This window comes from Haemaphysalis longicornis, unplaced genomic scaffold (assembly GCF_048455015.1).
Source record: "Haemaphysalis longicornis isolate Haplotype H1 unplaced genomic scaffold, Haemaphysalis longicornis Haplotype H1 scaffold_10, whole genome shotgun sequence".
Taxonomy (NCBI): domain Eukaryota; kingdom Metazoa; phylum Arthropoda; class Arachnida; order Ixodida; family Ixodidae; genus Haemaphysalis; species Haemaphysalis longicornis.
Genome location: NW_027526204.1, coordinates 69719054 through 70003795, shown reverse-complemented (window position 1 = coordinate 70003795; position 284742 = coordinate 69719054). Strand labels below are relative to the sequence as shown.

Below are 284742 nucleotides of genomic sequence, written 5' to 3'. Positions count from 1 at the left end.
CAATATTGCAGTTCCTGGCAGTAGCCAAAATTGGTTTGTCTGCCAATACTCAGGGTAGGTGTCGTACTTCAAATATCTGAAATGCAGTAATAGCTCGTTAATTCGAACTTCCGGTTAATTCGAACTTACGCCCTGGCCGAACTCTATGCCTGGCCCAGCACAGCCCTGTATATTTAAAAGGGGGAAAACTCAGGATAATTCGAATGCGTTGGTATCTGGAATGGGTAAGTCGAAATGAGACTCTGGTCGAACTATGACCCCCTGGTTCCTATCGCTCCTGGCAGTAGTCGGCCTAGAATTATCCCAATGCGTTGCAAATCCAAACCGAACCAAATTTCCTAGAGATGCAAAACAGTGAAACAAAAAACGTGGCACACGTGCGCTACGCTCCTGCAACAGCTTATTTTGCGTCTACAGAGGGCGCCGCACCACTGCTTTACCACTTGTCATTATTTTTTACGAAACATTATTTACAAAATCACGAGCCACAAACGTGTAGTAGAGTCTAATTCGCATTAACGAGTCCATGGGTGGCTTCTTCTTGTGCCCGTCCAGTGTGATACGATTTCCATTCACTCTAACATCCACCCACTAATTTGAACTCCACTTAATTTGAACAGCCCTTCAAGTTTGAATTAAAGGTGTTGTGCCACCAAATTTTAAGTCTGTAAAAAGCCTTCTGTAGGCTTCCTCTGTATGCAAGGACCATCAACACAAAGTGCTTGGTACAGCAAGCGCTTAATATATATTTTAATTCGCTTCTAAAAAGTGCCTAAAAGCTCTTCTGGAGATCGGGACCCATCGCTAGCGCCACTAACCATGACGTCAGTGAATTGCCAGCGTAACAAAGTTTGTGACGTCATACCACGTTAGCGACTCGAGCGACGTCAACGTGAACTCCAGTTATCACAGTTTGTTTGGTCGCTTTGTCGTATCAGACATACTAGGCCGGACGACGGCGACGACGTGATATGCTGGCCTTTCTAGCCACCATAGACGCGACGCTGACGAGTCGCCATACCATTGGCGAACTGCGGAATTGGCAGACCGCGTTTTCACACTACGCCGACGGCGACACAAACACGTCGGCCGATGGAAAGTCGCCGTAGTGTGACTGACTCGCCGACCGAAGACGCCAACAAAACCATTCGCCTGACTGGTCGCCTGACGCGTCGTCGGGAATCGACCGAGACGCGAAAACTGCGCCCCGACAACATTCGTTCCGCAATGAACGCAGCTCTGTTTTGTTAGTTTCTGCAGGGTAATAAACTCAGTAAGGTCCACAAAGCCCATACAACTGAACACTAGCGCTAATCCCATCCGTATTTTGGCGTTCGACGCTTCGGCCGTGCTCTTTGGCGACGCCGCTACCCCGGAATGCGTGTGCGATCGGCTCGACTGTACAAAATATAAGGTCAGTTTCGTGCAGAACAAGAGTTACGTAGGGTAATTCGGGTAATAAGAGATCAGTATCGGCAAAGGTTTTTAACGTAAAACCATAGTACGGCAAACACTATCCCTAGAGTGCAAAATCGTAGTCGCAGCCTGGCACACTTATTTTTGCGAGCGCTTTCGCGAAGGAGCAGAGTTGATGGCGATAAGCTATTGCGGGGGCTTCGCGGGACCTTGCTGCGCAAGTGCTATTTAAGAAATTTGAGTTTACAAGCCAGGAATTCTATAAACTAGCTAGTAAACACCGACGTACGACTCGAAGGATGGGCCTCCATCTAGTACACCGGATATTTCGCTGTGTGAAATGATTTGTGCGGTGGCTCAATGGTCCCGCGCGTCGCGCCTGCTCGGTCAACGTTGCGGGTTCAATTCGGGACGAGCCCAGGTTTTCTTTTTTAGCGGTTTTTTTAAGGGGCATGGATTGCATATCCAATTGCATTTCCATGGTTTGCATATCTATGGTTTTCATTTGTCTGCATCCGATGATGCAGACAAAGAGTCCGTGTCGGAGCTGTCGCGGCTTGACATGACGAGTCGGCGTGTTTACTTCCGTGGTGAAGCACGTGTGTGCGGGGGCAGACGCCGCAGTGAAGTCGCAGCGTACCGCAGCGCCGCATGGTAGACACACGTGGCAGAGCGTCCTCGCAACACTGTGATGTCACTGCTTGAATCGGCGCCCAGAAACCGAATCCTGTTCACATGAATCGTGCGATAAATTTTTTTTACTCAGAATATGGGCATGTGAGAGCATGTATCATGCTTTCTTGGGAAATATAAAACATTTGCAACAAAGAATGCACAAGCAACAAATTTGGTGGCACAACACCTTTAACGAGCTGTTACTGTATAAACCTGACCAAATTAAAATCACGCCCAAAATAATGGACCACATGATAAATTAGTATCATAGTTTTAAACTGAAGTACATTTAGTAAAACTATTTAAAAATTGGTTGGCGATTACGATACTCCCAAATGCGATATTAGGGCACAACAGCAGTGAGCTGAGGCAGCACTCACTCAGGGGTTCTCTTGACGGCAGCGATGATGAGCCTGCAAGTCGGTGCCGCAAAGTGCATCTCTGGAACTAACCGCGGCCCGCGTTTTAGGCAGGGAACGCACACCATCATCACGCACACGGCCCCTCATGTTTTTACTAGTGTCATGCAGATGAGCGTCTCGTGCGGGCAGAGCATACTGTCCCAATCGACCGCACACTTTCGCAGGCCACTTGCGTCACCACAGCAAACCGCCCTCCCATCACAATTTCGCGACACTCTCCTGCTTTGCTTTCCTTCACTATTTGCTCTTGCCATTGTTCATTCGGTTGCGATGGCGACGCAGCTCAGCCCAGAGATGGGCGCCCTAAAATGCATTTTTGCAAGATATACATGGGGTGGTTCCGTATACAAGATAAAGCAAAATGGCTTCTAAATGTCCAACACTCCAGCACAATACACGGCGCAGTCATTAATGACGGGGCATCTACCCCATTTCCGAATTTTCGTGCCGTACATTCTACTAATTAGTTCGAAAGTTAAGAGGACATCATCTGTGGAGCACCACAACATCGACACCTTTGACGTCGCCTGTATTCAATGATTTTCATCTCCACACACGGCGAGGTGAAGGCTGTGCGTGCATTAACTACGCTGTTCAGATTTTTATATTTGAAGGTATTTATACATTTCTTTGTACCTTGAAGTATAGAAGCTTTTTCTGTAATGCTGGGCATTAAAATAGCAGAGAAGGTCAAAATACACTTCCACTAGCACTTTGTTTAGCTGCTTAAGATGCCCACAAAACAAACAGAAGCATTCAGGTAAATGAAAACACGACCATTTTCTTCGGTAATTGGCCGATCTGCCAAGATCACAATATGTAGTTAGTTTAAGCAGCACTTTTGTAGAATTGTACGGCTTGGAAGGCTTGTTCTCTCCGCCGCATCCGCCACTTGTCCAAGGGAAACAAACTTTGCGTTGTTGCGCCTGTAAAAAGGTAAACAAATCGTTCACTACAATGGTAAATGCATGATGCTAACTAAATACTACACCTAGCACGTTAAAGGGACGGACAACCGATTTTTGTCGCATATATGTTCTCTAGCTCACATAAAAGCCAGCGTTTTATGTCGCCCGGTAACCACAAGCAATTCATAAACAAATTGGCGGAAATCATTTTAATTTGGCAGCAAACTTTCTGAAATCGGAAGAGTGGCGGTTCGTAGTGGCACAACTTGAAACTACGATATGTGTCCCGGTCACGTGACCTGCAAACCTAGCAGCTACTGTAAATGCTGAAATGTTTATTCACTTATTGAAAGCCTTTTAACACTAGTATTTGTATATGTTTCAATTGTGTATGTATTTTAAACTATGTTTTGCAAATTTTTAAGACACGCCGCCCGCCGTCGCTGGGTTGCTATCAGTGTGGCTAACTGGGCCTTCATGCCTAGAATAAATGGCAGCGTTCAGTAAACAGACCCAGTGAAGGAGCTTTGACAAGTCTGCCTGAGTCAGGGGCATTTGTTCTGGCAAAATATTTCATATCGTTTATCCCAACAGATGGCGCATTCGTGCAAAATAGGCTGTTGAATTTAAAAACAACACATAAAGGAATACGAAAGCCTTTGATTCACACTTTATTAGCTCGGGACAAGTTTTTGAAAATAGTTTTTCATTTCGCATGCAGACAAAAGTAAGTTGCTCCACTACTGTATGTCATGGTTGCCAGCATTATTTTTGGTAGGAAACAGACTTGGTGACACATGCTTTGCATGTAGATCTAAAAGTTGCGATTTAAAAAGTTCGAGGGCACTATCAGCAAAATTGTTTCTCGTTAAGGTGCTTTAAGTGATGCCCTTCTATTTGGGATAAAGAATGTACACTCGACAAAAATCAGCTGTCTGTCCCTTTAGCGCATGTGAAATATTCAGCCTAAACATTTAGCTTGTTAGTACTCGCTCTCCAATATGAAACATACTGCCGACGCACACTTTTGTCTGGTCAGATACGCAGAAGCGAACGGAACCGACGGAGACGCCCAGCGGCAGTGTAATTACTTTGCTGCTCGGCAATATCAGCGTGGCTCACGAAAATAATGAAACAAAGGCTTCATTTACAGTTTCAAAGCTAACGTATAATAACTCCAGCTTAATACATCCGTAACTCTGATACTGCACACGAGTCTTGCTTCGACGTATGCTGGACGTCGTCAAACTGCCGTGGGAGCCCGGCAGCTTGTTCAGAAACACAAAGGAGGAAAGAGAATAGCTGGACCTGGCGTCCCACAAATGGAAGCACATGTATGTGGCCACTCAATTTTTCGCAGCAGCCAAGAACACTAAGCAGCATTCAAGCGCGTCAACCGCTACGAACTACAGCTGAAGTTTAGGCGGTAACGAGCGTGAGCTCTCGCATACGGCTCGCTGAAAAATGAAATGGTGGCTCACGTTTTCAGCTGCCGGTCGCAGTAGGCAGTTAAACACACGCTGAATAGGAATGCCAGAAATCTGCCACCAATCTACGCAAGTTGCCTGCTCAGCGTTGCGAAACGTACTAAGGCAATTATTTCTCTTCAAGGTTTTATTGTGACCAAGACTTCCGTGTGGAAGCCGAAACGCTAATTTCTTTTAAACTCAAAATAACTTGTGGTCGGCGGCCTGGTGTTTCTTTTTGCCCACGCCTATCAAGCAAGCGCCTTGTGCAAGCACTTTTTCTCAAGACCGGCTCCAAGCAGGTGATTGGGACTCAGCTAACTCGCGCGGGCTAGCTTGGTGGATGGAGGAAGAGGAAATGGTGCGCTCACTGCCTCACTCTACTGTTCCTTGATCACTGCATCAATAGGCTCCGTGCGCTGGTATGGTGGCGACACCGGCGACTAACAACCAGCGCCCCCTCCGGCCACGCCGGGCATATTCCGGATGTTCGCGCATCCCGTGCTCCTTCGGCCGAAGCGAAGCTACGGCCAGTGCTACGGCGCAATGGCCAGCCGCTCTATGGAACGCGTGCTGTATTGTGGCTTCAAAAGCATTGGCAATATTGACACGTTTTTCAAGAAGAAAAGCGTCAAGCGTGGTCGCAAGCTGTTCGCCGCAAACCACGTTTACGGCGTCCGGGAAGAGTTGGCGAGCGCGGCCGGACCGTCTGACGTTCTCGGAAAGTGCGTCGCGCAAATGAAAGGTGTCGACTACGACGTTCGGTTGGAGGTGAGTAATATAATTGGGAATGAGTTTCGTTCTAAACACTCTAACACACTGATGCATTTTATCAAGATTTCAGCGAACCCAAGGCAGATAGTCGGGGCAAGCTGCGGTTGTAAAGCCGGCTGCCGTGGCTGGTGCAAGTATGCTGCCGCGGTGGCTATTTACATCAACGAGCACGATGTCGTTTCGTGCACGGACGTGCCGTGTGAATGGAGGAAGCCGTCAGCTCGACCTACGCTTGACGCGAAGAAGTCTGTCGAGGAGCTTTTTCCAAGTAAGGCTGTTTATCAGCATTCCTACGTTTGTATCGTAGACGGACTTCGCCTGCTGCTGACGCCTCGCAGGCGTCGTCCGTCTCGCGGCCCTAAGACGGCCGTCGTTATGTGCGTGCCGTACTCGTGAAGCTCGGCAACAGTCAGGCGCCGTGCAATGCCGTTCTCGTAGGCCAATGCGCCCAGACAGCGCGCGCGCGTCGACCCGGTGCTGGCGGAGTGCTTAATTAACGCAGTTTGGCTGTAAGGAAAGTAGGCAATAAATGAGGGCGCAGGGGGAATATAATGTTATGCAAGGGCAGGAAACGGAGCCAGGGTGAAGCTTGAAACCGCGGGGAAGGAGTGAGATTTCGGGCCGCGAGCGAGTACGGCACGCATATCACGACGGTAGCTGTGTGGCGCACTGCACGGTTGTTTGCTAACAACGGAGTGTTGGTTAGGGGGGAGTGACTCGCGACGCCTGCGAGGCGCCAGCCGTATTGTGCGCCCGCTACTGCGATCGACCCTTAGCGTCTAAACTTTGGTGCAGGCCGGCCACTACCAGTACCTACCCTCCAGCCTGTGGATCCAGCCGCAGTTCTCCAGGCGTTCCCGGGTGTAACCTGTTCTTTAGCCCGTGTGCTACAACCTCAAGACAGCCCAGTCGAGGAAGAGGGCCAAATTTTGCCTTCTGAAGAAAACGGCTCCCACCAGAATTTCATAACAACTATGATTTGCGGTGAGCGACGCCTCTGCGTCATGATGGAGGTGGCTGCAACCTCCCCACTCAGGGTGAGGCAGCTGCACATGGATGTCACATTGACAAAAAAAGAAAAAATGTTTTACGACAAGTTCGTAAAAAAAAATCTCGATGAGATTGTTGAAATAGCCTTCATAACAAAGGGCCAGGCATCAGTACGGAGGTTTGTTATTTACTTTTTTTTCTACTAAAATAGTTTGTTTACACACCATGTTCATCAAGAAAATTTGTTTATGCAGGTGGCACATGGAACGGCAGGTCCGTATAAGCAGCTCGAATGCTCACAGAGTGAAAACTCGCAGAGGAACCTACGAGACGCTAGCCTCCTCCATGGCGTCACACAAGCCGTTTTGGTCCCGCGCCACCTCACACGGTAAATTTAACACCAATTGTTTTTTAATTTAAAGTGCACTTCACTCAGTTTCTTAGTAGCACTTACTTCTGATGGTTACGAAATATTTCTTGCTGCATGTGCTGCTGCAGGGATGGATACGGAAGACATTGCGAGGCAGGAGCTGGAGGTGGCACTCGGCATACCCGTGCAACAGGTAAATACAGATCAATTTGTCGTTTCAAGTGCACGGGCCACAAATAAGGCTGGAGGTGTGCTGATTTATGTTTGGTTCGTGATGTTTAGAACGGCACATTGTTTAGTATCGTCTTCATTGCCCTAAGCGCGCAAAAACTGTAAAAGCTCACTCTGTGCTGTTCTCACTTTTTTAACAGGTTGGCCTGGTCGTCGACCCCGACCAACCATGGATTTGCTGCAGCCCAGACGGCATCATTTCAACAGGCAGCACAACTCAACTTGTAGAAATCAAGTGCCCGTACCTCCTCAAGGACAGCCTGCTCTTGAACCCGGAGAAAGAAGAAAGCTTCGTGTCTTTCATACATTACGTGAATGGGCAGCTCACGTTGAAAAAAACGCATGCGTATTACACTCAGATTATGGTAATGCTCTATGTACTTAGGCTACACAGTGCGCTGTTATTCGTGTACTCGTCACAGCAGAGTATTGCAGTTGTGGTTGAAAAAGATGATGCCTTTTTGGCCGAGTACGTTCCCAAGCTGGAATGGTTTTATTTCAATTACCTAATTCGGGCTGTAATGAAGCGTCAAACACACCACGGTTAGGGTTTTTTTTTTTTTCAGTGATCTGACATTGCTAGCTAGAAAGGCCAGCACTCTGCCTCTGATGGCACGGGTAGTGCACTGTGTGAAATCACCAGCTAGGTTATTAATGTGTGCCTGCAAAGAAATCCTTTCTGCATTACGTTGGCCTTTCAGATTTGCTTCCCAGCATGCTATGGGACGACCTAAAGGGGCAATGAAAAAAATACTAGTTTTATTCTGTTTACATGTTTGTTCGTAACTTCCATTGTTAACCTCACCATTCTTGCTGTTATGAAAAGAATGTGCCCTTTCAAATAGCTCATTCTGCGAACTATTGGATTTCGTCGGTCTCAGCCAATTGCAACCGGCTGTCCATAATAAGTCACAAGTTCTAGTGTTGGAAATAAGCTAATGGGTCACATGGCCATTCTTTTTTTCCTAATTACATAGCTTATTTGACTGAAGTTTGCGTCAAAAGTGGTGTCAGTGTAATTCTAACAAGGCAATCTTGCGAATGAACCTAACTTGCATTGTGTTTTTATGTTAAGCGACCAGTCTAGTCCTTTTGTGAATTGTTTTAGTAATTCCTCTTCCCATTTGGCATTTCATGTTGAGGCTTTCAGGATGTTGTTTCTTGCCCCATTTTGGGATCTACTCTCTTGTGTTCCTGGAACGAGTTCTTCGTAGCTGCACATTTAATGCGCTATGAAAACTGCCTTTGTTGAGCCATCAGTCTTGTGAATTCATTATTTACTAGTTTGATCCTGCCATAATAGCATAGTAGTGTGTTTTATCTCCATCCTTTTGAAGAGGCACAAACAATAGAAAATCAGCACAAAAGATGACTAATTAGTTGTCTGTGCCTTTGTTTTTTTGCATTCATGTGAAGCATATCATGCTGCCTTGTACGTGCACTTTTGCAGCGAGTCTTGCACTGCAAAGAAATTAGGGACTCTGTAGCCATACCTTATTTGTCTTGCCCCACACTTGTTTTTTTATTACCTACTACCGCTGATTGTGGGCTGGGGAGATTGAAAGTAAACTGGCCTATTGGTATTTGTTTTTGACATAGCGCATCACATTGCACTGGCTGCATGATGCCAGTGCAATGTGATCACTAGTCCTTCCAGTACCTGTTGTCGCTTTGTCGAATGCCATAGAATTGCTCATTCAGTGAAGTTCTCATTCACTTCACTCATTCGCAGTGTTGGATGCTGTTTGAAAAATGAGTGAAAACCGAAACTTCAGTGAAGTTCGTGTACTTTAGAGTCATCTCATTCCTTTGTTCTGATGTACCTAGGCTAAAAAAACTCGTATCTAAGTCATGTTCACCGTGCCATCTTCTTTTTGCTCGTTGCAATTTTGTATTATAGGATAGAAAAAATGCCTATATTTATATGCTGCCTTTGTTTTGTAGGATGTAAATAGTCAATGCAAGGTGGCTTATGTTCTGTTTTGCAGACAAAAACCAGGCTGCCTAAAAAGGAATGTTCATGAATCAACAAAACAAATAAAGCAGCTCACAAGCATTCATAAATGGTCTTTCATTAAAGGCATGCGTGTTACAGTGTCTGGAACTGAACCCACAGCATAGCAGTTTCAAGGCTGTTGTAATTGCTACCCATACCTGCCATGTTTGCCAGGGCAGTATTAAGGAAATACAGCCAGAGGTGAGGGGGGGGGGGAGAAAAATTTCCACGCTTTTTTATTTATTTACAACACATCTCGAACTGAACGGTTTTGTACAAACTACTAACAAGCAACACCACTGATCACTTGCTAAATCTTTGGCATGGCTGACGCCGCCCTTTTCTGGAAATACTGTTGTGTAACAAATATTGGCCCCTGTGACACTTCAGCAAAAGAACGTGACCAAGGGTTGGGTCGGGCACGGATGCTTGGAACTTGGTGAGATTTTTAACTGCAGAGCTGATCAAGCTTGAGCTCTCGCCATATTGAATGTTAAAAAAAACACTGGGCAAAGTGGAGAGGGGACACATGCTAGCCGAGAAGTGTGAGAGAAAGTGGCGTGGAGGCAATGATTCCGCAAGCAGGTGTTGGGAGCGTGCGCTTCAAAGAAAATGCCTCCTGTGGTCAGAATCGAACCTGGGTCCTTCGCATAATGAAACTGGCAGGGCGCCCAGCATTTTCGAGTTCGTAGGATGGGCGTTGCGCCGCCGCGGTGGCTCAGTGGCTAAGGCGTTGCGCTGCTGAGCACGAGGTCGCAGGTTCGATTCCCGGCCGTGGCGGTCGCTTTTCTGATGGAGGCGAAAAGCAAAAACGCCCGTGTGGGCGAGATTTCGGCGCACGATGAAGATCCCCAGGTGGTCAAAATTAATTCGGAGCCCTCCACTACGGCGCGCCTCATCGCCTGTGTTGCGTCGGCGCGTTAAACCCTACAATCAATCAATCAAGGATGGGCGTTGGCAGGCACCTCATAGCCCAGGTCTAGCTTCAGTTTATTAAGCCCCACTACCAATCAACCACAACGTGTCGCATACTGCACATGAAAACTTTACGGGGACTTTCTTCACTCGTACCATCATCACTCAGAACCTTCCTTTATTACCGGGGCCTGAAGGTTTGTGAGTATGCAGCACATGCGCATGATGTCACTCATGTAGGGTACCAAGTCAATTGGCACCCTCACATTTAGAATGTTGAACAATTTTATGCGTTGGATGACGCGCTCCACATGTATGCGAACTTGAGCCACGTGATACGTTTGTAGCATTTGCTCGTGCGTGAACAGGCATTGCCTTTCGAAAAAGGTGGTAAAACTAGAACGGCCTTTTGCCCTTGCAGTGGTGCCCTGATTCCAGGAAATCCTTTGTCAGCTAACACGACATCTCCCAGCTCCACTCGGTCGAGAAAACCCGAGTCCACTGTGATGTATGTATCCGAAGCTCTGCCCTCATATGCTCTGGACACAAACGTCACCGTTCCATTTGGGAGGATTGCAACAAGGAACTTCAAGGTGTAGGTGCCCTTGTAGTGGGAAAACAATACCCTCTGCTGTTCGATGGTGGGAGGCTCCTCCGTCCTTAGCTCGGTGCAGTCGATAATAAACCGACACTCTGGGTAGTGCACCCTAAAGCAAGGAGGCATGGCTGCCTGCACTACAGCGGTCGGTGGCTCAGGTATCCACCTCTCCATGGCCCTCAGCAAGTTGCTCAATATGAAATAGAATATTCGACTTGCAGTTGTCCGGTGGATGCCGAATAACACACCGATGCTGGCAAAAGACAGGCCCAGCTTCATCTTCATTAAAAAAATAACGAGCTTTTGAGAAATAGGCACATCACTACTTCTAACCACTAGCGGTGCCAACAGTGACACGAGGAGTGCAAATGCATTGGCACTTACGCCATACAGCTCCGTAAAGGAATCTTCCCTTTCATTTAGGGACCTGTACCCAGTAAACACACAGCTTCGCTCCTCATCGCCACAAGCTACTGTACGCTTCGGAATAACATCTACCTGAGTAGCGCAATCTTCACTGTCAACATGGCACACTTGGGTCGATGCTGTGCCATTCGACGTCACCGACAGGAAGATGTTGCAGGAGCCTTTGCACGAATCTCCGTCGGTCTGAGTCATCTGCAAAAGATGTTGCACATGCTGACGTGACACCTCTGAAGGTAATCAAATAAACCGGCAATCATGCTGCCAAAGTCAAATAAAAACAGTGGAGCAGTGTGATAATCACAGTGCCACTAAGTAAAAGTGTGTTGATTTAAGACAACAATGAAAGCCTCCTCACTCGTGACAGATGAAATAACAAAGTTAGAGAAAAAATAAACAAACAAAGTTCCATGATTTTGGTGCAAACTGGAAGCAGAGTACCAGAAACCGACGTTCGCAAAGTGTAATCATAAAAAGAAGCAAGTAGGCGGCTCACCACAGGTACGGAGCTCGTGCTTTCTTGTGCTGACGCTGCTTCACTGACAACAAAGGAAAGCAAGTGTTCACTTTCAGCATCTTCAGCAAAGTCCCGTGTCCCATCTCCCTGCGGCAACGAAGCATCTGTCGCGATGTCTGTACTCGACGCAACCGCTGTTACACGGGCAGAAGCTCGACGCTCAGACCTGGAAAGTGGTAAGCAGCGAGGAGCATCGGAACGCTGGAGAACGAATAAATATACGCATCGCCAAAACATGAGCAAAACGTCATACTAATGTGCAGGGGAGAAGACGTTCTGCGACAAAAAAAAAAAGGCCGTTCACACTGCCATTTACCAAACATGATTAACGCACGCATTTACGCTTATTTTGTTTAGCCGCGGCCGGTCAGACGTGCTCGGGAGCACGTCCAAACCGTCCGTGGATCAGCCGGCGGTACTTGCCTCTGGAATCTCTCCAGTTTTGTGTCACCCAGGCCGCCGTCTCGTCCACCGTAGCACGCCGGGAAGATTGTTGGGACGTAAGCTGGGTGCATGGCGACCGAGCTTTTGTCGTTGCCGATGAAGTGCGCGCTGCATATGCGTGTTTCGCCACGCACTGGCTGCCACAGGTCCCCCCTTTGGCTGATCGCGTACGCGAAGAGACAGAAGATCGCCAAATATAAACCACAATTGCAAAAAAAAAAACAGCATGACAGACTTCTGAATCCGTAATAAGGCACTGTTTACCTCGCACGTCGTACTGCTCGGATCCATCGTTGTCGTCTGTCCGTTTCGTACGGTTTCCAGGGGAACCGATAGAATTTGATCTTCGGAAGCTTGCCCAGGGTGTTTTTATAGCTGTTGTGACAGCCGTAAACACAGCAGTACACAGAAGTACTCATTCCAACTTCCACTTTATCGCAACGACGCCGAAATCTCCGCACGGCTACCCGGCGCGGACGAGCGGACACATCCGGAAAACGACAAAGTCGCCGTAAGGTGGCGCTGCGATCTCGCTCGAAACACCAGCGCACGGAGCCTATAGGGCCACCAGCACTTCTCCTCCATTCCTTGACAAACAAAATATTACTATGGTTACCCTTAGACTATGACTTATAATCAAATCTCGGAAAACTAAAATGCCATATAGGTTGTATTCACTGGTGAGGCACGCATGCACACAACCATGTAGGTGCGCCATCACTGGTTACATCGGGCTCTGTGGAATGGCAGTACTTGTCCGTGCTAAGCACATGATGTGTGTTGGGCATTTCAAACTCTACTGCACCAAATGCAAAGTAGTGCTTCGACTCCAATGTGAGTGTGATTAATAAAATCTCTGTTGACACCATTGTTGAGAATCGGGTTGAAATGGAGCAGACGACTCACGCTGATGTTTTTTTCTGCAGCATGCGGGTGCAGTGGCACAAGCCGCGCCATGTTCATGCCGCTTTGGCCATGTGCGTGGCTGTTTCTAGTGTTGCCAAGTGAAGAAATTGACAGGTAAACTTCTCAGTGAATACCATCCATAGTATGCTGATAACGTGTGCAGTGAGCAATGAACTTAAACGAGAAATGCAGTCTCCACAATAGCAGTACACCAGCTATGCCACAAAGCACTGAAAAATGTGCTGACAAGCAACGTTTTGCAGACTGCATAATAGAAGCAGCATGGCCGGTGTATTTTAAATTCGCATATAAAAATTTCCAAAAAAGTGTCTCAATGCGGGCCCATTGATACATACTCAGTTTCAAGGGCAGCGCTAGATGGGACAAGGAGAGAAAGAGGAGACCCGGGGCCGACTAATGATAAAACCTCCACTGTCTAATCTCAGCCTTCGTCTCGTCTTTTTTGAAACTTCACACAAAAATCCTGCAGGCTTCCGATTATTACTGCATAAAGTAAAATGGAATTGCTAAAAAAATTATTCTCAACGTAAGTGACTGAAGGAGTTTTACTTCGTTAGGGGTCATACTAAAACGCTCAGACAAGAAAAAAAAACGAGATTCTAACATGGAAACTCTTCATCTATCTGGGAGCTTCCACATTGAGTAACAGAAGGCCGCACTGCGTACCTGCAAGAAACGTTCATGCTCAGTAATGTACAGGGGACAGCAGTCAGGTTAAATAAGGCAGTACCTATAGCACTAGTAGCAATAGTTGTTTGTGTTGTTTGGCTGCCGGATACACCCCAGCTGCGGGCTGCATCCGTCGGCATTGCCATGACGGAGTCCTCAGTCATCGACAATGCCGCTAGTAGCATGCTTGCTGTCGGTGTTGCAGCATCTCCTGGAAGCGAAGAAAGCAACCAACAGGGAAAATTTATACGGTCGTACTAAACACAGAAAAACTGCATCCAGGCACTTCAGCCCATCAGATATGCTTCCAGCAAAAGGATCAGTGATTAAAGAGAGTAGCCTTTTCCTATGGGAAAAAAAAAGCTGTGTCTATTCGCCCAGCATCAGTGAGAATTACCGTCAAATTTTTCAAAGCAGTACCAACCAAAGCCTGGCAGAACAAAAATTAGCTTAAAAATATTATTTGAAGTACACAGACTTGAATTTACCTCGGTTTTGCACGAGCAGCTAATGATAGCACCCGCACTGCGACCACCTTATCATTCAAGTGACAACGCGGGGCCAACATTTAACCTAACTAGCATAACGTAACCTAACATATTCTAACTAAACTAATGCAACCCAACGTAACTGACTTAACTCAACCCAACCAACTGAAACGAACCTTACTTAAGCAAACTCGCTGAACTACACAGAACACAAGCTATCTTAAACTTAACCCAAGCGAAGACTCCTGCGCAATGATAGCGTGGTAATAACAGTGGTAGGACTAACCAGAAAAAAATCGCTAACAAAATCCGGATAAACGGAAACCGAAATTTTGAAAAAAAAAAAACGTTCAGCTACGTAAGATTCAAACCTGCGTTTTTCCATTATAAAACAGGCACTCTACTGCAAAGCCACGGAAGCAGCTGCGCGAGCGCGTTTTTGGGGAATATTTGTCTTAAAGAAGCGTTGGGTGGCGTGTTTAGTTAACAAGAAGCAACCACCGTGAGAAATTCTTGATGGTAATTCTCGTGGCTGCCATAATAATAGTCACTGCAAAAAAAAGAAGGAAAATACAAGGACCATGCATGTATTCTTCAGTTTTTCGTGCACTGGACAGGATTCCATAAACTAACACAATATAGTTCTGCATGCATCATCCATGCTTCGCTGCTTAATTTTCACACACATAAATTATTTCAAGAAATGCATGAAACCAAGTCTCATTGAAAAGATCCAGTGCTGTAGTGATAAACATCGAGCTTAACACACAACTTTCTCCTGAAAAACCGGTCAATGACCTATGAAAACATTTGGATGAATTACGACTCTATTCGCTACGGCTTATTAGCATGCATACATTCGAACTCCTGGTTTTATTTTAGCGAACTGTTTTGGCAGCATTTGCTGACACCTGCTTGTGCGCGGAATAATATACTAGCGTCTAAAATCAGCTTCAAAGAAACTGTGGCTGCAGTGGCTGCTTTTCAGACGAAGGCGAAAACGGCCGCGCGCCGAGATTTCAGCGAACGTTACAGATCCACAGACGGTTAGAATTAACCTGGAGCCCTCCAGTACGGCGAGCCTCATAGCCCAGGAGTAGCTAAGCGTGTAAACCCCCAAAGGCCACAACATGTTTTTTTTGGAACTGTCTATGTTGCCGGCAGCCGGCAAAGTAGGCTGCGTGGATGGTTGCCGGCACTTCACCCCCATTCGCTAGCTGGAGTCATGTGACCAAACTGCCGGCATTTGCTTACTACTGCTGTTGTGCCGGCAGCCGGCACAGTAGACAGTGTGAAAATTTGCCGGCAGCTGGCACAGTAGTCGGCGTGGAAGTTTGCTGGCAGCTGACTCAGCAGACTGCGTGTTTTGGGAGAAATAGCAATGCTTGCTCTCAGTATGGCAGTTATGATCATTCGTGGATCTTGTGAGTGCCAAATCAAGTAATATTCTGTGTCAAATTCGTATCTGAAATACCTGTCTTCTGTGGTGAGGATCTTTTCTTAGAGATATTGAGTAACATACAAAATGGAAACCTCAAGGGAATTACAGTCGAACACGGGTATATCGAATTATCGTCTATATCGAACACATAAATTATCCCCTCGAAAATTCCGTGTAAAAGTATAGAAATTAGTACGTTTATATCGAACGGTATTTTCCCCGTCATTGGCTATATCGAACGCCACGTGAGCTCGAAGGTGGTCTTTGGCAGTCGCTTAGCGGGCGACATCGCGCCTTCGCCGGAACCCGACAGGGACAGAAGCCCGAAATGCCAGGAAAATGTCACAGTGCGAGGTAGGGATGCCCCGACTGCGCTCCGACTGCACACGTTCTCTGAAATGAGGAACACCTCTTTTTTTTCGGCTAGGTACATTCCAAGACTTGCCGAATATATTTTTTCTCTCTTTCTGGGTCTGTCTTCCCCCGATGTCGCCTCGGAAAAGGGAAGAGAAGGAACGAATGCGCTGGCGGCCTCCTCTTCCTTTTGCTGTTGTTGCTCTTTCGAGAGTTGTCCCGCACCTTCCGTAGATTGCTGTTTCTCTTGGAGGTGACCATCGCGAGCGCTTTTTGGAGAACGTTCAGAGCACCTTGGAATCGTTACCATCAAAGTTCTTGTGTTGCGTGCGCGTTGTTCTCCTTTATGTGCGTGTTATTTGTGCATGGTGTGCAAAGGCGCAGCGAACGGCTGGAATTTTGGAGTTGCGCAGGCGTCGTGTACGTGTCTCACGACACGTGTGACTGGGTGAGGTTGAGCCGACGTGGAAGCAACGGCCGCTACAACTGCGGCCAGCGTAGAGAAGCGCAAGAACCTGGACTTTGCGACAAAGCTGAAAGCCATTCAGCGGGTCGAGGCGGGAGAAAAAGTCGACGGAGTGTCTGCCGACGACCTAGTGAACGCTGACAGCAATGTTCAGGCTGTTTCGAGCGTCGGTGACGAGAATATCGTAGCTGCGGCCGCAGTAACCCAGGCTGATAAGCTCGAGTGGCGCAGATCGTCCGGACGAGGAGGCGGCTGCACGATCGTACTCCGCCGGTAAAGTGGCGGCTGCGTTCAGCTTGATCCGCCGTTGTTGTGGCGACATGGAAGGAACTGGGCTGTCGCACCTGGATAGTCTCGAGAATATCGAGACCAGCGTCTTGAATTTTATTTCCAGGACGAAGAAGCTGGCTAAGATCAGCGATTTTTTTTTTTCACGCAGATAAAGCACCCTGTTGCGTCGTGAGTTTGGAATTAGTTGTCATTCTTCAATGCGCAGATCGGTAAATGATCGTCCACCACAGGTGAGGTCTCAGAGCCCATATTTTTTATATCGAATTTTTCATATATCGAACTATTTCGCGATCCCCTTGGAGTTCGATATATCCGTGTTCAACTGTATAGGGCAGAACAAGGGTCGAGTGGTAGATTACAGGGGTTGTACGTATTCTATATGCACTTTGTGCATAGAAAATGAATCTGGAAAGACGTCATGTCAGACTTAAACAGTAAATGCCCCCTTAGTTCTAACTTTGCACTATGCACCATTACCCCATTGATGGGTGAAAAAACAAATGGTGTGAATTTTCTCTTTCTTCCTCGATTTTTTTTTTTGCAGGCGCGCTAGCTTTCTTGTCTTGATCTGTGCGACAGGGGCAAGTCGGAATACATGTTTGGCGGATCTTCGTAAATACAGCAAGAGTACGCGGTGACCTACGATTACACTAGAATGGGAATATTTTCAGCAGTGCTTTGCAGCACAGGCCTGATAAATGCCACCGCTTCGGTGTGTCCATAAATCACCATAACTGCCATACCGACTGCAAGCATTGCTGTTTCTCCCAAACACGCTGTCTGCTGACTCAGCTGCCGAAAAATTTCCACGCCGACTACTGTGCCGGCTGCCGGCACAATAGCAGTGATAAATGCCGAGAGTTTGGTCACATGACTCCAGCTAGGCAATGGTGGTGAAGTGCCGGCAACCATCCACGCAGCCTACTTTGCCGGCTGCCGGCAACATAGACAGTTCTTTTTTTTTTTTTTCGGATTCAATGACGATCAGCAATCGACGGTAGGCAGCTCCATGAGCGATAGTGCAGCCTGAGAGGTGGTGCTGATATATGTCACTCCGACCATCAACTATCGGCACGATGGAACTGCGTACGACGGGGGTCAGAAGGTAACGAAGCCAGACGGGCTGCTCGAAAAAGTGCACCCAAGCTGCCCGATACGTGAACAAAGCTACGTTTCGTCACAGGGTAAGGCAGGAGATACGAGAAACACCCACGGGCCAAGGCGGGCAAACCTGTCGCAGAACCACGGAGATCTTTTCACGGTAGCTCGTGCGATTCCCAGGCGTCTTGAGAGGCACAGACAACGTCGTTAGTGGGGGCGAGGTTGTGCGCCAACATGTCTCCGAAATATTCCTTTCCGTGAAGACGAATTTCCCACACACTGATTGTAAAACACTTTGTCTCTGGAGTCCCTTCTCCATCTCACAATCTGTCCCTATCACCAGGAAAATACGAAACGCTGTCGACCTGAGTGTTTACAAGCGGAAATGCGACCTAGATTGACTCTAGTTGCTCTAGTCGAGAGAGAGAAGCCGTCGAGTGGCATCCAGGTTTGAGGGCGCTGCCGGCGTACGTTCAACTTCCAAACCTTGACATTTTTTTTTTTTTTGTCGCGGTGGGGGAGGGGGATATTTTGTACGCCGCTTCGGGCGCGAGCCATAGCCTTAGCTTTGATTACTGCGTGTACATTTTGTCAAATTCAACCTAAAAATTTTCACCAATTTTTAACCATCTTGTAATCACGCGCTGTTTCTTGATGTGAATGGTTAGTTACCTACTATTCAGTTGAAAGCGGGCGCATTAACCACCTTCATGTTCGATTTCCGGCCAATCCACGGCCCCGCATGGGTATGCACCATGAGCACAGAACAGGGAGGATTTCGCCATGAGACGATGAACGCGAGGGCAATGCTAGTTCGGGACTGCGCATCCCGGACGTAAGCAAAGTGACGGAACCGTCGGACGCAGTGTCAACGTACGCATGCAGCGCCGCTAATCTCAGGCGGCACTCGAGCACCCCGCTCCACGGGCGGGTGGAGCGTCATACGGATCACTATGCTATATCCATGCTACATAGGCACTGAGACGGTGGCTTTTTTTTAAACTTCTCAGCCCGTTTTCCTAGTTCTGTTTCTTCTGTCGGGTGAATCGCTTTGCAGCGTGCAGTGTTTTAACGCTGGCGATCCGGCGTGCGTGAAAGTTGTGCCATGGGAAGACACAGTTCGGGAAAGTAGCTCGTCTTCGCGTGCCTCACCGCGCGCGGACCCAGCATCACCGCCTCCCTTCTCGGAGCCCCTGAAAAGGTGCGTCTGCCTTCACTTGTGTCCGCACACGACGGCGCTATGTGTCTTCTTCTTCTTTTCGTCCTGTTTCAAGCGCTACTTAACGATGTATCAACAGTAACTAGCCCAACTGTCAATTTTTCTGTGTCCCCGACCCCTCACGGGCCGTCCTATCTGCGGTCGCAGTGACGGGTGGACGCGCAACATTGCCGGGAGCAGGCGCCGTTCCCGGCCGTGGTTAGAGAATGACGACCCCGATTGCGTTTGAACCCTCATGGGGGTACTGCCAATGTCAAGTCATTTTGTGCGACAGTGATCCTGCAACATGCTGCGGGCACCTGAAGCAATGAACACGGCCGAGAAATGAACACGGACTCGCTCATTGCCCTCTGGAGGGTGCATGTGACAAGGAACACAGGGCAGGCACTATGTAAATCTGTTCAGGCACTGTTGGTTGAACAGAGCACCAAGCTGCTGCGACACCACCTGGCACCACAGACACCCGCTGCGGTGGCTCAGTGGCTGAGCCGTTGTGCTGCTGAGCACATGGACGCGGGTTCTATATCTGGCCGTGGCAGCGGCTTTTATGATGGAGGTGAAAAGCAAAACAGCCCATGTGTTCGAGATTTCACTAGGTGGTGAAAATAAGGCGTGCCCTCCACTACGGCACGCCTCAACGCCTGTGAAGTGTCGGCTTAACCCCCTAAATAAACAATCAATCAATCAATCAGGCACCACAGTCGGTGATACTGAGGAATGTCCACCGGCTGTGGGCGTAAGAGCTTTTCGGACTCTGCTAGAGAGATAGGGAGGACTGCAAGCCACCTTCTGGCATAGAAGCCTCTCTTGTGGTGTGCGGAGATGCAAGCAATGAACAAGTGCTTGAGTTCTGAACAAACATTACACAGAGCGGAGTGGTTGCAGTGGGGCGTGTTTTCTCACTCTGTCCAGAGCTACGATGAGGTTAGTAGTTGGCTGTTAAAGGAGCCATGAAGACAAAACACAAGTTTTGTTCATTCAAAAGACGGCCTGGTTAGAATCATACTTACTCCGGTTTTAACGTAAACTTCGCTCAAATAAGCTATATAATTAGGAAAAAAGGGAATGGCCATGCGACCCACTCGCATATTTCCCACAACAGAACCTATGGTGTCATAACAGACTTCTCTGCTATTGGCAGAGGCCGGCAAGAGCAAACGCAAATTAGGCTGAGGTTATAAGCTTGCAGAACGAGCTATTTGTGCTTAAATTGAGGGCACATTCTTTTTAAAGCAATAAGAATGGTGGGGCAAGCAGTGGAACTTACGAAAGCAGATGTAAACATGCGTACAAGTGATGCGTACTGCTGTTGGTACTGCGCGCACTATGCTTGGTTTAACTGCACAGCACTGCTGTGCTTTGGGGTTGTCTTAAACGACACCCCTCGGTTGACGCAAGCAACGATGTCTTACGTGGCCATATTTGTCGAGCGAGCACTATGTTTCACGAAACGATTATTTTCTCCCAGAACAAAAACAAGCCAGGTTTAAATACGGCTGGCCACAGTATGGTGGGGCCATCTAAGTTTAGTAACGTAAACAAACACGCAAACACAGCCGTAGGGTACCTCGATGCCAGTGCCTCCGTACAGGGTGGAGGCACTCTTTGAATGGTCCCGTACCGCCGCAATTGGGTCAACGTGCTCAACGCGTTCTTTTTTCGTTTCCCACGAGAGCCAGCAATGCGAAACAGATAAGATGATTCAAACTTCGCCAGTAAACCGGTGATAATTTTAGTGTGATTTTGATATAATGACTTGCTTCGGTGGCGAGCAAGTGACCCAAAATGGTACCCAAAGTGGGTGAATTTTTTCTGTTGGTTTTTTGCTTCCAGAAGACACGTACAGTGCTGAGATTGGTCTCTCATGTGGTGTGACATTTGTTGGTGCTGACAGCGGTGTTCCCGAAATGTCCACCGATGGAGCCTGCAGCCAACAGACCCAGGCAGCCATTACCACTGGTACCAGAGGTACCATTTCTGTTCCCTCTAGCTGCAAGTCTCTGTGCATTACTATTAATTTTTTTGCAGGTACACAGTGTGCACTGACGCTCCTCATCAGCACCAGCTCTCAAACTGAACAGGAATTTCCAGGTTTGGATTCAGGGTTTCTTGCCTGTGCGAGCGTTTTCATTCAGAGTAATCAACAGCTGCATGAATTGTAAATGAAATGTTTTCGCTGGGTGCTTTGTGCATATTGTCAAAGTCCACCAAGTGTGGCAATTCTATCACATGGGATGGGAGGCTAGGTTTGTTAGTAAACTCATCTCAGGCACCATGGATTAGTGGGTGTGCTGGTGTGCACAAAGTTGCCGATTCAGTGTAGGTGGGAAGCTGAGTTTTGAATAACATAAATTCAACAATTACAGTGCATAATAGTTGAGCTCGCACTTATAAAATTTCTGCTTTTTTTTAATTTGGGTGTAGACCACTACAACACTCACAGAGCCCTGGCGTGGCAATGGTGTGTTAATACAGACATTTATTGTCACTTGTCTGTAATAAGGAAAGCTTCCACTTGTTGGTAGATATTTTTGACAGACCTGCTGACCATTGTATTTATTGCTATTTTGTATCAGAGTTCTTCAATGCTTTTCTGGTCACGAAACTCTTTTGTAACGCTTTGGGAGGGGGTTGCAATGTCGCCGAAGCTGCTGCCGCGGCGGCGCTGGGAGCACGGAGGGGGCAGGCGAGACCTGCCCGCTGCATCGACGAAGGTAGGCTCCCATGGAATCTGGCGGTGTCGACGGGTTGTTTTCGCAGTTTCGAGGAATTACTCAATCGCAACTTTTAGATAACTGACTTGATAGCATCTTTGAGCGCTCGCCATCGACCATCAGGCAGCCTGTCTAAAGCATTATGCACCAACATTATGCCAGTGCCGACGAAATTTTCAGCTTTGTCAACACGGCGTGTGCATTACCAGAGTCCCTGAAAAGCATTGAGGGGCTCTGGCATCATACAAGGAGCTGTTAGTCGCTCGTCAGATTTATTTGCCGTTGTGGTGACACTGTCCATCCGTAACGAATTTGAACCGCACTGCAAACCTTGGATGGTACAACTACCCTAGGCGCTGTGGCACCCCTTTTTCTATTAATTTCTGGCCGCACGAGTGACGCTGCATCGAACATAACCACACCGACCAGGACCCACCCACACTTTGCACGATCTAATACAGAAATTACCCGCAGCATTCCTACTTTCCGCCAGCGTCGCAAGGTACCCTCAGCGTCGCTTGGACAAAAGACTACAACCTTGATTACCTTTCTCTGGCTGGGATTATTTTTCTTGGCTATGTGTTCATTAGTGCACACTCTACGCACGACCTCCGAGATCTTGTTGTTCAGAGAATGTTTTGCCTTCCTTCATCGCTCTCCTCTGTTGTATATATCTATACATTTTTTACCCATTTTTTATTCATTTCTCTTCCTATTTGTTGTATTTTTGTATGCCTTATATTCGCCTTTTGTCATCCTGTCAGGACTTTTTTGTCCATTTCCTACTCTTGCATTAGTGGAAAAATGTGTTCATTGGATTCTGGTTATTTCTCTCCACAAGTCCAACTAGTGTATCTTCTCAGCTTTTGTGAGTGCCTATTCCAAAATTTCCTCTTGAATTTTCTACTATTCTGTTTGCACCTACTTTTGCATTAAAGTTTCTCATTATAATTGTGAACTGCGCTGTTTTCTTATTCATTGCTTACTTGACATCTTCGTAGACTGTCATCATTGGAGGAACGTTCTACGGCCTCATTCTCATAGCTAGGTGTTTCTGCAGAGGATTGTATTATCTTAAACCTGTATCGCTTGTTTATGTTGATCATAACTACTCCGACCCTTTCGTTTATACTGATAAATTGTTCCACGTTTCCTGCTATCTCCTTGTGAATCGAAAATCCCACCCCGTGTTCTTTCTTTTCGTGAGGACCCCAATAGCACAGAATATGCCTGCTTCTTATTTCTATAAATCCTTCTCCTGTTCCGACCTCACTCAGCCCAATAATATTCCACTTGATGTCCGGGAGCTCCTCTAATAGTATAGCTAAGCTTCCCTCAGTAGGCAGGGTGCATGTATTTATTGTTGCCACGTTCAACTTCCAAAGGCGGCCTGCCTGGACCCACAGATTCTTTGCACCCTCTGCTTTGTCAGTTGCCTGACCACCGCCATGGTCAGGTGCTCTACAGCTGCTGGGGACTAAGAGCGGAGACTTGGGTCGGCAGTCATGGAAGGATGGGCCAGCTACTACACCAGGGTGGTCAAATCGGGGCTTTGTTTATTAGAGGCATAATTTTTGAGTATCGTCGTCATCATCAGCCTGTCTATGCCCACTGCATGGCAAAGGCCTCTCCCACCGATCTCCAAAGATCCCAGTCCTCTGCTCACTGCGACCGATTTATCCCTGCAAACTTCTTGATCTCATCCGCCCGCCTAGCTTTCTGCCACCCTTGCCTTCTCTACTTATCCACTCTCTTGCCCTTAATCAGGGTTTGTTAAACTCGCTTCATAATTATGCTTCACCACCTGTATTTTTGCCTCCTAAAGATGTCAACAATGGTCAAGGACCCACATAATCCTTATTTAGGCATGCCTCTGATGCCTCATTATTAGCTTTGATATGCAGTTTCACATATTTTCAAGTGCTTACTTTCTAGCCTTTTTTGGAGACATCAAATGTATGCTGCAGTCATTCATGCTTTTGGCAGTTTTAGGCTGTATGGAGGTAGGCAAATCCTGCAGGTTTTAAATATGCCCCTGTCTCCACAAATTCTGATGTCTGAGCAGGAGCAAACACGTTAGGTGCTTTGATACGTTCTTGTGTGGATTTTGTCTCGGGATTTGTGTGACACTCATTGCATTTGGGTGCTCTGATCTTCGGCTTTTTCCATTCTTAAAGTTGACGCACAAGCTGGTGCACAGCTGAAGACACACCATGCTACACGGGCTGGTGCAGACATTGCTGGGAAGCCTGGTTGTCACTCTTGCACCTGCCGTCCACCCACTGGAAATGAAAGGTGGGTTTAGGGCGATGCTTGTGGTGTTTGAGCTTCTAGTAAATAACAAATGGCATGAGCAGTCTGTGGACATATTGCACAAACCAAAGAATAATCCCGATGGAAGCTTCTCAAAGCTACACTAAATAAATGTTGATCCACCTATAATGCCATTTATTTCGATATGGTGAAGAACTAATGAGGTTTGCTGCAGTTTTCGTGATGTAGGCAAAAAAGGGAGCACCCCCATGCCAAATAATTCACCGCACATCAAAGGTGGGTGTCTATTAGTCTGCAGCCATTGACTATGGTTCTCCACGTAGCATACGTGCGGCTTTATAGTGTTATTCTTAGGGTTGTTCATTTTTGCGTTCTATAATTTATAATTGGTTTTTTTTTATAATGGGGATAAATTTTGGATGCTATTTTTCAAACATAATAGGGGAGAAATTGGGTTTTTTTGTAAGACCATTCCAAAATTCGCGTTTTTTTTTTTCAGGGTAAATCTACAGATGCACTAAGTAATACACTCAGTTTTTTTATCAGCAGGCATCATGAGCTTCTTTAACACATTAAAATTGGTGCTTGTTTCAAGATGGTAATCAAGGGAATATCAGGGTTTCCTAGCAAATATTCTTGGAAATTTAGCATTTGTTTGGATAAGGATCAGTCATTATGAGAGTAAAAAGCATCGATAACTTCTAAGAGATTAAACTTTTTTTAAAAGAAGCTGGTCATCATTTGTTAGGCATGTTTACGTTTTTTATCATCTGCACGTGAAACATGTCTGTCTCCATTTGAGACCTCTCTGACCATTAGACGTATCTCAGCTGGGAGTAAGTTCTCTCGACATCACAACTTCCATTAGCTCGGAACAACAATGTTAGTGCACCATTTACCTGCCTGGGGTAACGAGTTGTAGTGCTCAGTGAGTTCAAAAGCTGTGTTTGTGGGGCTTGCTTCTAGCAAGGACTCGTTGAGACCGCCGGACCATCAGCCCACGAGTGTGTAGATTGGTACTTTGGAAAGGGCCATTCGGGAAAAAATCGGGTTTAATCAGATTCTACTGAAACACGTTCAGGTGTAAAAATAGGGTAAAATGGGTTTTACCAGAAAATGAACAACCCTCCAAGAAATGAACAAAATGTTCTAGATCATGGCCTCATGATCGGGGTGCAAGAAAGACTACAGAGGCACAGTTGACAAGAGGTCGGCGGAATCACTCATGAGTCCACTCACTCAGACTCATTTGGACTCAAACTCACACGTGAGTTTGAGTTAGAGTGAGCGTTATGCTAGTGTGGCATCGCGAGTTTCAGCTTGAGTGAGTTCGAGCGCAACTGAGTTTGAGTATGCCTGAGTTCTGAGTGAGTTCTAAGTCCATTTTGAGTTTTGAGTACATTTTCAGTTTGAGTACATTTTGAGTTTGAGTACATTTTGAGGTTGAGTAAATTTTCAGTACTAAGTTTGAGTACATTTTTAGTTCTGAGTACATTTTGAATTTGAGTACATTGTGAGTTTTGAGTAAATTGTGAGTTTTGAGTACATTTTGAGTTTGAGTGAGTTCTGAGTTTTTCGTTCACTGCGAGTTTGAGTTTGGGTGAGCGCAGATGTACTGCTAAGCATTGAGTCTGAGTTTGAGTAAGTGTGGTTTCGAAAAAAACATTCACAAGTGAATTTGAGTGAGTGGCGCCAACTTTGCGAGGTATGCTGTTGACCCAATGACATGTAAAGCACATCGCAAGGCTTTTTCTTTTTTTTGGGGGGTGCACACACTGTCATAAAAAAACTTTTTGGTGCTACCAAAGCAAACTGCCATATTTTGCTCATGACTGTTAGCTTGGTCAGTGTTACAAAGTATACTTGATGAAAAGGTTATACCAGAGTGTGTGTAAACTAGGGAATTAGGGGAAGAGTGGAAATTTGCAAAAGCTTTTTAATTTGCCTGGCTTATAACATTTCAGGAAAGGTGGAATATTCAAAGGCAGCCAAAACAATAATAACTGTCTGCTTACACTTACATAAATAGGATATACACGCAGTAGCAATGAGGAAAAAAAGTGCATTTTCCTTCATTCTTACGTGTCAAGCCAGCCCTTGCAAAAAACATTTAATGTTCAGGTACCCCAGGAAGGTGCATTTATTTATTTTGCACTTGTTTTAAAGCACAACTAATCGGAACATTCGTAAAGGTACATACATCAAATCATGTAGCACAGTGATGGTGGCGTTCCTGCACCCGGCAGTGGTAGGGCTGGCTTAGTGGCTAGGCCGTGCGTCAGGATGTAGGCTTCTGGTAGTGTAGTCGCGCAAACCAACCCTCGGTTTGAGACCGCCGCTGTACCAGAAAAAGGAATCGGGTGGATCTGGGAGCCTCTCCGCGCTGGGTGTCGGAGCATTTGTTTACGGGGCGGAGGTGCTGAATGCACGCACATGACTGTCACCACTGAGACCACCAATGTACAATTTAGCACAGTGGGTCAGGCCAGATAAGACACCTGCCTGCACCTGCCCAGGCTTGTGCCTCGTATTTGATGGTTGTGCCACATTTTCCTGGCTTGCTTTGCCGAGATCTCTTAGGAAGTGTCCTTTTCTGGTTCTGCATCCTTCCTTCTCCTTGCGCTTATCCTCACCACGTGCTTCTGCCATGCCTAAATTCTTTCTTCTGGCTATCGCGGTGATGCCTATTTGCACCTCTTGCTGCAACCGCACGGGGTCCATGCCCTATCCACACTGTTTCCACTTTTATTCACATTGTTCCACTGTGTGTCTGCTCTCTAAAGTCAAATTCTAATTCTTCCTTTTTGTCGTTCTTCACTTCCATGCACATTGTCTTTACAACCCTTCGTGGGATTCCTTGAATCATGACAATGGTCCTCATCCACAAATTTTTTCCACCAACAACCACATCATATCTGCTGATTCGCCTTCGGTTCTCCGCCTCTTTACTTGCAGTGCAGCAGTTGTTTTTCACTGCGCCACACACTTTTTTCACTTTACAGTCCCAATTTTCAACGCTAACAAGTTCCTGGCCCTCAAAGTATTCTCATATAGTACGCTTACAACTTACCACCTTTGTTCTAGCATTTTTCAGGCACTATCCTAACTCTGTATACACCATAGCAGCTAACACATTAATAGCTCTACATATCCACAAAAGTTCTTCCCTATTTGGCAAAACCTATGGAAGGAGTTACTGAGGTGACCTGAAACAGCTGTCAATTATGTATTGCATAATTTTCGTTCTAATTCTAGTGCTTGTTCAACTTGAAGTTGTCTTTGTGTTTTTAACCTGCTTTTTTGGCATTGCACGTCATCTTCAACCTCTTCCCACTCCCCTGTGCAGCGATATTGAGCATGTTGTCAGTTTTTTTTCTTTGTTGAATTCATACATACACTCCATCCACATGAGGTTTGCTTCAAGCATTTCTTCAGACCCGACTACTTTTGGATTTTACCAGGCTGTTTTGTCGATCCCACTTAGCTTATAACTACTCGGGGAAATGTCCCTCAATAGGAGGCCCATTATCTGAATGGTCGCAACCGATTCTCCACTTATCGAAGCTCTTCCAGCATGGTTCGCACAGCCTCTCCTATTTCAAGACATCACTCTAAAGACTAGGCCAAAGAAAGTTTACAAGTATTGGCATTGTCTGCCATACTCCAAATTGTCCATTCATTGTGCTGTTATGCTTAAAGCCCGCCACCTAATCTTTGAATATTGACAATTCTAAACAGTGCTATAGACAGGACAAGAAAGAAAACTTGGTGCTTTGGGTTGTCTTTTTTTATCCTGTTCAGTTGCATTGTTCTGAATCATTGTGGTCATGCTCCAACTAGCCAAAGTCATTACTCTAACTCACTTTGAATTTCAGAGCTGTTTGGGACCTAATATCTGTTGGACATTTTGCCTGAGCTGAACACCGATTAGCATACCAAGATACCTCTACCACGTGAAACTTGTCAACCGTGGGATTTTGCTTTGATTTAAATTCTCTGACCTTTTGAAGGCACTCCTTCACCAAGCTGTTTTTTTCTTTGCTGATCTGAACACTGGAGCCTACAGTGCAGTTGTTGGTCCTTCTTCCTTGGATTTAGCTTTTGGCACTGCCGATATTGCTCGAACCACCTCCTGTATTTCATTTTTGGGCTGCTTATCATGCTGGCGTGGTTGTTATTACCCACACATCTTCCTCTGAGGCTTCCATCTGCACTCTGCGTCATTTCGATTCCTTAAATCAGATGTTTTCAAGGCACGACCGTTGGATAGATTTTCATACACTTGGCTATCAATTTTTTCATGCAGTATGGGGTGAATGGTTTGATTACTGCCTTTGAAAGTCATTTCTTGGTATGTTTTATGTTAACATTTTATTCGGGTTAATTGTTCAACCCTAACCAACCACCCCCTGTCGAGTACTATAGTAGAACCTCTGCCAATTATTATTGACAGTCTTCTTTATAAAACCCTTTTCTTTATAAAAAGAATGCTTATAATTATGTATGAAATTCAACATTTCGCTATGAGAAATAAAGGCGGTTGCAAAAATTTCACTGCTGGGACTGGAACCTAAGCCATTCACCGCAAAACCTGTGGGTCTGCCTATTATGCTACTGAGACTGAACACCAGGCTGTTTTAGCGGTTGTGGGAAGCAGAAGTGTCAGAAGGGAACAAGTGGGTGACACTGGATGTGTTTAGGAAGTGGCAGACTTGAATCCACAAGGAAATGGAATCTTGCTTCTGGCAGCTGTACAGTGAGTTTGTCTGGTTCAGTGTGTATAATGTTGCTCGGCATATGGTTAGGCACTATAATGTCACGTACTGGAAAGCTGAATTTAGGACTAACAAATCCATTCAGGTGGATTAGCCACTAACCACAGCAGCCATAAGAAGTTAATGGCCAATTCACCGAACCCCATCTGCCTGCGATGTCAACATACTGACCCACAATTGTGACGTTGCTCCATAAGGGGAATCAGTCACTCATGATGACGCAGCCATCGGGATCATGTCTGATTCACGAGTTTTGTTGGCAGTGACATCAACATTCTCTCTCAGCTACACACAACCCACAGAAAATGTTGCTTATGTGTTCTCACAGTCCAGCAGAAAGCTTATGTTCCTTGCAAGTCTGAAAGATGATAGTCTTTCGTGGGCAACGAATGTGAAAATTTTTTCTGGTGCCACGGGCATGAGTCATTTTCATACAGCACCAAGAAAACATCAGGCAAGCTTTCCGCGAGTGGTAGGTATATAGCTGACGCGAGCAACATTCTTTTATTAAATAATGCATGTTTTACTTGTTTTTTACAAATGGAATAAGCCATGATAAGTAAAAAAAGCAGCAATTCGCACCTTTTTCTATTATGCAGTGGGGAGCAGTCTAAGCATATTAAAATTGAATTTCATTGAGAAAATTGTGATTGCTATAACCTGGAGGGTAACAGTGCAGAGTGATGGGGAGAGAGGAGAGCAGGTTACATTTCAAGGGCGACAGATGGTTATCGTCTTTAGACGAGATGTACAAGGGAGCATTCAGATATGAGGCCAATTTTTTTAGTTCCGGGTGTGTTCAATTTGGGCTAAAACTTTTTTCATGGTACGCTGTGCTCCTACACATGATAACTGGTGAGCTATATTTTGTCAACTCAGAATGATGATGGCGTGTTCTCTGTGGTGACTGTGATCCCGCTACACCAAGTAGCCGGCAGCAGTTTCACATTTCCAGACACTCTTATCACAAGTGTGTACCTCATTGTGAAGCGAGAAAGACTTTTGAAAGTACAGCTTTACAGTAACAATCAACCGATTGAACAGTGCCTTTTGGTTCTTGTAGCCTGCATTTTATGCTGAAACTTCGAGACAAAGTTTGAGAGTATAAACAGGTAAATTGCTTTGCAATAGTTATTAGGCATGTTATTGAAGATTTCTTGTAGAAAGCTATGCACATCTTATTCTTAGGTTGCAACTCACTCTTAGTACTGCAATTACAAGTTGAAAAACAGATTTTGCTGCATTTTATGTGGTAGTAAAACACAGTTTTGGGGAACTCCTGATACTATATATTCATTTTTCCATATATTCGGGGAACTGTATTTGTTAATATTTAATATTAATATTACTTCCATTTTCAGGCATGTGTTCACTATAATGGCTTAAAGGGGCCATGCAGACAAAACACGCTTGGTTCATTGGAAATATTTCCTCGTTAAAATCATACTGACACCACTTTTAGCATGAACTTCACTCAAATAAGGTACATAATTAGAAAAAAAAGGGAATGGCCGTGCAACTCTCTAGCTCATTTCCCGCAACAGAACCTATGATGTCATGTGACAGCTCTGCGATTGGCTGGGGTCGGCAAAAGCAAACACAAATTAGGCAGGGCTGATAAGCTTGGCAAACAAACAAGGTTTTTGCGCTTACATTCAGGGCATATTTTTTTATAACACTAATCATGGGATAAACAGTGGAAGTTACAAAAGCACACGTAAACATGAAAGTAGCGATGCGTGCTGCTGTTGGTACTGCGCGCACTATGCACAGCACTCCAGCACTTTGGGATTGTCTCAGACGACGCTGGCCGATTGGCGTAATTGACAGGACCATATTTGTCGAGTGAACACTGTTTCACGAAACGGTTATTTTCTTCCTCAACGAAAACAAGCCAGGTACAAATACAGTCAAAAGTAAAGCGTAGGCAGAAAATGGCCACCGCCGTATGGTGGCACCATCTAGGATGACTAGCAGTAAACGAGGCTCCGCAGCACACTATGTTTAGCTTGAAGACCTGCTCTTGTGATGTCATTGCAGACGTCGCAGAAATACGATTTCGTAACAGAATCAAGATCTTTAACTTAAATTGGGTGGCAGAATCGAGATTTTTAACTTAAATTGATTAATTTTTCGGTGAATAAGGCATCGTTTGCTTATGAACAAGTGCTGGGGGCACTACAGAACACGAAATGCTTCGAATAAAAGAAACTGGACTGCATGGCCGGTTTATTTGGAGCTTCCTTTGCTTGTCGAAAATCTAAAAGCTTCAGGTGTGATTGATCATGTAGGCCCTACTGCTGCACTTGCTAGTCAATCTTTATGTCTTCATATAAATTGGGCCGTTTTTATGCACCTTTGTATTCTGCTGTGCTTACTGTGAGAATATTCACATGAACAATGCATTTTTGGGCACAAAACAGGTTTGTTAGGTCCAGCAGTTTGAATTTAGCTTGTTGCCATATTCCTGTGAAGTTTTTCTAAGTTGGTGTCTTATTTTACCCTTTTAGTTTTTCCACGGACAGTAAGAAAATTCAATTTGGAGGGGAGCTATATTCCTGCCTGTCCTGTCAAGAAAGCAACCACCGGGCCACACATTGGAAAGTGTCCACCATTCAGACGCCCCACAGTTGCACAGTTTGCCAAAAATCTTACCGGCAGAAACGCAGCCTGGACAGGCATGTGAAAGTGCACAATGGCGAGAGGTGCCATGTGTGTGGAATCTGTCAAAAGAGCTTCACTCAAAAATCTCATCTGGTTGCTCATGAAAGATTTCACTCTGGTGAAAGACCCTATGTGTGTCGCATCTGTCAGAAAAGCTTTACTCAAAAACGTAATTTGGTTGCTCATGAATTGGTACACTCTGGTGAGAGGCCCTATGTGTGTCGCATCTGCCAGAAAAGCTTCCTTCGGAAGGCAGGCCTGGTTTCTCATGAAAGTGTGCACTCTGGCAAAACACCCTATGTGTGTCGCATCTGTCCGAAAAGCTTTACTCAAAAACATAATTTGGTTGCTCATAAAAGAGTGCACTCTGGGAAAAGACCCTATGTGTGTCGCATCGGTGAGAAGGGCTTCTTTAGGAAGAGAGACGTGGTTGAGCATGAAAGAGTGCACTCTGGTGAGAGGCCCTACATGTGTAGCACCTGTCAGAAGAGCTTTACTCAAAGAGGCCATCTGGTTACTCATGAAAGATTGCACTCTGGCGAGAAGCCTTACGTTTGTAGTATCTGTAAGAAGGGCTTTGCTCAGAAACGCAAACTGCTCACTCACAAAAGCTTGCACTCTTGTGAAAGGCCCTACGTGTGTCGGATCTGTTCGAAGAGCTTTGCTCGTAAATCTAGCTTGGTTATTCATGAAAGATTGCATCTGGCAAATAGTCCTGTGTAGCATTTGTCAGAAGTGCTTTATTCAAATATGCCACCTGGTTACTCATCAAAGGCTTCACTCAGGCAAGAAGCCTTATGTTTGTAGTACCAGTCAAGAAAGTTTTGCTCGGAAGGGCCTTCTGGCTTGCACTCATGAAAGCTTGCTCTCTGGTGAGAGGCCCTACATGTGTCACATGTGTCCAAAGAGCTTTACTTGTAAATCCGGCCTGTTTACTCACGAAAGATTGCACTCTGGGAAGAGGCTCTACATGTGTGGCATCTATCAGAAGAGCTTTATCAGAAAATTTGACTTGGTTGATCATGAAGTACTGCATTGTGACAGAGGCCTTACGAGTGCAGCACCTGTGATAAAAGCTTTGCTCACAATTGGTCTCTTGTCAAACATGAGAGTATGCATACCTACAAAAAGACCAGTTCATAATGTTTTAAAAAGTGGCCTGAAGAATGCTTCAATAACTCACTACTATTGTGCAGTCATGAAAAATATTGGAGAGTGATTGCCAGTGGTACACGTATCACACTCTGTTGAACAGATTGCACACTGGTGAAGTCCGTGCACTGTATACATTGAAAAAGCTTTTCTTGCAAGCATATTTTAAACTTGGGTGATGGAGAACAGTGACGGGGCCGGGCCCATGTGTACAGTGTCTCTCGGAAACACTTTCGAGAACTAAACATCTGTTGTGAGTGACTGCACTCCAGAATAACTGTTTTGTCAGTCTTGTCAATGAGAAAAGTTGTGCTCATAAAAAATGACTAAGCGTGACTGTTCACAAACTTACAAGATGTCTTCTGTATGCAGTCCTTGTAAATAAAACAGCCCAATAAATCATACCTTGTTATCCAGGAATGGGTGGTTATATGTTAACAGCTTTCTGGAGCATCTGTCACGAAAAATGTACTAGAAGAAGCCTAAATAATCGTGAAAAAGTTGTGCGCTGGTAAAAAGTGTAATTATTCAAATCGAAAAAAAGTGTTTCCTTAAAATTATCCTTGTCCTACAGGCATATAGAGTGATGAGGTATTCTGTTTGACTTGTGATGTGCACTTTGTAATGATCATTGCTGCGCAGTGTGCAAATTGTGATTTTTGCTTCAAAGTGCATGAATATTCACCCTGAAAAATTTTCTTGTGAATAATTTTAATACATGAAAAATGATTGGCGAGCTGCAGATGAGAACAGTGCATTAACTGAAGTGGCAACTAACTTTTATCACACCTCACAACAGCTGAAGAGCTGTACCCATGACGGTGGTTTTGTAGCTACGGTGTGGGTGTTGAACTGCTGAGCCCAAGGGGCAGCTTCCACTCTTAGGGGCAGCTAGTGCTGTTCTAAGAGGCCAAAAGCAGAAATTCTGTGTGCTGAGATTTTGGCGTATAATGATTCCTAGGTGGTCAGGATAATAGTGTCCTCTATTAGGGGCACCTCATAGCCCTTGTGTAGCTTGTGGCATGGGTCACACTCGGAGAATTCACACATGGAAGCCGTGGCTACGGCACTGAGCTGGAAAGCAGGCAGAAGGCAAGTCTGATGACGGAATTATTATTGAATCCGCCCTATCGCTCCCATATTATGCGTTCACGACTCCTGCATTGCTTAAGCAGCTAATGTTGGTCGAGGCTGACTGAGGCAAGCCCGGTTACTTACACTACTGTTCTTCTAGCTGTTGCCTCGCTGAGTACCATTGCACCGGCTTCGCGCGTCAGTTGTCACCTCTTCCAATAATGTATCACTCCCCCCTCCATCCCATTGTACAGCCGGGTTTCTGTGTTATGATGTAATCGTAAATGCGTAACTGGCCGATCAGCGAGAGTCCCCGCACGGGGCACCTTGGCTAATCTTAGTCACGGTGTTGGCGACACCGCGGACCTTGAGCCCCCACACTCACGCTGTAACCGACCGTGGTAATGGGTTTTAAGGTGAAGGGTAGAAACCTCAAACGGTGGCCGTCGGAGCCCAGGTCACGCTCTGGCGGATGGGCTCCCTGTCTGTTTACCAGCCGGGGAGCTCTGGGACCTCTTTGACCATCTGGGTAAAGTCAAAGAAGAAAGTACCCCCGTCTCCTGCTTCTGTACTATGATATATGGCATTTTATAAACCCCCCCCCCAAGTGTGATCGGCCCCCGATAAGGGGCCGCACCGAAGTTTCTTTTCCTCTTTTGCAATCAATCTCTCTCCCAAAGCATGATAATTTCTCCCGGTTTTGATCATGGAATCTCTTGACAAGACAAAGCCCATCACTTCCCAGTCTGTGTTTCTAATCTCCAAGTTTCTTGAAAGCCTTATCGGAAAGTCGTACAAGGCTAAGAAACTCACAACGAGAGTTTTGATAGAAGTAGGAAACAAACAACAATCCTCTAACCTCCTCAAGCAAACTCATGGTAGGTGTTGACATCAAGATCACACCCCATCATAGCCTCAATAGCTGCCAGGGCGTGATCTCTGATCGGGATCTAATGAATGAGACGGAAGCAGATCTGCTCGAGGGCCTCCGAGATCAGGGCATGACAGCAGTGAGTCAAATCACCATACGCCGAAATGATGAAATAATTCCAACCAAGCACATAATCTTGACACTTGACCGCTCAAACATTCCTGAGTCGGTCAACGCAGGTTTCTTGAGATGTCCAATCCATCAATCAATCAAAGAGAAGTTTATTTTTCGCCATATATATACAACGAAAAAAAGGTGGTCGGAGAAAAAAGTTGCACTTTCGCAGCTTGACGAAGCTCCATCCACCCGTACACAGCAGTGGTAGGTGCGAGAGAAAAAAAAGGAGAAAAGAAGGGAAAAAAGAAAAAAAAAGGAAAAGGGAAATAAAGAAGAAGGTAGACAAAAATACAGATTGCAAAATTCGTTTAAAATTTAAATTTAAAGATTCGCTTAAAATTTTCACCCAGGATACAACACGATAGAACAGCGATGATGCATGTAAATGCACATTTCACACGTCAAAATTATATGCAACTCACTCGTGAAGCGGAGCATTCTCTTAAACGCTGGAGTAAAAAGGTATATATATACATTATATATCTACATACACACATGCGCATACGCACACAGATATACCAGACACACATATATGTATACATATACTGCAGATGCCGCAACTCACACGCGATACAAAGAAGCAATATTGGAGGATGACACAGGGCGTAGAACTCAAAGCACTGCATTAAATCAGCAATAACCAACCAGGCAACAAATGAAACAAGGGCAATAAGTGAGTACCGTGACAAGGTCAGGCTGCTTGCGGTACAGGAAAGTATTTTGAGGCATTATACATTCTTAGAAACATGCGATTGAAGCATAAGTTGGTAAAAATAAAAAATGACATTTTGTGCTGACAAATGCCCTCACAATAACAATGCAAAAATACCTTTACGAGGCATGTTTAGGATGTCTATGCATCTTGCATCCAGGTAGTTTAGTGTAGCGGGTAATGCGTGTCGAATTCGTTCCGTCCCGTACGTAGTACGAGAAAATGGTATCTTCCATGGTGGTCTGTAGCGTAGAGGATATATATTATTCTGTATATTGAGATGAGCATGTTCTAGAAACATGTACAGCCTTCCCTGGGCGGCACTTTTGTAGGTACACAACAGTCTGAATATGTAGATATTTTGCGCTTTCATTATGGCATGTTTTCAAAAAGTGGCGCTGTGTGCTGTAGGTATGAAACATTTTCTATAATACGAATAGCTTTTTTCTGGAGTAAATAAATTCTGTGTAGGTTAGATGAAGTAGTTTTAGCGCATACTAGCGCGCAGTAACAGAGTTGTGAATGAAAAAGCGTGTTGTAGAGGAGCTTTTTAATCCTACGTGGTAGCAATTGCCTGTTGCGGTTTAACATGCTGATTATTTTGCTGAGCCTTATCGACAATTTTTTAACGTGATCATTCCACGACATGTGCTGGGTAAAGGTAACGCCCAGTGTTTTTATGGATTTTTCTACCGCAATACTGAAGGGACCTAGAGTTATTTGTCTGGATAGGATACATCGGTATTTTGGGTCCTATACAGTACACATTTTGTTTTTGCTTCATTCAGAGTTAAGCTGTTTTTTCTGCACCATTCGTGGAGATGGTGGCAGAAATTACCGGCCGTTCGTGTTATTGCTTTTATATCCTTGCCACAAGTGAACACTGCACAGTCATCTGCGTAGATAACAAATTTGCAAGTTTTATCTAACATGACAATATCATTAATATAAAAAAGAAAAAGGATCGGTCTAAGAATACTGCCTTGAGGGACACCTGATTGAATAGGTCTCAATTCTGATTTGCATTTGTTTATTTCAACAATCTGGTAACGGTTTGAGAGATAAGACTGAATTAGGTTCTGAGCTAATCCAAGAAAACCGTAGTTTTCTAATTTGGCAACTAGATCCACACGATCGAATGCTTTGCTAAAATCAAGGTACACTCCTAGTGTCAGAAGTTTATTTTCGAAATTATCCAATATTAGTTCCTTTTGGGCCAGTAGAGCGCTTTCAGTGGATAGGGCTTTTCTGAAGCCAAATTGAGAGTCGTTAGTTTATGCTTACCTAAAAAACTGTCAATGCGAATATTAATGATCTTTTCTAGACATTTCGAGAAAACCGGCAAAATTGAGACTGGACGATAGTTGCTAAACATGTTTTTGTCCCCACCTTTGTGGATAATTATGACCTTCGCAGTCTTCATTTCGTTAGGAAAGACGCCTGTTAAAAGTGCTGTGTTGAAAACGTGCGTTAGTGTGGGGGCGATCAAGTCCAACACATGCTTAATTGGTCTGATTTCCAAGTCAGCATCGCAACAATGGCTGTTTTTAAACTTCTGAAACAGCGTTATTATTTCATAAGGGTGGGTTGGGCAGAAAAATAAGCTTTCTGTTAAACTTGAAATGTCGGCCGCAGCTTTGGGAGAGTGTACGCCTTTTCCTATTGCGATTGAAAAGTTATTAAAACGATGTGCAAGTTCTTTACCGCCTCTCTCTTCGTTGTCAATAACAAGGCTATTAATCGGATCATTGACTTTGTTGGGGTTAATAACCTTGTTTAGTTTTTTCCATACCACTTCACAATTCCGTAAGCAAGTGCTATCAAAAACGCGGTTGTAGTATTCCATCTTACCTTGTTTTAAAGTTTTATTCAACTTGTTTCGGAACACCTTAAACTTTTTCAATTTAGTCAGGTCACGTGATTGAACAAAAGATCGATAAAGTCTTAATTTCTCATTTACTAATCGGATGTGTTCCGTCGTTACCCAGGGCTTCCGGGACTTCGTGTGTTGGCAGGTTTTTAGAGGGAAACAAGCGAAATAGTGGGTTTTAAATATTTCGAGAAATTTTTCATACGCCTCATTTGCATCACTTAGTGCCGTTACGGCCTTCCAGTCGACCTGCATAAGCGTATCACAGAATTTTTGCAGAGTGGATGATGATATATCACGGTAAACGTTTCTCGTTTGTTTTTTTGCTTCGAGATATTTATTGCGCTCTACCATTAGAAAGATACGCAAGTGGTCACTGATGTCGGCGCATATTGTGCCTGACATGGTTTTATCTGAAGGTGCATTTGTGATAAACAGATCAAGCACAGATGACGTCATGGAAGAAATATGCGTGGGCGTAGCTATGGCGTTACGGAAATTATTGCTTTGCAAAACGATAAGAAAGTCAAGAGACGCGGTGGTGTCTTTCGTCACATCGATGTTTAGGTCTCCCCCAATCGTTAACACATACTGATTTTCGGCAGCAAAAGAAAGCAGACTGTCAATGTAGCTTACAAATGCCGAGAAGCTTCCGTTTGGTGGTCTGTATAGGACCGTGAAAATAGTTTTTTTGTTCCTGATTGATAGCACTTCGTAGTCATTGGTCATTGCAGTGTAATCTTTAAGAATTTCAAAGCCTGAGAGTGCGCTTTGAATGGCCACCCCTCCACCCCTCGTGCCTGAGTGATCCAAGTGGTAATGGCAGTAGCCCGGGAGTACAACGTGATCAGAATCTTCAGTGTACCACGTTTTGGTGAAAAATAATATATCGAATGAGAGGCCGCAAGATTCTAATAACGAAAACACTTCGTCTCGCTTAGGTGAGATTGATCTGCCATTCAAGTGAAACATGATGATGATGATGATGGTTGGTGTTTTATGGCGCAAGGCCAACGAGGGCAAAGAGCGCCAAAGCAGTTATTGAGTTTTCATCAGACCGTAAGTACTAAAACATGTAACTAAAAGTAAAGGTGATGCAAAACAAAAGACAATGGAGATGGCTGGTGTATAGGGCCAGGGTGATTACACATGATATGACAAGAGCTGCAGAAAGTTTACCTCAGCTAAAAACTTAAAAACACGTTGACTAGAAAACATTGGTTCGTCGGCTAAAAAGTATGATGGGTGCAAAGGAATGTGTTGTCTGTATAATTCAGGGAAATGTTTGTGTCGTGTTGTGTCAAGTGCCTTGCATGTGATTAGTATGTGGACTACGGATAGGCCCTTTCCACACCTGCTACACGTGGGTCCCGAAGTACCAGTGAGCAGGTGGGAGTGCGTCGCATGTGTGTGGCCCATCCGCAGCCTAGCCAGGGCGACTTCAGTGTATCTGTTGTGTGAGTCAGTTATGTAGCGTCCAAGTTGTGGTTTTATTATGTGTAGTTTGTTGTCTGTTTGTTGACTCCAGTGTAATTGCCATATGTTACGAAGCTGTCGTCTGATGTGTGTCTTTAGGTCGGTGTAAGGTACTGTTGTAACGTCAACTGTAGTCATGAGAGCAGCATCACCAGCCATTTGGTCGGCGGCCTCATTGCCAGGGATTCCACAATGCCCTGCTACCCAGCATATAGTTATTTCAAGATTTGAGGCATATGCAGACATTAGTACCTTGAAAAGAGCATTTATGACATAGTTTTTAGATGACCTTCCTAATGACAGTGCCTGTACAACGCTTTGAGAGTCTGTGTACACAATGGACTTGGGAATTTTATGTTTGATGATGTGGTTTGTAACGAGTAAAATGCCATATGCTTCTGCCGTGTAAATACTGTTATGAAAATTCATTGTTTTGCTTACTCTAAAATTTGGTCCGTGCGCTGCACAAGATACCGTAGAACCAGTTTTCGACGCGTCGCTATAGAATTCTGCGCACCTGTACTTGTCCTGCAGGAAGAGGAAGTGCTGCAGAATTGCATTCTTGGGTACCCTATTTTTTTCTACAAGAGTGAATGACAGGTCGCATGATACAGGACGAAGATGCCATGGTGCGATGAAATTTTGAATGGGTGTCTTGTGCGTGTCTGAAAGAGGGACCGTGAGTGCAGAAGCCTCCTCCCTAACTCTGAGAGAGAAAGGTAAGGAAACGGATGGCCTGTTTAAAAAGAGTTGCAAGTTTGATGTATTGTTCATGATGGGATTAAAAGGATGGTTGGTAAGGGACACAATCTTAGATGCATACAGCAGGTCAACATACTCCCGCTGATGCCCTAGACACCACTTGTCGCACTCGACATAAAGGCTTTCGACAGGGCTAGTGCGGAAAGCGCCGCATGAGAGGCGAAGGCCAAGATGCAGCACTGGGTCGAGCATTCTCAGTGCGGTCTTTGTCGCCGACCCATACACGACACTGCCGTAGTCGAGCCGGGACCCCACCAACGCTGTGTACAGGCGCAGCAGGAGTTGTTTGTCGGCCCCATAAGATTGATGCGAGAGAACCTTAAGAATATTCATTGCCTTTAGGCATTTACATTTGAGCTGTTTGACATGAGGAATGAATGTAAGTTTTTCATCGAATAAAATGCCTAAAAACTTGTGCTCCTTGTTCACAGGAATTGGCACATTCGCAAGAGTGATGTCTGGGTCCGGGTGGACCCCACGCTTCCTGGAGAATACAACACACGAGCTCTTTCCGGGATTAATTTTAAAACCATTCTTGTCTGCCCAGCCGGCAAGCTTCTTGACGCCGAGCTGGACTTGACGTTCGCAGATGGACATATTACATGATTTAAAAGATATCTGCACATCATCTACATACATGGAGTAAGAAATTGTAGGCGGCAGTGCCTTCCCAAGGGAGTTCATTTTTACTATGAAGAGAGTGCAGCTTAGAACTCCGCCTTGCGGCACGCCATTTTCTTGCACGTGTACCTTTGACAGTGCAGAACCAACTCTGACGCGAAAGGTTCTCTCCGACAAATAGCTAGCAAGGGTGTTAAACATATTACCAGACACACCGAATGACTTCAGGTCAGTAAGAATCCCATGACGCCAAGCGGTGTCATAGGCCTTTTCTAGGTCGAAAAACACAGTTAAACAGAACTGTTTATGCACGAAGGCATCCTTAATATACGACTCTAGTGCCACAAGTTGATCATTCGTGGATCGCCCCGCCCTGAACCCTGCCTGGCAGCTCTCGAGAAGGCCGTTATACTCCAAAAAGTACACGAGCCTCCGGTTTATCATCTTCTCGAGAAGCTTGCACAGGCAGCTGGTCAGGGCAATGGGTCGATAGCTAGCGGGAGAAGAAGGGTCCTTCCCTTCTTTCAAGAATGCTACAACTATGGCATCCCTCCAAGACTTTGGAATGTGCCCCGAAAGCCATATCTTGTTGAAAAGGTGAAGAAGTGTTACAAGAGTGTCTGTGTGTAAGTTCTGTATCATTGTATATGTAATGTTGTCTGGGCCTGGAGCTGAGGGTTTACACGTGCTCAGAGCAGCCCTCAGCTCATGTAGTGAAAACAGGGAGTTGTACGAAGTCTGTGATTTGTTGTTGTCGTGTAGGGACTTCTTTTCACAAGAGGCTTTATGTTTCAGGAAAGTGTTCGTGTAGTGTGCTGAACTGGACACGTGTTGAAAGTGTTGTGCGAGTGTGTCAGCCTGGTCTTCCAGAGTGTCCCCTGTTGTACTGACCAGGGGCAGGCTGTGTGTCTGTAGTCCTTTGAGTTTGCGTATACGTGTCCATACTTTCCGTGTGTCTGTGTAGGAGTTTATTGATGTTATGAATGTACGCCAACTCTCTCGTTTTGCCTCACGGCGCACACGTTTTCCTAATGCCTTGGCCCGTTTGAACAAGAGGAGGTTTCCCGACGTGGGGTACCGACGAAGGATACCCCACGCCTTGTTCTGGGCCTCTCGCGCCCGCCTACAGTCCTCATTCCACCACGGCCTCCGCTGGTTGCGCGGGGCACCAGAGACGTGGGGAATGGACTTTTCGGCGGCGTCGAGGATGTGCGCCGTGAGGAGTTGGGTAGCTTCCTCAACGTGTAGGTGTCCTATGGATGTGTGGTGTAGTTTGGATGTCTCTGTGAATGTATTCCAGTTAGCTCGTGCTTCATTGAACCTATTATGGGAAGATGAACTGCTTGGGCCTTTATCTATATATGTAAGTGAGGTGGGGAAGTGGTCACTGCCATATGGGTCAGTTCCCACACCCCACTCGAGAAGAGGAAAGAGAACTGCGGAGCCAATCGCCAAGTCAAGACATGAGTATGTGTTGTGTCCTATGTTATGGTATGTAGGCTGTTTACTGTTGAAAAGGCATGCTCCTGAAGATGTAAGGAATTTCTCTATGAGGCGACCTCGGGCATCCGTGCGAGAAGAGCCCCAAAGAGTGTTGTGAGCATTAAGGTCGCCTGTCAGGATGTATGGTTCGGGCAGCTGGTCAACCAGCGCCTCGAAGTCAGAGCTTAAAAGTGAAACATCAGGAGGAATGTATATGGAGCATACCGTTATCAACCTATTAAATATTATCGTTCGAATTGCCACAGCCTCCATGATAGTGTTCAAGGTGACAGGGTGGCATGCTAAGGATTTGCGGGCGATTATGGCCACACCGCCAGAAGAGTGTGTGCAGCCAACCCTGTCCTTTCTGTATACCAGGTAACTATTCAAGAAATTTGTGTTCTTGGAATTCAGGTGTGTTTCCTGAACACACATTACACTTGGCTGATAAGCATGCAGAATCTCATAGACGTCGTCAAGATTATTTAGAAGGCCTCTGCAGTTCCATTGAACGATATTTTCTCTTCCCATTATTATGTATTAGAGCTACTGGAGTGTGACTATTTATGTAGGGTCTTTCGGGGCTTGGATTCTTGGACGGGGTTTTTTTACCTCCTCTGGAGGTTTAGATGGGGGGACCCGTTCCTTCCGCTGCGAAGCAGACAGGAAGGGTCCCACATCCATGTCATCATCTGATTTGGAAGGGGTACCCGGCGTACCGGACCCCCCGGACCTGGCACCCTTTGCGGTGCCCTTCGTTTTGGCCGCGACCGCCGAGGGCGTCAGGAGCGCCCCGGGTGGCACAGGCGGTGCGGCGGAGGTGGGAACTGCTGCGGTTTCCTCCAGCTCCATCTCCTCCGGGCCCTCGCATGTGCTTCGGGCCGGTGGAGAGGAAACAGAGGGTGCAGCAGCATCCCCAACGGACGTGGATGCCACCACAGCCGCTGCTGACTTAGCAGGCGGTGCGGTGGCGGGTTGGGCTGCCAGAGGCAACCCAGGGGGGGGCGGGGGCGGGACCAAGTCCGACTCGCGGTACTGGGTCCCCGCCGAAACAAGACGCCGCTCCGCCCCCCGGCGAGCTGCGTCGGCGTACCTCCCCAGGGGGAAAGAGGCGAACCTCTTTCGCGCCTCTGGGAAGGTAAGATTCTCAGTCACTTTTACCTTGATGATCTCCTTCTCCTGTTTGAATTTCTCACATGTTCTAGAGTAGGCCCCGTGGGGTCCCTTGCAGTTAGCACAGATGAGGGTTTGTGATGGGCAGTTGTCAGATGCGTGATCATGTTGTGCACACTTGGCGCATGTTAGTCGACCACGACAAGCATTAGTGCCATGTCCAAACCGCTGACACTTGTAGCAGCGGCGTGGGTTCGGCACGTAGGGTCGGACCGGACATCTCAGGAAACCTGCGCTGACCGATTCGGGAAGTGTTGAGCGGTCAAATGTCAAGATTATGTGTTTAGTAGGTATTATTTGGTCATTTCGTCGTATCGTGATTCGCCGCACAGCTGTTACGCCCTGATCGCTAAGCCCTTCCAGCAGATCTGCTTCAGTCTCATTTATTAGATCTCTATCAGAGATCACGCCCTGGCAGCTATTAAGACTGCGATGGGGCGTGATCCTGATGTCGACATCGACCATGCGCGTTTGCTTCAAGAGGTTACAAGATTGTTGCTTGTTTTGAACTTCAATTAGGACTTCTCCCGTTGTGAGCTTTTTAGCTTTGTACGATTTGCCTACAAGGCTTTCAAGGAACTTGGAGATGATAAAGACAGACTGGGAAGTGATGGGGTTTGATTTATCCAGGGATTCCATTACCAGGAAGCGCGAGAAATTATCGGGCTTTGGAATGGAGATCGAAGACAAAGGAGGAAAAGATACTTCGGTGCGGCCCCTTTTCAGGGACCGATCACGTTTGGAGGGGGGGTGTGAAAATGCCATATGATACATTGGAAAGCAGGGGACGGGGGTACTTTCTTCCACAACCTTACCCTGATAGCTGAGGAGGTCCCGGAGCTCCCTGCCTGGTGAACAGACAGGGAGCCCATCCGCCGGAGCTTGACCTGGGCTCCGACGGCCACCGTTCGTGGTTTCTAACCCTCCACCTATAAACACATTGCCACGGTTGGATCCAGCGTATGTTTGGGGGCTCGGGGTCCGCGGTATCGCCAGTACCGTCACCAAGATTGCTCAAGGTGCCCCGTGCGGGGATTCAAGTGAAACAACTTCAACCACTTTCCAGCGTGATTTGTTGAGACTAAATGTGGCAAATCTTTCGGGAGAACGCAAACCGCCATATCTTCACACGACAAGTGGACCGGACTGTATGGTTTTATGCGTGTTCACTTCGAATTTCACTTATTATTTTGTCGAGGTCACTTTCATGTTGAATTGATACGGCATCAGAAGAGTCAGTTCGGCGGGCGAAAATGCGTCCCTTTTTTGTCCATACATAGCGCCAGTTGTGCTCACGCTTTCGAGCCACGGCCATTCCCAAAAGCCTTTTAAGGTAAGGGCAAAGATGCTCATTTACGAAACTGGGCGTGTCTTCCGACTCAGACGTTGATTCTGCCAACCGCAGCCCGATACCTTCGTTCGTAAGCTTTGTCTTACGGCTTTTCTCGAGAACTTTGTCCCGCTTTTCACACCTCTGAAACTGGACAATTATGTTTGACTCTTTTTTGTTTTTAGTTGGGACCCTGTGACATACATCTACATCGCTAGGTAATATCGGCTCACCGAGGGCCTTCCCAATCGCTTTCAGAATCTCGGGGATGCTTTCGCTCTGTTCTTGGATAACACCTTTAACCTCAAGATTTTTATTTCGGGTGTATTGTTCAGACTTAATGAGGTTGGTCTGACATTCGAAAAGGTCCCTGTTCAGCACGTAGACGCGCTGTCGCAGCTCTTCGTTTTCCTTTTTTAAACTTTTATTTTCCTTTAACGTATCTTTCAACCGCTCGTTTGCCTCATCAAGGCACTTACTGATATGATTCAGACCAACCTTCATTTCGTCCATTTCCGTCCGAACACCTCGATCTTCCGAGCGGAGAGCCCGCTCCATTGCGTCCTTAAACGACTTAAATTCTGTTTGGAACTCCTCCTTAAAGTCTAGAAACAGCTTCTGGAAGTCTTTCGTCATCACTCTCGCAACAAAATCCGACACGGAGATATTACATGCACAATACCAGCAGCAGTAGCAGCGACAGAAAAAAATATCAACAGGCTGTGAGAAAACTGCGCTAACCTGCAAAGGGCCGAATGGAGATTACGCAGTGCTGGCACGCTGCCACTGCTGCAAGTTTCCTCGACTGGTCCGGTGCTGTCTTTTATAGGGTGCACAGTGGTCACGAGGTATGGTCGCTGCGTGTCTCTGCCTTGGGGCTTGTGACGCTCGCTGCGCCGACGAGGACCAGGGTGAAGTTGTCGCGCATGCGTCGGGTTTCAGCCACCGGCGTCCAGTTGAAGCCAGTTCTGCAAAGGGCCGAAGGGAGATTACGCAGTGCTCGCACGCTGCCACTGCTGCAAGTGTCCGACCCTACGTGCCGAACCCACGCCGCTGTTTCAAGTGTCAGCGGTTTGGGCACGGCACAACCTCTTGTCGTGGTAAATTGACGTGCGCAAAATGTGCAGCACATGATCATCTAACTGACAATTGTAAATCCGAGAACTTCACCTGTGCAAACTGCCAGGGACCACATGCTGGCTATTCTAGGAGCTGTGAAAAGTTCAAACAAGAAAAACAGATCATTGCCTTGAAAGTCAACGAAAACATCACCTTCCTTCCCAGAGGCGCGCAACAGATTCGCCTCTTTCCCTCTGGGGAGGTACGTCGACGCAGCTCGCGGGGGGGGGGGGGGGGCGGCGGAGCGGCGTCTGGTCTCGGCGGGGACCCAGTACCCCGAGTCGGACTTGATCCTGTCCCCGCCCCCCACCGGGTTGCCTCTGGTGGCCCGACCTGCCTCCGCATCACGAGCCAACTCGCATCACGAGCCAACTCGCATCACGAGCCAACGAGCCAACTCGCTGAGCCAGCAGCGGCTGTGGTTGCAACCACGTCTGGTGGAAGTGAAGCTGCATCCTCCACGTCCGCTCCAGCATCTCAAACTACAGGTGAGGGCACGGAGGAGATGGAGATGGAGGAACCAGCGGCAGCTCCCACCCCCACCGCACCGCCTGTGCCATCTGAGGTGTTCCTGAAACCGTCGGCGGTTGCGGGCACGGAAAAACGCGCCCCCAAGGGTGCGCGGTCCAAGGAGCCTGATCACCCAGGCACTCCAAGGACATCAGAGGGCGAAACGGATTGCGGACCGTTCATGTCTGTGGTGCACCGCAAGGAATGTGTCCCGAAGCCAAAGCCTCCTGACAAGCCCAAAAAGGCGAGTCACAGCCCCGAAAGACGACACAAACATACACACTCCAGTAGCTCTCAAACTAAATAATGGGAAGAGAAAACATAACTCAATGGAACTGTAGAGGCCTTCTTAAACGATGTGTACGAGATCTTGAACGATCTTGACGATGTCTACGAGGTACTGCACTCCAATCAGCCAAGTGTCGTGTATACAAGAAACACATTCAAATTCCAAGCATACAAACTTTTTGAATTGTTACCTGGTATTTAGGAAGGACAGGGACGATGGTGGTACATTTTCCGGGGGTGTGGCCATCATTGCCGAAAGTCCTTGGCGTGTCATTCTATCCAGTTACAGACCGTCCTTGAGGCTGTTGCCATTCGTACCATAATTTTCAATACGCTAATAACACTATGCTCAGTCTACATCCCTCCTGATTTCCAGCTCTCGAGCTCGGATTTCGAGGGCCTTGTAGATCAGCTACCCGCACCTTTCATTCTTTTAGGCGACCTCAATGCACAGAACTCTCTTTTGGGCTCTGCTCGCACAGATGCCCGAGGTCGCCTTATCGAAAAATATCTAACATCATCGGGAGCATGCCTATTCAATAAAAACAAGCCTACATACCATAATCTAAGACACAACACTTATTCACACCTCGACTTGGCTATTGGCTTGGCAGTACTCTTTCCACCTCTTGAATGGAATTTTGGCACTAATCCATATGGTAGTGACCACTTCCCAACCACATTAACATACATAGGTAAAGGCCCGAACAGTTCACTTTCCCATAACAGGTTCAATGAAGATAGAGCGAACTGGAGTACATTTACAGAAACATCCAAACTACACCACACATCCATTGGACACCTACATGTTGAAGAAGCTGCCCAACTCCTCACGGCGCACATCCTCGATGCCGCTGAAAAGTCCATTCCCTACGCATCTGGTGTGTCATGTGTCAAGAGCACCCCCCGAGAGGGGATGCATGAAACCCCCCGAAAAATGGATGAAAAGAACAAAGGAACGAGAATTTTGAAGTGCGCGTCAGGAGCGCGCCAATCAGCCAGCGCCAACGCACCAAGGAATCCTGGGAAAAGGTGGCAGCACACTGGTCGGCCAATCGGGGAAGGCCACGCAGGTGACAAGTGGCGAGATGGCCATATAAGGACAGGGAGGCAAGACAACGGGAGGCAAGAAACCGAAGAAACCAGGAGGCGGCCGGAGCACGTGCGCTTCAACGAACGAGCCAGGGGGACGCGGCCAGGCCATCGACCACGCCATCCGTGCCTGGGCGGGAGCGGGCCGACTTCGCATCGGCACCGTCATCCTCGGTGCACCACGAACCTGTGTCTTCGTGGCCCCAGCGGCATCGGTCGGGCACCAGCGTCCACGCTCCGTCGACGTTCGTCTCGACGGCCCCGAAAGGCGACGTTCGTGCAAAGCCTACCTGAGACTCCCAGCGGCTACCAGGGGGTAGCCACCGAGGAAGCGCGCCGCCGAAGGGATGACCGCGCGCATCGAACGCCGGCATAAAGGACATCCAGCGAGAGCAGCTACCAGGACGTAGCCGCAGAGGAAACGTCAGGACGCGCGGAGCCCACGGCGTCCAACGTGTGACCGCGCGCATCGAACGCCGGCACCGACGGAGCAAGAAGAGGACGGCTACCACCGAGTCGCGGTCACACAAGGGTGCGACACGTCAGCGCCGACGACCGGGGTAGGCCAGTCCAGTAGGGACGCAATTGTCAAGGACACAACTAGGGAGTTGTGGTTCGAGAGAGATTAACTAGAACAGTATGAGTGTATTTAGAGGGTACTTGGTGTAGGAATTTATTGTAGAGCCGTTTGGGTTTTGAGTTGAATTGTATATTAAGCGGTTAAATTAGGGTTTTGTATTTGAGTTGTGTTTTGGAGTTGTTAGAGGCTTGAGTGTGTATCACTTGTGTGCAGTTTAAATACTGAGTGCTTTGCCTGAGGGTTTTTTTGTGTGTCCATTAAATGTGTGTTGTCAAACTCGCCAACGGCTTCCCTGTGTCCATTGCTCCAAGCTGGTAAAGACCACCCCACCATCCGTTCACGTGACAAATAATTGGCGAGCCTGCCAGGATCTTGGCATATCAACTGCCAGGATTGGCCCAGTCACGTGTCTTACCAGCTGGGAGAATGGATTGGGAAAAGTTGTTGATGTTGGTTCAGATGCGAGGTTTGAACAAAGAGCAGTTTCTCGAATTGTACGAGGAAGAGAACCGTAAAGTGCACGAGAGATTGGATGCAAAGATAGAAGAATCGCGAAAAGCAAGGGAGAGGCTTGAGGCCGAGAAAAGGAGGTTGAGGATAGAGAGAGGAAAATTAAAATGGTAGAGTTAGAACGAGAGCATGCAGGCGCATCGCGGAAAAGAAAAGCGAAAAGAACGGCGAACGCGCCGCACGTGAGACTGAAGGCAGGCGGGTCGCTGCCCTCTACAAGGCACGTGAGGAAGAGAGCACGCAGATCGGCGATGGCGAAGTAGCACGTGCGCTTGATAGACCGCAGGTGGCAGATCACGATGACGCCGCGGGTAATAATCAACACAAAGAAAACGATTGGTTCTTCAGACAACCCGCTGAGGAGAAAGGCGCGTTCGAAGTGCGAGGCAGTGAAAGGGCAGAAGGGCAGGATATGGCAGAATCGCAGGACAGACGCCTAGAGATGAGCGCATTGAAACTAAGCCCGGCCAAAGAGCACGTGGCGTTGAAAGTACGCGCATGGCACACAGCGAGGAAAGCAATGAAAAAATAAAAGAAGGGCTCGCGCAAAAGACCGCCGTGGAGGGAGACGCGTTCCAGGTGCGAGCAGGTAAACAACTCGAGTTGTGCACCGTTGCATGTCTTCCGAGAGGAGATGAACGCGCTGAGAGAACACCAGGCAGAGGCCGGTTATATACACCTGGCGCCTTTGACTCATTTGATTTAAAGGTGTTTCAAAGATCACTAGTTCAGTCCGAGGTGCCTGCCAGTCCGGGAACTGGTACGAATGGCGGCTGGCAAGAAGGATTTAGCTGCGTGCCGTCAGAAACGTCCATTGGTACGGAGGCTACCATTGCCGCTGAAAAGGGCACCGCAGCATCTTTAGACGGTCAAGTCGTCCAAGCAGGGTTTGAGCTTGTTACAGAGGTCGGCGGTGCAGAGCCAGGTGCCGAGTTTCCCGAACAAGCGGGACCACTCTCTGAAACCGAAAGCTTGGAAGTCGACCAAAGCACGCGGAAAAAGGAGCCAGACAGGGCTGTAGTGGAGGAGAAAGTTGGCGCAGACAAGAAGGGTGTGCAAGCCCCCAGTAAGCAATCTCGCACTGACATCAGCGAGAAAGAGCATGTATCCTGCAGGGAGCTTTCGGAGAAAGGGGAGGAAGACTGCGTGAGGCGCAGGCGGGCTGGAGAGCGTGAGCGTAGCCATACCAAGAAAGTGAGGCTAACGGGAACAATGGCCCGGATGACAGGCGAAGCTAGAAAGAGGAGTAGACGAAGGACCAAGATAAGTTTAAGCAATAAGAAGACGAAGAGTGAGCACGAGAAGGATAGCTCTCGACGGAGATCTGACGCGCCAAGAGCCTTGCGAGATGGAAGGCATCAAATAAACGCGCTCTGCGGCACGGTAGGAGTTGAACTCGCGAGGCTTGGGTGCCCAAGCAACCATTAAGCCAGGCTTCGCGCGACCGGCACGCGAGCGGTGTGACCACAGTCGGTTGTCATAACCGATCCGATTGTGTAGCGAAAGTTGCTGAGTGGTCTAGGCGGAAGAAGGTGAAGATGAAGCAATAGGTCAACGAACCTGATGGACAACATGGACTTGGCTTGGAAAGGAATAGGACCCATACTGGTGACGTATAAGTTGTGTGTTGTGGTAGAGCATACATGTAGTATAGTGAAAAGGCAAGGTTCGTGTAGCCGTTTATAATAGACATCTGGATGAGTGAGTGACGAAGTGACGATTGAAACATAGTGGCGTCCAATGCGGCATTTATTCAAGTGTTTGATTGTGTTGCTTGTAGAGCAGACTGTATGAGTAGGTTAGTGTAAGTGTAGGAACTGTCAATGTAAAAGTAGCAATGGCAAAGAATGAATTGAAGAGAGGGAGGAGGAAAAACATTTGGCGCAGACAGAGCGTGTGTTGTCGAATTAGAGAATATTGAAGTGCTTGATTGCAATGATGCGTTATAGGGGAGTATTTGAGTAGATTGGGGTTTAAGAAAGTGATGTATTGGCGATAAAACTGGAAGGCTGTGTAAACCAAGTGTGTGCGTTCGGGACACCAGTGAACTACAGACAAGGAGGGAATACCGGTGAAGTGAAGTGTGAAGTGAAAAGTGCGTTCAAAGAAGTGAACAGTGGACTCATAAGAAGTGACCATGAGAAGGGAAGAAGAGGACATCGGCGGCCAAGTTGAAGCAGTTTTTTGAGAAAAAACTCTTAAGGCGGGGGGTAATTGTCATGTGTCAAAGGCACCCCCCGAAAGGGGATGCATGAAACCCCCCGAAAAATGAAAGAAAAGAACAAAGGAACGACAATTTTGAAGTGCGCGTCAGGAGCGCGCCAATCAGCAAGCGCCAGCGCCGACGCACCAAGGAATCCTGGGAAAAGGTGGCAGCACACTGGTCGGCCAATCGGGGAAGGCCACGCAGGTTACAAGTGGCGAGATGGCCATATAAGGACAGGGAGGCAAGACAACGGCCGGGAAGCAAGAAACCGAAGAAACCAGGAGGCGGCCGGAGCACGTGCGCTTCAACGAACGAGCCAGGGGGACGCGGCCAGGCCATCGACTACGCCATCCGAGACTGGGCGGGAGCGGGCCGACTTCGCATCGGCACCGTCATCCTCAGTGCACCACGAACCTGTGTCTTCGTGGCCCCAGCGGCATCGGTCGGGCACCAGCGGCCAGCGTCCACGCTCCGTCGACGTTCGTCTCGACGGCCCCGAAAGGCGACGTTCGTGCAAAGCCTACCTGAGACCCCCAGCGGCAGCGGCTACCAGGGGGTAGCCACCGAGGAAGCGCGCCGCCGAAGAGATGACCGCGCGCATCGAACGCCGGCACTGACGGAGCAAGAAGAGGACGGCTACCACCGAGTCGCGGTCACGCAAGGGTGGGACACGTCAGCGCCGACGACCGGGGTAGGCCAGTCCAGTAGGGACGCAATTGTCAAGGACACAACTAGGGAGATGTGGTTCGAGAGAGATTAACTAGAACAGTATGAGTGTATTTAGAGGGTACTTAGTGTAGGACTTTATTGTAGAGCCGTTTGGGTTTTGAGTTGAATTGTATATTAAGCGGTTAAGTTAGGGTTTTGTATTTGAGTTGTGTTTTGGAGTTGTTAGAGGCTTGAGTGTGTATCATTTGTGTGCAGTTTAAATATTGAGTGCTTTGCCTGAGGGTTTTTTTTGTGTGTGCATTAAATGTGTGTTGTCAAACTCGCCAACGGCTTCCCTGTGTCCATTGCTCCAAGCTGGTAAAGACCACCCCACCATCCGTTCACGTGACATGGTGCCCCGCGCAACCAGTGGAGGCCGTGGTGGAATGAGGACTGTAGGCGGGCGCGAGAGGCCCAGAACAAGGCGTGGGGTATGCTCCGTCGGTACCCCACGTTGGGTAATCTTTTGTTGTTCAAACGGGCCAAGGCGTTAGGAAAACGTGTGCGCCGTGAGGCCAAACGAGAGAGTTGGCGCACCTTCCTTACATCCATTAACTCATACACAGACGCACACAAGGTATGGACAAGAATACGCAAACTTAAAGGACAACATACACATAGCCTGCCCCTGGTCAGTACAACAGGGGACACACTCGAAGACCAGGCTATGACTTGCACAACACTTCCAACACGTTTCCAGCTCTGCACACTACACAAACACTTTCCTGAAACAAAAATACTTGTGAAAAGAAGTCCCTACATGACAATAACAGGTCAAAATCTGGTTACAATTCTGAATTTACACTCTATGAGTTGAGGGCTGCCCTGAGCACATGTATGATGATGATCGTTGGATGTTTATGGCGCAAGGCCAACTGGGGCAAAGAGCGCCAAAACAATAGTCGATGATAGGGGTGAAACCTTAAACACTAACTAAAATCAGCAAAAACAAAAGTAAAATCACAACACGACAATGAGCATGGCTGGTGTATAGGGCCAGATTTCATGATGCGTGATAGGAACTGAGGTTTAAAAACTTGACGTCGGACAAATACTCAAACACACGTTTCACGGAAACAATGGCATCATCACCTAGGAAAAACGATGGATGTAGGGGAATATGTTGTCTGTAGAGTTCTCTGAAGTGTTTGTGTCGTGTTGTGTGAAGTGCCTTGCATGTGATTAGTATGTGTACTACGGATAGGGCCTCTCCGCACCTGCTGCACTGGGGTCTAGGAGATCCCGTCAGCAGATACGAGTCAGTTGCATGCGTGTGCCCCATCCGTAGCCTACCCAAGGCGACTTCCGTGTGTCTGTTGCGTGAGTCAGCTGTGTACCGTCCCAAGTGTGGCTTTATTACATGTAGTTTGTTGTCTGTCTGTTCGTCCCAGTGTGTTTGCCATGTTCTGCGCAGGTGTTGTCTTATGTGTGGCTTGAGGTCTGTGTACGGTACGGTTGTTATGTCTACAGTGTTCCTGAGTGCAGCAGCAGCGGCCCTCTCGTCTGCCAACTCGTTCCCAGCGATCCCAGCGTGTCCTGGAACCCAGCAGAGGAGCAGCTGATGCTTCTTTGCATACACAGACATGATAATGTTAAATACAAGATTAACTATGTGGTTTTTGGGGGGTGTATGCGATGACAGTGCGCGAACAACACTCAAGGAATCTGTGTAGATGATAGACTTCGGAATTTGATTTTCATGTATGTGTCGTACAATCAGCAAAATCCCATGAGCTTCTGCTGAAAAAATTGTCGTGTGGATGCTCATGGTTCTGGCTGCACTGAAATTCGGACCATGAGCAGCGCAGGAGACCATAGTGGAGGTTTTAGACGCGTCACTGTAAAATTCTGCAAGTGGGTATTTAAACTGCAGAGACAGAAAGTGCTGCAGTATTGCAGCTCGCGGTACCCGATTTTTGTCAAGTTTCATAAAAGAAAGGTCGCAGGACACAGGACGAACTTTCCAAGGAGGTAAAATGTCTGAAAAGGTTGATCCGTACACATCTAAAAACGAAGCGCTCAGATCCGAGGCTCGCTCTCTCACTCTAAGTGAAAAGGGCAGAGGAACGGATGGGCGATTTACAAAAAAAACAGATGTGGATGTGTCGTTAAAAACAGGATAAAAAGGATGGTTATTCAGCGATGAAATTTTAAACGCATAAAGTAAGTCCATGTACGTCCGTTGGTTCTCAAGGCTCCACTTATTACACTCGGCATACAGACTCTCGACAGGGCTAGTGCGAAAAGCACCCGACGCAAGCCGTAGCCCCAAGTGTAGCACTGGGTCAAGCATTCGCAACGCTGTTTTAGACGCCGACCCATATACCACACTACCATAGTCTAAACGAGACCCAACCAAAGCAGTATAGAGCCGTAGTAGGAGTTCTTTGTCGGAACCATACGATTGATGGGAGAGAACCTTAAGTATATTCATTGTTTTCAGACATTTATGTTTAAGTTTCTTGATGTGTGGAATGAATGTGAGTTTCTGGTCAAACACAACACCTAAGAACTTGTGCTCCTTGTTCACAGGAAGCGGCACGCCATTCAGAGTAATGTCTGGGTCCGGATGGACCCCGCGCTTCCTGGAGAACACAACGCAGGAGCTTTTTGCAGGATTCAATTTAAACCCATTCTTGTCTGCCCAGCCGGCAAGCTTCTTGACACCAAGCTGGACTTGACGTTCGCATATTGACATATTACATGATTTAAAAGATATTTGCACGTCGTCTACATACATAGAATAAGAGATTGTTGGTGGCAGTGCCTTTCCAAGAGAGTTCATCTTTACGATAAAGAGAGTGCAACTCGACACGCCACCTTGCGGCACGCCATTTTCTTGGACGTGAACCTTTGAAAGTGCACAACCAACTCTTACTCTGAACGCTCTCTCCGACAAATAACTAACAAGGGTGTTCAACATATTACCCGAAACACCGAATGACCTGAAGTCACTAAGGATCCCATAACGCCAAGCGGTGTCGTAGGCCTTCTCGAGGTCGAAAAAGACAGTTAAGCAGTACTGCTTATGCACGAAGGCATCCTTGATGTATGAGTCAAGTGCAACCAGTTGATTGTTCGTCGATCGCCCCACCCTAAAGCCTGCCTGGCAGCTCTCGAGAAGACCATTGTACTCGAGGAAGTACACAAGCCTGCGATTGATCATCTTCTCGAAGAGCTTGCACAGGCAGCTCGTCAGGGCTATTGGACGGTAACTTGAGGGGGACGACGGGTCCTTTCCCTCCTTCAAGAAAGCCACTACAATGGCCTCCCTCCAAGAGTGTGGAATGTGCCCCGAAAGCCATATTTTATTATATAGATGTAGAAGTGCTTCAAGTGTGTCTGCGTGTAGATGTTGTATCATTGTGTATATAATGTTGTCTGGGCCTGGAGCTGAGGGTTTACACGTGCTCAGAGCAGCTCTCAGCTCATGTAGTGAAAACAGGGAGTTGTAAGAAGTCTGTGATTTGTTGTTGTCGTGTAGGGACTTCTTTTCACAAGAGGCTTTATACTTCAGGAAAGTGTTCGTGTAGTGTGCTGAACTGGACACGTGTTGGAAGTGTTGTGCGAGTGTGTCAGCCTGGTCTTCCAGTGTGTCCCCTGTTGTACTGACCAGGGGCAGGCTGTGTGTATGTTGTCCTTTGAGTTTGCGTATACGTGTCCATACCTTGCGTGTGTCTGTGTATGAGTTTATAGATGTTATGAATGAGCGCCAACTCTCTCGTTTTGCCTCACGGCGCACACGTTTTCCTAACGCCTTGGCCCGTTTGAACAAACTGAGGTTACCCGACGTGGGGTACCGACGAAGGACACCCCACGCCTTGTTCTGGGCCTCTCGCGCCCGCCTACAGTCCTCATTCCACCACGGCCTCCGCTGGTTGCGCGGGGCACCAGAGGCGTGGGGAATGGACTTTCCGGCGGCGTCGAGGATGTGCGCCGTGAGGAGTTGTGCGGCTTCATCTACGTTTAGGTGTGCTATGGATGTGGGGTGTAGTTTCGATGTCTCTGTAAATGTGTTCCAGTTAGCTCGTGCTTCATTGAACCTATTATGGGAAGATGAACTGCTTGGGCCTTTACCTATATATCTAAGTGAGGTGGGGAAGTGGTCACTACCATATGGGTCAGTTCCCTCACCCCACTCGAGAAGAGGAAAGAGAACTGCGGAGCCAATAGCCAAGTCAAGACATGAGTATGTGTTGTGTCCTATGTTATGATATGTAGGCTGTTTATTGTTGAAAAGGCATGCTCCAGAAGATGTCAGGAATTTCTCTATCAGGCGACCTCGGGCATCCGTTCTGGAAGAGCCCCAAAGAGAGTTGTGAGCATTAAGGTCGCCTGTTAGAATGTATGGTTCGGGCAGCTGGTCAACCAGCGCCTCGAAGTCAGAACTCAAAAGTGTAACATCAGGAGGAATGTATATGGAGCATACCGTTATTAATCTATTAAATAATATTGTGCGGACGGCTACAGCCTCAAGGACGGTGTTCAAGGTGACAGGGTGGCATGCTAAGGATTTGCGGGTGATTATGGCAACACCGCCAGAAGAGTGTGTGCAGCCATCCCTGTCTTTCCTGTATACCATGTAACTATTCAAGAAATTTGTGTGTTTGGAATTCAGATGTGTTTCCTGGACACACATTATACTTGGCTGATTGGCATGCAGAATCTCATAAACGTCGTCAAGATTATTCAGAAGGCCTCTGCAGTTCCATTGAACAATATTTTCTCTGCCCATTATTATGTGTTCAGAGCTACTGGAGTGTGACTATTTATGTAGGGTCTTTCGGGGCTTGCACTCTTGGAAGGGGTTTTCTGACCTTCTCTACTGACCTGGACGTCGCAGCCCGTTCCTTCCGCTGCGATGAAAGCCGGAAGGGCTCGACGTCCATGTCGTCATCTGAAGGCAAGGGGGTGCCCAGCGGACTGGGCCCCCTTGACGTGGTACCCTTTCGGGTGTTCTTTGCCTGCGCTGCCAGTGCCGAAGACGTGGGGAGCACCCGAGATGGCACAGGCAGTGAGGAGGGGGAGGGGGTCGCTGCGACCGCCTCCGTCTCCATCTCGTCCGGGCCCTCGCGTGTGCTTCGGGCCGGTGGAGAGGGGGAAACGGTGGGTGCAGCAGCATCCCCACCGGACGTGGATGCCACCACAGCCGCTGCTGGCTCAGCGAGCGGTGCGGAGGCGGGTTGGGCTGCCAGAGGCAACCCTGGGGGGGGGGGCGGGGGCGGGACCAAGTCCGACTCGCGGTACTGGGTCCCCGCCGAAACCAGACGCCGCTCCGCCCCCCGGCGAGCTGCGTCGGCGTACCTCCCCAGGGGAAAAGAGGCGAACCTCTTTCGCGCCTCGGGGAAGGTGATGTTTTCAGTGACTTTGATGTTGATTATTTTCTTCTCTAGTTGAAACTTTTCACGGGCGCGAGAGTATGCTGCATGTGGACCCTGGCAATTCGGGCAGGTAAGGTTGGTTGCTATGCAGTTGTCGGATAGATGATCATGCTGCCCACATTTGGCACAAGTTGTTCTGCCACGACAGGAGTTGGTACCATGCCCGAACCTCTGGCACTTGAAACAGCGCCGCGGGTTCGGGATGTATGGCCGGACAGAACAACGAATGAAACCTGCGTTGATATGCTCGGGCAGTGTGCAGCGGTCGAAAGTCAGAATCAGATGTTTGGTGGCTATTTCTTTGTTATCTCTCCTAATGACGATGCGCCTTACTGCTGTCACGCCTTGATCTTTTAGGCCTTCGAGCAGATCGGTCTCTTTCTCGGTTAGGAGGTCTGGCTCAGATATCCCACCCTGGGAGCTGTTGAGGCTGCGGTGGGGTGTGACTCTGATATCCAGGTCTGCCATGCGGGTTTGGCTCATGAGAGTTGTGGCTTGCTTCTGTGAGTTAACCTCAACTAGGACCTCGCCAGTTCTTAGTTTTTTAGCATTGTATGTGTTGCCTAGGATAGATTCAAGAAACTTGGATACAAGAAATACAGATTGTGAGGAAAGAGGCTTGGATTTGTCAACCGATTCAACTATCAAAAAACGTGGGTAGTTGTCAGGTTTCGGTGAGTTGATGGCAGGAAGACGTGGAAAAGATTCTTCGGTGCGGACCCTTTTCAAGGTCCGATCATGTTTGGGGGGGGTTTTACGATTTACCATATGGCATGTAATAGGAGCAGGGGACGGGGGGGTAATTTCTTCTCAAACCTTACCCTGATAGCCTGAGAGGTCCCGGAGCTCCCTGCCTGGTAGACAGACAGGGAGCCCATCCGCCGGAGCTTGACCTGGGCTCCGACGGCCACCGTTTGAGGCTTCTACCCTTCACCTTTAAACACATCACCACGGTAGGTTACAGTTTATGTTGGGGGCTCGGGGTCTGCGGTGTCGCCAACACCGTCACCATGAATACTCAAGGTGCCCCGTGCGGGGCCTGAGCACATGTAAACCTTCAGCTCCAGGCGCAGATACGATTGCATACACCATGATACAACACCTACACCCAGACACTCTTGAAACACTCCTACACCTATACAACATATGGCTTTCGAGGCACATCCCAAAATCTTAGAGGGAGGCTATTGTAGTGGCGTTCCTGAAGGAAGGTAAGGACCCTTTTTCTCCCGCCAGTTATCGACCCATCGCCCTCACAAGCTGCCTGGGCAAGCTTCTCGGGAAGATGATCAACAGGAGACTCGTGTACTTCTTAGAGTTCAATGGTCTCGAGAGCTGGCAGGCTGGCTTCAGGGTGGGGCGATCCACAAATGATATACGCCCTTGAGTCGTATATCAAGGATGCATTTGTCCATAAACAGTTATGTCGGTCTTTCTTGATCTTGAGAAAGCCTACGATACCGCTTGGCGATACGGTATACTTTGCGACCTAAAAGCCTTCGGTGTCTGGGGCAATATGTCTAATCCTCTTTATAGCTACTGGCGGAGCGAACCTTTCGTGTGAGAGTTGGCACTGCCCTTTCAAATGTTTTCATGCAGGAAAACGGCGTACCTCAAGGCGGCGTTTTGAGCTGCACATTGTTCATTGTCAAGATGAACTCACTTCGAAAGACATTGCCACGAACCATTTCCTGTACATTATATGTAGATGATGTGCAAATATCTTTTAAATTGTGCAATGTGTCAATCTGCAAACGCCAAGGTCAGCTTGGTGTCAACAAACTAGCAGGCTGGGCTGATCAGAACGGTTTTAAGCTGAACCCAGTCAAGAGCACTTGTGTTGTGTTTTCCAAAAGGCGTGGGATCAGGCCAGATGCAGACATCAAACTGAATGGTGTCTCGATTCCAGTCAAAAAGAACACAAGTTCCTCGGTATAATTCTTGATGAAAAACTTTCCTTTATCCCTCATATGAAACAGCTAAAACCAAAATGTCTTAAAACAATGAATATTCTCAAGGTCTTGTCGCAGCACTCGTATGGTGCTGACAAAGAACTTCTGCTCCGGGTGTTTACCAGCCTGGTAGGCTCGCGGTTGGACTATGGGAGTGTTGTATATGGTTCAGGAAGAGAAACAGCTTTAGAAATGCTCTAACCAGTGCAGCACTTGGGCCTTCGACTTCAAAAAGAAACCAATAGTAACGGCGTACACCATAGATACACATACTGTAACTACCGAACCAACATGCAAATATCTTGGCATTGTTTTGTCGCATGATTGCTCATAGAATGCCAATGTTCATTACGTTGTGGGTAAAGCGGCAAGGGCTGTAAACTTTATTCAGAGGAACCTAAGATGGGCACCCCAAACGTTAAAAAATACAGCCGACCTCATGTATTAGGCCAATTTTGGAATACGCATGCCCTGTGTGGGACCCGATGCAGGTGAACTTGATTGATAAGCTCGAAAAAATACAGAACAGAGCTGCGCGGTTTGTTTTAGGGCAGTACAAGCGAAGAGACAGCGGCACTGCTATGAAAGCTGAATATAGTTGGGGATTGCTTCCTTTGGACAGGAAAAAACTGCATTTGAAGTTTTCCTTTTCTGTCTTTCGTGGGCGGACTGGAATTGACCGTCATAACTATTTCATTGTACCCAGTTACATATCCACTCGACATGACCACCGACACAAAGTGAAAGAGTATCGTGCAAGAATAACCACGTTTTACAATTCCTTTTTGCGATGACCATTAGAGATTGGAACCGGCTCCAAGACAAGCAAGTGTCCTGTATGAACGAAGAATCGTTTTATTCCAGTCTGTAACCCCCTGCTGTAACGCCTTTTTGGGCAAAGCGGGGCACTTACCGAATAAAGAATTATGCTACTGAGACTGAACACCAGGCTGTGTTAGCAGTTGTGGGAAACAGTACTGTCAGAAGGGAACAAGCGGGTGACACTGGATGTGTTTAGGAAGTGGGAGACTTGTACCCACGAGGAAATGGAATCTTGCTACTGGCAGCTGTACAGTGAGTTGGTCTGGTTCAGTAAGTGTAATGTTGCTCGGCATATGGTTAGGCAATATAATGTCACTTAGTGTAAAGCGGAATTTAGGACTAACACATCCATTCTGGTGGATTAGCCACTAACGACAGCAGCCATAAGAAGTTACTGGCCAGTTCACCGAACCTTATCTGTCTGCGATGTCAACATACTGACCCACAATTGTGAGGCTGCTCCCTAAGGGTGACCGATCAGTATGATGACGCAGCCATCGGGATCATGTCTGATTCGCGAGTTTTTTGCAGTGACATCAGCGTTCTCTCCCACCCACACACAACCCACAAAAAATGTTGCTCATGTGTTCTGACGTGCTAGAATCATACTGACACCACTTTTAGCATAAAATTCTCTCAAATAAGCTACATAATTAGAAAAAAGGGAATGGCCGTGCGACTCTCTAACTCATTTCCCGCAACAGAACCTATGAGGTCATTAGCTGTGGCCGGCAAAAGCTAACACGAATTAGGCGGGGCTGATAAGCTTGGCAAACGAGTGAGCTTTTTGTGTGTACATTTACAGCACACTTTTTATAGCACTAATAATGATGGGATAAACAGTGGAAATTAGAAAAGTACACGTAAACATGAAAGTAGTGATGCGTGCTGCTGTTGGTACTATGCGTACTATGCACAGCACTGCAGTGCTTTGGGATTGTTTGACGACGCTGGGAGGTTCAAGTAATTGACAGGACCATATTTATCGAGTGAACACTATGTTTCACGAAACAGTTATTTTCTACCTCAACAAAAACAAGCAAGGTAAAGATACAGTCAAAAGTAAAGCAAAGGCAGAAAATGGCCACCGCCATATGGTGTCATTGCAGACATCGCGGAAATACGATTTGGTGGCAGAATCAAAATTTTAACTTAAATTGATTAATTTTTCGGTGAATAAAGCATCGTTTGCTTCTGGACTTGCGCTGGGGGCATTACAGAACACGAAATGTTACGAATAAAAGAAACATATATTTTGACTGCATGGGCACTTTATTTGGAGCTTACATTGCTTGGCAAAAATTAAAAAAAAAACTTCAGGTGTGATTGATCCTTGTAGGCCCTACTGCTGGACTTGCTAGTCTATCTTTAAGTCTTCATATCACTTGCTCCGTTTTTATGCACCTTTGTATTCTGCTGTGGTTACTGTGAGAATATTCGCATGTACAATGCATGTTTGGGCACAAAACTGGTTTGTTAGGTCCAGCAGTTTGCATTTAGCTTGTTGCTATATTCCTGTGAAATTTTTGTAATTTGCTGTCTCATTTTACCCTTTTAGGAGTTTTTCCACTGACAGTAAGAAAATCCAATTTGGAGGGAAGCTATATTCCTGCCTGTCCTGTCAAGAAAGCAACCACCGGGCCACACATTGGAAAGTGTCCACCATTCAGACACCCTACAGCTGCACAGTTTGCCAAAAACCTTACCGGCAGAAACGCAGCCTGGACATGCATGTGAAAGTGCACAATGGCGAGAGGTGCCATGTTTGTGGAATCTGTCAAAAGAGCTTCTCTCAAAAATTTAATCTGGTTGCTCATGAAAGATTGCACTCTGGCGATAGGCCTTTCGTGTGTCGAATATGTCAGAAAAGCTTTTCTCGGAAAGGTACCCTGGATACTCATGAAAGAGTGCACTCTGGTGAGAGGCCATATATTTGTCCCATCTGTCAGAAGGGCTTCTGTAGTAAGAGTCAGTTGGCTGCTCATGAAAGATGTCACTCTGGCAAAAGACTCTATGTGTGTGGCATCTGTCAGAAAAGCTTTACTCAAAAACGTAATTTGGTTGCTCATGAATTGGTACACTCTGGTGAGAGGCCCTATGTGTGTCGCATCTGTCAGAAAAGCTTTACTCAAAAACGGGGTTTGGTTGCTCATGAATTGGTACACTCTTCTGAGAGGCCCTATGTGTGTTGCATCTGTGAGAGTCGATTCCTTAGGAAGGGAGACTTGGCTGCTCATGAAAGAGTTCACTCTGGCAAAAAGCCCTATGTGTGTCGCATCTGTCAGAAAAGCTTTGCTAAAAAATGTAATTTGGTTGCTCATGAATTGGTACACTCTGGTGAGAGGCCCTATGTGTGTCGCATCTGTGAGAAGGGCTTCTTTAGGAAGAGAGACCTGGTTGCTCACGAAAGAGTGCACTCTGGTAAAAAGCCCCACATGTGTAGCACCTGTCAGAAGAGCATTACTCGAAGAGGCCGTCTGGTTTTTCATGAAAGATTGCATTCTGGCAAGAAGCCTTACATTTGTAGTATCTGTCAGGTGAGCTTTGCTCGGAAAATCCAACTGGTCAATCACAAAAGCTTGCACTCTGGTGAAAGGCCCTACGTGTGTCGCATCTGTTCAAAGAGCTTTGCTCGTAAATCTAGCTTGGTTATTCATGAAAGATTGCACTCTGGCGAATAGCCCTACGTGTGTAGCATTTATCAGAAGCGCTTTACTCAAAAATGCCCCCTGGTTACTCATCAAAGACTTCACTCTGGCAAGAAGCCTTATGTTTGTAGTACCTGTCAAGAAAGTTTTACTCAGAAGGGCCTTCTGGTCACTCAGGAAAGCTTGCACTCTGGTGAGAGGCCCTACATGTGTCACATGTGTCCAAAGAGCTTGACTTGTAAATCCGGACTGTTTACTCACAAAAGATTGCACTCGTGGGAGAGGCCCTACATGTGTGGCATCTGTGAGAAGAGCTTTATCAGAAAATTTTACTTGGTTGATCATGAAGTACTGCATTGTGACGAGAGGCCTTATGAGTGCAGCACCCGTCATAAAAGCTTTGCTCAAAAACGGTCTCTTATCAAACATGAGATAATGCATACCTAGAAAAAGCCCAGTTCATAATGTTTTAAAAAGGTGCCCGGAAGAATGCTTGAATAACTCACTACGATTGTGCTGTCATGAAACATATTGGAGAGCAATTGCCAGTGGTACACGTATCACACTGATGAACAGATTGCACACTGGTGAAGTCCGTGCACTGTATACATTGAAAAAGCTTCACTTGCAAGCATATTTTAAACTTGGGTGACTGAGAACAGTGACAAGGGGCCCCATGTGTACAGTGTCTCTCGGAAACACTTTCGAGAACTAAACATCTGTCGTGAGTGACTGCACTTCACAGTAACTGTTTTGTCAGTCTTATCAATGAGAAAAGTTGAGATCATAAAAAATGACTAAGCGCGACTGTTCACAAACTCACAAGATGTCTTCTGTATACAGTCCTTGAATATAAAACAGCCTAATAAATCATACCTTGTTATCCAGGAACGGGTGGATATATGTTAACATCTTTCTAGAGCATCTGTCAGGAAAAATTGACTAGAAGAAGCCTAATTAATCGTGAAAAAAGTTGTGCGCTGGTAAAAATGTAATGATCAAAACCGAAAAAAAGTGTTTCCTTAAAATTATCCTGGCCCTACAGGCATATAGAGTGATGAGGTGTTCTGTTTGACCTGTGATGTGCACTTTGTAAGAATCATTACTGCGCAGTGTGCAAATTGTGATTTTTGCTTTCAAAGTGCATGAATATTCACCCTGAAAAATTTTCTTGTGAATAATTTTAATACATGGAAAAATGATTGGCCAGCTGCAGATGAGAACAGTGCATTAACTGAAGTGGCCACTGTTGAGGGTGGCCGAGCGGGTACGCCGAGGGACCGCCCCGGCAGAGCACGCAGCCCTGAGAGATACGTACAGACACGATGCTACCAGCAGGAACATAACCCGCCCCGGCGGGGAGCTCGCTTTATTAGCGCACCTAGAATCCACTGATGATGATGATCGCCGTGGCGCCATCTAGTCGAGACGCGACACACTACATCCCCCCTTCAGAAGTCCAGCTTCAGAAGCCCTCACAAGTCCAGCCTCCTTGGCTGGCGAACGGTTCGACCGAACCGTGACACCTGCGCAGTGGGCTCCCGCACAGTTGGTGGTGTCGCACCCTGTGACGCAGACGGGGACGCTTGCTCACTCCTGGTGGCCACTGCTGGTGAGGGAGAAGTAGGAACAAGGTGACTGCGGTTGCGCTGCAGCACTCCTTTGGGTGTCTCTACCACATACGAGCGCGGACGCTGCACTGGGCTCAAGACGACAGCTGGACTCTTGATATCTCGGACCCAAACATGTTCACCTGGCTGAAGCAGACGAAGTTCACGAGCAGCGTGTCTTCTGTTGAAGTCCTTCGCCTGTCTATGCCTGTTAGCGCGATCCCGCTGGTCCACTTGTACCGAAGATGGCCAACCTGGCTTCAGCTGGTTTGTCGATTTGGGTATGCGAGTTTGCAGGCGTCTGCCCATTAACAGCTGTGCAGGGCTATGTCCATTGACGCCCGGTATGTCTCGGTAGGCCAGCAGGGCCAGGTACGGGTCTTCCGACTTGCTTAGGAGGTCTTTGACAGTGCGGACCATTCGCTCCACCTCCCCATTTGACTGCGGGAACCGAGGACTGCTCGTGACGTGATGGAAGCCGTAGGCCAGTGCAAAGTCCCCGAATTCCCTGGCCGCAAACTGAGGACCATTGTCTGTGCGCAGTAACTTGGGGATACCATGGCGGGCAAAAACACTCTTGATTGCTGTGATTACTGCTGCTGCTGATGTTGACCCAAGGCTGATGACCTCGGGGAATCTGGACCTGTAGTCAACCAGAAGAATGTAGTCCCTGCCGTTCAGGTGGAAGAGGTCGGCGCCCACCTCCTCCCACGGAAGACTTGGTGTGACAGTAGCCATCATGGGTTCTGGACGTTGGACCCGAGTCTCAGCACACTTGGGGCAGGTGGAGACGGTGTGTTCAATTTGGCTGTTGATGTCAGGCCACCATACCGACTCTCGTGCCACTGCCTTGCAGCGGTTGATCCCTTGATGGCCTTCATGTAGCAGTTCCAGCATGTACCGCTGAAGAGAGGTGGGGATGACAATGCGAGTGTTCTTCAGGAGCAAACCATCACACACAGTGAGGTCTCCCCTGTGTTGCCAATACTTTTTCAGATGAAGTGGCAACCGAGACTGTCTGCCAACCCTTAGTACAGTACTCCACGAGAAGGTCACACTCGCCGTCAGATGCTTGGGCTTGGCGCAGGTCGTCCCACCGTGTGGAGACAAGACCTGGAAGGGAGCGGACGAGTTCTTGCACGTAGAGTTCGACCTGGTCGGCCTGCTGCGACGAAGGAGCATCCACAGGAGCTCGAGAGAGCGTATCAGCTGTAGCCAAGAGTTTGCCGGGTACATAGAGTACCTTGTACTGGTAGCTCATGAGCTTCAGACGGAAGCGCTGGATTCTAGGTGGCAAGAGGTCGATTTCCAAGTTGCCTAAAAGTGCAACGAGGGGCTGATGGTCGGTCTCCAGGATGAAGTCCAGACCACGGACATACTGGTCGAACCTCTGCACAGCCCAGCTGGCTGCCAATGCTTCTTTTTCGGTTTGGCTGTATCTTGTTTCTGCCGACGTGAGAGACCTTGAAGCGAAGGCAACTGCTCGACGCTCTCCGGATGGTTGCTCTTGCAGAAGCACGGCCCCCAGGCCAAAGGAGCTTGCATCTGCTGAAACAGTTGTCTTGTACTGGGTGTTGTAAGTTGCAACGCACCGTTCAGAGCACAGCAGTTCTTTTAGCTTCCCGAAAGCAGACTGCTGCGATGGGCCCCATGTCCATTCAGAGTTCTTCTGAAGCAGGGCACGAATAGGTGCGGTGACGTCCGAAACATTCGGCAAGAAACGTCCCACATGATTCACGAGTCCCAGTAGACGACGAACGCCAGAGAGGTCTTCGGGAGCAGGCAGACGCTTGATGGCTGCCACCTTGTCAGGGTCGGGTGAAATACCGTGGGCACTCACTACGACTCCTAGAAACTTGACACTGTTGGTGCCGAAGGAACATTTGTCTCGGTTGAGCATGATGCCTGCCTTGGAGAGCCGTGCGAGGACCTGCTGGAGGCGCTCGTCATGCTCTTTACGAGTCTTGCCAAAGACAAGGATGTCATCAATCATGTTCACTACGCCGGTCTGGCCTTCTAGTATCCGAGACATTTGCTTCTGGAAATACTCGGGTGCCGATGTGATGCCGAATGGCAGCCGCAGAAAGCAATAGCGACCAAACGGGGTAATGAACGTTGTGTACAGCTGTGACTGTGGAGACAGCATGACTTGATGAAAACTTGACTTAGCATCCAGCTTAGAAAAAAACTTGGCCTCTCCAAGCAAGCCTAGGCATTGTTCCACCGTCGGTAGCATGTGGCGTTCGCGAAGGACGGCTTTGTTAAGCTGAGAGAGATCTACGCAGATCCTGTAATCACCATCACCTTTTGGCACAGCTACCAGTCCAGCACACCACTCTGTCGGAGCATCGACGCGGCGGATCACTCCTTCCGATTCCATCTTGTCCAGTTTTTTCTTGATGGGCTCATGGAGAGGTAAAGGAAGACGTCTCGGGGCACTTAGTGAGAAGGGCGTCGCCCCGGGTTTCAAACGGATTGTGTAGGCGTCAGGCAATGTCCCCAGTCCCTCGAAAAGGCCAGGGTCTAAGAGCAGCTCTCCGGACGACTCCTGTGAGCCTGAGACATGGTCAAGGAACTTGCATACCCATAGGGCCTGAATTGCAGGGAAGCCTAACAAGGGAACTGTTTTGGATTCCAGAACATACAGTTTCTGCTCCACGGACTTGCCTTTCCACGTGAGTGTGGCTTGGTATGTACCCAGGACAGGCAACGTGTGATTACCGAGACCTTTGAGCTCGCCTTCTGGAACTTGAAGTTTTGGCGGAACTCCGGAAAATGAGCTTGGTACGACCGAAACTTCGGCTCCCGAGTCCACCTTGAACGACAGTGGGGAGCCATTCACGAGTACTTCGATGAACTTGGCGTTGGGGCGGTTCTCTGCCACCGCGTGAAGCTCAACGGAGCTTGCTGAAGACCGAGTGCGCTTGGAGTTGCATCTTCTTTTCTTCATGCAGACAGTTTCGGAATGCCCTTTCTTGCTGCAGAAATTGCAAGTTGCTTGTCGAGCCGGAGAGTCTGCACGCTCGTGCGAAGAACGTCCGCAGAAAAAGCACCCTCTCTGGTTGGTCCTGTCTGGTGACCCAGGCTTTCCTTTCGCGTTACGAACACGCGCGGCGGCGTCGACGGCAAGCGGTGACGAGTCGGCCGAGTCGCGTGCCCGGCGCTCGTTTTCTGCGTCTTCGTGTTGACGGACATGCGTAAGTTCCTCTTGCAAGGTGAGCTTCGGACTTCGGCACAGTTTATCCGAGAGGTTACGGTCGAGCAAACCGACCACGAAGCGGTCGCGGACGAGCCTTTCCTCGACTTCCGGCGACGCGTAGTTGCAGCGCTTTACCATCGAGCGGAGAGCCGTGTAGAAGGCATCGGCAGTTTCGCCCGGTTCTTGAGCACGGCGGTGAAAGCGGGCCGTTTCGTACAGCTCGTTGGGCGGATGAATGAAATGGTCGGTAAACGCTTTTTTGACGGCGGCAACGTCTTTGAGCTCGGAGTCACCCAGCGGCGTGGTTGCGAGTACGACGCGGGCTTGCGGACCCATACAGTAGAGCATAGAACGCACCTGAACCTCCGGCGGTGCTGTGTAGTGGCCCGTGGCGAAAGTGTAATCCTCATATTGGAGCAGCCACGTAGTCCAAGAGCCGGGGTTGTCGAAGTCGAAGGGCGGTGATGGGCGTAGCTGAGTCAGCTGCGGCGCGGCGGCGGCGGCGATGGCAGGGGTAGTCATGGCGGGGGCGGCGGCGGTTGTCTCGTGACGGGCGTACGGGGTTGAACTGGTTGAACCGTTGAACTACGGACGAGCGTTGAACCGAAGAACTAAAGCCACTTCTGACACCATGTTGTGGGTGGCCGAGCGGGTACGCCGAGGGACCGCCCCGGCAGAGCACGCAGCCCTGAGAGACACGTACAGACACGATGCTACCAGCAGGAACATAACCCGCCACGGCGGGGAGCTCGCTTTATTAGCGCACCTAGAATCCACTGATGATGATGGTCGCCGTGGCGCCATCTAGTCGAGACGCGACACACTACAGCCACTAACTTTTATCACACCCCATAACAACTGAAGAGCTGTACCCACGACGGTGGTTTTGTAGCTATGGTGTGGGTGTTGTGCTGCTGAGCCCAAGGGGCAGCTTCCATTCTTAGGGGCAGCCAGTGCTGTTCTAAGAGGCCAAAAGCAGAAATTTTGTGTGCTGAGATTTTTGCGCATATTGATTCCTAGGTGGTCAGGATAATAGTGTCCTCTATTACGGGCACCTCATAGCTCTAGTGTAGCTTGTGGCATGGGTCACACTCAGAGAATCCACACACGGAAGCCGGGGCTACGGCGCTGAGCTGGAAGGCAGGCAGAAGGCAAGTCCGATGACGGAATTATTATTGAATCCACCCTATCGCTCCCATATTATGCGTTCACGACTCTTGCATTGCTTAAGCAGCTAATGTTGGTCGAGGCTGACTGAGACAAGATCGGTTACTTACACTACTGTTCCTCTAGCTGTTGCCTCGTTGAATATCATTGCACTGGCTTCCCGCGTCAGTTGTCACCTCTTCCAATAACGTATATCACTCCCCCTTCCGTCCCATTGTACAGCCGGGTTTCTGTGTTATGATGTAATCGTGAATGCATAACTGGCCGATGAGCGAGAGTGACGGCATCTCGTCGCCGATCACTCGCTGGTTTCGTTGGTTCCTCCCTCTCCGCACACATGCCTGTACAACGACAGCACCTTGGTCCCAAGATGGCGTTGGAAAGCGATTTTGCCTCCCTGTATTTGCCAAATTCTTATCAGCAGACTTGCACAGGCGACTTCGGTGATCTGCCCATTTGTGCTACAACCGCTCAGCCCCCTCCCAGCTGTTTGGGGAGCTGGCTACTCTATGGCGCGGGCGATTTCATTCGCTTGACCAAGTATTGTAGCGGTGTGTTGGTGGGGGATGCATGGATTGGGCCTTCATTGGTTCCTGGTTACAGGACCACTCCGTGTCTACTGCTGTCTCTTTGCTTTGAAAGTACAGCTTGAGCTTGCTCATGTGAATGGGCCCTGTGACTTGTCCTTTGTTGGGGCCTCTCAGAACGTAGTTAATCTACGAGATTTTCTCTGCCACAACACTCACACAGGGCACCTTGTGTATCAAGGTGACAATAGTGGCAACGCCGCGGAACCCGAGCCCATATGGGTATGACCCACCCATGTCCTGGCTGTGTGTGGCTTAGCCATGTCCAGGGAAAAGGGCATCCTGGTGACTGAGCCAAAGCCATGGTTTATTTGGACCTTTTATGGCTCCTTGGGGGTGGCATCATGCTACTTTGGCACCTTACTGCAGACGGTACCCCACGATGGACTCGCTCTGGGGAAATCAGCCAGGCGCCTTTACTTATCTTCCTTACTCTCTCATTATTTGCGTCCTGTCATCTTTCCATGGCTGTCCTGTCACCTACTCTTTTCCTATGTTCTTTTTTACCCTCAGGCAGCAAGGTTGTAACTTTGTGCAAAACAGCCTAACTATTTTTATAGGTAATAGTGGCTACGTATGGCTAGGTTGAATGTTTGCACGCTCCCAAGGTCGGGCTCCATGTTGGGCAGCCAGCCTGGCTGCCGAAACACCAGCTAACCACATGGCTAAAAGCTACACGCCTCTTGATCGGTCCCTGAGAAGGGCTCGGACTGGAGTGACCATTCAACTCAGCACATCATGCGAAAATACAGCAACAACTTCCCACGATTGTTTGGTTATTTAAAATGTGGAAGGAATATATGGAACCCTGAGGGACATCTGATGTAACTGGAATATCATTGGACAGCTGAAGATTTACAAGGACAGATTGGGAATGGTTATTGAAAAATTCTTGGATCCAGATGAAGACTGCGGGGTGTAAGTGTAAATGGGAAGCTTTCAGTAGCACACTACAAGCTATCTGAGCAGACTGTGTTACGAGCTATCGGTCACCGATTGCTAACTTGGATGAAAGATTGACCGCCAAACAAATGGTGACCGAAAGGAGCGTCACACGTAAAGCCCACCGGAGGCCAAGCCAGCCAAGCTTTAGCAGACCAGTAAAATCGGTTCGTGCCCAAGTGCATGCCGTATGTGTCGCGTGTGCAAACACGACAGCGCAGTAAACAGGCAACGATGCAGCAAAAAATAGTTACCTAAAAACCCACAGCACCGTGTCACGGAAGGACGACTACTCAAACTAGAGTGCAGCAGTGGTCCCGTGTTCGAATCCTGGACCAGGACGAATTTTTCTTCAACTGCGAAGTTTCCGAGAAAGCTGTATAGCTTTCCTGTGTAGCCGTATGGCTACATTTAGGTGGATGTCACTTTCCTTTAGAGAAACTTACTCCACCTTGGGGATTTCCCCTAAATCTGGTCGATTAACACCTGTCTTTCACTTCGAGTTGTTGATCGATTCGCTTTCGCGCTACTAATGACTAGCCTCCTGGTTAGCTCAGTTGGTAGAGAGAATGCTCCGGTGAAGCAGTGGTCCCGGGTTCGAATCCTGGACCAGGACGAATTTTTCTTCGACTGCGAAATTTCTGAGAAAGCTGTATAGCTTTCCTGTGTAGCCGTGTGGCTGCATTTTGGTGGATGTCAAACTTTCCTTTATAGAGTGCAGCGTGTTCACAATAGCGTGCAAGACAGTGTTACATGTTCTGTTGAAATTGGTCATTGGTGGTTTCCGGTTCACTCCTCCAATGTGCGCTTGCGTGCTCCTATTGTCTCCGCGGCTTCGGACCAGACGCCTCGTCGCTTTGATGGTTGCATTTGTTTTGGCATTCAAAACGCCATAGTACTCCTGTAGGTATCTGTGAAGTGTGTTCTGGTGTCGGTGACTGTGTTTACAGTATATCTGCTTGGATAAATTACTTCGTTTGCCTACTGCGACCGTCAGCTAGAAATGTAAGTCACCATTTCATTTTTCAGTGCGCAGTACGCGAGAGCTCGCGCTCCTTCCCGCCTAAACATCAGCTGTCGTTTATAACGGTTGACGAGCCTGAATGCTGCTTAGGGTTGTTGCTTCTTACGAAGAATTAAGCACATTGTGGGACGCGAGTTCTAGGTATCGTCTTTCAGGCTTTGCCTTCTCCTAACAAGCAGCCGTGCTTTTACTGCAGGTTGACGACGGCCAGAATACGTCGAAGCAAAACTGGTTTGCATATGAGAGTTGGATGTATTCAAGTGGCGCCATTGAACGCTAGCTATAAATAAAGCTTTTGTTTCATTATTTTCGTGAGGTTCAGTGATATTGCCGAGCTACTCAGTAATTACACTGCCGTTAGGCTTCTTCGTCGGTTCTTTTCGCTTCTGGTGCCTGGGATGGGGCGTGTGCGATGGCGACAGCAACACCGTAAGCACTTTAATACCAAAAAAGATGGGTTTTTAGCGTCATCAGAATTGTCACTAATTTTGGTTCTGCCTTAAAAATTCAGCGCATGAAAAGGTAACCGGGCACCTGATATATCTCCAGGTTGGCAAAGATATCTTGTTAAAAAACGTGAAAGTTTGTGCGTTTCCAAGCCTGTGTGTAGTGCGTTGGCTTACAGTCTCGGATTCCGCGTTGTTTAAAAAAGGAAACTTACGCTAATAAAATGTTAACGGCACCGCAAAATTTTACGCAGCCACTGGCATGTTGCTTTGTATCCTAAACTTGTTTCTATTACATACTGCGACTGCTGTCTTGCATCTTCATTTCTGTTTATACATGTCCTTGCACAGAAAATTATTTAATGCGTGCGCGTTAAATACTTTTATGTTTAATGGCATGTATAAAGCGGAAATCGGGCCGCGGGGAAACTCAGAATAGGCATTGGCCCTAAGGACTCGCCAGAAAGCCACAAATGTGCATGAAAATATTATGGGATCCACGAATAGGCCTTGTCATTGGAATATGGTTTGCCAATCATTGTTGATTATTGACCTTCCTTAGCTTCGCCAATTGTCACACTTCCCAAACACCAGCCAGTAATGGCGGCCGAGCTCTTGCACACCTCGGACACGCTGGACACTGATGGTTTGTCATGCCTTGGCTCGGGAATTTCTGCTGCTTGCTTTACCAATAGCTTCCCATGAAGTTTACCAACCTGCAACGAATGCTCTCTCCGTGGCCATCGCCTCCTTTCTAATTTTTCAATGTTGCAGTTCCCGGCAGTGGCCAAAATTGGGTTGTCTGCCAATACTTAGGGTAGGTGTCGTACTTCAATTATCTGAAATGCAGTAACAGCTCGTTAATTCGAACTTCCGGTTAATTCGAACTTACGCCCTGGCCGAACTCTATGCCTGGCCCAGCACAGCCCTGTATATTTAAAATGGGGAAAACTCCGGATAATTTGAAGGCGTCGGTATCTGGAATGGGTAAGTCGAAAGGAGACTCTGGTCGAACTATGACCCCCTGGTTCCTGTCGCTCCAGGCAGAAGTCGGCCCAGAGTGATCCCAACGCATTGTAAATCCAAACCAAACCAAATTTCCTTGAGATGCAAAACAGCGAAACAAAAAATATGTGGCGCACGTGCGCTACGCTCCTGCAACAGCTCATTTTGCGTCTACAGTGGGCGCCGCGCCACCGGCGCCACTGCTTTGCCACATGCCATTGTTTTTTACGAATCATTTACGAAATCACGAGCCACAAACGTGTAGTAGAGTCTAATTCGCAATAACGAGTCCATAGGTGACTTCTTTTTGTTGTGCCCGTCCAGTGTGATGCGATTTCCATTCACTCAAACATCCGCCCACTAATTTGAACAACAATGTAGTCCCCTTCGAGTTTGAATTAATAGCTTTTACTGTATAAAGCTGACTAAATAAAATCACGCCCTAAATAATGAAGACGGCATGATAAATTTGTATCATAGTTTTAAACTGAAGTACATTTAGTAAAACTATTTAAAAATTGGCTGGCGATTACGATACTCCCTAATGCGATATTAGGGCACAACAGCAGTGAGCTGAGGCAGCACTCACTCAGGGGTTCTCTCGACGGCAGCGATGATGAGCCTGCAAGTCGGTGCCGCAAAGTGCATCTCTGGAACTAACCGTGACCCGTGTCTTAGGCAGGGAACGCACACGCCCCCCTCACGTTTTTGCCAGCGTCATGCAGACGAGCGTCTCGTGCGGGCAGAGCATACTGTCCCCCCTCCCCCAATCGACCGCACACTTTCGCAGACCACTTGCATCACCACAGCGAACCGCCCTCCCATCACAATTTCCCGACACTCTCCTGCTTTGCCTTCCTTCACTATTCGCTCTTGCCATTGTTCATTCGGTCGCGACGGCGACATGGCTCAGCCCAGAGATGGGCGCCCTAAAATGCATTTTTGCAAGATATACATGGGGTGGTTCCGTATGCAAGATAAAGCAAAATGGCTTCTAAATGTCCAACACTCCAGCATGATCCATGGCGCAGTCATTAATGTCGGGGCATCTACCCCATTTGCGAATTTTCGTGCCGTGCATTGTATTAATTAGTTCGAAAGTTGAGTACATCATCTGTGGAGCACCAGAACATCGACACCTTTGACATCGCCCGTATTCAATGATTTTCATCTTCACACACGGCGAGGTGAAGACTGTGCGTGCATTAATTACGCTGTTCAGATTTTTATATTTGAAGGTATTTATACATTTCTCTTTACCTTGAAGTATGGAAGCTTTTTCTGTAATGACGGGCATTAAAATAGCAGAGCAGGTCAAAAAAACTGCTTTCATTTGATGGAAGAGCGACTATTAATGCAACCACGCGTGAACTGAGTACAGATGCATGGAGGACTTTGTGTTTCCATAAATGACTGCGTATGTAGCTTTCTGTACAGAAAGAACATTGCTGCAGGTAGTGTTTTATTAAGATGGAACAGAAACGGAATGTCTACATTTTCGAAAGCTCCGTCTGTTCACCGCGGCATACTTGTTCTCCGTAGTTCTTTGGGGTCTGGTCCTGCGCTGCCAAAGTCTGGTTCGTTCTATCTATCTGCACGGAATGCTAGACGCACTTACGAAAATGTAAAATGGCTGCGCAAGTTCCTCATTATGAAGCCTTAATTATGCAATACTCCTTGTTCAGGCCTTGCAGCCCTAACTCGACCAAAGCACCGGAAATTCGACAGCCTGTTGGACATAATTGTGGAATAAACCTGCAGTAAACCATCACTCACGGCTTTGTGGTATTTTAAGAATAGTGGGACCACACTGTTTAGAAACTTGCTGAAGCAAGTGTGATGTCGCTAAATGAATGCAATACATTAAAGGCCTTGGAAATTTTGCAACTGATGCTGAAGTTGAGCTCAATTTGCATGTGGGCATTTTTCAATTGATACTCAAATAGGCTCATGATACCAATACACCTGTAGGTCCAGGCTACCGTACCAATACACGAATAGGTACCAATACACCTACAGGACTAGGCCAATATACAAATAGACTGGTACCCCAATAATTATTGGTGTCAATAACCCAATAATCTGTTGGTGTTGTGTATTAGTAATTTTTCGAGGGTGGCTATTTAAAAGTTGAACGGCTTTTAAATCATGTAGGACCGGGATATCGTGACAGTGACTAAATTATATAAAAAAGTTAACAAAGGCAATAAATAGAGTATATTCTCAAGCAGCAGATTTTAAGTGCCAAGCCCAAGCATGACATATCATCAGTGGCCAGTGCGTCGAAGCTTGGCAATACCTCGGGCGCCATTATTGGTTAGTGCTTAGGAAAGGTGACAAGCCAACAATTGGCCAAGCTCTGGAAGGCCAATATTGGAAACTGCTTGGGAAAGCATATTACCATAATAATGCCTATGCGTGGACCCCATGCTATTTTCAGGTGCATTTCAGGGTTACTGGGCAGTCGTTATGGCCATTGTCTATCCTATAAGTTGCCTCGCGGCCTTATTTTTGCTTTATACATGTCATTATGCAGAAAATTATGTATAGCATACACATTAAATAATTTTCTCAAGCATGGCATGTATAAAACAGGAATCAAGCCTCGAGGCACAATTAGTGAACTTCATCAACTTTGGGAAGCAATTACGTGACTTCCCAAAAACAATTTAGCGCATAACACAGCAGACAACTTTGCTTACTTTTTTATTGTGCACATCAAATTTACAGCAAGAAACCTGACTTACTTCCGGCAAGAATACGAACTAATCTTGTTCAAAACTGTCACGCGAAATCTAAACACACTACTATTAAAAATGAAAAAGCTCATGAAACGCGAACCCATCCACGGGCACTTTGTTTAGCTGCTTGAGATGCCCACAAAACAAGCATTCAGGTAAATGAAAACACGACCATTTTTTTCGGTAATTCGCCAATCTGCCAAGATCACAATATGTAGTTAATTTAAGCAGCACTATTGTAGAATAGTACAGCTTGGAAGACTTGTTCTCTCCGCCGCATCCGCCACTTGTCCAAGGGAAAAAAACTTTGCGTTGTTGCGCCTGTAATAAGTTAAAAAAGAAATCGTTCACTACAATGGCAAATGCATGATACTTACTAAATACCGCACCTAGCATGTAAAGGGACAAACAACCGATTTTTGTCGCATATATGTTCTCTAGCTCATATGAAAGAAAGCATTTTATGTAGCCCGGTAACCAGAAGCAATTTATAAACAAATTGGCAGAAATAGTTTTAATTTGGCAGCAAACATTTTGAAATCAGAAGAGTGGCGGTTCGTAGTGTCACAACTTGACACTACAATATGTGTCCCGGTCACGTGACCTGCAAACCTAGCAGCTACTGTAAATGCTGAAATGTTTGTTTACTTAGCGAAAGCCTTTTAACACTAGTATTTGTATATGTTTCAATTGTGTATGTATTTTAAACATTATTTTTCACATTTTTAAGACGCGCCGCCTGCCGTCGCTGGGTTGCTCTCAGTGTGGCTAACTGGGCCTTCATGCCTAGAATAAATGGCAGCGTTCAGTTACCAGACCCAGTGAAGGAGCTTTGACAAGTCTGCCTGAGTCAGGGGCATTTCTCCTGGCAAAATATTTCAACGGCAGCAAAAAAAAAAAAAAGTTGCGCCAGGAGAGAATAGAACTTCCGACCTCCACAACGTGAAACCAGATTCTACCTATCGTCTATCCCAACAGATGGCCTATTCGTGCAAAATAGGCTGTTGAATTTAAAAACAACACATTAAGGAATACGAAAGCCTGCGAATCACAGTTTATTAGCTGGGGAGAAGTTTTTAAACATCGTTTTTCATTTCGCATGCAGACAAAGTTAAAGGGACCCCGAAAACCTTTGTGAAGGTGGCAATCAAATGCATTCAGGTGGTAGAACACATAACGGGGGATTTTTGAGCCAACTGTGAGCCCCATACGTTGTACAGATAATTTGTAAACAATTTTTGAAGATCGCCTTTCTCAGCCGATGAGCGCGACGCCGCAGCGAGCCGACCGCGGCTGACGCAACGGCGACCGCGGGTGACGCAACGGCGATCGCTGCTGACGCAACGGCGAAGGCGCCCCCTGATTCGCCCAATCGCCGGCAAGGTCGGCCGCCGGCGGCGTCACTGCAATTGGCTTCCGGCTGCTCTTCCTCCTTCCTGCGCGATCCCCAGGCAAATGCGGCAAAGGCCTGGTCCGCAGTGATTGACGCGAGCCTAGGCGCAGGAATGTAGCTAGCTGCTTTGAAGGAGGCAGAGAGGGAGGAGGAGTCGATCGGCAAGTGGGGAGAGGTGCATTTAATTGCTTCTGGCGCAGCTAATACTGAATGTAGATCAATAATTCCAACGGCATTGCATCGCTATATTGGTGCTACGTGACAATACAGGCCTTTTGTAACTTTTACAGAAGGCTTTTCTGGGTCCCTTTAAGTTGCTGCACTGCTGTATGTCATGGTTGCCAGCATTATTTTTGGGAGGAAACATACTTGGTGACACATACATTGCATGTAGATCTAGAAGAAATTTCGATTTAAAAAGTTCGAGGGCGCTATCAGCAAAATTGTTTTTCGTTAAGGTGCTTTAAAAGAGCACTGACACCAATTTTCGGCATTAATATTATCGCACAGTTCGCTTCCTTCACTCAACAGAATACCCTGGCATTTTGAAATATGAGTGGCCTGCGACGCAAAGAACATAGTTCAATTGGATCTGTTTTGTCGCGCCGTTGGAGCACTGGCGGAGTGGCACTGAGCAAATGGACATCAGCGTGACATCACCCCGTGAAGCCAAAAGAAGTGACGCGACAGCGCTCGTCAAAAAATCATGGCGTCACTTTACGCGCGCAGTCCCACGAGCAGCGAGCGGGCGCAACACCCTCTCAAACGGGCGCCGGTTTGGGAAAAAAAACACAATTCGTTCTGGGCAAACGGCTTGGCATTTTCTCATGTCTTTCGCGGGCCTGATGGCCTACTGTTCGCGGTAGTCACTTCCTACCGCTCGGCTATCCAAAATTCTACACATCTAACATGGATATCTATAAGAGAGGCCTTTATCCTGCAGTGGGTGCAGACAGGCTTGTGACGAAAGTAGAACAGAATTACTCAAAAAATCATCCACGACATAAGTGACCGATAAATTTTTTTCTGTTAGGTGCCTGAGATTGGAATGCTCAGACAAAAAAAATCCGTGATTCTAACCTGGAAGCTCTTCATCTGTCTGGGAGCTTTCACACTTGAGTAACAGAAGACCGCACTGCGAACCTGCAAAGAAAATTCAAACTCAGTAATGTACAGGGACAAGCAGTTAGATTAAATACGGCAGTACCTATAGCACTAGTGGCAATAATTTGTGTCGTTTGGCTGCAGGATACACCCCAGCTGCGGGCTGCATCAGTCGGCATTGCCATGCTGGAGTGCTCAGTCATCGACGATGCCGCTAGTGACATGCTTGCTGTCGGTGTTGCAGCATCTCCTGGAAGCGAAGAAAGCAGCCGACAGGGAAAATTTATAAAGTCGTACTAAACCCCAAAAAACTGCATCCAGACACTTCAGCACACCAGATATGCCTCCTGCAAAGAAATAAATGATTAAATAGAGTAGGTTTTTCATGTATAATTGACAACTGGGCTAGGATGTAATACATATATGGGACAACTTGAAAGTAGCACACTTAAACACGGACACTAGCGAAAGAAACGACAAACCACAGCGTTGACTCACAACTGATTTTTATTATAACAGACACACACTTAAATACTACATCCTAAACCCATGTGACCAGACATCATACACACGTCACAATCCAGCGTATCATTTCCAAATAATGACAGGCATGAAACAGACTGTGTGGATGAAGGCGCGTGTTATATTTACGTTACAGAGCGATTTAAAAATTCAAATTCACTCTCATGTAAATGAATCAACGGCACACTAACGCACCACACCCCCTTTTTTCTATATTATATGCCTCAATAATATCGCGTGTCAACTTATCCCCGTGCACAGATAATATAACCGTTTCCTGGAACGCAGGCTCGCATTTGCACTTGGATACGTGTTGAGCCACGTGCGAGTAGCTGTCTCCTCCTAAAGGCCTTTTGTGTTCCAGCAACCTGACATTGATACATCGACTTGTCTGACCAAAAGGTAGACAGCACACTTTTTGCATGGAACAAAAGGAGACACATGCTTCACACCGCAACCCTTTCCAGTGCCACGCGACATGCCTTTAAGCTTTCTGTCAACAGATCCACAAACTTTGCTAAGTTTATCAATGTATCAATGTGAGGTTGCTGGAACACAAAAGGTCTTTGGAGGAGACAACTACTCGTACGTGGCTCAACACGTATCCAAGTGCAAATGCGAGCCTGCGTTCCAGGAAACTGTTATATTATCTGTACACAGGGATAAGTTGACACGCGAGATTATTGAGGCATATAATATAAGAAAAAAGGGGATGTGGTGCTTTAGTGTGCCGTCGATTCATTTACATGAGAGTGAATTTGAATTTTTAAATTGCTCTGTAACGTAAATATAACACGCGCCTTCATCCACACAGTCTGTTTCATGCCTGTCATGTTTTGCAAATGATACGCTGGATTGTGACGTATGTATGATGTCTGGTCACAAGGGTTTAGGATGTAGTATTTAAGTATGTGTCTGTTCTAATAAAAAAAATTAGTTGTGAGCCAGTGCTGTGGTTTGTCGTTTCTTTCGCTAGTGTCCGTGTTTAAGTGCGCTACCTTCAAGATGTCCCATAAGTTTTTCCTATGGAAAAAAAAGCTGTCTATTCTCGCAGCATCAGTGAGAATTACCACCATAAATTTTCCACGGCAGTTGCCATCAAAGCCTGGCAGGGCTAAAATTAGCTTGAAAATATTATTTGAAGCACACAAACAGACTTGAATTTACGTCGGTTTTGCACGAGTAGCTAATGATAGTACCCGCACTGCGACCCCCTTATAATTCCACTGACAATGCGGAGCCACGATTTAACTTACCCAGCATAACATAACCTTACAACCTAACCCCACTGCACCTAACGCAACCTCACCTATCCTAACTAAACTAATGCAACCCAACGTAACTGACCTAACCCAAGCCAACTAACTGCAACGAACCTAACTTAACCAAACCCTGCCCAACTACAATGAACACAACCTATCTTAAACTTAACCCTACCTAGAAGTCCTGTGCACCGATAGCTAGTGGTAGGAATAACCAGAAAAACTTCCCTAACAAAATCCGGATAAACGGAAAAGGAAATTTTGAAAGAAAGAAAAAAAAGGATCAGCCCCGTAAGATCGGAACCAGGGTTTTTCCTTATAAACCAGGCACTCTACCGCAAAGCCACAGAAGCAGCCGGCTAACCCCGCTTTTACCTTTCAATGCATTCTCTCTCTTGTGCCAATGAACCTTCGGGTGGCATGTTTCGCTAATCAGACGAGACTGCCGTGACAAATTCTCGACGGTAATTCCCATGGCTGCCATGAGAACAGACACGGTGAAAAAGCAAGAAAATACACGGACCATGCATGTATTGTTCAGTTTTCCCTGCCCTAGACAGGATTGCGTAAATTCACGCAATTTGGTTCTGTATGTGCCATACAAGTTTTGCTGCTTAATTTTCACACACATAACTCATTATGATTTAAAGATATGCGTAAAACCAAGTCTCGTTAAAAAGACGCAGTGTTGTAGTGATGAACATCGAGCAAAACACACGACTTTCTCTGACCACCGGTCCATGACAAACAGCCGGATGAGTTATGACTTTCTATTCGCTATGTATTATCAGCATGCATACATGCGAACTTCTGGTTTTGTTCTGGCGAAGCGTATTGGCGGCATTTGCAGACACCTGCTTGTGGACGGAATGGCAAGCTTGGAAAGTGAGCTAAGAAACTGTAGCAGATTTAATGGCTAACGCGAGTTCGATTACGGGCACCTCATAGCCCTTGTGTAGCTTGTGGCATGGGTCAGACTCGGAGAATCCACACACGGAAGCCGTGGCTATGGCGCTGAAATGGAAGGCAGGCAGAAGGCAAGTCCGATGACAGAGATCCTGAAGGTTTATTCACGAATCCACCCTATCGCTTCCATATTATGCGTTGACGGCTCCTGCATTGCTTAAGCAGCTAATGTTGGTTGAGGCTGACTAAGACAAGCCTGGTTAATTTCACTACTGTTCCTCTAGCTGTTGCCTCGTTAAGTACCATTGCACCGGCTTCCTGCCTCAGTTGTCACCTCTTTCAATAACGTCATATCACTCCCCCCTCCGTCCCATTGTACAGCCGGATTTTTTGTTGCTTATGATGTAATCGTGAATGCGCAACTGGCCGATGAGTGAGGGTAACCGCATCTTCTCGCCGATCACTCGCGGGTTTCGTTGGTTCCCCCCTCTCCACACTCATGCCTGAAATACGACAGCACCTTGGTCCCAAGATGGCGTCGGAAAGCGATTTCGCCTTCCTGTTCTTGTCAAATTCTTGTCAGCAGACTTGCACAGGCGACTGCGGTGAGTTGCCCACTTGTGCTACGATCGCTCCGCCCCCTCCCAGCTGTTCGGGGAACTAGCTGCTCTATGGCCCGGGCGATTTCATTCGCTTGACCAAATGTAACGGTGTGGTGGTGGGGGATGCATGGATTGGGCCTCCATTGGTTCCTGGTTACAGGACCACTGCGTGTCTACTGCTGTCTCTTTGCTTTGAAAGTACGGCTTGAGCTTGCTCATGTGAATGGGCCCTGTGACTTGTCCTGTGTTGGGGCCTCTCAGAATGTAGTTCAGCTGCGAGATTTTCTCTGCCACTATGCTCGCACAGGGCACCTTGTGGATCAGGGTGACAATAGTGGCGACGCCGCGGAACCCGAGCCCATATGGGTTGGACCCACCCACGTCCTGGCTGTGTGTGGCTTAGCCATGTCCAGGGAAAAGGGCATCCTGGTGGTTGAGCCAAAGCCATGGTTGTTTTGGACCTTTTAAGGCTCCTTGGGGGTGGCATCATGCTACTTTGGCACCTGTTTACCGCAGATGGTACCCCACGATAGACCCGGTCTGGGGAAATCAGCGAGGCACCTTTTCCTATCTTCCTTACTCTCACACTTTGAGTCCTGTCACCTACTCTTTTCCTATGTTCTTTTTTTACCCTCAGGTGGCAAGGGAGTAACTTTGTGCTAAACAGCCTACCTAGACTATTTTTATAGGTAATAGTGGCTACGTATGGCTCGCGTGGATGTTTGCACGCTCCCCAGGTCGGGCCCCATGTTGGGCAGCCAGCCTGGCTGCTGAAACACCAGCTAACCACATGGCTAAACGCAAAACGCCCCTTGATCGGTACCTGAGAAGTACTCGGACTGGAGTGACCATTCAACTCAACACATCATGCAAAAAAAGTGACAACTTCCTTTGATTCTCTTGTCATTCAAGATGCCGAAAATATATATAGAACTCTAAGGGACACCTGATGTAACTGGAATATAATTGGAGAGCTGATGATTTACAATGACAGAATGGGAACGGTTGTTGAAAAAATTCTTTGATCCAGATAAAGACTGCGGGGTGTACGTTTAAATGGGAAGGTTTCAGTTGCACACTACAAGCTATCTGAGCATACTGTGTTCCGAGCTATCGGCCACCCATCGATAACTTGGATGAAAGATTGAGCGCCAAACAAATGGCGACCGAAAGGAGCGTCACATGGAAAGCCCATCGGAGGCCAAGTCAGCCAAGCTTTACCAGACCAATAAAATCGGTTCGTGCCCAAGTGCATGCCGTGTGTGTCGCATGTAAACACGATAGTTAGCGCGGTGAACAGGCAACAATGGAGGAACAAGTAGTTACCCAAAGTGCCACAGCACCGTGTTACGGAACGACGACTACTCAAACTAGAGTGCAGCGTGTTCACAATAGCGTGCAAGACAGTGTTACATGTTCTCTAGAAATTGGTCATTGGTGTGTCTTAATTCAACTTTTTCCGGTTTACTCCTCCGTTGTGCGCTTGTGTGCTCCAAATGTCTCCGCGGCTTCGGACCGGATGGCTCGTCGCTGTGATGGTTGCATCTGTTTTGTGGCATTCAAAACGCCATAGTACTCCTGTAGGTATCTGTGAAGTGTGCTCTGGTGTCGGTGACTGTGTTTACAGTATATATGTTGGATAAAATACTTCGTTTGCCTATTGCGACCGTCAGCTGGAAACGTAAATCACCGTTTCATATTTGAGTGCGCAATACGCGAGAGCTCGCGCTCGTTCCTGCCTAAACATCAGCTCTCGTTTGTAACGGTTGATGAGCCTGAATGCTGCTTAGGGTTGTTGCTTCTTGCGAAAAATCAAGCACTTTGTGGGACGCGAGTTCTAGCTATCCTCTTTTACGCTTTGTGTGCTCCAAACAAGCGGCCGTGCTTCCACTGCAGGTTGACGGCGTCCAGCATACGTCGAAGCAAGATTCGTTTGCAGTATGAGAGTTCTGATGTATTCAGGTGGCGTCATTTAACATTAGCTATAAATGAAGCTTTGTTTCATTATTTTTGTGAGCTACGGTGATATTGCCGAACTACATAGTAATTACACTGCCGTTGGGCTTCTCCGTCGATTCTTTTCGCTTCTGGTGCCTTGAATGGGGCGTGAGCGATGGCGACAGCAACAACGTAAGCACTTTAATACCCAATAAGATAGGTTTTTAGCGTCACTCAGAATTGTCGCTTTATTTGGTTATGCCTTAAAAATTCAGCGCATGAAAAGGTAACAGGGCACGTCATCTAGCTCCAGGTTGGCAAAGATACCTTGCTAAAAAACGTGAACGTTTGTGCGTTTCCAAGCCTTTGTGTAGTGCGTTGCATTGTAGTCAACGATTTTGCGTTGTTTAGAAAAGGAAACTTACGCTAATAAAATGTAAAGGCACCATATTTCTGTCTGTTGCGAATAATTGTGCGACTACGGTACACACCGCGAAATATTACGCAGTCACTGGCGTGTTGCTTTGTCTCCTAAACTTGTTTCTATTACCTGCTGCGACTGCTGTCTTGCAGCTTCACTTCTGTTTATACATGTCTTTGCACAAAAAATTATTTAATGTGTGCGCATTAAAAATACTTTTCTGTGTAATGGCATGTCTAAAGCGGAAATGGGGTCGCGGGGCAACTCAGAATAGGCATAGGCCGTAAGGACTGGCCAGAAAGCCACAAATGTGCTTGAAAATATTATGGGATCCACGCATAGGCCTTCTCATTGGAATGTGGTTTGCCAAGCATGGTTCAATATTGGCCTTCCATAGCTCCTTGTCACATTTCCAAATCACCATCAAGTAATGGCGGCCGAGCTGTTGCATACCTCGGACACACTGGCCACTGACGGTTTGTCATGCCTGCGCTTGGCAATTTCTGCTGCATGCTTTACCAATAGCTTCCCGTCAAGTTTACCAACCTTCAATGAATGCTCTCTCCGTAACCATCGCCTCCTTTATAATTTTTCAATCTTGCAGTTCCTCGCAGTGGCCACAATTGGTTTGTCTGGCAGTACTTAGGGTAGGTGTCGTACTTCAATTATCTGAAATGCAGTAACAGCTTGTTAATTGGAACTTCAGGTTAATTCGAACTTACGCCCTGGCCGAACTCTATGCCTGGCCCAGCACAGCCCTGTATATTTAAAATGGGGAAAACTCCGGTTAATTGGAACGTGTCGGTATCTGGAATGGGTAAGTCGAAAGGAGACTGGTCGAACTATGACCCCCTGGTTCCTATCACTCCTGGCAGGAGTCGGCCCAGAGTGATCACAATGCGTTGCAAATCCAAACCAAACCAAACCAAACTTCCTAGAGATGCAAAACATCGAAACAAAAAACATATGGCACATGTGCGCTACGCTCCTGCAACAGCTTATTTTGCGTCTACAGAAAGCGCCGCGCCACCGGCGCCAGTGCTTTGCCACATGGCATTATTATTTTTTACGAAACATTATTTACGAAATCACCAGCCACAAACGTGTAGTAGAGCCTAATTCGCGATAACGAGTCCATAGGTGGCTTCTTTTTGTTGTGCCCATCCAATGTGATACGATTTCCATTCACTCTAACATCCACCCAATAATTTGAACTCTGCTTAAAACAAGGGGCAAATCCTGATAAAAGTTCTCTCCCGGCTAAGAGGTAAACAGTATTCCTACAAAGTAAAAGAACAAAGACCACCACATTACTTATTTTGCAAGTATACACGCCACGATAGGGCAATATTTCTCTGGAATGAAAAAAAAACGCTCCTAACCACCACCGTACCATAATTTCTGTTGACTGCGGGGGCCTAATTCTTTGCCCAAGATTCCGTGTGCCTGCACATTATACCTGGCAAGCACTTGTTGCCGCTGAACTTCAACTGTGCTTCAGCGATAGTTGATATATTGTAAGGCCCTTGAGCAACGGGTGAACCGAGACGTTTATTCGGCGATCCAGTCGGTTCCGAACACCGTACCGAGAGCGATGATGATGATGCACGAGCGAAGAGGATCGGGTAATGTTAATGAGAATGATAATGTTACTGCGAGGAGGCAATGCAGGAGATTGCCCAGATTGTACGAACAGTCCCTGGGAGTGTCGAGGCTGCGCCGACGCGACATACGCGCTCACAATAATTTCCCCTGCGAGTGAAGGCGGGCGCCTGACCGCCAATGTTCATGGAGTACGGCGGACAAAAGGCTTCAGCCGTGACACGTGCACAATTTCTGTGCCACGGTATCGACGGTCCAAGCGAGCTTGACTAGGTGTGACACGATAGTTGACAGGGGATGTTTCCTCAAGGACCGTGTACGGGCCTGTGAAACGGTGGAGAAATTTTTCACATAGTCCTGGTCTTCGACTGGGTGTCCAAAGTAAGACCTCGTCACCAGGGTAGAACCGAACAGTACGGTGGCTGGCATCGTAGCGGTCCTTGCGGTCGTGCTGGCTGGCTTCAGTCTGCAGTCGAGCCACTCGACGGCAATGGTTTACACGGGAGAGGAACTGCTCGGAGGAGGGGCTTGAGGTCGACACGGGAGCCGATAAAAATGTAGTGTCCAGAATGAACGATGGGTCGCGGCCGTATACGAGGAAATATGGGGAGTAGCCGGTGGTCCGTTGAACTGCAGTATTATAAGCAAACGTAACAAATGGTAGAATTGTGTCCCAGTTGGTGTGATCAGGTCGAATGTACATAGAAAGCATATCCGACAGTGTCCGGTGAAATCTTTCCGTGAGGCCGTTCGTTTGCGGGTGGTAGGAGGAAGTGGTTTTGTGGACTGTGTTCGAAGCACGAAGAACGTCTTCAACAATACTGGACAGAAAAACCCTACCGCGATCGCTCAAAAGAACACGAGGGGCCCCATGGCGCAAGAGTATTGCGTGCAGGAAGAAGTCTGCTACCTCTGCTGCGCAGCCAGACCGAATTGGCGCCGTTTCTGCATAACGTGTTAGGTGGTCAACTGCGGTCACAATCCACCGATATCCTGCAGCTGTACAAGGGAGAGGCCCGTAGAGATCTATACCAACCGTTTGGAAAGGCATAGGCGGACACGGAAGCGGCTGCAACAGTCCGGCAGGCGGGGATGTGGATCTCTTGCGCTGCTGACAGGATGGGCAGGAAGCGACGTAACGGGCAACGCAGGTGGACAGGCCGGGCCAAAAGAAACGACTGCGGACGCGCTCGTAGGTTTTACTGAAGCCTAGGTGGCCCGCTGTGGCATCGTCGTGCAGCGCTTCCAGTATCTGCGCGCGGATGGAACGTGGCGCAACGGGGACCCATCGGTGGCCAGAAGAGAGATGAGTGGATCGGTACAAGATGCCGTCCAAAAACGAATTGTTGAAGCTGCCGACGCGACCGACTGTTTGGAGGAGGTGATGAGCTGGTAAGCTGGTCGATCATTCCACGGCAGTATGTGTCGGCCCTTTGAAGAGAAGGCAGGCCCGAGAGGTCCTCAACTGCTACACGATTGACAGGTGCGATGGGAAGGACCGTGTCGAGGGGTAATGACGCGGAAGTCTTGTTGGACCCAAGAGGGCAACGAGAAAGTGCATCCGCATCCTGGTGCTTTTTCCCGGACCTGTACGTGACAGTAAAGTCATATTCTTGGAGTCGAATAACCCATCGTCCGAGCCGTCCTGATAAATTTTTCAGCGTCTGCAACCAGCACAGAGCGTGGTGGTCAGTCACTACTGTGAAGTGGCGGCCGTAGAGATAAGGTCGAAATTTTTGAACGGCCCAAACCACAGCGAGACACTCTTGCTCGGTGATTGTGTAATTTTTCTCGGCAGTACTTAGGGTACGACTTGCGTAAGAAACAACCCTTTCTCGGCGTTGATCATCAGACTGCAGCAGCACAGCGCCGATTCCGTGGCCACTGGCATCCGTGTGCAGTATAACAGGGCGAGACTCATCAAAATGGCATAGTACCGGCCCTGAGGTGAGTGCGTGCTTGAGTTGTCGGAAAGCTTCCTCACAGTCGTCTGACCATACAAAGGGTGTTCCGGAGTGTAGCAGCTTGTTGAGAGGCGAAGCAACTGCAGCAAAGTTGCGGACGAAACGGCGGAAGTAAGACGCTAAGCCAAGAAAGCTGCGTAGGGCTTTTTGCTGTTGCGGCCGTGGGAAATCGATGACAGCAGCAATCTTCTCCGGGTCGGGCCGAATCTCCTCATTGCTGACGACGTGGCCTAAAACCTTTATGCTTCTTGTGGCGAAGCGGCACTTCTTCGTGTTCAACTGAAGACCCGCATTCGCGAGGCATGTAAGAACCTCATCTAGCCGTGTCAAGTGCTCAGTGAAACTTGAAGAAAAAATAACGATGTCGTCCAAATAACAGAGGCATGTTCTCCATTTCAGGCCCCGAAGAACATGGTCGATCATTCGCTCGAAAGTTGCAGGAGCATTACATAGTCCGAAAGGCATTACATTAAATTCATACAGTCCATCAGGGGTGGCAAATGCTGTCTTTTCTTTATCGGCCTCGTTCATTGGAATTTGCCAATAACCTGAGCGGAGGTCAAGGCTGGAAAAATATTCCGCTCCTTGTAGGCAGTCCAGGGCATCATCAATGCGAGGCATCGGATATACATCCTTTCGGGTAATTCTGTTGAGTGCGCGGTAATCGATACAAAAGCGAACGGATCCGTCTTTTTTCTTAACAAGGACCACGGGGGACGACCAAGGGCTGTTTGATGGGCGGATAATTTTGCGTTGAAGCATATCGGCGACATTCTCGCTGATGACTTTTCGTTCGGACGAAGACACACGGTATGGGCGGCGGCAAACGATACGGGATCCATCTGTTTCAATTCGGTGCGTTGCGACGGAAGATTGGCCAAGCGTAGTACAATTCGAATCAAATAAGGATTTGTGCTTGTTCAGGAGGTCTAGTAAAGAGCCAGTTTGCGTGGGGGAGAGATCAGAGCTGATTGCGGCAGATATAGCTGGGTGCAACTGTTTAGAGGGCGAACTTGGGCAGGAGGAAATAGGGGAGAGGGGAACAACACAGACAGCTTCGGAGTCAGCAGCGGTAGCCACAGTGGTGCCCTGACGAAGGAGAATCGGTTCAGGAGTAACGTTCGCGGCAACGAGTGTAGCCGACCCGCGGAAGAAGCGCACAAGACAGATGGCGATCACGATGCCTCTTGGGAGAAACCGAGTACATGGAAGGATGAGTACGTCCCCATCATGACAGTTGCCACCGCGAACGGAAATTGTTGTCTCACTACCAGGTTTGAGGACGAAATCGGCACTTGCAACGAAGCACTGCTGCTTGACGTCAGGAACATCCGCATAGTCCGTAGCCGTGATCTCGATGTCGGGGTACCGGCAAGAGATGACCGCGGATGCCGATGATAGAAAGTCCCATCCCAGAATGAGTTCATGGGAGCAGCTAGGTAACACCGCGCACTGAATATGGTGCCGAATTCCCTCTATCAAAACACGTATTGTACAGTAGCCGGATGGCTCGAGCACCTCTCGATTAGCACCGCACAACGAAGGTCCAGTATACGGGGTAGTCACTATTCGGAGGCGCGAACACAACTTCTCATTAATCACTGATATACTTGCTCCGGTATAAACAAGGGCATCAACACGAAAACCTTCAACTTCCACAGACAATGTATTTGATGGTCTTAATGGAGGAGTTTTTGGCTTTTTGACGAGTGCAGTTTCCCCTCCAGAAACTGCAGGCGCTAGTTTTGCGATTGGTTGTCATTAGAACGGGTCACGGGTCGAAGAGGTGACAGAGAGCGACGATATGGTGAGGGTGAGCGTCGCCGTGATGGGCGCTCGGGCGGAGGCGGGCCGAATGAGGTTGGCGGCGGCGATGGGCGACGCGGGGGCGAACCATATGTGCCACGTCGGGACCCGTAAGAAAAGCCAACGTCACGTTCGAACGGTGCGTACCCGCGTCGTTCATCTTGCTGACGTCGTCTACAGAAACGAGATATGTGCCCGCGAATGCCGCAATAACAGCAGATGGGGCGGTCACCCGGGAAGGGCTGGCGGCCAGGGTGCATGTTCGTGTAGTATCCCCGTGGCACGCTTGCTGCGGATATCGCTGTTAAGTGTCCGTGGGCCAACGGGGCTTGCATTGGTAAGGGCGGTTTGGATGCGATGGCCGAGTAGGACGGCGTGGGAGTCGTAGGACCAGGAGACGTCGAGGGCGTCACACCCGCAATAGATGCCAGCTCCTCTTTTACCAGGTCGCGCAGCTGAGGAGCTCCCGTGCGAAAGTGATATCGTGGAGCAGAAAGCGGGTCGCTGAGCTGCAGCTCTTCACGGATGATTTGGCGTATGAGAATCCGTAAGTCTGTGTCCCCTTGGGACGGCGTAGCCAGAGCAGCCGGTTGCAAACGAACAGCCTGCAATTCGTCCAGGCGCTGGCAGGTTGTGCGCACATCGCTGACGCTCGTCGGATTTTGCACCACGAGGGCGTTGAACGCGAAAGAAGCGATGCCCTTCAGGATGTGGCGAACCTTGTCGGCCTCTGGCATGCTTGCATCCACGCGGCGGCAGAGAGCAACGACGTCCTCTATGTATGAGGTATACGTCTCGTCAGAGCGCTGAAGCCGAGTGGCCAGCTTCCGTTTCGCCTCGTCCGACCGAGCGGCTGTCGTGCCGAATATCTTGCGCAGCTCCTGGCAAAAGCTGGCCCAGTCGTCGATGCGATGTTTATTGTTCAGAAACCATGTTTTGGCCACCTCGTCCAAGGAAAAGGAAACCTGCTGCAGCTTCACCGCATCATCCCAGCGGTTGAAAGCACTCACGCGAGCATACTCATCCAACCAGTCATCGACGTCTTCACTGCGGAGCCCTGCAAAATGCGGGGGGTCGCGCTCGCGGCAGGTGACGGCAAATGCAAGAGGCGCAGGAGCGGAGGCGCCAGCTTGGTTGCTTCCGGCCTCACGCTGCATCTGTGTTGAAGGCAAACGCCGACCGGAACGGAGCTCCAGGGGTGCGCTTGTAAGGCGTTGAGGACGGGACCGAGGTCAACCTCCACCACTTGTAAGGCCCTTGAGCAACGGGTGAACCGAGACGTTTATTCGGCGATCCAGTCGGTTCCGAACACCGTACCGAGAGCGATGATGATGATGCACGAGCAAAGAGGATCGGGTAATGTTAATGAGAATGATAATGTTACTGCGAGGAGGCAATGCAGGAGATTGCCCAGATTGTACGAACAGTCCCTGGGAGTGTCGAGGCTGCGCCGACGCGACATAAGCGCTCACAATATATATAACGATGATAAAAAAACTAGGAGCGAATAGTAAATATACGGCCTTTGTCCAACTAGTGCGGTAAATGCTTAAATCTAGAAATGCTGAAACAGGCCAACGATTCATTATCACAAACGTTTGGTGATTGTTACCTAAAGTAACGTAACTACAATGGAACTGCCTTGTCCGACTGGTCTGTTAATTATAACGAGGTGGCCGTAATGCAGCAAAATGCGCAAGGCACACGCGGAAATCAAGCCCTACTAGAGCCGATAATGCTGTGGAGGAACCAGTATGCTACAGTGTTTTCAGAATAAATGCAAGTCAAGCAGTAAGACACCACTTAGCCATCGCGGAGGTGCCTTAGTGCCGCTGTCCAAATGGCGCACGCGAATGCGTGCGTGCGGGTGTGTATGGGCATGAGTAAGGGGTGTGGTGTGGGCGACAACGAACAAAGGAGATTCGGAAGCAGAGTCCGCTTGTTGGTTTATGCGTGTACCGGCAATATACGTCTCGCATATACGTTTACAGTGCATGAATGCTATTTTTTCGCGCAGTGCACGTACGTGCTTTTCGCTGGTAGATTGTTTATAAAACGCCGCTTAATCATGGGCATAAACGTCTTCGTATGTAGTAACAAGCAGTTCAGGCAGTACCTAGTATTAACATAAAGGAATAGATCCTATGCTGGTTGCCTAATTCAGAAATATATTTACGGAACCCTCTAGGCGACGCCACAGTCACGGCTTTTGGGTTCTCGGTCACGTAAAGCAAATTTAAGCTCCAAGATAATTCAACCAACAGCATGGGAAGTTGGAAAATAAACTTGCAGTCATGTGCGAACATTAAACTGTAAGCTAAATTGCCGAAAAGGCAAGCTCTGCTGCCGTGCTATCGTTCCCAATGCTTCCGACAACCCGCGCGGCCGAAGGGTGTCCTCCTTTGACAGCATGACGGGCGCAACCAATCAGGCGTCAAAAGACGAAAAGCGCGTCTTTCAAACGGGACCGCGTGTGTGAAAACGGGACTCAGCTTTTGTGAGTGCCTTTTCCAAAATTTCCTACTCATTTTTTACTATTCTGTTTGCACCTACTTTTGCATTGTGAACTGCACTGTTTTCTTATTCATTACTGACTTGACATCTTCGTAGATTGACATCTTTGTAGAAGCGTTCTACGGCCTCATCCTCATAGCTAGGTGTTGGTGCAGAGGATTGTATTATCTTAAACCTGTATCGCTTGTTTATCTTGTTCATAACTACTCCGACACTTTCGTTTATACTGATGAATTGTTCCAGGTTTCCTGCTATCTCCTTGTGGATCGGAAATCCCGCCCCGTGTTCTTTCTTTTCGTGAGGACCCCAATAGCACATAATATGCCCGCTACTTATTTCTATGAATCCTTCTCCTGTTCCGACCTCACTCAGCCCAATAATATTCCACTTAATGTCCGAGAGCTCCTCTAATACTAGTTAAGCTTCCCACACTAGGCAGGGTGCATGTATTTATTTTTGCCACGTTCAACTTCCAAAAGCTGCCTGCCTGGACCCAGAAATTTTTTGCACCCTCTGCTGTGTCAGTGGCCTGACCGCCGCCATTTTCAGGTGCTCTAGCTGCTGGGGACTAAGGGCGGCGAGTTCGGTCGGCAATCATGGAAGGTTGGGCCAGCTACTACATGGAGGAAAAAAAAGTTGGGAGACGGAATGACGTCACGCAGCTAGCCTTCGCAAGCCCAGGTCCGTTGAAGCCGCTCCCTCCGCCGTTTCCCTTTCTCAAGCCGCCGCAGTCGGCCCTCCAAGGTCGGGTGGGCCGGCGGCGGCGGCGGTCTCCAACTCCGGGGCATCTCTCGTGTTTCGTTGGCGGTAGCTGTTCCCCGTCCTTCCTGCATTTGTCTGCTCGGCGATCTCATGCCCGTGTGCGGGCAGGAGTGCCGCGTACGTGCGGAAGACAAAAGCCGTGGAAAAAAAACCAACATATAGCAGGCTTCGCGACAACGGGCCGCAGAGCAGTTTCGAGCAGACGAAATTGAAGAGCGCGGCGGCCCATACAGAGACGCACCGTCTCTGTGGTGCAGTTACGCCTGGGCCGACTTCGATTTTACTTTTTATGTATAGGCTTCACGTTTCTCCGGCGGCGCCGTCTCCTAACTTTTTCTTCCTCCATGAGCTACTACACCACGGTGGTCAAATCCTTGTCTGGTGTCTGATTTAGCGGCGGGGCGTGTGAATAATAATGGACTGGTGAGGTCATAAAAAGGGGTTATCAAAGGGTTATCGCACCTTTTCCTCTTGATGGATCCTCTAAGAAGGTGGGAGAGGGTGGTGGGAAAGTACACGGCAGCACTTTCTTGATGGTTGTTCGCCTGTTTCTGTTAACGGTTTGATTTGCTAGGGTAAAAAAAAAAGAGGTGAGCACTGGGCGGAAGGGGTGGCGGCTGTCCGCTCCGCTGTTTCAAATGAGTTGTCAACTGAACTGACTAGGCGAAGCCCTTTAGATACAATAACGATCGCCTTATGAGATACATTGAGGAAAAATTAAAACAGATCTCGCTAAGGTGTGTAAGGTATTAGGTTAAAGGTCCCGGTTAACGGAATCACGCGAGGTAAATTTATGCTTCCCGTGTATAGTCATCAGGCAGTCATAATAAGCCATAGATTTGGTTAAAATTCAAGTTCATAGCGCTAGGGCGTGTGCCGTATGAAATTAAAGGTCTCGATGAGGGGAATCACGGAGGACAAGTACAAAAATGCTTCCTGATTATAGTCATGAGGTAGTCATAGTGAGTCTTATATTGGTTTAAATTCGAGCGTGGATACCCTACACGCCCGAGCGTGTAGGGTATCCACTTTGTGTCCACTTTGTAGGGTATCCACTTTGGGTAACCAATTTGTGATCTGGATGAGGAGAATCATGTGGGACAAATAAAAAAAGGCTCCGTGGTTCTAATCATGAGATAATCATGGTGAGTCATAGATTGGGTTAAAATTCGAGGCGAGACCGCTAAAGCAAATGGGGTATCAAATACAAGGCTTCAATTAGGGGAATCACGTGGGGCATATAAATAACGTGTCCTGCTTACAGTCATGAGGGTCATAGTCAGATTTGATTAAAATTCCAAATGATCATGCTAAGGTGTGTGGGGTATCAAATTAAATGTCTCGTTGCGGGGAATCACGTGGGACAAATATAAAAATGCTTTCTGGTTATAGTTATGAGATAGTTGGGGTGAGTCATAGATTCAGTGTAAATTTAGTGACGCCAATAGGGCTTGTTGGGTATCAAGTTAAAGGTCTCGATGGGGGAATCGCGTGGAATAAAAGAAATGCGTCCTCCTTATCATCATGATATAGTCATGGCATGATATAGTCACGGGACTGCGACGTCGTCTGCTCGCCCTGCAGTCCCCAAGAAATGCCCGCCAGGTGGTGCCTCGATCGTTAGAAAATGGCCGACCCGGCAAAATTCTAGTCTATACGCCTCGAGCTTCGCGATCACTGCGCCGCCTGCCGCCGCTTCTCCGCTGCGTTGACGAGATTTGCGCTGCGTGACTAATAGGGGCTCGTCGGGCTCGTGCAGTGTTTTGGTTCTATTTCGCTTCTTTTCGCCTTTCCGCGCCATAAAAAAAACGTGTTATGGTGACGACTATAGGCAAAGAGTACGTTTAGGTCACTTAAAAAGCAGCTGCGTCTTCGTAGAGTACGCGATCGTCTGCAAGAGCTACCCGGGGACGCGGTTCTGCGCGCTTCGTCACCGGTCTTCCGGGCGTCGGCGACGGCAGCAACATATCACCCATGTCACCTCCAAAACATCATGGCACAAATGAATTCTACTGACGCCTCGTTTAGACCTGATATTGGCACAATGAAAGGTTGGCGTCATTTTGCAGCGTGGACAACGAATGCGGCTTCGTTTCGCATATATACGCCGCAGAAAAATCTGTTTTGGGGATGTGATTACCCAATCCCGGACAATAACTTATGCCTTTTATAAGAATATAAACCATGCGAAAATGTAAAGTATATTCCAAGCCTGTGCGTCGTTAAATATGTGCCCACACACGCCATATAGCAAGAACCAAGGTTATGAAACCACAGAAAAATAAATGCTGTGCCAATGCGGAATTTAGAAACATAATAGCTCTAACGGAAATGAAGAAAAAAAAACAGTGCAGCTTCTGGCATGCTAAAGACGTTCGTCTTAACATAAGCCAGGTAGGTTTCACTAGACCAACTATACGCGAAATGCACTGCTATTTCGCGAGAAATCGGTGGGGGGGGCGGCAAGGGGGACGCCGTGTACAAATGCGGAGCGGAATCAAGCAATGAACGTTTTAGTAATCCCACACATAAATCTCGTGTTCACTTTCCTTTTGTTTTTCTACTTTAACGAAGAGCCGATCGTACGGCGGACGCATTTTTGGAAGTATACAGGGTAGGCTGTTCTACAAGCGCGATGAAATGTGTCGTTGAAAGAGTGTGGTATGTGATAAGGCCCTCTGATTTCAGTTTCCGGTTTATTCTGTAGGCTCCCTGTGCCATATGACGATATTTCGAAGAAGCATTTAGTCGCGGATGCGGATTATATTGTAAGCCCGTCTCCGCGCTGCTCGCAGAAGATATATGTAGCAGATGAAAGTCTGCGGGCGCGCACCTCACGACAAGACGACTCTGTCGTGTGCTGGTCCCCGAGTATTGTCCATCGTACTTTTGTTGAATATTTCCGAAATTAACACAGACTGGCTTGTAAATGCTGGTGATCAATATCTGAGGTATAATATTGGCAAACGTAACTGGTGTGCTGTCAGGTATGAGCGCTCCGCTGATTATGTAAGCGCACAAAACCGATTTAAATCGTGCTGTATAGCCGTAGCATGAACATATGAGGAACCGGTGGTTACGGAGACACGGCTAGTAAATTCAGGTCAGTGTAACTACAATCGGCTTCATCATACGCCGATTCCGCGACGCTGGCCTGTGACACACACCTGGCGCTTATACAGACCGAAAATACCACACTAAGATCGCGTCAGAAACATTTACACTTTCGTAAACACACCCCATTTGCGAACAGAGTGACTGCTCCACACAAACATGAATTTCAAACGCCCACAAATGGTAAATCTCAGTCGTGAACGTGCCGCAAAAGCAGCGGCGGCACTGGGGAGCGGGGCGCGGACTCCCGCGCCTGCTTTCGAAAGGGGCCGCTAGGGGGATTTCAGTGGCGCCCCTACAGGCCGCGCTCGAGGCGTATACAAGTTATAGAGGCGGGGTACAGTGAGCAGTGGTTGGCTGCGGATGTTGACCCATCCCGACATTTAAAAAAAGTTTCTCCGATTTCCATTTCCATCTTGCCCCTGTGGCTGTTCACCAGCGTTGTTTCGGTGGCTGCACGGGCTTTTTTTCAGACATTGCGAGCCGCAGGGTTTCGACCAAGCCACGTTTTAAAGATGGCCCGGTCAAATGCCGCAAGCACGATTGATCCCTGTGAAGCACCAGATGAGGGTTTTTGACTTGTAAGGGCCTTGGGTACTTGATGAAGTATGATGTTTATTCTACGACACAGCAGTCTCCGAACACCGATCCATGAACCAATGATGATGATGGTCAGTTCAGAAGAAGACGAAGTGTTGCTCAAAGTGTTTGATGATGGGGAAAATGTGGAAGTGAATTAAATGAATTTTCATGCTTCGGAGCTTCGCGCTTAAACATTGACGTTCTTCAAAGCTGAACTCACCATTACTAAGTAGCATGTGTTTGCTTTAGCTACACGTGAATCCCGATACGGAAACCAATAAAGGTACAGCCCCGATGAGCTTAAGACACAACTCCGAATTTTTACTTATGAAGTGAGTGCACATAATGATCTTACAATGCAGTCATTGCCCGGTTTATTATTTCTCCCTCAAACCCTTCCCTTTGACCCCACAATTACTTTTGTGCTACCGTTCTAGCATCTGCAATGAATTTGGGCAGTTTACTCCTAACTAGTTTTGATCAGCGGGGTGCCCTTTTTATCTGCCCCACATCATTTTATTCATCAAAACCTTTAATTTGATACCCCACACACTCTGCCGGAATTTCTTTGAATTTTAACCTAATTTATGACTTACCATGTCTATCGCATGAGGATAACGAGGAAGCATCTCTTATTTGTCCCAAGTGTTCCCCCTCATCAAGGCTTTCAATTTGATACCCCACACCTCGCGGCGGCGACATCACTTCGATTTTGAACCCAATCGATGACTCACCATAACTGTGTCATGATTATGACTAGGAAGAATTTTTATTTGTCTCGCGTGATTTCCCCTCATTGAGATCTTCAATTTGACACCGCACATGCCCTAGTGCACATAACTTTGAATGCTAACCATATCTATGACTCACCATGACTGTGTCACGATTATAACCAGGGAGCATTTTTTTTTTTTGTCACACGTGAATCCCCGCACCTAGATCTTCAATTCGGTGCGGGGGGCCAAACTAGTGACATCCCAATGAATTTTAAATCATTGTATGATTCGTCGTGACTATGTCATTATTACTACCAGGATGTATTTCTTATTTGTCCAACGTTATTTCTCTGATTGAAACATTTAATTTGAGACCCCATACGCCTACGGGTCATTGTTATGAAGTCCAACGCTTATTATGACTCACGATAACTAAGTCATGATTATGACCACGAAGCATTTTTTGTTTGTCTCACGTGATTTCCCTCCTCCAGACCTTCAATTTGATACCCCACATGCCCTAGCGGCACATCACTTTCGGTTTTAAGCCAATCTGTGGCTATCCATGACCCCCGTGTTACACAGTTCTTGTTGTTCTTATTATTTTTTTAGTTTTTTTAACTTTGTTTGATGCATCATCTACATTTATGCTTTTATAATGATTACAGGTTGAACTTCCGTGATATCTGCATTTTTGAGGAAATCAGGGCATTACACGATCCTGACTGGGGGAGAAGGAGGGGTACTCGACAAAAATGCTACGCATTAAAAAAGCAAAGGCATATACGGCGACTATGAACGCCTATGAACTATGAACAACTATGAACGCCTCGCACTTCAGAGATTGGCGGGGACAGTTCGCTTTGACATAAGGCGTTTTTTCAGGATGCAGAGCAAGAATGCACGGAACCGTAACCCTAAACAGCTTCGACGTAAATGAACTGAGCAGTGAGCGCACGTCCCCTGCCCAATGTAGTTTGTTTCGCCCCAGCACACCATCAAATCTGGACCGCCTTTGTCATGAAAACGAACACGTTTGTCATGAAAACAAACACGGAGCCTACATCAAGAGTTTGGTATCCAATATATACGTACAATTGCTTGCAACCAGTGCTAATCATCACTGCCATTAGGTATAGCAGTATTAAATCTGCAATGAAAATTGTTTCCGACCTCACAGGAGTTACGGTGTCATGTCGTACCAAATGCAAGCGTTTTAGCTCACGAATTTGCACCCGTAATATTTTTACCACGCATGAATTTTAAAACTCTGAATGTTAATGAAATCAGAGTCCATCTGAGCCTGAGTAAATTCCTAGCACGAAGAGTTGTGACTCCATTTGAGTTTTGAGGACATTTTGAGTTTTGAGTCCATTTTGAGTTTGAGTACATTTTGAGTTCTGAGTACATTTTGAGTACTGAGTGCATTTTGAGTTTGAGTACATTTTGAGTTTGAGTACTGTAGTGTTGTGCAATAGCACCAGGTGCCGCCACTCATCTGCGATTATCTGTAGACGCCAAGATGTGGCGCCACACTCGTTATAGTATGTATATATATAGGACAGACATCCTTCAATAAAGACTTCCGTTCGTCTGGGCTACGATGTGTGGTGTGGTGCATCCGTTCGGCCGCACCGTCCGGCCAACATAACAAACTGGCGACGAGGATGCTACCCGGAATTTCGCCGCCGCCGCCGTTCCTCGTTTCACCAGGCACGCCCGCCATCCCCTGGCCGCGATGGCTGCGCCTGTTCGAAAACTTCACGCTCGCCTCTGGAGCGTCTGAGCTATCGGCGGCCCGCCGCCGAGCCCTCCTTCTGCACTGCCTCGGACCTGAAGGACAACGAATTTTCGACGCCCTGCCACCGCCACCACCACCGAACGCCCCAGACCACCCGCCCGCGCATCCGAGTACGGGAACCGCCCCCCTTCAGACGGTTACGCCTTCTGCAACCACCGCTGCAGTTGGAACAACAGAGATCAAACAAGCCGATGCCGAGCTCGCACAGCCACCGGACGAGTACGACGCAGCTGTTCAAGCCCTGGCTCGACACTTTTCCGCTACTTGCAACGTACGCGTCGAGCGACATCGCTTCCGTGACCGTCGTCAACTGCACGGTGAGCCGATATCGGAGTTTGCTCTTGCGCTTCGCGAACTGGCTTCGTCATGCAACTTTGCCGCGCAAGCGGATACAAATCTGTGCGACCAGTTCGTCGCCGGGGTCACATGCCCGCGCCTACGGGAGCGGCTATTGCTCGAGGGTGACGCGCTCACGTTTGACCGCGCCGTGGAGATAGCGCTTCTTCGCGAGCAAGTGCAGCGCGAATCCGAAGCTCTCGGAACAGCCCCTGTGGATCGAGTAGTACCACAACATAACCGCGGACGCGACCCGGCAGGCCGTCGCAGACATGTACGCCAGTCCAGCAGTACCGACCGACGTAGTACGCCTAGCTCTTCGCGCTCCGGCTTCGTTCGTCCGCCTGCGCCGGAGATTGCTAGCGCCGTCGTCCCGTACTCCGTAAACACAAACGTGTGCGGCAACTGCGGCGCACAAAACTGCCAGCCGTTAGCCTGTGCAGCCCGCGGTCGACCCTGCTTCGCGTGCGGCCGCCGAGGCCACTTTCAACAGTACTGCCGAAATTCGCGTCGCGGACGTGGAAGACGCCCGGCTCGAGTCGCCGAAATCGTTTCAGAGGAAGACGCTGAGAGTGTCGTGGACATTCTTACTGTTCACGCTGAGAAGCGTACGGGCGTCTACGTTGATGTCGGGGTTCAACCTGTTGCTCTGGCATCACGCCCGTGCATCATAACATTCTTAGTGGACACTGGCTCAGCTGTGTCGATAATGGGAGAACATAACTTTAGGAGCCGGTTCAGAGACCAAGTTGAGCTGAAAAAGTCGCAGATAACGTTGCTGGATTTTTCACGTCGGAAGATTCCTGTGCATGGCCAGTTCACCGCCCTCGTAACGTACAAATCAGAAACGGCTGTGGTAACGTTTCACGTTACACCAGGTGGAACATCACTCCTGGGTATTGATGCTGTAAAAGCTCTTGGTCTCCAGATTGTAGGCACAGAATTGCGCTGCCTTAATATGGCCGCTGAACCGAACGTCGACACAAAAGGCCCCAAAATGCTACGCCCCGAAATGCATTCGCAGGACACAAACAAGTTGTCTCCGCCCACCACTGGGTCCACCCAAGTTTGGTATGCCTACTTCATTATGGGCCAAGTTCGGACACTTGTTTTCACCGGAACTAGGACTTGCCAAAGGTGTCCAGCATCGGGTCAAGCTCAAACAGTCGGTAGCTCATGTCACGCAGAAGCTCAGACGCCTACCACTTTCAGTGCGAGAAGCAGTCAGCGATGAACTGAGGAACCTACTTTCTGCTGATGTCATTGAATGCGTCAGAGTGGGTTTCCCCTATTGTTGCAGCTCGCAAGAAAGATGGCAGCATTCGCATCTGCGTGGACCTCCGTGAAGCTAACAAAGCTGTGGTGGTCGACAGCTTTCCCCTGCCACACACAGAAGAGTTGCTGCATGCCCTGAACGGTGCCCGTTACTTTTCTAAGTTGGATTTGGCCTCCGCATACTACCAGGTTCTGCTTCATCCAGACAGTAGAGATATTACAGCGTTCATAACGCACGATGGCCTTTTCCGATTTAAGAGAGTATGTTTCGGCCTAGCCTCAGCACCAGCAGCATTCCAGCAACTCATGACGTCAATTCTACAGGGATGCAAAGGCGTTCTCTGCTACCTGGACGACGTCATCATCTTCGGCAAGTCGGAGAAAGAGCACATGCGGAACTTAGAGGAAGTCCTGCAACGAATTTCACACGCTGGGCTCAAGCTAAATGACAAATGTGTTTTCAACACATCCGAACTCTCGTTTCTTTGTCACCGCGTTAGCGCCGAAGGAGTAGCACCCCTTCAGACCAAAGTTGACGCCATTGTTCACGCTGCCACCCCTACAGATGCTGGCAAGCTCCGGTCGTTCCTGGGACTAGTAGAATACTATGCTAGATTTGTTCCACGACTAGCAGAGGAAGTGGAGCCCATGCGCAGACTTCTTCGTAAGGACACTCCTTTTAACTTGGACACTGCTGCTGAGAACAGTCTTACAAGAGTAAAGAACCTCCTAGCCTCCCACAGGGTACTACAAATGTTCGATCCAGCACTTCCCGTCATTGTAGCCACCGATGCATCCGCATATGGTTTAGGTGCGGTACTGCAACAAGTTGATGGTCGGCACATTCGAACTGTGGCATTCGCGTCACGAACATTGAAGGAAGCAGAACGGAAGTACTCGACTGGTGAACGTGAGGCTCTAGCTTGCTTGTGGGCTCTAGAGAAATGGCATGTGTACCTATGGGGTCGTCCAGTTACTCTGCAAACGGATCACCAAGCTCTAGTAGCCCTGCTTTCTGCTCAAGGCACAGGACAGCGACCACTCCGCATAGCAAGATGGACTGCACGGTTACTGCGGTACAACTTCACGGTGCAGTACAGGCGTGGTGAGCACAACAAGGTAGCTGATGCCTTGTCCCGGCTACCTCTTCCAGACACTGAAGGTGGCCCCGAGTCAGAAGAAGAAATAGTGTCTCTCGTAATGTGTGTACATCACGATGAACTGAAGCATGCAACCGCGGAGGATAGCACTCTCCAAGACGTTGCCCGTTACGTAGACATCGTGGCCGCCACGCAAAAACATGGCACTTAACCTGACTCCCTACTATGAAGTCCGAAAGGAGTTGACAGTGGTTGACGGCATACTCTTGCGTACTGAGCGCATCGTAGTCCCCGCCAAGCTCACAGCCACTTTTGTCCAGCTGGCTCACGAATCACACCCTGGTATCGTGAAAACCAAACAACGCCTATGAGAGAAGTATTGGTGGCCAGGGTTAGACAAACACGTTGAAACAACTATCCGCAGTTGTGCCATTTGTCAAAGCGCGGACAAAAGTGCCAAGAACTCGCCCACACCACTGCAGCCAATCCCTCTTCCTGACAAACCTTGGGACAAGATAGCTATTGACATTGTTGGTCCTTTCGAGCGTGCACCTACAGACTGCAGGTTCGCCATTTCAGTAGTTGACTATTTTTCGAAATGGCCAGAAGTGGCTTTTTGCGCTGATGTTACCTCCCACACGGTTACGAAGTTTCTACTCTCACTCTTCGCACGTGAGGGTTACCCGACAGAGATAGTGTCTGATCACGGCAGACAGTTCACATCGAGGGAATTTGAATCCTTCCTTGAAGACCGTGGAATCAGGCACATCTTTTCTGCCGTATACTACCCACAGGCAAATGGTCTAGTGGAAAGATTTAATCGTGTACTGAAGTCGTACATTCAACTGGCCCTGCTGGAGCAGCGTCCAGTGAAGGCAACTGTGACAGAATACTTAGGAGTATACAGAGCCACCCCTCACAGCACCACCGGACTCTCACCGGCCGTTCTTCTACATGGCCGACACATGAGAACATCGCTGGATGTAATTGGTCAGCCTACGGCCGACTTCAGCACAAATCCATCGCGGGAGATGTGCGTGCTCAGGAAAAGAGTCGCAGAGCATCAACGGAAGAGCAAGGCCTACGCTGATCAACGGCGAGCTGCTAGGGTCCCCAAGTTCCAAGTGGGCACCTACGTACGAGTGAAAAAACCTATTCCCGGACCAAAGGGCACTCCAAGTTATGGACCACCACTGAAAATCCTCAAAAGAATCGGCCGCTGGTCTTTCTATCTGGAAGACGGTCGAACCTGGAACGCTTCACAGCTGTCAGCGGTACCAAAAGAGGCATCGCCAGAGCAAGAAACTAACATAGACATCTCTGGCGCGCACAACATGCCCCCGTTGACAGACTGTCACAGGAGAGATGTACCATCGAAGACTTGGATCACTACGCCTGCTGGTCCGCATCAAACGCAGGAAGCGAGTTCCGCTGATCAACTTGCGTCTCCTTCACGCCCTGTACCACTACCCGTGCCGCCGAGCCCACCACAGCCGCAAGGTTCGCAACCGCATAGCCTGGCTTCAGGCTCTCGCATGAAAGAGTGCAGTGTACCGGTAGAGGGCAATGGACTCGATGCCGAGCCACCGCCTGACCGGCCAAGGAGAAATCGCAGACCTCCAGTGCGCTTCCAAGATTACGTGCAGTGATTTGCCAGCAGTGAGTGTTCACACAGATAGTGACTGTTTTGTGATTTCTGTGTACAGATAGTGACTGTTTTGTGATTTCTGTGTACAGATAGTCACTGTTTTGTGATTTCTGTGTACAGATAGTGACTGTTTTGTGATTTCTGTGTACAGATAGTGACTGTTTTGTGATTTCTGTGTACAGATAGTGACTGTTTTGTGATTTCTGTGTACAGACAGTGACTGCAATTGTGATTGCTTTGTGCGGACTGGACTTTCTAATGATTCATACGTTTCTTCCCAGGGAGGGAATGATGTAGTGTTGTGCAATAGCACCAGGTGCCGCCACTCATCTGCGATTATCTGTAGACGCCAAGATGTGGCGCCACACTCGTTATAGTATGTATATATATAGGACAGACATCCTTCAATAAAGACTTCCGTTCGTCTGGGCTACGATGTGTGGTGTGGTGCATCCGTTCGGCCGCACCGTCCGGCCGACATAACAAGTACGTTTTGAGTCCGAGTGAGTTCTGAGCTCACTGTGAGTTTGAGCTTGAGTGAGCGCAGATGTGCTGCTCAGCATTGAGTCTGAGTGTGAGTGAGTGGTGATTCGAAAAAAAATTTGTGAGTTTGAGTGATCCACGCCAACTTTGCCGAGGTATGCACGTAGGACATCATCTATTAGCAGTCTTTTATGTTAAAACCAATGAACCATCACTTACATACAGAAGAACCGACATGCTCATACATGCTAAAGATCCGTTCACTACCGAAGCGTCTGTGCTATCCCATAGTTACGAAATGCCCGTCTAGGACACTGTTTAATAACAAACCCCAAGCTATTAGACCATTGCTCCTTCGGTTTGAAGAGAAATGCCAAGAACTTAGTATGCTGGACACATTACTTTGGACTGCCCAAAGAACAAAACAACTACCACCTTAGTATACATTCCCTGCTGTGTGCGATTTTACACTGACACACTTTAAAAAAAAACACCGCGTGAACACATATTACAGGAGTTTTTGGTACTGAACGAAAAATACAAAGGCTACACCTCATTTTACACAGACGGTTCCAAAACATCATGCTATGCTGGGAGTGCAATACAAGGTAAATGGGAGAAGGCGATCAGACTACCTCAGTGTGCCTAGGTTTTCACAGCGGAGTGTTATGCAATTGCTGTGGCTGTAGAAAGAATAAGGAAGGAAAGCATTCCGAAAAGTGTTATCTACACAGACTCGCTCAGCACGATCACAGCCCTATATTACAAAAATGCAGCTCAACCCATAATAGGAGCATAATACACAATTTAGTGACAGCAAAACACAGGGACAGAAAATTAAGTTGTGCTGGGTTCCTAGCCATATTGGGATCAATGGTAATGAGAGAGCTGATGCATGCGCTGTGCAGGCTGGTAGCAAAACAGTAAAACAAGTACATATTCGTCACAGCGACTGTATGAAATTTATACAGAGTAAACCGAGAGAAACATGGCAGTTCTCATGGGATAACGAAACAAACAACAAACTTCATGTAGTTAAACCCACTATAGCAGAGTGGGAATCAAGCAAACATGAAGAACGCCTCACAGAAGTTATTTTATGCCGTCTCCGCATTGGACATACACATCTGACACATAACTTCCTTCTTATGAAAAAAGGTAAACCGAGATGTGAGGAATGCGACCAAGAGATAACAGTAAGCCACATGTTACTCTCATGTACGAAACTTGAGGTCCTGAGAAAAAAGCATTTTAGGCTGTTCTACAACGAACACATTCCATTTCACCCCAGTCTACTTTTAGGAGAAAACGCTCTTGTTAAAATTTCCTCCGTTTTTAGTTTTATAAAAGAAGCAGGGCTTCTAAACAAGCTGTAATGCTGTAATGTGCTGTAACAATCAGTTATCCACAAAATGCACAAAACCTTCTGTTTGGCGCATGATAGCCTAAGTTGCTAATGTGCCATAAAACTCAACACCACACAAACCTTGAAAAAAATTGCAGGCACAAAATCGTTTGCCAGCAGTATTTTCATGGTACGCTTTTCAAACTCTTACTAAAAGCTTCCATGAAAATAATGCAGTAATAGGATTTGTTTATGGCAGTACACTATAACATGAATACCAAGTGCACTTATTGAAAAATGTTTCCTGGCATACAGTAAAAGCATACGGCTTTCACCAAATAAAACACTTTCCGACTGAGTGTCAATTTCAAAGTAAAACTTCGTACACACATCACACACATAGCAATGTTCACTGATGTGCCTTGTTAGTTGTCTAATATTTCTGTTTCAAAACAAAGCTTTTGGATCAAATGTTACAGATATTACATTTCACCAGAGTACCATATTTTTGAATATTCAAGTGAACAAAAAGTTTAGCTCTTCTCACAGCTACAGGCTAGGGCTTGCTGCTAGAGAGCAATACTTCACGACTAAACATGCACTTGTTGTAAATGCAATAATTGGTGCAGCTTGCACTAGCGGTAAAACGGAAGAAACGGTAGAGCAGGGGGTCAATCTACCTTATCCGCACACTGACGAGGTAATCCCATGCAATTCCGCTCGTACTCCACATCCGAAGCGCAGTACCCGGGATCTGCTGCTCTTTGCATGCCGACTTTGGAGCGATAGTCAGGATTGGATCGTAGCCATATCATGTTATCAAGCAGCGACACGACGATATTGGCACTGCACTTCTTCTTCCTCGGGAGTTACATACTTCTTTGACAGACAAATATTTTGCGAGAGTGTAAACTATGCAATTGGCACAGAGAAACGAGGCGGTGCATGCCAGCGGCACAGTGACGCACGCTGCGGCGCCTCAGTCGTTTTTCTTGCTTCTCACGTGGCACAAGCCCACATAAGCCTGGATGAAACCACGCGCTCCTTACAAAGTGCATGTTCACGTGCGCACGATATTTTTTGCTAAATCTAGTGCACGAAGGTCATGCTGGGTGCCTCGTGCCCGGGGCCGTTTTTATTGGTATTTTTTTTGCAAACGCCCACAAACAAAGCTCAAGCTGAAACTGCTCTGCTGTCAAAAGCTTGTTAATCATGCTGTATATGTACACGTTGTACCCAGTGTGCATGTTCATGATAAACCAGGCTGCTTCCACAAGTAATGTTCCTTTAACATGTGCTACAGGTGTAAGGCCGCTTGCCAGAGTGCAATCTTTATGGTACACAAGCTGGCATCTTCGATGGTTGGGTTTATTGCACTGAAGCTACACCTTTGCTATGAGGCATGCTCTAGCGGAGGGCTCCAATATAATTTTGACCACTTGGGGTTCTTAACATCCACAATAGTCTCGACACATGGGCATTTACTCTTTTGGCTTCCATTAGAAAAGCAGCTCCCTAGGCTAGGATCGAACCCGCATCCGTAAGCTCAGCAGCACAATGGCACAGCCACTGGGCCGTTGTAGTGGTCAAGCTGGCAAAAGCTTTTCTGACAGGCACTACGAAACTTAGGGCATCTCATCAGTGAAATCTTTCATGGTGAATCAGGCTCTTTATACTAGTGAAGCTCTTCATATACATGCTACACATGTAGGTTCTCTCACCAGAGTGCACTCTTTCATGAGTAACCAGGCTGGTCCTCTGGGTAAAGCTTTCCTGACGTGCTACAGTTGTAGGGCCTGTCGCCAGAGTGCACCCTTTGATGGTTAACAAGTTGGTATCTTCGAGTATAGCCTTTCTGGCAGATGCCACACTTGTAAGGCTTCTCCCCGGAATGCCCTCTTTCATGTTTAACCAAGTGGTCTTTTCTAGTAAACTTGGTTTGACAGATACTACAAACATAGGGCCTCTCACTGGAGTGCAATTTTTCATGACTAGCCAGGTGGCTCTTTGTAGTAAATCTTTTCTTGCAGGTGCTACACACATAAGGCTTTTCTCCAGAATGCATCCTTTCATGCTCCACTAGGCCTCCTCTTCTAGTAAAGTTTTTCTGACAGATGGCACATGTGTACGGTTTCTCACCAGAGTGCAAACTTTTATGGCTATCCAGGTTGGATTTTTGAGTAAAGCTCTTCTGGCAGACACTACACACGTAAGGCCTCTTAGCAGAGTGCAATCTCTTATGATAAGCCATGTTAGATTTACTTGTAAAGCTCTTGTTGCATACATTACACACAAAGGGTCTCTCACCAGAGTGCAACTTCGCATGTCTAACCAGCTGGCATCTCGTAGTGAAGCTCTTCTGACAAATGCCACACACATGGGGCTTCTCCCCAAAGTGCAATTTTTTATGCTCAACCTGTTTGTATCTCTCAGTAAAACTCTTTTGACAGACATTGCACACATATGGCCTCTTGCCAGAGTGCAATCTTTCATGCCTACCCAGGTCACCTTTTTTAGCAAAGCTTTTCTGACACATGCCACATGCATAGGGCCTCTCATTAGAGTGTAGTCTTTCATGAGCTACTAAGTAGGCTCTTTTAGTAAAGCTCTTCTGGCAAATGCTACACATATATGGCCTCTCCTCAGAGTGCAACTGTTCATGAGCAACCAATTTGCATTTATCAATGTTACAAGCACTGGGCTTCACATCAGAGTGTGATTGTTCGTGCCTAACAAAATAGGCTTTTCGAGTAAAGCTCCTTTGACAGATGCCACACACAAACAGTCTCTTGCCAGAGTGCAATCTTTCATGAGTTACAAGACTGTGTCTTTGAGTGGAGCTCTTGTCACAGGTGCGGCACACATAAGGCTTCTCACTGGTATGCACTCTCATGTGGACATTCAGGTTGCGATTTTTACCGAAGGCTTTCTTGCATACAGTGCAGACGTATGGCATCTTACTACCACACTCCATCACTTCAGTTGTCTGGTGGGTGTGTTCTTGGCTGGACGGGCCGAAATGAAGCTTTTGTCCAGACAGGATTTCCTTGCTGGCATTGCAAAAACTCCTAATTGAGGAAAATGGGAAAAATTCAGAGAAATTGTAGAAAACTAACACAAGAAACGTTACAAACTGTGCCAGAAATTTTCACAGGAACCCTTCCACAGTCAACATTGCAAAGTTTAAAGTAGTCTACAAATTTCGGATTGCATGTTTAGAGAGGGCAATTCATTCCAATATTGCCTAACTGAATGACAAGATAAGAAAGCACAGCATGGGTTGTACATAAACAGATCCTACATTTTATATTTTCAATGAAAAATCGAATTCTACTTTAACCAATTATGAACAATGCCTGAGGTGTTCATATACGTTTAGGGACATTCACCTCAATATGAAAAATCGAACTCTAATTTAAAGGGACCCTGCAACACTTGCCATCGACTACTAGTAATGTGTCTTGGGATAAAGTCTATTGTCCCAGAAATCTCCTCCCGCAAGAATTATGAAAATCCGTTCACAATTAACGAAACTACGCGCGATGAGAAATCGCGCATAATCGTTCCCCCTCAACTCGACCGCGGAACGCAACGAAGGCTGCGCGCTCTCTCCCGGAGAGGGGGGCGGCTCGCGGCGTTCTCTTCGGCGGCCTTCGATATATAACATGCCGGGTAGTTTTTTCCTTTTCTCCGCAACGCGGAGGGGCCTATTTCCGGTCTGGTGCCACAAAAAAGCAGGCATAGGTGCCTGCTCGCAAGTGCGCGCTCGGGCTGGTAGGGCGTTTTTGAAGCAATAAACCTTTGTAGTGGAGTGGTCCCGTTGAAAAGGAAGTATTGAGCTCATCACTCAAACTCCGCGCCCACTCAAAACACAAAAGGAACGGCAAAACTGTGCCTACAGGTTCAGGCATAGAAGAGGTTCGTACACAGCGATGACGACGACGGAAATTGGAGAATCTAGCCGCGAAGTTGACCAGTGACAGCCGATCGGGCAGCCATGGCCTATGTGACGTCCCTTAGGCCATGCATAATGAGGACAACTGAAGAGAGAGCAGTTGGTTTTTCCGCGTCTTTCACATCGATTTGCACGCTCACCGCTTCACGTGCACGTGTAATATTTGGCTCAGGTATTCCTGGCAGTCTAATCTAAACGTCGCGCAAATTTACTCGCACTGCTCAAAGAGTGTTGCAGGGTCCCTTTAACCAATTATGAACAATGCCTGAGGGGTTCATATGCTTTTAGGGACATTCACCTCAATGTAACTATTTTAATAAGGTTATTACATTAAATTTTCCCCTTCGCTGAGGTTCACCTCTGGCTGTCATATATATTTTCCAACAGTTGCTTCAGATAAATTCTACACAGCAAGATATACAACTGTCTTTTTGTGCACACTATTTTACATTGGAGGCATATATTTCTGCCATTCGATAGTTTTTATACCCCTGCCTCAAAACTCCCAGTGCCCTCTATAATGGCGTGTCCTGACACTTGCACCTGCAACAGGTGGGAAGAGTAAAGATCCCCAGTACTACATAACGTGACCCCTTCAATGAGGGAGAGCACACTAGTAAGACAGGTGCTGACATCTGGTATAGCAAGATGATATTGGAAACAGCTGTCAAGCAGCAGAGATGAAGCGACAGGGGATTCACTACAGGAAATAAGGCAAGTGCAAGGGCGTGTGCAAAATTTTAAAGGATGTTTTGACTGATATTTCTCATTGTCAGACTGTGGTTCGATACGATTCGATTGCAAATAATAGCTTTTTACATGCTGTGAAGCATCAACTTGCAATGAATGTGTTGCTTCATTTTCTACTTAAAAATGAATGGTCGCAAGGCAAAAAAGTTATTTCTTTTGCAGTGCGCAGCCAGAAGTGGGGAAGACCGGATATGCCGAGCGGAATGCGTTCCGCTCCCCGCTAGCAGACGACGCTCGCTTTCCTAGCGCAACTCGCAACCGCAGCGCCGCGGTGGCGTGAGTCGCGGCCGGCCGCCTTCTCTCCACGGCCGCGGCGGGGAGATACGGAACTGAAACTAAAGCGTGGCAAAGTGTTCGCATGGTGACGCAGTGAAACATCCCCCTCGCGAGGGGCACGATCAAATGCAGAGCATTTCCGGGGGCGCACGACGTTAAGTAGTTTGCGTTACGTTAATATTGTTGCACTTGTGGCAACTACTGACGAGAGATTGCTCGTCAGCAGTAAAATTGGCAGCCTCGGCGCGCGTTGAGTCCGAGAGAGGGGAGAGGGTGTCCTTGAAACGTGCCTGGGCGCGCTATTGAATGTTGATCGCGCCGATAGCGAAACGTCTGAGCCGGGCATGTCAAGGCGAGCGATGCGGACAACTACGGACGCCAAGAACGGGTGACATCGTGAGTTAAAGAAATGCTCTGCATTTAAAACACTGGCTTAGCAATGTTGAAAGTGTGAGGGACAAGCAAGAATTTCTTCCTGCACAGTGCTGTGCCACAACTCCACAAACTGCACCAGTAAACTAGATAAATAGGAGGCGTATGCTAAATTTGAGAGAGGGTTTCTAGACAGACATGTAAGGCCCAATTTAAGAAGTGTGTTCTTGACCGGGCTGTGGTTTATAAAGTATTATTGGCAACTGCTATTGTTCAAGATGTTGCAAAGTGCAAACACACAATGAACATACTGCTGTATACGTTTCTGGAACAGCCTATGTGGCAACTTTTGAAGTGTGTAGGATGATGACGGAATCCTCACAGCACAGTGCTGAAGGAACCCTTGTGTAAAAGACTTTCAAGGATGGTCTGAATTAATCAACACACCTTAGTGATGGCAATTGGGTGAACGACCGTTCATTCTATGAGGACACACACCAATAGGAATTAATGGGCTTCTCCGCAGCAAATGAGTCTATTGTAGCTGCAGTGAAGTTGGTACTTGTTTTTGCATCTTTCAAGTATATCACAAATGGGCAAATTCACTGGAAGCTACAGATGAGTAAGATGCAATTTCATCTGCAACTTGCTTGCCCAAGTACAGCACCTTTAACAAATATTACGTGCAACGAATTCAGGCTACAGCAATAACACAAGCGTGTATTTTGCAGGCTATTAATAATGTTTTCACTTCAATTTGTAGAAGCGCATTCTTGACTAGTTTTACGGCACCAGATCACATGCTCGTGGGAAACAATTCCTGTTGTAAGCCTCAGCTCTGCGCAGTGTTCACGTTCTACAAGCAACACCATTGCCACTATCTTACCCAGTTTTGCAAGAATGTGGGGCACCAAAGCAGGTTCCAACTTGAGCCTCTGCGACAATGTGTGCAACATCCGGTGAAGGAGAAAATTTCACCCAGGCACCAGCTTTGGCATTATCCACCTCTCGAACTGTAAAAAACATAGCAAAAGCACCCAAGGCAATGACCATTATACAATCCTCAGATGTGCTTTTGACCTGAAGCATCCCATGTATATTTCCAAGTAAAATTTAACAATGCCTACAGGCCCATTTAGACTGTCCAGTGCAAGAACCTCAGTTAATCAATGAAGATCACCGGCAGTTGTGTTTTTGTATAGCCTGTGTGTCTTTTTGTCGGCCAGACCGGTGTGTTCAAGGGGTGCTAAATGCAGCGGTGCAAGTGCTTTTTGTCTCTAATGATTTATCTGGAAAAGCCGAGATATGCGTCTAGCCGATAAAAATATTTCCAGCAAGGGAAAGATTGTCAATGTCCTCGCCGTACCTTTGTTGCCTAATGTCAGGGCGGCACTGAGGATACCTTGTGATGATGCAGGAGGATCTCTGTAGTTGCCGGGGGTAATTACCACATTACAGCATGCAAAGCATGGGTGCGTCATGGTCTGTGGGGTAATGCTCAATGCGGCATCATTCATAGGGCCAGAGTTGAAAAGGGAAAGGCGTGCTGCGGTGCCTACAGACAGAAGTTTTACCGTCCAAGGTACACAGCGAGGTTCAAATTCGTTATGGGTCACCACAACAGCGGATATAGGTGATCAGCGATTGACAGCTACTGTTGTAATGCACACGCTGTGTTGGCACAGGTGAGAATTTCACTGGTGCTGAGCATAATTTCAGCGTGCATCATAGGAAGAATACTTAAGTGAGGCCACCCAATTATCGATGGCCAGCGCTCAGAGCTGCTATCAGTCAATTGGTTTTTATTAGAGATGTGCTTGTGTTTTGTTTGGAATACCTTAGAGTTTGAGTGAGAGTGTCAAGTGATTGTGTATAAACTTTTGGTTGTAGTGGCCAATCAGCAGCCCAGTGTGTTAGTAGTTCCTCCTCGCACTCTCTGGGACATGGCCGTGAAGGCATGGTTTTAATGAAATAAAACTGAAATGTTTAGTGTTTTGGGGTGTACCTGAACAAGCTAGAGACGAGGGTCAGTTGACCGAACAAGAGAAAATGAGGGCAGATGCCAGGAGACCCTTGCAACTTAAATACGTTTAGCTAAGTGCATTTTGGCATTTTTGTTTTTATGTAAATTGTGCACATTCATTATCTTTAATTGTACCAAAAAACGTCGTGTGTAGGTTAAAAAGTTAACCACAGGACCTCAAAGCCATTTTGCACTTCATCACTGCGTTTGAGTCCTTCAGTGTACTTCAATATTTTTGAAAAGCCCTGAAGGACTCTGGCTGTACTGAGCATGCTAGCGTAGCAGCAGGCTAAAACCAGTCTCTACCGTATCACCAAAGGCATCACATCAACTAATTACTTGAATCTGCAAAAACAACCTGCCAACACCACTAAATTCTGTGGAAGCTTAGCTTCGTCGACGCAGCGCTCAGGTCGCGTCTGCCCCTTCCATGCTCTCAGCGCTGTCCCACAGAGGCTTTGGTGACATAGCAAACTTGTCCCATACAGTTATGGTGAAGTTTCATGACCAGAAAAGCATTGAAGGACTCTGATAGTACTTGCTTTTATGCATCTATATATATGCGTGTATATATATATATATATATACATATATATATATATATTTATTTATACTCTAAGCGCTAGTGACTAACTCTGAGTGCCGAGCTTCCTTCATGGTTTACCCTCCATTTATTTGCCATCAGGTGATCATCTTCGTCTTCTTACCTCACCCATTCACCATCAGCACATTATCTTTTGGATGCGCGATGCTTTATTATCATTATCGTGGGTCGAGGTCCCTTCTCGCCTTCAACCAAGCCTTCTAGCCAGAGCCAATTAATATATATATATATATATATATATATAGGGAGTAGTAGAACTTTGAAGATGGTAGAGAAGACAAGAGAAGAAAAACTTCGAACAAGGTAAAAGCACGATGGAAAGCAAGTTCTCTTTGCTGAAACGGAGGCCACAATCGTGCTTTTACCTTGTTCGAAGTTTTTCTTCGCTTATATATATATATATATATATATATATATATATATATATATATATATATATATATATATATATATATATATATATATATATGTGTGTGTGTGTGTGTGTGTGTGTGTGTGTGTGTGTGTGTGTGTGTGTGTGTGTGTGTACAAGATACTACTTTTAATAGCAGGGGTGAGACAGCTGAAATAGATTTGGGAGCAGCTTTCGGAGCAGCAAAATTTCTTTTTTGGAGAAGAATAACGTTATTTGGAGCAGTTAATGACATTTTTTGTCATCTTAGGAGCCTAAAAAATGAAGTTTTTAGCAACTCAGGAGGACAAGTGCACTTTTTAATTGGTTTCGGGTGTGCATAACACTGAAACAGCTTTAGGAGAAAGTTTATTTCTATCACAGTATCACAATGTACGAAATGCACTACTTTTTTAACTTTTTAAATGCTGAGGCTTTATATGCATTGACAGTGAAGAGTGCCGTTGAAAATATCAAATTGACAAACTTGGCAATTGTAAGGTGTTTTTTTATCACTTGAGTGTTGAATTATTTTGAAAATCCCAGACTGCTGTAAGCACATGTACAAGTGTAGAACAAGGGTAAAAGTTCCACAAAGTGAGGTGACGGTCGCTGCACCACAACAGCCCTCCCATTTCAACCCGTAGGTGCACATTCACCACGATCGTAATTTAAGTAGCGTTGCTATATTTAGCCATCTCGCTTTTGGCATTAAATTTCCCTTCAGATAGGTAAATTATTATTATTACTAGCGCACAAAAATAACCAGTCCAGCTATCGAACCCCAATTGAACATTTTGCGGCGGTGTAGTCTGCCGCGCAACTTCTGCCGTGTTGCTCATCCCAATCCCACTGCTCGCTAGTTCGCTGTCAAACGCAGCATTAACATCGCAATGAGCCCAAAATTTGCTCCACGCATGTAGCGAGCTTCACTCTCAAGATCAAACCACGGCAAAGTCGCGGGCACCACATTGCTTATCCCGTCTTTCAAGCCGCGCAACTTCCGGCAACAGATCGAACCACTAAAATGAAAACCCAGCCACCCACACAACCTAAACCACAGTAGAAACCGGCGAAGAACACTGAGCACCTGAACTATGGGTAGCCGCTTCACTCGGCGTATGTTTTACAGTGTAACCATACCAAGGTGGTGGTGCCCGGTGGTGTTGTTCCAGAGGTACAGCACCTGAAAAATTGCTGTTTTCTCACCAATTTACAGAAATAGTTTGTCACCTCAGCTGACGTATTTATTCGAATCTAAGCCGATAGTTTTTTTGAAATACTGATATATCAAACTCCAGGGTCGGCTTGGATTCGAGGATTTTGAAACACGCACCAATTTCCAAGTGAAATTGAGGGACGTGGCGCGCAGCCAGCGCCACCCAGAAAAGAAAGTATTGTAGCCATTACTAGACGAGCCAGTAGCCACTTAAGGGGCCATAGCGATGCCGCCATTTTGAACTATGCGGATAGTGGCGTGCGTGCAGTGTGGCGTCTGGTTTTGTCCAACGTTACTCTAGTAACGTTGTTTTTGACAGCGCAGTGGCACCAAACAAGCGGTGCCATTATATTGCCGCTTTTAAAAGAAAAGTTGTTTTAGCCGCAAAGTTGTCGTCGAACGTTCAAGCCGGGCGGGACTTCGGCGTGGATGAAAAAAAGTCCGCCGTTGGAGGACACAACGGGAGAGGATATTTGCGTGTGCCGCAACGAGGATGGCATTCACCGGACCATGAGAAGGCCGTCACCGCGAAATGGAGATGGTACTGGCTGACTTCGTTCAAACGCAGCGAGCAGCTGCCCTTCCAGTAACAACGGAAGTGCTCCAGGCACAAGCAAGGGAGCTTTCAAGGGAACGAGGCTTATCGTGGGCACGCTTCAAAGCCAGTCAGGGCTGGCTACAGAAATTCATGAAGCGCTTCGGCTTTAGCCTCCATCATCGAACCTCAATCACCCAGAAGTTTCCCGGTGATTTTGAAGAGAAACTGATTGAGTTCCAGCACCGCATCTTCATGTTCAATAAACGTGTTTTCTTTTTGTGAACGCTGACCTCGCCTTTTTGTTTGGCCTACATTCGAGGTAAGTTTTTTTTTTCGTGGCTTCAGACTTTCGGGGGTCGGCTTATAATCGTGGCCGGCCTAGATTCGAATAAATACGGTAAGTATTGTGCTACGGCATTTTGCAATGGTTTTCAAAGGGAAAACTTTAGAAACATGCAGAATGTAACATAAGCAACCTGACAATGTCACATGCGTAAAATCTCTCGGACATCTTTTTATTGGTGCTCATTTTTTAATTGATTAATCAACAATGAAACCTAAAAAAATCGCGTTGCCTTGGGGGTACTGGAAAATTATGCTGTCCAGTCAGCATTTTTCACACTGCAATTGACATGAGCATCGAAATCCTTGCTTTACAGGCTGTTCCAGAGCAGTTTGGTGCAATTTTTGGAATCATCAGGCTATTGGAGCAGCCTGGCGCAGGAAAACGGTTTTGTATCAGAAATGCGCAATGTGCGGACCTGTTTCACCTCTTTCAATAAATACGGTAAGTATTGTGCTACGTCATTTTGCAATGGTTTTCAAAGGGAAAACTTTAGAAACATGCAGAATGTAACATAAGCAACCTGACAATGTTACATGCGCAAAATCTCTCGGACATCTTTTTATTGGTGCTCGTTTTTTTATTGATTAATCAACAATCAAACCTAAAAAAATCGCGTTGCCTTGGGGGTACTGAAAAATTATGCTGTCAAGTCAGCATTATTCCCACTGAAATTGACATGAGCATCGAAATCCTTGCTTTACAGGCTGTTCCGGAGCAGTTTGGTGCAATTTTCGGAATTTTCAGGCTATTGGACGGGCCTGACGCAGGAAAACGGTTTTGTATCAGAAATGCGCAATGTGCGGACCTGTTTCACCCCTGCAATAGTGACATTTTTGTCAGAAAAGTGCTCATACTATGGAAGTACTCTCATATTGATACTCAATATGAATTTATTGCCACATGAAGCTGGTGCATTCCATTAGGATCATCAAAAGAGGGAAGGAAAATGCCTCCACCATTAGGCAAATAGTTAAAAAAAGCAAGTGCCCTGCACAAAGATCGTAGAAAGGCTACTAACCTAGGGGAATTCGCCCATAATTCTGGGTAATTATGAATGCAGAATGTAGCGAGTCTACTTCCCCCCGATTCCCTTGGTATTTTTCGCATTGTTTTTGTTCCCCAGAAGGAGGGACATAGGCATGTGAGACCTGATATGAGCCCTAGCATAAAGTTCGTATGTCACTCTTTCTGTACAATGGCAATAAAACATCTACAGCTGGCAGGGGATATCATGAATTTATAAACTAAACTCAATGTTTTAAAATGGTTAGCACCGTCTTCTTAGCAGGAAAGTCGATTTTCATTTTCTGTATAGGGCATTTGTTCAGATGGCAATTTTCAAAAGTGTAGCGACAAACGATACTTCATCACAGCTGCACAACAAGATGGCTGCATTTGCTAAATAAAATGCATGCTGAAAATCGCAAAAAGCTTGGCAATGCTGCTACACCTTCAACAAATTTCCAATGCTAAGAGCAATAGTTGGTCTGCGGAAGATGTGATATCACAATTTAATTCTGAGAAGAGTAATGAAGAGAATCGGCCCTCTTGAACATAAACGGGTGGTAATCAGTCAGCTACGACTGCTTCCACATCGTTGTCGATACTGTGTAGCCTGTTTGGTTGCTTTGCAGATGGCACAAATATTAGTCATTATAGAGTGTAAACTATTAGGTCAGAAATTCTTGCCTTCTACTAAGAAAGATTGCCATTTTTACCTGAGAAAAGACCCAGGTATTGACTGCTTTGGTCAATAGCAGTCCCAAATAGAAGCTGGAAGCCGCTTCTGTAGCTTAAAAACTGCTTGGTTTTTACACTAAACTTTACTGAGAATTTTGCTCCGTCATACAGAGAATTTTGCACATTCCAAAATGTTTTGTTTTTTTGTTTTTATATACACCAATCACATTTCTAATGCCCTTTTTTAGGTGCTTCTAGCATTTTTGCGTAAAACATTTCGTGCATAAAACCATCATACTGTAACAGACCAAAAAAAAACTTGTTTTCAAGGGTTAGAAAAGGCTGTAACATTTTGGTAGTTCCAAACCACTAAAGCTAAGGTTCCTCCGGTTACTAAGGATATTTTTAATAGAGGGTTCTAGAATTTTTTCTGACAAATTACTCTGCATTTATTTGACCTGCTCTATCGTGTGACCCGTGAAACCCACCACAAAGACGTTTTATTACAACTGGGAAAACTTAATGTTTACCAGTAAGCTATGGCTTGATTTAGGATGTAGAGATTGCTTGGCACGAATCCGCGGCTTGACACTGAGTGGGTTTGACGATGCTCAGCACAATGGATGTGGGTATGCGATGGCTTCACACTAAACCTCACAATAGGTTTAGCCTTAATGATGCGAATCACAACAGCATGACATGCAATGAGTTTGGTGTTGTTTGGAACGTCATAAAGTTTAACGCTGCGCCAACATATCAATTAAGCTTGAAAAGGACTGCTTCACAGTGGAATGCTGATGCTGGAAAAAATCTGAAATTGTTACCTGGAAACTTCGCTTCTGTTTGGGAGCTGGTGCTGACGAGTAACATAAGACCGCACTGCGTCCCTGAAAAGAAAATTCCCATTCAGTAATACTCGCAGACCAGCAGTTAGAAAGAGGCTGTACCTGTGGCACTAGTTGCAATAGCCGTCTGTGTCGTTTGGCTGCGAGGTGCGTCAAGTGTGTGGGCCCCAATTGCTGACATTGGAAGAATGCAGCCTGTGGGCATTGGTGGTGTTGCATGTGGCATGCTTGCTGTCAGTGTTGCGGTACTTTCTGAAAGCAAAAAACACAAAAACCAATTAAAATTTACAGCATTGCAGTACACACCACAAGGACCAGCAGGAAGCCTGTGAGTTTACTTCCTGGCAGAAAATGGCATGGAGACAGTTAAGCCAACCTGCATGCGTTATGCAAATGGATAAATGGTTAATCATTGCAGCTTCTGCACTATATAAAACCATTCACAGACTGTGCATGCATTGTTCAGTACTTTCTGCAATAAACAGACAGGATTGCATGACCTAGCATGCAGTATTACTCTAATGAGTGCCATACATGTTTCACTCCCTTAATTTGCTCTCAGACACAAGATACAGAAGCACATTTGCTACAATACCATGAACATAAAAAAACTCCATTGCAGTGAAAATACTGCAGTGTTGGAGTAATCAAACTGCAGAATTTAACAAACCTTTAGTCAAAAAAGGACGTCATATCTTTTGTTCTCTTGCCACTACTGATCCCAGTTTCAAAGGCCAGCTTCTCTGGCTTTCTGGCATCCTATCGCAGGTAAAATCTAATAGTTGACAGTTCTGGTTATGTCTGATGCGCAACAGGGTGTCTATACAGGAAGTACCCAGGGGCTACTACCTGTAAATGCCCTTCAGGTGAGCGTGAGTAATAATCCCAAGCAAAAGAAAGTTCACATTTAAAGGGGCCATGCAGACAAAAGAAAAGTGTGGTTCGTTTGAACGATAACATAGGCACCAGATTTAACAAAAACTTCACTCGAATAAGCTATATAATGACGGAAATAGAAGGATGACTGTGTATCTGCTCCTTTAATTGCAAATGCTGACTAAAGACGATAGTCGACTGGAGCCCCTGTCAGTAAATGCCTTTCTCTTTACCGCTCACCTCTCATGCTGTTCCTCGCCCGCCTCATTGCTCCCAAGATAACACACTAGAGGTTTGCTCAAGCCAATTTAAATTACTGCATTCCACTCCTCCAAGTCGGGTGCCTCGATGCCAGCGCTGCCGTATGGCAGAGACGCGCGTGAATCAAGGCACTCTGCTCCAACATTTATAGAACCACGTTGCACAACCCCACAACCGTTCCAAGCGGAACGTGAAACCTCTCTAGTGAAACCTTTCATTACTGTTGCCATTTTATTTTTTAAATACCACCACGAGCTATAGTAGTGCAAGCAACAGCAGGCAATGGTTTCCTGCAGTTGATGTAGTATTTCATTTGCTATTGCAAAAACCAAGCATTCATGAATTTTTAAACAAAGAAACACTGCAAATATCACTTATGAGTTGATTTTCTGCATTATATTTGCATAATGACTTGTTCCTTTTTAACCATGTTGACAAGTATAAGCATTGACACCGGACTTAAGATGTTTAGATTTGGTTGTGGGTACATAAGATTATTGCGTAGCTTCTGCTTCACCTTGGCCGAATGGTTGAATCAAGTCACAGACAGACATGCACACAGACTAAAATTTATGCGTTTAAGTAGCAAAAAAAAAACTATCGTCTTCAAAATACCGTATTTTCCGGTGTATAAATTGCAATTTTTTTCTGAAATTTTTGGTGCGTCTTATCCACCGGTGCTACTTATGTATGGAATAAATTCGGTACGTGGTGGCCGCGCATGGTCTGCGCTCGATAAGGTGCCTGTGTGCTGCACGATGTCAGCACATGTTAAGACACAGCTTTATGGTCTAAATGAATGATTTTTTTATCAAGTCGGAGGAAGAAGGCTTCGATGGTTTTGCCTAAACGCCGTCTGTAAATACATGCCATCTGTGTGTATCAATAAGCCATTTTTGAGAAGTTTGTTGTCTAACAATATATGCACATGTCTAGCACTGCTTACTGGGGGTAGCATTCAGAGCCGGCAGCCACCGCAACCATGTACTTTCCCCAAACTTTCTACCAAACTGATCCTCTATGAGTTTACCAGATTAACAATTGCTTTTTGTACACCAGTGGGTCTTCCACACCGGTGCAACTTATATGAGCTTTTTTTTGGAAAAAGTGCTGTTTTGAGGAGGGTGCAACTTATGCAAAAATGCGACTTATAGACCAGAAAATACAGTAGTCATCTGACTCGCCAGCTGCATCCCAGTACAGAACCTATAGTGCATTATGGGCCGCGTATTGATATGCCTGAGGCCCACAAAATCCAATGCAAATTAAAGTAAATTAACTAGAAAAAAACAGTGCAAACGAGAAGACAAGGACGACAAAAACGAAGGCAACACCATGCTGTGCTGTTGTTCCATTTTTTGTGGTTTGCACTGCTTGTTTCCACCATAATGGTTCCCCCGACTTGGACACTGAGAGGCATTTGCGGAAGTGGTGGACTTGGCAGAAACATGGAAAGTGGTGCGCCTAACAAATGGTAGACGACAGGTAATACTGGAACGCAGAGATTACCTGTAAGTACACAGATCAAAAGGACGGGCACACAAGAAAAAAAATACACAGATGCGGGGTAGCCTGTCCGTGTTCTGTTTTTGGCTTCCGTACGCAAGCAATGGATTCCACTAAGTGAAATAGATGTCGGACTGCCCTAAGATGATCGTTGTGGCCAGAAACCCTTTGTATCGGGTGGACACCGAAATGTCCAAGCCAGGGGAAAAAGTTAACAAAATACATACAACAAAAGAAAAAAAGAAAGAAAAAAACGGCTGAATGCCTAAAGTCACTGCACTGTCCCCACCAGCGGGAAGACTAAAGGTAGCAGTTGTCCTGCAGCCTTGCGCATATGGTACACTGCATGCGCATGTACGTCCACTGCACTGTCACCATTCACTGCAGTTAACTCGTTCGTTCACTGCACCGTCCCCACAGCCGCACCCAGCTCAACCGATCGCTGCCAGAGTTGCAGTCGTTCTTTCGTTGTGCATACATCCATGGCGTTGTCGATGCCGTCCTCGAACCCTAGCGCCTGTTGTACAGCGGCGTTCCCTCTGGCGGCTGGGTACAGCTTGCGGCAGTGCAGCGCCAGGTGCTCCATGCTTTCCTCGTGTTTGCTGCATGTCCTGCAGCTTGCTGCTTGTACCTCCGGTGTGCTGTCGCAGCACCGGCAGTACAGCAGCATGCGGAGGAGCGCGCTGCCGCTGCTGTTGTCATAGACACGCATCCAGCCTATATCTTGCCTGTGGCTGCGGTATAGTTCCAAGGTAGACTTCTGGTGCATTGCGGTCCGCCAGTGAGCACGTTCCTTATCTTCCACTCTGGAGCGCACCTTCTCCGTGATCTTGTGTGGCGGGCCCACCTCAATTGGGCTGGTAGTGAAGCCGAATTTGCGACAGAGGTGGTAGAGGCGGTTGCACCACTGTGTGCGTACACCCTTGAATGACACGTGGCAGAACAGTCGCCATGCCCAGCGTTTGTTGTTCATAACTCGGAGTCGCTCTTCGAATGCAATCTTGCTAGTGGCCTCGCGAGCCTCAAATGTTGACCATCCCAGGTCACCTTGTGTGGCCTCCACAGCCACTCGGCCATGGCAGCCCAAGGCAAGGCAGCCCACCTCTCGCTGACCACGCTCTAGCCACCCGCGTGTTGGCGCAGACACATACATCACAGCGTTCGCGAAGGTGAGACATGGGATGTGCACCGACTTCCACAGGTCATGGACCAACAGGTATCGGGTGCACCCCATAGCACCGTCTGCTTCCACAGGTCATGGACCAACAGGTATCGGGTGCACCCCATAGCACCGTCTGCACAGGATACAGCTGGCGTGTCTTGACTTTTCTTTAAGCAGTGCCTCGTGTGTAGCATACTTGTTGCCAGTAGTGCTGAAAGTGATGCCAAGGTAACAATAGCTGTGCATCGATGGAACCCCTTCACCGCCAGACAGCAGCACAGTGCGAGCTTTGTCCTTTGGGACGGAGAAGCACAGGACCGCTGACTTGCGCATGTTGAAGGCCAGTCCCAGTGTTGACAGATGCTCAGCCGAGGCGGCGACAAGTCCCTGTAGCTCAGCTACACTTCCAGCGAGCAGAACAAGGTCATCGGCGAAGACCAGCCCCGGAAGCGTCCACATTTGCGGGAGTCCATCTTCAGAATAGAGCAGCGTGAAACCAGGTCCCGACGCAATAAGGGCTTTCTCTAGCCCTGCTACGTACAGCATGTATAGCAGCAGGGAGAGCGGGCACCCCTGCTTCAGTCCCCGGTGTATTGTCACTGGCTCCGTGTAGACCTCTCCAAAGCATGCCACTGCCTTGTTGCCGGTATATAAGCACCGCAGAAGGTCAATCTATTTGGATGGCATAGCCAGCTCGCTCATGTGTTGCAGCATGAGGCCGTGTGGGACATTGTCATATGCCTTAGTGACGTCGAGAAAGCATGTCACCAGGCCGCGGGATTCTTGCCGTGCAATTTCTATGCCCTGGGAGAGTAAAAAAAGGTTGTCCTCCAGCTGACGACCCCATCCAAATCCATTTTGCAGCTCCGTCAAGTGACCACTTTGCTCGGCCCACGCGCTCATCCAGGCCTTAAGCCCTTGGGCAAAAAGCCTATTCGCACTTTCCAGCAACGGTGGCGCCGCCGCGCGCCTTTTTTCTGAAGCTGTTTGTAGATGATCGGCGTCCAGGGAGGAGGCAGCCGGAGCGTTCGGAAACGTGGGGATTGAGAACGCAAAACCAAAAAGCAATCAAATGTGCTGTGTACCGCTGTATAGAAATCGCTCAGTGCCGGGAAAAGCCAGCGTTCATACCTTTCCTAGCAATAAAAAAGCCCGAAAGGTTTGGATGACTATGCTCCGCACCGGAAAAGGTGTCAGCAACACAATGGGGTTCGCAGTAGTCACTTCAGGAAAGCTGACTTCTTCTGGAGCAATATCCGTAAGTTTAGTTTGCTCTTTCGTTATTGATGGTGTGTTTTTCGTGCAAGTTGTGTCGTTTACTAATAGATGGTCTGCAGCCATCCGCGGTTGAAGAAAGGCGCCGTGCCGCCACATAACATTCCTATGCGCACGCACAAGAAAGTGAAGCCGAGGACTAACAGGAGAACGTCATTGTTCTTTTATTAACGTGCTGGTTTTTGTTATTAAATGCTGCATTCCAGTTGCATTTTGTGCTTTGTTGGGTTGTTTGTTCTTCGTTCTCTTTTTAGCATTATGTGTGATTACTGTTCTGAACTTGCTGTTTTTTTTTCTTTCTCAAACCCCCACAGGAATGAGCGATGTAGGTATTTGTAATAAATGAAAAAAAAAACTTATTTCTGCGGCATCGTGGTTTCCTACAGCACGCTGAAAGCACAGCACAGCTGATGTAACAGGCCCTGCCGCAGAGGCGTCAGCATTTGATATTCAGTTTCGGTATTTTTATTATTACCTGTAACCTGCATAAACGCCATTGGATCTTTCCTTGTAAAAACAGCCGACAAAATTATAAGTTACTCGCATTATTCGCACTTAACCCGACACCATTGCACAAGTGGCAATAACAAAACGCTGTGCTCGGTTGCGTCTACCGAGCTCTGCTTGGAGCCTAATAAATATTCGTAAAGTATGCTTGAACAATTTTACGAGCATGGATGGAAGTGTAGCATCCTTTATAGAACCTGCAGTGCCAACAAACGTTCACGCAGTGCGGTTGGCTGGTGACTGCATTCGGTTGCAGGCACAATCCCTCGATGCTCAGCATGTCATCGGTGGCCTCCCTGATGCCGCAAAACACTGTGTGACTTGCGTTATAAACTGCTTCGCCTTCAACAAAGCACCTTCGTGTCTCATCGGCAAGGGAAAAGATGGTATGAAGAGACACTAGTGGACCCGGATCGGCTTTTTCCTCCAGACGCGCGCGCTAACGCGACGTCCCGATCATCGTCCCGTCCTCCATTTTGGATACCCCGTCGCGCCACCTATATTTGCTGGAAAGTGCGAATACAGTACGCTGGTGACTGTGAGTGGCCTGTGATCCCTGAGAAGGCTGCTGTCACTGCCTTTCTTTGGTATTAATGACACTTTTCCCAGTAGCCATGCCTCTGGGATGGGGTCGCCGGGGATTATGCCAATGAGGATTGCTGCAAGGTGTGCTTGCGCCACTTCCCCCAGACACTTGACCAGTTTCGCGGGGATGCCATCGAGTCCGCTTGCCGTGTGAGCCCCAATGCGAGCAAGAGCACATTTGAGAGCCAGCGGTGTCACTTCCCATTGGCAGTCAGCCATGTACGAGTCCTGTTCACTTGGCAGCTCTCCTACCAGACTGGCTTTGTGTTGGACGTCACCTTGGTTGGGTGTATGTTCAAAGATTCTCTCAAGATGCTATGTGAGGTGCCGACGTATATCAAGCACTGTGTCACTCGTCATTTCATCTCGGAGCATTGGCAGTGGCGATTTGCAGTCGAGGGAGGAAACATAGGTCAAAAATTTCCGGGTGCCGCTGCGGCCTGCTGTAGTGATCTCCTCCAGTTGCCTTTGGTCGTTATCTGCGATTTTGCATTGGACCAGCTGTTGCACTGCTCGTTTGCAGCGCAGATACTCTTCCCAGGCTAGGAGGCATTCACTGGTTGTGAGATTTTTCACTGCATGCCTGTGTGCCCGGTTCGCCGCACGCCGCTTTTCAAGGGTCTCTTTGATTTCCCTGTCCCACCACCGCTTTCGTTGAAGACCTCCACGACAGCCTGTGCGAACCTCATGCTCGCGCATGATTCTCTTGAGCTCATTGACAAACTCTTGAGTACGTTGCCTTCCTTGCGTGGATGGGACTGCACTCGAATTCGCTGGCAACTGTTTTTGTATGCAGGTGCCGGCAGATAGCGCTTTGCAGGTTTTCGAAGCTGTCGCACACGTTTTTGGTGGGGCGATGAGTGACAGCTTGATGCGATTGTGGTCACACCCCAGGCTAAAGAGGCCGCCTTCGTCGATGTGGACCTGTCTGACGTGTGCTGCCAGTGAAGACGATATCAGTGTGTAGTCAATGCAGCTACGACTGTTGCGAGCACACCACGTAAAGAAACCTTCACAGTCTCCTCGCAGGTTGGCTATCCCGAGATAGAGCTGCTCAGTCTGAGAGGCTTGCAGCGCGGTCCGACGGCGTTTTAACGCGCACGTAACGAGCCGTTAGACGGGACTTGCGATACTCTGTAGTAACTGAAGTGCTCTCGCTGACTACTCCATGAGCGCAGACAGATATTTTAGGTTTTAAAATAGTACACAAATGACTGTCACAAGTTGACGAACATGAATAACTAAAATTAACACACGTTCCGTACAGTTAACGCCACCCGAAGTGCACTAACCGCCCGATAAGCGAAGTCCAAGAGAGACCGCAAGTCGAGAAACACTACAAATACGGCCAACGAGCATGTTGGCCGTGAAAGCACACAAACCTGTTCGGAAGCTGCTGCAAGGCCCATAGGGGGGTTCCGCAGTATCTCCCCAGATCTTCACGCGTCGTAACCAGCACACGCAACGTTAGGCCGCGCGCGCCATTGAACTGCCTTACCGACTCTGCAAAACTGCGCCTTCCTGCACGGATGACTTCCCCGCACGCCTTGAACGCCAGAATCCAAACACTAAACACGATCAGCAGTAGAACGACGCAATACCACAGAACAAGGAATACACGGCCCGCACTTAACCGACGATTGTTTTGCTGGACCATAGTTTACTCACCCTTAGTAATGTATGAGGCTCTGCGGGCCTGGGTGGTGAACTGCCGCATGGGATTAGGGGCGCTGCAAGCGTATATTTTGTTGCCCTCGGCTCAACGCAACATTTGCTCAACGTCTTGCTTTGTTGAAGGGGCAGTTGTGCTGCGAATCGCTATGTTTAGTGAACTTTCTGCGTGCTACCAATAAGGGGTGCGTAAAAGCTATCTGCGCGAATATGCACAGTTTAGAAAATCTGGTCACTCTTGTCAGTTTCTGCCATGACAGCTTTGTAGGTTTCAGTGTTTTCGAAAGGTCTGTCGCCGTGTTCGGTTGCCGTGTTTGTCGCGTCTGCTGCCTAGCGGGACTCTCTCCCAAAACTTTGTTCACGGTTCGGGCGGCGTGTGTCCGCACCGTTTGTAGCAGTTCGGCTGCTACTCAGCTGTGTGGCCCCCATGAATGGGATCATGGAAATGCGCGGACGCAACAACAACACGGGCAACAGGAGCTGCAGAGAGAAAGCCCTCCCAAAACACGAAAGTGCAGAGCTTTACCGTAAAAATGTAGCGCAAAAAAAAAAAAACGAGATAACAGGAGCTGCGAGTTCATTGCTAAGGTTCGCGTCTATTTACGATACCCAATCAACAAGGCACCAACTGCAACCCTGCGCACTCCTAATTTCGAAAGCAGTCCAACAGCGACTGAATATGCGCGAAGGTGCATACATGACAAAACTCAACCGACTCAACTGCGTCGGGCGTCACTGCTTTGACAGCCACTATACAACCGTCGGACGTCACCCGTACATGCGTATACAGCGCTTTTCATACCAGCGGCGTTCCAGCGCCCACCAGTAGGGTAGTAAAGTGGTTGTGTACACTAGAGTGCGTGCTAGACCTACTTGGGGAGTCCTATTTGCATCTATTTGTAATGATTTGTAATAACTGAAAAAGTTTATTATGCTGACGATTGAAAGTCGTGGGGTTGGAAGGCACTGTTTATGAAAGGAGCCCGTGCCAAAGCCTAACAGTGCGTGAACTAACGTAGTGTGGGCTTACGAAGACAGCCGGAGCGTCTCGGGCGCTACTGCGAAAACATCTCTGTCGGCGTCGCAGCAGCGTTCGAAAAGGTCTGTCTGCATTCAGTCGTCGTGTTTCTCGTGTCTCCTGACTCGTAGTCTGTGCCGAACGATGTTCTCGTTAGCGTGTGGCTTGTGTGCACTCTTCATACGAGTTCATACGATTGGCTTCTTAACGGGTGTCTGTTCCCCCACACTGACAGGCCGGACTTCGTTCGCAGTTCTTTTCTTTCGTGTTTGTGCAGTAGACTGGAGGGGCACATAACAGCAGCGTCCCGTACCGTAGTGGTTGGTCGCGACCGTGGTTAAAGAGCGACGACGCATGTTCATTCGAGATCCCTTCCGTGTAGGACCGATTTCAGGAAATTTTGTTCGGCCCGCGTCCCTCAAACCAGCTGCAGTTATCTGAAGCCTACTGTCAAAGCTGGAATATAATTGAACGCTCATGCAGGTGTCGGCAAATACGACCGCAAAAGCTGCGCTTGATTAAAATCATAACTGTGTCAACATCCATTCGTAGAAAACTGCGTTAAGTACGTAGCGCATGAAAAGTCATTAAGAACTCCGGCTGTTTTCATGAAGTAGGAAGGCTTTTGATTGGGGTGCACGAAGCGGCTATGCTGGAAAGGCTGCTTCGGGATTTTGGACAGTTGTTCCAAGGACATCTCTGTTGAAGTCAAGCTTTGAAAGACGAAGTACATTTTCTTTCTAAATTCTCGTTGTCAGCTTTTTTGACGGAAGGTATATTTAGTGCATGGAGTGCGCGTACTATTGTAGGCACATGAAGCAGTCGCTGTGAAACTTCGAAAGCTGCCGGTAAATGAAGGTAGACTTGTTCATGCTTCTGCCTATAATGCCTGCTACTTGGAACACAGGGAGGTTCTCAAAGTCGTTTAATCACAGCTGAATTAACAATGCATAACCTGTAACCTAACTCGGACAACATCACACGTCACAGGGAATGATGGTGATGGGGAATTATCGGCTGTGTCTGTAAGTGCTGTTGAAATGCTGAAAGAAAGAATGAGAAATATGTTATCCGGCTTCCGGTGCGATGACTCCATACGACATGTTCACGCTGTTATTTGCTACAATGCAAGCGATAAACAAATATCTCTCCGGAACAATCATGCGTTCAGGAAGTAGTTAAGAAAGTGGTCAGTATGTACACTACAATGATTAGCAACACTTTGGAGAAAATACCCAAAAGTGAGCAGTCTCTCTGTCGAAATACAATTCCGCATAAATGAACACTAAGGCACACATCGATGACATTTGCTTGGGAATGACTTCGGAATGTTGCAATCATTGGTACTACTCCTTGTAGAATAACAAGGCCTTCACATTGGCACGCGCCAAATCCGACACTGTGCAATCTGGTCAACATGTATAAATGTTTGTCATTTTCTGCATCTGTATCTGTTTACATATTCGCAAAGTAATAGACGACTCCTAATTTTTACTTCATGCTGCAGCACCCGTACATGCTAAGCATTTTTTCCTATGAAATGACAAACGTTTATATATGTTGACCAGATTGCACAGTGTCAGATTTAGCGTGTGCCAATGTGTGCCAACTGCTAAACTCTTGCACCAATCTTAAAAAGTGTGTCCTGGGTTCAGTTAAGGGAAGGCCTTGTTATTCAACAAGGAGTAGTACCAATGATCGCACCGTTCCCAAGTACATGCAAATGTAATCGATGTGTGCCTCAACACACGAAACGAAAAGCCGGGGTCGATATGAAAGTACGCGAGCTTCTTGTGTGTGCATTGTACAATGGATTCATAAAAGCGGTGCATTATTCCACCCTATATGTTGGTTCACTATCAATGCAAGCACTCTGAATGTGGTGCATGCAGGATCACAAGGTAAAACAGGACAGGAGGGCAGGTGCGCGCAGTGTAACATAGCGTGTGCGTGTGTTTTACCTCACATTAGGTTTCAAGACTAAATAAAACACTACAGAAGAAAAAAAAAATTCCATAATAAGAAATGATTACAGTTACCTCAAAATGCATGGTGTGGAAATAAGAGCACTTCCTGCAACTGCACAAACTCACACAGAGGTGCGGGGAACACACATGCACGCATGCACTCTCACATAAACATGGGCATCAGCAGGGGGGTTCAGAAGGGGCACTTGCCCGCCCCCCCAGCCCCACCAACACTTGTACCCTCCTCCTTCTCTTCCCAACTCTTCTGCAGCCCCTACGTGCCATTCGTGCTTGCTTATTTTCCCGCTGAAATTGGTTATCACAAAGTTCTCCCACTGTTCATTGCGTCCCCAATGTCAGAAAAGAATGCAAGGAGGGGGGGGGGGGCGCTATTCTGTCGGGTTTCTTCAGTAGGAAAGCAGGCGGACACAACAGTTCTAAGCCAGCCACCCCTGGACGACTTAACCACGCAAATGCCGCCTGTGGAACTTTTTCTAAAAAAAACAAATTTTTCACTTCACAATTTGGGACCTCCCTTGTCTGTCTCCAGATTAGCTATGCCTCGGTTATTTGTTAACGGCACCCCTCGCTTAACAGCAGGGGCTGAGTCACTCAAGGAGCATGTCAAATGTGTTGGAAGGGATGGCTTCTGTGAGCTTGCTACTGCGAAACATTCTGATCGGAAGCTGCTGCTTTGGGTGGGAACCCAGAATTAGTTTTAACGGCGGAGCGGTTGTTACTGGCCGTAAGTTCGTTGTTGCAAAAAAAAACTGCTGTTACGGGAAGACGAAGAAGGCAGCAGCAGGGCATGTGGTTGTGGGCCCGGCGATCAACGATGACGAAGCCGAATGTGGGGCATGCAGCCTGGGCGAACGTTCTGTAATGGCTGTCTTGTAAATAATGTAAATAGACCACCTTGTCCTGTAAATAGATCACTTCATCATCAACCATGGTTTGCGTCGTCTGTTCTACCGCCATGGGACATTTTCGTGGAGCTGCTGGGTATCGATCCCCACCATGGCCCCAGCCTCGCCCGGTATCGGCCTATGAAGCTATCGCTGCAGGCATCTTGGATCACGCTGGCCCGCCCCAGCCCTGGTGAGCCATGGACATGGTTATCCCGTGCCCCATTTCCCCAGCCAGTGACACGCCGTGACGTTCTAACTTGACCAGCCACGATCCGAGACGACGATGCCGATCTCCTGCCCAGTTCTCTGTTGTGACTACAAGGGCTTTGGCCTCTGCTTCGTTGCATTCGCGGGCATCGCTGTTCTGCAGCCGCTGCTCACCGAACTCCCAATCATCCGTGGGGGTCAGAACTTTTCCACTCTTTTCTTCTCTCATTCCCATCCTCACCATACCCGAACATCGACTAGGACGGTCGACTTTAATGCGGGAGTTATGTTCGAGAAGATGAAGAAGGCAGCAGTAGGGCATGAGGCTATGGGCCGGACGATCCACGGTGAAGCCCCGTGTGGGGCATGCCGCCTGGGCGAATGCTCTGTAATGGCTGTCTTGTAAATAACGTAAATGAACGCCTCCTCATTTAAATAGGTCGCTTCATCATGAACCGTGGTTCGCGTCATCTGTTCAACCGCTACGTGACAGTGCCGAAAAAATGCAGAGTGCTCGTGCGCGCATGCATCACAGAGACAGCCAAGCGTCCTCGGCTTGCACAGTTACTTTAGCAAAAAAAAATCAAGGCAACACCTGCTCAGAACGAGAAAGACACGTCAGCGGGTACACTTTTTGTTCGTTTGACCTCATGTCGTGCGCATGTGCTCGGTACGGTAGTAGAGCCCTCGCACGGCAGCGTCTAAAAACACTGCTTGGGAGAGGTCACCATGGCCGTCGCATACTTTAGAAGCCATTACGGATAATTGGAAACATGGCTACGAGTGTGCCACTCCTTTGCAAGATGGCTTGTGCCAATGCGGTTTTACACCGCAAAAAGAAAAAACACCGGTGTGCGTCGTCTGCTACGTTTCAACCCGATTTTCAACTGTGGTGTCAACAGAGATATTTTAATCGCTATCACATTGGAGTTGAGTCATTACTTTGCATTCGGTAGGTTAGAGTTTGGAACGTTCAACACACGTCATGTGCTTAGCTTGGACAAGTACTGCCATCTTGCAGAGCTGAACGTAACCAGTAACGGCGCACTCACACGGTTGCCTGCATACGTGCCTTGCCAGGGAATACAAACTATAACACAAAAATGCCTCTGGCATCATCAGTATACATTTAGTAATTCACCACAACTTGTTTTTTTTTAAGGATGCTAGCACTGCTTCAAGGCATTGTTCAAATACTGCGAATCTGGCCAGGGTCCCAGCAGGACGTCCTCAGACTATGCTCGATTGTCTAACCGGGCCAACATCGTGGCAAACTTCCCACGGTGATGCGTGTAGCACTGACAGTTCCACAGTAAATGTGCGATACTCCATAGCATGTCACACGCACTATAGTCGTTCCCTGAAGCTACAGTTGGTAGTCATTAGTAAAAGCAACACCAGGTTGCAGTTGATGGAACAGCAACGAGTAGCTTCACTAAGTCCGTGGGGTCATCCGAAACGTGCAATCAGGGCCCAGTCGATGGAGCCTTTTGTGGCACGGTGAGGGTGGGCCCAGTAATTTGTCATGGCATAGTGTAGAATACCGGTGAGAAGAGCGGTCATGTCTGATCTTGCGAAGGGAAGGCACATGACTACTGCACCTGCTAAAGCCTTTTTTGCCTCCGTATCGGCTTGAACTTAAAGGGGCGTGAAGAGAAAATGCATTTGTCTGCTTAATTTTGTCGGCTTGAAAGACTGTTTAACAATATAAACCCCAAATATTTTTACAATTCATTGCTTCTGGAATTTAGGAGACGCCTTTGAAATTCTCGTTTTTAGGCACATCGCAAGTGGCCATGCGCGTAACGTCGGTCGGCAGCGCAATTAGCAGTGACATCACAGTAAGACCATTCTTTGCGGGTTTGTTTTGTACAACTGCAAACCTGATATTTAAAAAATAATGCATTTCTTATTCGTTGCCATGAACAGTTTTCTGTTGAAATGACCGGTGTTGCGATTGCTTCAGTTGTCTGGCAACCATTGTAACAAAACTCAGACTTACTGGCTGTTTGTACGATTTCCCTGCTGAAGTTCACGTTGCCAAATTCTCTTCGGAATCATAGCTTTTTTGTATCAAATGGCACAAAACCGTTCAAGAAAAAAAATGTGCACCGTGTGCGATTTGAACTTATAGCCACCGGGCCAGCCCATCGTTACAGCTGGCCTGCATTGAAATGAGAAGCTTTACCCTGTACACTATCGACGTGAGAAGCATGTGTGGCAGAAAACTGCGTCATAAAAAGCCGCTTCGCATTTGTAACCAAGCACTCTGGTGTGTTTGCATCAGTTCTAATCAACCCAGTGCTTTAACGGCCAACTTACTGTTGAACGCTTCTACAGTTAACCAAAAAAGAGCATATCCAATCCACAAAACAATGTTAACGGCTTTGTTAATTGGAGGAAACAAAAAAGCAATTGAACTGCGTGAAGGTGAGACTCGGCGACTAGGCGCTGTATCACTGTTTCTCGCTAGTTATTTTTGTGCTTGATGAGTAAGTGACGGCTTGTTTTTAAGGTCCGACTACTCGAAGTTCCTTTGATAAATGTGTTTATGTAGTAAATTCCCATATTAATCTTTCGGTCATTTCTCTCGTGAAATCAGAAGTTTCAAGTTTCTGGAACTCGCATTACAAGTTACGTGGTACAGACGTCATCAAGCTTGTGCAAGAATATTGGCAAGCAGAACGATAGTTCAGATTCGTGTGAAAAAGTGTAAACAGTTGACAAATACCCAGTTGACTTTAAACGTGCTTACTTCTGCCTGCTCCACTCATCTGCGTTGTTGACTGAAAGTTCGACCTTGTTGATCAGTCGTATCAGAGATCAGTCATCTCCCATTCAGTTACAGGGTGAGTTCCATCATGGTGCTGATGTTGTAGCCTTACCTGACCCTTTGTGAGCCCGCTCTATGCAGACATGTGCAGCCGAGGGGGAGCTGTGATTGGCTTCTTACCAAGATGTCACTTCACGAGTTCAGGAGGAAAGCAATCGGTGAAACCGTAGCATTTTTTTCCCTATTTGGCGATACTGAGCAACAAAATGGGTATGCATTGTTGTTTATTGAGGTTCCACAGTTATAAGTGCCCACACAGCACAATTCTTTTGAAAATGTCTTCACGACCCCTGTAATAGCTAAAACATTCTGGGCAGAAGCCAAAGCAGTTAGTGGGGCATTGGAGGCGGTGCAATCTTCAGAAAGTTGGCGGTTGAGCTGCCACCCCAGCTGCTTCCATGCTATCCGTGCAACGATTGATACTTTGAGATGAGGTCGAAGCATCCTGTGAAGAAGTCGAAGTACTCCCTGTGGATTCCTGCTTCAAATTATGCTCTGGGTATGATGATGACTGTATTGTTCAGAAATTTAATGACATATATTATTCTTGTACAATGACCAAACTAATTTGTCTATGAAGTGTTTTTTCGTTCTAATCAGGTTGCTTTATTCAGTAATGTATAATTGTCGCTGCTTTCAAATGTAACAGTGTTTGATATCTTTCCATGGGAAGTCCCCCGTACAGTTCTTTGGAACTTTGGGACCTCCTCCTGTATTGAGTTCGAAAAATACACAATAAAGTCTCCCAGTGTCTAGTTTTCCCAGTGCTCTATCTAGCCCCGTGATTGATTACTGTTGGGGTGACACGCGGTGAAAAGTGGCTACGTAGGCAAAATTGGTTTAGCCGTGGCATGGAGTTTTTTTTTCGCTGGCCAAAGCGCCGCCACTGCGGCGGTCTTGAGCTAGGTTGTCCTGGCAACGATGTAGAGGCTACTCTGCAATTCAGATATGGTCATGTGATCCCGGTTAAGCTTGGGGCCCCACCTTCAGACGTGGCTGAAGCAGGTGACCCCATCACTCCCACTGTGAGGCGGCTGATGCTCTTGGTATTATAAATATACAGGAAGCGATGGTCTGACTGAGCTTCAGTGTTTCATGACGTTAACGATAAAGTCTCAGGGGTGAATGGTTTATGCCAGCATAGAACTTACAACAGAGAAAAATGTAGGCCACACCCATGGCCATGCACATATCATCTGCACCCTGTCTAGTGCAGGAAAGTTTGAACAATGTGTGCTCAGTTTATAAATTGTTTTGCACAGTAAGGAAGCAGATCTGTTGAGCTGTTTGTGTTTGCTGGATGCTTGTCTGGTGGGTAAATTGTGTGGGTGCGGTCTTTAGTAGAAGAGTAAAACTAGTGATCAGCTTACTGCAATGTAAAGGAGTGCTGACATTTTCATATTGTGTTCTTTTTGCATTTGTGGGAGCCCATTTGACCACGAATAATAGAATGGCACATTCGGTGGTTGACCATAGCATAAATAATTATTTATAGCCTCGTTCGTTTATGTTTCTTTCGAAATATTTGGATCAAATGAACACTCAGGTTGCTACCATGGCAGGAAAGAGCTCTTGACATCACTGTTCTCGTCGTACCATGCCCGACCGGGATGTGCGTGCTTGCTCAAGTGCATGTGTTCAAACTGGCTGTGGTCACACGCACCTGAGCAGCATGACGTCAGTCCCAAAACTGTGACATGATGCACAAATGGGAGCAACACATACCAAGCGCAGCCAGCACCTTGGCTTCATCACTGAAGCCTTGACGTCTGCAGTTTAAGGCGATGTGCTGAATGCATCATGCTGATGCAGATGCTGGAAGGGTATTTTTGAAATTTCTCATGTGTGCAGAGGTTAAAATTATTGCAAATATGCTATACTAAGCAGTTACGGTTGAAACTTTGTCGGTGATATCTGTGCATACACAGGAAGCTTTTTACACTTTAATCTCAGCTTGAGAAGTTTGTAAGAGAATGATCATTTAAGTTTTCTCATGATTGGGCTGTTTATTTACAGAAAACACTACAGCACGGACAAGCATTCCTCGCGGTACATCATCGATGCCTGACGGCTGCGTCATGCCCATGCCTGTAGTTACAGCTCACACACCAGTTGTATCCTGCAGCCAAAGGACACAGGCGGCCATTACTACTATGGCAATAGGTACCATCTTTATTCTGATTGCTAGTCTCTCTCCATTTCTATAAATAATTTTTTTTTCCAGGTACGCAGTGCTGTCTTGGGCTACTTACCAGCACAAGCTCCCAAACAGAAGAAGAATTTCCAGGTTAGAACTGGGATTTCTGTTTCTCACATAAGCATTCCTGTGTGAACCAGCCAACTCAGTTGGCAGAAATTATACCTGTAATGACCATTGTTAATAATTGTTCAAGCAACTTATTCTGCTTTCAGAAGGGGATATTGTGAAGTGGTGAAAATTTTGCATGTCCTAAATCTTAACTGCAGCAGGTGCGCTGGCTGTTTTTTTGGCAAGGATGGGCTGTCAGCATTTACCTCAGCATCTTATGGCTGAGCTGGGGGGCTGCTGCTGTGCAAAGGAGCATTTTTATTCATGTCTGGAAATGGCTGCCACACATTTTCAGCGTATGACAAAATTAGTGCAGTTTTATTTGGTTGTGGACATCTATTAACCACCTCATCACCTTTATATGTTAAGCTTGAAATGTAATTTTTTTTGTTTCTTCGGGAAGATAAAATCCTACTACTTCACAGTGCCGGACTTTATGCACTACTTTTTTGCCTTTTCCATCTGTTGCTCTGCCCTTTGTCATGCAAGCCTTTTTTGTGTTGCCATTCCATCTGTTGAAAGAAAACTTAAAAATTCCAAGTTACGTGTTGTGGGAATTGTGGAGGACCACGACCCGTGATCCCAAGCCAGGGCGTGCTTCCAGTTGAGACACGATGTACTGAAACCAGTCCAGTGCGCCGCTAGTTTGGCAGTGCCCGAGAAATGGCTCTGCCACTCCATGCGCTGACTGCGCAATCGTGTGCATGCAGAAGAGATTCAGTTCGAAAAATTGGTCTGAGTGAGTGACATTGGTGGTACAGCACGGCCGCGCCGGACCTTGTATATTAGGTGGGGACTGTTGCATGCCCGGCGCACCTGTCTCCCGTTCGTGCTCACGACCGGATGGCGTGATTTGTGAACGCTGCCGAGCTTTGTGCTAGCGTTCTTTGGGAGTTTCCAAATAAGCCGCTGTGCTTTGGCACTTCTCTCCACTGTGTTCTCACTTTTTTTTTCTCCACTGTGCTGTGTTCATATCAGCAAACCTCACGGGGCTGCCGGGGGCCCAGGTGGTTGACACACGGGGAGCAAGCGTGGTGGCCTCCGCCGGAGAACCGGCTAGGTCACCCCCAGAAACCCCACATATTCCACATGGCGCCCAAACATCGGGTTCTTCTTCAGGTGAATTGAGGTTGCTACCTCTCCGAGAACAATGTCGGCTCTGTTGTGCCGACGGTTTCCACAGATGTTTTGGGTGAAGACGGGCAATCCCCATGTTTACTGCGTCTACAACATTGACTGCAGATGTGGTTCAGGTTACCACAGTCCGCGGCGTATGCGCTGCTGTGATTGCAGCCCACTGTGCTTGGTCTGAAAGATTTCTCGGACAAAACACCTTGTGCCAGTTGGTTGTGGGCAGACAGTTTATGTGCCCCATACAGCAGTGGCAGCAAATGTGTAAACCTTCCTACATGTACCAGATGGTACGCCTGAAGGATACACGCTTTGTATTCTCCAAATAGCCGCAGTCGTGGCTCGCTTCCGGGGTGGGAGGTCCGTAGGCCTTGTTCCAACATGCCGGTGGGTCATCTTCCTCATAGCGCTGTCGCCAGGCAGATGTGCCGTCGACTCCGGTTGAAGTTTCCTGCATGTATCGGATGGTGCGTTGGACACTACTTAACAAGGGCGCAATGTTTCGGAGTTTGCAAATCTACACAATCAGCCTGCCACTGCTGCACTTCAAGTTCAAGGAAGAGTATTCACCGATCCGACGCCTGACAAAGAATGAGGGTCAGTCTTCTTTCACTGCAGGGGGAAGTGGGAGCTATGGGATCGTTGTCTGCACACTTCCAGAGTCCATGTGTCTTAAAGTGGAAAAGATTCCGCTCGAGATTGCATTTAGGCAGTAAGAGCGCCACGCAGCTCAGCTGGGGGTTTGGTTGTGAGAGGTCGCCAGTTTTTGAAAGAGACGGACTCTCAGGCGACCTATTCCAGTGGTGCGTGCCCATAAGCTGCTTGTATTGTAGTTGGCACTGGCTCTACAGCAGCTTGTATTGCTGCGATTGAGTTGCAGGAACCCCGCCTGCTTGATGCTGACGTGGCTTTGCCAACCAATGCACTGGGCCAAAATAACACAGATAAGTATTTCAAAGCCGACATCCTGTAATCGTCAGGCGAGCTGCCTCCAAGCAGGGTGGCTGCTAGAGTGCAGTTGCAGGAATCGCGATTTTGTGAGCAAGAGAACGTGCAAGGGGAAGAACCCTCAGGCATGCAGCTTTATTACCTGATGTGGCGAGATTGCCCATCAAAGTTCCGGCCAGTCACAGTAGATTGCGAAGACCCACCGCTGCCCACTTCAAGTATGGGAATTGTTCGCACTGGGTGGTAAGAGTGAGACCCTCTGCAAACGGATACCACTGGGAACCACACCAGTCACCACTGCCACGGACCACAAGGATGGCCTGCTGAACCACCGGCTGGGCAGAGCACGGCCCGCAGAGCTATTGCCAGTAGCTGCTCTGGCCTACCAGGCCACCGACCTCCCGGGAGCCAACCGTTCAGGAGAACCTGCGACTGAAGTGGCCACAGAACCAAGGAGGTGGCAGGATTGGTGTGAGCCTGCAGGCAGCCGCAGTCGGCGAGGCCGTTCCTGATGCCACCTTGAGCTGGGTGTAGGGTTCACATCATCACGTGACCCCGGCGTTCGTCGAATGCGGCTGCAGGCTACCCCCAGACCTGCCAACCTGCTGTGCTGCCCAGCCGCAAGAAACTCACAAGCAGTGCAATATATTTGCGAGTTTGTGAGGGGAGCATCGCGATGGTCGCATCTTGTGATGAACTTTGGTTTAGACTGGCATAGGAGTGGCGTTCGGTGGTGGTTTTTCTGACTTGAGGCATTGTGGCGAGTGTTGTGTAATGGGGCATCACTGGAGTTCAAGGGGCGTCCATTCTTCAAGGGGGAGAGGTGTGGTAATCGTGGTGAACCGCGACCCCTTTTCCAAGCTGGTGCACACTTCTGGTAGAGACGCTATGCTTTGAAACCAGTCCAGTGTGCCACTAGTTCGGCATTGCCTGAGAGCTGGCTAAGCTGCTTTGCGTGCTGGCTGTATGAACGTGTGCACGTGGAAGAGTCAATCGGAGAGCCGGTCTTGCTGATATCGGCGGAACAGCTCGGTTGGGGCAGACCATGTATCTCAGGTGGGGACTGTTCTCACGTGCTGGGAGTGCCTGCCTCCTATTCGCGATCATGACCGGATGGCGTGATTCGTGATTGCCGTCAGGCTTTGTGCTCACCTGCTTTGGGATTTCACAAATAAGTGGCTTTGGCACTACTGTCTACCGTGTTCTCGTATCAGCGAACCTCGCTGGGCTACCTTGGATGCTGGGGTTCATGTGGTTGATACGACGGGAGCTAGTGTGGTGGCCTACACCGGAAAATTGGCTAGGTTGCCCCCAATTTACCAAAAATATTCCACAGTGTGCACCATTCAAATATGCACCACTGACTACCTAAACCAGGTTGGATGTAAGTGCTGCCTTCCTGCATGGCGTAGTACCTGAAAGGTGCCGGGGTGAAATTGCTGCGCCATTTGTGCTGATGAGTGCCAAACTTGTTTTGAGTGCCGTCCTGCGCCACAGAGCCCGAATTGAGAAACGAGATACAACTGCCGTGAAGCCCTGTGCCCGAAAACTTGAGTGAATCACTGTGTTTTCAGTTTGAATGCAGTGATGTTTCGGTTTCATCGAGGTTATGACTGGCTATGGAAGTTGGCTTTTGCTCTGTGGTAAGGCCACAGGCACCATGTGCCCTCTCCGCCTTCACTTTGGATATACTTCTGTTTTATTTTCATGGTTCTGTTTGCAAATGCTGACTGCTACGGCAGAATCAGTGAAAAATAACCAAGAGTGAGTGAAATGGGCTTGTTTCACGTCGTGAACAGGTAGATAACAATATTCGCTTGAAAGGTTGCAGTTTATTGGAGGTCAACTCCAATTTAATCGATCATTTGTGATGAGCGTAGCTGCTTGTATTGGACAGACAGCGTCTTGAATGCTTTGCTCTTGCTGGCTATTTCACTTCGCCTGTGTTATGAGGTACTCATTTTCGCCTGTGATCTCTGGGGTTAGCTTTGCTTGTGAAGGATGTTCAAGCTTTAATGATGCCTTCTAACATGCTTTTTTTACGTAGTCTACTGCATACATTCCACTCTCGCAACCCCATGATGGGAGAAGACAAAGCTATTTTGTACTTCACAAGCACTGGAAGCACTGTTCAATAGAAAAAATACTACACACGCCTTGTTTTACAGAATGCCGCTGTGGGTTTGCTTAACGCTGCTGTCTACCGTACACAAAGCGATGGCCTGTTATCTGATCCCCTTTGACACTGCGCTGAAATATATCTTCTGAACGATGATAGTACTGGGCACTAGCTGGGGCCAAAGGTAGATAATTCTGCATGTAAATTTCCAGATAGAACGTAATTTCTGCATGTAAATTTCCAGATATAACAAGAACTGTGTTCCTGAGTCGGAGTGGGTTCTAGTACTAGGTAAAACACATAATATGGTGTATAAATAGGTTAACCCTAATTGGCAGAGGGCTGGCACAGCAGCTTGTGCCAGCCCCCTGCCAAACAGCCTTTCTGGCTGCTCCGAACTTGCTCCAAGCCTACTACAAAAGGCGATATTGCCTGCTCCCAGGACTGCTGCCAAACCGATGTGCCCGGTTTCCACCCCTGAGGATGCTTTTGTTTGCAAGTCAATACATATGGTACGTTACATTGGCTAAAATAGGACGAGCTCGCAGAAATATTACATGCACCCTTCGTTAAAGGGAAAAGCCAGTTTTGATGAAGGTGGTTAGTGGGAGCGAGATGCACTAGAATCAAGGAGATGAGGGTTGAGAGCCTTAGGTAGTGAGCGTCAGTGTAGGGAACTTTTTATGTTCAATATTTGTGCCTATGTGTGGTATTAGTTTTAAAGAAAAGTGAAAATGAAAAATGTTGGTATGTGGCTTGCATAACCTATTGAGTACTTCCTATGTCCAGCCATTTTGCTTAGAAAACATCTCACTACGTAGTGCAGTTAAGACAAATTGTAACAGAACAAAGACACTTGCTTTTGTCCAACACAAAACTACCATCTTTCATTTTACCATATCTATATTTTACCTTGCATTTGACTCAGTTGTTTGTGCAGCCCAACTTGCTATGCCTTTCCTCCACAAGTGAAGCAATCCTTGGGAGCATTCTTGCCTTTGTCAGTGTAATACTGCATGAGAATACAGTGCTTATCCGGTAAATTCTCTCTTGAGGCTTTAACAGTACTCTGCTATAGCATTCTCTAGTATAGAGGAAAATGCATATGGTGCATTTTAGTGCAGAGCCGATCTGAGGGTTTTTTTATTATCAGTAGGATTTCTCTGTTGTAACCATGTTTTTTTTTGTTTTGTTTTAGATGTGGACAATGCCCGATCTGGTGCTTTTGGGGAATGGACTGCTTCACAGGATGGCGCAGGCATTCTGACGAAGGCTGATCCTCATACATGTTCCTGCCAACCACGTTCTCGCACCACAGAGTATGTTACTTGGCAATGCTGCCACTTGTGTTGCTTGTAGAACATTGCCATTTAAAACGGGGACTCATTTTTCTTATTTCAAAGAATCTGGTGAATATAGTTTGAGGGGTCATTCACAAATAGAAATGGAACCGTAGTTAGGGCCTGGACAATACTAGCTTATATACTGTACAAATCTGCATATAACTGGATCAGAATATAATCCCAGCTTATGTTTTAAAATGCCAAAATTAGGATATAGTTTCATCTGAGTCACCCGCTGCGGTGGCTCAATGGGTATGGTGATGTGCTGCCAAAGCCAAAGTACGCAGGTTTGATTGCCAGCTGCGGCGCCCACTTTTCTAATGAAAGCAAAAAAAAAAGGCGTAAACACCCGTGTGTTCGAGATACCGGTGCACTAGAGACCCCAAGGGTCGAAATCAATCCGGAGCACTCCACTGCAGTGCACCTCATCAGCAGTGTAGCGTCAGCGCGTTAAACCTCACGATAGATCTTTTTAGATGCCAAAATTAGATTATGGTTTTATTTGTAAATGCAGTCGAACCCTGCTACAGTGAACGCCACTTCAACAAAATTTGCGCTTCAACGAAATATTTCAAATTCTCCGTCAGCAAGCCATAGAAGTCAATGCAACAAAGTCCTCGCCACAACGAACCGTTTGTCAGGCTTGCTTTCGCATCAACGAAATTTTCGATGATTTGGGCTGGGTTTGAACAATTATTTTACAATAAAATAAGCATAGTGCCAGCTATCGGTAACTTTTTATACATTCAGGACGCTTAGTTTCACCGAAAACATGCGCGGTGCGCCCACACCACCAGCCAAAGCAAAAAAAAACTCGTAGGCGGGCCCCATTGTTTGATAGTGATAACAATGTGGCTGGCCGTCTTTACATGAGTCGCAGGCCCAGTTCGCCAAGCCAGAGCTACAGTCAATCCGTATCCAGTTTAAACCGCACGAATGTGCTCCGCTGCTGGCACGGCGCCGTCATGTATGCGTTGTGAGCAGCTGTCCTTGCCATTTTCCCTCAGAGTTACTGGATATAGACAGTTGCGAAACTCCCCATAGGCCCCATGTATCGAAAGCCGGTCTTCGGTTGCTCCCCCTGCGCCGGGGCAAGCACGGAGCAAGTTGACTAGCCTGTCGTCTGTCGGCAGGACGTTGAAGCAGTACTCAAGTGCTTGCGGCTGCTGCCGTAAGTCATAAAAAGAAAAGCCGCAAAAACACAAGTAAATTTTACGTAATTATTGTGTTTTAATGTAAAAAGCAATCTTTATTTTACAGAAGAATTTTGAATAATAATAGTTTAGCGAAGTTCCGTTTTCATCTCCTAGGTGCCGCGCGCGTCGACTTGCCCCTCAGCTTCCACGGAGTGGGGGGGCTAGTGCCGCCCGGATTCTGAAGCGGAGTTTCGCAACTGTCTATATTGAGTAACTCTGATTTTCCCTCTACCATTCTTCAGAGCCAAGAGCAAAAATCATGTTTGCGTGTTTGGTCTTGGAGCCAAGTCATCCTATCTTAGTCGCGAGCGCGTGGTCATGTTAAATGCAAGCGTGCGTCTTGCCTGCCAAGGTCAGCAGCTGCCCTGCCCTGTCAGAGGATAAGATAATGGCACTGCTCCTGCCACAAGCGAGAGGGGGGCTTTTGACAGCCTAGCAGCTATCTGCAAGTAATCAGCTCGGTGGACACGCCTGGTTGTACAGCAATACGTTTTAGATGCAGAGCATCTTATAGCGGCGGCCTGTCACGCGTCGTCGGCGCGCGCCGTCCGTCCGCACCCGCCAGCTGTGCGATAACGCGCGCTCGTAGCCTCCTCTCCCCTTCTCCTCTCCGCGCCGTCTGTGCGCCGACGCGCTTCTCCCTCCGTGTCTTCACCCCGCCAGCTGTGTGATAGCGCGCATGCGCGCCTCTCTCTCCTCCTTCTCTCCACGGCAGCTGCTACCGCGCGCTCGTACCCTCCTCTCCCCTCCTCCTCTCCACGCTGTCTGTGCGCTGCGCGCTTTCCCTCCGCGTCTCATCCGCAAGCTGTGCGATAAGCGCGCATGCACGACTCTCTCTCATCCTCCTCTCCACGGCAGTTGCTTTATATACCCCGTGCGTGCGCCGCTGGATCAGTTGCTTCTTCGGTTGATTTGCGCAGCGCCGTGTCGAAGTGCTGCATGGACGCCAACGAATCTGCCAACGAACTGTCTGGCGCACCTTCAAACAGCGCTAGTCAGTCCGTTATGCTCTGCATCCTCACAATCCCCCTCGGGGAGGTGCGGGTATTTTTTTGCGCCTACATTTCTTTATTCTTCATTTCTTCATTCTTTATTTCTTCATTTATTCATTTCTTCATTGTTTACGTGCAGTGAAAAAACAGATAACCATTGGTATATTTGTTATCCGAATAAACATGACGTTATTGTGCTACACTCCTTTTTTCTAAACATTGTATTATGCTGCCAATGATGCGGAAACATACGGAGCTATTTTTCTGGCCTTTCCGTGGTGTGTTGGGGCAGATTTCGACTCAACGAATTTTCGCTTCAACGAAATTTTTCGCACGTCCCATCAATTTCGTTGTAGCGGGATTCAACTGTAGTGCAATTTAAATTAGATATGGTGAAGATTAAAATGACAGAAAAATTAGTGGCCGTTTTGTTTTCCCCTTTAAATTATACGATATTAAAACACTGCATGCATCTTTTCACGCAGTTACAAGATGCACGGCAATATTGGTGTCCCATGATGTACAGAAAGCCTAGCCAAGTACGAAAACCATGGAATTCAATTCTTACTAGTTTGTTTGGTCACCGCCGTGGGGTTGCGTCGTATGTGTTTTCACATTCGTCGGCGGCTGAATTCATGGTCCACATGCCACTTGAACTTCGACTTCTCGTGGTTGGCGCGATGCTGTTGCGGCCACGTGGGGCCGTCGCAGGATAGCTCTCGTTCACGAGTACCCGCCTGCTTGCTTGCGTCTGTTCAGTAAGTGGTCCGGTCCACCTGCGGACCTTTGTGCATCAAGCAGCCCCAAACGAGGGCTAAAAATAAAGGTCAGGACAAGTCGGCGAAGCGTGCCTGGGTCCATCGTGTGAAGCAGACCGCTTGCATCCAAGTGTCATACCATTGGGATTTTTTATGCATTGTTTCTATGGGGTGTTTGCCGGGACCGCGGTGATGCGTCGTTAGCAGCAGGTCGCCGTAAGTCTGGGGGACGTATCAGCGGGGTTCCACTGTATATCGATTAGTTTGTACCGTGCGCTGAGTTTGCGATTTTTCAGTCCTGAGAGCCCCTTGTGGCATGCGAAGGATTGTGACCCGAGGGAGGAGAGTGCGGCATTCATGGCCGCAAGGAGAATGGTATGCGAGCTTGCGTGCTTCTTGACTGCTGGCTTAATTCTGGGTATCCATGTAATTTAACTTCATTGTGGATGGGACAATCTTTGCGATGAGTTTAAGTATTTTATCTGTAATGATGTTTCTGGTGCTGCAGGGAGTCTCTATGGGTATTTGTGCTCCTATTTGGTAGTTTCACTAGTTGGATTACCAAGAGGATGGCTCCAATATTCATTTCTTTTGTTTCTGTGTGTGGAGGAAGATCATGCAGTCACAAAGATTGCCAAGTTTGTCGACTACGAATGTTGCCTGAGTAATTCCGTATATTCTAGCGCCGGTGTATAATGTGCTTGGATCATTCTGGTACTTGAATTGGAGTTTGATCCTGGCTTCTCGACTGTCCTTGTGTAGGTTTGGATCAAATGATTTGGAAGGGGAGAGTTTGTATCAGGAGTCGCTGCATCGGTGAAGTCCTCATTATGGCGTCCAGTTTCTTGTTCCAGGGGGGGTACCTATCTTGCATACGATATCCTGTCCCAATTTATTTCACAGCACTTCTTTGCGCTGAGAGAGGGGCTTTCCTTATGCTTTGAAAGGTGTTAAAAGACCCACGCACTTTAAGAAACTCTTTGGTAACCGTGAAAATTGGAAAACTGCGTGCTGCATTGTATGCTGTTCTGGGGAAAGAGTTTATTTGGTGTTCTTCAGTAAGGAGAAATTTGGTACAGCAAGCTGTACAATACCCAGCTCATAATCAGTGCCTGCATTAGTCTGATCGATTTCTTCTCTTACTCTTGCTTTTCCCATGGTTGGGCGTTCTACATTGTGGCTTAATATGGTAAAGATATTCTGCAGTTTCTTAAGTGTGAGAATGGCTCATGAGAAAGGCCCATGTCGATGATTCTTGCGTGAGGGTTCTCCGGGATGGCATACTTAAATATGCCTGAGGGAGTTTTTAACCTATCCTTGTGGGGCATCACTTGTTTGGCCCGCACACCCTGCAAGAGTGGCAGAGCGAGGGAAAATCGAAAAATAACTTAAAATAGGCTGTAATTATATACTATATACTGTTTTTTTTCTTACTACCATAAAATACCGATCAAGCGCCCCCACCCATGCAAGCGCCGCCCTCTCATTATCTGAGTATTTTGAGTTTTCACTTATTTCCGAACAAGCGGCCCCCCTTCCCCAACCACCGTTGATGGCCGAAACAACTGAAACTGCCCAGGAACACTTCTGACCACGCTCTTGGCTAAACCAGAATCCAATCCGAGAACAATGGGTAGCCGTTAATTCCTACACGCTTCCCATTTTGTTGTCATCTCACATTGCCAAATGTGCTTGTGACTTTGACAATGGTGGTTCGTGAGAAGCATTCGTAACGAAAGCCAGAAGACACTTGAAGATTTCCAAGAGGCACCTAGGCCCTTTTGCTCCACCGGGAACGCCCTCCGAACATATCATAAGTACAACTTGTTCAACATCTCAAAAATGGACAGATGATGGCAAGAGGCAAGTATGGATTCTCTGGCTAAAAGGACCAACAACGCGGTTGTCGGGAACACCGTATGAATTGCTGACACTGGTTGTGCCAAGAGGGGCTTCATAGACTGAATTTTTACTAAAACTGTTTCTCCTTAATGAAATGCTATATTTTTTTTTCTTTTTCAGGGGGGAGGGGAGAGGTAAAGTTGGTCCAAATTTACACACCGCCATTTTGAATTATGGGGCAGTTCCTAACAAGGGCCCCCTCCCCAAAATTCCCTGAACTATCTGCACTTTGAGGGGGGCGCTTGCTCGGTATTTTACGGTAGGCTACACAATATTTTGTGTGTGCACAAAATCTAGTCCTTCCTTGGTTTTTGGGACACTGACGATAATCGCCTGCCCCCTTTTTTAGGTAGGTGACACAAATTTGTCCAGCATTAGTTTCGTTGGGAGAGCCACCTTGTCAGTGATAGCATCAATTGCGGCATGGCTGGTGACGTTATACCCTGAGCAGTCTGCTATGAGCTCACTGCGCTAGCACAGCGCGTGCTGAATTCATGCATTTTTTAAATTTGTCTCGGCTGTACTTTGATTGCCCTTCTTATAACATTTCAGTTGCTGCTGTGCATATTCCAGATTCAGGTTCGCCTTTGCATCTGCCTGCCTTGGCGTAGATTCCGCTTGGCGGCGTTGACATACTGATTCGGGTGCTTGCATGGGAAGGTCTAAAAATGAGCCTAACAACATCATCGTGTTAAAAAGTATCATCGGTCACTTGCTAGGGCTAACTCCAGGAGCTTGCAAAAGAGAAACGAGGGAGCTGCGTGATGTTAACGGAGGGAGGCTTGCAAAGACTGGCTGCATGACATCATGCCGTCTCGTAAAATATTTTCCTTTATGCTCGGGAGTCGGCCACGACGAGGTGATGTAAACGCTACTGTAGCCAGCCTGTGAGTGCCTGGCAGCAAGCATTTGAGCTCAAGGCTGAACCGGTGCCTTGCTCCATTTTGGTTCAGTGTCTGTCGCCAAAAAATGGAAGGTAAGCAGGAGAGAAATTCCAGCTTTCTTTACAGATTTCTCAGAAAATAATGGATCTTTGGGCATGAAACAAAAGCTAAGAGTGCTACGAAACATATGATCTTTCACTTACAACATCGTTGGTCATCAAACAAAAGCTGAGAGTGCTATAAAATGTATGATCTTTTAAGTATAACAAAGTTTTGTTTATCTTTTACTGTCCTTTTAATAATAATGACTGCATTCATGTATTTACTACAACATTCTTGTGCTGAATATTTGTTTGTGTGTGTCTTTTTGGGGACCAAGCAGCAGAATTGAGGCATTTGATTCGAATGGGAATAAATAATGCATGCCCATTTAACTTTTCCGGCGAAGGCATATATATTAATCATGTGATTGTTTCCAAATAAATGACCACTCACAAAATTTGATTTACTCTAATTACTGGCATGGTGGCTGTGACTTGTTTTCGATGTCAATTGGAGGGTGGAGGTCAGATTGTCGGCAGAATTTGTCTACTCCAGCATGTTTCACGCCTTGCGATCATGGCAAAACCTAAAGCTAATGAACCAGCTTACCGAGTGTTTTTTTCAAAATTGTTGCCGTTAAGGCAGTCATGTAGAGGGCAAGCTGTTAAATAAAAGCTTTTTGTAATATGAAGAAACAAGACAAAGAGGCGTGCTTTTTATACAACCCCACAAAACTTGACTAGCTATTGTGCCTTCTGCTATTAGAACTGTTGTATCGGGCTGTTCAACAAAACAAAGCACTGTACGGCTGTGATGTTTGCATTCCATTTGAGAACTATGCACAGAGGCTCGCCTTTTCCATCTGTGTTGTTGCCTATGAAATTTTCATTTGGTGAACACTCACTGAAAGTACAGGCTTGGTTTCGCAACTTACCTGAAGTGGCTAGTCAGAGTCGGGGTAAGACAGCTAGGAAACAACACAAAAATAAACTATATTTTTAACATGTACTAAGTAAGACAGCTAGGAAACTCAACACAAAAATAAACTATATTTTCAGTATCTACTGGAAGATTTTTTCACTAGCTGCAATTTTCTGTGTAGGTCTCGGTAAACCGTTTTAATCAGATTGGAATAATTATGCGATGTTCCCTTTTTTTGTCGAGACCACTAAGACTAAGAAGGCAGTGTAATTGTAGATTTTCAGTGGCACCTATCGTGTCAGTACTTCATTGTGAATTGGGGTTGTTTAAGTAGGGCCTATTCCTAAGCCCTGACTGAATTGAAGTACCGTATTTTCCGGTCTATAGGTCGCACCTTTGTATAAGTTGCAACCCCCGCCCAAAACAGCAGATTTACCGAAAAAAACATATATAAGTCGCACCGGTGTATAAGACGCACCGGTATACTAGGCGCACTCGTTAATTTATTAAGCTGATTGAGTATCCGGCTGCGAGGAAATGCAAAAAAAACGCTGCTGCTGCCATGCCTGCATCCCATGCTAGCACTGGGCAAAGTTAAACCAAGACCGGCTTGCAAGTGCCTCCAACCATGTAGACAACATTTTTTAGAACTACTTTATTCACTCAGTATTCACTTTATTCACTCAAAGGTAATGGAAGCGTACCTGATGCCGTTTACTCGAACCAAACTTCTTCCTCCGAATCGCTGACAAACAGTGTAGCTACTTCAGGTTGAAGTTCTGCTGGCTCATCACTCCCGTCTTCCGACTCGCTGGTGGTATCCAGCTCTCCACCAGTACCAGCCGCGTGCGGGATCAACCCAGCTTTGCAAAACCCTGCGATGATCGTTCTTGGAGAAATCGAGTTCCACGCTTCGCTAACCCATTCAGCCACTTCTCCATAGTCCGCGCGCCTCATGCGCCCCGTTTTTGTGAAGCTGTGCTCGCCGTCGGTCATCCAGGCCTCCCAGAAACACCGCAGGACCGCCTTAAAACTGCGGTTTACAGAAATGTCGAGAGGCTGAAGCATTTTTGTCATACCACCGGGTATGATAACTGGAATGCAGTTCTTCGCACTTATCTTTCTCTTGGTGGCATCGGTGATGTGCGCCCGCATGCTGTCCATCACGAGCATTCCTGGCTTTGCGTGAAAAAATCCGTCCGGCCGACACGTAAAACAGCGGTCAAGCCACACACCCATCATTTCTTCATCCATGCATCCCTTTGTGTTCGACTGAACCACCACACCAGGAGGAAACACTGCCTTCGGCAACGTTTTGCGCTTAAAAATTAGCATGTGAGGCAGCCTTGTGCCGTCCGCGCAACAGGCGAGAACAGCCGTGAAGTGGGCCTTCTCATGGCCTGTTGCCCTGACAGTTACAGTTTTTTCGCCTTCTTCCAAGCGGAATGTCGAATGTCAACGGTACTTCATCCATGTTGACGATGTGGCTCGCGCTGATATTTTTCTTCTCAAATTCTTCTCTCACGAATGAGCTGAAGTTGTCAAGCTGTGCCTGGAAGTCGTCTGGCAGTTTCTGGCAGACTGTCGTCCGTGCTCTCATCACCAGCTGATTTCGCCGCATAAAGCGGAAGCACCACGACGGGCCGCCGTTGAAGCCCACAGCATTGGTCTCGGTAGCGATAGTCTTCGCCTTCAGGCGCAGCTGCACTGTGTTCAGCCCCCTTCCTTCGGCTCGTTGTTGCAGTACCCACGTGCGCTGACGTTGCTCGAGTTCCGGCCAGCGTGCCTTCTTGCCGCGGTTCGCCTTCTTGGTCGACTTCATTGTCCGGAGTGCAGGGGATGCTTTGCGCCAGTCCCGGATCAGTTTTTCACTTACTTCGAATTGCCTCCCTGCTGCGTGGTTTCCATGCTCAACTGCAAATTCAACTGCACGCAGTTTGAATTTTGCATCGTAACTTTGCCGAATTTGCTTGGCTCGTGACGACATGGCTGGGCGAACGACGCACGCATAGACGCACTACCCGGCTACACGTGCGAAGGACAAGCGCAATAAAGACGCTATGGCAGGCGTAAGTGACGGAAGCGGAAGTAACAGAAATCGAAACTCGCTATTCATAATATATCATTTTAAAGTAAAAAAATAATTACTAAGGCATTTTCACCTTTGTCGAAGAACTTACCTGTAAAAATACAACACCTGCATTTCTCTTTATTCGATTGAGACCCATCCGCAGCACTTCACCCTTATCAAAAAAGCAGGGCATCACACACTTGCGCAAGACACGCATCCAAAAATTGCATGGCCCTCGGCATAGCAAAAATGGCAAAATGCAACGGAGGTTTTATCTTTTAAGGACAACAAAACCACTTACTGCATTGAAAGGCATTGTACATCCTACAGCAACATCATGGCGGATGCATTCACGCCCGCGCACACAATCAAAGAAACAGACAGACAGCAAATGCCTCCATTTTACCGAAAAAAAAGCTTTTACTCACCTTTTCCCTACGAAAGAGAAAAAGCAGCTAACTTAGTAGTGTCCAGTGCGCCCCTTTTTGAAGGTAAAAGGTTATACAGCCTATTGTTGCGCTTTTTTTTTAACTTTCGCGACCTCAGTTTCGTTTTTCTCTATATATAAGTCACACCGTTCTATAAGACGCACCCGCAAAAAATGAGAAAAAAACCGCGACTTATACACCGGAAAATACGGTACTAAGTTAGACTCCGTTTTGTGCCACGTTTTGGAGGCCAGTTTTTCCGCACGGAGCAAAGTGCCAGTTCATGCATTGCGTACCTACTGAATTTATCATGGTTTTCTCATGCAAAATCGTGCATACATAAAGTCCTTCAGTCTTACACTGCAGCAGAATGTGGATGCTTTTGTTTGTCGTGAGAGCAAATAGGCTTTTGCCAGGTTTTCTGTTTGAGTAAAACACCAAATTTGATAAACTCCCTCGAAAACAAATTTCATCAATATTGAACAAATAATATATATTTTTAGCCATAGATCTGTCTTCTTTACTTCAGAAATTTTTTATTGGCGTCCTTTTTGCATCGGATGTGAAGCCTTTTTTGAGTCTAGTTTTGTTTCATAAATATGAAAAATACTGGACTTGCAACATTATGTATGCATTTATGATCTATCGGTGTGCGTTTTTTAGCTTCTCAGTCAGTGAGGAAGTTCCAAATAAATTGCGTGGGAAACCTTGGAGTACCAGATTTTGCATACACCTTACGCCAGTGTTTACATGAACACTACTATTACAGTCAACTCCTGTTAATACAAACAACATGGTGACTGCAAGAAACTTTGAACTAATTAAATTTACAATTAAACAAGCACATGAGCAGCACTGTCATTAGTTGACAATAAGTCTGCCTTCTCGATTTCCAAAGAATCGAAAAGGCAAAGAATCTTGACTTTCCAGAATCTTTCTGCCAGAATCTTCAGAATCTTGCCAAGCCGAACGATGACATATGTTGACTTAACTTATCATTACAGTTGAAGCCTCAAGCATTCACACAAAATGCTCATGCAGGGCTGTGTGCGACAAAGACAATTAAGGATCTGAAAACACAAATTCATGCACTTGTGCGAGTCTCCACTACCCTGCTGCTTCATCAATTGTTCACTGCCTCAGTTTCAATGGCACCAACACAGTACGAAGTACGGCACTGTTTTGGTGCCTAAATTTCAAAAATTTAATCAAGAAATGATGGTGACCTCGATGCTTTTGTTTAAATTACTTCCAAAAAAACTTATGGAATTAGTTTGAACTTGGAAATATCGAGAAATTTTTAAAACTGAATTGCAAGTAAAAGGCTGAATGCAGCACATTAGTTCAAATAACCGAAATATCGAAATAAGTTGCTTTAAATTATCTAGAGCTGGTTGAATTGAAAATGACAATTCATTTGGTGGGGGATCACATTGCATCTGGTTTTTTTTGCAATAATTTTGTACAATTGTGCTCTAATTTTGTGCAATCGTCTCATTCTCCCACTTAGGTTTTTTCTCAACGACAATGGCAAAGTGGAGATCACAGGGAAGCTATATTCCTGCCAGTCATGTCAACAATGCAACCAACATACAACTCTAGTGAAAGTGTGTAGTAGTTACTTGCCCTTCATATGCACTGTTTGTAAAAAAGTTTTCCGTAAAAAGCACAACCTGGACATCCATATGAGAGCCCACTCTGGTGAGAGGCCTTATGTCTGTAGCATTTGTCAAAAGACCTTTACTTACAAAAGCAACATGGTCAGTCATGAAAGATTGCACTCTGGTGAGAGGCCCTGCGTATGTAGCATCTGCCAGAAAAGCTTTACTAAAAGAAGCGACCTGGTTAGGCATGAAAGATTGCACTCTGGTGAAATGCCTTATGTCTGTAGCTTTTGTCAAAAAACCTTTGCTAACAAAAACCAGCTGGTTACTCATGAAAGATTCCACTCTGGCGAAAGGCCCTACGGGTGTAGCGTGTGTCAGAAAAGCTTTACAAAAAGAAGCTACCTGGTTAGACATGAAAAGCTGCACTCTGGCGAGAGGCCTTACATGTGCAGCTTTTGTTGGAAGACATTTACTCAAAAAAGCGACCTTGTTAGGCACGACAGATTGCACTCTGGCGAGAAGGACTGCATATGTAGCATCTGTCAGAAAACTTTTAGTAAAAGGAGTGACCTGGTTAGGCATAAAAAATTGCACTCTGGTGATAGGCCCTACGTATGTCAAATCTGCCAAAAGAGTTTTGCTATGAGTGGCGACCTCGTTAGGCATCAAAAAATTCACTCTGGTGAGAAACCCTACGTCTGTAGCATCTGTCAAAAAGGGTTCATTGAAAAAAGCCACATGGTTAGACATGAAAGGCTGCACTCTGGAGAGCACCTGTAACTTGTGTAGCACCTAATAAAAGACCTAGTGATAGTAGTCACACTGTCACTTAGCAAACCTCCACTTTCGTGACATGCAGTATGTGTGCAACAAATTTCTTTAATACCCGTGCTACACGAGCATTTTGAAGGTTTTTGAGTTGAATGTCATTTGATTCAAATGACACCTTTGAGCTGCTTCACAACGTTTTTCAAAGGCATTTGGTTAAAATGGCATTTGAGTCAAAGGAGCACAACAACTGACCTTTGAGAGTCTCAAGGGCCTTTGAAACACGAACGGTCCTATCCTCGGGCTCAGTTTCTGCCAGCCGTAATGACAAAAACAACTATTTACGAGTAAAACTGGGTGTTTGAAGTGCAAGAGCTGCATAATTTTTCACTTGTTTTCGTTCCCTGTCACTCGCTCTATGATTACGAGGTAACTTGGTACTCTCAACACCGGCAGCACCGGCGGTTCAAAAAAAGACAAAAAAAAACTGGCTGCCTTGTGCATGTTTTGTGTGCGCTTGTAAATCGTTAACAATTTGATCACTAATAATTGCTTGTTTGCCCATTTTATTTCTAAAATTAAATTTTCGCCAAGAACGAAACATGGCAGCAGTGGCGACACCAAAACATGGCGGGTGAACGCGGAAACTTTCAACCGCCTTTGAGAATGAACTCCTTCCAGTTCGAATGACATTTGCAATTTCGAAGGCCATTCGACTGAAATGTCCTTCCAAACGCTCGTGTAGGACAGGTATAAGAGCTTTATTCAAAGGAGCTACCTGATTAGTCCTGAAAGGTTACACTGGTGAAAACTTCATGTTCTATGCCCACTGCATTGTTATCAGTGGGAGCTGCCACTATAGACATGCCAGCCGCACGTTGTCGATGTGGAAATGAACCAAACACCCATGCACGAAAGAAATGTTATGCACATTTCTTCCATTCATCAATCGACTAACAATAAGCAGGTATTTTGCAATACTGGGAAAATAGGCCTGTTTGAAGGAGTTGCTCTATGACTGTTATAAAGAAACTGATGCTATGCACGTGTCTTGCACTTGCACCCCCGGTTTCTGTGTTGTGCCTGTGTGGTTTATGGCCCATTTTTTCTAAAATTCAGTGCCAACCTCAATGTTGTCTCGTGCTGTATTTGATCACATGTGAGCCTGTTGAGATGTTTTGGGTTTATAAATAGATGTCTTAAAGTGACAAGGTCGGATTTTGTTGCTGCACAATAAAACTATTACCCATTTCAGTGACATGCACTTCAGTGCATCGTTTAGTGTATTCGTGTCTAGACGATTGCCTGCAGTTAGCTATCTGGTTATGAAAAGCATTCCCTTGTGCTTAAGGGTGTCCTTGGTAACGCCCTCTACAGTCTGTTTTGGCAGAGTGGTGACTGATCTTGAGTGTGCAAGAGCGAGCCGGCAACAAAAACAAAATTGGGCTGTGAATGAACTCTATACTAAAATATTTCATGTTGTATATCTGAAATAGAAATCTTTGGTTTCTGACACGCCCTTTTAATGGTATTTTATACGGTTGTTGATAGTATGCAAGTGGTAGTCAGAACATGGATGTATCACTTAGTTTTGTTATTTTTGGTAGCCCATCATCATCAGTGTAATAAACAATGCGGCTCTGTGAAACAATGATAGCATGCTCTTTCAGTGCACTGTCTAGCACCATCTTTTTGTAGCGAAAGAAATCTAATGTCCTTGCTCTTGGTTTGCACCAGCGATTTGCATTTAACTGTTATTGTTCTCTTCATGAGTTTTGTTCTCTTTTTTCTTCTGTGTTAACTGTATTAATTGTTTTCGTGTATATTAACTGCTTGCGTTTGTCAATGGTATATGTACTTCTTCCTCCCACTGTAATGTCAAACTGGTGCTGTGGGTACTGTGATAAATAAATAAATGTTCCTTTGTTGCTGCCGAATATGAAATCAAATGCCTAACCTCCCCACACATACAGCACATGATATTGCACACAGCTGAGCAGCGTTTTTGTTCAGTAAATACCTCTAGTCATCTCTTGCCACTAAAAACTAGTTTGTTTCTGGTTTGGAAAGAGGGAAGCTTCATCTTGAATCGAGTAGTTTTGGAAGTTAATGAAAAGTTTAGTATCAAGTGGTACATCAGATTTTACAGCCTTTCATTAATTTCAAAGAAACGAGCCCAAGCAACCACCGGACGTCAAGTGGCCGTCCACTGTACGTCCACTCCGACTCTAGCGGACCCCGAATGGCATCCATTTCAGGGCCGGTGGACGTACCATGTACGTCCGTGGGATGTCCGGTTTTAACATTTCCGTAAGTGCAGTCGGACGTCCGAAATTGGCTGTATTTTGGATGTTCAGTAAAAATTTCTACAATTATAATGTGAGGCTAATGTTGCTAGTGTTCCTACAACGAATAGTACACCGTGCGGCAGATGGCATAAATGAACACAGTGAACTTCACGTGTCGTTAGCGGTTCTCAATTCTTATATATCCTTCCCGAAAGAGATCGTCGCTGGAGTTGGTGAAGTGCTTCACAAAATTAAAAATATAGGCTTAATAATAAAAATATGCGGATGAAACTTGCAAACTACAAGCCAGGGCTTTGATGTACAAAATCTTTTTAATTGAAAAGCACAGTAGCTTTTTCGTTTTTGATTTTATATTATTTTTTGATGCTTCGTGGTAACTTTGTACGTCCGTGTGTGGATGTCATTCGGACTTGTACATCAGTTTCTGGATGTCATTGTACGTCCAGACATGAACGTACAGTGGCCGTCCAAACTGGGCCTTGGATGTCCGGCTGTATTTCGGACGTGGTTGCTTGGGAAATGGCAAAGATTCAAGCAAGAAGCTCTTACCGTAAAGTACTTTTCAACCCTAAGTTGTAGCAATTAAATGTTCAATCATTTTAATGTAAAATATGTGTACTGTGAATTTGTAAAAAAATGTCAAGAAAACATGGCACAATGCCAAGCATATATGTAGTGATTTTGTTGTACCTGCTGAAGGCAGGTGGCAAAGATTGACCGTAGTTGCTGCAGTCGGGCCAGTTTCATGTGCTGAACATGCTCTGCAGTCGTGTGTAGTGTATGCTTCCCTAGTAGCTCTGACCATGTCCAGGCATCGTGTAGAACTATAAGCACAGTTCTTTGCATTGTATTAAAGGAATCCTGTCGCTTATACCATCAAATATTTCGGACACATTCTATTTCTATTTCTTTATAAATTTCCTCTGGTAAGGATCCATAAAATCTGTTCACTATCTGGAGCTATAGACTTTTTACAACGAGCTGTAACACCCGCCTAAGCCAGATGGCGCTAGCGTCACACTCACCATTACTGGTTGTTTCCAGTTTCAGTTTCACCGTAGGCTGCAAATTGTTCATTCGCAGAATGTGCTAAGTACGCAACAAAGTCGCACTTTCACATTATCAATGCAGTCGGCCGTTAATCATCGTGAAGTGATACAACGTTGAGGAAGTTCTAAAGTGTACAAAGACATGAGAAGTTTCCATACATGGAAAACGTGGCCTTTCTCAATGCACCGCTTTCCGCAGTGAGCACAACACACAGACCAGGCGTCGCTGGTTCGCCATTCTACAATGGAAGAATTTTGTTCAAAGACCATCAGCAAGGGAGACTTTTTCAGACCGTAATGGAAGGCTGCTTGCAAGCGTAGTGTAGTCTACACCAATCCGCCTTGGTGCACTTGTTCTAAAACATTTATCCTGTTGTGTTTATGCGTTGCGTGCGTGCATCACGATGAAACGAGTCAGCTCTATAGACCGGAGCGGTGACTCCCAGATTCTTTTCTAGTTTTTGCTTGTGCATATCAGCTTTGCCACAGCATAGAATATCTGGTCCTGCGGTACTTGAAGTGCACCGAATGCCTTTCATTGCACGGCCGGCGTCCCCAGAACTTCACTGTTCGGCGCTGCAGCTAACCCATCCTTCCTACTCGTGACGAGTGCAGAAACCTGACTTCTGTAAGCTTTGCATGTGTTTTGCTGCACTGCAGGCCCGTATTATGCACGTTAGCGCAAGAGGTGAGCTGTAGCAGCAGTTGCCTTGCCCGGAGGCTGCATCTTCGACGTTATTTCCCACTTAATATTCGGTGTGCGAACGATTCTGTAAATGCTCATGAGATAAGTGTGGCAACTCGCGGCTGTAAGCCATTTTATTTATATTGGGAGTCTTCAACCTTTTAAGGTAGAGGGTCGATTGAGTTGTATGAAGCTGACACAGTGAGGGCCAGGTAGCAAATCGAGGCAGGGGGTCAAGGAAAGGGGAGCTTTTTGTTGTACCGTGCAAAGAAAGGAAATAAGATGTTACGTGACTAAGTATGTATGGGGGGTAATGCCAAGTGGGAGCGATCTTGCTTTGTTTATGTCTAACCCCATTTGTGGTTAGAATTGCCCTGTGAACATTCCGGAGTGGCAAGAGTAGTGGGTTCCGACGGCATACCGGGGGGCTGAGGACCACCGGCGGGGTGGGGGTGGGCTTTCGGCCCCGGGGACCGTCGTGCCAGGGGCCGTAGGCCACATCTTAAATGGCAACCGCAGGTGGCCATTCCTGATAGACACATTGCTGTGCACGTAGAAATAGAAAAAATGTTGGGAAACAGCTGTGACACGCGTGAAGAGAAGTTTGGTGATGGGTGCCAGTTGTTGCAGCGTTTGCATTATGGGCCTACTTTTTGCAATAAGTCGTGTCTGAAGGTTGCCACACAATATCTACACGTCCGATAAGTCCTCATGCGCAGCGACACTTCAAAATAACTAGCATAATGCACCCATAAAGTTGCTCTGGTGCTTGCCACGTAGCCCAGCCCGTTGAAGGCCACAGTGAGAAACGCGCTCGAAAAGTCCTGCAATGTCGAGTGACGTCACATCGTCCAACATGGCTGTGCCCAGGCCGCCGCTCTGTAAACCCGCAGCCAGACTCGACTCTCCTCCTCCTGCGCTCCCCTTACGGCCTTCGCATTGGGGCGTCTTGCTGCCTGCCACTGCAAGTTGGGGGTGGTCCTGCTAGCCCACTGTTGCTCCGCCGCCGCCAAGTGCGTTCACAGGTACAGTGCGTGCGCCGCAGCGCCGGTTACAGCCACATGTGCGACAATTCGTGGCGCAGAAAGTGCATGGGTGCACATCCTTGAATGAATATGCACTGTTGTCCAGTAAACTGCCAGCACCGAACCTAGTAACGTTTGCCAGCACTCATAGCTGCGAAAACTAATGGTGGCACCATGAAAAGATGTCCTAAAGATCAGCCGCATTGTGGAGAAATGGCTTCGGGAGCGCGGGAAAAATAAAACGGGAAGTTCAACCCAACACCCACAATTACTGAGCACACATCCTTTTTTGGGCCTATGGTTATGTAAGCACGCGCACATGAAGTTATGGGTTAGAATACTGCGAGGCTGCAAAAAAACTGAAAGATTTACAGGTACAAACTTTATTTTCTGCTCAGCACAAAGCACTCTTGTAAATTTTGGTGCCAACAACCTTCACATCAAGTGACTTAAACCCTAAAATACTTTCTGGATGGCTTATGGGCATAAGCAACCGGTTTCTTATTTTTTTTCTGTTCCTAAAATACTTTTTGGATGGCTTAGGGGCGTAATCAACCGGTTTCTTATTTTTTCTGTTACCATTTTGGTAAGATTCACTAGAAGTCTGAGAAACCTGTCAGCTATCAAACTGGACGTGAGGCTTCTGTGACCGTTGCCGACATCCTCTGGACAGTTCAAAATGGGTGATTGTTCAAGATATGCTGTAGCAAGAATTTGGAGCACTTCACTCGCTTTTGTCCATGGGAGGTGCTTCGCAGCCGTTTCAAAGAATACCACAATGTTGTCCAAAGTGCCAAGAACAGACGATTTGGGTAGTGCCGTCGACTTTTCTCCTGTTCATGTGACCAGAAAATCCTGTTTGTTAGTCGTCATTATCATCAAGTACGCATCACAGCCAAACTTGCTAATCAGTTTCACGAGGTACCCACAGCGTATACCAGGCCGCAGTATGTCACTGAAGGGGGTGGATCTAAAAAGTGTCCTTTCAGGTTCTCCAGCTGTTCAGTTATTTCATTTGGTATGGCCGTATCGAGCTCTTCAGCTTCAGTCTCTGACACCTGCTGGACCTGCCTGGCCAAGGTGGATGGCTTTTTCTGCGACAGTGTTATCAAGGGCAATAGTGGCAGCCCTTGCATTAAACAGATCATTACCCCCGCACATGGACCTGCACCGTCCGAAGTGCTTCAACTGGGTCGCTGCTAATGTCCCTCGTCAGAGCATATCTAATACCATTGCCTAAGAGGAAGCTTGTCTCCACTGTTGCCTTCGTGGTGAAGAGCAAGGCATGTACCCAGATAACGCAAAACGTCCCGAGGACGTCCTGAAATGGTCAAATTGTCCTGGATCCTATACTGGGCGTGTAGGGGACATCCACAGGATTAGATATTGTAAATGATCCTTCAATGCTCCACCGTAGAGCTTATTTTGGATCACAATAGATTGCGAATGATCCCTAAATGATCTGTTGTATTACTTCTTTTGGATCACAATTTATATGGATGTCTGACGCTGCTATTGCCGTGGAGGAAAGGCTATTACACTCGTATGATACCGCAATAAAAGAAAAACAGTTAAGAAAAAGTTTCCATATATATTTTTTCAAAATTAGCCAAGAATGGCCACTTTGGGTGGAATTAAGAAAAACGTCGTTTTTTGCTACTGAAATAATGGTGGCAACTGCTGAAATAATTTTTTGCCATGGTGAAGAAGGGAGGAAAGGATCTTATTTCATCACGGAAATAGAAATGTGGCTGCATTACTTCCCTCAATGGTAAGTAGTTGTAAAATTTGGATCAGCCACACGTTGATGTGACATGCAGGATTTGACCCATTTTGGCTAAAAAGTTCTCTATTGCACAGGTTTTTGCTTGTGAAAAACGGCCATGTGAAAAGCAGCCATGATCCCTCGACCTTCGCTTCGACTGCCCCTAAGGGCTACGTTCGTTCTGGTACCTACCTGGGGACCTGTCTGGTGACTGGGGAGGTGACAACTGACGTGGGAAACCGGTGCATCGGTACTCAACAAGGCAACGGCTAGAAGAACAGTAGTGTACGTAACAGGGCTTGTCTCAGTCAGCCTCAACCAAGCTGCTTAAGTAATGCAGGAGTCGTCAACGCATAATATGGGAGCGATAGGGTGGATTCAATAATAATTCCGTCATAGGACTTGCCTTCGCCTTCCTTCCATCTCAGCGCCGTAGCCACGGCTTCCATGTGTGGATTCTTCAAGTGTGACCCATGCCACAAGCTCCACAAGGGCTATGGGTGCAGGTAATAGAGGACGCTATTATCCTGACCACCCAGGAATCGTTATTATGCACCAAAATCTCAGCACACAGAATTTGTGCTTTTTGCCTCTTAGAAAAGCACTGGCTGCGCCTAAAAATGGAAGCTGCTCATTGGGCTCAGCAGTACAGCACCGACAACTTATCTACTAAGCCACCGTCGTGGGTACACCTCTTCAGCTGTTGTGGGGTGTGATAAAAGTTAAAGGCCACTTCAGTTAATGCACAGTTCTCATCTGCAGCTGGCCACTCATTTTTCCATGTATTAAAATTATTCACAAGAAAATTTGTCAGGGTGAATATTCATGCACTTTGAAAGCAAAAATCACAATTTCCACACTGCGCAGTAATGATTGCTACAAAGTGCACATCACAGGTCAAAGAGAATACCTCATCACTCTATATGCCTGTAGGACAAGGATAATTTTAAGGAAACACTTTTTTTCAGTTTTAATCATTACACTTTTAACTAGCCCACAACTTTTTTCACGATTATTTAGGCTTCTTCTAGTCAATTTTTCCTGACAGATGCTCCAGAAAGCTGTTAACATATAACCACCCATTCCTGGATAACAAGGTATGATTTATTGGGCTGTTTTATTTACAAGGACTGCATACAGAAGACATCTTGTAAGTTTGTGAACAGTCACGCTTAGTCATTTTTTATGAGTACAACTTTTCTCATTGACAAGACTGACAAAACAGTTATTGTGGAGTGCAGTCACACAACAGATGTTTAGTTCTCGAAAGTGTTTCCGAGAGACACTGTACACATGGGGCCCCCTGTCACTGTTCTCCGTCACCCAAGTTTAAAATATGCTTGCAAGTGAAGCTTTTTCAATGTATAGAGTGCATGGACTTCACCAGTGTGCTATCTGTTCATCAGAGTGATACGTGCACCACTGGAAATTTCTCTCCAATATTTTTTGTGACGGCACAATCGTAGTGAGTTATTGAAGCATCCTTCCGGGCAACTTTTTAAAACATTATGAACAGGGCTTTTTGTAGGTATGCATACTCTCATGTTTGACAAGAGGCCGTTTGTGAGCAAAGAGTTTTATGACAGGTGCTGCACTCGTAAGGCCTCGCGCTCTCGTCACAATGCAGTACTTCATGATCAACCAAGTCAAATTTTCTGATAAAGCTCTTCTGACAGATGCCACACATGTAAGGCCTCTCCCCAGAGTGCAATCATTCATGAGTAAACAAGCTGGATTTACAAGTGAAGCTCTTCGGACACATGTGACACATGTAGGGCCTCTCACCAGAGTGCAAGCTTTCATGAGTGACCAGAAGGCCCTTCCGAGCAAAACTTTCTTGACAGGTACTGCAAACATAAGGCTTCTTGCCTGAGTGAAGCCTTTGATGACTAACCAGGTGGCATTTTTGAGTAAAGCGCTTCTGACAAATGCTACACAGGTAGGGCTATTCGCCAGAGTGCAATCTTTCATGAATAACCAAGCTAGATTTACGAGCAAAGCTCTTCGAACAGATGCGACACACATAGGGCCTTTCACCAGAGTGCACGCTTTTGTGATTGACCAGTTGGATTTTCTGAGCAAAGCTCACCTGACAGATACTACAAACGTAAGGCTTCTCGCCAGAATGCAATCTTTCATGAGTAACCAGATGGCCTCTTTGAGTGAAGCTCTTCTGACAGGTGCTACACATGTAGGGCCTTTTGCCAGAGTGCACTCTTTCATGAGCAACCAGGTCTCTCTTCCTAAAGAAGCGCTTCTTACAGATGCGACACACACAGGGTCTCTCACCAGAGTGTATCAATTCATGAGCAACCAAATTACATCTTTTAGTAAAGCTTTTCTGGCAGATGCGACAAACATAGGGTCTTTTGCCAGAGTGAACTCTTTCATGAGCAACTAAGTCTCCCTTCCTAAGGAATCCATTCTCACAGATGTGACACACATAGGGCCTCTCACCAGAGTGTACCAATTCATGAGCAACCATAGTACGTTTTTGAATAAAGCTTGTCTGACAGATGCGACACACATAGGGACTCTCACCAGAGTGTACCAATTCATGAGCAACCAAATAACGTTTTTGAGTAAAGCTTTTCTGACAGATGCGACACACATGGGGTCTTTCGCCAGAGTGAAATCTTTCATGAGCAACCAGTTGACTCTTTCTAGAGAAGCCCTTCTGACAGATGGGACAAACGTATGGCCTCTCACCAGAGTGTACTCTTTCATGAGTATCCAGGGTACTTTTCCGAGAAAAGCTTTTCTGACATATTCGACACACGAAAGGCCTATCACCAGAGTGCAATCTTTCATGAGCAACCAGATAAGATTTTTGGGTGAAGCTCTTTTGACAGATTCCACACACATGGCATCTCTCGCCATTGTGCACTTTCATATGCATGTCCAGGCTGCGTTTCTGCCGGTAAGATTTTTGGCAAACTGTGCAACTGTAGGGTTTCTGAATGGTGGAGACTTTCCGTTGTGTGGCCCGGTGGTTGCTTTCTTGACAGGACAGGCAGGAATATAGCTTCCCTCCAAATTGGATTTTCTTACTGTCTGTGGAAAAACTCCTAAAAGGGTAAAATGAGACACAAACTTAGAAAAATTTCACAGGAATATAGCAACAAGCTCAATGCAAACTGCTGGACATAACAAACATGTTTTGTGCCAAAAAATGCATTGTTCATGCGAATATTCTGACAGTAAGCACAGCAGAATACAAAGGTGCATAAAAACGGAGCAATTTATATGAAGACTTACAGATTGACTAGCAAGTCCAGCAGTAGGGCCTACATGCATCAATCACACCTGAAGTTTTTTAGATTTTTGCCAAGCAAGTAAGCTCCAAATAAAGCGGCTATGCAGTCCAGTTTTATTCGAAACATTTCGTGTTCTGTAGTTCCCCGAGTGCTTGTCCAGAAGCAAACGATGCTATATTCACCGAAACAATTAATCAATTTAAGTTAAAATCTTGATTCTGCCACCAAATCATATTTCCGCGACGTCTGAAATGACATCACAAGAGCAGGTCTTCAAGCTAAACCTAGTGTGCTGCGGAGCCTCGTTTACTGTTAGTTATCCTAGATGGTGCCACCATACGGCGGTGGCCATTTTCTGCCTACGCTTTACTTTTGACTGTATTTGTACCTGGGTTATTTTCGTTGAGGAAGAAAATAACCGTTTCGTGAAACAGTGTTCACTCAACAAATATGGTCCTGTCAATTACGCCAATTGGCCAGCGTCGTCTGAGACAAGCCCAAAGTGCTGCAGTGCTGTGCATAGTGCGCACAGTACCAACAGCAGCACGCATCGCTACTTTCATGTTTACATGTGCTTTTGTAACTTCCACTGTTTATCCCATCATTATTAGTGTTATAAAAAAATATGCCCTGAATATAAGCGCAAAAAGCTTGTTTGTTTGCAAAGGTTATCAGCCCTGCCTAAGTTGTGTTTGCTTTTGCCAGCCCCAGCCAATCGCAGAGCTGTCACATGACCTCATAGGTTCTTTTGTGGGAAATGAGCTAGAGAGTTGCACGGCCATTTCCTTTCTTTCTAATTATGTAGCATTTGAGTGAAGTTTATGTTAAAAGTGGTGTCAGTATGATTCTAACGAGGAAATATTTCAGTATGATTCTAACGAGGAAACGTGTTTTGTCTGCATGGCCCCTTTGAGCCATCATAATTAACACGTGCCTAAAAATGCAAGTAATATTAACTTTAAATATTAACAAATATAGTTTCCCAAATATATGGCAGAATGAATATATAGTATCAGGAGTTCCCCCCAAACTGTGTTTTACTGCCACATAAAATGCAGCAAAATCTTTTTTTCAACTTGTAATTGCAGTACTAAGAGTGAGTTGCACACCAAGAGTAAGATGCACATGCCTTTCCACAAGATATCTTCAATAACATGCCTAATAACTCTATTGCAAAGCATTTTACTTGTTATACTCTCAAATTGTATCTCGAAGTTTCAGCCTAAAATGCAGGCTACCAGAACGAAAAGGCACTGTTCAATCAGTTAGTTGATTGTTGACTGTAAAGCTGTGCTTTTGAAAGTATTTCTCACTTCACAATGAGGTACAATCTTGTGATAAGTCTGTCTGAAAATATATAACTGCTGTAGGCTACTTGGTATATCCAGTTGACAGCCACCACAGAACACGACATCACCACTCTGAGTAGATCATCAGTCTGAGTTGACAAAATATAGCTCACCAATTACCATGTGTAGGAGCACAGCTTACCATGAAAAAAGTTTTAGCTCAAATTGAACACAACTGGAACTAAAAAAAATTGGCCTCATATCTGAATGCTTCCTTGCACATCTCGTCTAAAGACAATAACCATCTGTCGCCCTTAAAATGTAATCTGCTCGCCTCTCTCCCCATCACTCTGCACTGTTACCCTCCAGGTTATAGCAATCGCAATTTTCTCAATGAAATTCAATTTTGGTGTGCTTAGACTGCTCCCCAATGCATAATAGACAAACGTGCGAATTGCTGCTTTTTTTACTTATCATGGCTTATTTCATTTGTAAAAACTAGTAAAACATGCATTATTTAATAAAAGAATGTTGCTCTTGTCAGCTATATACCTACAACTCGCCAAAAGCTTGCCTGATATTTTCTTGGTGCTGTATGAAAATAACTCATGTCCATGGCACCAGAAAAAATTTTCACATTCGTTGCCCATGAAAGACTATCATCTTTAAGAGTTGCAGGGAATATAAGCTTCCTGCTACACTGTCAGAACACATAAGCAACATTTTCTTTGGGTTGGGTGTGGGTGCGTGAGAATGTTGATGTCACTGCGAATAAAAACTCGTGAATCAGACATGATCCCGATGGCTGCGTCATCATGACTGACCGGTCCCCCTTAGGGAGCAACGTCACAATTGTGGCTCAGTATTTTGACATCGCAGGCAGATGGGGTTCGGCGAATTGGCCATTAACTTCTTATGGCTGCTGTGGTTAGTAAATGGATGAGTTAGTCCTAAATTCAGCTTTACAGTAGGTGATATTATAGTGCCTAACCATATGCCGAGCAACATTATACTCACTGAACCATACAAACTCACTGTACAGCTGCCAGTAGTAAGATTCCATTTCCTTGTGGGTACAAGTCTGCCACTTCCTAAACACATCCAGTGCCACCCACTTGTTCCCTTCTGACACTTCTGCTTCCCACAACTGCTAAGACAACCTGGTGTACAGTCTCAGTAGCATAATAGGCAGAGCCACAGGTTTTGTGGTGAATGGCTTAGGCTCCAGACCCAGCAGTGAAAATTTTGCGACCTCCTTTATTTCTCACAGCAAAATGTTGAATTTCATACATAAATTATAAGCATTTTTTTATAAATAAAAGGGTTTCATGAAGAAGACTGTCAATAATAACAGGCAGTTGCTGTACTATGGTACTTGACAGGTGGTGGTTGGTTAGAGATGAACAATTAATCCGAAATAAGTGTTAACATAAAACATACCAAGACATGACTTTCAAAGGCAGTAATCAAACCATTCACCCTATACTGCGTGGAAAAATTGACAGCCAAGTGTATGAAAATCTATCCTACAGTCTTGCCTTGAAAACATCTGTGATTTAAGGAATTGAAATAACCCAGAGTGCAAATGGAAGCCTCAGGGGAAGATGTGTGGGAAATAACCACGCCAGCAAGATAGGCAGCCCAAAAATGAAATACAGGAGGTGGTTCGAGCAATATCGGCAGTTCAAAAAGCTAAATCCAAGGAGGAGAGACCAACAACTGCGCTGTAGGCTCGAGTGTTCAGATCAGCAAAGAAAAAAACAGCTTGCTAAAGGAGTGCCTTCAAAAGGTTAGAGAATTTAAATCAAAGGAAAATCCCACGATTGACAAATTTCACATTGTGGAGGAATCTTGGTATGCTAATCTGTCTTCAGCTCAAGCAGAATGTCCATCAGATAGTAGGTCCCAAACACCTCTGAGATTCAAAGTGAGTTAGAGTAATGATTTGGGCTAGTTAGAGCATGACCACAACGATTCAGAAGAATGCAACTGAACAGGATAAGAAAAGACAACCCAAAGCACCAAGTTTTCTTTCTTGTCCTGTCTATAGCACTGTTTAGAATTGTGAACATTCAGAGATTAGGTGGTAGGCTTTAAGCATACCAGCACAATGAATGGAAAATTTGGAGTATGGCAGACAATTGCCAATACTTGTAAAATTTCTTTGGCCTAGTCTTTAGAGTAATGTCTTGAAATAGGGGAGGCTGTGCGAACCATGCTGGAAGAGCTTCGATCAGTGGTGAATCAGCTGCGACCATTCAGATAATGGGCCTCCTATTGAGGGACATTGCCCCGAATACTTATAAGCTAAGTAGGATCGACAAAACAGCCTGATAAAATCCAAAAGTAGTCGGGTCTGAAGAAATGTTTGAAGCAAACCTCGTCTGGATGGAGTGTTTGTAAAAAAATTCAACAAAGAAAAAAAACTGACATGCTCAATATAGCTGCACAGGGGAGTGGGAAGAAGGTGAAGATGACGTGCAATGCAAAAAAGCAGGGTGAAAACACAGAGACAACTTCAAATTGAACAAGCACTAGAATTAGAACGAAAATTATGCATTACATAATTGACAGCTGTTTCAGGTCACCTCAGTAACTCCTTCCATAGGTTTTGCCAAATAGGGAAGAACTTTTGTGGATATGTAGAGCTATCAACAAGTTAGCTGCTATGGTGTGTACAGAGTTAGAATGCGCCTGAAAAATGCTAGAACAAAGATGGTGTGTTGTAAGCATACTGTACGAGTAGAATATTTTGAGGGCCAGTAACTAGTTAGGTTTGAAAATAGTGACTGTGAAGTGAACAAAGTGAGTGGCTCAGTGGATAACAACTGCTGTGCTGGAAGTAAAGAGGTGGGGGACCGCAAATGCATCAGCAAACATGATGTTTTTGGGGAAAAAACTTGTAGATGGGGACCATTGTCATGATTCAAGGAATCCCACAAAGGATTGTAAAGACGATGTGCACGAGAATGAAGAACGACAAAAAGGCAGAATTAAAATTTGCCTTTAGGGAGCAGACACACAGTGGAACAATGTGAATAAAAGTGGAAACAGTGTGGATAGGGCATGGACCCCGTGGGATTGCAGCAAGAGGAGTCAATTAGGTATCACCGCAATAGCCGGAAGAAAGGATTTAGGCATGGCAGAAGCACGTGGTGAGGATAAGCGCAAGAAGGAAGAATGCAGAACAAGAAAAAGACACTTCCTAAGAGATCTCGGAAAAGCTAGCCAGGAAAATGTGGCACAACCATCGAATACGAGGCGGAAGCCTGGGCAGGTGCAGGCAGATGTCAAATCTGGCCTTACCCGCTTTGCCGAATTGTACAGTGGTGGTCTCAGTGGTGACAGTCATGTGCTTGCATTCAGCACCTACGCCCCGTAAACAAATGCTCAGACACCTTCACAGAGAGGCTCCCAGATCCACCCGATTCCTTTTACTGGCACAGTGGCGGTCTCGAACACGGGGGGTTTTTTGCGCGACTGGAGTACCAGAAACCTACCTCCCGACGCACGGCGTAGCCACTAAGCCAGCGCTACCGCTGCCGGGTGCAGCAATGCCACCATCACTGTGCTACATGATTTGCAGTATGTATGTAATCTTTATGACTGTTATGATTAGTTGTTCGTTAAAGGAGTACTGACACGAAATTTCAAAGCTGTGATAACTATGTAAAACGCTTCCTTTTTATCAGGAGATATCTCCCAGCAAGTTTCAGCAGCAACAGTTCAGCGAAACATATTTAAAATCCATTTTAATCTTCGCCCGCACGAGAAAGCCCAGAGCGGGCCGACATGACATCATGTGCTACTTGCCCCAAACTGCCGACGTCGGGGCTGCCGACCAAAAGCCGACGCGCTGGCCGTGGTTGGCGCGCGCTGCTTGGGCGTGTGTACACGTCATGGTTTTGGGACTGACATCATGCTGCCCAGGCCTGTGGGGACGGTGAAGACCTCAGCCGGTCTGGGCGCGCGCTTCCAGAGAGGCAGCGATGCGGCAAGAATGGCGACATCATGTGATACATCCTGTCATGGCGGCCTCGGCGTTTTTCAGTCGAAACCGAAACTGGCACGAATAAACGACGCCGTAATTGAATGTTTACGCTGCGCTCGACCGTCTAATCTGTCATTCTATGATTAGTGGGCTGGTAGGCACGCATAGCAGCGAAAAAAACGTAACACGAAAATTTCGTGTCAGTACTCCTTTAAAACAAGTGCAAAATAAACAAATGCACCTCCCTGGGGTACACGAATAATTAAATGTTTTTTGCAAGGGCTGGCTTGACACGCAAGAATGAAGAAAAATGCACTTTTTTTCCTCATTGCTACCGTGTCTATTTCCTACTTAAGTAAGTATAAGCAGACACTTATTATTGTTTTGCCTGCCTTTTGAACATTCCACCTTTACTGAAATGTTACAAGCCTGGCAAATTTTAAAGCTATTGCAAATTTCAACTCTTCCTCTACTTCCCATGTTTACATGCATTCTGACATCACCTTGTCATCCAGTATACTTGTAACACTCACCAAGCTAACAGTCATGAGCACAATAAGAGTTTGCTTTGGTGGCACGAAAAAGTTTTTCTATGACAGTCTGTGCTGCACCCCCCCCCCCCGAAAAAAAGAGAAAAAGGCTTCCAATGTGCTTTACGTGTCACTGGGTCAACAGTGCTTCTCTAACCTTTCTTGTACCCCGATCATGAGGCCATGCTCTACAATATTTTGTTCAATTTTTGGAGGGCGGGTTCAGTATGACTGGTTGTTCATTTTCTGGTAAAACCCAAATTTACCCTATTTTTACACCTGAACATGTTTCAGTAGAAACAGATTAAACCCGATTTCTTGCCGAATGGACCTTTCCAAAGTACCGATCTGCAGACTCGTGGGCTAATGGTCCGGCGGCAAGCCCCACAAACACAGCTTTTGAACTCACTGAGCACTAGCATTCGTTACCCCAGGCTGGTAAATGCTGCACTAACATTGTTGTTCCGAGCTAATGGAAGTTGTGACGTCGAGAGAACTTACTCCCAGCTGGGATACGTCCAATGGTTACAGAGGTCTCAAATGGAGACAGACATGTTTTGCGTGCAGATGATAAGAAACGTAAAGACGCCTAACAAAGGATGACCAGCTCCTTCTAAAAAAACGTTTCATCTCTTAGAAGTTATCGATGCTTTTTACTCTCTTAATGACTGATCCTTATCCAAACAAATGTCAAATTTCTGAGAATATTTGCTAGGAAACACTGATATCCCCTCGATTACCATCTTGAAACAAACACCAGTTTAAATCAGGGTTCGTACGGGCTTCAGAAGCAAAAATTCCATTGTTTTGAAGGACCCGAAAAAAAATTTTCAAGGTCCCCATCTAATGTTTAATCTGGGGGTATAACTTTTTCAACACAATGCAAAAGTTTTTATTGCACAATACCCAAGCAGATTAGTGCACATTTAGGTAGATAGGCACCAACGAGCTTGTGAATGCTCCCCCAGCTTTATCTTTTATTTCATGGTTGGTATTTACAGGTTTTTATTTATTCTTGTTTGGTCAGGCTGTTTGATTTCATAACTTAGTTAATGTTGCCTGCATTGTCAGCAAGAGTATCAGCTGAAACTACATCAGCAAGAGTTGCTGCAAGGCAGGACGAACTATGTATATGTCTACCATTTGCATGTAAAAGCAAATGCAATAGGAGCTATTGAGGCAAAGCAAACATGCAATGAGCGAGCGTCCATAGACTAGATGGAAGATGCAAGATAGAGAACAGAAGCCGGCTTTCATTGGTTTCTATCGTGACATGGATTGGATTGAGGAGTGCCTGCCCCCAATGTTGTCTCTCAATGATGAAAATTCACCAAACTTGTAATTCCAGCCATACACTAAAACTTGATTGTCACAATGTTTCCTTAAATTTGTTAAGACCTAAAATCCATGCCAGACTTTCATATCTTGTGAGAAGACGGCCATTGATTCTGTCCAGAAAAATCAAGGGTTTTCAAGGACGATTAAAAAATTCTAGGACTTTTTCAGGCCTGAAAGTGACACATCTAAATTCAATGGTATTTAAGGTTTTCAAGGACCCGTGCAAACCAGGATTTATTGCGTTAAAGAAGCTCATGATGCCTGCTGATAAAAAAACTGACTGTATTACTTATTGCATCCGTACATTTACCCTGAAAAAACGCAAATTTCAGAATGGTCATACAAAAAAACCCAATTTCTCCCCTATTATGTCTGAAAAATTGCATTCATTTTTACCCCCCATTAAACAAAATAAAACCCAATTATAAATTTTAAAACCCAAAAATGAACCCTAAGTATAATACACTAAAGCCACACGTATGCTACATGAGTACCATAGTGAATGGCTGCAGACTAATAGACACCCACCTTTGATGTGTGGTGACTTGTTGGCACGGGGGTGCTTGCTTTCTTGCCTACATCACGAAAACTGCAGCCGGAACCTCATTAGTTCTTGACCATGTCAAAATAAATGGCATTATAAGTGGATCAACATTTATTTAGTGTAGCGTCGAGAAGCTTCCACTGGGATTATCCTTTGGTTTGTGCAATATGTCCACAGGTGTTCAGCAGACTGCTCATGCCATTTGTTATTTACTAGAAGCTCGAACCGCGCAAGCATCGCCCTAAACCCACCTTTCATTTCCAGTGGGTGGACGGCAGGAGCAAGAGCGACAACCAGGCTTCCCAGCAATGTCTGCACCAGCCCATGTAGCATGGTGTGTTTTCAGCGCTGCACCAACTTGGGCGTCGTCAACTTTAAGAACGAAGAAAGCCAAAGATTAAAGCATCTAAATGCAATGACTGTAACACAAATCCCGAGACAAAATCCACACAACAATGCATCAAAGCACCAAACGTGTTTGCTCCTGCCCAGACATCAGAATTTATGGAGACAGGGGCATTTTTAAAACCTGCAGGGTTTGCCTACCTCCATACATCGTAAAACTGCCAAAAGCATGAATGACTGCAGCCTACATTTGATGTCTCCAAAAAAAGGCTAGAAATTTAGCATTAAAAACCAGCGAAGAAGACGGAGACACAAGGAAAGAAACAGACCGGACGATGCTGGACTAACGCTTATGCAGCGCTGCTGTCCCGCCGTCCTTATATAGAAAGCCTCTAAAATCTCACGCTGAAACTTGGTCCGGCCACGTCCTAACATTGCAGTTTTATCAAACATGGGTGTGCAGCAACTATCGCGACAATGGACTGGCAAATGGGCACCGTCTGAAGAGTTAAGAGAAGCACAGTGCTCCCTAGTCCTGTCGTTTATACATCGCCCTGTTTGGATGAAGTATACTTTGCCGCACGTCAAGGGAATCTGATAAACCACGCCCGTGGTGCACAGAACATACTTGGTGACATGCTTGGTTGTGCACTGGCCTTTCCGTTTATCTCCCTGCTCTACTCGAGAACATAAACCAGAGAGCTTGCGCAGGGCTGAAAACACGTTTACGCCATGCCTTTTCACTGTGCAACACTTTGTGCAGGTACGGTATCACTTCTAATTTCTTCTTATCTATCTCTGGTTTCGAAGATGCGTCAGAATTGCCTGAACGTAGCTTTTTAAATATTTTCTCGGCAACTGCACTCAGGACCGCGCTTGGGTAGCCTGCTTTCTTGAAACGATTTTCTTGTTGACGAAAACTGCGCTGAGTAGTAGGGAAGCAGCTTTTCTGTAAGGCATTAGACAGGCAAAGTGATGCGATCGCTCTCTTCACTAACTTAGAATGTGAAGAAGAGTACGGAAGGAGTGCTTTCTTTGTATGCGGCGAGTACATTCAGCAGGCGTGGCCATCGGCACAGAATGACAACTGCAAATCCAAAAATCGAATACTATCCTCGCAAGGAAGTTCGTGCGTAAAATGGAAAGAAGCATAGCATTCATTAAAAAAACCAAAAATTGACATAGCTACAAAATGAAGGTTGTCATCATGCGAAAGGTTTAAAAGAACTAGAAAGTCATCTACGTATCTAAAAATTTTTATTACCCTGTCGCCATTAAGAGATTGCTTCAGCAACCGGTCAAACTTGGCTAAGAATATGTGACACAAAACAGGAGCGACTGAGGAGCCGATGCAAACACCCTCCCTCTGGACATACAATTCATAATCGAATTTCACAAACGTGGCAGAGAGATAAAATGACAGCAATTCAAGGAAAGCATCACTGTTCAAGCCGCATTGGTTCTGGAAGCCAACGGTGCCAGACTCCTCTATGAGTTCACGAGCAGTAGAACAGAGCTCATTTTGAGGTACTGAATAGTAAAGGTCCTCTATGTCAACCGAAAAACCTGCGTTCACATGTGGCAGCCCTTTCATCAAAGCATCGGTAACATGCGCGGAACTCTGGACGGAAAACGGGTCCTCAGGCACAAGAACACGAAGTTTTTGCTGTATGAATTTCCCCAACAGTTTCTACCAGCTCCCGTCTTCTGTGACGATGGAACACAGGGGGCAATTAACCTTATAGGTTTTTGCTGAAAAAAAAAGACATGTAGCTGATCCTCTTTGCTTGCCTTTACGGACTTTTCTAGGGCCATAAGGTTCACCTCCTTTAGTAGCTTCATGGCAGCCGTTTTTACTTTCCTTGGTTTCAGAGAAGTGGGCTTGAAGTCCTTGTTCATAGCTTCTCTTGCCTTCTCGCTGAAAGTCCCCTTCGGTAAAACGACAAAGCCACCTTCTTTGTCGGACTGCAGCAGACTCAAGTTGTGATCTCGGAAGTAGGTCACAACTGGCCGAAGGTCCGTCACATTCCGGTCAGGATGTGGGCGTTGAGCACTCTTGAGGACATCGACACCTTCGGACACACACCGTCCTCTCTCTAAAGCAGTAACTTTTTCCGCAACATTTCGGATAGTGGCCAGCAACTCGTGTTTCTTGACGTGAGGTTCCAGACTAAATTTTGGGCCTTTCTTTAGCAGGTCATCAATGGGCTTCATGACAGAAGCACCATGTAGGTACATCACAGAGCCGCCTCCCGGAAAGTTTTTTGGTTTGTTGGGAAGACTCCTTCGGAGTTGACACCAGTACCACTCAATTAACGTACCAGCTAGACGGCTATGCTCATGAAACCGCTGGGAAGCAGACCAAACATTCACATCGTTGCCACAAAGCAACCGTAACCACTCATAAAAAAGTCTGACCTGGCGCCCATATTCTGGCTTCAAAATTTGACACAGCCATCTCCAGTGGCCAGGGGAAGGTGCTACCAAACCAAAGAGGGCGACCACCTCCTGTGGCGGGCTGTTCGACTTTAGGCAAAAGCCGAGAAACCGTATACGGCACTGAGTCAAAGCGATGACACTCACACAAGTCGAAACTTGCTTGCAGGGAGGTTGTACACGAAGAAAGATGCCCAATGTAGGAGAAATGTGATGAAGCAACGTGGAAAACTGGGCCTGTTGGTTCATGATTTAGGGATTAAAAACCAGCCAAGAAGATGGAGACACAAGGAAAGAAACAGACAGGACGATGCTGGACTAACAACTGAATTTTATGAAGAGAACAAGAACCTTCCCCAACCACAAGCTGCGCATGGGCAGAACTCAACAAGAGATACTTATCGCTTCGTACATGACTATAGATAAAGTTCACGACAATGCATAAAATCGAACACGCAAACAAGAAAGTATCACAGATTACCCGCCAAGAAAAGAAAATTCCTTGTCAGAAAGGGTCAAAGATGCAACGCTTATGCAGCGCTGCTGTCCCGCAGTCCTAATATAGAAAGCCTCTAAAATCTCACTCTCAAACTTGGTCCGGCCACATCCTAAGATTGCAGTTTTATCAAACATGGGTGTGCAGCAACTGTCGTGACAATGGGTTGGCAAATGGGCACCGTCTGAAGAGATAACAGAAACTCAGTGCTCCCTAGTCCTGTCGTTTATACATCGCCCTGTTTGACCAATGTATACTTTGCCGCACGTCAAAGCTAGAAAGTAGGCACTTGAAAATATGTGAAACTGCGTATGAAAGCTAATAATGAGGCATCAGAGGCATGCCTAAATAAGGATTATGTGGATCCTTGGCCATTTTTGAACTCTTTAGGAGGCAAAATCTCTCACCTCCCCTCATGGGAACCCCTGTGTAGATGCGACGCATAGGGGGTTCACGTTGCAGCGTTGGACAGCGGAGGAATGGCGCTGGAACGATGGAGCAGAGCGGCGCAGGCACCGCGTTTTATAGCGCGCATAACGGTGAGGGGACGCGCCGGCGCCAGTGCGTCTGCCGCGGCTATGACGCAACACAATCCAACACAATCCACTTTAATCCAATCCAAATCCGAGCCAAGCCAATCCATTCGAATTCAATCCAATGCCCCTCGCGAGAGAGTGTTCGCTATCGGAGAGGAGGGGGGTGAGCGGCGGAGAGCGCAGCTCGCGCGGCGAGGAGAATGGAGGAGGGGTGGACGCCGACAACGCCGTCGCCGGATGCAGGGACAAGGCGAGTAAATGAGATGCAGTCGCATCTAAAATTACACATGGTGAAGCATAATTAGGAAGAGAGTTTAACAAACCCTGATTAAGGGTACCAGAGTGGATCCCTAGAGAAGGCAAGGGTGGCAGGGGGTGGCAGAAAGCTAGGTGGGCAGATGAGATCAAGAAGTTTGCAGGGATAAATTGGTCGCAGTGAGCACACGACCAAGATCTATGGAGATCTGTGGGAGAGGCCTTTGCCATGCAGTGGGCATAGATATGCTGATGATGACGACGATACTCAAAAATTATTGCTTTATTAAACACAGCCCCACAAAGGTTGACCTGTTTGGGGAAAGAATACTTGCAATCTCGTTTAAGCAATCACTCTAGCACACAGATCCTCAAAATGCAACTGTTAGGGATTTTATGTGCAAAATTTGCCCCTGGATATAAGGCAGAGCAAAGTAAAGGACCACAGATTAATTGAACCTCCTGGATGTTTTTAATATACCTTGATAACGCCTGCAGAATAAAAACAGATGCAAGAGAAATAGATACGTATAAACAGTTTTTTTCTTGCACAAGTGCACTCAAATTTTAATTACCACCAGGTGTGGAACAGGGTATATTGGTGTGGGAGCAGTTCAGGGAGCAGGCAGGATTGCCTTTCGTAGCAGGTTCGGAGCAGCCAGAAAGGCCATTTGGTTGGAGGCTGGCCCAGGCTGCTGTGCCTACCTCATGCCAATTAAATTTAATCTGTATCACGCAGTACACCATGAACTAGAAACTACACCAAATCAGGAACACAGTTGTTGTACTTGATGAACGCTGATTTGGAGCAATGTTTGTATCAGCAAATAATTTATTTCGGAGCAATTTGGAGCACCTAAATACCAGTTTTGGAGCACCTTGCACCAACTAGACACCTGCTAGATGTTCCCAAAGCATCCCTCAACACTAAACAGGGACTAGCAACATCCAGTAATTGACGTGGAGGTTGCGTACCACTGTCAGATCGGATGGAAGGCGCTTCAAGGTGATTTTCACACATGCGAAAACAAATGAACGGCATGGCTCAAGAATAATGGTCTCCTTGCCCTTGCTAAGGGGAGGCTTTTCCAAGGAGTCACTGAGAATGCTTCCCAGTGGGCAGGCTCGAACATGCATTAAAAACAGCTATCACAATCGGCTCTCCCAATAGTCCAAAAATAGCCCATTAAAAAAATTTTCCCACAGACCACAGGAACAAGTAGCCCCATTTGGCTATTTATAGCCCAACCTGGCACCCCTGGAATCAAGCAATAGAAATTTTTCCACATATTTCAAACAGCCGCAGATGTCGCACAAGTTTGATGCAACTCTATCCATCTATTAGCAAACCTATTAGGTTAGCTAGGAGTAGGGCAATTAAGCGTAATAAAACAGGCAAGTCGGTTGCTGACAATCGACGCCCCGATTCAAAGGAAGAGCCACTAATCATCATCATTAAATATCTGAGTATACTCCACCCAATAGCAAAAATGCAGCAAAACGTAATTTGCAAGGTACTTAGTTCTTTTGAAGTGCAGATAAAAGGCAACATGCAACACGATAATGATTAGCGAAAGACTTCAACAAACCTGCGTAGCAGAAGAACTACGTGTCTTTGTTTATGAATTGTTGAGGCAAGCCAACGTGTTTTACTTTTTCATTTTATTAGATGCAGGCGCTTGCTATCAGTCCTCGTGTGCATTTCCCCTAAATTTTTTATTAGAGAGATTCGCTCCACTAGCGATGGTCCAATGAGCGTGTCCGTGGCAAGCAATGCAGGAGGTTGCTGCCGAAAGCATCATGCATGCCGCAACACGGTGCTCCCGCTGGCTCTCAGAGCGGAGAGGGCAATAAACGCCACCTAAAACTATCTATTGTTTATTGCAGGAACCATTGGAAACTACAGCAAGCAGTTAACTACGGCACGCCAGCACGGCAATGACTTGCTCAAAGAAAACAGTATCGGCAGTGCAGTGACAGCGCCAACCAAATTCGCTTCTCTGGCCCACAAACTACACCAGTAGGCTGCGGTAAATGCGATGACGGGTGCTAGGGAGTTCCAGTTATCAAGCCGAATTAGTTATACATGTCTACAGAGCACTGTAAACTAGTGCGTGTAACAGGCCGTACGCGATTAGCGCGACACAAATTTTGGTGCACTTTTGGCACACTTGCTTTCGAAATCGTGTTTTTATGTCAGGATAGCACAGGATACCTCATTTTGAGCAAATTGGCACATTTGGCGCAGGAGTGGGAGGAATGAGCGAAGCAAAACCCTACTTCCATAGCCACTCATAGCCTTGATGAAACCAAAACCATAAGTGCTTTGAAACCGATGTTTCAGCCAATTTTGCGGGCTTGGGCATCACGGCGGTCCTGTATGGCAGCTCAATTCAGACGCTGAGGTGCTGATTAACGAATTTGGCGCAAAAGCATCGATGCGGCGCAGAATGGTGCCGATAAAGTTTGGTGCTCAATGGCACAAGTGGTGCAGCTGTTCCCCTCCTGTACCGCTGTGCCCAAAATAGTGGTGGTATTTTTACACACTGTAAAATCTCAATGCACAGGTGTTTTCATTCGCTACTTTAAAAAACTGCCAACATGGGCTTGCACTTCCATCCTAAGGCTCAGCAGCCCACCTGGACATTGAATTTTGCGACTTGCCAAGCATGCAAATGAAGGGTGAATGTGAGCAAGTTGTAAGCCAATTACAAACAGACCCATATTGGGAGAGTGGTCGATAATACCTGTATGCAAATTATGACACGCTTCTGTCCGATCAATGAAAGCATATTTCAGACCCAAAACATCACTGAAACATTCCAAAGTTGGGAATATTGAGTATATGAACTTTTTGTCCACTTTCACCTTAGGCTTGTGACTGATATCTCCATAATTCAAGTGCAACTGACGTACCCTTACTGCGGCCATAAAAAATAAAGTATAAGGTGTCTTTTCAGCCCAGCAGCAGCTCATACGGTTTGAATAAGCTCGCTAATCAACCAACGTGATGTAACATCTTTCAATCTGGGCACTGCGCAGCCAAAAGGCCACTACAACAATTACCGGAAATGCTTTTAACCATCTAGTTAGAAAAAAATGTGTACACACCCTAAAATTCAACTTGCAATTGGAGCACGTGACCAAACAGTAGCTGAACATAGCCGGTAACACAGTTAAATGTGTCACATGATATAGTCGTAAACTATAGCTTCTGAACAATATTGTATTGGAAAAGCCTGCTCTGCAATTTTCAGAATGCTTAAGGACTCGTAAAAGAGCCCACAGCGTGGAGAAATGCCACCATAACTATGGTTCACAAGGAGGGGGCTACCATAGACCTAAACAATTGAGACCCATCAACCTACTCTTACCAACGTAACAGTTAACCGCATACGTGATAACCTAGATACCAACAACCTAGAGAGCAGGCTAGTTTTAAAAAATGATACTCAACAATGAATCACATGCATGCCATCAATCAAATTATGGAAAGATTTGCAGCATACACTCCCTTTACATGGCATTTGTAGAGTATGAAAAAACACAAAGTACACACCGCAACAGTGCTGGAAGCATTAAATGATTGGTAGACTGACACAAGACTTCTAAACAACATATATAATACATGTATGGCGGGAAAATATCTCTGTGGGTACATTATGTTCGCTTCTGTGGCTTTTTTTTTTCTTTTCGCATGCGTGCACTATTACAAGTGTGCTGTCGCGTTCATAGTACAATTGCTGCACGCACTGGCTTCGTAGAGCTATTTCGAACACCTGCAACGTAGTAAGTGGCGGAGCATTGTGAGGGATCATATTTACCCAGAATAAGTGCGTTCTCTGCTTATTCGCGTGCGTTGTCTGTGAATAGATTATGCTCACTTCTGCAGCTTTGTTTTTCTTTTCTCACGCATACACTGTTACGAGTGTGTGTTGTTGTGTTCATAGTACAATTGCTGCGCACACCGGCTTCTTTGTAACTGATTTCAACCTCCTGAGGTGAGGGAACAGTATGCTTTGAAATTAGTAGTGACCGCGATTGTCACCCAATGCAGTATCTTTTGTTTTTTTTTTCTTTTTTTAAAAGCTTATCCAGGGACACCTACAATGGCGCGCTATGGAAGACTAACTCGGATTTTAATCACTATCACCAATTCACCTGCTTTTCGACCTTGACATCCCCCAAATACAACAAACAAGATGGGCCATCCCTTGATTATATTATTAAAGCGCTACATGCCTTCCTGTTCCTTTTGCAGACAACAGCCCTGCCCGCTCTTTATTTACTGACTCACTCAGTCTTCCCTCCCTCCGAGATAATGTAGGACTGCAAAATGACAGCCACGAAGCAATCGCAAATTTTTCCCATGTATAAGAAGAGTCAAGCATTATCTGAAGTTTTAACGGGCCAAACAGGAGCCCATTATTTTGAAAACACATATGCAAGTCTCTTTTTCTTTGTCTACTTTCCTTTTTTTCATCTCCTTTTCCTTTTCTTGTTTTTTATTACTTTTTTGCTGGCAAAATATTCCAGGTATGGAGTGCTGCCTGGCCCAGCAGTAAACATCATCTCGGATACCTGAAAGCTAAAATAAATAGGTGCAACAATGCTAGGAAGGCTCTTAGGGACAGAAACAGCACTCCCTCACGAAACAAGGATTTGACCACCCTGGTGTAGTAACTGGCCCAACCTTCCATGATTGCCGACCCAACTCTCCGCCCTTTTTCCCCAGCAGCTATAGAGCATCTGACCATGGCGGCGGTCAGGCAACTGATACAGCAGAGGATGCAAAGCATCTCTGGGTCCAGGCAGGCCGCCTTTGGAAGTTGAACGTGGCAACATTAAATACATGCACCCTGCCTAGTGAGGGAAGCTGTACTATTAGAGGAGCTCTTGGACATAAAGTGGAATATTATTGGGCTGAGTGAGGTCGGAACAGGAGGATTCATAGAAATAAGCAGCAGGGATATTCTGTGCTATTGGGGTTCTCACGAAAAGAAAGAACACGGGGTGGGATTTTCGAACCACAAGGAGATAGCAGGAAACCAGGAACAATTCATCAGTATAAACGAAAGGGTTGGAGTAGTGATCAAGACAAACAAGCGATACAGGTTTAAGATAATACAATCCTCTGCACCAACACCTAGCTATGAGGATGAGGCCGTGGTACGCTCCTACAAAGATGTCAATCTACCAATATGTCAAGTCAGCAATGAATAAGAAAACAGTGCATTACACAATTGTAATGACAGACTTTAATGCAAAAGTGGGTGCAAACAGAACAGTAGAAAAATCAGTAGGAAATTTTGGAATACGCACTCACAAAAGCTGACGAGATACACTGGTTGGACTTGTGGAGAGAAATAACCTGAAGCGAATGAACACATTTTTCCGCTAATGCAACAGTAGGAAATGGACAAAAAAGTCCTGACAGGATGACAAAAGGTGAATATAAGGCATACAAAAATACAACAAATAGGAAGAGAAACGAATAAAAAATGGAGGCAAAATGTATAGATATATACAACAGAGGAGAGCGATGAAGGAAGGCAAAACATTTTCTGAACAAGAAGATCTCGGAGGTCGTGCGTAGAGTGTGCACTAATGAACACATAGCCAAGAAAAATAATCCCAGCCAGAGAAAGGTAATCAAGGTTGTAGTGTTTTGTACAAGCGACGCTGAGGGTACCTTGCGACGCTGGCAGAAGGTTTGAATGCTGAGGGTAATTACTGCATTAGATCGTGCAAACTGCGGGTAGGTCCTGGCTGGTGTGGTTATGCTCGATGCGGCATCATTTGTGGGGCCAGAAATGAATAGAAAAAGGGGCGCCACGGCACCTGGGGTAGTTAGACCATCCAAGGTATGCAGTACGGTTCAAATTCGTTACGAGTGGACAGGGTCACCACGATGGCAAATAAATGTGATGAGCGACTAACAGCTCCTTGTATGATGCCAGAGCCCCTCAATGCTTTTCAGGGACTCCAGTAAGGCACACCGTGTTGACAAAGCTGAGGATTTCGTCGGCACTGAGCATAATTTTGGTGCATGATGCTTTAGACAGGCTGCCTGAAGGTTGATGGCAAGCGCTCAAAGTATCTATCAAGTCAGTCATCTAAAAGTAGCGATTGACTAATTCCTTGAAACTGCGAAAACAACCCATCGACACCGCCAGATTCCATGGCAGCCTAGCTTCGTCGATGCAGGGCGCAGATCTCGCCTGCCCCCTCGGTGCTCCCAGCGCCGCCACGTCGGCGGCTTAAGCGACATCGCAACCCCCTCCCGAAGCGTTACGAAGGAGTTTCGTGACCAGAAAAGCATTGAGGAACTCTGATACAACATAGCAAAAAATACAATGGTGAGCAGGTCTCTCAAAAATATCTACCACGTGAAAGCTTTTCTTAAAGAAAATACATACAAGTGACAAAAACTGTCTTTATTACCACACTGTTGCCACCGCAGGGCTCTGTGAGTGTTGTAGTGGTCTACAACCAAATTTAAAAAAAAGCAGAAAGTTTATAAGTGTGAGCTCAACTATTGTGCACTGTAAGTGTTAAATTTAGGTTATTCAAAACTCAGCTCCCCACCTGCACTGAATCAGTAACTTTGTGCACACCAGCACGCCCACTAATCCACTGTGCCTGAGAAGAGTTTACTAACAAACCTAGTCTCCCATACCATGTGATAAAATTGGAACACTTGGTGCACTTATGCACAAAGTACCAAGCGAAAACATTTCATTTGACTTTGACAATATGCACAAAGTACCAAGTGAAAACATTTCATTTACAATGCATGCAGCTGTTGATTACTCTGAATGAAAACGCTCGCACAGGCAAGAAACCCTGAATCCGAACCTGGAAATTCCTGTTCAGTTTGGGAGGTGGTGCTGATGAGGAGCGTCAGCGCACACTGTGTACCTGCAAAAAAATTAATAGTAATGCACAGAGACCTGCAGCTAGAAGGAACAGAAATGGTACCTCTGGTACCAGTGGCAATGGCTGTCTGGGTCTGTTGGCTGCAGGCTGCGTCGGTGGACATTTCGGGAACACCGCTGTCAGCACCAACAAATGTCACACCACATGAGACACCAATCTCACCATTGTACGTGTCTTCTGGAAGCAAAAAAACCAACAGAAAAAATTCACCCACACAATGCCATTAACTTTGCTCACAAGCACGCAGTTCAGCCTACCAGACATACCTCCTTTGTTTCAATGCAAAACAACCCCAACCCTTGGCCCAAGCATGTATTGCTCAGTACCTTTTGTGCCAGACAAGATTGCAGGATCTATCACCCAGCATAGTTTTCTGTGCATCCCATACATGTTTTTAGCTTCAAGTTTCTTGCAGGCACACCATTAAATCGTGATAATCCCAGAAAAGTTATGCAGGGCCTTGCTCAATCGCAGATGAAAGCTTGAGATGCCAGCTGTACAGCTTTGGAAAGAAAACCGCATAAGGAATGCTTAGAACTATCTAAGAATCCAATGGCAAAAGGCCTAGGTAGACGTTCTGTTGATCTGCTGTTGAATTTTCTGAACTTTGCAGCCATGCCTGTCACAACTGGACCAGACCCACGTCAGCATCCTATACAGCTCATTCCCCTTGCTCACCATCGCCAGGAGCCATCCTTAGGCCCCATGGGTCCTTTTAGCTCTCAAGGAACATCCCATTCTGTCCTTCTCCCCCTCAGTTTTGGGCAAAATAAAGATTATTATCATCAAAAGAGCTCATTTGCCATTTAGCACATGTGGAAGTGGCCTACCCTTCATTGATGCACATCCTGTCACCCTTTTTTGGAGCCCTCTTCTTACAACGCTGTTCCTCGGAGTGTGTTCGCCAGCTCATGCCTGCGCTTTCATATTTTGTACAATTCTGCATTCCTCACGATTTCTTGCATTTCACGCATTCCAGAAAACCAAGACCTCAGGCTTTAGCATTTCAACAAAGCAAAACTGCTCTGCCTATGCTCAAAACCATAGTTTCACTCTACTACTTGTTGTAAATCTCAGATCCCTCAAGCAGGTTGTCTCAGTCAAAGCGAACCATGAGGTCAAGGCATTCGGCCTGAATGGGTCTCACTATTTTCTGGCTGCGCAGAGCCAACTGCAAACACCCGGCCGTGCAGAGTGCTTCCCTGCAGAGTGTGCTCAAGCACATTAGCAATGCCATGCTTGTGAAGGAGTGAGCAACAGTTTCTTGGGAATGGCCGCTCATGAAACAGCAACAGAGCTTAGGACTCCCCGCCGAGGCGACTTGTGCGGGTTCCCTTTGGAGTTTGCTCGCGCCTTCTCGTGAATGCTTCCCACACACTGTGGATATTTCACTTGAATGCCTTACTTACTTCTTGTTACAAGTTATATAGTTTAAAAGCAGCCTGATGTAGCTTCCTTTTGGAAAGTCTTCGTATATATTAAGTACTATAATTTCTATGGCTACATGGTTTTTTAAAATCCACAAAAATATGTGTTTTTAGAAATGAAGTGCACAGAAATGCCCGCAATGAAAATATTTATGCAAAGCAACATTGACATGACAGGAATTTGAGTGAACAGAAGGCATACACCATGGTGGCCTACAGCAGCCATGAATGTGGGGCCATCTCTGTGTAGCCATTGTGATCATGCGATGAGTTCACTTAGTCCTGGATTACAGACTTTCAAACTGCAGCTAACCATCTTGCAAGGAGCACCTCTCATTTAGTTTCCCATAAACTTCAATGCTCAATCAAAGAATAAAATTGGTGGTCACACCATTTGTCTTAGTCAGTGTGGCACCGTTTCTGTTTCTGTGTGATTGCACTTGTTGGACAGGGGCTAATACTCAGGTGTTCTCCTTACGCATTCCATGCTCAGGTGGTGCAGAGGCTGGTGAACCACTCCCGGCACCTTTAAAGGAGCCATGAAGACAAAATACAACTTTTTTTATCCGAAAGAGTTTGTTTTATTGTGCCCCCAGCGCTTGTCCGGATACAAACGATGCTTTATTCACTGAGAAATTAACCTATCTAAGTTACAATTTTAATTCTTTGCTAAATCGTGTGTTTTTGCGGTCTGCAATGACATCACAGTAACCGACCGCTGTGCAGCCAAGGGTTCCTTGATTCACGCGTCCGTCGTACAGGGTAGAGACACGCATACGCTGATGCCGCCATTTTGGGTCACTCGCTCACCACCAAAGCAAGTCATTGTATCAAAACCGCACTAAAATTATCGCCGGTTTACTGGCGAAGTTTGAGTCATCTTATCTGTTTCGCTTTGCTGGGTCTCGTGAGAAACGAAAAGAACAACGTGTTGAGCACGCTCACCCAATTGCGGCGGCACGGGACCATTCAGAGTGTCTCCACCCTGTACAGCGACACTGGCATCGAGGTACCCTCCGGCCGCATTCGCGCATTTGTTTATGTTACTAAACTTACATGGCACCGTGGCAAGCCGTATTTAAACCTGGCTTGTTTTTGTTCTGGGAGAAAATAATCGTTCCGTGAGACATGGTGCTCGCTCGACAAATATGGCCATGTAAGACACCCTTGCTTGAGTCAAAGGGCCGGTGTCGTTTGAGACAACCCCAAAGCACAGCAGTGCTGTGCAGTTAAACCACGCATAGTGCGTGCAGTACCAACAGCAGTACGCATCACTACTTCTATGTTTACATGTGCTCTCGTAACTTGCACTGTTTGTCCTACCATTCTCATTGCTTTAAAAAGAATGTGCCCTCAATTTAAGCACAAACTGCATGTTCTGCAAGCTTATAAGCTCAGCCTAATTTGCGTTTGCTTTTGCCGGTCTCCGCCAATAGCAGAGAAGTATCGTATGACATCATAGGTTCTGTTGCGGGAAATGAGCGAGTGGGTCGCATGGCCATTCCCTTTTTTCCTAATTGTATAGCTTATTTGAGCGAAGTTTACGCTAAAACCGGTGTCAGTATGATTCTAACGAAGCCATCTTTTGGATGAACAAAACTTGTGTTTTGTCTTCATGGCTCCTTTAACAGCCAACTACTAACCTCATCGTAGCTCTGGACAGAGTGAGAAAAATTCACGCACCACTGCCACTACTCTGCTCTGTGTAATGTTTGTTCAGCACTCAAACACTTGTTCATCGCTTGCATCTCCGCACACCACAAGAGAGGTGTCTATGCCAGAAGGTGGCTTGCAGTCCTCCCTATCTCTCTAGCAGAGTCCGAAAAGCTCTCACGCCCACAGCCGGTGGACATTCCTCAGTGTCACCGACTGTGGTGCCTGATTGATTGATTGATTGATTATGGGGCTTAATGCGCCGACACTTCACAGGCGTTGAGGCGTGCCGTAGTGGAGGGCACGCCACATTTTCACCACCTCGTGAAATCTCGAGCACATGGGTTATGCTTTTCACCTCCATCATAAAAGCCGCTGCCACGGCCAGATATAGAACCCGCGTCCATGTGCTCAGCAGCACAACGGCTCAGCCACTGAGCCACCGCAGCGGGTGTCTGTGGTGCCAGGTGGTGCCGCAGCAGCATGGTGCTCTGTTGAACCAATGCCTGAATAGACTTACAGAGTGCCTGCCCTGTGTTTTTTGTCACATGCATCCTCCAGAGGGCCATGAGCGAGTCCGTGTTCATTTCTCGGCCCGTATGGGAATGCAACAACCACTACACATTTAATGAAAGAAAAGAACAGTGCAAAAAAGCACACAACCACAACGTAGAGATTAATCGCAAACAGAGTGCAGTGTCCGTTCGCTCTCTCTTGCTGGTGTTTGGTAGTTTTCACACTGCCTGTTTCCTTTGAAAGTGTTCCAACTCGCGCAGCCCTCCATTTCCGCGGCCCAATTACCCTACATCTCAATGCCAGTGCACTGCCAGCCCGCAATACCCCACTAGAAGAAGGGGAAAACTGGAAGGGTAGCATACGCTGTGTTTGTAAGCTGGACTTGAAGAGGTGTCTGGGTTGAACAACAGTGCAGAAGCCAGCACACTTTCCGGCGTTGCTGCTTCACACCACAGTTGCGAGCCTCCAGCTGATGTAACAGCGACGAGCAAGAAAATCTATACACAACCCGGCAATGCACTCCGTTGCTTTCGCTCGCTTGTGGGATGCTTCGGGCCAACCAAACACGAGCGACGGCGACGGCCCTACGCTGCGGTTGGTTCGGTGGCCTATGTGTAGATTTTTTTCCCTCGTCGCTGTCGCCAACGCTACGTGTATGCTGTACTCTTGAGTTACGTTCTCCGTGTCGCCGTAGTTGCATGTGGTTACCCAATCCGCACGCAACCACGGCCGTGGTTTTATTCTGCCGACGCTACTGTGGCGGGGCATCTGCACATTGTCTAGCGCTGAATGATGTTGCAGCTTCGAACGTTTGCTTCAGGTGCCTGCAGCATGTTGCAGGATCACTGTCGCACAAAATAAACCTGCATTGGCAGCCCCCCCATGAGGGTTCGAACGCAATCGGGGTCGTCATTTCCCAACCACGGCCGGGAACGGCGCCTGCTCCCGGCAATGTTGCGCGTCCACCCGTCACTGCGACTCGAAACAACGGCGACCGCAGATACAGCGGGCCCCGAGGGGTCGGGAACACAGGAAAATCGACAGTTGGGCTAGTTGCTGTTGATACATCGTTAAGTAGCGCTTGAAACAGGACGAAAAGAAGAAGACACATAGCGCCGTCGTGTGCGGACACAAGCGAAGGCAGACGCACCTTTTCAGGGGTTCCGAGAGGGGAGGAGGCGACGAGCATCTTTCCCGAACTGTGTCTTCCCATGCCACAACTTTCACGCACGCCGGATCGCCAGCGTTAAAACACTGCACGCAGCAAAGCGATTCACCCGACAGAAGAAACAGAACTAGGAAAGCGGGCTGAGAACCTTCAAATGAAGCCACCGTCTCATTGCCTCTGTAGCATGCATATGGCACAGTGATCCGTATGACGCTCCACCCGCCCGTGGAGCGGGGTGCTCGAGTGCCACCTGGGATTAGCGGCGCTGCATGCGTACGTTGACATTGCGTTCGACGGTTCCGTCACTTCGCTTACGTCCGGGATGCGCAGCCCCGAACTAGCATTGCCCTCGCGTTCATCGTCTCATGGCAAAATCCTCCCTGTTCTGTGCTCATGGTGCATACCCACACAGGCCCGCGGATTGGCCGGGAATCGAACATGAAGGTGGTTAATGCGCCCGCTTTCAACCAGTTTTAACTGAACAGTAGGTAACTAACCATTCACATCAAGAAACAGCGTGTGATTACAAGATGGTATAAATTGGTGAATATTTGAAAGTTTAGGTTTCATTTTACAAAATGTACACGCAGTAATCAAAGCTAATGCTATGGCTCGCGCCCAAAGCGGCGTACAAAATATCCCCCTCCCCCCGTCAAAAAAAAAAAAAAAATGTCAAGGTTTGGAAGTGCAACGTACGCTGGCAGCGCCCTCAATCCTGGATGCCACTCGACGGCTTCTCTCTCGACTAGAGCAACTAGAGTCCCTCTAGGTAAACGCTCAGGTCGACAACGTTTCGTATTTTCCTGGCGAGTGGGACAGAGAGAAAGTGTTTTATAATCAGGTGTGTGTGAATTTCGTCTTCAGGGGAAGGAATATTTCGGAGACATGTCGGCGCACAACCTCGCCCCCCACTAACGACGTTGTGTGTGCCTCTCAAGACGCCTGGGAATCGTACGAGCTACCGTGAAAAGATCTCCGCGGTACTTGCGACAGGTTTGCCCGCCTTGGCCCGTGGGTGTTTCTCGTATCTCCTGCCTTACCCTGTGACGAAACGTAGCTTTGTTCGGCTTGGGTGCACTTTTTCGAGCAGCCCGGCTGGCTTCGTTACCTTCTGACCCCCGTCGTACGCATTCGTGCCGATAGTTGATGGTCGGAGTGACATATATCAGCACCACCTCTCAGGCTCCACTATCGGTCATGGTTCAGTCCCGGCCAAACCGCTTCCGCTCACTGACTGACCAGCGTCACTGCTAATAATTGATAGTGACGCTGGCTAGTCAGTGAGCGGAAGCGGTTTGGGCGGTTGAGTAAAGATCAAGTCAGTCTGCTCCCATCCAGTACACCAATCCTCGCTGGTGTCGTTTTGCAACTGCAACTGATCAGTCTGTCTTGATTTTACCCAGCCGGGTAGGGGGGTGATTTGGTGACGCCTCCGAGGACCTTGCCGATATTTCATTCGAACTGCCTACCGTCGATTGCCGATCGTCATTGAATCCGAAAAAAAAAAGGAACTGTCTATGTTGCCGGCAGCCGGCAAAGTAGGCTGCGTGGATGGTTGCCTGCACTTCACCCCCATTGGCTAGCTGGAGTCATGTGACCAAACTGCCGGCATTTATCACTGCTATTGTCCCGGCAGCCGGCACAGTAGACAGTGTGAAAATTTGCCGGCAGCCGGCACAGTAGTCGGCGTGTAAGTTTTCCGCCAGCTGAGTCAGCAGACCGCGTGTTTGGGAGAAACAGCAATGCTTGCAGCCAGTATGGTCCCCCGACCGGCCCCCGAAGCACCGGTTTTTTCTTCGGGGAAAGGTGGCAACCCTAGGTGCTGATGCCTGTCAAAACTTTGGTTTCAATTGCACTGGCTTGTAGATGTAGTATGGTTGAAGTTGCTGCTGTTCTGTTGGCTTCAGTACCCCGATTTAGCACGCCCTCCCAGTAGCAGCTCAGAAGGGGACGGTAGGCAATTCATAGTAGTGGCCGAGTTTTCTTAGTGTCATGTGTCAAGGGCACCCCATGAGAGATGCACCAAAAAACCCTGGCAAAGCAAAGGCCACAAATTTGAACTGTGCCCAGGATCGCACCAATCAAGGAACGGCGCGCCGAAACACCGCGGCACCCGAAATATGGTAGCTCACGGGACAGCCAATCCAAGAACGCCGCGAAGGAGGCGCCATGATCACCAAATGTAGACAAGAAAAGGCAGACAGCCAATCAGCATGTGCCAATGAACCAGGTGGTGGAAGTAGCCTGGGAGCTTCGAGGAACGAGCACGGGGCCGCAGCCCGGCCACCGTCTATGCCTACCAAGCTTGGGCAGGAGCGGGCCGACCTCGCATCCGCTGCGGCATCCTAGTCGCACCACAAACCTGCATATTGTGGCCCCAGTGGCGGCGGTCGGGCACCTGCGGCCAGCAGCCATGATCCCTCGACCTTCGCTTCGACTGCCCCGAAGGGCTACGTTCGTTCTGGTATCTACCTACCTGGGGACCTCCAGTGGCAGCGGCTACCACGAGGGTAGCCACCAGGGAACTAATTTGGGACACGCAATGCCAACGCCGTCCACACGACGACCGAGCGCACGAATGCTGGCATCACCACGAGACGACGGCTACCACCACATTGCGGCCACGCAAAAATGGGACACGTCAGCGCTGACAACCGGGGTAGGCCAGTCCAGTAGGGATACGTAATGTAGGACACGAGGGACTACTCAATAGTACTTCAGAGAAGATGATGAATATTCGTAAAGTGTGGACGGGGGTCCTTGGATTGTACTGTAAATGGACTTTATTGTAGCGAATTTCGTGTTTCATTGATTGTGTGGGGTTATATTTAGTTAGGGGTTTCATTGTTGACCGATTTGGTGTCGTTTGTAGCTAGTGTGGTTTGCTGTAGGGTTCTACGGGTGTTTGCATTAAAGGCATGTTTTGTTAAACCCGTCAACGGCTTTCCTCCGTCCATCTCTCTAAGCTGGTCGAGACAGCTCACCATGTAATGTGCCGCTTAGAACTGAAATTTTGGTACCAGCCTTTAATGCTTTCTGAGGCTGTGCTAGACAGTCTGTACCAATTTTTCCGCAAGTCTGTTTGACTAAGGATAGTGCAAAGAGAGCTAGTTGTATGAAATGTCCAAGCTTGCAAGAAATCATTTGAAGGATAGTAAGTTGAATCATCGGCACTGCCACAGACTATCGCTTCTGGAACGCCAAACCTGACAGCAACAATGCCTTGATGAACATGTGGTCGTTGCAAAGCACCTTTCTAACAGGAAGCAGGAATCACAAGCTGTATTACAGACAGGAAGCCAGCTGAAAGATGGAATTTATTCTAGTTGTGAAAGCATAGCTTGACTCCGTGATTGTCACCTACAATGGACACTGGCCAACCAAATGATGGAAAATGAAAAATTGGATCTTTTGAGTATGTCATCATGAAGTTGCTATAGCTTCTATGTCGACGCAGTGACCAGTCACTACTTTGCATTGTTCCAAGCCTGACGTGTCAGCTAAACTGATGTGTGGTAAGAATGTCAAGGGGTCTGAAATAGCGAGGTGCCCTCCTGGTACATACACAAGCTGTACGTCACAACTTTGAAATTGTAGAAGCAGCTATTGGAGTCCAGGTGTGACCACACCAGTCCTTTTTGCAAAACCCATCTATGGCGTGTGCTCAGTGTGGACATTGACTTGACTGGATTTAATGTAAACACAGAAGTGTTCGGAGACCAACACAATTCTCATTCATTCTTTTTTTATTTGTGCAGCAGTGAATGATGATGTGTATGCAACAGGTTGCTTGTTTTGGAGAGCTACACCAAGTACACCTACACTGACACCTGCAGAGACTACGATGGACTTTTTGTCATCAAAGGATCTTAGCACGTAAGCCTTGGTAAAACTCGACTTAAAGATTGATGATTCGATCCATATTCACATTCCACAGCCTTGTGGACTTCTCTTCAGAAGACCGCACTTGTGCAGTCTCTATTGTAAAGGTCAAAATTTGGCCATAAATGTGATAATCTCCATGAACCTGAACAACTTGTCATGTTGGAAAAGGTTTCATAGCCATGATAGTTTGTACAAGCTTCAGGCCATATGAAAGTACTAGTGTAACTAGGTGCTCTGCATAGCAGAGACGTGACTGCAGCTTTATCTTGGGAGCATTTAGCTTAAATTGCTCTGATGGGCTGGCTCAAGCACTTCTTGAAGAATTGTGCTGTGCTCACGTAAAGTTTTGGAGGCAATGAGAATGTAACCCAAAGTAACAGTTAGCAATAGAACCCCTAAAGATGTCGATGGCTCATTCAAAGAGCTCACATGCATACTTGAGGCTGAAGGGCGGTCACAAAAATTATCTAGTGTTTTTAGAGTTGCAAGTGCACAAAGTTTCAAGCTGGACTGCTGCAATTTCATATGCCCAAATGCTAATTTGGCATCCAACACTTAGCCCTTTTTGGTAATTAGTTCTTTTGGCAAATTAGTCCTTTTTGGTAAGATGACAAGTCATCACCCCGCTACAAAGGGGGAACCAATACCAATCATCACTGTGAACATGGTGCGTTCCCTCAGATAAGCTAACAATTCGTCATTTGTTGATGTACGGCAGTGCTCGACAACCCAGTCGGTTGGTTCTGTGACCCTTGCAATGGTGCATTTTTCCTCCGTCGTTTTGGTGCTGCAGTAGTTGGCACAATATATTTTTTGGGACTAATGCTGACAGTTCTTGGTGGGTTGTTGGCACAGTGCTGCTCCATTGTTTGTAGGCACGTCAGCTGAAGTAGTACTTCAGTCATGGCTACTCAGAGTGAAGTGGCATTTAAATATATTGCCACTTCAAGATTTAGGCGGGTCAAGACGTTCACAAAGCATGCCGTGTTTATTTGAAAACTTCCTCTAACCTTTTCGAGCTCACAATTAGAGGCCATGTATACACCATGCCAAAAGAAGTCCCAACTCAGTAACATATTCGTAGTTACGCTGGTTAGCTATAACAAGTAAATATAAATCACGCCTTTGAAATACAGGCAATGCTATTTAGAACGCCTAAGTGTGGCATATCTTGCTAATTTATGTACACAGAACAGACAGGTACTATCAGATGTTAGTCGGGAGTAGTAAATAATGGCCATGGGGCTTCGCCCACTGTGCAACATACTGCGATATACCACGGCGCTTTGTAGAAAATCTTTCTTGACTTTGAAGACAGCTTTTGATCAGTATGGCAGTTCAAATGATTCGCAGGCTTTCTTAAAGTACACCTTTTCTAACAGACATTGCAGAAACACCATTTTACCCCAATGTTCAATTGGGGCTCTTTATAGGTTGTGTTTCACAGCAAAGTATTTTTGACAAATGGTGGGATAAAAGTGAATCTTTCACGATTAGCCTTCTTTCTGGTCTGAATGTTTTACCCACCTTCCAGCTGTTTCTGTCCGAAACTACTTCGCTAGTTTCTGGTACCGCGAAAAAAAACAGTGTGCAACAAAAACTCACAGGATGTTTATTTTTTCTCCTGCATTCTGTGTGCAACTCCTTTACCGATATTTGAGCTCCGTGTGAAAGCGTTTAAAGCATTCTCCTGGGTGCAGGCCAGGGTTGTTACTACAGGTTTTACAGAAAAACACAGTTTCCCTCCTGCCTCCTTTTGTTTTTCTATTGCTGCACACGGCACAGTCCTTGCTGCTTCCACCTGGGAGCTTGTAGATGAAATGGCTCCTCCCATTTAGCCTTTCCTTGCACTCCATATGTGCAGATTGGCACCGCTTTTTGGCATGGGATCCTAGGTTCATGACAGTGAAGGGAAAACGAGTGAAATCAGGCACATTATCTCTATACATCTTACAGTCCGCAGCATATGGTCAGGCACTGTTCTCTCGTGTCAATAGAGGTGCTGTATCCACTGCCGTCGTGGTCTTCATCACTTACTTCTGTCGAATCGCTTTCATCACTATCTAATGGAGGTACGTATATCTCTTCCTCACTAAAGCCATCATTGCTTTCGCTAAATGCACCACTGTGCAATGCATGCAGTAAGCGGCCATGCTTCTCAGCGAACAGTGCGCAAGTGAGAACCTGGGATTCAGAAGAGAGAGAAAAATCAGCATGGTGCATGTGCCACGCTATTAGAGCTATTGTTGCCGCTCTAGTTCGCCCTCAAAAAAGACAGATTACAAATCTTTTGGCAAATAAGGTAGGTTATACTGCGAAAAATTTCGCGTTTTTGTTCATTCGGTAGTTCAACAATGTTTTGCCACACCACCAGTATTGAAGTAATGAACTCTTGCTTTATTATTTTTGTTACCAAGGTTCCCTTGTCAAGTATTTAGGTAAACAATGATGCCTGCCAATATAAAAAGTCATGAAGCGATGAATGTACTGCAATGTCTTCACTGGCATCGTAAAACTGCCACCCTACCGGAGACTCGTGTTGCAACATTGTTTTTACTCATTCTGCTAAATGTAGCCCCCTTTTTCCTTTCCTTACCGGTGATAAAATTTTTCCAACAGTAGCTAGTTTTTTTTAACAGAATCAATTCCATGCAAAGTACCGTGTAGCTGCCATGCCATTGCTCATGCCCCTACAGGCCCCAATTTTAGCTTATCACCTCGTGTCGGTTGTGTGGGGGAAACTTTCCTGATGAAGTTTGCGCCGAGTAAAATCTCACGCGGCAGGTCATTGTATGTTCATGTGGCTGAACTATACGGAGCGAAGACATGGAGCCCGCCACCGCGTCGCATCTGGGTTGCTCTCACTGTGGATTACTGACCTCCATCACGAGAATAAACGGCAGCGCGAGTCATGGGCGTTTCTCCTGCTGAAATATTCGTATTTAGTTTCCAAAATCATCAACGGCAGTACAAAAAGAAAATTATGGTAAAATTTGAACAAAAGAAAGGACACCCCGGGAAGATTACAGCTAAGCTATCGACCTTTAAATCATGATGCCAGCAATTTAACTTGCAGCAACCTCAGCAGGTGGGGTCTTCATGCGAAATACAGCCTGTCAAACTAGGCCATGAATACATGTGACTTGCTGCTTCTGGTAGTGTCTTGTAGCTTTCTCATATTTGAGAGGCCCTGCACTTGTACAACTTTCCCTCCCATGCCGATCTTGGAGACAGGCCCCATATTACTATTAGTACAAATAATGTTGCTGGATCACTTTTATTTAAAGGAGACTCACCAGTTAACATTCCTGTGACCCGCGGACTTAAAAACCATCGTGCACCAGTAGGAAAAGTTTTGCAGATCACTAAAATGATCCAAACAGCCTAGTTTATTTATTTTGGACATATGTCACTTCTGTACTAAAATCAAAACTGTCTTTCAAAACTCGCACTTGCTACACAGCTAGCCCCATTTAGTGAAAGCTAAACGAAAATGTATTTCGCATTCAATTTTTATTTTAGTAAACAAATTAAATATTTTTAAACGAAGCAAAGAAGGCCATTACAGACACCGGCATGTATCTGTAGAACTTTTTGTATCTGTACATGATGCTTTTTAAGCCCTAGTCATGAATTACTACGTCCCATAGGAATGTGATCTTGTGAGTCGCCCTTAACCTAATAAAAGCTATCATATACACATAACTCGGCGACACTAGCCACGGCAGTTCTTTTGCTGGTGGCTTGAGCAATCAGATCCGCTCAGGCTTAACCCGTTGCAACCTCATTTTCCTCACTTGATTTCTGATATACAATCCTTTTTTCCCCCTGCCGCGCATCAGGCAGGTGCCGCCGTGCATTGTTCGTCGAAATTCCGTTGCTTCATCTATTCTGGCTTGTACTTTTTCGCCCACCGATGCGCCAACCGGCCGCACCAACAGAGTATCTTCTTACATCGGCCGTACTCGTCTCTCGCGTAGGCCATTCTCGCTTCCTGCTAATTGTTCAGTCAACCGAGAGCCTCTTGCCCATCGCGACCACGAAATCAGCCTTTGTGCAGTCGCCGTATACTTGCTTGCCGGTGCCGTATTGCCTCGTGTCAAGCAGCCCTGGCTCTCTTCGAATTTGCCGTCTTTGTCTCAGCAACCCAGAGCTTTTTCAACTCCTCGAATTTTGGGAACACGTGAAAGCAATTATCCCTGCAAGAGGCATGAATTACGCTCACTTGCGTGAGGCCGCACTAAAAGGGCTACTGAGGAGAGACGACGGCAGCAGTGGGAGTCCTGACTGTAACGTCACTTCAGGAAATTCGCCGCAGCGGCCACCAGTTGTGGCAGCACTTCGGTAGGTGCTGCGTCAGCTGGAGTGGCGTTTTCAACTAGCTTTAATAAAACATGCACTCGTGCAGTGTTTAAAATTACGTCACAAAAGACTTTAGTAGTGTATACAACACATTAAAACAATTTGGGGCAGGTAAATTTTGGTAGCAGTTTGCCTTTTAAAGTGCAATATTAGTGACAACTTAGATTGCCTAATAATAAAGCAACTGACACACAAGTGGGGCTCCTTTCAAGAGTGCAATCTTTCATGAGTAACTTGAGTGGCCTGTGCAATCTTTCATGAGTAACTTGGGTGGCCTATTAAATAAAGCTCCTCTGAGTGATGTACACATTTAGGGAACCTCAACAGAGGAAAATCTTTTGTCACGAGCTGGAATTTTTCGGTGAACCTTTTTGGACAGATGCTATATATGTAGTTCCTTTTCAAGAGTGTAATTTTCCATGAGCAGCCAGGTGAGATTTTCTACTAAAGCCTTTCTGACAAACACTACAAACAAAGGGTTTCTCTGCAGAGTGCAATTTCAGATGACCACTCAGGTGGGATTTTTGAGTAAAGCTCTTTTGACAGATGCTACACATGAAGGGCCTCTCGCCGGAGTGCAATTTTTCATGACCAATAAGGTGGTCTTTTTTAGTAAAGCTCTTCCCACAGGTGTTGCATACGTAAGGCCTCTTACCAGAGTGTAACATTTCGTGACCAACAAGATGGTGCTTTTTAGTAAAGGCCTTCTGACAAATGTTACACACATAGGGCCTCTCACCAGAGTGTAATTTTTCATGACCAACCAGGTGGGCTTTTTGAGTAAAGCTCTTCTGACAAATGCTACACACATAGGGCCTCTCGCCGGAGTGCAAAATTTTATGTTTAACCAGGTGACCATTTTTAGTAAAGCTCTTGCCACAGGTGCTACATGTATAAGGCCTCTCCCCGGAGTGCAACATTTCATGACTAATGAGATTATTTTTTTGAGTAAAGCCCTTTTGACAGATGCAACACACATAGGGTTTCTCTCCAGAGTGCAGTCTTTCATGACAAACCAGGTGGGCTTTTTGAGTAAAGCTCTTTTGACAGATTCTACACACATAGGGCCTCTCTGTAGTGTGCAGTTTTTCATGTTTGCGCAGGGCACCTTTTCTAGCAAAGCTCTTTTTACAGGTGCTACAGGCAAAAGGCCTCTCCCCTGAATGCCCCTTTCTATGAGCATTCAGGGTGGCTCTATGAGTAAAGCATTTTTGACAGATGGTACATAAATAGGGCCTCTCCCCGCTGTGCACTCGAATGTGGCTGACCAGGCTGCGTTTTTGGCGAAAGACTTTTTGGCAAACATGGCAGGTGTAGGGCTCCTTACTGGCATACACTTTCCCGTGGGTGCTCTGGTGGTAGCATTGTTGAGAAGATGGACAGAAACAAAGCTTCCTTTTGCCCAGGACTTTCTCGCTGATAGTTGAAAAACTCCTAGAAAGACAGTCAAACACAATGTTAGGATCAACTGCACGAGGAGAGTGGGAGAAAACAGGCTATTTCTGGCGAACAAATCTACAGTAGTCATACAAACACTCCAACAGGGCACACAGCATAGAAGTCTTAATAAAGGTGCAAAAAATGTGGAGTTTTGAAAGGTTTTCCAGGGCCTTTTAAGTTTATGATTTCTTGTACTTTAAAATAAACATGAACATAGGTCTTACATACACAACTGCCATTACAAGCCTAGTGTTTCATAATTTAAACGCTAGACTTTCTTGGGTTACTTAACTGAGCAAATTTCATTTTGTTAGTCACTTGATTGAACTGCCCAGCAAAGGCAAAAAATGGTGAATGCTTAAGCATCAGACATACAGACAAGACAATTTTCTAAACTATTAGAATAGCTGTCATGGCTAACACAAGTCCAGATTATTTAGTCCAAGGAAAACCTTCGGTATGTTTCAGAAAACTAAACGACACAGAACTGAGAGTAGCAGCCTTCTTTTAAGAGGTCGTGAAGATATTTTGAAGAAAATTGTCTTGTGTTGGTATTTAGAACAAACTGTGGAACCACGATAAACGAACTGTGCATAGCCATTTCACTGGAGGATATCGGCAAATAGGTAGAAAAATGCAGTTCGAGTTTCACCGACGCTTTCCTCTTCAAGTCATGATGTGATGTCATGTTAAGAAGTTAAGCTGACAATCATAGCTCCCAGCTCGTCTGCACAACAAGTCGGCGTACAGCGGGCTCGCAAAGGGTCAGATACAGCTACTACAGCGGTGTCATGATGAGATTTTCCTGGAACAAAACGGGCAATGTCTGATGTCTAATACGGCTGATCCACATGGCCAAACTCCCAGTCAACAACGTGGGTGAGTGGCGCAGGCACAAGTAACCAGTAAACTGGGTTCTAATATTTCATTCTGCACACTGGTACTCTTGCTCAAGCTTGCCAACGTCTGTCTCGCCTAGCCTCTAATGTGAGTTACGTGAACAAGAACTTCCTGACCACACGAGTGAAATGACCAAAAGCTTAAAATGGGAATTTACTACCTGAACACCTTTATCTAAGGAACTTCGAGTAGTCGGAAGTTATACACCAACCCATTTTTTACACTTCGAGCGTAAAAATAACGAGCGGTGTTGCCAAACCCCACCATCACTCAGTTAAATTCCTTTCCTTGTTTGCAGTTAATGTTAACGTTGGTTAACACTGTTTTGTGAACTGGATATGCTCCCCTATGGCTTACTGTAGAAGCCTTCAACAATATGTTGGTGGCTAAAGCTTTCGATAGATGAGAATTTATGAAAAGCCGGAATGCTGGGCTAAAATTAAGAAGAAGCTTTTATGCCAGTTTTCAGCTGTGTGCGCTCCTTACATCTCTAATTTAGAAAATAAACTGTCTGGTCTGACTTCATTGCAGACTGACCATTGGCTGGACAGGGAACCATATGCGGGCCACTTTTTTTTGTTGCTTGAGTGTCTTTGTGCTGTTTAATATGAGAAACGTAATTCTGAATAGAATTCTCCAAAATAACATGAACTTCAGGAAGGAAACTGAGTACAAACAGCAGCAGAAGGTCTGAGTTCTCCTACAATGGTAGCCAGACCTGAAGCAACTGCACTGCCGGTCACATGAATGGAAAGTGTTCATGGTCGCCAACAAAAGGATGCAATATTTTTAAAATATCGGGTTCACAGCTTTACAAAATAACATACACAAAGCGTTTAACTCTCAAATGTTCATAACATGATGTCACTGCTTGTTGCGCTGCCAACTGACAATGCGTGCATGGCCGCTTGCGATGTGCCTTAAAACAAGCATTTCAATGTCGTCTCCTAAATTCCAGAAACAATAAATTGAAAAAAATATTTTAGATTTATGCTCCTAAAAGGTTGTCCAAGCAGATAAAATTAAGCAAAGGCAAATGTATTCACTCTTCACGGCCCCTATAATAAAAAATACATGTTAGAGTAGTTTCTGATGGAAGATAAGAAAAGCAGTCAGAAGTGCTCAATAAAGGCGAGATAAAAACAAACAAAAAAATAAAGGTCTTCACTCCAGTTCTCCATATAAAACTTGAATACAGAGTCCCAGCAAATGGAAAATTGAATTGAGCAAACTTAAATTGCATTCACCATAGAAGCAGCGACAGGGAAGAAGAGCATGAGGTGCCACAGGGGAGAGATAAGAGGGTGTTATGTGGCAATGGCAGCAGATGACCATTGTGTCTCGGTTACGGCAGTGCACAGCCATTGGCTTTAATCAAACAAAAGTATATTCTAATTTGGCTAACGCAAAACATGCCTCTAGAATGCCAATTAGATATTCCTCCTGAATGAAGACCTTCAATATACGATCTAATACAAATACGGAGTCACGAATTCACAAACCAAATGAGAGTGGCCACCTTTGCAGATGGAGCAACTGTGATTATCCCCAATACACTATTTAATAGGGTATCCTGGCTTCTCCAGTATCCCCTGAAACTGTATTCAATGCCTCTTGAGTAAAATCTGTAATCTCGGTTATAGCAATATTTATCCCAAAATAAAAAACAAAACTAATTTATTGAGGGTGCACAATGGATGCTTTAAATGGTAAGCAACACAGTGACCGTATTTACCAGTTAAGAGAGCTCACCTCATGACATTTCTATGAGACTTACCAATTCATGACCCATGGGCTTAAAAAGCATTGCGTAGTGAAACAAAATGTTTTACAAATGCGTAAAAATGTTCCTAACGGCCTAGTTTGCTTCTTTTAGAAATAGATTTTTTCTTTACTGGGATAAAAAATAAACAAGAAATGCATTTTGGTTTATCCAGTTTTCACTACATGACGCTAGCTGTTTAACATGCAAGAGTATAATTTTTATTATTTCAGCACAGAAGTGACATAACCTTAAAATAAGAAAACGAGAACCTTCATTTTATTTGTAAAGCTTTTTGCATTGGCGCGCGATAATTTTTAAGTTCATGGGCCGTGAAGTGGTAAGTCCTATAGGAATGTTAACAGGTGAGACCCCCTTATAAACTTTTGCTTGCCTCATATCCTCCAGCAACCTTCAATAAACTGGATTGTACACTATGTGAACACCCCACTGTGCTCGTGAAGAAAGCAACGCTGCCCAGCTCTTCCCTTCCTTTGTCTCACTCGCACAGCATGCACATGCCAAGCTGCCAAAACTGACACCACTACTGCTCATCTAATACAACTCAGTTCCAGTGAGTATGAGAGAATCACATTTTATTCTCTCTCATGGCGTAGCTTTAGAAGTGCTCTTGTGCTATTTTTACTGTGCTACGTGCGTGATCAGCAGAAACTTGAGCAAGAGTAACGACAAGCGAAAAAGAAACAGTGCAAGACGATTACGTCAAATGTGTTTGTGACAAAAGATGCCGCATCTTGAACGACAACGGCACAGCTACCAAAAAATAAACATTGCAACACAACTTGAGTATGCTATCAAGTGCTTTCGGTACCAAAGAACCTATCAACTGCACTGTTTGGATGAAATGTGATAAGAAAAGTGAAAAAGATAGTCGCCCAGCTTATGAAGTTAAAGAAAGGGCTGTCTGCCGCATGCTTAAGAGGTCTCGCACTGCTTTTTAGGAGCACACTAGGATGGCAAGGATGGTGTAAACTTAGAAAGCGGCAATTGATTGAGCCATTGTTTCCCTAGGTGAACAAATAATAAACAGCCATCATTTAAAAACAGCACGAAAGGCAGGACAAAGGAAGGTACAGACGCTTGAACCTTCCTTTGTCCCGTCTTCTCCAATGTTTTTAAATGACAATCTTCCAACAGTACCTTCAATAAACCCTTTTGCAATGCACAGTCACGCATGTATTTGCAGCAGTCTGCATCTAAGACGTGTTGGATTGTGAGCGCAGTAAAGTAAATGCTTGATTTTTTCTTTCCTTTCTGACATGCAATGGATGTGAGGAATGTGACGATTTTACTAGGTATTGATAGACAGCGAGAGGCTATTCACCTACTGTTCGGTTGGGGTAAGTATGAAAGTCATAGCACTTCTTTGAGGTAAATCGCCACTGCGGCATAATGGAACAATGGTTATACCAAACAAAATTCTGCACCTTCGATTCCATTTTCAGGAGGTTTGAATTTATATGCTTAAAACCTTCTTCAAATTTTAGCATTTAGAAAGCTCAGCTTGGATTATATTCACCTTCATTGTAAGTCTGGGTTCCTGCATTCCATCCTCCCATATTCGACGCTACCAATGGTTTGCATTCCTATTTGCGAAGGAGTACCCTAACTGGATGCTGCATTTTGTTTCTTGAACTAAGCAAAATGAATAGGTTTTAGCCGTGCACTGTTCAGAGCGTTGCAAGATCACCACTAAACCCACCCAGTACTGCCAGAATGTAGCTGTGAGCAGGCGTGCAGATGAGCCTCCGCCACGATGTCTGCTCCATCTTGTGCAGCAGGGAATTTCTCCGACGCACCAGCTTGGGCATTTTCCGTCTCCAGAACTGAAAAAATCAAAGGCCAGAGTGGCTAAAAGCAACCAGTCTGATACAAAATCCTCAACAGGCTTTATGCTCCAAAGCTCCCTCCATTTTAACATCTAAAGGCACATTCCAACTTGCATTTCGGACACACTACATGACAGCGCGTGACGTGTTCTGCGCGATGAGGTGGTGTTCCCAGTTGCGACGAGGGATGATGCAACTGCATTTAGCACAGCTGTTAGCCGAACTGTACGACTTCCTTGGTGCTTTTACTGTTTGCACTCAAAGAAAGATAATTTACACTAGCGTACAAAGAAAAGCTAAAAATCACTCTAGAACACATGCTAACCTGGAACAGAGCTGAAAGCACTTCGGGTTGCGGGAGGAGCGGAAAATAATGAACTGAAGCCGGCTCTTTTAAACAAATTATTGCAGCAAGAAATACACTTGTCTGCTTTTGCGCCACAACACTCACATACCAGCCCGCAAATTTCACTTTTTTTTTCAGATGCACAAGTTCTGATGCCTCCGAACTCTACAATGTTTACCACTCGCCAATAGAGGTACAAAAAAACCACAACTCACCTTACTGTACCGCTATTCATCTAATATGAAAATTATTTGCTTTTAAAATTCAAACATGTTTCTCCGCACTGATGAGTCCCACGGTGTTCGTTGATTACTGCACGTGTACGCTGAAGCCACTGACCAAATAAACGAAGTGCCCGGGAAGTTACTGGCTGGTCCAATAGGCCCAGCGGGCTCGGCAGTGACTCGTTGCCGTTTGCATTGTGGGATGTGAATAGATGTTTTCTTTCCAACTACGTCAGCCCACTCCATGGCCATGATTGGTTATCGCTGCTGCAAAGCGATGAAAAGCTAGGGCCGCGCATTGCTTTGCAATGTCGCACAACGTGCCAAATCACAAGTAGGAATGTGCGTAAATTATGACATGAGGCTAGGAAAAAGCTAACTCACGCCACATTGAATGCCCTTGCTGTGTTAAACTGGCAAGGCATGAATGCTGGCACCAGCTGACTGACTTGCCTAGAAAAATTTTAAGTAGGGCTCAGCAATTTATCAGAGCAAACAAATACAGCAAGATGTCTCAAGCACCCACCTATGGCACAGTTACACTACACACGGCAAACGTGCTTACATTTGTTGACTATAAATTTTCTTTGAAAGGCTTTCTTCCAACAGTATACTACACTGCAAGTACACAGACCACTACTTTAAATTGTAAGCTTTCCTTCCAGAAAATCGGCTGCTTATAGGAATGACTATTAGTCATTGCGACCTATGTATCTGCTGACGTGTTTAATGATATGAACCCAGTGCTGTGCGTGCAAACCTCATTTCTGCAAGATCAGTATAGGGTCAGAGCCATAAGTTCTCTGGTGCCATAACTCTTTACAGCTATGCGAACACAATACTAAACAGGCACGTTCCACAACATTTTCGAGCTTTCAAAAAGGCTTCTGAAATTTTTTCTACTACATTTACTGTGTTCCTGTATCCACAATCAACAGCATGTTTTCTTTTTTGCCACATCAAGGCTGCACATGCTACATAGCCACCACCACCAGATTAGAATGCCGCTGAGAGGCATGATGCATAAGCTGCGAACTGGTTATGAGTAGCAAGGGACGCATCCGGTATGGGCAAAACAGCCCCTGATACCAACATGCAAATTAGCACTGAGTGGGCTGTCCTCAATCAAGACAAAGATGGGAGGAGTTTGATCACACAGGAATGAGCTGCACGTCAAAAGCAGGGTAGAAAGGTTTCCTCAATAACCATATATAGGCAGAAAAATTCAGTAGCAATAGAAGTTTTCCCTCAACCCTCAGTGCAGGATTGCAAACCTAGTCTTCCAGATTCAAGTCCAGCTGACTTGGGATAACTTCCTTTGTAAAAACTATGGTCAATTATTTTTTAACAGCCTGGGCGTACGTAATAGTTGAGGTACCTCCCGTCAGGACCAACAACCTGACCTAAAAAATGACACACTGCACAAAAGCAAAAATGCCATTATAGTTTTGGTTGTATTCCCATGTAGAAGCCTGCATCTGCGTAGTATTGGCTGTTACATTCCATGCTGTTTGGGTACCCTGCGGTGCACTTGATTGGCACAAAAACTACTCGTGCAAGTTGGAATGCTACATTAGTACAAAAAAGAAGCCATAAGAGCGCATAGAGATGGCAGCTAACAATGGAACCAAAGGGAAGATGCGAATATGAAAGCTGCCTTTGTCTCATGGAAAACATTACTGCTTTCAAACATTAAGTCTTCATTGGGAGTAGAGACATGCAGGTAATCTCTAAAAAGGACAGGGGACAGCAAAAGAAACAAAGGTCTGGGGATATAAACATCCATGTTTTGCAAGGTGCTTTCTGAGTTTCTTAAGTACCTTAGGGTTCACTTTCTAAAGTGATTTCTAAGCCCGTTGCATTATTTAGCAGTGGGTGCAACAAACGCAAACTGCTAGCCAAAGTTTTTTGATGCACTGATGACATCAGCTGGCCTAAACAAATCACACTATCAAAAGAGGGAGCCTAAGGATGAGGGCAGTGGTGCATTTAAATAGGAATTCGAGGCTTGCAAACACTGAAATTTCAGCTCAAAGTTAACACTTTCAAGTAGCAAGTAAGAATTTAAAAATATGTGAAATTGAACATGAAACAAGAACTCATGTTGAAATTTGGCGAACCTCTTAGAAAAATTACCTTAGTGTCCTTTAAATTGTATAATTTACGGATACCCTCATAAAGCCAGTACTAATATTTCTTGGTTGTTCTGGTACCATATACACCCCATGACACGTACTCTGCCCGGGTTGACCGTTTGAGGTGAAAAAATTCAACAGAACAGCTGTTCTGTCAGCTTTTCTCCCCAAATGACTAGAGCATCATTTGGCCACAGCTGTACAACAGCTGTTTTATGCAGTCAATTCAGTTTTATGCAGTAAGTACAGTTGCCAAAAACCAAACGCAAATGCTAGAATGTGTGGTTTGGATAGGCTCCAGCACGACAAAGTGATATCAATTGAGTGTGAGATAATGTTCTCAGTATGCTTACAGGAGCTAGCGAGAGCTGGTGCGCAGATTAGTTTGGCCACTTTTTCAGCCATGTGTGATCACTATGCTGACACTGCACTCTTTACAGTGGCATTTCTATGCATCCTGGATGCAGGTGCAGCGCTGCACACTCAATTCTGCAGGGTTTCTTATTGCAGCAACTTGAACTTTTCAGGCATGCCTCTCGAGTTAACTCTATCGGCTGCAGATCTAACAAAACACTGTTTTCTGCTTGCAAATTCATCAATATTAACCAAAATATAAGGCAATGCCAACGAGATATTTTCAGCATGAAATGTCTTAGGTTGATACCCCCATGAATGCTTTAGATGGCTGCGATAAAAAAACCTGCGAAGCATTGGTGGAGTGAGCAAGTTTGCCTTTGCAGGCTGAAATTGTTGAAACGCTCCTGTTGAAAACACAAGACCATTATGTGCACCAGCTATCACCACCTGCCATAATCATTCTGAAGCAGTATCTTGCACCCAATGACTATTGCCTCAAAGCACTGCTGGCACCCCAAGCTACACATTCCATCATGTAAAGTTTGTAAGCGACTGCACATGCTTTAGCTCTGTATAGGCATGCTTGCCGTCTTGGTACAATCTATTTTTAAGCCACCCAACATTTCTATTCCAAACCATTGAAGCTGTTTAGTTGATTGTGAAGATTGTGTTCCACAAAAAAAAAAGCTTAAACAGCAGAGCTGTGTAAGCTCTTGGCTGCGTTGTTGATGAACGAAAACGTGCACGCCATGCGTCTGCTCAGGATGTTACTCGCTCCGCATTGCTAGGGGCAACCACCTGCGCTCATAAAACTCAGAACCGCCATGGTGTGGGGGCAGATCTTTCTCCGACTCCTGCGCACAAAGGGGATGGCGCGACCGAAGAAGATACAGGTGGCTTATCAGGAAGCGAATGCAATCCGCAACGATGAGTCGAAGACCTTGAACAGTGCGTGCCAGTCAGCTTCAGCAAACAGCATCGCCGACAAAACCACTGTCGTCTGCTCCTAACATTACTCCTTCCGCATTGCTAGGAGCAACCACCTGCGCCCACAAAACTCAAAGCCACCAGGGTGCAGTGGCAGAGCTCTGTCCGACTCTGTGTTCCGCACATGGGGGATGGAGGTGACAAAAGAAGCTACACACACCCACAGAAGAGGCAGCTTATCAGGAAGCGCGCCGCACTGTCAGGTGAAAATGGAATCAGCGACGATGAGCCGAGGACCCTGAACAGGTGCGTGCCATCCAGTGTTTGAGCAAACAGCATCACCAACAAAACAACTGTCACGTGCTCCTGACGTCACTCTCTCCGCAGTGCCAGGAGAAACCACCTGAAGTCATAAAACTTGTAGGTGCAGCAGCCACTTTGGGGGAGATGTGAAAGCCTGCAGACAAAACGATCCGGACTTGCCCGTCATGGAGAACTTTAAGAGGCATGTTTACAAATCTATGAGAGGCAACAGCGAGGCCACCAATGAAGGGAGAGGCGGGGTGACAGAAGAACAGCGTCACTCCCGAAGAGCCGCTACTCAAGAACAGATGCGTCGACCTCAGTCCAATTCCAAAACAAATGACTGGTACTGAAACAAAACAACACATTGTTCATACTTTGACCGAGCGTTCATTGCTCGTTGAGGGGCCAACGACAACACAAAATTTGATCATCTCAAAGCATAACCACACAAAACATGGCTGAGTCTTCCAGCATACCCATGCATAAACTTACCCGAACTGAGGATAAGCTAGGCGGGGCCACCAGCTCTGCTGTTTCTCCAGCCTTGCACAAATAGTGCAAGCTGCGCCAATAATTTTAATGGTAATTTGGTACGTTTCAGTGGACCCGTTAGCATTGCACACCCCCCCATTTGGCTATATCTCTTTTTTTTTTATACAGAAAGAGAAAGTACATGTTTTAGTGCTGTTTTGAAATTAGCTTTCAAAACATGGAACCAAAGCCAAAAAGCCTTGTATACAAGGGTACACACAGCCCACAGGGATAGTAGTAGGCTGGTCTGTGGAATGTCATCATCATCACCAGCCTATCTACGCCCACTGCAGGGCAAAGGCCTCTCCCATTAATCTCCAATTACCCCGGTCCTGTGCTAACTGCGACCAATTTATCCCCGCAAACTTCTTTATCTCATCTGCCCATCTAGCTTTCTGCCGCCCCCTGCCACGCTTGCCTTCTCTAGGGATCCACTCTGTTACCCTTAATGACCAACAGTTAGCTTGCCTTCACATTACATGCCCTGCCCAGGTCCATTTCTTCTTCTTAATTTCTACTAATATGTCCTTAACACGCGTCTGTTCCCTCACCCACTCCGCTCTCTTCTTGTCCCTTAATGTTACACCTGTCATCTTCCGTTCCGTTGCGCACTGAGTCATTCTCAAGTGTGGAATGTATTAGACTGCAAAGGGGTAGGATTTCTGCTTATGTAAAAAAGTAATTAGTTAATGTTTAGCATACAAAGACTACCACTAACTGTAAGACAGCATTGCAGATATCTGCAACAAAAATTAAAAAAAAACAGATATCCTTGGATGTTGGTTGAAAATTCCCAAAGTGATGTTTGCAATTAAATAATAAATGCAGCCTCTTCACCGCAACCACTCAGCGCAGCAACCATATTGCCGAGGCCTTTCCATGCCACATAACAGAAATGGCACACTTAATGTAATTTAAATTGCACACATGAAAAGTTCTCATGGCTTCACGGTACCCCCATGCACAAAAAGAAAATTGCCAACAAAACAATTCACAATGTGTACGATAACAAGAATTTGTTTTGTTTTCTGTGCTGCCTGCTGCATGTTCGGATGTTCATGCGAGAAAAATAACTTAAGTTCTAACCTGAAAACTCCTCTTCTGTTTGGCAGCTTGTACTGAAGAACATAGGAAGAGATTGCGTACCTGAAAGAACAATTCAAATACATTAATGTGCACAGACTAGCAGTCAGATATAATAGGGATGGTACCTATAGCACTAGTGGTAATGGTTGCCTGCGTTTCTTGGCTGTGGTAGGATACATGGTGAATGTGGCCTGAATCCGAGGACACTGCCATGACACAGGCCATAGGCATCCATGATGTTTCAAGGGGCATGCTGTAAGTGTTGTTGAAACTTCTGGAAACAAGAAAAAAAAACAAATACCAAGGTCAATTTAAACAATCACACCATATCAAGAGCATTGGCAGTGCATGCATTCCAAGCTTTACCTCGGGCAAAAGCGGAATGGGGACCTTTTACCCACCCAAAATCTTTCAATCACTACATAAACAGCACATCAGTTTCCTCGCTATGCAAAACAACTCAGACCATGGGTCCATTGTAGGGACGGGCAAATATTCGGTGTCAAATATTAGATCGAATTGCTCCCTATTCGTAATTCGCTTCGATCCAAATGGAGATATTTCGTTGCATGATTAACCACGCAATGATAGAGTCTCAGTTCATCATTCATTGGAGAAACACGAAACACTACCCAATTCTCACTTCACTTCTGAGCACTTTCAACCTGAGACAGGGATCAAGGACTGTCAATGAAGAAGAAAAGCATCAACTCTTGCTAGAATTGCTAGTTGATCATGCCAGATTTCAGCTTTATAGAATACTATCAGAAAATGCATCGCTGAGGCTCTACGACTTGCTAAATTTGCAAGTACACCTCTTAAAGCCTTAGGTATCTATACAGGCGCTGCATTGCTGACACATGCAACTTCTGCTACCATACCACCGAAGTTTGCCGAATGCATTGCCCAGCCCGCACAACTTGTACGATCCGTACTGCACAACTATCTTTTCATTTGCTTCAGCCCCAACGCCGAGCAGCTGTACCGGCCGCATTGCAGCCAGCTGCCCCATTTTCCCTCACCACGCTGGCAGCTGGGCAGTACAAGAGACCTCTGTGCAGCATGCAAGGCTATTGGCTCCTATGTTACTTCTGTGGCTACACCAAACATACGGTACATTACTGCAGCCGTGAAGCGTGATCTGCTGAAGCGGCCAAGAAGCACGCTATGCACTCCGACCAGCCCATCATGAGGTATCCTCGGCACCATCAGTAAGACTCTTTCCAACCAACTCCACATGTTTAAAAGTACCCGTACATGCGCCGCCACTCCACGTCTAGGTAAAAATGGAAACTGATTCGAACAGATCTTGAGGCATAAACTGCACACTGGCCATTTGAACACGGAGAGCTGCAAAGCATTCGCACGCGAGTTGAGCAAAATCTAGTCTGAACGCATTCCAGACGCCAGTGGAGCACAGGTTCGCTTGAAGTCGGCCCTCCACTAAAGTGACCATACGTCCCAATTTAGGCGGGATATGTCCTGGTTTTTCGGCTGTGGTCGTGCAGTCCAGGCAGCCTGCATGTCGGACGGTGTTTCGTCCCACCTTCGGGCGAATAATATGGAAGAGGGGTAGAAACCCGTGTCACGAGCGAAAAGCTGGTGTAATGAAAGAGCCAAAATAAACCGCTTCAGGAACTTAAAGAAAAGAGCGCAGACGATCGGCCTAAGCTAGAAACACAGAACACAGCACCTGTGCTGTGTTTTCCTTGCTCAGTCCCGACGTCTGAGCTGTTTTTATGAAGTCACAGTGCACAACAAGTCGTTCAGCACACCCTTCTACATTTCAGGAATGGTGGGTGGGCATGCTTTAGCACGTTGAAACAAGTGTCATCCCTTGCAACCATATCAAAACAATCGTCTAGTATGTGATGTGCTTGCCCGGCACAAATGCACCATTGCAAAGGATGTTTTCCTTGATGAATAAGATGTGGATCGCAGAGAAGACGCATCTTCATTCACCCACACTTGTACCAATGTTGCATGAAGTGAATCTGCATCTGACGTGTGAGCTGTGGTACAGATGCTTAAGGAAAAATGAAATGTTGAGGGCAATTCATTCAAGTAAGAAGTATCATTTCCTGGTCAGAAAAGAACCTGTAGGACTATAAGGCCGCGTGGTGAGATGTAGTAATATGATGTGCAGGTTGTCATTTAAGCTATGTCCCAAGTACCCCCCCCCCCCCTTCTCACCAACGGCGTCCCCAAATATGGTCACTTTACACTCAACAGTAGAGAGTTCGACTGGAATGCGCGATATCATTTCTGAGCGGTGGCGTGGCAAAGCCCAACATAACCCACTCGACAGAAGGCTGAAAAGGCGAAATTCGGCCCGACGAACATATGCTGCATGTTCGTCATTCGAGATGTGGGTTCAACCACCGCTCAAAAGCAAGCAAAATTTGCAGCCTCGCTGCTCCACACCAGCTCACTGAAAACAGGCGGTTCGTTCATTATCGTCTCTCCGCTACGTGTCTCGCGCATTTTGCAGGCATACGGACACTGTTGTGGTTGTGTTATACTACGTAGCTTTTGCGGTGGTATTCGCTGACAACGTCGTGAGCGCCGAATGAGCTTCGAAAGTAGGCTTGAGTAAATTGCAGCAGGTTTCATGACTTCCCGTCGCGTAATATTACCTGAAATCGGCACTCAAGGGAGCGGAGTCGGCCGGGTAGGCGCCTTTAACTCCTCAGCCATGGCCGAGACTTGAGTTTGCGGGTTGCAGCTGATGTAGAATGCCACTCCGATCTACGGACGATGGGTGGCAGTCAGGGAAGACACGCAGACTGGCAAACACGACACATAATTAAGCGATGACCAGCGTTCAGAAGCTGTCGGGACAACGAAGTTTGTCCCACGAGTAGCGCACGGGATCGCCGGACGTTTCACCAGACACGAAATGCGTCAGCCACCTGCTCTCCCGAAGTGCTGACAGACGACTTCGACCACAGCTTCAACTTGAAATGCGTACATGCGTACCGTAAACTGAAGCCCAGTGTGCCTTCCTACAGCTGCATTGGTGAGCGGTGGAAGGCCGTAGGGGATTGGCGGCGCTCCCAGCGGACATCATACTATTGTCAAACGGCGCTTTAATTGGCCCTTATAGTGACGTCTAAAGCGTACATAAAGCGAAGGAAGCGTCGTGGGACGGGTCTGCCTACCCCTGTGCCTTCGGCCGCTCGAAGCCAGCTGTGATAAACACAGAAATTTGGGCTGATCGTTTTACCGTTCAGTGAGGCCTTGCCTAGCGTTCTGGTCAGAGGGAGTAATACGGAACGACAAAATTCCGTCCGGACGGAACGGCAGCGGTAGTGAAGCTCTCTCCAATTTTCATTTGCCTCCGCCCAGAGAATTCCTATATTTTCCCAATCCCGAAACCGCTTATGCTCCCTGAGCAGCCAGAATCAGTGTCAATTATGGAGTGCCATTAATCATGGCAAAGTAAAGATGATCGGACGTGTGTGAGGAGAGGACGTTCCGGCGGGAACAGCACACTGAACGCCACTTAGTAAATCTCCGGAGCCATGCGTAACGCAAGCGGCTTTGACCCGGTCTAAACAAGTGCGAACTCACCCGTTTGATTAAGGCCTTTCGTACGGAGAAAGACACCATAGCAACTCTATGACCATAGCATTGCAGACGACGCTGAGGACCAGCTAATTCAGCTACAAGGTCCCCATCAGCATCAACATGGCCATAAATTTGCCTCCGAATGTGGCGCCCTCGTTGTAAACAATTCCTTCCATGAAACTAATAGGGCTGGCATTCATATTATGCAGAGGGGAAGTATTGTTCTGCTTTGGGTCGTGAACTGTTTCTCGCGATCACGTTCGCGTGAAACAGCCACAACAACAACGTTTGTACGGAAAGGTGTAGTTCACAGAACCATCTCACGACAGAGGGCTTAACGGCGGCCGGATTCGTGTTCCCTGTACATGTGGAGAGGCCTCGTGAGCTAACGCGTCGGAGTGGGACTCTGCTCAGCAACTTATGAAAAGATGTGGATGCGGCGTTCTCGTCTCCTGCCTAGCGGTGTCCTGTGTTTCTCCCATTGGAGGCTACCCTACGGCCGCAGTTTGTTTCAGTCCGAGTGAAGGGACGTGTACAGCAGCAGCACCCCGCAGACGCCGGAATCGTCGTGGCCGAGCAGCGATTGATCACGCCTTGGCGGTCTACAGTGGAATACCGATTTCAGGTAACCTTGCTCGACACGTGGCCATTAAACCGGCTACAGTTATTCCAAGCCCACTTGCTGAGATAAAATGTCGTTCACCGCTCATAAAAGTGCCACTAAATACCACCGCAGGGGCTTCGCTCAAAGGAAAACATAAGTGTGCCAATGAAAGAAGCATTACTGGACGGAAAGCACTATTGATTGCTCGTAAACGGTCGCTAAACCCGCATCTCCGAGGAGGTCGAGCTTCAGTTTGGGGAGGGCCTGTTTTTTCCTCCAGAATCCCTCCATAAGATTCATCCACAAGAGAAACCACTTTAGAGCAGTGGTTTCTTTTGTGACCCACAGCGATAGGCAAGCGGTGTTCTGCGAGCCCGAGCCCGCGGGTTCGATTCCGGCCTCAGTGGCTGCTTTCTTCTCAGACGGAGGCGAAAAGCGAAAGCGCGTGTGCGTACGAGATTTCGGCGCACGTTCGGCCTGAGTGGCCACTCAGCGAGGAGAACCAGCAAAACAATGAAAGTAAACCGGACGGATTAGCTGCCACTTCCATTCCGGCTTTGTTAGTTGTCACGGCCACTCTGAGAAGCAAGTTCCCATGGTTGGGCATCGCCCACGTATTTGCCGAAGCCAGCTTAATCGCAGAAACTGTGGTCGCAGCTGAATCGCAAGATTTCCACCGCTTACGAGTGTTCATGACGGAAGCCTGCCTTGCCCCGCAACAACGGCGCTCGCGTGGAATCTGCCCGAGGAGGAATAATCGTGGCCGCATGGAATAAAAATGTTGTGTGCACGAAACGGAACTGCGGTGCTTAAGTTGCAAACCAGGTGGTGGAAGTTCCTGACTAAAATCCCCACAGGAGGTTTTAAAGAGGCCATGAAGACAGAATGCTTTCTTGGTTCATTAGAAAAAAACTGCTTTGTCTGGGTAATGGGTAATCGAATGGGTAATCTTGATATCAAAGATATCAGATGAATCAGTGGCAACGTCCACCCACTTTCTGGCAATTTCTGTACGTCACATAATTTCGGAAAGATTTGCAGCCGTTGACCAAAGCCACTGTCAAGACGTGACTGGGTGATGGTAGTGGGGACTCCTCTAGTTCCGTTTGGTCGCATTACTTAACGCTGACGTGCAGTTCACACACTAACTGTTTTAAGTGCTGGTTCATATTACGTCACTCGTGCCCATGTTGCATCGCTGGAGTTTAAAATTGGAATGTTGTACCTTATTTCCTGAATTTTTTCGGTTAGAAAACATTTTCTGTGCCGGTTAATAGAGCTAAGGGGAAGGCCAAAGTTTCGTTCCTTTAAATTGAACAGAGTTACAGTTGACCATCATGATCCCTTTAAGGGGGCCTCACCTCGTCGCATTCCTATGGGATTTAGTTTTACAAACCCATCGAAATATTCCTAACGGACTAGCTTTTTCTTTTAGAAATATATCGCATCTGTACTGAAATAAACAATAAGTGCGTATTAGTTTATTTTTCATTGGATGATGCTATTGAGTGGCGGCCCCGGGCTCTGACATCAGCTTAGGGACTCGCGCCTCGTTCGTCTGCTTGTGAGTGGCAGGAGTGCCTGTGCTAGAAATCCCGGCTTTGATGCATTGGGGCATTAAGCAGCGTATTTCCAGTAATTCAGTTAATCTACCAGTTTCTGACACCTCTGAATAATTTCAAAGTATCCCGCACAAGTTTGAAACGAACGAGGAGAGAGAGACCAACTTTCTTCAGAGCATCATTCAGAAGATCGGGTGTAACTCGTCCTTTCTAGCTTATTTGCGAGGTTCGGTGCTCAGAGCTCCTGAATAAGTTGTCAGAATGCGTAGGCTTCCGTAAAGTATTTTTGAGATGCCCTAATGGAGATTCAACAGTCTAATGCTATGCACCAAGCAGGGGGTCCCTACATGCGTACCACATAGCAGGAAATAAAACGGCTTTCTTCCTTTCATTGTTGCTGACGTGTATGAGATAAATGTTTTTTCTGTGCCCAGCGCATTAATTTTTTTTGCACCGTCACAAATATCTTATTAGGAAATTTGGGGATGTCTCGGAGGCTCACAATGTTTGTGTGGATAGTTTCATTAGGCTGTACGGCATACAGTACCTTCAGGAATTGGCTTTCATTATAGGAACCGGGCGGCCGTTTTATGGCACCACCGTCGCTTCAGCGAACAGCACCGCCCGTGGCGAACCGATCGTCAGTGGAATGCCGGCGGCGGTCAGCGCAGCGTAGTTGTGCAAGACTTTCTGTCATCCTGCTGCGTTGCAGGTTGCAAAGCGTGGATAACCACAAGGGCTTTTTTCAGATCGGTAAATCTTGGAAGTAGAGGCGGTCTTTACGAGGCATGCCATCTGTGTGATTTACGCCAATACTTAATTGCAAATAGCAGACGACGCTCAATGCGCCAAGCTCGAGGTCAAACTGGAAGTGCAAGCCCGTTCCTTCGGGCAAATTTTTCATGCCTGCGTGCAGTTTGGTGTTACGAGGAATATACTGCAGCTAAATGCTCTTACAAAGCCGGTGTAAGCAGCCGGTCCAGGAATGCTGCGGTGCTGGCCTTTTGCAGTTGATGACGAAACGGCGATGTGCACAAGCGAAAGACAAAGTTGGGGGTGCCTTTTAAGATTTACCTCAAAACAGAAATTGTGATGAATGATACTTCCGTAACTTCATCAACTACGGTAGAAACGTGTTTAATTTCACAGAAATAAGCTTGCTACAGTAATTGGGAATCGTTTACAGAATAAATACCTCATGATAGTAGAACGTTATTGCTTGTCGTGGAAAAGCATTGATTTACAAGAATTGCAATGGTTGCTGGCTAGTTGGTTAATGGTTTTTCAAAAAACAATTCTGCGTGGGTGAAGGACGAGAGACAGGAGTGTGCCGAAAACCCGCCCTCAGTTTCACAACTGAATGCTGCGGTCGTTTTACGAGCTGCCACCTACGCTTGAAAAATCATGTACTGCTCCGTCTAACGACGATGATGGTTTATCGCAAAGCTTTCTCATGTGGGTTTCCTTGGTTGCTGTCTGGATTTAAATTTCGCTACTTGAGCTTTGAATTTCACCAGTACGCCGTTTGGTCTTTTGATCGCTGCGTCTTTGTCTTTGACCATTTCCCATTCGATTTCGCACGAAGAAAGCTTTGTGTTCAACCATCATCGTGGTTAAACGGAGGGCTGGATGATTTTGTTGTTTAATTTTGCACTTCCATGCACCCCTCTCCAAATCCTAACAGCTTCCAGCGTGTCAGCAATGCGTCTGTGCTGGAGGACTCGAACTGATGCACCACTATTTGAGGTTTCTTCACAAGGCATTACATGATTCTTTAGGTACTCGGTAATGGATACTTAAGCATTAAAAACTAAAGGCTGACGTTAACAATGCCACGTTTTTTTAACTATCGGTGCCAGCCTTTATTCCACGCAGGTGGTAAAATGGGAAGGGGAGGGGGCATGGTTTGCAGCTTGGGCTGTTGGGTGGTTGAATAACGTTGGCTCTTGATAAAATGACTACTACAAACATGGGAGCTCCGTTTCGGCTCTCAAGCTCCCATGCTGTCACAGTGTCGCTCACCAAAACCGAAGGCACAAAGCTCACGGTTACAGACAGAAAGTGTAAACTGCCACGATGTTTCCGCGGCCACACGGTAATATATCTCGTACGTAAGTGTCTTTCTCTTCAAAGCACACATATCGAGGTATCCCAGCGTTAAGGCTGGCGTTAAACCGCAGTCACTGAGACCAGTGAAAATAATTTAAACTGGTAGAAACGAATGCTAATACTAACAGTTTTATCCCTACTCAGATCGCGCAGAGCCAGGTGCAGACGCTGCAAAAAGCGCTCATGTCAATGTAGCCCATTCCCAACCTTACAAATGTCCAATAAGTTAGTGCCTTTAACAAGAAATTAATACTAATAATAGTAGTTTTATTCATACTCAGAACGGATGGAGCCAAGCATGAATCGCTGCAAAAGCCGTTCACGTAATTGTAGCCCATGCCCAACTTTAGAAGCGTCCGACAAGTTTACGTAGCCGTCATTGCATCTAAGAACCCAACACACCTGTCTAGACTTCGTTTCACCGCACATATCCGCTCACAACACCACCAAACCATTCAAAGCACGGAAGCAAACACAAAAAAACACTAGGAGGCCGCGTATTCCAATGCACCGGCTCATTCCACTGACGAGCGGAGCGCCGAGTGGTGGCGCTACCCGTCCAGCTGCCCGGTCCCTATGGCTGCGTTCATGGAGGTAGATATCCGCACCGTGCGTTGTTTATTCACATGCAAATCCAATGAGAAGGTCTGTGCTACGCCACTTGAAACGGTGCAGACAACATTGTCCGGAGTACTCGAAGGCAGATTTAGGCCCCAAATTTCTATCGTACCTATCGTTATCATAACAAACTCATCGTCAACCTGAATGGTTATAACATGATTACGGTGTTGAAGGCTTGATATACTCACTAACAAACAGAATAAATGGTATACATGTTGGTTTTCAGTATAACAAGAATCGAAACCAATGTATATGTCCAAACAACTCTTTATTGTTTTACGACCCCTTCAGAGTCAAAAACAAATCCTGGTTTACTCGGGTTGACATTCCATGAATTGAAGAAAATTACTCTTGCTATCTTTTCCTGGACTAAGGAGCCCGCCGCCTAACCAGCTTGATTTTGACGTTAAAGTTTTCTCCTCCTCCTCCTCCTGTTCTTGAATGCAGTTAGACTATACTGCATATCTGAATATCAAGAAGATGTGGCTGTGCGAAATGTACGGAAATATTAGTCCAGGTCTGAACAAACATAGTGTTGCTGTATTTTTACCGTGCACGTGACTCGTTTTGTTCCATAAGCCGGCATCTGATTAGAAGCCTCGTATAAAACCAGCACGCTCCTACAAACACAGTAGGCTATTTGGAACTCAGCCTACAATTGTTTGCGCCCCATAGTGCATGTCGGCATACTTTCATGCCATGACAACGTGAGGTGATGTGATGCAATACTTCTGAGCGTTCGGCAAGGTTACAGAAACTGTTACGTTACATACGATTACCAGGAAACATAATGCCATCTGCCAAAGCCGACAGCTCCAAAAGCCAGGAATTTGTTTTGTCTTGCATTTTCGCTGTTGTCGATAATTAGACTCTGGCTGTTCCCTCTGTTTGGAAGTTAGCTGAATACAGGAGCTGACACCTAGCTCTGACTCTTCGCACTCCACACAGAACTGGCTTCGCAGGAATGGGGTGACGCCGGCAATGTTTCTTCCGGAGCATTAGCAAGAACTATAGGCCTCCTGTGCTGGAGTTTTGGCGACATGCAGCGCTCCTAGTGGTCGACGCCTCTGGGTAGTACAAAAGCAGACAACCCTCACCGCCCTCCATGTGTTTTCAATTACAAGCCAGAGTGAAAGTTGGTTGTACTTAGTTTAATCGCTTCGTGGCGCGTTTAAATGATTGCATACTGTATGAATTAGCGCTTAAAGTAGTTGTAGAGGCTAATTAAAATAATATCCGCTAAAACAAGCCGATTTATCGGCTTTCTTTTGAGCGAGCTGTCGCGGCGTAGGACAGCATCGCCAGGTCAGGCTGTCTAAGTTCCTGATGACCGTTACCGTTCTTTCTTCTTGTGTACAGTCGACAAAGGAACGTTCATGAGTAGCATAAACGTGGAACGCTGCTGGTAACTGCAAAAGGTTGCTTCAGCGGGAGCATGCAAGCGAGCAAACGTAAGACTTGTGCAGCCGACTGAGCTGACACTGCTGGCCTGGCACCGCCTTAAAGAAGAGTGGAAATTTTGTTTTGTATTTTTGCAAACTAATTGATTCTTGCATACTGTTTTACGCCGCACAATTCCCGAATGGCAGGATACATGTATTCTAGCGAGTAGGTGAGGCAATAGCATCAAATAGACAAATTAAGCGCTATTGAAGGACGCAAAACAAGCACCAAATCGCACGCCCGCGGCCTGCAAAGATGTGTACTTCTATATTTGCATAACATAACAGCCGCATACATGCCGCGGGGCACTGAATATTAACACACGATCACCACTGACTCTGTCGGTTATCTTCTAGTGCAGGGGTCGTTGCTAACAATCTGAATGCTGACACGCCAGTTTTGTCCTCAAATGGAGTTAGGCAGTGAGAGAAGAACAGAGAATTGCTCGTTTCCAGTTGAATTGTTCCCCATCTTCACACTTCACCAGATTATTGTCAAATATTATTGGAAATTCGCTATTTCTTTTTTTGTGTGTTCAAAGCCCCCCTCCCCTTCCCACGTGACTTGCCGTCCAGCCTTCCACCGTGTCGGCTGCATGCAACTCGGCCCTACAATGCAAAACATTGCTGACAATCATTGAGCCTATTAAGTGCGAACTGGGAATATTTAATGCAAGAGCGTAATTAAGTGCAGTGAGAGCAAACAAGGAAAGCGAGTGGCCTCTCAGTTCACCCGACCACCTTGTTTTACCGCCACTAATTTCGGAATCGCAAAACAGATTTCACGCTTCTGACGCTCGCTGCATTTTGTCAGTGAGACACGCAACAAAACGGCAAGCTAACGCTGCGCCATGTATTCGTAACGGCGACGCAAACGAGCACTGTTTAATGAAAGTGCACGCATAGTGCCAGGTACGCAAAAGAGCGGCGCACCGCAGCAGGCGCGCCAGCGTTCCGCTGGACTCGCTGGCTTTTTAAAGCGCGATTATCGCTGATTGCGTCCCTCTTATTTTTTGATCGGCTGTTGTTGAAAAGTCCTTGTCACCTAGAGTATTAGTTTAAACTAGAAGTTTCACTTCAAATGGTCAGCGAACCTGCGAGTGGGAGAGCGTCGTCACCTTCCCGACACTTTCGTCGGCGCTGTAAACGTAGTTAGCGCTGCAAAGCTTCTTCTCCTAATGCCAAGTTGATCGCCGGAAGAGACCAGACTCGTCGGGGATGGGCTGGCGACCATGTCGCAAAACATTCGGGAACATCGAGCTCATTTTGCTTCTGTCAACAGGTGATCCTTCAAACCTGTCATCGGACCACGCAAGAAGGCTTCGCGGTGGGAAGCAACCGTTGCAACCATCCGAAGAGTCAATATCGTGTCCCACATTCACCCAGGTTTCATCAAGGTAGTTGGTTTTTCGATCTTCCATCCTCCAACGGGTAATGTCGTAGAGGTACATCTGCTACCAGGCAACAATGTCGTCCCTCTCCATCAGCACCGAGTTCCAGCTGCGCTTGTAATAACTGAACCCGATGTCATTCAGTAGGTGGCGCACAGCCTATGCCTTGCGGGTAGTAACATCGCCGCTAGCATTGACATCCACAACAATTGCCTTCACTGTTGGCATCTCATTGCGCCAAAAAGGCGATGCACGGACGAGCGCAATCCACACTTTGTGAAGTTGTCGTACATTTCTGTGCGTCGTCTCATTCCAGCGCTTCACGGGTGGTTTCTGGAGGACGTCGCAACATTTCCATCGTTATTTTTCATCTCCTTCTTTACCTCCATCACGGAGCACACGCTGACTCTAAGAAGATCGCTCAATGTCACGACCGTTTCTTTAATGCTGCGCTTTGGGTGAAAGTGCCGCAAGTGAACATACACATTTCGGATCATCTCCCGCCTGTTGCTAGATTACACGGCTGTTTTGTTTTTCGTATACATACCATTGGTGTGGATGGCAACACACCACAGTCCTCAGTCCAAAACGATAAAGCACATCCAGGTGCGTCTTCTTTGGGCTCCATGGCAGAAAAGGGAACTGGCAGTGCATAAAACCAGACGCAAGCGGTTGAGGGAAAACCAGAAGAGCAGAAATTCACCATCAGCAATAAAGTTGAAACTCACTACTGCAGCTCACAAATAAGCCATTTCATGTGTTGCAATATAACGGGCAGATAAAGAGTTTTTGCAGAGGTTTTTGCCTCCCTTCAAAATGAAGGCATCCTGAAGAACTACTTTTCGGCACGGACGCACTCACAAAAGCTTGGTTCCGAGACAGACAGCTGCGACGTCACATTGATAGGGCAACACCATTGGGTCGAAGGGAATTTTCTCACTGCGCAACGCCGCGTTTTTTTTTACTTGTATCCGAGTGTAATGGCCTTTCATGGGAGAGTTTTATTTCTCTATTTCAGTACATAAGTGAAATATATCTAAAATAAGCAAACTGGACTGTAGTGCACATGTCCATGTATTAAAACTTTTCGTATTGGTGCTAGATGGTTTTTAAGCCTGTGTGTCATCAAGTCGTAATTCAGATATGAATGTTAACACGTCCGCTTTTCTGATGGAGGCAAAAAGCAAAAACGGCCGTGTGTACGAGATTTTAGCGCATGTTAAAGATCCCCAGGTGGTCAAAATGAATCCGGAGCCCTCCACTACGGGCGCGCCTCATTGCCTGCATTGTGTCGGCGCGTTAAACCCTACACTACAATCAATCAATGTTAACACGTGAGCCCCCCTTAAGTTGGACATCAAATCCGTTATTAGTGGGCTAGCCATGTATGCCGTTCAAAAAAAGTTATGGTCTCATCTCCGATTGACTGAAATGTGATCCTTATTTGGGTTAACAGAAACAACCAGAGTGCAAGAATTTCCACCAGGGTATAAACTTTATTGATACAGGAACTTCATTTAACAGCTGGGGAAGCTGTTCATTGCTTTCAAATTGCAACATGCAGCTTGCACCTGCAGGTGGGCCGCAACTATCAACTGAATTCGGGAAAATGCAAAGGAAAACAGTGACATGCAGTGTTCATCTCTGATAGTTGCCATTACATGTCAAGCATTCTTTTGTGTATGAGTATTCATCCAGAGATATGGGGCTCCTAGTACCGTCAATCAGGAAAAAAGGGGGGCTGTAGAGCATGTAGTGGGGGTGTGCGTGTGTGTGTGTTGCACGTTTTTCTGACCACAGCTTTCATGATGTATTTGATATCACTTGTAACTGGAGACCAAATAGTCAGATAGGCAAGCCTGTGAATTCAGGATTATGCTTTGCACTAAAAAATTGTTAGATGCATCTTTTTCAGGAAAAAGTTTCAGATACCACATGTTTTTTATGCCAACACTGCAGTCATTTCAGTCATATTGCACTTCTATATTTGCTAGTTTTACCAACAAAGCTTGTGGAGCTAATGGCTTATCCCTGCTGGGAAATTACAACAGAAGAAGATGTACAGCACACCCATAGTGATACGTATGTCTCCTACATCCTGTCTAGTGCAGAAAAGTCTCAAGAATGTGTGCACAGTCCGCAAATGTTTTTGCAGAGTAAGGAAGCAGATCTGTTGAACCATTTATGTGGTTGCAGAACACATGTTTGGTGGGAAAATTGTGTGCATGCTGTCTACATCAAAGAAGCAAAACTAGTGACCGCCTTAGTGCGATTTAGAGTAACTGTTTGAATTTTCACTGGTTTTTGTGCTGTTCATTTCCAGAAAAGACTGCAGCACTGACAAGCACTTTACGTAGTACGCCATCGATGCCTGAAGGCTGCGCCATGACACTGTCTACAGTTGCAGCATGCAGCCAGGATGTATCCTGCAGCCAAAGGACACAAGCAACCATTGCAACAATGGCCATAGGTACCGTCCTTATTTTAACTGCTAGTCTCTCTCCGTTACTGAACATAAATTTTGTTTGCAGGTACCCAGTGCTGTCTTAGGCTACTGACCAGCACAAGCTCCCAAACAGACGAGCAATTTTCAGGTTAGAATTCGAGAAGTTGTTTCCCATGTGAACATTCTAGTGTGAAGTTCCTATCCTACACAGTTGGAAAAAAACTACATCTTTACCGGCTATTGTTAATTATTTAAGCAACTTCATTCTTCTAGCACGTGGTGATATTGTGAAGGTGTGAGGACTTTTCCCACATGTTGAAGTTAAATTACACCAAGCATGCAGCTTCCTTTGGGGCAAAGGTTTTCTGTCAGCCATTGCCTGATGGCATAGTGACCATGCTGCTGGGCTGCTAATGCGAAGGGTTTATTTTTTATTAACGTCAGAAATGGCTGTACAGTTAAACCTCGATATAACGAAGTCGTACTTGGCAACGAAAATTTCGTTAAATCGACACTTTCGTAAAATAGAGTTTTCGATTTTTCTATTTAACCAGTTAATGAGGTTTCAAAACCTTGCCCATCGCCCAGAAACAACTGCTATGTAGTTACCTCTCCACTTAAAGCGAAATTTGTACTAAAACTCGCCGCAAAAATTGTGTGAATCAAGAGCTTCAACACTTAGGCAGGCAATGGAATTCGGATAGCCGACCATAGTTCATGTGCCATTGTAAAACTGGTGCTTTTTCTGCAGCGCCTCATGAAATATGATAGCAGACTAGGTTTCCACTTTTTATTTATTTTTTTTTTTTGTTTCGGTCACTACTAAACGCCGCTGTTAGTCAATTGAACCCGCGTCCATGCCCCGTGAACTTCACCCCGGCTAGATGCTGGTTCAAAGTTACGCCCTTTTTTTGTCCGTTCAGTGGTAGGCTTGGGCACGGCATTGAAGGGTGCGGCGGGCCAACAGCGGAACTGTGCTATGAAACATTCGAAAGACTTTCTTCATGCACAAAGGCTATGCAGTATGGGCGCGTGATGCAACCATGACACTCAGAGAGAGAGAGAAACAACTGTATTGAATCGATCTGGCAGTTCAGGGGGAGCGGGTGTGGGAGGGAGACTCTTGCGTGCCCGCTTGCCCCACGGAGGCGGCGGCCGTGCTGCGAGCCCGAAGGCGAGCACCGGTCGTCTCACGCTCCTAGGGGAACGTGGCACATGCTGGACCTTGTCTCTGTGGGTAGTCTTGCTGCTTCTTCGTTGTGGTGTTCCATGTCTTCGTCCTAGCCCCGCGTTCACCCTATCCGTTGTCTCGCAAGCGAGACGACGTTCCGGGTTTCTGCCGGTCCAGGAGCTCGAGGACGTGCTGGACGACGGCCCGTTGATTACCGAGTTCTGTGCTGATGAGCTTGCTGCAGATCTCGTCTGGCAACTCGTTGTCTTGGGTGTTGGGTGCAGGGGGCGAGCATTCCCAGAGTATGTGGCTCTGGGTGGCTCGCGCCTTCTTGCACCGTTGGCACGTGTCTGTGTGATATATCTCCGGACAGACGTGTTTCACCCATACCGGAGTCCATATCGCTCTTGCCTGTAGTTGTCGTAGGGTGGTCGCTTCTTTGCGTGTTAGGTCCCGATGAGGCGGTGGGTATCTGTTACGGTTCGCTTTGTACCATTGCAGAACTTCCCCATACGTTGTGATGGCATACTCTTCGCTGTTCTCGTTCTCGGCAGCGGCTTCTGTCGGGTTTGCCTCGCGTATTGCGGGGAGCGATGACGACACTCAAGATAAAGCCATGATTGTGAGTTGAGCGGAGTCCACGCGGATCGCTTCACTGTGTGGAGCAGCGCGGGGCTGCTCCCCACAGGGTGGGCTTTATGTGGCGCTCGTGTGCTGACAGCGCTAACAAGGCTTGCTGTTAAACATTCGCTTGCGCCTGCGTGCCTCCGCAGAATGTCGACGGCATCCATCACTTCGGTAGCCGTCGTTTTCACTGACACTTCCTCAGGCTCTTGTTCGGAACACTTTTCATTCCCTTGGAGTGCTCATGCTGCTTACAAGACTCGCCTAATGGTGCACGAAGTAAAATATTAATGTGGTTATCAGCGAGCACAACCTAGAGCAGCAGCACCGTCAGCAAGGACGCGTAGAAAAAACTTGGAAGTTAGCTTTGGCAGCCTAAGCATAGAGGGCGCTGGCGTAGGCAACGATGGAGACGTCAAAATGGGGGCCGCACTGTTAAACCGTCCATGACCACTAGCGGTTTGCGCAGCTTCTTTCATCGCTTTTAATTGTTGTCAACCACATAATTCACTGCTTTTCTCTCATTTTCGTCTTCTAAGAGTTAATGTTAGTACTGAATGTTTTTAATGTAGGCTCTGAGAGGCAAAATAAAACGTGCCTCGACCGGAATTTCGTTGTTCTTTTCTCGCCATTAATTCGTTAAATTGGAAGTGCCGCACGAAATTACTTCGTAAAATCGAGATAAAAATACATGCATTGAGCAAAATTTTGATAGAAAACCTGCAAAAATTTATTATATCATAAATTTCGCTAAATCGAGGTTTATATCGAGGTTCAACTGTAGTAATATGGTTGTGGACCTTGATAATGCTGTTTGACAGTCTAGCACTAACCCTAACGGGTTAAACTTGAACTGTTTTTTTTTTACATATCAGATATAAAATCCTATTACTTGCTAGTGGCAGACGTGTTGTAGCCCTGGCTTGCTGTACCATCAGTGTGCCTTTGTCGTGCAGTGCTTTTAGGTTACCGTTCTATCTGGCAAAAAAAAAATTAAAAAAACATTGGTAACAGCATGTTCACTTTATTTTTGTTTTTCGATTTGTGATCAATAGAAAATAGACACGGCTTGTCCATGACAGCACTGGCACTCAGTCGCCACTCCAGCTGCCATTTCCGCAAACCTGTCATAGTAGTTGTGTTTGGTTTGACTGTTTTTTTTTTTACTTGTGTTATAGCAGCTGTGCTTGGTTTGGCTTTTTTCGCTCACTTGTGTTATTCATTGAGGCAATGCTGCGGCGAAAGCCATCGTTCTTTTATGCCTTTTAAGTGTGTAGGCATCTCTATTGTGAATCAGAAAACCCTTCAGTTTGTCTGTCCATACTGCTGGATGTGTTTCATGGTCACATCATAATAAAATGGCAATGTAATAAAATACACGTAATGGTTAGGACATAAGCTGGTAACAAAGAAAATTTGCAGTATTTTTTTTGAAACTGTGGCTTGTAAACTTGGCTGCAGACATCTTACAACACTGCGTTTTTGTTCTTCTAAGTAGCTCAAAAAAGATCAATCTTTTTCGTGTTCCATGACCACGGCAATGTGGCATTGCAGGTTTCAAGTGACAGAAACGAGCTTTCCTGTCCATTGCATCGCTGTGTAGCAATTTCCTTTCGTAACCATAGCAACATGGCCTTCCAGGTGCAATAATACCTGTTTTTGTTACAAGGAAAGGTTCCCGCACTTACTGCGCACCCTCAAGACTGTTTATGTCACCAGTATGCGTTGTGTTGCCGTTCCGAGCAGTTTGCCCTCCTTGAAGTGCTTACGTCAAAAAAGCGCAATTGTTCTCTGCAAATTTGTGCCAGTCAGTGCTGTTACTGCAGTAACATGGGGACGAATCCCCTTGCTCATTGTAATGCAACTTCATTGCCATTGAAGAATAATTTTGTGAAGCACAAAATAAGAGGCCATACATAAGATATAACTAATGCTGTTTTGTCTAATGTAGAAATCACCCACTTTATTTCACGAATGGCTAGGTCCTCATGATGTTTTAATAATGCGTGAACATTGCTGTCAATCGCAATTCTTTTCTCGTAGTAGTTTATTATAGTCGAACGTAATGGAACATTGTAATGTAATGGCCAGAGATTATATCTGCATCTTTATTTTACTTTTGTTTCAAAATAGCTTGCTTTTTACCAGCTATCTACAGGACCTTTTATAACTTTTGTGGAAAGGTTCCATTCCAAGTAATGTGTGCACCATCTTTGCGCCATTCAAACAAGAGCACTACTGGCTACCCAAACATAGTTAGATGTACATGCTATGTTCCTGCAGGGTGATAGTCCTTGAAAGGTGCTTTTGCTTGCAAGAAAACATTCTGGGTTTCACTAGATAACGTAAATATTATATGCACCCTTAAATAAAGGGAAATGTTGATTTGGACAAACACGGTTAGCATGAGCAAGTTGCACTAGAATCAGAGGTGAGGCTTGCGAAACTTGTGTAGTGAACTTCTGAGTAGGGAACTACTCTTATTAAAGGACTACTGACACTAAATTTTGAAGCTGAGATAACTTCGTAAAGAGATTCCTTTGTATGTGGAGGTATATCCCAGGAAGTTTCAACCATAGCCGTTCAGTACAAATATTTAAAATGCATTTTAATCTTTGCATGCATGATATAGCTCAGATCGGATATCTTTTTGGCGTTGGAATCAGCATGACGCACTCGGTGCCTCCAGTGCCTTGCCCCACGGTGCCGATGTCAGGACTCCCATTACATAGACAGCTTCTTGCTGCTGTTGATGTGTGCGGCTCCATAACAGGGTTGTTCTGTCACGGCAGCTGCCTCAGTGTTCATTTCGCCAAAACCGAAACTGTCTTGAACATACAAGGCTGTTAGTATTAAAGTGGACTATATATGTGCCATTCTGTGATGACTGGGATGGCAGGCATACATATCAGTCAAAAACATAACATGAAAACTTTGTGTGAGTGCGCCTGAAAGAAAATTAAAAAAAGAAAACAGGTGAATACATGGCTTTCATCAGCAAATGAGCACCTGTATGCAGCCTTCTTCTCTCAAAAATGTCACGGCATATTGTAATAAATGCGCTGCACTATCATTAGAGTAGACCATCATTGAAGTGAACCTAAGACAAATTCATACTTAACAGGAATAACCAAGTTTGCTTTTGTCCAACATAAAAAGGTTCAAGGTGACTGCTTTGGATATCTCACCATATTCATTTGCCTCAATAATTTGCACAAGCCTACTTTTTTAGCTTTTCCTCTAGTAGTCAAGCATTTATTGCGAGCGTCCAAGCCTTTACAAGTGTAATAGTGCATGAGGATATAGTGCTGAGCCAAAAAGTTCTCCCTAAATGCTTTAATAATGCCCTGACATTGTGCAGTCTTGTCTGGAGGCAAATGCATATGGTGCATTTAAGTACAGAGCCTCTCTAAGGATTTGTTGAGTACTGGTAGATTTTGGCTGCCATAACCATGCGTTCTTCTTAGTTCTAGAGCTGGAGAATGCCCAATCTGCTGGTTTGGGAAAATTTCCTGCTTCACAAGGTGGTACAGACATTGTGGCGAAGGCTGGTCCTCACACCTGCTCCTGCCAACCGCATTCTGACAACGCAGGGTAGGTTACAAGGGAGTGCTGCCATGCTGTTGTTTGTCGAACTAAACACTCCTGAATAGGTACTCATTTTTCTCAGTTCAAAAATCTCGTGTATCTAGTTTGAGGTGGTCTTCTAAAAATAAAAATTGAAGTGAAGCAAGGGGCTTGCTGAACACTGGCTTACACGTTTTGCAGTTCTCATATAATCCTACTGAGAATTTCTAAATGCCAAGTTAGGAAACATTTTCTTTTATGAATAATAACGATCTAAATTAGACATGCTGAAGATTGCAACGACTGCGGACTTTTTCTTTTTACAGGTGCCTTCAGGGCCGAAGCATTTAGAGTGGAGTGGGTTTTAAGATTCATGAACTAAAGCTTACAGTGCATATTAAGCAATCATACAAAAAGGAGGAATTGTGCGAGAACACATCATAAAAAAAGTTCACAAATTCTGCGCACAAATGGTTAATAACTACAAGAAGCCAACATTGCTTTTACGCTAAAGATCAAGCCAACACAAGAGGAAATTAGCAATAATTCTTGGTTATTAGAGTGGTTTTGATTACTAATAACTGATCGGAAAGCATCATTGTTTACAATAGTCGCAGTTGCTGACGGATGGCCATTCCAGTCACGTGATGTTCGTGGAATGAATGAACATGCGTACGAATGCGTGTGACTCATAGAGATGGCAACTTTGTGGACATGATCACAACATGATGATACGTAGTTTGGGGGAGAAATTAGGTTGTTGCTTACTGTGGGATTGCAGTGTCTCTCTTGCTTTTTCGTATAAATTACATGGTACTAAAAGACGTGATCTATATTTTCACACGATTCGGAGATGCTCGACAAAATTGGTGTTAGAGAACTGGGTCAGGTATGAAAAGCATGGAATTCAGTGCTTGCCAGCCTTAAAATCAATCCCAAGATTATTTGGTTCTCTGGTGTCATATGCAGCATGTCAACAGTTAGGTCAAGGTGGACACCCCTTTTTTGTACATGCTCAGTACCACTGGATGCATTTTATGCCATTGCAAGGAAAAACATCCTCCTTTTTCATCTGCCAAGCATAGATATTGTCTTCATTTTGTCTGAACTTGTTCCCTGTGGCAGTTTCAAATGCTCCTTGCAGTTTGTATGAAAGGCAGTTCCTTACTTTTGAAGTCTTGACATTCTGCATAGTGTGGATGTTGTGTTGTGCCTGTTGGGATTAAGTGCTTAACACGCAGTGCACTGCATGAACATAACAAGAAAAGGCCATGTAATTTAAAACCCAGATATGTCTATGAATACCCCTATATACTATGCATCCTGTAGATCCTGAGTAGCTGCTGCGGTCTTTATTAGTACATACAGCAAAAACCGTGCCTGACATGGTCACTGATTCAGCTGTTTTTTCTGAAGCTGTTGCACTGGTTGTTAGAAGGGCAGTGGTGATGAAACAGTTGCAGACGTGCTTAGAACGCTCAAGGAACGAGCGCTGGTCTGTTAGCAGTGCTTTTTCTTGTAACCCGCATGGCATTCTTCCACTCTGTGAGCTGTCTTCACAGAGTTACCCCTCACTGCTGCGATTTTTGGGGATGAGTCTTCGAGCACTCTTGTGTTAAAAAGACCTTACATTTCTACCAATGAATGCTTTTTCTTTTTCCTTCCCGCCTGGAAGCACTGTTATAGCCATTGTCTTTGGCAACATTGGGGGCACTGCATGGTTTGTTTGTCACAGCAGATCCACCCTCTCTTTTTGCTTTCTGTTGTGATGATTTGTTTGAAGCAGCTATCGAATCATGATTGCTAGAACTGAAAGGAAGCTGGCCAATAGCTGCTACATCGCTTTAGGGATGCAATTCAAATATTCCACAAGTACAAAGTCTGGGAAAGAGAACAATCTTGTGTGCAAGTTTCCAAGTTTTCTATGAGCACAGAGGAGTAATTTTTGGCTGAGGTACTTCGGGATGTCCTATTCTAAGTAATGGGTGTTTGTTAACTACGTTTTGAAAGCACTAAGTATCTAGAAAAAAGATGCTGCAGGGTCCCTGCAAAAATCTTCGATTTTCTGTTTTCTTTATAAATGCTCAAAAACATTGATACCTCATACATCGTAGGGACCCCTTTTACAACTCATTCCTGAATTCAGGGGTCCCACCCGTATATTTTCACGCAGATGTATTTATTTCTAATGCAATAAACTTGAACTTTAACTTGTTGCAATAATCCTGGGCGCTAGTTGCCTTACTACACTCGTGCAAGAAAAGGAGGAGTCTCGTCAGCTGTACCACAAGGGCTTATTTTGGCATCACAAGATGGCTGTTAGGGGGCACTATATAAATGCATGACAATAGTGAAAGCAGGCTGCAATCGCACTCCATTATAAAATGTGGAGACACTTGAGTGGTGCAGAAACTTGTCAGCTCAATTGGTGCGACTTGCAAGCATTTTCTTTTTGGGGAAATCATTCAAGCAAACTACTCCTTGCCTGGCATTTGGGTGACAGAAATGCGAGAGTTGGGTGTGCTTCTTTGGTTTACGTATTGTGTAACATTGATTTTTGGTGGCCGCTAGTAAGCAGAAATTTAGTGCATAAAAATAATTTTTTTGCCTATGCCAATATATCTTACCTGCTATCTAAGTTATCTCATCTCAGGTTTGAACATCTATGTTTTATAAGGTCAAGTGTGTTTTGAGCATTGTTTTTGTGCTCTTTTTATCAGAATATTGCATAAGAAAATGATACAAGAGAACAAAAACCCATTGAGACTGAACAGGTGCCTTTTGCCTGAGTGACCCGTCATCTGCAAGAGGGGATTTTTTGAACAAACTTGTACGCATGCTCAAGTTACCTGCATGGCAGAAACTGCTGAAACTGATAAAATAATTAAACGGCCAGATATTGCTGCAGTTTTCCTATGTTGCGTTGTGGGATACTTCCTGATGTAGGGTTAAACACATTTTACTACAGCACCAGAATAAGTGTTCGTAACCCTCCTCCAACCGTAAACTATAAGCGCTCGTGTATGTTGCACAGATGCTTTCTTGGCTGTCTTCTTAATTTTTACTACTGTGGGGAGAAAAAAATCTGTTTTGGTTCTGGCTGGGCACAGTATCCACTGGAAGTTTTTCTCCACGACCTGAAATTTTATATTTGGTTGTCAATAAACCATGCTCAGTCGAATTCGAATAGTTACGTGGTGTGTGCCTTTTTTATCAAGACCTTGAAGAATGAGTAGGCCAGTGCAATTGCACATTTTTACTTATCGTAAAATACCCAGCAAGCGCCCCCCCAAAACTTGTAGATAATTGGCTGAGAGATAGGGAGGGGGCCCTTATTCGGATCGGGCCCAAAATTCAAGATGGCGGCACAAAATGGCGGCGATCGCGAGAAAGGCACTGTAGCCTTCATTATGAAAAATGTTGATTTATGAGTCATGACACTTCTAGGCAATGCTAAAAACGTAAATTTTCACATTCACTTCGATCACTGTTAAATCCGCAAAACGATTCTTCAGATTTCGATCCCAAAATAAGGTTCAAGCCCTCGGTCTGCAGCTCGTCAGGGTCCTCGGGGACAACGAAGTTTTGTTGCAGCAAAACTTCGTAGTTCTTATCCCACTCACGTATCCTTTTACCGTCCTATTTGAACACGCGAGAAGTGAGGTGCACGTTTCTGCCATTTTTCCGATGCCAGTCCACTACTTCGAGCTTCCTTCTTACCGTGTACGAATGCAAAGTGAACAAAAACAACCGCTCCCGAAAAAATGGCGGCGATGACTGGTAACGCGTTCTCGTAGCAGCAACGACTTGGATTGTATTGGATTCGGCATCGGCTTTGAACACTGTTGCATCCAAAAGCCTGGAAAAAAAACGCCTTCGGAATGGCGGGAAGTGGGAGGGGGCGCTTGCTTGGTCGTGTACAGAAATTCTAAATTCCGCGAAAATGCTTGGGGGGCGCTTGCATGGGTGGGGGCGCTTGATCGGTATTTTACGGTATGTTTTTCAAGTGGTTATACTTTATGAATGGGAAAGTTTAAGTGCGGCTTTATTCCAAACACACTGACTGAACAAGAATATTCAGGTACCCACATTTTGTGCCACATGTTCTAGAGGCAGGAGAGTGGCAGTTGATGCATTGTGTAGAGACACCTATTCACTTTTAGCAGCTCTCTTATGCAAAGGAGTGCATGCAGAAGCTCTTTTAGTCTGCGGCTTGTGCAGCGTGTATTGCTTTTGTTTGTCCTCTCAGTGTATAGGTTTTTCCTCCATTTTGTGTGTGAGTAAAACATGAAATTCTGCAAGCTCTCCAAAACATACATTTTAACACTAATGAACAAATGATATATTTGTTTTTAGCCGTAGACTTGATTCGTGTTTACTTTAAAGTTCAATCTTCAGAAGTTCAGGATACTTCAGTCATAAAATCGAAGCCTGAAGTGTCTGCATAAACACGGGGTGCTGTTTAACAAAGGCAGTTGAGGACCGCAAAATAAAAAGATGCATACTCTCGCACGCATCTCAATTGGCCCGGTGCTTTATCAGCTCTTACTCCCTCAGTTTCAATGGAGCAGATGTTTTCAGAGTACGGTGCTGTTTTGGTGCTTTAAATATTTGACGTTTTGCAAGAAATGATGGTCACCCCAATGCTTTTTATTCAAGGTACCATATTTGTTCGAATATAAGGCGGTCACGATTATAAGGCGACGGGGGAGTTGAAGGACCGGAGAAAAGGAAAAAAAGTTTGCACACTAATATAAGGCTAGAGATCCCGCCAGAAACTTTATTCAAATTCCTACCTTTGAAGTTTAAAAAATTCAGCCGCGATACCACATAATCACGAGCTGTCATCGTCTGAAGCATCACTGCTGTCCTTGTCACTGGTGCACTCCCAAACTTCGCTGTCGTCAGTGCCGTCCAGCGAGTTAGAAATGCAGCACTTCTTGAAAGAACCTGCCACCATAGCGTCGGGTATAGCTGCCCAAGCGTCGGCTATCCAGCGAGCCTCTACCGACGGAGATGCTTGCTTTAAACGGCCCGACGGTGTCAAGGCCGTTTCGTCGGAGGCCATCCATTCGTTGTAGAGGCGTCTTACATGGTCCTTAAAATGCTTAAAGGGACACTGAAGTGATTTGTAAACAATGCGGGATTACTAGCGCAAATTGTAGTCCGGAGTCCCTAGGCCCTGTTTCGACCACTCTGAGCGTGTTTACGCGAATTTATTTAGTAGAAAAATCAATTCGAAAATGCTGTCCTCCTCTCTACACTCTCGCCCATTTTCTTTGGCGTTTTCGTGCGACGTCAGCAGGAGAGGAGCTGGCAATTGGCTGCGCTGCTGCACGGCTCGCCGACCTTCCGCGACCGAGTCAGTCGGCCCAACGTTTAGTGCGCCGGCCGCCGACGGGTCATGGCAATTCGCTCGATCAGTTGAAACTAAGCCACAACACGTTTGTGAATGGAAGAATGTGCCTTTCTTTACTTCGTTAGTTTGTACTCTGTATCTAGCTCGAAGTCAGGGTCGCTTCACGCAAGCGCTGCACAAGCGCACATGCGACGCTTCGCTGACTGGTACGCCAGTAGGAAAATATAAGGCCTCTTGAAGGGGTACAAGAGTCAGCGAAGTCAATATAGGTACTAAGGAAATAAAATCAACTGATATTTTTACCGTACAGCGTAAACTAGGGTGCGGGAAGCACTTTTTTGCGCTGGCGAACAAGCACAGCGGTCAGCAGCACGACTACGCATCTGTGCACGCTTTTCCGTCTAAGAAATGCAATTGCTAGACGTGAGCTATTGTGGAAACTCGGGGGACGCTTACTGCACGAGCACAATACAACAAATAGTCGCCTAAGCTGCTTAAAATACTAAAACTAAATAGAAGTGTAAACTGGTTATACATTATATACCTTATATTTCCACTTATGTTTGCGCTCCCGGCCGTGGCCGTGTGGTCTGGAGCGCTAGATATATGACTGCGAGTGTTTTTTGCCCGTCAGTAGTTCGAATCCCCGCGGATACAAGCTTTTTTTTTCTTTTTTTTTTATATAAGGTAACTTTTTCGTTTTTCGCCGATGTTTTCTATTCTGAGGTCACCTCTTTTTGGGCCGCAACGTTCACTGCTCCACGAAGTAGTCCGCAGAACTCGCGCAGCCTGGCACTGGCGCGCTAGCGAGTTCTCGTTGGCGGGCTGTTGCCATAAGCACCGACTGCTTGCGGGCAGTGGGCACAGGCCAGAATCAACAGACCCTTGGCCTGGTGCGAACACGCCTTTTACGATACAGGCATGAGTAAGGCAAGCTCCAAATATGGGGGAAAAGCGCATGCATTTGTGCGTCTGCGGGGACGCGGAGGGCGTTCATGCACTGCGTAGGCCTCGGCTAGTGAATGCTACGATTCCAAGCCGTTCTGGGAGGCTTATCTTATGCATTTTACAGCCGACAACTTGGCAGAAGCGCGGTACTACGATTACTGGGATATTGAGAATGCCCATCCAACGACGCCATCGGATGTCAGACATGTTGTTTTACAGAACTGAAACCGAAAGCGAAACTTGTTTGATTGCTAACCTTGGGCATCGTCCAATCACGGTGCCCCCTCCTCCCAACGTCACAGCTTAGTTGGTGCGGCCGCCGCAAACCGCGCATGGTAGTTTTTCTTCTTTCGCGCTTTGTAAAATAATTAGCGATTTCTCAACCAGATAAACGATGAAAAGTGTGATAATTTGAGCCAGTCTACGCAGTGCAAGCAAAAACGGGAGCTTGACAAATTCACTTCAGTGTCCCTTTAATACACACGTCCAGTGGCTGCAGTTGGCTCATCATGCCTCCGGGGATGACAACCAGATTGGTGGGATGACAACCAGATCTTCCTGTAGCTTTTTTTTTTACCCCCTCGGTCAGATGTCCCCGAAAAGCGTCGAGGATGAGCATCGATCGGCGAGCCAACAGGGCCCTGGGGTGCCGGCACCACACAGTTGTAATCCAGTCGATGACGAGCTCCTCAGTCATCCAGCCTTTTTCTTGGCAGCGGATGTGCACACCCTTCGGGAATTTTTCGTTTTTAGGCATCGTTTTCCTCTTCAGCACCACGTAAGGCGGTAGCTTGTGCCCATCGGCGGTGCACGCTAACATTACGGTGATCCGCTCTTTTTCACACCCTGCGGTACGTATGCGTACTTGGCGATCACCTTTTGTGTGTACCGTTTGTGCCGACGGCATGCCAAAAAATATTGGAGTCTCGTCCGCGTTTCCGATCTGGCCGAGGAGGAAGTTGCGCTCTCTTCGCAGCCCGATGACGTAGCGCTGAAAAGACAGCAGCTTTTCTTCGTAGTCACGGGGAAGCTTTTGCGTTATAGAAGTCCGCCTTCTAAGTGAGAACCCGGCTCTCTTCATATACTTCTGAACCCAGCCTCGGCTGGCCTTGAACTGCAACCCGGAGATGCCGCGATCTTTTGCGAACTCTCGGGCTTTCATCTGTAGCATTTCCGTTGTCACAGTCAAGTCACAGCTCCTGGTTTGTGTGACGAATTCAGTCAGACTAGCCTCCACTTCGGGAAACACACCTTTGCGCGGTCCTCGGAAAGCTTTCCGCGTCACAGTGCAGGCAAAGGGGGCCCCCTTCTCTTTTCTCCAACGACGCACGTTGTTTTCTGGGACGCCGTACTTCCGACCTGCAGCGCAGTTGCCCAAAGCTTCGGCATCGGTAATCACATTTTTCTTGAATGCCGCATCGTAATGACGACGACGACTTGCCATGATCACTAGTCACAACGGAAAGGTTCCCCCATAGGTAATCCAGTCAAATGCCTCGCCGAACGAAGGTAGAGCACACTAACAATTGTCACGGGAGGCTGCCGCTACACACACACCAGCGAGGGAACACAAAAGACAAGCACATGCAAGCGGCGAAGTGCACGTGGTAAGCTGGCTGCGGCATAGAGAAAGAAATATGGCTGCGGTTTTGAACTCGGTTTGTGGATTGAAACATACTGGATTTTTTCTGGCTGTTTTTGACTTTTTATGACTTCCCGTGACGCGCCATTTCTGATCTCGGAGCCCGCCCTCGAATATAAGGCGGGGGTAGACTTTGAGGCCGCGGTTTTTGGAAAAAAACCTCGCCTTATATTCGAATAAATACGGTAAATTCCAATTAACTGATATAATGGGTTGGAGCTTCGAATTATTGAGCAATTTTGTATTTGAATTGCATTTAAAAGTGCAAGGACCAATACATCACTTCAAACTATTCAGTACTTTCAATTAAGTGACTGAATTATCTAGAGTTGACAGCATTGAAAATGGCAACGCATTTGGAAGGGTGAATCAGTTTGCATCTGTCGTTTCTTGCAATAATATTGTTCAAGTTTTAATCCTCTTTCTTTTTTTTTCCCACTTAGGACTTTTCTCAACGACAGTGGGGAAGTGGAGATCACAAGGAGGCCATATTCCTGCCTGTCATGTCAACAATGCAACCACCAGACAACTCACATGAAAGTCTGTAGCAGTAGCTTGCCTTTTATATGCACAGTTTGCAGAAAAGTCTTCCATAAAAAACACAAACTGAACGTCCACATGAGGGTGCACTCTGGTGAGAGGCCTTATGCCTGTAGCTTTTGTCAAAAGACCTTTGCTTCCAAACGCAACATGGTCAGTCATGAAAGATTGCACTCTGGTGAGAGGCCCTGGATATGTAGCGTCTGTCAGAAAAGCTTTGCTATAAGATCCAACCTGGTTAGGCATGAAAGATTGCACTCTGGTGATAGGCCTTATGTCTGCAGCTTTTGTCAGAAGACCTATACTAACAAAAGCCATATGATGGCTCATGAAAGATTGCACTCTGGTGAGAGGCCCTACATATGTAGTATGTGTGACAAAAGCTTTGCTGTAAGATCCAGCCTGGTTAGGCACGAAAGATTGCACTCTGGTGAGAGGCCTTATGTCTGTAGTGTTTGTGAGAAGACCTTTACTACTAAAAATGATCTGGTTACTCATGAAGAATTGCACTCAGGTGAGAGGCCCTGGATATGTAACATCTGCCAGAAAAGCTTTGCTAAAAGATCCAATCTGGTTAGGCATGAAAGATTGCACTCTGGTGATAGGCCTTATGTCTGCAGCTTTTGTCAGAAGACCTATACTAACAAAAGCCATATGATGGCTCATGAAAGATTGCACTCTGGTGAGAGGCCCTACATATGTAGTATGTGTGACAAAAGCTTTGCTGTAAGATTTAGCCTGGTTAGGCACGAAAGATTGCACTCTGGTGAGAGGCCTTATGTCTGTAGCGTTTGTGAGAAGACCTTTACTACTAAAAATGATCTGGTTACTCATGAAGAATTGCACTCAGGTGAGAGGCCCTGGATATGTAACATCTGCCAGAAGACCTTTGCTAAAAGATCCAATCTGGTTAGGCATGACAAACTGCACTTTGGTGACAGACCCTACATGTGTGATATTTGTACAAAGAGCTTTGCCACAAGCGGCGACCTTATTAGGCATCAAGAAATGCACTCTGATGAGAAATCCCACGTCTAATTTCTGTCAAAAGAAGTTCACTCACAGAAGCAACTTGCTTAGGCATGCAAGATTGCACTCTCTGGAACTTTTGTAAATTGTGCATCCCGCACAAAAGAGGGTTAGTGATAGTGGTTGCATAGGTCTGGGCGGTTTCAGCTGATTTGAAATGTGCATTTTCGCCCTCTCTTCGTTACTGTCTACAAAACAGATTAGCCAAATAAATTCGTTCGTTTGAATACGAAGAGTTTTTTTACCAAAGCATGAACTGATGGGAGGACGTTTTCACTTATTAGTAACGATCAAACCAAACCACGGAATCGTGTCGCTGCGCTCTATCCTTTATATCCTCTTCCAGGCAAAAGATTTCGACACACACTCGAGGGCGACGGAAACACTGTCGGCACGGCATCTTTTGCTAGCTGGGGCACAGCATGCAGAATTTGGACTACGTTACCTAACAAAGAAGCGTTTTTGTGTGTACCGCGGCCGTACACTTTCATGGATATGTATACGTGTGAAAAATATTTGTGTCATGTGTGGGCACTCCGCAAATTCTTTCATGGCCCTTTGGAGCCATCCTGACCTCTCTGTTTGCGAGTCAAATATATGCTTTGAAGCTTGAACGGGATCTGACCAATTTGCATCGTTCAATATAATTTGACCCCAGCGCACGTCTTCCCTGCCTCCTCAGTTGGGAATATCTGGTAGATGTAAATGCCAAATAAAAATTTTACGCGTGTACACATGCATACGATGTTTTTTGCACTTGCAGTCAACAGGCAGAAACTGCAGGGTATACGTACAATCAAACCTTTCATTTTGCGCACCTGTAACTTTTGTGAATTCCACGATTTGGAAAACTTGTTAACTTGAGGGGCACGTGAAACTTGTATTTAATAAAATTAGGCTGTCACACAGTAACTGCGCTTTCTTTCTTTGCACAGTTTTTTTCTTGATCGCCCGCACATTCGGAGTGAATCGCGAGACGCCTACAGGGAAAGCAGTGAGGGAGAACATTTGTGTTATGGCCAGTCATTTTGTTTGCCTCTGCTTGAAATCAAGAAGAAAAGCTCTTGAGGCTTATTTAGTCCGATGACCATATGCCTTGCTTTCTTAGGCCGAAGTATTTAGGAACGGATTTTTTTGGTAAAGCATTTCACTACAGTTTTTTTTTCTTTTTTCTCGAACTAGCCTGGCCAGCTACATGCGGAGAGCCTTCATTGCATGACGTTCGAGGATAACCCAATAGTTTCCACAATTAATTAGAATAAACAGTGCGTCTGGCTCAGCCGGGCTATCTTTGAACGTGGTCTCATGGTCTCAACATTGCACAAAATAATGGTTCCAGCGGTGGTAGCGAAATGGCTACTCTAGTTGCTGTGGTTTTACTCTTCCATCTCGCTCGCGGAGGTTAGCGGGCGCAAATAGGCTCCGTAGCCCACTTAGCAAAAAATTCGGGACGCGAAATTAAGGCGTCTTTTAATAGTTCTATAGCGATCCTGCGCTGGAGCTTTGACTGACAGGTTACCGCCCTAGTGGGAGCGCCATTTTATTTTAGGTAGTACCTGCAGCAGACGCTCAAAACTAAAGTGGCTGCGAATGCTAGCGGCGGCGGCGGTTGTCACAACGTTCCCAGCAGAAAGCAATGTAAAGGAAGGCATTCCTGTGTCTACCAGTGCCACAATCAGGAAGGATTCGATGCGAATATTACGTTCTACTCCGCTCCGTCGAAACCGCGCGAGGTCAGCGGCGATAGCGCTGGATTTAGGTAGTCCGACGGGCGAGGCAAGCAATCGGACTTCTCGTTGCAGTCAATCTTGACGTTCTGAACTTTTGCGTGGCTAAGCGCGGAGAACAGCGAGCTTACGAATATTTATTAAATCCACACCACCATGGCAGCCCACATTGAACACCAGGATATGCAGTGTGCTTTTGGAGGACAGCACGAGGGGTAAAGGGGTGACCACATGCGGCGGCGAGTGATGTAAAAACCGTAACTCATCGGGTACAGCTAGCAGATAGTGTGCACGACAGCGACAGGCTAAAAAAATTATACACAGGTCCCCGGGGTCGACGACAGAGGCAGGCAACGGGCCGTCGCTGTCGCTCGTTTTTTGCCAGTCGGAAGCGGCCCACAAGCGAGCGGCAGTGACGAGCGATGAGGACGGACAGCATTGGCGGCAGTGTATTAACTTTTTTTCGCTTGTCACTTTCGCCCACGCTATCTGCTTGTTGTACACATTGAGTTACGTACGTTTTCACGTCGCTTGTCACCGTAGGTGCATGTGGTTACCCGTCAAAAACATGCACCGTCCGGCATACGTTCCATTGTTTTCCTCATCGGTGTACCACTGTGTAAAGCCTTGTGATGCTTGATCGTAGGTGGAGTGATTCGAGAGGTCAGCCTTTAGTGCGCTAAACGAAGTCGTGTTAGTAATCTGCCCGCCCTTTTTAGTGTACCACTGCTGTGCGAAACCCCCTCCTCTTTTTTTTCCCCCGGATTGCCCAGCGTGACTACAAAGTGCGGTGAGTGGCCGAACGATGGCACTACCTGCGCAAAAGAATCAAAACATGCCACGGCAGCTGCCGCCGATCGCCTCAAATGGCAGTTATTACAAAAATAAAGCTCTACGTGTGGAAAAGGGGATGATAGTGTGGCGAAAAGTTGTGTTAGGGTTTGTCATTCACAATTGTAGAGATAGCGGCGATCAAATATATGCCACGATGCTAAGCCTAAAGTTCCCAACACCCGAGCCGACCCCAGCAGCGCACTGGTTGCGGGTTGTTAGGGAAGCCCCTCTAAAACTCGCCGCGCGCAAGTCCGTTGCGTTTGGGACCAGGTTGCCCTATTCTAAAACTGCCCATTAACACATTTAGTCGCTATTTCGCCCCGCCAGATGCGAAGACTGTGCCCTCAAAAACATTCTCTAGTTGTTTATTCCGCTTGATGCCATATATGTTTTTGTGGGGGGGAGGGGGGGGAGCTTTTTTTGCGTTTGAAGGAGCTCCTTTCTGTCTACTTGCAGAGGTGGGCAACACCAACTCGGAGCTGCACAAGCCCAGCGGAGCTCCACGTCGTACACATAGCTTGATGTACACTGCTTCCACCCTTCATCCGTCCAACGTTCTTGTAGAAAGTCTGAGGGTAATGGTAACAATTCGCAGACCCATACCGCGAAACGACCGGTGGCATTCTCCCCTGGCAAACACGACACAAAATATGTTAAAACAGCACATGTGCAACCCGCGCGCAGGCCGATACACACACGGAAACAGGCGGATCGTCTGCTTTCATACTAAATGTTTCTGCGCCGCTCTACTAGGCGGCGCTCAGTTTACGTTGTTCGGAGTGCCTCCTACCCAGCGCAGGTTCCCTATTGCAGCTTCAATTGTGACCTTATGTACCTCGAGCAATTGGATTTCGCCTCTCTAACTGGCCGAAAAACCCCAATTCGTGCCCACTTTCCGCGGCAGTAGCGCGTGGCACAGGCCGGCCGTCGGCTGCTCTCGCTCCCATCACTCCGGCAGTCCGATTTCTCGCAGCGCCCTCTGCGGAGCGCTGTGCATGCATCAGCAGCGCGGACATGCCCCCCCCCCCCCCCCTATAGAAAAGGCGCGGGGATGGCAGACTAGCAAATATTTCTAGGCACCATACTAATAAGGTGGCTTAAGATTCGTAATGGTTTCGTTACGGAGTCGCACCGTGGCTCTGTCGCAGAAACATTTATTCTGAAAATTGAACTTCTGGCTTGATTTTTTCCACAATATCCATTATTCATATACAATAATCCTATGGGACAAGTGGCGGTTTCTCTGAAAAGTCAGGAATATCGAGCTGGTCCGTATTTTTTGGAGTCCGGAGAAACAGTCGGCTATTGTATTTGCTCACAGGTAAGCTTGTTCAAACGATTTGGCTTAGTAATACACATCCTACAATTCTTATTTCAAGTGAAGATTTTTGTGGCGGTGCAATAAATATATCTAGTTTTAATGACATTCATGCGCTTCAAATGCGTCATTCATGATGCTCGTGTCTAGAAGATTGAAGCAAAGTTGAAAGCCGGGCTAGTTGAAAATGGTTCATGACTGGAACTGGAGTAGAAGCGGAGACACCGACCAAAAGAAACTTAAAAACTTTAAAAACAACAAGACGTTTCGGCTTCGTTACTGAAGCCTTGTTCACAATGAGGCGAATAAAAGTTCATGCGCGCTTATTAAAAATAAGCGCGCATGAACTTTTATTCGCGTCATTGTGAACAAGGCTTCAGTAACGAAGCCGAAACGTCTTGTTGTTTATAAAGTTTTTAAAGTTTCTTTTGGTCGGTGTCTCCACTTCTACTCCAACATGTTTCCCTACCAGACGGGTTTCCGTCAAACCCTCGACTTCATGACTGGAACTGCGCACAAAAATCTGGACCAAGGGAAGAGAACACACACAACGCAGTTTTCAACTAAATTTATTATCAGAAAAAACACACACATATATATAGGCTATGTCACATGATTTCTTCGGGGCACACATGCGCACGGAGACTCCGAATACACGTTACACGTGCGTTGCTAACAGGTTAATCTCTTTATCTAGTAAGACCAGCAATGGGTGACTCACACAGTCATCTTTGTGAGAAGTAATATGGAAGGCTTCTGTCAACTCTCTTGCCACCTGTTTCTTGTGGGAAAATAAAATATCTGTGTTATCGAAACATGGTGTGCAATCACATTCGGCGCAGTGGAGGGCTAAGTGAGTGAAGGGCCGCCCCTGTAGGCTCGACAAATGCTCTCTTAATCTGATATTGACACAGCTTCTAGTTTGCCCTACATACACATGACTGCACATCATCGGGATGCGGTATACGAAGTTTTTCTTGCATTCAACAAAACGCCGCGAATGACGTACTGTACATACTTGTGTGCCTTGAGGCTGTTCAAACTTCTTTCGAACCAGAGAGCACACACTACTCGGCTTATTCTTCGCCGAAAACGCCACCTTCACACCAAATCGCGCTGCCACATTCTTTAATCGATGTGATAACCCGTGCACGTACGTAATTCACGATAACGGGCCTCGCTCCTTAGGATCCCTTCCTTTTTCTTTGGAACCGCTGCCCTCTGACAGGACGGCTTTTTTCACTTTCTTGCTCACCACGAATCGCACCGCGTCAGGGAAGCCTGCCTTCCTGAGACACGCTACTTGCTGATTGAAGGACTGCCCCACACCGTGTGGGCAAGATTTCATCACTGCCGACTTCAAACAGGCCACTGCAATACCTTGCTTGACTATTTTGGAGTGGTCTGAAGAAAAGTTAAGTGGCTTCTCTGAACGTCGCAAACCTTTTTTTCTCTCAGCTGCTAAAGGAAATTTACCATTCATTGTCACTGTCATTCATACTCGTTGCTACACTGAAATCTGGTGCAAAAGCAGTCCCCTTTTTATGCTGGTTTACAAGTTCTCCTATCCCTCTGTAGATATCCTCTGCAGTTAGACAAAAATTTACTGGACTTGTCTGTACATTAAGTACGTAAATGCAGTAGCTCAAGTTGATTTTACCATAGCACTGAATGCAAGGGACAACAACGGTGCATCGTTGGAGAAGATAACCTGCCAACATTGTTTGAAAATACTCACCATCATTCTAACTGCTATATTACTAAAAATATTTCCTAGCAACACAGAATAGATATGTGGACTTAGCAAGTTGACAACAAAAAATTTTGATCCGTCTTTCCAATTGCAAAAGGTTCTTTAGTTATTTACTTTACGTAACTGCGGCTTTTAAATTTTCCAATCAAGAGCATCATAGGTGCGTGTGTCTGAAGTTGTGGTATTCTGCTGCAATTTCCGGTACGCATTTAAATATTGTGAGCAAACACTACCCCTCGAATGAAAAAGTGATGCATTCCACTGCTTTCGTTCACCACATTACTTGCACGTGCTTGCTACAGCAACAAAATGTGCTTGCCAGGTAAGCAGGTGTGGGCCACTCACTCATCGTCAAAAAGCCCGCAGAACTGCCCTTGCCTAGCCGTGTCGTACACTGTCTACGCCTTGACAGCGCACTGGTACCAGCAGCAGCATGGAAAGTGGGGCTGATGCTCAGGGTGCATGCATCCCGCAGCAGCGCGTGTGGACAGACCTCCAACTCAAGCTCGTGCTGGGTACACATTGGTAATTGAATTTCTGCTGGCCCAAGCGAATTGGACCAGCTCACGCTAGTGAAGTAGCCCTCAATGGAACCTAGCGAAAGCACGTTAATGTGCGCGCTACAATCACAGGAGGTACGATCAAATGGGGGGACGTACTGATCCGTTTGATCGCTGGACGTCCGTCACGTCCGTCGAGCGCCACACACGCCGTGCCGTTGGAAGGTTTCCAAATGCTTGGACCAATCGCTTATGTTTACATTGTTTGCATGCAATCCTTAAATTAAGAGAACAAATCTAGGTCAATAAATAGGCGCGTACAGTTGCATCTCGTATGCGTGAATTAGATGCTAACAAAAAACATCTAGTTAGTCTGCCCAACATTTACACGGCTCTGAACAGCGCGATCATTGTGTTTTTTTTTGTTTTTACGGAGGACATAATTTCAGCGATAATAATTAAGCATGGACAGTGCCCTTGTTTAACGGTCATCCAATTTCGACGCAATTGCAAGCTCTCCCAAAATTTTGGGTCTTGACTCTGGTCTTACTAACACATTGTTCAGTGGTCAATGCTGTTGGAAAAAGAAGGAAAACAGCCAAAGCTACTAAATTTAAGGTTGCACTCACAGAAAGCAAAAAAAAAACAATCTATTTCTAGAAATATGCCTAATTCAGCAAGTTCCTCGGAGGCATTGGCAAATCACCCCCCTACGCGGCTGGGTAAAATCAAGAGATACTGATCAGTTGCAGTTGCGAAACGACACCAGCGAGGATTGCTGTACTGGATGGGAGCAGTCTGTCTTGATTTTTACCCAACCGGCTAAACCGCTTCCGCTCACTGACTAGCCAGCGTCACTATCAATAATTAACAGTGACTCTGGCTAGTCAGTGAGCGGAAGCGGTTTGGCCGGTTGGGTAAAAATCAAGACAGACTGCTCCCATCCAGTACAGCAATCCTCGCTGGTGTCGTTTCGCAACTGCAACTGATCAGTATGTCTTAATTTTACCTAACCGGACAAACCGCTTCCGCTCACTGACTAGCCAGCGTCGGAGTGCGGCAACATGGGTCGATGGGTAGAGATCGCCCAACAGACTCGGAGACTGCTATATGTGGCTTTTCTAGACATCTCCAAGACCTACGACTGCGTTGATCAGGGCATTCTCTGATCCATCCCGTGCGAGCTGGGTCTGGGGGACCCAAACTGTGAGCTTTTGCAGGCACTGTATGCAGACATGACTGCAGAGGTGGAGTGGCAGGGGTGTACAATGGCACCGGTGCCAGTGCGACGGGGGCAGGGTTGTCCCCTGTCACCACTATTGTTCATGGTGTACGTGGCAGGCGTGACTCAGCGCTTGGAGGCATCGGGGGTTGGTTTCTCCCTGGAGCACTACAGGGAGGGTCCACCAGTGCGGTGTACCATCCCGGTGTTGGTGTATGCGGACGATTTTGCCTTGTTTGCGGACACCCCGGAGGAGCTGCAGAAGCTCCTGGAGATCTGCAGCACAGAAATGACCCGGATAGGCTTGCAGTTTAACCAAACGAAGTCCATGGTTATGGCATGGGGTGCCGAACAGCCGGAGGCGTCGTGGAGTCTTCAGGGGGGCACAATCAGGCTAACAGACACAGTGAAATACCTGGGCGTGAGTCTGACCAGTGGGTGCGACTACATGGCTGCTCACGAAAAGGCAGTACGGGTGAAGGCGGCTAGAAGCAAGGGCATGTTGGGCCGCCAGTCGCTTTGGTCTTTCAACCGGTACGAGGTGATGAGGGCCTTGTGGAAGATGGTGGCAGTGCCTGGACTCGCCTATGCCAACGCGGTCCTCTGCCTCTCGGCGGGCGTAAGGGAATTCCTGGAAAGGTGCCGGAGGGGTGTTGGCCGGCTGGCCCTTGGGGCAGGGAAGCAGATCCCGTTGGAGACCATTCAAGGCGAACTCGGTTGGTCGAGTTTCGTGGCACGGGAGGCAGTGGCGAAGAGCCACTATGAGGACAGACTCCTCCGCCTCCCAGACACGAGTATTGCCCGCCGAACCTTGGTGCATGCTGTCTACACCAGTTGTGCCTCCAGGTGGGTGAAGCGGTCGGCCGCACTTCGCCGCAGGTATGGCCTGCCAGCCTTTTCGCTCGCAGTGACGGACAAGTGCCTGACTGCCCATGCCCGACGACTCCGCGTGCAACAGGTGGAGGCAGCGGAGTGGTACGAGGCAGCGAAGCAGAAGTCGGCGCTGACGATGTACATTCAAAAGAGGGAGATCCGTCGAGAGGGCCTTTACGACAACTCGTGGGGCAGCGGTTTGCTCGCTGAAGCTCGAGGAGGCGTGCTGCGTAAACGGGTGTGGAGGGCGCGTTTCACAGGTGAGCTACAGACTTCCTGTGCCCTCTGTAGGGAGTGCGACGAGACTCTCGAGCACGTGATCGTCGGGTGCCCCAACATAACCCCCCCTGCCCGGACGATGTCGCTGCCCACCGCCCTGGGTTTCCGGATTGGCGGCGACGTAGAGCGTGAGGTCATTGAAGTGACGAAGAGGCGGCTGGCATGAATGAAACTTTATTAACGATACGGGGGGGGGGGCTTGGTAGCCTAGTTGGGGAAGAGGGGTAGAGTTAATACTACTGACTGCGGCTGGAGGTTTGGTTGCAAAACTGTGCGCTGGGGCGAAGGCTGTGAGAAAACATACAGGGGCGCTGCTCTTTGGAGCGACGCAAGGAGGGACCTTTTCATATTTTTTCTTTGCGTTTTCTTTTTTGGTTTGGTTGCGCGTTTTAGCTGCGATAGCCCGTTTCCAAGGGCACAGCCACCATCACCATGTGATTTGGCAACGCCTCCAAGGACCTTGCCCATATTTCAATGTGCAGGACTTTCCCCTGAGCAACACAATAGTAGTCCTTTGAGAACTGCTCGTCGTTCATTCTTCAGTATGACATAGCGCCAGAACGCCTGTCCCAATTCTAAAAACAACAAAAAAAAACTGAAAAACATAGATAAGTCAGCTTCAACATTAAACTTTCTGAAGTAGTGATACCAAAGTCAACTGCATTTAACTCGACAGAGTCTTAGCAGTCGCGCTAATAGTAGCGGCCCCGCGGATCTAACATGCTGTCTAACACATATTTTAAATTTATCGCTGAAACAGTAGCAAACTACTGATTTATTTACTACCACAGATAAGGCAACAGATATTGCGGAGATAGGCTAGCGGAGAGGAGAAGAAGAGTGATCCGATTAAGGAACTCAAGCTGCTCAAGCCACACGGGTCGCGGCCGCGCAGCCAATAACGATTAACTGATACTCACTCCATTCACACTTTGATGGTCATCTACAAATAATTCTTTTTTACCACCATGCAGCAGCCCGAACAATCGACGCCTGAGGAGAACTCCCACAGAGAGGCACAGCACAGAGCAACGTTACTAGAATAACGATGGCACAAAACGCAGAGCCTGCTGACATAGAGCGAATGCCGGCTACTGTGACTACCGTCCCTACCCAACGTTACTAGAATAAACTCAGTTTCGGAGCTCCGCATTTCCGCCAGCGGAGGAGGGTGGGCCAAACGGCGGTCGCGAGAACTAGCGGCGCTGCAGTCAAGTCTTGCGCTACTCTCGGGGCGTCGTCTGCTACTGCGGCGGCGGCGGCGGCGGCGTGCCGGGGTGGGCCGCCGCGGAGTTGCTCGCGGCGGCTTTCTAGTTGTGCTACCAAACTTAAACATTTATCATCCTTGCAGTCGGCAAACTTCAAAATTAGTCATCCTTCCAGTTGACACCCCGCATCACATTTGCGCACTGTTTACGTAGATATGCATACAGTCGTCTGTATGCATTGACTTGCGTGTGTTTCTCATTGGTTGGCTGATTCGACGGTGGGCCTATATTTGAGCTGTGTAGATTGCGTTCAACTTCCGTATACGAGAGTTTCTTAGCGAGTGAGCATTTTCAGCGTAGTTTCGATAAGTACTGAGCTGTCTTATCTTGACCAAAAACGACCCAACAAGTTTGTAAGATAGTGACTTTATATTTTTATTTTACTTTATATTATATTTTATATTTTATTTTATTCACGAGCCGGCGAGTGTAAAATATTCCACACCTTTTGTTCGTTGCCTCGTCGTAAAAACTCTCGAAAATCCACTGCTTTGAAGGCAGCATGACAGTGGACAATTTATCAATTGTCAGTGTGAGGCCAGGGCAACTCTGAGTCACGGCAGCGTTGCTAATAATCGCTTGCCTTTCGTCTTGCTGTTCTGCTTCCGGCGGCTCCTCCGCCGAAGAACTAGGCACTGGACTTTTTCGGGACACCGTGCGTTTTTGGGGTGATTTGCGCCTTTATCCCGAAACTTTCGGCTTCGATATATGTGGTGGAAGTGCTGGGAACAAACGCGGAATGGCACCGGGCGCGAGCTCCCACTTTCCGCGTGCTATCAAAATTTCTTGTCCGGCAACAACATGACGATAGTGCTTTACAATGTCGTCATCTTCAAAATGAATGTCACAGACTTTGCATTTCGCAGTTAGCTTTTTATCTTTGCGATGTAAAGCTTGCTCCCACCTTTTGAATTCCGTAGGGTCCTTTGGTGGTCCGAAGAAGCGGCGTAAAGTGGAGTAGCCGTTGCGGTAGCTGCTCTTGCATCCCGGCGCAAAGCAAGTCGGCATGCAGAACCGTGGATAAATCTCTTGCTCCTCCTACGCTTTGTACATGACGTACGTGTCTTCGTGCAAGCTCCTTCGCATGGCCGAAAACAGTTCCAAAAATGACCGACGAGCAAAGCGTACACACTCGCTGCCAACGTTACTAGTAATGTTGGTCGCTGCAAAGCACGCGCACTTGCACTTGCACCGACGATCTTAATGAAAACCTTCTGGAGTGAAGGAGGCGCCCGCTATTGACGCCGACGCTCGCCAGGCAAAACAACACGTGTTTTGCCTGGCTTCAGGCAAAACATGCGAGGGTGGTCGTTCCGGCCCGCATGGCAGTGCGACAGTTTTTGTAAACCTCATCAGTGGCTGGTCCCGTTAACCAGCTTCCGGTGTAGAGTTCCTGTGCTGAATTTTTATGTGCGCCGGGCTGGTCTCACCTTCTACGGCCTTTCAATTAATTCCGGGTAAATAAAAATCATACACCCCTTTGTTACTTCCACCGAGTACCTGACTTTTGGAATGTTTCAAGCGAATACGCATTACGCCCGCGAACGGCTGAATGCGTATTCGATCATATTCAATCGCGTACAGCTAATAAGGAATTGCTTAAACAACTGCCTTAAGTGACAAACAAAAGTAGTAGGGTTGTTGTTTTTTGACACCCCTTTCCTTTTACGAAACCAAAAAATGCTTTCAGGTGGTTATGAGACATCTTGTGCGTGAGCAAATTCTGCAGCTTCCCTGTTTCCACAAGCCTGTCAAAAGTTGCCATGACACTGTTCATACGTATGGGGAGTCCTAAAAATACGGTTTTCTTGAGGCCCTCAATAGCTGATTTTCCTTGTGCATCCTGGAGTCCTGTTATGTACAATTCAGCCTTTAAAAAAGTCCTAATTGAATCCTCATTCGCCTTTCGCAGAGGTGCCTTGTACGATCAGGTGGAGGGATTTCTTGAGTTCAAAACATCAAAAATGCGGTCAAAGATCCTTATGAACTTAGGTGTAGAATCCGCGCCTTTAAATTGTGGATTAAACCTTTAACGTGATTTCGCAAAAGTCGAGTGCATCTGCCAGAGATGAACTAAGCGTCAGAACTGTAGGCGAACTTTCATCTTCGGTGATCTAATGTCTCGTATGCACCACAAACAGCGCTGAGGCCGGAGGAGGTGAGGCGAGCCCGGCGCATATACAATTTGAGAATAAGAACTCTACATCGGAAGCTGGTTAACGGCACCTCGCACTGACGAGATTCACAAAAACTGCCGTGTTGCTGCTCAGGCATAAAGGCGCGGCTTTTACAAACGTGTTGGGTCATTTTTCGTCGAGATAAGACAGCTCAGTAGTTATCGAAACTACGCTGAAAATGCTCAGTCGCTAAGAAACTCCCGTATACGGAAGTTAAACGCAATCTACACAGCTCAAATATAGGCCCACCGTCGATTCTCAGCCAGCAAATGAGCAACGCATGCAAGTCAATGCGCATACAGACGATCGTATGTATATCTACTCAAACAGTGCACAAATGGGATGCGGTAACGTCGACTGGAAGGATGAAGATGTTTAAGCTTGTCGACCGGGAAGATTATATATGTTTAAGTTTAGCAATAGCAGTACTAGAAAGCCGCCGCGGTACGTCGGGGCGGCGGTCCGCCGCGGACGGCTGCTACGGCGGCCCGCCGCAGTAGCAGACGACGCGCCGAGAGTAGCGCAAGACTCGACTACAGCGCCACTAGTTCTCGCGCCCGCCACGCGGCCCGCCTCTCCGGCGGAGCTTTCAAACTGAGTTTATTCTAGTAACGTTGGTCCCTACCGTCTAAGCGTTTATCCTCCTCCTCCTTTCAGTTGTGCGCGAACTAGAAAAAAAAAAATAGTTAGCACGCGGCGTGCTAACTAAAAAAATAATTATTGGCAGGCGGCGTGCGAACTAAAAATAAATGCTGCGTTCCAATTCGCAGACAGCTTGGTAGACAGTCTACGAAGTAGTCTAACTAGACGTCTCAAGGAATGAAATTGGAATGCGCCGCGGCATGGAGGAAAGAAAATGTTTGCGTTTGCGCCGCGGTCGCAAACGCAACACCAGCGCAGGCATGAGCGCAAACGACAGCGTCGTAGCAGACATGTTGAGTTGAGCAAGCCGCAATTTTCGTAACTGAGATTACCATTGTTATTACAAATGTTACGTAATGTGAAAACTAGGCAAAGTCACTTTTATCACTAGTAAATTTTACCTAATATTTAAATAAAGGAATAAGTGATTTTGGTTCAACATAAAAACGCAAAAAGGTGGCGCTGGCGTCGCTTTTCAGTTTAGACAGGAAGGTAGCCTGCGTCGTTGCTGACTTCGATGCTGTCTCCTCGAAGCAGTCTTCGTTGACTGCTTCGTTCGAATTGGAACGGGGCTTAACATGGCGTACTGTCCGCGAAGACGTCAACGAAGCTGTCTAAACGGTAAATTGGAACGCACCCAAAATTTGCTTTTACGAGGCGTGTGAATAGGGACACCCACGTCAGTGCAACATGCGCTTGCAGCGCCCCGGCTCGCCCAGAGCGCTCTATCGCCAACCGGTTCTTTCCCCGACTAGCAGTTGAAACGACGCTCGGGTGACACAACTCACTGCTGAGAGCGAAGTTTTCTCTCGTATTCCGTGGTTCTGCTCTGGATCCTGTTTTTCTGTGAGCCGCTTTTACGCTGGTGGTCGTGCGTGCGTGCAAGTCGACTGTGTCGAGACGTGCAGTTAACCAAAAATAGCTGGCGGTGTGTGTGTGTGTGTGTGTTTGCAAAGACGGCCGAGGACCTCGTGAGCTACAGCGAAAACATCTCTGGGAGCCTCAGAGCAGCCTCTGAGAGGGTCTGTCTGCCTTCGCTCATCGCGTTTGTCGTGTCTCCTGCCTTATAGTGTGTCCGGCACCCGCTGTGTCTAAAGTTACGTCGGACGTATCCCGACCTCAGCGGCTAAAGATACGTCGGACGTATGCCGATCTCTAAATCTAAAGGTACGTCGGACGTATCCCGACCTCAGCGGCTAAAGATACGTCGGACGTATGCCGATCTCAAAATCTAAAGATACGTCGGACGTACGCCGGCCTCGGAAATATTACGGCACGTCGGACTAAAGTCTGTGCTCCGATGAAGGGGCTTTACGGCGGACGTGGCCGATACCCATAGGCTAAAGAAAGGTACGCCGGACTTAGCAGGTGGATGACAGTACAGGCTAGTCGGACGCACCCGCAGGCCGCGCTGCAGATATATTCTGAGGTTGTGCTATGAGGTTCCCTCTTGAAATGCAAATCCGGTGCCACGGAGGAAGAGCCTCTCGTGTGGTCTCATGCGATTCACACTGGGCGAGATTGCCACAATGCAAGGGGTGCCTAAATGTAGGAAATTTACCACTGGGATATTGGTCGCACGATTGTTCATCTTGTTGGCCGTCTGTTACGCCGCAACATCCTGCCTGGTTTCGTGGCGACGAGACACCGCCTCGAACTTTGGATGTGAAGTTCTAGGTTCGAATCGTCCTGTCCCAGCTTTCTTTTTTAACGAAGACAACCGACATTGCTACGCATTTTTGCGTCATTTTTAGATGATGGACCTTCCGAGGTGCCAGCCGCCACTCTCGCAAGTTTCCCCCCGCTCACGGCGCGAAAAAAAGAGGGCCATGTGCAGCTTGTGAATTACGTCTGTGTTGAGCTTGTGAGTTACGTCTGTGTTGAGCTTGTGAGTTACGTCTGTGTTGCTTTCAACAAGTCTGTGCTTCCTTGACCAGCCAAAGCAGTGTTTTGCAGCGGCACAACCCACAACTGTGAAAAATTCACTCTGTGTGCACTGCAGTTAATTTAACTTTTTGTTGCTCTTTCATAATGAGCTTACGATGAGCCTGTCCTACGATTCTTCCTTCGGAGTGACTGGCTGGCTAAATTCCACTATTTAAACCGCATTTTTTTCACGGTGTGGTTGGTTGGTGCAGTGTTTATTTCGTGTAATGAAAGCAGCGTAATAACACTGCAGTTCATCATCTAAAAATGGCGCAAAAATGCGTAGCAATGTCGGTTGTCGTTAAAAAAAAAAAGAAAAGCTGGGACAGGAGGATTCAAACCTAGGACTTCACATCCAAAGTTTGAGGCGGTGTCTCGTCGCCACGAAGCCAGGCAGGATCTTGCGGCGTAACAGACGGCCAACAAGATGAACAATCGTGCGACCAATATCCCAGTGGTAAATTTCCTACATTAGGCACCCCTTGCATTATGGCAATCTCGTCCAGTGTGAATCGCATGAGACCACACGACAGGCTCTTCCTCCGTCACACCGGATTCGCACTTCAAGAGGGAACCTCATAGCACAACCTCAGAATACATCTGCGGGTGCACCCGAGTAGCCCGTACTGTCATCCACCGGCTAAGTCCGGCATACCTTTCTTTAGCCTCTGGGTAACGGCCACGTCTGCCGTAAAGCCCCTTCATCGGAGCACGGACTTTAGTCCAGCGTACCGTAATATTTTCGGGGCCGGCGTACGTCCGACATATCATTAGCCTCTTGCTATCTGGGTACGTCCGACGTACCTTTAGACACAGCGATAATAAAACCAGAATCATGCGCGTATGCTAATTAATCAGTGATTTAATGTGTGAAACTTTGTAGGAAACTTAATACCGTGCAGAACTCTTTCAGTTTTTATAATGTGGAGAGGCCGTCACGGCGATAGAAAGCAGCAAGGCTAGAAAGCTTGCTCGCTTCTTGACAGTTGCTCATTCTACATCTCCACAAATCAACTTTTCTAAATTAACGATGTGTACCACTGTTTCAGGTGACCTACAGGGAGAGCATGTTCTTAACGTTATATCCGCTGCGTCAACCTCTTGGCCAGCACCTTCTCTTGTGCTTGGAGCACACTTGCCAGAGTAGGGTCATTGAGCAGTTGCTGCTTTGACTGTGTTGCCAGCATATAAATGAAGGGGGACTGATTTGTGGCCTTGTGCGTGATGACTGCCAAGTTGAACTCAGTGAGATTCCCCTTAATTTTGTTCACGCGTAGTCGAAATAATGGAGCACAACCTTCAAGGTTGTCTGGGAGGACACCAGACATCGCTGGGAATGGTGGTGATGGACAGTGCCGGCTGCAGCAGTACTAAGCGCTGTTTGGACATCACTAGGAAGACCGGGCCAGCCACAAGTTCGATGAGGGTGCAGGAGCAAGCATTTGTGTTTTGGTTTGCGATGACAAAAGCGATGAACAAACAAAAAAATATTTGAAAACTTTAGAAGATTTGAAGATCTGAAGATCTTATTTGAAGATCTTTAGAAATGCGTGAGCTTCTCATCCATCACCCTTGCACACTTTAGGCTTGGCTTGGTGCACACACCATGCTCCTATTTCAGAAATTCACAACAAAACGTTTCTCGCACGTCCCTCTTAGTGCCAACTGTGCTTAGAGCACTCTGACTGATTGATTTTAGGGTTTAATGCACCAATGCAACGCAGGCGACGAGGCGCACCGTAGTGGAGGCCTCCGGACCAGCAGGGGATCTTTAAAGTGCGCCAAAATCTCGTACACACGGGCGTTTTATCTTGTCGCCTCCATCAGAAAAGCCACTGCCGCGGCTGGGAATCAAACGTGCGTCTTCGTACTCAGCTGCACGCCTTAGCCACTGAGCCGCCGCAGCGCATTGCGCTTAGCACTCTGAGTGGTCGTGTTTGCTCGACTTAGCAGAAACGTTGGCTGTATGCCGGCTTTTGTTGTTCACAACTATCAGCATTTTGTGGCCATTATTCTTTGTCCTTATTTTACCACTCGCAGCGGCTGCTCGATTCTGCGTGTGCAGGCGGGTGTGGGGGATCAAAGAACTGTTGAGACACTGTGCACTACTGAAATGGTGCTGAGCTCCACCTCAACTTGTCGTCTCCTGGCAACATCGCCAGCCTTGCACATGCAGCTAGTTCCACGCTCAAAGGTAACTCTTCTCTCCACTCTCATTCTCTGCTCTTCTATCACTTACTCTGTTGACAGACTGACCTCGATCAGCTTGAAATTTTACCAACATGCCACATCTATTGCTTCGCAACAAAAAAACTGACTGGAACAGCAGCAAGTCAGGAACTTCAGAATCAAGGCACCAGTATTGTAGTGTGACTCCGCACCCCTATAGTGTGCCATCAAAAAAAATTGTCACAGCTTGTGCTAGTGGTTCAAGGCTGGAGAGACAGTGTTGTGTCTCCCTTCGTTGGGGACACACCTCATGAATTTCTGAACTTGCCACTGAAAGTTTTCCATTACTGGCAGGCCCAGACCGTTTTGGCCGCAGGCTTTCAGATCTTTCCCAATGTGGATTGCAAGAACACGTGCTAGAACCTGTGGCAACCGGCTTCACAAACTTGGCGTCTGTAGTGTGAACTCAGGCTCCCAACTTCAGGCTCAAACACAGGTGAGCTGTCAAGGAGAACAGTACACGAGAGATCACGCCACAAGCACAGTCGCGTAGAGACCGGTTTCGTAACACGAGGGATGCAGGTTGTATTGCGGCCACGGGAGGCACTTTTTCCCCTGGTTTGTCTCTTTTTCCTTCATGTGGCAGTGTTCTTTTGTCTATTTTTAAGCCTAGTTTAGGAAGGTTAGATATCGCTTTTTTCGTTCTTTTATTATTTATTTCCAACCTCCCAAACCCATGTACACATTTGCCTTCCTGTCTTGTGATGAGGCAGCCTGGGAAGGTGAGATGGAATTGGGTTTGCATGCTAAGAGCGCTTAAACGTGTTGTAAGGTTTTTTCTTGCTTCAAAATTAACCAATTTGGCTCTAATACTTGTGAAAATTCCTATCTGCCCTTTTTTCTTTGCAGGTGTTGCGCACACATGCCAACACCTTTTTGTTTTTTTTTCCAAGTGGCTGCGCATATTGTTCCCTGCCACTGATAACCCCATACCCCTGGGCCTTTGGGGTGGCCGAGTGGTTAAGTTGCCAGTTTCCCGGCATTAAGTTCCAAGGTTTGATGCCCAGCACCGCCCTAACCACATTTTTTTCTTCAGGCACGCACTCTCAACACCTACTGGTGGGCTGCTTGCCCCCCCCCCCCCTTCCCTTCGCCACTTTCCCTCATACTTCTTTGGCTAGCATTTTCCCCCTGTACACTTCTCCGATAGTGATAGTTTTCTGGTAATGCTCCATGGCGGAACTGAAAGGTTAAACAGCTGCTCTTCTAAAAACACTCACTTTGCCAAATGTGCAGTCACACAGAGGCAAAAACTAGGGCTCATATTGGTTGTATTTACTTCAACTGCGGAACGGTGCAATTAGCGGTTCCATGTACGCTTAGAGCAGTGAGGCTTCTCCTTAGCTGCATGCAAGACATTTCTTCATGGATGGGTTGCAGGAGGAGGAAATAACAGGGAGGGTATCAGAGTGAAAATCATTTAGGTCAACAAATTGTTCGCGCAGTTCAAGGTATGATATAATCCATTTAACAAGTGTGCAAGGAAAACCGAGTTTGTTTAGTTTAAATATCAGTTTAGAGTGAGAGATTTTGCCAAAAGCATTGCTAAAGTCAAGGAAAATTACGTCAATTTGGCCTGATGCATCTATCCTAGAAGAAAAGGAATGGGTAGTGGAAATTAGTGGAGTGGTGCAGGACAAACCCTTGTGGAAGCCGTGCTGGTTGGGGGGGGGGAGAAAATGTTGCGCTTATCTGGGAAATCAACTATGTAGTTAGCGATTACGTGTTCCATGAGCTTACAAGAAGAGCTTATCATAGATATAGGCCAGTGATTTGGCAGCAATGCGTTATCACCTTTTCTAAACACCGGTACAACATGAGTGATGCGCCAGTCTGAAGGGACAATGTCAGTTGAAAAAGACAAATGAAAAATAGCAACCAGAAAGCGAAGTAATGATTCAGCGTAGCGGCGCAGAAACACGTTAGGAATGTTATCCGGCCCGCACGAGCATTTTGAATCCAAGTTTAGAAGAATCGAAAAAATGCCTTCAAATGTTATAAATTCTGCGCTCATATCAACCATGTTAAAACTTAATGTGTTATAAGGAGGAGGCCTTGAAAAAATGGAATGGAAGTATACGTTGAATTCATTTGTGATTTCCAGTTTGTCCCGAACGACCTTTTTGCCTATTTTAATGCATTCAACAGTTTTTTTGTTTTTTGGAGCGGAGGTGGCGCCAGAATTTGGATGGCGAAAGTATTAGAGAAGTAAAATTTTTTGCTTGCGCGAATAGATAGCAAGAGCTTTAGGTTATGAAGGTGTTTATTAGTTCCCCGTTTTTTATTCGCTTAATTTTCTGTAATAGTTGAATATCACGATTAATCCAAGGTTTAGCTTTCTGAACGTTTTTCTTTTTGTTCGGAACAAACCTTATATTATATATACAGTGCTATTGATTATACACAAGTGCTATTTTTTTTTTCCTTTCGTTGTCTGTTGAGTCAAATTTTACCTCACCGAATTTCCGCTTCAACGAAATGTTTCACACATCCTGTCAATTTTGCTGTAGTGGGATTTGACGGTAGTCAAAATATTCTATGCTGATTAGCAAAACACTAAGCAAAATTGGTGTCTGTGTGTAAATACTTGTGTAGGTACAAAAAATTCGATCAATCCACACGTTGCGGCGCATGGCAGTCCATTTTGCAAGCAGACCTTTAGCTGATGATGAAAGCAATGACAAAGCTCCCCCTTAAGGTTTCCAACCGGATTTCTTCTCTGGCAAAAGGCCAATCTTCGAGGCCCTGGTGGCATATTGGGCAAAGATGATGTAGATGTTTCTAAATTGAGCAAGTAGCATTAGTGATTGCTAAGATGGCTGAATTGCACGCTAGAGCTAACAAATCCAGCTAAACTAAACCAACCAATTAGCTACCGGTGATGTTTCAAGCTAGACCATTTCGTCACTTTAAGAACTGAGGTCCTATGATGTGGCACCATCCACAAAACTAGTGATGCTGACATTAGTGTAGAAATCGACAGTTAATGCAGCTGAATCCAATGGTTGGCATACTGTCCAAACTTGTATTTGAAAGACCATCTCTGTAACTATGGTGCTCTTCTGTTTCCAAATAGGTGCCACATGGAACACAAATGTGCTGTGCAGAAAATGGAACTGGAGTTTCCAAACCAACCAAATGACCCTACGTCCGTTGAAGTGTGGCAGGAGGTTTCGCTATAGGTCATTGAATGTATGGCTACTAGTCCAGCCATGCACGTTGGACATATTAGGGAAACAGTGGAGGGCCTCATTCCAAGAAAAAGCACTGATTTTATTTCACTCAAACTATAGATTGATAGCCTACAATCATTAGTTTCAGTTGTTTATCGCCATTGGCTAGGTGCGAGTTTGTGTGGGTGACATCACTGGTAAGATGTGGAAAAGTTTTTAGGGGCTCTGACACATCTTTCTCTTATTTACATTGCTTGCACTGTTAACTTTGTGGTGATGTGGTACTGATTTGGACAATTACAGCAAGAATTTTCATCACATGTCCAGCTGTTTGTTGATGCTGGAGCTTCATGTATTGGCTAAAGCAGTTCTTTGTCATTCTCCAGTCACAATGTACTGTATGTACTCGAATGTGGGGTGTTCGTTTCAATGAGCGTCATAAAATACTCAGTAAAAGGCATTGCAGGCAGAGTTTATCTTTAAGAAATAAGGGAATGACAACCAACACAAATTGCCCCTACTTCCTTTAGTGCTTGTGCTTGTTTTGCACATGTAGTGCTAACCGCTACTGGTATGATGTATCTGATCTCTTTTATAATAGAATGAGTGATATAGACCATTGGGACTTGTATTGGTATAGCGAAAAAGTGAAGACGGTATGTGAATTTCTGCATTTTATGAGTTCCACTTTATAATCCTTTTAAAACAAAGCCTGTTTGACTAATACATATGAGAAACTAATAACAGCAAAGTGTGTACGGCACATGAAAAGCGAGTGTGGCATCTCCTAAAATCTTGTCTGGCACAGAAGAGACTGGAAAATGCACGGAAGCAGAATGGACAGACGAGGTGGTTGAGGCATGCAGATTTGAAAACCAAAACAAATTCAGACAGGGGTGAAGAAAGTAACAGTAAAGGTTGTTCTTTCGCTTTCCTTGTCCCTGTCGGATTTTATCCTTTTGTTTCAATTTTAAAAATTGTCTGCAGTTTATTAAGTTATTGAATAATCGTGAAGCTACTTAACTTCAACCATTGCTTTGCAGAAGGCATACCTGGTGGTCGAATCGTCTGCATGCCTTCATCTGCCTGGTTTGAAACTGGCAATAGGCTTATAGCTGATTCTTTTAGTGTTAAGTGTGTGTACATTTTATGGCGCTGTGTTTCTTGCTTCCAGAAGATACGTTAACAGCAATCATACTACGGGCAACATCATTGATGCCTGAGGGCTGCGTTTTATCAATGTCTGTGGATGTAGCCTCCAGCCAGGATGTATGCTGCAGCCAAAAGACACAAGCCGCTATCACTACCAGTGCCATAGGTATCCGCCTTATTTCATGTAATTGCAAATGTGTCTGCCTCACTAACTGAATTTTTTTGCAGGTACGCAGTGTGCTCTGACGTTCCTCACCAGTATAAGCTCCCAAACAGAAGAGGAATTTCGAGGTTAGAGCTCATGTTTTTTCTTCTTTAAGAGCATTCCTGTAGAGCGGGTAACACAAGTTGAGAAAAAGAATACGCAAATGTTTTTATTTTCGCTATTTCTTGCTGCTTTGTGCAGTGTTGTACCCGGAAGCCATAAAGGTTTTGTCGTGTAGAATATAAATTGTTCTAAGCATGCTGCTTATATTATGTGCTTTGGGAAAAAAGGTATGTCAGTAACGAGCGCAGTGTTCACTCGAGCAGACATCATAAGCCCATCACTAGGTTTCGGGCTACTTATTCCAGATCCCAAGAGTGGAATTGTTATCAGTTAAAAGTAGATAGGCTCGCAAAGGTGTCTCTGTTTGAACACTTTCAGTCACAAGGTTATAAAGAATGCAATGTTTTAGTTTGCTTATTCTTTAAAGTTCATGTATAATTGAAGTCAAACTTACTTGTGAATAACTTGTCAAATGTGTAATGTCGAAACGTCTTTAAAAACCCTAGCAGTGGAACTTGGTACTTTGGCTTCGTCACGTTAAATCACTCATTGGAACTTTGCAATATGCAAAGGGTCTGCCACACATCGAGAAAGCGGGCACCTTAGAGTGCTAAGCAAACTGCGCTCCTTGACATTTACGTTAAAAGAGGTCGACGAATTTGAACCTGGCAATGTTCAATGCACGTCTCTGTCTAGCGAGGGAAGCTTAGCTGTACTACTAGAGGAGTTATCAGACATTAGATAGGATAGCATAGGGTTAAGTGAAGTTATAACAGGAGAAGGCTTCATGGAGCTGACTAGTGGGCATATTTTGTGCTAGAGAAGACTCCAGACAAGAGAGTTCATGGAGTGGGATTCCTAATCCATAGAGAATTAGGACGCAACATATAAGAATTCTTCAGCTTTTAAAAACCCTAGCAGTGGAACTTGGTACTTTGGCTTCGTCACGTTAAATCACTCATTGGAACTTTGCAATATGCAAAGGGTCTGCCACACATCGAATTACTTCGAATTAGCACGCAACATATACGAATTCTTCAGCTTTAACGAAAGTTGGAACCGTTGTGGTCAGGTTAAGTAAACATTACAAGTTAAAGATAGTACAGGCCCATGTGCCCACAACTAGCTACGATCAGTTGGTCTTGTGCCATTAACATCCAGCTATCATCAACTAGCTATGGTAATGAAGCTGTAGACATTTTTATGAGGATGTGGAATCAGCCATGAAGAGGGCAACAGCACAGTTCACGATTGTGATGGGGGACTTTAACGCAAAAGTCGGTAAGAAGCAAATCGGAGAACGGTCAGTGGAAAACTTTCAAATGGACAATCGCAAAATAAAGGAGATACACTCGTGGGATTTAGGGTAAGAAATAATCTGTGGTTGATGAACACATTCTTCTGCGAATGAAAGGATAGCAAATGGACATTGAAATGTCCAGATGGTCAACAAAAACGAAATTGGCTTCAATTTAAGTGAAAATCCAGGTATTGTGCAAGATGTAGAGGCAATAGGCAAGATTCGGAGGAGCGGTCACAGGATGGTTAGATGCAAGGGAAGCCCAAGTCTCAAAGGAGAAAAAAGGAAACTCGTGAAAAGAAATTCAGCATGGAGTCAGTCAGAGTCAGATCGAAGGACTTTAAAATAATTCTCTAAACAAATTTGTACTCTAGAAGAACGAAGAAACGAGAACGAAGCTAGTGTGGACAGGCGAAATAACCTAACAGTGGCAATCACAGAATCTAGAGGCTGTGGGAGGAGCCGCATGTAGGAAAGAAATGGGAAAACTGACTAAGAAAACAAAGGAACTACTTGCGAAATGTAAAAACATGAAAGTGTCAAGTGCTTTGAATCAAATTGAGTTGACAGAGCTTTCTAAATTGATTAACAGAAGTAAAATGACATGGCAGCGATCAAGAAAATGCTGCAAATAGGAGGAAGTTTGAAAGCAACTAAGGACGCTTGGCATTGGCAAAGACAAAATGAATGCACTCAAAGACGAGCAGGGTAACATAACGCAGAACCTGGATGAGATAATGAAGGTAGCAGAACGATTATACACGAGACGTTGCCAGTGACGTTAAAACAGGGGAAGCTACAGAAAGTACAAGCTTAACTTGCGATGTTCCACTGGTTACTAAAGAGGAAGTAGGAAAGGCTCTCAAGGACATGAAAAGAGGAAAAGCTGCAGGCGACGACTTCACAACCATGGATCTTTTGGAGGAGGAAGAAAATAGGACTGGACAAGCTTGCGCTGTTATAAGAACGGTGGTGGTGGTAAAACTATATTTTGAAAAAGGGTCCTGAAGAACACCCGACGGGTGTCAAGGTGTACAGGGCATCTCGCACGTCGGGACGGGGAGCCCGAGACTCTGCCGCTATGTGGGCCTTCTCGACAGCCCAGAGTTAATCTTGAAGTTCACTTCTCCTGAGAGCACTGGCCCACTTGACCTTATTCTCCAGAGAAGGCTTGCGTAGAACAATAAAACAGCATGTAACCCAAGTTCACACGCCAATCACACTTTGAACATGGAGAAGTTGTGTTGTAGTCCAGGTCGATGTGATTGATTGATTGATTGTAGGGTTTAACGCGCCGACGCAACGCAGGCGATGAGGCGCGCCGTAGTGGAGGGCTCCGGATTATTTTCGACCACCTGGGGATCTTTAACGTGCGCCGAAATCTCGTACACACGGGCGTTTTTGCTTTTCGCCTCCATCAGAAAAGCGGCCGCCGCGGCCGGGAATCGAACCCGCGACCTCGTGCTCAGCAGCGCAACGCCTTAGCCACTGAGCCACCGCGGCGGGTCCAGGTCGATGTGGCTCATCCTCCATGGATTGGTGAATGAGTCCGTTTGTAGCATGCAGAGAGTGGCTGACTGCGCCCTGTTGAGTCCTTTGTTTGGGAGTGCAAACTCACGTGGATTTAAGTAGAAGGGCTTGGTGAACTTGGTGGAGGTCTGAAGTTGATTCTTAAAGCCTTGTGGGGGGACCAGGGTGGGTTGGAGGAAGTGTGCAGCTGATGAGTCTTTGTGGCATCTCGTGTGCAAATTCATTGAAGTTCCGCTGTCCTCCCCCGAGGTCGTCCATGTGGGCTGGAAACCAGATATGGAATGAGTACTAATGTATCTACTAATAACTTGGCGACTTTAGCATCAACCACTCACCTGGCAACAGCTCGATTGGCAGCCCTAGAGTCGCTAAAATTACCTTATGTTGGGGAACAATCAGAGCAAGTGCAATGGCCATTTGCTCAGCAACCTCCAGATTCTTGGTAAACAAGGAAAGCGTGTTGCACATCAATTCTTAAGCGTCAGTGACCGCTATCGAGAAGGCCCGTCTTCCATTTATCTGAGCAGCTTCTACAAAAGCCGACTTCATAGGGCTCTCAAGAGCCGTAGCTAGAAGTGCCTTGGCTCGAGACACTCTTTCCCTTGATTAAAGACAGGGTAGACATTTCTGGTAAAAAGACGGACCTCAGTGGAGTCTCTAATTTCTCTGCTAAGGTGCCCGACACTGTCCTTACTCTGTTCGGTAAAGATGCCCAGAGTGATTAAAATGTGTCTGCCTACTCTAGTGCCCAACTGTCGAACTACCTGTGCAGTGTGCTGGGCTTCTACGATTTCAGGTAACGTATTGTGAACCCCTAGTTTCAGTAGGAGGTCTGTGTATGCACTGATAGGAAGTCCCAAAGCTATCTTAAAAACCCATCGAATCAAAACCCAACGAATCAGAATGCTAAAGAACTCGTGCCCATAGCCTGGAAAAATGCCAACATTATTCTGATTCACACAAAAGATACCAAGGACCTTAAGAATGAAAGGCTTATCAGCCTATTCTCAGTTGTTTACAAGCTGTTTACCAAAGTTGCATTTTACCACATTGGAGACAGCCTGGATTCCGAACAACCCAGAGAGCATGCTGGTCTAGGACGGGGTACTCAACCATGGATCACATTCATGTTGTCAATTAAGTGATCACAAAATTGATCACACAAAACCCCTTTACATGGCATTTATAGACTATGAGAAAGCATTTGACTCAGTACAAAACACAGCCGTGCTAAGAGCACTAATGATCAGGGAATAGAAGAGACCTACATGAGACTTCTAGACGACATAAATATAGAGGGGATGTACGGGCAGGATAACACTTCACAAAACCATAAATTCCCCATCAAAAGGGAGTAGGATTGGGAGACACTACAGTCGATCACAGATACATCGAACACGGATATACCGAAATATTGTCGATATCGAACAGTCTGAACATCCCCTTGGAAATTCCATGCAAAAGTATAGCTCTGTTGTACGCGTGTATCAAACTCCCGATCAGGGGAATTACCGATATATCAAACAAGTGCGCTTTTCATGATGAGGGATGCCATCAAGATGATGTCTTCTCGAGGGCCTGCCATGTCGGCGAAAGGGTGGTGTCGCCTTTTCACTTCGAAGGCCTTCAACACCTGGTCGCACACTAGCATTGGGGGCAGCCGCATGGCAGCAAGAACGCGGAAAGTGATAAAGTGATTGGGTGTGAAAGGCAATAGCGAAGGAAATGAAGCCGACCGGAAGAGCTCTGTTTCTGGCATCTTTTCTGCATGCTTGAACGGTTATCAGTGGTGCCTCGCGCAGGGGGACTTGTGTGGTGTAGTGCGTGTTTGTTTTGTCCGCAGCACGCATTTCTGAGCCATGGCCATGGAAAAAACAGAAGTATTTGCATTTACCGTATTTATTCGAATCTAGACCGGCCCCGATTCTAAGCCAAAAGTCTAAAGCCACGAAAAAAAAAAACTTACCTCGAATGTAGGCCGAACAAAAAGGCGAGGTCAGCTTTCACAGAAAGAAAACACGTGTATTGAACATGAAGATGCGGTGCTCGAACTCAATCAGTTGCTCTTCAAAATCACCGGGCAACTTCTGGGCGAGTGAGGTTCGACGACGAAGGCTAAAGCCGAAGCACTTCATGAATTTCTGTAGCCAGCCCCGACTGGCTTTGAAGTGTGCCCGCGATAAGCCTCGTTCCCTTGAAAGCTCCCTTGCTTTTGCCTGGAGCACTTCCGTCGTTACTGGAAGGGCAGCTGCTCGCTGCGTCCGAACAAAGTCAGCCAATGCTATCTCCATTTCGTTGTGACGGCCTTCTCGTGGTCCGGTGAATGCCATCCTCGTTGCGGCGCGCGCAAATATCCTCTCCCGTTGCCTCCTCCAACGACGAACATTTTTTTAACCCGCACTGAAGTCCCTCCTGGCTTGAACGTTCGACGACAACTCCGCGGCTAAAACAACTTTTCTTTTAAAAGCGGCACTATAATGGCACTGCTTGTTTGGTGCCATTGTGCTGTCAAAACCAAATGCCACACCGCACGCAGGCCACTATCTGCACAGTTCAAAATGGCAGCATCGTCCCCAGCCTTGGAGGCCCCCAGCTGTGGCCCCTTAAGTGGCTACTGGCTCGTCTAGTAATGGCTACAGTACTTTCTTTTCTGGGTGGTGCTAGCTGCGTGCCACTTCCCTCAATTTCACTTGGAAATTGGCGCGTGTTTCAAAATCCTCGAATCCAAGCCGACCCAGGAGTTTGATATATCAGTATTTCAAAAGAACTATTGGCTTAGATTTGAATAAATACGGTAGCAATGACAGTGTATGCTATTCGGTGGTTACAGGCTGGTGAAACGATGTCAGCTGCATTTCTGGCAGCATTTTTGAGTGCGGTGATGCTCATTAAACCTGACGTAAAGGCGAAGGCAGCGTGGCCGCAGTCCAGCTGCTCCTGCGCGTTTCGTGTGCAAAGCAGATTGGCTGCGCGGATCCTAACAAGAGGTGTTCTGACACCGAAAATGACAGCGCTGAGTGCCTTGACAGTTAATTTAGAGAACTGTCAGCATTCCCGTGCGCCACTCCGAATGACACAATGGCACACGAGTTTGTAAGTGTTGACGACGATGTGTGGGCTGTCGCAGACATCACCGATGCTAAATAAACTCACCCTACTAGTGCCTCTTACAACGTTCTTAACCGTCTACTGCAGCCAAGCTTGCGTCATTGTTCAGATTTTCCACTGTTCTGGTACAGTGTACAATGCCGAATTTTCTAATTTGGACAGCGTTAGTAAGGTTGAAGACAGTCTGGTGAGCTTTATGACGCAGAAGAAGAAGCAAGCAAATCTTACAAATCTCACTAAGCAAATCTCACTTTTTCATGTTAAATAAAGTGCGGCGGTCGTTGCTCTGTGGTTGGAAATTTCCATGCTGTGAGGAACAAATCGGTAAGCTACTGCTTGTCGCGACTTTGAAAAGCTCTCACTGATGTGCGGAATTCTGAGACAAGCTTGTGATAGGCATAGTGTACATTTCAAATTATTGATATATCAAACTATTTCGCAATCCCCTTGGAGTTTGATAAATCCGTGTTTTACTGTATCTAGCCAAACTGTTGACAGCATGTCCAGAGGGGGTGTTCAGAAAGCTCGAGTGGGAAAACAAAAATCAAGGATGAATGTAGAATACTTGAGTCATTTGAGCTTTACAGTTGAGAGTTTTGCTGAGTGAGGCTGCAGAACACCTGCAAAAAATGCTTGAGGAACTAATATAAAAAAGCATGACCATGGGACAAAAAATAAGCATGAATTAATCTAAAGTAATGAGGAATAAGCATGCTGTAAGCACCCTGTTCAGCTTAGGAGATGAAGTACTAGAAGTACAAGAATGTAACTGCTTTGGACAGATGGTTAGTGCTGACCCCAACGACAAGAGAGAAGTCTGGCATTAAATAGGTACCCCAACGACAAGAGAGAAGTCCTGCGTTAAATAGGTATAGGCAAGGCACCACTGGCCAAGCACTCCTGAATAGTAATAGTAAGCTACCTCTCTAACTCGAATAAAAAATATACAAATGTACCTATACATACTGCCCGTTATGACATATGGAGCGGAAATTTGGCACCTTCCTAAACGGCTGAATTGAAAATTTGGATTGGCTCAACAGGCCATGCAACGAATAATGATAGGAATAACACTCAAGTACAGGAAACAAGCTTCATGGATATAGGAACAAACTCGAGTATACGATGTAGTTCTAGTAAAGAAAAAGTATAATTGACTTGGGCTGGCCATGTAGTGAGCTGAACCGACGACCAGCAGACAATCACGGAGGAGTTTAGAAAAAGGAGAAGGCCAGTAACATAATGGAGGGATGAAATATCGAAGTTTGGGGGCCTGCAGTGGACTCGAGCGATGCAGGAAAGTAGCTATTGGAAATCAGTGAGAGAGGCCTTTGCCCTGCAATGGGCCCGAGTATGCTGTTGATGATGAAGGAGGTCAGGTTGGGTGGTCAGGGCATCTAAAGGTGCAAGGGATAGATGATGACCAGGAAGTTCAGGCTTTCTTTTAACAATGGAGTAAAGCTCCTTCAAATATGAACCACGAGTCCACCTATCACTGACACCTTTTCCAACTCTGGTGTGGGTTTTCAACCAATGGTCCACATACTGGAGAAAGCACGGGGACAATCTTTGTAGTGTAGGTTGCTAAAGTGCATTAGCTTCGTATAAGCTTTGTGACAATGAAACTACAAGTGCTGTCTTGGCAACATTGTGCGTGTTTATGGACTCGCACAAAATGAAAGGTCCCAGTGAAAGCGTTAGCCAAAATACTCCTCAGCAAGTGTGAGCTGCTCTTAAGTTATGTAACTCTGGATGAGTTTGGGACTCGCATGAAACAAAGAGTTCAGGGGTCAGCATTGGCCAATATTGGTGTGTGTGTATGTGCTATTACCTTTATTAGGTTTAACAATGGGCTGTCAAGCATTGAGCTTGAGACATACCAACCAACATCGAGCTCATTCATCAAGCTGGCAGTTCCAGCTAACACTGTTCGACTTCGGAGCTTAATGTTACGTGTAACCTAATGCCACTCTCTCTGCAGTGCGCAGATGAAACAAGAAATACTTTTTTTTTCCTTGGGAAGTTTCAAAAATGTACAATGCATTTTTATATCTCGCTTTCAATTCCAGCCGAAATTGTTTATGTGTCATTTAAAATAATTGGATTTGAATTGAAGTTTGAGCATCTTCACAGTTTTGACTTTGCGGTTGCGGCCCCATTGCCCTACTCCGAGTTTTTACCATGTGCATTGGTCCATATTGGCTGCAGTCTCAGTTGCTGAGGAGTGTTGGGTAGGTGGTAAGTGCGCAGAGTTAACTGTATCTCAAGCAATTTGTTTAGTTTCGGCATCTAATGCCAACCGTAACCATAGGATGCAATTTAGCTAGAAAGCAGATCTTAAAAGGACACCTTTAGGGGCCTCAGGTTATATATGGTGCTATAGAAAAGCAGACCCAGGCCCGTGTAACTTTTCCTTCCTTCTCAGCAATTACTTCCACACCTCTATTCATTCTGAATGCTTGAAAGAAAAGCTCTAAAGGAGCTATATTATAAGCTTTGCTTTGCTCCAGCACCTATGCTTTGCTTTGCCCCTATGCTTTGCTCCAGCTCCGAAGCAGCTTCCTTTTTATCTGCTACTTGTAGATGCTCTTATAAGTAGCTTCTAATGCGTGCAAAGATAACCTTCCAAAACACATGTCCATAATCTTTGTGGCAGTCAAACAAGAAATGCACGTCTAGCTGCACCTTGATGTAACGAACTTCAATATCATTAAATCCTCACCATAATGAGATTCTAAGGTGAGAGTAACCCAGCACCCACGGAAAAATATGTATACAGTTTAACATCGATATACAATCCTTGACATAATAAATTTCGCAATGGTACAAACTTTTTACATTTTAGTTTCTTGTTTCTATTACCTGCACGTGTCTTTTTCCCCAATTAAATGAAGTTTTAAACTGCTGTTTCGGTACAACAAAGTTTTCTGTGAGCCCAAAATGAAATTTCGGTAGCTTTTACTATTTCAAAGTAAAAACACTATCAACAATCGTGATGTGAGTTAAGGACAGCACTGAAAAAAAGTTTCTATCTGTGGTGCCCGAGACGTACCGACGAAATATAAGACGTTATGTTTTTACGTACATGGCGACAGTTCATGTCTGGAGCATCCATTTTCTTGTTCTTCATTAGGGCATATCAAGACAGTCATTTCTTGAAATTTATTATGGTGTAAGTACTTTTGTGCGTGAATAAGTGGTTCCTAATGCGTAAGGGCAGTGCTTTCACTGGAAACTCAAAGCCAAGATGCTTAAAGAAGCATCAGACGGCAAGAAAAACGGAGAAAGTGGCTGACAGGCATGATATCACTGAGCACGTCATCAACTGTTTTGAAGGCGAGGGACAGCATAATCTGCCGTCAACAATATTGACCAGACTGCGCCAAGGAAATGGGCAAAAACGGGTACACACGCCAACATGGAAAAATCCATATCCCTTTTTATGTGGTCTTTGGAAATGCATGCCACATACACGCCCCTGAGGGGCACCATACTCCAACAAAATGCCTTGGACTTCACATGTATTCTAGTGTGCCACCACTTCAAAGTCAGCAGTGGGTTGTTGCAACACATTGAAGAGTGCCACAGTATGATTGGCAAAGAAGTCAGTAGGGAGTGTACACAGGCAAATGCAGTTGCAGCCACAGACTTGCTTCGTGACCACGCATTTTCGTTCGGTATGCCTTGCAAGCATGTACAACACCAGCGATATGGCCTTGTTTATCGTCTTTTGCCTAAGAGGACCGTGGCCCTGAAAAACAAATGCTGCCACGTTGTTGTGTGCTAGCATGGATGGCAGTGATAAACAGATGTTGCTAGAGATAGGAATGAGTGGAAGCCTTCGTTGCTTCAGAGCTGAGACCATGCCTGTAAACTAAGTGAATAATTCGAAGGCCTAGATGATACGAGCCATATTCAGTGGCTGGCTGAACGAGCTGGATGTAGAAATAGGGAGCAGAACGGGAAAATATTCCTGTTATTACACAACTCCTCGGCTCACCATACTGACTTGCAGCTATCGTGCATCCGGCTGGAATGTTTTCTTGCTGGATCAAAGCATCATCAGCAGTGTTAAAAGTGCACCCAGGAAGCACCTTATCCAGAGGATTTCGCTGAACTTGCAGTGTAAATGAGATAGAAAGATTGATGATTTTATGACGATGAAAATGTTGGCGGCATCTTCACAGCCAATGTTATAAACAAGGATAAGGCCGTTAACTGCTTCAGAAAGGCTGGCATTGTAGCTGCGGGCAACTCTTGGGATGTGCATGTAATGATGAAGTGGGCAACGGACATGCAGAGTCGGATGTTGCAAAGGCATGGCAGCAGCTGTGTGCAGGATGTTAGCCCTGAAGATTTTATCTCTAGAGAAGTCGCTGTTGCAACTGAGGAGCTCGACGATGGTCGCATAATTGAGAGTCCAAAAAGACCCATAGCTGAGGATGATGCCAACACTGACCAAAACACCAGGAAGGAACACTGTTAAAAAATCTTTCTCTCAAGGATGTGTAAGTGTTGTGTGTATTCCGAACGGATTGAAAAGTGATTCGAAACTAATTGTCCCTTAAGTTGGCGCAAATTTGAATTTTTCAGTTCCTAAGGCGATGTCTTAATGGTCAATCACTGCTCCCATCAAGGTTTTTCTGCTCCAAAATTGAGATTTTGCAGCTCCAAAACTGCTCCCAAATCTGTTTCTGCTGCCTTACCCCTGATCATTGACAGACTCGCTGCTGCTACTGATCGCGGAATCGCTACTACTCTCCCTACTACTAAAACACTGTTTCATTCATTCTACCAAATGGCAAATGGCACCACTTCCTAAGAATCACCATCTAGCTAAAAAAACGAACTATACGCAAACAAAAACCTGTTCCTTTTTGAAACAGCAGGTGGCATTTCAAGTTAACCAGCGCCTGGAGTCAATGTTTGAAACTTTTTTCAGTTCGAGATGTGGGCAGTGATCGAGCTGGGGCCTCAGAAAAGTTCCCGTCATCGGAAGAAGGTGCTGACAATGCAATGGGAGGTGGTCCTCACACCTGCTCCTGCCGCCCACATTCTGGCAACAAAGGGTGGGTGCCGTACTTGCAATGTTGTTGCTTGTAGGACATATACACTGTGCAGAGATCAGTCTTAAAATTGGAATTAGTTTTGCTGAGTACCAAAAGGTTGCATGCAGAAAATATACTTGAGAATGCTCCTCTACAAGTTTAAACAGCCTGCATAACATCGGATCCAATAAATAAACCTCAGAAATGTCCATTTTTTGATAGGTTATCGACCTAGTCATGCCAATCTTATGAAGGCATTTAGTCCATGCTGTGAAAATCGCAGAGAAAAACATATTCAATGTAATTTCCTAAAATAAAATATTCAATGTAGTTCTCCACGGTTTGCACACCCAGTATGAAGACATTTTACACCAAGACTGACACGAAAGAGACGGTCACAAAAAGATCGCTACGAATAAAGCCTTTAAAAAGGTAGGCCTACTTAAATGCTGAATGTCACTCGCAGACACTGAAATGAGAATGCATGCCTTTACTTCCCTAATAAGGACATCTTTAGAGTATGCATCAATCACATGGCTTCCAAATAACTGTCTCTGACTAAATCCCTGGAATTAGTTCACCATAATGCTGCAAGGTTTATTTGATCTTCTTACTCAATATTCAACAGGGCTTCTCTTTTAAAATGCACACTTAGTCTGTTAAACTTTGAAACTAGACGCAAGTTTTTACATTTTGTTTTTTTCTCACATATTTTGGTTAATCTTCATTATCAGCTGTGCGCATTGTTCTTATCACACTTCCACACGTGTTGATGACATGCGCAAGGCATTGCCCGCCTTTGCAAAGACAGTCAAGTGTCAAATGTCCCTCCTTTTATTTACAGTGAAAGAATGGAATGTGGCACTGGGATGCATTTTTGCAATATGGGATGCTGCTTAATTTCAGAAAGCCCTTGCCTATCTCAAATCTAGAACTGTGCAGTGATGTGAATGTAAGCGGCGTGACCCGATTTAGAGCTCGCGATGTTATATTTTTAAGACCACCGAGATGCGCCTCTCTTTCTGCACATGCCTTTTCTCCCTTCTATTGTATGTGTTTTAAATGTGTAAATTCTCTCTTATGCAATTCCCCTTGGGGCCCTTAGGGCATGTAAATAAGCAAATAAATAAAACATTTTATCCTCGCATACAGTTAAGCAGCATCGTAGTGAAATGGAAGCTAAGGGGCCGATTTAGGGTAGTTCACATTTACAAAAATCGAAAATTGCTTACCCCATAACAAGGAAGGTGAACACACTGTGGTGACTTGAAAGCTGAAGTCCATTCCACACTGCCCAAGGAAGGAGAGAAGCTGTCGAGTATCAAGAAAATCTTCTTTAGTAAATGTGTGGATCTTCTGATGACACAGTTGTCTTCGACTTTGTGTATGAGTTGCCATTTTATCTCTTCATGGTGCCCTTTATGAGATTTTCTACAACAGCACCCGCATTTGTGGCAAGGGATGGCCAGATGACTGCCCCTGCCAGTTTTGGGGGACTGATTTTCATATCATTTCGGCAGTGCCCTGTCTAACCAAAAATGACTTTCTAGATGTCAGCTAAATATTGCATATGACACCACAGTGACGTGGTACAAAATGTAGTGTGTTTTTGCGTGAGTGGCAGCTGCCTGCTCTCTTGAGTTCATGTGTCAGCTCAGGCCGATCCCAGTGTCACGGTGCTGTATCTACTAGCTGAGAGAAATTGGAAGCGGGACGGCCGTTGGTGGAATTAAAAAAGCACATTTATTCTACCCACTCAGAAAACCCTAACGCAAAGCGCACTAGAGATAAACAGCACAAAACCTGTCCAAATACCTCCCTTTAGTGAATATAACAAAAGACAATCCAAAGCAAATCAAAAGTCACTGCAATAAAGTTCCTGCACAATCAATCTAAATTCAATACTAAATAATCGTAACGTCCTAGGTATTGTCTCTACACCATATTATGCAAGACAGCCCTAAACCCTATGTCCTACTGCTTTGCGTTCCTATTAGACTGGCCTTCCCCAGCCATCGGTACTGACGTGGCGTGCTCGTTGTGTGGCCGCGACGTGGTGGCAGCTGTAGTAGTCTTGTGGTCATGCCGGCATCGCTGTGCGTGGTTGCTGTGTGGGGGACGTTGGCAGGGCGCGTGCCGAAGTGGTCCTTCGTGGCTACACCTGTGGTAGCCTCTGCAGCCGGAGGTACCCAGGAGGATGCCAGAACATGCCCTTGTGCAGCCGTCCAATCAATGGTCAGCAGGGAGTGAATGCTGGCCCCGGGTGCTCGATGTCGCCACTGGGGGTGCCACCAATACATAGGTTGGTGGAGCAACTGGGATTCCACAGCTGGTGTGAGCTCGGCCTGCTCCTGCCCGGGCTTGGTAGGCATAATTGCTGGCCTTGCTGTGTCCCCTTGGCTTTTTTATCGAAGATGGTGTGATCCTTCCGCCTCCTTGTTCCTTGCCTCTCCCTCTCGTCCTTGTACTCTTCCCTTATTTACCATCTGAGCTCCGTCGCAGTGCTCTCCAATCGGCTCTCTCTCTCGCCTTTGCCATACGTTTTATATATTTGGTCATTGCACCGTTGGGCTCCATCGCGGCGCTTGTGGATTGGCGCCCCATTTCACTACCATATGTGGTCATGAAGCACTGAGGCTTCGTCGTGGCTCTCGTGGATTGGTCTGTTTCAGATGCACAATTCAAATTTCCAGCCTGCGTTCTCTTTTCAGGGGGTTTTGGTGCATCCACTCTTAGGGGATTGCCCTGGACATGTGTAGGTTCAAAAAGTCACCACATGAATGCCAGCACGTTATGCCACATTTTTAGCATGTGGGAAACCTAGACATTTATATTTACCTGGCGCTAATCAACGTGCAGGCTATGGGGCGAAGGCATTGTGCAGAGGTTTCTCCAGACCCCGGAAAAAGAAGAACGTCAGAGACCGGTTGGCGGAACAAGATAAGATGCCAATATTGGGTCACTCTGGTGAGGAAAAGGCAGAGTAACATAACTCTTGACTATTTACGCCTAGTCCTGAACGCAGAGGAATTTCTTTATCAGCCTGTCTGTTGGTATGGTATGGGGGTCAAATCAATAAAGGTGGTGGTTGTCCATGGCATCAACCACCCGCCAGAATCGAACCTGCTGAGTCACAGGTGACTGGGAATATTCCATCTATCGTTCACGCAGCATGAACAAAATTGAATGCCCTCCCTGTGAGGTGAGCACTTTCGATTGGGCTTCCTGCAGTTGGAGCTCTAACTCCTATAGTCGATGACAGGGTAAGAGTGCAGCTCTGCCCACAAGCGTTGTGTGGCCGCTACCTGACTCTCCGCGGTTAGAAAAAATAGTTCGTTATATTGCAGCTGTTTATACCCATGATTACTAATATGAGCGGCTTACAGTATAACCATCTGATTATGAAGTAGTTTCTATATTTTTTGTTCCGAAGAATGAATGATTCTCACAGGAAAAAGAAAAAGTCGTCCTCATTGAAAACTGGCTCAGGAGAAAAAAGAATTACTCACTGAAACAAAGATTATTCTTAGTAGAAACTATTCCCGGTGTATTTTATACCTAAATCAAGGCTATCTGTGATTCTTTTACTGTTAGACAACAGAAATAAACATAAACAAAGCGCACACAATTTTTGGGTTTGAATAGTTCGAATTTCGACCGCTGCACGTCGCTTAGCCGTCGTCTGCTTGGAGAAACATAATCAACACAATGGTCGTCGTTACATTTGGTCGGGCTCGTCGCAGTGCGACTATTTCTTCGCTTTGGGTGTGCACTCATTGTCAAGAAATGTAGTCGGTACATATCTTCCACAGCCGTAATCACCGTTAAATCAAGCGTCGTAAACGCAGGGTGGAAGAAAGGGGTGGTTCGTCGCCGCAATGGCTGGATGCAGTGCACGAACTGTGTAAGCCCAGGGTGAAAAGGAAACCAGAGGCGAAAATTTATCGGTGTCTTTCGGAAATCAGCCGCGATATCAACGGGCCAACGGGCTATGCGACCGTTTCGAACGTAGTGACGCCCTGCAAACACCTACTGCGGTGACGCACGCAACGGTGGAGGTTGCGATGCCGCATAAGGTGTCCTGCCTTGCAAAATCAGCTGTAGGTGCAAAGAAACAAGCGTTATTTTATTCCGCTTAAACGAGACGACAACACCGTATGGCGCGAGAATAGAACTGCGGGATGTGAAACGTTACAAGTCTGATCATTTCTACTTCTCGAGACATGCGAGTGGCAAGACGCTCTACGTCAGTTCGTTTGATTGGCAGTATACGGTGTCATGCTTTCAATCCAGGCGATGATTTCCGAGGCGTTTTCCGGCGATATAATTAAACAGCCGCCGCTGTTTCTTTAGTGTCATATCACCACCCCGCAGTTTACAGTGGAATGAAGGCAGAGAACCCTGACTGGCGGTGAAAAAGCAGTAGCAGCCGCCTCAAAAATTACTGCTGCGAGCTTTTATCGAAAAAATGAATAGTGACCTACAAATGCATCCTTCCGAAGTTCTACTTTCCAAGTTGTGCAACATTAAACTTTCATTGGCTTTACACTGATATGCAGCAGCCTACTGTGAAGATATTTTAATTGCTGATGAGGTTTTTAAATAGAATACACAAAGAAAATATTCTGTTCAACATGTAGTTCCTTCACAGCCTTGTCAAGCTTTTGTGGAAGCATTTTAATTTCTGATAACCTTCCCGAAGTCAATAATCTTCCCCTATGTACACCAAACAGTGACGTCGAACACCGACTGTCCCATACGAAACTTGAACGAAGGGCTATACAAGTGCATTAATTTCTTACTGCTCCTATTTAGACAACTACCCTCAACAGGCCCAATAATATGAGCATGAACACGAGATCTAAGTGACTTATTTAAAAATGTGCCGACATCTCCATGCAAGCATTTCCATTTTGTCCACTTTTGGAACCAATCAGAGCACTGAACTGGAACACGGAGAAGAAACATTTAATTCTCACTGCCTCTTGTGAAGGTGTCATGGGCTGCTTTACAAGCATTTTCTATTCTTCCCACACTTTCCAGCCAGCAGCAGCAAAGTGGTACCCTGAAAGCCTGACGTTGAATCCATTTTGATTTGCTGCACCTGTGTTTTCAATGCCTAATGGAGCTTTAAAGCCAAAAGCAACAGTGTGTACGTGAAAAGCAGTGACTTCACAGCCTGAAGGTGTGGCATGAATTCATTCTAATGTACTAGATAAGCATCTTCAACTCTCACCACAACTTCATGGCCAGAAACTACAATGTGTGCGCGAGAGAAGCAGTGACTGCATAGCCTGAAAGTGTGGCATGAATTTATTCTAACGTACTATGTAAATGTCTTCAACTCTCACCACAACTTCATGGCTAGAAGTTACAATCTGCGCATAAAAAGCAGCGACATCACAGCTTGAAGGCCTGGAATAAACACACTTCAACTTATTTTATTAGAGCTTTCACTTCTTATCATAGCTTTCTAGTCAGAAGCAACAGTTCAACCTTGCAAAGGAGTTACATATCATCTTGAAGAAGTGACGTAAAACCATTGCGACCTGCTGAGCAAGTTTTTCCAAGTTTTACTGCGTCTGAAACAGCCGGAAGCAACAGTGTGCTCAAAAAGCAGTGACATGACGCTCTGGAGGCCTGAAGTTAAACCATTTTGATATGCCGCATCGCTGTTTTCTATTATTCTTGCAGCTGTATAACCAGAAGCAACAGTGCATGCTTGAAAAGTATGAACATAGCATTCTGAAGGGGTGACATACCCCACTTCTACCTAATACACAAATGTTAGCAATTATTACTGCAGCTCTTCAACCTGAACCACCTTCAGTCACTGTTTGAAGGCTCTCCAACTCTTGTCACAGTTCCTGAACAATAAACACATCTAAAAGTGGGAAGCGGTGTTGAATCTAAATTAAAGTACGCTCCATGAGAAGACGCTCAAACATGTCCTCCACTCTGTATAATAACAGTCTATCATGACAGACACTGGAAATCTGAATGTCTGCCAATACACTATGTAACCCATTAGTTGAAACTTAAACTGAACAAGCACCAGAATGCAATCATTAAACTACATACAGCCATCACTATGAAACACAGCTGCCCATCACACAAACTTTGCATAAAGATAAAGGGAAGACAAACTGTTGGTTCATTCCTATGAAACGCATTCAGCTATTCCAAAACCACTCGCGACACTTCTGAGAAATTCCATACTGCACACAGAATACGCAGCCTCAGTCCACGCATTGTCCATTGTCAATTTCTCTGATGCCACTTTGTGCAGTGATGGGAACATATGCACCATACGCACCAGGCATAAGAAAAAGCTGCATGCATGTGTATTTTTGGAAATGTATAAAAAATACGTGGTCATGTCGCGGGGCCACACACTTCCGGCTTTCTTCAACGGCGTGGTTCAAAATCAAGCAATCATACAGTTTCGATGTTGATTTACCGCTCTTATACATTTTAAAAATGCTACTGATGATTATGACCAACCAGTGACAGTCAAGAAACGAAACGCCGCCACATTTGATTACCTCAACAATACTCGCACTTGTTTATACTTTTGTATGTGCGATAATGGGCCCATTGGCATAAACAGAACGCCATAGGCACCAACCTCTCGCAGGAAGGCAGGTTCATACCGATTTTCTTAAAGCTACTCAGTCTCGGATAATTGTGCACGAACGTTTAATTCTTCGCGAGTCTCTGGAATGATGCTTTAATCATACCTGTTTACGCCAGGGAAAAAAAACGCCACACCGCTGCTCTGTTCGTACCCCGGCAAGCTAAAGCAATGCGCGAATCAGTAAGGAAAGATACCTTACATTGTAAGATTTGGCAATCATCTTAATAACGTGTAAGGCTGTACGAGCGGCCGTATCTGGCCAAAAAACACGCCACACACGTTTGGACAATCCGCGTCGGGCCAGACGGACACCCCGTAGGCCTGCGCTCAACATCGGGCGCAGCCTACGCTCACAGCAACAAACGAAAACGCTTGCAACTTGTCACCGCTACTGCCGTAGGCGAAAGCAAACCGTATTATTTCTTCACAGAGGTTGCGTTACACCGACACAATTTCCACAATCACACCAGCAACAGATGCAGCTTCGACGCTTCGCCGTTCTCAGATCGAGTTCGGTGACGACATTCCGCGTAGAAACAGCGCACCACTGCCATCACGATTTCCTCACGTACGCACAAACCACGACGCGGTAAGACACACACGGGACAGGTGATGATAAGCGGCTTCTTGATGCACTACAGCACATTCGTAACACAAATCGCATACAGAGCTTTTGGTTCTCGGCTACCTCGTTGTCGCTCGACGGCGCAGCAGCGGTCGGCAAGCGAGCGCGGCCATATTGGAAGTAGTTCTTCCAAACGTATGTCGCAGGCGCCGAATAAACGGCGAGATGCCATTGGTTGCGGATGAACACAAAATCCCTTTGATCTTGAAAAGCCGCTGCAGAGTTAAGCTGTCACCAACTATAGTGGATACGGCATGCACACACAGCAGTAAAGCTGATTTGAGACTGTCCAAAGACAAAGGTAATAATAGCCGAGTTTCCCTTGGTAGCTCGAGGGGCTCACTGGCTTTTATTGCCACTTGCAACCTCATGCACCAGTCATTAGCTTGGATAGTGTACAGTCCGTAGTCACATCGAATAGGCTGGGAATGGAAGTCAAAGCTGAGATTACTTGCACCCGAGACGGCATGGTGGTTGGAGACCCATGGCTGCATTAGCCAGGCCCACTAGAAAGGAAATAACTACTCAGCTTTCTACCACATGGGAACAAGGCCAACTGTGACACACCCTTTCAGCTGCTGATACCCACCCTATGGCTCCAGTATTACCAGTGGGACACCACATGGAGGCGGATTTTGGTAGGAAGGGGTTCTATTACCACTTATTATCCCCCCTCCCAGAGCAGATAATTGATGCTTCTGTGACCATGTACAAAGGGTACAGCAGTTGTTTTCAGCAGCCTTTTTTGCTGAGTCTTTGGCGTTGCCTTTGTGCAATTACGAGTTATACTTCCACAAAGTCATTTACGAAGGCCTCAGAAGAGCCTGCTAACCAAAGGTTTGATTTGTGCCCAAAACTGAACTGGGTTTCAAGGCACTATTCAATATTGCAATTTGTGAGTCTGTGAATGGAACTGCGTAGTTCAACAGGATTCACAGTAACATAAAAGTGAAGCACTCAAGCTATGTCAAACTGGAGAGCTAAGTTGGCTAAAAACATCACTTTGGAAGCCAAAGCCCCTAAGCCTGCAAGCCTTCCTTACTACCAAGACATGCAAGGAGGACTTGAAATCTCGCATCGTGTATAAATTTTCTTGGCAGTTTCCTCCGCACCAGTTTCTGCAGATCTTACTTTCAGTGCTTCAGTTGGCAACCCTTTTCTTATTAGAAGCCTTAGTGACGTGTCCGACTGCCTTTAATGCCACCACTTTTTCAAGTGTGCTTTTTTTCTTGAGACACCAAAGGACCTCATTTATTTTCTACCACGTGCCGAGCTTGGGAGGTAGTTGCTCAGCTCACAGACCACTACAGAGCCTTAAACTTCCACAATGCCTTCGGAATGACTGTTGACACTGTTTGCTTGGAGCCTTCTTTGGCCATGGATGGTTTTTCTTGAGACACCAAAAACCTAATTGATTCCGTGCCACATGCTGAGCTTGGGAGGTGATCACTGAGTGGATAAACCACTACAAGGCTTTAAACTTCCACGATGCCTGTTGAATGAATTGGCACTTTTTTTGCCTGGGGCCTACATTAATCGTGACTTCGACATACCCACGTACACTGAAAATTTATTTATTTAAATGGGCCCAACAGGGCATATTTACATGAGGTGGTGACACACAGTATTAATAACAAAGATCATTTAACAAATCTAGCATGCCAAGTGTAACAAAATAATCACTCGGTCATCAAAACTATTTTGGAAAGACTGCAACAAAATTCGCTGAGCAAACACACTGAAAATTATTTGTTTTCGCAGATAATTTTACGTACATATGATTTTCATAACTAAACGGTCAGTCACCCTGATCCATCTTTGCATCGTCAGGGAAATGTTTGTGTGGAACTTGAACTACAATTGTTTCTTCACAAGAGTTCAATTTGAGCCGAAATATTTTGGCCACAGCTGCATTTCACACAAAATTTTTGCTGAACTATATTTTGTCAATTAGAGATGATGATGTCATATTTCTCCTTTTTGCATTTCGATGCAACTAATGAATAGGCCATCGCAGTTTTGCATTCTGAGCCACCCTTATAACAAGCTTGTAGCTTATGAATCGAGAAAGTATTTTTAAAAAGCATGGCTTTACTGTCAACACACAAACAGATCGATGTGATTTGGCAACCTGCATTTTATGGTACAAGTTCTAGAACTGATAAGATTCTGCTTACATCTGCTTTTTATCCGGGGCCCACAAAAGATGTGCAGGTGCTATCATTAGGCTTACAGTAATTTAAGATGGCGAGAAGTATTTACCGTGTTTTGTGCTTGAGTACAATATGCTGTTCCGTCAAACCTCTAAAAATATATATCTGTATGCCTCTTGTTTATTCAGTGAAATTTGAACAAGGAACTTGCAACGGGTTCTGTACACACTGCTGAGTTTTTCAGGTTGTCAGTCAATTGTAACATGGGGTAGGAAATTCGCCGTAAATTTTCCAACACATCGGAGCTTTGCCACTGTGTGCCATGGAAGTGTTTCTATGAACACTGCATTTTTTGAACAGAAAACTTAATTAAGACATTCAGTTGGCATCGAGCATGTTTCTTCCAGTAATGTTATGCTATTTTTTTGTGCCTCATTTTGCCTACTTAGGAGTTTTGCCAGTTACCAAAACAAGATCCAGTTGGGAGGGAAGCTGAGTTCCTGCCTGTCGTGTGAACAATGCAACCATCGAACTAAGGCGCCCTACATCTGCACTGTTTGCTCAAAAGCCTTCCGTCGAAGATATATCCTGAACAACCATGTGAGATTGCACTCCGGCGAGAGTCTGCACTTGTGTAGCACCTGTAATAAGAGCTTCACGAACAGATATAGCCTGGCTAGGCATGAAAGAATGCACTCAGGTGAGGGGCTTCACGTGTGTAGCACCTGTCAGAAGAGCTTTACTGAAAAATATAACCTGCTTGATCATGAAAGGCGACACTCTGGTGAGAGGCCCTTTGTTTGTAGCACTTGTCAAAAGGCATTTGCTTCGAAAAGCAACCTAATTCACCATGAAAGAGTGCACTCTAGTGAGAGGCCCTTTGTGTGTAGCTTCTGTCCGAATAGCTTCGCTAAAAAATCCAACCTAAATATTCATGAAAGATTGCACTCTGGCCTGATGCCTTATCAGTGTAGAATCTGTCAAAAGAGCTTTACTCAAAAAGGTAACCTGCTCACTCATGAAAGACGGCACTCTCGTGAGAGGCCGTTTGTCTGCAGCAGCTGTCCAAAGGGGTTTGTTAGAAGAGGCGACCTCGTTTCTCATGAAAGACAGCACTCCAGTGAGAGGCCGTTTGTGTGTAGCACCTGTCAAAAGAGCTTTGCCACAAGGGCTTCTCTGGTTGCTCATGAAAAGGTGCACTCGGGCGAGAAACCCTACATGTGCAGCTTCTGTCAAAAAACCTTCGCTCAAAGATACCGCTTAAGCAGGCATGAAAGATTACACTCTAACGAGAGGACTTTGGGGTGTAGCACGTGTCACCAAAGCTTTGCTGACAAACGGTCACTTGTCAGGCACGAGAAAATGCATACCACTAAAAAGCCTGTTTCGTAGCGGGTCAATTAAGTTGCCTCAAAATGAAAGAAACCTAATTGGTGTGTTGTAACAATTGTGCAGCTATGAAAATGCTGAAATTTCTTTTAGTGGCACAGATATTACATTGTGACAGATTGTCCACTAGTAGGTGCTAGTAGGCTGTATGCATTACTAAAGCTTTGGCCATGCATGAGGTGGAACTGTGGCATGGACTCGCGTGTCCCCAGTGTTTCTTGGAAGGGCTTTCAGGAACTGAACAGTTCTATTATAAGTGAATGGAGTGCATTATAACCGCTGTATTGCTTAAATTAGTTATGCTACAAAAATTTGGTTGAGCAAGATGGTTCACAAGCTCGAAAAAAGCTAGTTATACAGGTGCTGTAAAGTATAATCTTTTTAATTGATCCTTGACTTGAAGTGTGGGCACTGGGGAAGAGCTGCCTGTAGCACCTGGAAAAAAAGGTTTGTCAAGTTGTAAAGGGAACCCTGATTATATATGAGAAATCGTATAGTGGTGAAAACTGATGTGTACAACCGGAAAGCAATTCCCAAAAGACCCTGTTCCACAATGCAATAACAATCATTTTGTGTTTTGTCGTTGATATGCACTTTGTAAAGGTGATCAGTAAACCTTGTGGAAATTGCAATTTTAGCCTTCAAAGCAAATATTTTCTGTAAAATTTTTGATGTACATAATTTCAAATTTTGGGAAAAGACTGACTAGCAGCAGATATCAACAGTGCATGACCGAAATGGGCACTAACTTCTATTGCACCAAAACAAGCTCATGAACTTCACTTCGAAGCAAGTATCAAGATTGTGAATCGATTTGCATTTGATGCACTGAGTGGTATTTTTTAGTACTTCCAGCGAATTAGGCTCTGCTGCATTGGATTATTAATGTCCCCATCAAGAGCCACTAACCCGGATATGGCAGCAAGACAGAAGGCAATCAAACATTGCCTGCAGGGTTGTGATGCCCTTGAATGCACCAGCCACAAGCCGTTAATTTTCTAAATGTCCTGATAATGTAGCTTGCAACAAAATGGCTCTTTTACTTGTGTGAAAAAAAATTGCCTGTGCACTACTCTGACCCTACTATGCTCAATCCTTTCTTGCTTCTCGCTTGTGCCCCACTTACCAAAGCCTGGAAATCCGTATTAGCGTGTATGGTATTCACTTGCATGCAAGATGGGAAAGTGTTTATATATCTCTGTGCAATCAATGTGCTCTGTATAGACCCTGAGCAGTGTGACTACTGCGCTATCTGGCAGTGCCTCTATGGCTTCCACTGGAAATCTAGTGCACAATGGGGGGTCTCATGAGGTGTATTTTTCTCGCCTGCTTTCACACGTCTCTGCATTACGTGAATGGTTATGGCCTCTGATGTATTGTAAAAAAGTGTTCTGTCATTGAATGCAGTCTTGTGGGATGCTGTAAGAGGAATAAAAACTTCCTGATGATGCTGCGTTTCTTGTCTGACTGCAGGAACCCAGAGGGCTCAGCAAATTGCAGTGGTCTAGTATCATATGCTAGTTGTAGTAAGGTTTATTTAGAAGGCCAAAGAACACAGAAGATAAAACAACGAAGGCAGTTCTTGCTTGAGCAGCCGAAGAAGCCAGAACTGATCACGATCGCACTGGGCATGCTGCGCGCTTGATGCATGGGGATTATCCGGGTTCAGCTTGGGTTTTGGCCCGAGTTTGAATTCCTTGACCTGGAGCTCTCTTCTTCATTCCAATCACCCAGGTGACAAGGAGCTGGCGATTTCATGGCGAGGGCGAGGCGAGGCGATGGGCTCGTGGTAGGGCTTCAAACGGTTGGCATGGACGGTCTCACAGCCACAGCGACGAAGGTCGTCATACAGTGTGAGCGGCTAGACGACGTAATTCACTCGTGATGCACGCTCTATGTTGCTATGCAGGCCGTGATATGAGGTGAGGAACATAGAGGCCAGGCATTGTAAGCGGTAATCATAACCAAACAAGGGGAAGAGGGCAGATGTGACCCACCTTGGTCATGTTGGTGCTTTTGGCGACTTTGTTCTCTGGACGTGGAGGAACGAGATAACTGGTGACATTCTTCAGCCTATCGTGCTATCTCGGAAATGGGCTTGCTTTCAGAGGCATTGGGGCTGTATGGGAGGATGGTGTCCATGGTTCATGAGGGCTCACATCCGTAAAAAAAGGAAAAAGGGAGAGGAGCCAGTGATTGTTTGCGTTGCGGTATTGTACGCGAAAGCAACGAACAAAAGCACCACGTCCCAGTTAGAGTGATCTGAAGCTATGCACTTGGCAAGCATGTCACCAAGCGTGCGATTAAATTGTTCTGTCAAACCATTTCTCTGCAGGGTGATATATGTCCGGTGAACAATATTGCACTCAGTGAGGAAAGCTTCTAGAACTTCAGACAGAAATAATTGTCCTCTGTAGCTGAGAAGCTCCTTAGGGGAACCATGACATAGGATGAAGTGGTGAAGGAGCAGTGCCACGTCACGTGCCATAGTGCTGGGAAGCGCAGACATTTCCGCGTAGCGCGCAAGATGGTCTATGGCGACGATAATCCACCTACTATTCCCAGAAAGAGTGAATGGTAAGGGTCCGTAAAGCCATATTCCAACCCGATCAAATGGGCGTGAAAGGCACGGTAGAGGTTGCAAGTCTGCTTCAGGATTTGGACAGGGTAGCTTACGGCGTTGGCAGGCCTCACAACCACGGATATACTTGCGCACAAAACTACATTTCCCTCCAGTAGTAGCGCTGATGAAGCCTAGTGTAAGTTTTCAAGGCGCCATCATGGGCGTATTGGGGGTCAGCGTGGAAAGCTGCACATATTTCAGCTTGTAGATCGCTCGGTATCATGGGCAGCCATTTCCTCCCATCGCACGTATAGTTGCGACGGTATAGAAGACCCTCCCGCACAGTGAAATGAGCTGCTTGCCGTTGTAGTGCTCGAGATTGGGAGGTGGCCGTCATGGCAGTAAGGCATTGCATAATAGACGAAACCCACGGGTCTTGTTTCTGGTGAGGCCGGGGAGGTCAGTAAGTTAGCGCAGAAACGAGACTCCGGTGAATCAGGGCATGCTGTCGAAGGCGGCAGCGGGAGAGGGCATCAGCGTCAGAGTGCTGACGCCTGGATCTGTAAACGACGCGAATGTCGTATTCTTGAATTCGGAGGGCCCAACGTGCAAGCTGTCCAGTGGGGTCTTTGAGGGACGACAACCAACATAAGGCGTGGTGGTTGGTAACGTCGAATGTGAGGTCGTATAAATAAGGCTGGAATTTGCCCAAGCCCCCAACAATGGCCAAGCACTCTTTTTTCATTACCGAATAATTAGACTCGGTATTGCTGAGGGTCCGGCTCGCATATGCATTGTCGTATTCCGGTAACCAGACTTTCGCTTTGCGAGAACAGCACGGGTGGCGTCTGTGTGCACTTCGGTAGGGGCGCTGGGGTCATAGTGGCGCAAAATGGGCGGTGATGTCAACAAGTGCCGTAAAGTAGAGAAGGCCTCATCATATTCTGGCGACCAAGAAGATATTCCATTGTCGCTGCCCAGTAGTCTTGTTGGCGGGGCTATAATGGAAGCGAAATTTCGGACAAACCGGTGGAAATAAGAGCATGGGCCAATGAAGCTGCGGAAGGCCTTGAGTACACTTTTTTAACTTTCGCTGCAGTCCAGCGGCTGTGAGGCAGGTCAAAATTTGTTTGAGCCAAATGAGGTGTGTCTTGAAGTCTGGGGAAAACACGACATCATCCGAATAACAGACATGTGTTCCACTTAGGGGCCATGAAGACAAAATGCAAGTTTGTTTTATTCGAATGATTTCGTGTTCTATAGTGCCTCCAGCACTTGCCCGGAAGCAAATGATTCTTTATTCACTGTGAAATTAATCAATTTGACCTAAAAATTGTGATTTTCGTTCCAAAACATGTGTTTGAACCAATATTCATACACCATCGTTTGAACGACGTTTTCAAGGACATAATAAGAACAGGTCTTTTAGCTGAATTTGGTGTGCAGTGGAGACTGACTGTTCGTCAACCTAGATGGCGCCACCACACCGCAACAGATGAGAAGAACTGGGCAGCCAGAGTGCACCGGTACCTGTACCTTAAAAGTGTGGACACCCAATGGCGGAAGAGGACGCGAAAGCTGGCGACTAAATATAACTTGACCATGGCGAATAAACAATGGGGGCAGTTAAAAAGCAAGTGAAGGAAACAGAAACGCTCATGTGGACAGAGAGGAGGGAAAAGAAGGGATCACTGGGAATCTATAAAGCAAGCAAACAAGAGATCCGGAAAGAACTTTTATGCCCTTTGAGGCACGGGCTGGCCGCTTGAGAACTCGAACGTACGTAAGCAAATATTCGTCCCAGGATAAGGCGTGCAGGATGTGGCAGGGATAAACAATCGACCATATAGTAATAGAATGCTAAAAGATTCAGCCAGCTAAAATTGGGGGGGAAGTCCTACTTCCTGAGGCACTGGGGTTTGCAGTTAATGGAAGCATTAACTGTTCAGCAGTAGGTATTACTAAGCAGCGGTTAGAGTATTGGTGGAAAAAAGCGGGGAAGTCGGTAAAGTGTCATCCCAGTGAAGGGTAGCGGCAGGGCAGAATTAAAAAGAAATACGAGGTGAGGGTTAACTCAAGCCAGACTCGACTCTCCTCCTCCCACGCTTCCCTTACGGCCTTCTCAAGACTGGCTCGGCGCATGGGATTTTTTATGGCGCGTATTTGGGGTGTTAACCTCGTGTTACCGCGCGAGGGTAACAACACCGCAAGGTCCACGTCGCCGTGTCTCCATGCAAGGCAAGAGCAAGGCAGCTTGAGCGTCGACAACATAACCAGTGAGCTTTCGTGGTGGCATTTCCGCATGAAACGGGGCAGTTGGTGTAACTGATATGGGCAAGAATTTGTATATAAACGATATACAGTGAAACCCGATTATAACGAACCCGGATAGAGCGAATTGTTATATATCGAACAAAAACAAATCAGTTATAAAAATACATGCGAAACACATTCCTTATAATGAAGTTCATATCGGATATATCGAACTTGGTGAACCTAGAATTGGCCCTGAAAGGCATGGTCTCACAGCAGTAATTGAGATGCTGATTGGCCGTGTTTGAGACGGTAAGCCTCGCATGGAACAACATGATGCCCAACACTTTTCGTTACTGATGCAGAGTGGAAAGCAGGGCTAGTTGAAAATGGTTCATGACGAACTGCGCACAACAAAACGGGACCATAGAATTTCTTCGGGGATCTCCTGAGTGTCATCGACGACCAGGATGGCGTCACTGTGAGCCCCTCTGATTCATTGTCGTCGATGTCATGGCAGCTGGTGCTGTTGAAAGTTTCAAAGAGGCAGAGGATGTCGCAAGTTAAAGTCGTCCAATACTTAATGAAGCGCTTTCGGCAGTTGATATGCTCAGACATTATTGCTTCGATATTGAAGAACACACACTCGGATGCTGTGCTGGTTGACGCCGCCAAAATGAAAGTGAAAACTAGAATCATTTCTTCTTGTGAAGTAGGGAGTTGATGTGGAAAGTAGATTGGTTGCAATAAATGAATTGTTTTCTGTGTGGTAACAGCACACTACATATAGTGCTCGTTTCCACATGCGGGGATGGGGGGTGTCCCGAGCATTCTGAACTTTAACAAAACCCTCATTATCGGAGGGTTTCGCTATATCGAACTATTGGATATATCGAACTAATTGCGGCGCATATTACAGTTCGCTACAACTGGTTTTCACTGTATACGCAAGGCAGTTGTTTATGCAAGAAGATTAGAGCAAAATTTGTTCACGTACATACCATATATTTGCTTGCAGCATTCTTGACTTGAGGCGCACTGTGACACAAATTTTATTTGATGCCCAGCTTTATACAATTTTGGGAAAGAAACATATCCTGTATTTCTATACTGAATAAAAAAGCAACAGACCCCACAACAACTCCCTAATGTAGACGTGTAAAACGCATAAAATTATACGAACGACGAAAAAGGACGACAGGGACAGGTGCTATTTCCAACTAGCATTTATTCGTAGCTCAAGGATGCGGGTTCGATTCCTGACCACGGGGCTGCTTTTCTGATGGAGGCGAAAAGCGAAAATTCTTGTGTGTTTCGGCGGACGTTTAAGATACCCAGATGGTCAAAATTAATCCGGAGCTTTCCACTACGGTGCACCTGATTGCCTGTGTAGCGTCAGTGCGTTTAACGGTGGCCTCCGCGATCGGCTACCGGCAGCATGCCGTTGCTCTGTCCCAATCGCCCGGAGAGAGCGTAAGTTGAAAAGACGTGGTCGCGGTTTTCACCGCACTGCGACGCGCGTAGCCCGAGGTTGTTTTCTCTGGCGCGCGCGGCGCAGAGGATGAAAACTCGGCCTTTGCAGCCTGTGTGCGACGTTTAATAAAGAAAAGTTACCGCACACCAATGCAAGAGAAAGGTAGAAGTAGTGACTGGTGCCTTTGAATTTTTGACGTAGACTATGCCCGGGGTGACGCATAAGTGAATTCGTTGCACAGCAGTATTCTTTTTCCTAGTCCTGCATGGTTACAAGACAACACGTTTTCCGGATTTAATTCTGAAAATCTCGTACATGTTTGGAACGCATTGAACGCATGTTCCGTGCGTTCCGAGCAAGAACCATGAGATTATGAGAATTCAACCGACCGAAATCCAACCATTAGTGAACAAGAAAATACCATTTATGTGATTTCCTTTTTCCTCCTTTAAACGTTCGGTCTTTGACAGATAAAGTAAATGACATGGTAACACTACTTGAAACGTTTGGCACAACTTTTACCGCGATGCTATATCTACAGAGACATGGTATACTTCAGCATCAGAGGTGTATACTGTCCAAATGGCTATCAATATTTCTTCCACAATAGGCAGGGTAAACGTGCTGGTGCCGTTTATTGGCAATTTTTATTTTTAGTTCGCACGCCGCGTGGGAACAATTTTTATTTTTAGTTTGCGCGCCGCGTACCAACAATTTTTATTTCTAGTTTGCACGCAACTGAAAGGGAGAGGAGGAATACACGTCCAGCCAGTTCACCAAGCAGACAACCAAGACGTGTAGCAGACGACCAAGACGACTCTGTGGGAGTGTGGGAAGCCTCGTGTTTGTGCTGCCACAGGTGCTACAGTGAGGAAAAGAAGAATTATTTGTAGTTGGCCCTCAACGTATAAGTATTAGTTACTTGTAGCGGCGCCTTTGTGAATGCTACTTGTAATACATTCAAGCAATGCTCAGAGATCTGTCTCAGTTTGGCGGGTGAATTTGTGACTACGGCAAACGATACCGATGTTTGTTGTCCCGCGAAGGTTTGCGTCGTCTCAAGTGTGCGTTCGTGTTACGTGCCCAGGGAGTGTCGTTTTCTCCGCGCATGTGCCAGCTTGACGCGGTGGGCAAATCGGCTGACAAGGCGCAGCGAACAGCGCATGGAAAACAACACGTACTCTTGAAAAAAAAAGGAATACAAGTTGTTATACAGCACAATATTTAAAACAATTTCATTAGCTGAAGCACATAATTCGCAAAAGTACAAGAGCGTGCATTTCAGGGGTAGATACAAAATATACAACATAATACCTCATAATGGCTTAAAAAATACAACAAAAGTGGGGAAAAATACAACCGCAACAAAATCTTACACTTACATCTCACAAAGAATGAAGTTAATTGTTTCTTGGACAAACTTGTGGTTTGCGTGTATTTGTTAAATGTTACTGGGAGGTTATGTCTTAAAGATTGCAGTTTATAATTTGTGCGGAAATGTGGTACCGTCCATATGCCAGTGTTTCGGGTGCGTGCATCAGTTGCTTTGTGCTCTAAGCATGCAAGAGATTTTACAAAATTTACTGCAGCAACAGAAGGTAAATAAGCCATGCTCATCAACACGAACAATATGGTATGCTAAAAAGGCATTTTTTTTTTGTGGTGGACATGCGTTCGAGATTCCCAATTCGCCATACCATTCGTTTTTGGCTTACTAGGAGTTTATTTGTGTTCATTTTAGTTGTGGTCGCCCACACAAGGTGACGATAATTTAGTTGCTACAGGAATAAAGCGTAATATTCAACAACGCAGGCAGTGATGTATACGCCTTGAGCTTTGCGATCGCTGCGCCGCCTTTTGCCGCTTCTCCGCAGCCTT

General features: G+C 46.3%; 7 protein-coding genes and 2 long non-coding RNA genes across 27 annotated transcripts; 6 read left to right on the top strand and 3 right to left on the bottom strand.

The window, feature by feature from the left end:
• Positions 1-3274: 3274 nt before the first annotated feature.
• On the bottom strand, positions 3275-18439 carry LOC144158717 (uncharacterized). 2 transcript variants are annotated; one of them, XR_013320171.1, is made up of 3 exons: positions 17995-18428; positions 13803-13952; positions 3275-3439 (listed from the first exon to the last, which is right to left on the bottom strand). It is a non-coding gene; the product is annotated as an uncharacterized LOC144158717 (long non-coding RNA). The 2 variants fall into 2 exon arrangements; XR_013320172.1 differs by lacking the exon at positions 3275-3439 and adding an exon at positions 11970-13738 and having other exon boundaries at positions 17995-18439.
• Positions 5762-9389, top strand: LOC144158718 (uncharacterized). The gene is made up of 3 exons (XR_013320173.1): positions 5762-5929; positions 6457-7214; positions 7393-9389. It is a non-coding gene; the product is annotated as an uncharacterized LOC144158718 (long non-coding RNA).
• Positions 18440-18597: 158 nt separating the features above from the next.
• On the top strand, positions 18598-33096 carry LOC144158713 (uncharacterized). 3 transcript variants are annotated; one of them, XM_077689790.1, is made up of 5 exons: positions 18598-19083; positions 20996-21069; positions 21130-21192; positions 23993-24110; positions 31375-33096. In XM_077689790.1, the coding sequence occupies exons 2-5, from the start codon at positions 21009-21011 to the stop codon at positions 32249-32251; spliced, it is 1119 nt and encodes a 372-aa protein (XP_077545916.1). In that variant the 5' UTR covers positions 18598-19083; positions 20996-21008; the 3' UTR covers positions 32252-33096. The 3 variants fall into 3 exon arrangements, with proteins under 3 accessions (XP_077545916.1, XP_077545915.1, XP_077545914.1); XM_077689789.1 differs by having other exon boundaries at positions 18602-19083; positions 20938-21069; XM_077689788.1 differs by having other exon boundaries at positions 18605-19083; positions 20935-21069.
• Positions 33097-97440: 64344 nt separating this feature from the next.
• On the top strand, positions 97441-102024 carry LOC144159890 (uncharacterized). Its single transcript, XM_077691547.1, has 2 exons — positions 97441-99181; positions 101904-102024. The coding sequence occupies exons 1-2, from the start codon at positions 97641-97643 to the stop codon at positions 102022-102024; spliced, it is 1662 nt and encodes a 553-aa protein (XP_077547673.1). The 5' UTR covers positions 97441-97640.
• Positions 102025-102657: 633 nt separating this feature from the next.
• On the bottom strand, positions 102658-124792 carry LOC144158711 (uncharacterized). The gene is made up of 5 exons (XM_077689782.1): positions 124515-124792; positions 117063-117212; positions 116940-117002; positions 110201-110327; positions 102658-107029 (listed from the first exon to the last, which is right to left on the bottom strand). Exons 2-5 carry the CDS (start codon positions 117184-117186, stop codon positions 105697-105699), a joined length of 1647 nt encoding a protein of 548 aa, XP_077545908.1. The 5' UTR covers positions 117187-117212; positions 124515-124792; the 3' UTR covers positions 102658-105696.
• Positions 124793-125577: 785 nt separating this feature from the next.
• Positions 125578-180691, top strand: LOC144158706 (uncharacterized). 4 transcript variants are annotated; one of them, XM_077689766.1, is made up of 6 exons: positions 125578-125904; positions 128720-129100; positions 133753-133899; positions 133961-134023; positions 139441-139561; positions 180557-180691. In XM_077689766.1, exons 2-6 carry the CDS (start codon positions 128980-128982, stop codon positions 180660-180662), a joined length of 558 nt encoding a protein of 185 aa, XP_077545892.1. In that variant the 5' UTR covers positions 125578-125904; positions 128720-128979; the 3' UTR covers positions 180663-180691. The 4 variants fall into 4 exon arrangements, with proteins under 4 accessions (XP_077545892.1, XP_077545893.1, XP_077545891.1 ...); XM_077689767.1 differs by lacking the exon at positions 180557-180691 and adding an exon at positions 142259-142786 and having other exon boundaries at positions 125580-125904; XM_077689764.1 differs by lacking the exon at positions 180557-180691 and adding an exon at positions 150290-153132 and having other exon boundaries at positions 125599-125904.
• LOC144158704 (uncharacterized) lies at positions 159057-207841 on the bottom strand. 4 transcript variants are annotated; one of them, XM_077689756.1, is made up of 10 exons: positions 207455-207839; positions 204944-205092; positions 204819-204878; positions 198780-198903; positions 194282-194388; positions 179986-180120; positions 179863-179925; positions 172621-172698; positions 169188-169308; positions 159057-161055 (listed from the first exon to the last, which is right to left on the bottom strand). In XM_077689756.1, the coding sequence occupies exons 2-10, from the start codon at positions 205068-205070 to the stop codon at positions 159933-159935; spliced, it is 1938 nt and encodes a 645-aa protein (XP_077545882.1). In that variant the 5' UTR covers positions 205071-205092; positions 207455-207839; the 3' UTR covers positions 159057-159932. The 4 variants fall into 4 exon arrangements, with proteins under 4 accessions (XP_077545882.1, XP_077545884.1, XP_077545885.1 ...); XM_077689758.1 differs by lacking the exons at positions 169188-169308; positions 172621-172698 and having other exon boundaries at positions 160741-161055; positions 207455-207837; XM_077689759.1 differs by lacking the exons at positions 159057-161055; positions 169188-169308; positions 172621-172698; positions 179863-179925; positions 179986-180120 and adding an exon at positions 190182-190483 and having other exon boundaries at positions 207455-207833.
• Positions 207842-208578: 737 nt separating this feature from the next.
• LOC144158705 (uncharacterized) lies at positions 208579-237547 on the top strand. Of its 4 annotated transcripts, XM_077689763.1 has the most exons (6): positions 208579-209013; positions 218441-218587; positions 218649-218711; positions 223826-223952; positions 232318-232414; positions 236461-237547. In XM_077689763.1, exons 1-6 carry the CDS (start codon positions 208809-208811, stop codon positions 236524-236526), a joined length of 705 nt encoding a protein of 234 aa, XP_077545889.1. In that variant the 5' UTR covers positions 208579-208808; the 3' UTR covers positions 236527-237547. The 4 variants fall into 4 exon arrangements, with proteins under 4 accessions (XP_077545889.1, XP_077545888.1, XP_077545887.1 ...); XM_077689762.1 differs by lacking the exon at positions 236461-237547 and having other exon boundaries at positions 223883-223952; positions 232318-236386; XM_077689761.1 differs by lacking the exon at positions 236461-237547 and having other exon boundaries at positions 223832-223952; positions 232318-236386.
• An 8996-nt stretch (positions 237548-246543) lies between these two features.
• Positions 246544-278022, top strand: LOC144158708 (uncharacterized). Of its 7 annotated transcripts, XM_077689769.1 has the most exons (7): positions 246693-247058; positions 250003-250156; positions 250486-250627; positions 254539-254682; positions 254745-254807; positions 265665-265791; positions 275635-278022. In XM_077689769.1, exons 4-7 carry the CDS (start codon positions 254580-254582, stop codon positions 276575-276577), a joined length of 1236 nt encoding a protein of 411 aa, XP_077545895.1. In that variant the 5' UTR covers positions 246693-247058; positions 250003-250156; positions 250486-250627; positions 254539-254579; the 3' UTR covers positions 276578-278022. The 7 variants fall into 7 exon arrangements, with proteins under 7 accessions (XP_077545900.1, XP_077545895.1, XP_077545897.1 ...); XM_077689774.1 differs by lacking the exons at positions 246693-247058; positions 250486-250627 and adding an exon at positions 246544-246657; XM_077689771.1 differs by lacking the exon at positions 250486-250627 and having other exon boundaries at positions 254542-254682.
• The last annotated feature ends 6720 nt before the right edge of the window (positions 278023-284742 follow it).

What these genes read in the sequence shown, in the direction of transcription:
- LOC144158713 (XM_077689790.1), top strand. Translation starts at nt 21,009, where the DNA reads ATGTCCACCGATGGAGCCTGCAGCCAACAGACCCAGGCAGCCATTACC. An exon ending in CATTACCACTGGTACCAGAG is followed by an intron (nt 21,070 to 21,129) that starts GTACCATTTCTG and finishes ATTTTTTTGCAG; the next exon opens with GTACACAGTGTGCACTGACG. An exon ending in CCACCCACTGGAAATGAAAG is followed by an intron (nt 24,111 to 31,374) that starts GTGGGTTTAGGG and finishes TTACCCTTTTAG; the next exon opens with TTTTTCCACGGACAGTAAGA.
- LOC144159890 (XM_077691547.1), top strand. Translation starts at nt 97,641, where the DNA reads ATGCTACCCGGAATTTCGCCGCCGCCGCCGTTCCTCGTTTCACCAGGC. An exon ending in ACTGGGTCCACCCAAGTTTG is followed by an intron (nt 99,182 to 101,903) that starts GTATGCCTACTT and finishes CATCAAACGCAG; the next exon opens with GAAGCGAGTTCCGCTGATCA.
- LOC144158711 (XM_077689782.1), bottom strand. Translation starts at nt 117,186, where the DNA reads ATGCCACATGCAACACCACCAATGCCCACAGGCTGCATTCTTCCAATG. An exon ending in TATTGCAACTAGTGCCACAG is followed by an intron (nt 117,003 to 117,062) that starts GTACAGCCTCTT and finishes TTTTCTTTTCAG; the next exon opens with GGACGCAGTGCGGTCTTATG. An exon ending in AACAGAAGCGAAGTTTCCAG is followed by an intron (nt 110,328 to 116,939) that starts GTAACAATTTCA and finishes TGTTTTTTACAG; the next exon opens with TTCGAGAGGTGGATAATGCC.
- LOC144158706 (XM_077689764.1), top strand. Translation starts at nt 128,980, where the DNA reads ATGCCGATCTCCTGCCCAGTTCTCTGTTGTGACTACAAGGGCTTTGGC. An exon ending in ACTCCCAATCATCCGTGGGG is followed by an intron (nt 129,101 to 133,752) that starts GTCAGAACTTTT and finishes GTTTATTTACAG; the next exon opens with AAAACACTACAGCACGGACA. An exon ending in AACAGAAGAAGAATTTCCAG is followed by an intron (nt 134,024 to 139,440) that starts GTTAGAACTGGG and finishes GTTTTGTTTTAG; the next exon opens with ATGTGGACAATGCCCGATCT.
- LOC144158704 (XM_077689756.1), bottom strand. Translation starts at nt 205,070, where the DNA reads ATGCCCCTTGAAACATCATGGATGCCTATGGCCTGTGTCATGGCAGTG. An exon ending in CTACATTCTGGCAGTACTGG is followed by an intron (nt 194,389 to 198,779) that starts GTGGGTTTAGTG and finishes CTGTCTTTCTAG; the next exon opens with GAGTTTTTCAACTATCAGCG. An exon ending in AGGGGTTCCCATGAGGGGAG is followed by an intron (nt 169,309 to 172,620) that starts GTGAGAGATTTT and finishes TCGTTCTTAAAG; the next exon opens with TTGACGACGCCCAAGTTGGT.
- LOC144158705 (XM_077689760.1), top strand. Translation starts at nt 208,809, where the DNA reads ATGAAAAGATGTGGATGCGGCGTTCTCGTCTCCTGCCTAGCGGTGTCC. An exon ending in CAGTGGAATACCGATTTCAG is followed by an intron (nt 209,014 to 218,440) that starts GTAACCTTGCTC and finishes GTTCATTTCCAG; the next exon opens with AAAAGACTGCAGCACTGACA. An exon ending in CATTGCAACAATGGCCATAG is followed by an intron (nt 218,588 to 218,648) that starts GTACCGTCCTTA and finishes TTTTGTTTGCAG; the next exon opens with GTACCCAGTGCTGTCTTAGG.
- LOC144158708 (XM_077689774.1), top strand. Translation starts at nt 254,580, where the DNA reads ATGCCTGAGGGCTGCGTTTTATCAATGTCTGTGGATGTAGCCTCCAGC. An exon ending in AACAGAAGAGGAATTTCGAG is followed by an intron (nt 254,808 to 265,664) that starts GTTAGAGCTCAT and finishes AACTTTTTTCAG; the next exon opens with TTCGAGATGTGGGCAGTGAT. An exon ending in CCACATTCTGGCAACAAAGG is followed by an intron (nt 265,792 to 275,634) that starts GTGGGTGCCGTA and finishes TTGCCTACTTAG; the next exon opens with GAGTTTTGCCAGTTACCAAA.